This window comes from Typopeltis vanoorti, chromosome 25, assembly GCF_054136105.1.
Source record: "Typopeltis vanoorti isolate ZY-2024b chromosome 25, IOZ_Tvanoo_1.0, whole genome shotgun sequence".
NCBI lineage: Eukaryota > Metazoa > Arthropoda > Arachnida > Uropygi > Thelyphonidae > Typopeltis > Typopeltis vanoorti.
Window position 1 is genome coordinate 15,267,584 of NC_143573.1, and position 288,358 is coordinate 15,555,941.

General features: G+C 36.7%; 1 protein-coding gene across 1 annotated transcript; it reads left to right on the forward strand.

The window, feature by feature from the left end:
• The first annotated feature begins 36,931 nt into the window (after nucleotides 1–36,931).
• LOC150092568 (uncharacterized) lies at nucleotides 36,932–236,649 on the forward strand. The gene is made up of 16 exons (XM_090414236.1): nucleotides 36,932–36,980; nucleotides 71,181–71,287; nucleotides 74,869–75,151; nucleotides 82,661–82,924; nucleotides 85,404–85,700; nucleotides 91,184–91,438; nucleotides 95,759–96,380; nucleotides 98,745–98,890; nucleotides 108,768–108,946; nucleotides 117,451–117,599; nucleotides 126,977–127,122; nucleotides 153,725–153,818; nucleotides 181,689–181,836; nucleotides 207,074–207,317; nucleotides 228,273–228,406; nucleotides 236,455–236,649. The coding sequence occupies exons 1-16, from the start codon at nucleotides 36,932–36,934 to the stop codon at nucleotides 236,647–236,649; spliced, it is 3,312 nt and encodes a 1,103-aa protein (XP_090270362.1).
• The last annotated feature ends 51,709 nt before the right edge of the window (nucleotides 236,650–288,358 follow it).

The window sequence follows — 288,358 nt, forward strand, 5'->3', positions numbered from 1 at the left end:
TAACACGTTACCAGTGCACTGGAAGGCAAATAAAAAAAGGTTCGGTTACAAAAGAAATTTTTAATGAATGGTTCCATCAATGTTTTGTTCCAGTAGTTAAACGCTATTTGATAGAAAAAAATCTGGACTTTTTTATGGATTATAGACAATGTGCCTGTCCATCCTGTTTTAAAACACCCGCATGTGGATTTTTTTTATCTGCCACCTAATACAACATCCTTAATGCAAGCACTAGACCAATACAAAATAAATAACGGAAAAAAACTCACGTAGAAAGATTATTTAATAGTATAATTTTCACCTGTGTGTCACAGGCATCTTCAGTACATTAAGCTCAAAATTAAACACTAACTGACAATTCCAAAAAGCGCCACCTTTTTGGAATTGTCAATTGAGAAACTGACTTTTGTGAAGAACTCGTCTTTCTCCAATGAACTCTGTGTCTAGTGAAGATGGCATGTTCAGAAAGTTCAGACTTTTCAGGTTTAAAGTATTCAATATAAGATTAATGTTCTTCTAGCAGAATAGAGGCAGATCTTCCCGTTTGTCCGAAATAAGATAATCCAAGAGCACGGAATCTGGTAGACACCTGGATGATTAAGATGTAGAAGCTTGTTCTTAGGAGAAGTGAGAAAGGTGGAGATTTTTCTAAACGGTCGAAAGGCAATAAAAATATTCAGTGGTTTTAAAACTTTTGCTATACGTTCACTGATGCCTTGTACATAAGGGATAGTAATGCGCGTTATTTCCTCTGTCTTTGAAGAGGAAGACATATTAAAACTACTGAATATTTTTGTTGCCTTTCGACCGTTTAGAAAAATCTCCACCTTTCTCACTTCTCCTAAGGACAAGCTTCTACATCTTAATCATCCAGGTGTCTACCAGATTCCGTGCTCTTGTGGATTATCTTATTTCGGACAAACGGGAAGATCTGCCTCTATTCGGCTAGAAGAACACCAATCATATATTGAATAAACCTGAAAGTCTGGACTTTCTGAACATGCCATCTTCACTAGACACAGAGTTCATTGGAGAAAGACAAGAGTTCTTCACAAAAGTCAGTTTCTCATGGAACGCCTTTATAAAGAAACATGTGAAACTCTACTTCATTCTCCTAACTTAAACAGATCCGACGGCTTACGTCTATCCCCTTTATGGGAGATAGTACTTTACAAATCAGCTAATCTTTCCTAACTTTTTATTGTATTAATTTTTTTTTCTTTTTTTTTTTAGGAAAGTTATTGACCTTTTTAGTTATCTTACACCAGCTACTTAGGTGGCGTCTTTTGGAATTGTCAGTTAGTGTTTAATTTTGAGCTTAATGTACTGAAGATGCCTGTGACACACAGGCGAAAATTATACTATTAAATAATCTTTCTACGTGAGTTTTTTCCGTTATTTATTTTGTATCGATATGTCTACTCACGGTATACCTCTTTTAAAACTTAAGCACTAGACCAGGGTGTGATCACTTCCTTCAAAACTTACTACATAAGAAGACCATGCTAATGACAGCGAATAAAATTTAACTAATAACCCTACGAACTGTATTTTTTACACGGTTTTCATTTACATGAATTTTTCTGGAACCAAATCGACCGTGTAAATGGAGAATTGGATGTATTTGTCTGCAGTAATATGGTTTAACGGAGCGGTTTGCCTGTTTTAAGAGACGAAAACCCTAGTTTCCAGGAGAAAACCCTCCACCTCCGTACGAGACCAGATAACTCACCTTTGACTGAAAAAGCCTGATAATGGTTCTTCGCGTCATAGATGGGATTCGAACCCAGGTCTTTCTGACCACCATCGAAACTCACTGAGCTATGACTCTGTGGAGGAAGTAGCGTATGGTAATAAGGAAATCTAGCTTTTGGAATTCTTGAGTAACAAATGTCTTTGGAATGTGTTGGAGGGAATGCAAAGATCAAAAGTTTTGCATTTGGTTATAGAAGAAGACGATTTGACTGTGACTGAAATGTTATACAGTAACCCCTCGATTTAACGGACTTCGGATTTAACGGACAAAATTTCCGGTCCGTATGTCACATGTGAAAATTAACACCCTGTTAATTTTAAAATGCTTTTAACCAAGATTTGCTTATAATTAAATTAACAGGTTATTTTTTGTTATTAATTTCCTGTTATTTGTAACAAATTTTGGCGAATAGCCATCATATGTTGGAAAAACACTATAGTAATTTAGCCGAAATGAATGAGTCACCGCTCATAAAACATGTTCGGCGAATGATTAGGACATGATCACACCAATCGCACTGTAATTGGTTCTTTTGTCGCGTGGTGTGGCTTTCTGCGGCAGTTTCATTACACACATTTTCGTAATTTTAGGGAATTATAAAAAAACAGCAGAATTCAAAAGTCAAAAAAAAACTTGATAGTTTTTTCAAAGCAGGATTACCTAAACCAAGCGCCTCAACATCGAACATTAACTTCACATTAACTTATCTAAGTGTGAAAATTGTGTGTAAAACAATTTTTTTTTGTTATTACAATGCTGATATTGATAAAATTGCAGTATGATGTTACAGATATTTTTATTTTAAAAAATTTGCGATTTAACGGACACCCCTTAGCCCCTATTAGTCCGTTAAATCGAGGGTTTACTGTACTTGCCATCGCTTGGTGAGAGTGACCATGTGAAAGCCATAAGGAGGAACTAATGTGGAATTACAAGGCAGGCGATATTTATAGTCTTAGAAACCAATTATAAAAGTTAATAATAATAAAAAAAACAGCAATGCAAAATGTATGTCATGAGTGAGACAAATAAAAAAAATTAAGATAAAATGGGTGACTAATGATTATAAAAATAAAAATAACTGAAAATGAAAAAGAGGTTGTACAAAAAGCATAGAGTGAGAGGTGGTGAACAGCTGCATAAAGAATATAAAGTTTAAGCGACAGAGAGTTTATCATAGTGAGGAGGAGAATTGAGAATATGCTAGAATACGAGAGGAGAATGGCACTATATTCAATGATAATCTCAAGGAATTCTTTCGTTGTGTGGCCAGTAACAGGAGGATGGAACAGATGATCGAGTCATGAAGGACAGAACAGAACTGTTCTGAAACCAAACGGGATGGCGAGAGAGAGAAATGAAGAATTAGAAGTAAGTGAAATGGATGTGAAATAATGATTCAGCATAAGGGTGTTGGGAGAATGGGCGCATCAAACTATAGACCGGTTTGTATTACTTCTGTTGTTATTAATATATTGGAGAACTCGGTAAGAACTCATTCACAGAGTTGGGAGGATGTGGATGTTAACCACATCAGCTTAAATATAATCTTTTGTGGCGTTCTATCAAATACTTTTGCAAAATCCGAAAATTACAGTGTGTATACATTTCCCTCATCAACAGTTAATCTAGTTAATTTTAATAATAAAGTACAAAAATGGTTGATGAGGGAAATGTACACACTGTAATTTTCGGATTTTTGAAAAGCATTTGATAGGGCTACACATAAGCTAGTATTTAAGCTGATTTGGGTTTATATATCGGGTTGGTAGAATGAACTGGCAAATGGCTGTCAGACAGATATCAAACGGATATGGATGGGGGAACAATATCAGGGAGAAGAAAAGTTACCAACGCGGTTCCATAGGGCTCTGTGCTATGATCACTGCTGTTTACCTTTATATCAATGATATTTTCACTGGATATGAAGCTGAAGAAGATTATTATTAATATTATTATTGGATTATTTAGATCCTCCTATTCACGAGGATCTAAATAATCCGAAAAAAAAACAGGCAGATGAATGGAGGTTACAGTTTAACGTTGCCAGGTGCAATGTTTTAAACTCTGAGATCTGCAGATGAGACAGGGCATATTCTATACATATGGAAGTATACTGAAGAAAGCACGGGATCTTGAGGTGATGGTGGATCGAAATTTGAAATTCAAGGGGCATATTGCAGAGGTTGTAAGGACAACTCGTAGGCCGCTGCAATATTAAGAACATTAATCCGTAGATATAAATACTAATTAATGCATATGTTAGTGATGCCATCGTATTAGGCACTGATCATATCACATCTCGACTACTGGGCTCAAATCTGGTGACTGGAATTTAGAGGGGGGGGGGGGGCGGGTGCGACCAGACTTTTGACAAAAAATGTTTCAGGATGTGGACAGTTAGCCATGATGATAGATTTGAAATCATGTAATCTGCGAAGTTTGGAGAAGGAGTGATATGCTTAAGACATTTAAGAACTTTAGAAATGTGGTGTTTACAGGTTGGATATGTGAGAAAAGAATAATAAAATAAAAGAATGAGGAGTATTTTGGTTAGTATTTTGATCTCGGTTGAGATGTAATGTCTTAGCTTGCGTCCTCGAAACTTTTTAGCAAGTTTTTTTTTGAGGATGACACCGGTTATATATATATATATATATTGATTGATTGATTTGATTGCTGTGTTGGAAGTAGACCGATGTTTGAGAGGTCAAATTAATGATCTGAAAGGTCCGAGAGTAATGGGCGAGTGGAACGTTTTGCCTGAAAGTGCTGTAAATGCTGTGAGTGCGAATGAGTTTAATTAAGCTTCAGTATGATAAATATTGCAGGCAGGAGAGATTTTCCGTAATAAGTCGGCAGTCTTTTATAATAGTTTTGTACTTCTCATATAATGTATATTGTAGAATATAAACCTCCCTCTCTCTCTCTCTCTCTCTCTCTCTCTCTCTCCTCGATGATTTTTTATACTACATTGACTCCAGGACAGTTAATAATAATTTTTTAAACCAGTTTATTATCTTTCAAAGAAATTACATGAGTTTAGGATACATATTATTGCATGTTATTAAAATATTATGATTAGGACAATATAATACTATAATTAATGTTAAAATTAATAGTAATCCTAACAAAAACAATTTTGCGGTTACAGTTTTACATTAAGACAGTTCAACAGCTATTTTTGCGTTTTGTTATTTACATTTTAATTTTACAATTTATTTTTTTATTCACAACTCACATTTGTAATTACTTTTTTGCTAACATGCAATCGATAATGCTAAATGCACATTCATTTCACTTTTCATAATAATAATAATAAAAAAATTTTTTTCGCTTTATTATGTCTTGCATACATATAATAATTACATTATAAAATTAGAGAGATTACAAAATTTAAAAAATACATACATATAATAATAATAATAATAGTATATTTTTTAATTCAATGATTTTTTTATTAAAGTTATGATTCATATTATGCATTTACAAAACATGTTGTTCTAGGTTTTTTTTTTTTTTTACAGCGAGTTTCATTCAAATTTTTCCGTTTTTTATATAGTGTGTTAATTATAGTTACTAGAGATGGTAGTTTATATTTTGCAATTGGAGATTACATTGTTTAACAGTATTTATAGTATAACAGTAAGTTATATATATATATTACAATTTTTGCTTTTTAATGTTTTTAACCGCTGTAACTACAGCACTTCAATGTAATAAATCATTTTTTTCTTTCTTTCTTTCTGTTGATCTCGGTTGAGTGAGATATAATGTCTCAGTTTGTCCTCGAAACTTTTTAGGAAGTTTATCTGAGGATGACGCCAGTTATATATATATGTTAAAGATAGCAAATAATTTTAAACCTGGTTTTACTCCATTTTTTCCAAGTAAGCAAACAGACAAAATGTCAACTTTTCTACCACGAGTTGCCTTGGTCTTGCACTACCTATGGGATCAGCTAGTCTTGCATAAATTGCAGGCGCAAACTTGACATTTTGTCTGTTTGCTTACTTGGAAAAAATGGAGTAAAACCAGGTTTAAAATTGCTTGGTATCTTTAACATAACTATACCCAAGTTAAAAATACTTTCTACATATATATATATATATATATATATATATATATATATATATATATATATATATATATATATATATATATATATATATATATATATATATATATATATACAGGGTGTTCGGGATAAATTTGACAGTTTCGTAAGGAAAAAGAAAATCTTCTTTGTATCTATTAAATTTAATGAATTGACAAAAAAACATTACAGGCAGAGTTAATTACAATACTATCAACAAGATTTACTCAAAATAACCACCATTAGCATCGATCACAGCTTCAATTCTGCTTCGGAACCTCGAACAAGCTGATGCTACAGTCTCCCTGGGAAGGGCCGCAAAAACTGTTTTAATTTTATCCATTAACTGGGCTTTTGTATTATTGGAAGTGCGATTGGTGTCTTTTTCAACTGCGCCCCATACAAAATAATCCATGGGGTTAAGGTCTGGGGAGTTTGGAGGCCAAACATTTGGACTGGTGAAGTCGTAGAAATTTTCTGACAACCATTTTTGACTTTTCCCAGAGGTGTGGCAAGGGGCCGAATCCTGCTGCCATACATACGGCCTACCATTGGCTACCCTTGTTATCCAGGGCTTGACTACAGTTAGCAACTCCACGAACAAAGCCCGAATTCCAATGCCAGGGTTCTTCAACACCTGTTCCTGCAGATTTACGAGGAATTCTGCTGTACTGCTGAATTTACGAGGAATTCTGCTGCAATCAGATCGTCTGCTAGGGATCTTTCTTCTTGCTACATCCTCGTAGTCACCATTGCAAGTCTCTAGTTCATGCCTGATTGTTTTTACTGTATTCAGGGAGCATTGGGCAGCAGTCGTAATATCCTTATTTTGATGGCGGGCACGAATCATCATGATACAAGTTATTCTCTTCCATGATTCAGGTGGGTTCCAGCTATCCATCCTTTCTGACATCTTGTATATGAATGAAGAAGGGTCCAAACTTTTAAATGAAGAGAAGTGTGTGTTAATACATGTAACTTACGGAAAAATATAATTAATTATAAATATGTCAAATTTATCCCGAACACCCTGTATATAGGTCTGATCAAAGTGAAATTGCTGATATATTCTGGTGTTATTGCATCTGTCTTGATGGTTCACATTCATTTTTATTGTGGTATTCTTTTTGAACTAATTAGGAGACTTTTTTTTTTCACTGTGGCAGCCTTTCTATGTCATCTGTGCTTTTAATTTGTATCGGCTTTGAAGTTTGTGACTTCCTCAAGAATATCTTGAGGAAGTCACAAAAATTGGTAATATTTTTCTGTTTTTGCTTTTCTTGCTTGGTACAACAGATTCTGGTTGAATGGTGTTAAATATTCGGATAGGAAGATTGGTGTATTGTCTAGCAATACGTTCAAGTCCTAGGCAACTAGTTTTTTCTATCTGCTGGCTTTTATGAGATTGTCTCTTGTGGACTTGCTTGTAAGACGATCTTGTGCAGGTCGTGGCAAGCTTTGTTTTTCGCTCTTCCTAGGAATCCGATTTACGGTCTGGATGTCTTTAAACTGTAGGAGGGATATCAATAATAATAATAATAATAATAATAATAATAACATCTTATATTTTCATGAGTGCTACACTGCGATAAAAAATTCAAATTTTTTAATACTCGTGACTAAGAAACTTATTTACAGGGAATAATTATAAACGAAATAAAGAATAACAAATTACTAGAATTTATATAAATAATTAAATAAATCACTCCTTCTTTTCCTGTAAAAAAAAGTCAAGTATATATTTTAGTCCTAACTGTTTTTAGAAATCGAAAGGCAAAGTCTCATTCTCTCACGAACGTCAAGATCAAGTGCATTTCTATGGAATGTATGAGTCGGTGTTCCTAATCCTAACTAGTATTTATTTGTATGCAATTATATATTCAGTCTATTTTTCTAAGTTATGGAATTAAAAAAAAAGAAAATACTTTTTTTTTCAGAAGTAAAAAATCCTACTTCTTTGTATCAATGCTCAGAACTAACTCTGAAATAGGCCGATAAAAAGCCTAAAAACATCCTTTGGTTGGTGACTAGAATCGCATGTATAACGGTCATACTTCTGTAGATGTGGATGTTAAAATGCGACTCTGCAAACCTTCCAATTTATATTTTATTATATATAGCTTTTTTTTTAATTTCGGAAATCAGACCTATCAGCAGTGAATCAAGAAATAATATTTTAGCACTGTTGTTCCCAAATCTGTAATCTAACGAAGCCACGATACTAGATGGAAAATAGTAAATGAAAGCATTGTACGATACTTTTATTTACCACATTAATATTTATTTCGGAGATAACAGATATCAGCAACCAATTAAAGCAAAAAAGGCAGATGTTTTACATTATGACATGTCCCAGGGCTGGAGAAACAAAACTTCATTTCCATACTCACATCAAACCAAATAAAACAAAATATTAGATAATAGCACTATAGATGAGGAAAGTTTAAACAAAAATATGGCATCTTATTAAGGCGACCCAGCCGACAATCCCGAAGAATAGGCTCTTTCGTCACACTGATGAGCTGCATGTAAAACTACCGGCATCAGCTAAAAAATCCATGTAATGAAACTGAAACTTAAATAAAAGAATATACGCAATACAGAAACAAACTCCAATCTGAAACAAGCCGAAATAAACGTAACTATTACAATAATAAGGTAAAATAAAGGAAAAATTAAAGGCATATATATAATATTCAATGAAGCACTGAATAAAGCATCATCTTTCTCCTGCATCAACAACTATTATCGAAACTGCCAAACGCAGTTTAAGCAACAAGATATAACGGACAGATTTACTTACACTTTCAAGAACAAATTATAAACTTAAGGCGAACCACATCGATCTGGGAAAGCCAAACACCAACATTATTCTGACACAAAACAAGAATCGTTGGTTGGCCCAAATAACATAAAAATATTTGGATACGGCAACACAAAATATACTTTTAAAACATTTCCTGGATTTGAGCATATTGGTCTAAGGGCTATCAAAATACACTGTCTCGTCCTATCGCCAGTTGAATTGCTAAATCTACTTTATCAGAAATGCAAAATACCGCTACACCTAAATCTAAAATGATAACTGTTACATAAAAAGAAAAAAACGATGAAATTAATAATTACAAGTTTATATCCGCACTGTAAGTAATAGAATTGATAGAATTATTCCCATCTCAATTATTCCCATCCAACATGTAGTACGGATTTCGTAAAAAATAAAGGAAAAAATGGCCACATTGTACCACAGAGGTAACCTCTGTTGCACAATGAACTCAGCTCTGGATAAAAATTGTTTTGTCTTTCTACTAGCTCTTGATTTTTCTAAAGCTTCTAACACCAAAGAGCACACAATCCTTTTAGAAAACTCGAAGAAATTGTCACGAGAGGAAAGCTTCACAAATGGTTCGAAGGCCTCCTGAAAAATAGAATCAATATTGCAAAAATAAACTACATTTATAGCAACAGCCTTGAGATTTATCCGATTAATAATGTGTTTGAAATGGTTTTAAACTGAAAAGTTAAATATTGGAATCGTGCCTTCCATAATATGAGGAAACTGTCTACATAATGGCAAAAATTATTATCAAGATATCAATAATAAGGATGCATCGGTTATTGGGATCAGAAAGATAATTCGAGAAGAGAGATAATCCGGAATCTGTCTGACTCGGAGTTTCTTTTTTTCCCCAGTTCTTCCTTCCCATCTATCATGTTGTTTCCTCAGCTGTGTGTAGATTCGTTTTGTTCGTTTCTAGTTTATCCGTTCTAAATTGAAGGATTTTATGAAAATAAAATCTAAAGATCCAAAATTTGGTATTTTCTAAACATTTTATATACTTTTATATTCATATGTTTATATTTATATTGTATATACTTCATATATTTTCATATTTTGTATATTTGTGACCCTCATATATGTTTCTGTGTGTGTGTGTGGCAAAAGTGGTTTTAACTTGTAATAATGCTATTCGTAACATTTTCATACATCTCTCTCTCTGAATTTGTTTTGTCTATTTGTTTTGTTATTTTTAAAATATGCAGTCTTTGCAGGTAAAATAATTATATATATATATATATATATATATATTGTATTTATCGTTGTATTTATTTCATGTTAAATTTTAGTCCAAGTATCAAGGTCATCATCAGAGCTATGATAAGTTATAAGTCAGAAGTAGACGCAAATAGAATATTTGAATTTAAGTATAACAATAAAACTCACATTTAATTCGCGTAAATTTACACATTAATGAGCTGGGTGTGATAAGCCATTAAAGTATCAAACGGATTATAAAAATATTAAAATAATAAAAAAATATAGGACGAATCAGAATAACCTACGAAAAGCAGGAAGTCGCAGGACAATCATTTCTGTTAAAACTTATAAGACCACTCCCTTTACAATTTCTCATTGAGAGCAGCTCGGAGAGGACAGAGAGACGTTTATGCTCTAAAAGCTTACAAGTCTCATTTCTTCTTGTTTCCAAGCGTCCTTCCTATTTTTGCGTTTCCCTAATAACAAGTTAGATCCACTTTTCTATGGGGAAATTTATAAATTTCCTTGATGTGGTTTCTTTCTGATTAAACAGAAAATTCTGCTTTTGTTCGCCTAGTAGAACATCAAGATTACATCATCAAATATCATGAGGCTGCCGGGTCGGATCTTGGTCAGCATGACGTGTCTTGCTAGTTACAGAATTCGATGGAAAAAAACGGAAATCCTCCACAAAAGCCGCTTTTTAATGGAAGGTTTTACACAAAAAAATAATATATATATATATATATATATATATAATTCCTATTGAACTCTACTGCAGTGTTGGATCTTCCCCATCACTTGTAATGTCACACAACCTGCATTCAAGTGTTACACTTAACTTGAAATATTCATATTTTGTTCCAATTTATTTTGCGTACTCACAACCTTTCATTGCACAAATGACGGCCTTGATACTAGGTCGAAAGATAGGTAGGGCCCGAGTACATGAAAGCAGCGAAGAGTTTCTGAGGTGGCGTCTAAGCAAACGGGATAATTCTGGGAATCATGCAAAATCTCACTTGCAAAAAAAAAACATGAAAAATTCGTTTCTGACCAATGTTCGGTTTAGTTACGATGTTTCATGGATGTTATTTTATTTTCATAATAATAAAAATACAATATTTTATTATTATAGTGGGTCGAGTGAGTAAAGCGAAGGCTTTGTAGACTCGATGATCGAGGCCGGCGGATGCTTGCGGCTTGTACTCACGTTGCGAATTCCCCTCCCTCCCTTCAATACAAACTAACAGGAAACGCGACAAGAGAACACCGTTACACTAACAAAATTTGATTCATTCTTTATTTATGACTACTTTTCCTCTCAAATGATTCACCTGAAGCAGCGTTTCCACGCAGCATTGCCGCTGGTTAACGATGTCACTGTTTACACCCTGTCCATCCAAGTCTAGAAAACGAGAGCTAAATTATTCCATCCTTTATCTCCGTTTCACTGAAATCGGAAAGGGATGTTCTACAGAAGAGGAAATGGTCTCCTGTGACCTCTTCTAACGGAAATGCACAAATTTGCCAGTTTTTAAAACGAGCAAATACCGCTTAGTAAGGAGACTAAAACGACGGCTTGGTATTCGCTTGGCATATATCACAGATGACGGAAAACAGTCACGGAACAAAGAATTTTATTCAGTTCGTCACACACCTCTCTCTCTCTCTCTCTCTCTCTCTCTCTCTCTCTCTCTCTCTCTCCCTGATTAGTAAACCATACAGAAACGCGTCAATACTAGTTTTGCCCTCGTTTCCTTTTCTTGGCTTACTCTGATTGTGGTAGTCATGAAATTCAGGCATTAGGTTGAACATTTCCCCACTGACTTACTTAAAAAAAGTAGCCGGTGTTTCACTTCCCACTGTTATTCTGCATAAAATTATACGACACTGTAATTAAGAGATGTTACACTGACATAAGTAAATCTTGTCAGCATAAACGTTTTTAACTTACTTCGAAAACATCTACTCCACTGAACTAACTCTGTTTGGTTATTACACTAACTAGACAGGGTTATTTAACATATTTCGTAGCACTTACGGTGTTTTAAAAAAAAAATACAGCTCTCACACAACTTATTTATATTTACGCAATTTATTTTAAATTCTAGGAACAGAATTAATTAAAATTGTTTCGAAACCCACTTATAAAATCTGCATATTCCTTCAAATAGAACTATTACAATAACTCCACTCTCTCGATGGAATTTAATAAAATGATTTTAGGATATGCACAAGAAAACGAATATCCATGTGATTTTATTATAGTTTCAATAGGAATTATTTACTAGAGAAATGATTCAAACTGTTAATAATTCAGCATGAAAATGAATGCAATTTTGTATTGTGGATATATTTTTTTAAAGAATGCGTTGATTCGTTTCAAATTTGGTTTCAATCGGACCATTTTTAGTGGCAAAATTAGGCAAAACCAAATTCTATGTTTAGATTATATATGTCCAAAAAGTCTACTTTTCATAAACGCGCTAAAATTTGACGCAATCTTTGTATATTTAAATATACAAAGCTTGCGTCAAATATATACAAATATACAAAATATAATTAAATGTACAAAAAAAAAAAATAAAATATATATATATATATATACCACTAGATAGCCTACTGTGAATGCAGCAAAATTTTCGATCTCAAATACGAAAACTTTCGACATTATTGAATATTTAGCTGTATACAATAATTTTCATTATTAAATACCAGTCATATGTTTGGGTTAAAGTAGACAATTTAAAACTAACTTTTTTTCAGTTATAGCATTTAAACATATGATTGATTTAAACTTTATGTATAATATCGCTTACTATGATTAGAGACTACTATTAAATGATGCCAGGGCCCCTTTTCTGGGGGGGGAGGGGGAATGTTTTGCTGTTCAAGTGTAATGCCACATTTCTTTCTTTTGTTTTATTTTGTATATACTAGAGTTTCCGTACAAGGAGACAAGGAAATCCTTATACTGAAAGGTCATGGCAATAACAATCAGTCATCGTCAATTATTTGCGTTATGATCTTTAAGTCGTCAGTTGTTTAACTGTTTACGCCACACCATCCAAATAGTACAAATAGCATGATCAATATTTCCGTTCAATTCGCAAAATTCCGGTAGTGCAATTATTATTTTTTTAAAAAATCATTTATTGACACTATCTTTCGCTCGTAAGGTGGGGTGATTGTTGTATGCAAGTAGAGCCCACTGTTTCGATTGAAATACGACGTCATTCGTCTTAGTGAACAACAAAAACAAAAGAAACTGTGTGATTATAGAGATAAAAGGATAAGTTTTGCATTTAAAAATTAATTTTTGTATTTTGGTTCTTGAAACTTTAATAATTGTATTAATTTTCACATCACCATATTGCAAAGTAATTACCTAAATTAATAAATAAAGTTTGTTGGTATTCAGCAATTCCTCAATTCTTTCAAATCATCTCCAAGCCTTAGCATATGCTAAAATGCTGTTTTTATAATCTGAAAAATTAATTTTCTTTTTTTATATATAGAATGGGGTTTGAGAGCAATGTGCGTGTGGTACTTCAGTGTGCTTCAGCTGAAGATTTTATGTATGTAAGCTGAAAGTCTATATATATATATATATATATATATATATTCCTTGTGCTTGCAGAGCAAGCAATCGATTTCATATACTTTTTACTTTTTCCGTATTTTTAGTGAGGTTATGGTCAGTATTTGCATATAATAAACCATTCGAAGTGTCCTGAAAAATATGGAGGTGTGGCACAAAATATAAGAAGAATTAATAACATGAGCTGTATTAGTAGCATGTCGCGGATCAAGGACTGGACGGACAATATGAGCTAATGTATTATTACTGTCTCGAAGAGGTACAGTAGATCAGTATTTAATACATGATAAAAACTGCCATGTATAGAACTTGCTATTCTCAGAAAAATTAGAAAATGTAATCATCTTACGTAGTTTCCTTTTTCATGCTTACAGGTAGTATTGAGTATATATTACAAGCAAAATCAGACATGTTGCTCAGTTCTTAGGCATTCAGTATTTGGAAAAGGATGAAATAAACTGATTTTTTACGATTTTTTTTAATAATGTGCGTAGACATTCTGTCAATGCCTAGGATTTATGAAGAATGTCACAGACGATTTTAGCACCGGGTAATCAGAATGAGCAATATGGAGAAACGTCATAGTGCTGTGAGAAAGAAAATTTGTTGTTTAATAAAAACGAAAACACACTAAAATAAATATATATGACCCTTTATTATTAATCCCATCTAGAATGTCAACGGAGCCTCCGTAGCTGTTAGTATAGACCCTTTGGTAGGAAAGACCTGGGTTCGATTCCCGTCCAAGACTTGAGGGACCTTTATCTGGTCACTTTCGACTAAAGGTGAGTTAGCTGGTCTCGTAGGGTTTTTCACCCCGAAACTCGGGTTTTCCGTTCCCTAGAACAGGCAAACCTACCCTGTGAACACACGCATCTACAGACATAGGACACACCGGGAAGAATAGGGATAACTACCTAAGCGGTCGCGGTTACAAATTGTAACAGGTCATGCCCAATACGATCGTAAGGGCCACTAAAGCTTAATACCGGAAAGGAGGAGGAGGAGAATATCAATGGCATGAGCTCCACAAATTAAATTTCCCATATTTATATTTATTCCCGAATATACATGTAACTGTAACCAAATCTCTTAGGATCGGTCTGATGTTTGGGAGAGGAAAATCAGAGCGCCTGCAGGGAAACAATCCTACAGCCACAATCTGAGACCATCTAGTTTAATGACGGTGGAAAAAAAAAAAAAAACAGAAAACAAAACGAACAACAACTGACGTATTATAGTGAATTTTGTGCGTTGTCCGTAAACAGGCAATGAAATCACCACTAAGCATAACTCTGAATGTTATAAAATATTTATGCCACGTATTTTATGAGATCAAGTCATATATCCTTAGCCAGTTCCTGTTAAATACTCTGTGATATTTATTCATCCTTTTGAATGTCTCTCAAAATCAGCAGTTTTATCGTATATCCAGAACCGTGATCAACAACAACTTCAGAATGCTATCTTTTGGTACCAAGCGATAGAATTGAATTCGTCACTTGTTACTTTCCCAACCCAACACCTATTACGTTCTTTACACCTCCTGGGTATTTTATCGAATTCAGAAACAGGCAAACAAATAGCAAATCATTATTTTTCTTCGGGAAGAATCCGTGTATTTTCCCATTCTTTTTGTTTAAGTTCAAGATTTAGGTACATATGATACACTTTATTTCTTCTCAATGTATAGCGCAAATGACAGAAATCTAATATTCACAGAGGTCTTCACACTCGCAATGCCACTGATCCCAAACACTGGAGTAAAATTCATTCTGTTCGAATCTTGTTCTAATAAAAATGTTTCTTGGGATCGGCATCGCAGTGTGTTTGCTTGCAATCAATTTTTGCCAGTAATCTTTGTAATCAATAACTTCAAATTTTCTTCTTATTCTTATGCAAAACATCTTGTAGCACAATGATTAATGTGCTTAGCCTTAACCTTCCAACGAAGCAGTGCGTAACTCCTCCATTTAATATAAGTATGAAAGTTCAGTTGTTTTCTTTAACTCAATAAATGCTAAGGCTTCACTTGGAGCGCTATCTCCATTGCTCGCTTACACTTTGAGGGCTTTGAGAATCACAGACTTTTGAATTCCAAAGCACTACTTAGAGGAGGCTGAACATTGATTATATAAACTTGACAACCTTCTGAGAAAATTAATCTATTTTTTTTTCAATTCTCATTTTGCTGGCATAGTTCACATAGCTGTTTCTGTATAGCGGCGAGTAATGGTCTTGTATCGTTTACGAATATATCGGCCACATTGTCCATTATCCGAATGGGTTTCTCGAGTATATGGAATAATTGGTAGTTTTTATGTTGCCCGATTATCACATCATGCTGTTTCTGCTTCTGGCACTAGGCACTTTATTCATCAACCGTTCACAGTGTTCATTGGTCGCAAAATATGTTCTTAGCTGTAACATTCGTAAAATTTAATTCTGAATAAAAATGTTACAACGTACTCATTTAGATGCTATCTCAAAAACAGGAGATGCGTCAAGTTTACAGGAAGAGCAAGTATGGATAAACAGAACTTTATGGTTGGAGTTTCACATGTGAGCGTTAAAGAAAACAAAAGCTCTGTTGTTAATAGTTTTGAACAGCCATGCCCATACCTAATTAGTACTTCAGCAGGTCCTCAAGATCTTCGAACTTACTGTATGTTTATATTATCTAATTTTGTTTTTTGTTTTTTTTTATTGCTGCCATTAGAGAACTGGATAACACTGATTGACGATCTCAGGATCCCTTTATGCATCTAATAATAATAATAATAATAATAATAATAATAATAATAATAATAATAATAATAATAATAATCCACAGTGCTTATAGGCCTTTAATGTCTAAGACTTGACAAGATCTTTCGTAAACTACTTTTAGGATATGGTGGTCAGTCTTATACCTAAATTCATACTTTTGTGTGTAAATTGCACGTTTTTTCCTGGCCAGTTTGCCAGGTTGGGGGGGGGGGAACCCATCTTCGACGGATTCGAGCCCAGGTGTTTTTAATCCAAGTTGAACGGAGTAAGTTATCGAGGCACTTTTGTTATTTCTATACTAAATGCACTAACTGTAATCTGAGGCATGTTCTTATGATTTATTTTCGTGAGGTGAGTAGCAATTTCATAGGAAGAGAAACGTCACGCACATACAAAAACAAAAACTTAAGAATCGATCTCTCTCTCTCTCTCTCTCTCTTTCTATGGTACGTTAAAAGTTTTGGAAGAAAATATCAGAGGAAATATAAAGCTTCCTCTGGATTTCACACAATGTTAATGGCTGTTAGGAATTACCGGGTTCACTGAAGCTTGAGAAACACTGTATTTGGTTCTGCAGAGCGCGTGTTGAGTGCGTTGATATGACATCGCCAATGCAAAACACGGTTTCTTCATGATATATAGAATGTTTCGCCAAATTGAGAAGCAGCAAACGTTTCACACTCTAACTAATAATTCTTAAATATTGCATAAAAATGACAGATTTCATACCTTACAACAAAGCACCATTTCGGACGATTCGATCAGTAATTTTTGACAATATACTTCTGAGTATTTCCTTGAAATATTTAGTTTTCTAAACTTTTCCTAATTTCCCTAAATTTCCCTAGGGAAACTTAGTTAATTTTTTTTTAAAAAAGATTATCATCAAAGGAATAAAAGCTTTAATTTTTGTATCTTATTATCGTATTCCAGATTATTATTAATTTATTTGACACCAGTACTTAATGAAATACAAAATAGATCTCTATTATACAGGGTGAATCAAAACTCCACGCACAAACTTTGAAGGGAGATAGAGAACATCAAAATCAACCATATTTACATAGGAAAGCATGACCGAAAACGCCACCGGAAGGTATACTAACAGGAACACAAAGATACAGAAATAACACAAGGCAGCAAGAAGTGTAAAAAACTTTATTAGGCGTAACTGAACAGTTCAATAGTAGTTGGATACATAATATGGTAAACGAGGTGCATGTCTGCCACCTCAGCGTTCGTAAAACAAACGCATGTTCTTCGTACGAAGTCGAAAACTTGAATGAGGAAGCGCCAATTGCTCACCTGGAGCGCTGGCGAACAGCGCCACCTATCACTTTCGGGTCGTTTCCAGTCATGCTTTACTATGTGAATATGATTGATTTTCATGTTCTCTACTTCCCCTCAAAGTTTGTACGTGGAATTTTGAACCACCCTGTATATATTGTATATAAATATTGTATATAGGTCTCTACAATTTTTTCAGAAAACATGTCCTGTTCTATTGGATTATTTTTTATGCGTTATAAAAATGTTTCATTGATTGATAAGTAATCAATCCTATATTTTCGTCTTAGTCACTAAGATATCATCAGGGAAACAATATTAAAATTGCAGAAATAATAAGTGGAAAAGATTAGACTGAAAGCATGATGTCCTATGAGAGGTGACCTCTATGGGTGCTATTAGCTATCCTTAGCCGTGAGTTAAAGTTTCCCAAATCTTGGGAAATTTAATACAATCATATTTATTAAGATTAGGTTGTTGTTTTAAATCTGCTACTGATTCTAAAAAGTCTTTCAAATTTGTATTCGTTGTGGTGAAGCATAACAGTTTTCTTCCATTTGATTCTGTGCAAAGTATCCAAGGAATAGTCAGCTAGACCTGACCAACAGTGCTGATGGCCACAGATGTATGTTTTTTATTTTATTTTATTCTAGGTGGATGTTAGCAGATCTCCCGGTCTGACTATAATATGATAAGCTGCAGGAAAAGGAAACTGTCAGAGGAGGTAGAGAATCCTTGGGAGAGCAGATGAGGGGTAGTCAGCTTTAGATAAGGTCTGAATGTAGTGCAGAGATTGCCTTGGCTTTCTAAAATAGTTAAAAAACTAAAATCGTTTAGTTCCCACTTTCCCCTTCCTGATATATGGATTTCCAAAAATTCACAAACCCAATAATTGTTCCATAGTAGATAATAGCGATCCTCTGCAACGCCAAAAAAAAAAAAAAAACTTAAAACAATTAATTGTTCCTCCCATTCTCCTGACATCATTCTAAACATGATGCTGACCACAGTAATGCTATTACTGTTTATATTCAGAAAAATAGCCAGAACTCTAAAAAAGTACAATCTTTGCACTGAGTTCAAATCTTATCTGAAGTTGGGTGCCCTCATCCGCTCTCACAAGGACCTCCTATTTCTGTTCCAGGTGTTTACAAAGTTCCTTGTTCCTGCAACTTATCACATTATGGTCAAATGGGAAATCTGCTAACATCCGCTTAGAAGAACATAAAAAATACATCTGCAGATACCTCGGATAGCTTGCACATAATCAAATGAACAAAACTACTATATCCCCTCATAGGCCTTTAGGCTTTTAATCTAATATCTTCCATTAGTGTTTTGTGCAATTTTTTTAATTTTTTATTTTTAATATTGTTTCCTTGACAATATCTCAGTCACTGAGACGAAATATAGGCGTGATTAAAAGTATGGTTTAATTATTTATATGCACTATATTTATTCCATTAAACCATATGAATTCAAACCAGCACGTAAGTCTAAATAGTCAATTTTGCCGTCCATTTAATTCTTTACATTCTTCTTTGTCTCCGCATGCTTCTTTCAAAATTTTTCGATAATTTAACTTATTATCTTAATGCACACGTTTTAGTATAGTAGTGTGTGAAAAGTTTAGTTACCTGAAAAGTTGGAGTAAGCACATTAGTACCGTGTGTGTGTGTGTGTGTGTGTGTGTGTGTGTGTGTCGCGTTTTCCTCCCAATAGTTACCCTACCAGGAGGTCATTTATTCCTACATGCTCCATTGCATTACAATGCTTATATTACATGTAGCTTACAAGTACTGATTAATATTTGTATTTATATTTTTGTATCAATTTTCATCTTTACATTTAGATTTTTATATATACACATATACATATATTAACACTATGTATTTATATACATATATTAACACTATACAGTATAATTCACATAATATCAGCTTTTATGTTAGATCAAAAGGACTGGGAGTTGATTTTATTAGCAAATTTAATTAATTCTATGTCACACTTTTTGATAAGTCTCTGTTTTGACATAGGCCGCTTGTTTCCGGAAGTGATGGCATGTTGTATTAGGGACATCCGGATGGAGTCCAATAGCTGACAATCATAAAGTATGTGGTCAACAGTCTGTTGAAGGTGTGGACTGCAGATGCATGATGGTGATTCCAGGATATGGAATCTGTGTAGTGTCTTAGTTTTCCGTGTCCCGTTAGTAGCGTGGTTAAACCTGGAGAAATTGGGTGTTTTTTCAGCCGGAGTCTGTTTCTGATGCTAGGAAAGAATTCTTTTGTTGTTGATCCGTTTTGTTGTCGATGTTTTCCATTCTTCTTCCCACATGTCTAGGCTTTTCTCTTCTGCAAGTGTTTTTATAGCAGATTACGAGAATTTCTGATAACTTGTTTCTAGCTGCTTCTTTAGCCAACTGATCCGCTCTGCCGTTTCCTGCTATTCCAGTATGCGCTTTCACCGTAGAGGGATGGGAAATCAATTTCTGATTTCCCATCCCTCTACGGTGAGATTTCGAACCAGATTTCTTGTCTGTTCTATCAATACAATATGGTTGTTCTGGTCTTTTATGCCATCTATAGTGCTTCTACTATCACTGTAAATTGTTGCTGTCTTTTGCTGAGAGGTGTTGAGTTCTAATTCCTGGAGATATGTAAGTGACTGAACTATAGCAAGTTGTTCTGCTTGGTTGTGGGAAGAGAGGATGCAGTCTAGAGCAGCGTTCTTGTATAGTGAACTGTCTGTTGTATGTACTGAAAGAACAACCGACGTTCCTTTCGGTTTCGCTTCCGTCAGTGTATATTTGGAATTCGTCACTTTCAGAGCTTTCCTTCTCCTTAATATTTGTTTTCTTTGCTGGGTGAGGCCACTTACTGTAGTGAAGCGGACGTTCGTAGCTATTTGGATGAATATTGTAACTTTCGATATATCTTCCGGAAGTGACTTCATATATAAGAGATACTTCTTGTATTTTCAGGCAGATCGGTTAGAGCTGCAATAACGCAAGCTACCTCGAAAGATATTGTACTGTATCCTTTAATTATGCGTATGGCTTTAAGGCGTTGAACTTTGTTTAGTTTGTCAGTTTATCTTTGACTTTAGTGTATGTTTACAGGCAGGTGCAGCATAAGATATCAGTGGTAGTATAGCACCGGTATATATTGTTTTCAGCGTTCGTTGGCCTAATCCCCACTTAATCTTTGCCGACTTAGCTAGGAGCTTTACTATTATAAGCTTTTTTCGGCAACATATGAGATGTGCTTATTGAAGGTGAATTTTTCGTCTATTGTTACTCCTAGGTATTTTAGCTCACTGGATACCTCGAGAACTTCTCCGTTTATTAAGACTGTTACAGGTTGTTTTGATTTTTTTCGTGAGATGTGGAGCACTTTAGACTTGGTGCTAAAGTGTGAGAAGAAAGTGAAGGTCACTTTCTTTTCGCGTGCCCACTCTGCAATTTTAAAGAGTTCTTCGTTGGCCGTGACAGTAGTGACAGGAAGTCTTAAAAGCGAGTCGTGCTGGATGTTCCAGAAACCTGGCCCACAGCAAGAACCTTGCGAACAGCTTCGTTTGACTTTTTTCGTTACAGTTGCGGTTTGTAGTGTCATAGTTGCTCTTCTGTCTGAAAAATAATTTTTTGTAAGGTAGAGTAAGTTTTAGGGCATTTTAAATCTATTAATTGATTGATTATGGCTGGCCATCAGGCAGCATCGAAGGCTCCTTGTACATCGAGCGAGATCAGTAATACGTCTTTTTTGCTGTAGACTGTGTTTTGCGAACTCTTTACCTCCATAATTGCGTCTCCTGTGCTGGACTGAGGTCTGAATGCGTATTGATTGCTGCTTAATAAGTTTCTTGAGTAGACGTAGTGCATTATTCGGTTTATTAGAAGTTTATCTAGTACCTTGCCAGCAATTTTTATGAGGTTAATTGGTATTTGTTAATTTCGTCGGATGTTTCTTTTCCTGGTTTGATTATAGGTATAATTTCCGTATTGAAGGAAATCGTCTTCGTTTTAGGCATTTGTTGTAAACCGTTGTTATGAATTCGGGGAATTCGAGAAACGCTGCTAAGAATATGTCGCTGCTTATTCCGTCTTCTCCAGGTGTTTTTCTTGGATCCATTGATCTTAATATTGACTCGATTTCATTAGTTGCAAACGAGTCGTCGTCAGGAAAGTCTATATCTGTTTCCATTCTTCGTCTGTAAGTTTTGTGGATTTCTTCATCTATTGATTCATCGTCATCGGGAATAAACTTCTCTATCATAATAGCTGCAGTTTCTGCTAAGTTTTTAGCGTAGGTGCTGTCTGTTTTCTTGATAATTGATAGTATAGGTGTTGTCTTGTTCTTGCTTGCCGCTACTTTATATATGCAATTCCAAGGATTCGATACGGTTGAAACTGTACAAAATTTTTTTCATGATTCTGTTTTCACTTTTGTAATTTTGGACTGATAGCTGTATTTCGCTTTATAGTAGTTCTGTCTTCTGCTCTGTCTTAAATCTTGGTTATTGTATGTTCTTTAGTATAGTCGTCTGAGTGCGTTGACACGTTTTCTTAGGACTGTTAGTTCGTCGTTCCACCGAGGTATTGCTTTTCTTCCATTGATGTTTAGCTTATTGGTTGTTCTGAGTGTCTGGTCGCTGGATTTTATTAGACTTGATGAAAGCGCAGAAGCAAGAAAGTCTATATCAGTTTGTGCTGATGCCCAGATGGCTAGGTTTTTGTCTAAGCTGAGCTGTTTTTCTCTGCTCACATCAAGGTGATGTTCTCAGATTAAGCGTAAAAATGCTCTTTTTAATGCTTTTATAGATTTCTCTAGGTTGGTTTTATTGGTGAAGTATTTGATGTTAATGGGGTGGTTTTTGTTGTCTATTCCGTTTAAATTTTTTTACTAGTAATGAAACTTATTATGCGATGGTCAGAACAGCTTTCCTCTTCTTCGTGTTTCCATTCAGAAACGCGGGGTAAAATAGCGTTGTTTGCCACTGTTAGATCTGTGAAGCTGCTTCCTCTGGTATTTTCGAATGATTGGAGTGCTACAGTCGTTTAGTATGTGTAGGGAATTTGATGCTATGAACTCTTCCAAAATTTTACCTCTATTGTTTGTGTTTTCGTTAAACCATAATACCGAATTACAATCAACCATAGCCCGTGGTTGGTGGTAATACTCCGCGATGTTGCTCATTTTTTCGAAGTAGTGTTTTATGTCTGTGTGATAGTAGACATACATACTTGCAGCAAAAGATTTAATTCCTCTGTAAGTAATTTCAATAAGTACCGAGTACTCGTTGCTGTACAGAGTAATTAATATTGCCTCGACATGAGGGTTTACCACGAGTACTGCAGTTCTCTTTCTTTCTGATCCTTTGCAAAATATTTTAGAATTACTTGGAAAGTCGCATATTTTGTTGTTGATGTTGTGGGGTTCTTGTATTATTGCCAGTCCTATATTTTTTCTATCTATGAGTACAGTTAAGCTATTTACAGTCTTGATAGAGCATTGTAGATTTATTTGTAGATATACCAGGGAAGTAGTGCTGTTTCTACGAGCTTTATTATTGCTTTCCATAATCTATGAGTAGTATACCAGTCACTTCTAACAAGATCAAGATAAGATAAGGAATCGTGACATGATCGGTTGCTGAGATGATGACGTCATTGTGTGTGTGACGTCATGAGTTTGGAATGTTAGGAATTTTTCTGGGGAGCATCTGTGTGTGTGACCTCTCGTTGTTTGTTTTGTTCGCATATGGAATTATGGGTGATGATTAGAGATAAGGATTCGCGTCGTGATTGGTGGTGCACTTCTGACAAGATCAAGATAAGATAAGAATCGTGACGTGGGTGTGTGTTATTATGAGATGTAGATAAGTGATGTCATTTGTTAGTTGTAAATAAGTGACGTTATTGTATTGAATGGAAAGGAAGATATATTAGTGGATAAGGAATCGTGTCGTGATCGTTGGGAGATTTCTAACAAGATCAAGATACGATAAGGAATCGTGACGTGGATGTGTGTTATTATAGAGTTTGGACTTTCGCTGCCCCCCCCTTCTGTCAGGGACATCACGTGGTGTGTTGAGTTTGCATAATGCATTGTGGGTATTATTTAGAGGTAACCAATCGTGAATTATGTGTTTGGAAATTTCTGGGGAACATATCTCTCTCTGTAATATGACATGGTGTTTTGGTTTGCCTATGGAATTGTGGGCAATGTTTTTGAGATAAAATATCTTGGACTTTTCCCAGGGTGACAAACATCCATCATTATCATCAAGTTTTATGTTTGGTTGTCTATAGATGGGTGTACTAATTTTCCAATACAGTTTCAGGTATTTCTTTCCTGTTAATGCGTGGGAATTCTTAGAGTAAGTCGTGATGGCAGCAGTGTTTACGGTTTTCTGAATAATTTAATTATATACTGTGTCCCTCAAACACACACACACACACACACACACACACACACACACACACACACACACACACACACACACACACACACACACACACACACACACACACACACACACACACACACACACACACACACACACACACACACACACACACACACACACACACACACACATTATACATGAAAAGTTGCCAATGTATCCATGTTGATAATCTAATATGTACCCTATGATTATTCTTATGGAAAAAACTATTCACTATTAGAATTACGCTTACCATAACACGTGAGCAGTGATTATTGAAATTATCAATTGTTATGTTTAAGTTTAAAAAAATATCCAATACATTTTGGGGTTTTCTTTCCTGTTGGGTGATTCGTGTAGTGTAATAATTTAATTATATTCCGGTGTCCCTCAAACATACACTTTTTTTTGCTCCAATGCTATCACCATCAGTTGGAGGTGACATCACTAAAAGATTATTGGCAAATGACAACCTCTTTTCGAATTAACATTATCTTGTTTACCAATGTTTGGCTAATGGTGTTTTTTTAGTTTACATGAACATAAAAAACCAAATGATATTTTAATAAAGAAATTAAAAATAAACGTAGATTTAAAAGCTTACAATAACTATTTTTCATATGTAGTCTAGAAATTCTAATGATAATTTAAATTTACTTATGGTCTTTCCAGAATGATTCTTCTTATCCACACCACAACACACAAAAACACAATCTTGAAAGAACGAAATTTCTGTAATAACCTGAAAAACTATTTGACTTTTGTTCCTTAGATTTTCTGTACGTTTGGTACACTGTTAATTCCTTAGCATTTGGTCATACTATGTTTTTATTCCCAAGGTGGTGAGTGTAACCTCAAACTGTCTTATGCTGACTAATATATCCGCCAGAAATCGGTAATCGTTGTGTCTACTTGTGAACTTTTCTGACTGAGGGGATTGGAATTCTCCTGTCTTACTTGAGGATTTGATAATACTTCCCACACGACATTCCAAACGTCATCTTTTTCATGACTCATATTCTCCTTTTGATGTTTTGCACAATATTATCAGTTCAGGGAAGTATGACAGTTTTTCTAGTGTAAGATTCTTATGACACATATCCAAAAATTATTGATTCCTTCATTTAAATGAATAAAATTTATTCATTTCAATGAAGAACGGGTCTGGCTATTACGTTCGTTAATGTTTTTGATTTTTCTCTTCCAATGGCGAATATTTTTTGATATATGCATGTTGATTCACTTGTTACTACATGCTACAATACCTTTTTATTTACACAACAAACATTTCAAGAGTTTAGTAACTTGATGGGTTAAAATATCTAATGTCCCTTTGTAAATAACCAAATTCTAACAGTCATACTTTAAGCACGATTGTTTTTTCTAGTCTATTGGAGGTATCTACATATATAATAAATAAATTGTCACTTTTCAGGTGAAATATTCTCCACTAAAATTCTGCCTATTAATTTAATACCTATTTCTTTTTGCTTCTGAGAGTTGATACAGTTTCACTGCGTGAATTTTCAAAAAAAAATATAAAAGTCTATCTCTAGTTAGTTTGTATTATGAAATTTTACAAGGAGAAAAAAACTGTTATGGTCTTACTTAAATTTGTATAACACATTAACAACACCCAATTTCTTCATTTAAATTTACACATTTTATTTGAATGAAATAGTTTTTACAAATTGTATTTACTGAATCTAACATACAGAAAATAAATAAAGCGAAAAATACAATATATTTTTTTGTTCCTTAATCTTCTTATTGTTAAATTTACACTGTTTTTCAAAGGTTCTTCCCATGCTTGTGGAATTGCCATCATGTGGTTTTTGACAATGTGACTCTCATCTGAAATTTAATTTTCATTCGGTGATCATTGGGAATTTATTACTGCAGTAAAATTGAGGGTTGCATATTTATTTTTTTGAAACCAATACATATACTTCTAAAAATTATTAAAAGCACAGAATCTTTTGTTATGCTTCCAAAAGCATTTAAAAGTACATGGTATGTTTTCATGTTTTAGGTATCCAATTTCATTTAAATCAAGAACAGGCCTCCCTATTAACCCCATTAATGTTTTTGATTTTTCTCTTCCTTTGGCGAGTAGTATTTTATATTTGCATGTTGATTCTATCATCCAAGTTCTTAGTTTGTCCAGAGATAGTGAACCAATTTCCCACTTCAGCTGATGATGGTTATATTTTATTAACCAAGAATTCTGTTTTTTAACTCTTTCAGGTAATTCTTTCCAACTAGAAGGTGATTTTGTCAATGCATATCTTACATTAATTCCATCAGAAATACAAATTTCTTTAGGAAATAAATTTGAAGTCTTATTCAAATGAAATTGACAATTAATTATTCCAATGATAACTGAAAATTCGTATTTTTCACCCACTGTCAATTTTTCATATTCATTTTCCTTCATTCTTCTTCTCCTTGGATTACTTCATATGGCACCACAAATAAATAGTTATTTATTATTATTGTTATATTTTATGTTAACTTTCTGTTACAAAATTCTAAACAATTAGAACTTTTCACAAAGAAACTTTCAAAGAATTTTGTGGCTCACCCGTTATTTTTACATTACCAAACACAAAACACCACAACACAAAACAGCAGCTGCAGTGGATGAACTGATTACCTTAAGTCCAAAGTCACTCGACTCTATGGTTTTTTCTTATAGTACTGTTTACCCTTACTATATGCCCTACCCTGACAGTTCCTTCAAAAATGAACCTTTAGCACAGATGACTCAACCACATGTTTTCGCATACTGATGGATATACTGTTGATGTGTTTTTATCTTACTTTGTGTGGGGAAAGGTAAAATTTGTATATGTGTTATCTGGAGAGTACAAACATTTTTACTATTGCAAACTTTAAGAGTTTAAGTAACGTTTTGGGTTAATTACTGCTATCTCTCTGTAAAACAACCAAATTCTAACAGTTCGGATTTTCGATTATGTGAACGAAGTGTTTTCAGATAACTCAAACAATGTCAATAGGTAGCATTAGACAATTTCTAAACTAATCAATACATGGATATCAGTTTTCAACACTTTTTCCTGCCATTCCTGGCATTAATTTCAAAATAGTGCTTTTTTTTTAAACAATTAAACAGAATTTCATTAAGATATAAAGTTGTGGATTTAAATATCAAGTTCTAATCAGAATAACTGAGTAAAAAATTCACTGTGGAAAAACACAACAACTAAAGCACACATCTTTGTTGATTTAAGTTTACAAATGCATATTTTATTTTGCTGAAATACTATTTACAACTGTATTTACTGAGAAAAATTCAAGACATGTAATTACCTAAAAATATTTCACAATATAGTTTGCACTCTTAACATTTTCCAAAGAGTTCAATGAATAAAAATTTTGTTACTCACTGTTTGTTGGTTACATTACATCAAAATAGCTGGTCACACAAAAGAGTTTTTAAATCAGATACCATGGTAAACACACCTCCATACATTTGATATTGTGTCAGTCTGGAAATAACACCATGCCATCCTAAACAGTCTGTGTATTCTTTTGTCACCAAATATGCAGAAACAGTTTTTGTAAAATGTTCATAAATGTCCCAAAATAAAGAATCTTTACCGAATTGCACAAAATCTTAAAAGTCTAATTTTACCATTGATGAACTTAAATGATTAGCGATAATTTTCCCCATGATAGGAATAGATGGTAATTCAGTTTCCAAAAATAGTAAATGATTATCAATGTTGTACATTTTTGGTGAAAATCTCTCAGCTTCTTCACAACTAATAGAAAAAACTTTACTTCCATCAGCTTCTGTATCATCAAGTATTAGTTCCCCATATTGGCATTTCAGAATATAACACTCATTGAAGTCCATTTCATAGTTAACTCTTATTTGCAAGTAGCCGAGGATATCAGACCACTTCCTGCATAATTTTTCCCAAGTGTTCCTGGATAAATACATCACAATGTATGCGTCTTCTAAAATAATAATCGGTTTCCATCTTTTTAGAACTATGTGAAGAGTTTTGTCTCGTGCTATTTTCCTGAAGAAAGAAAATTTCACTCGCTTTTGTGGCTCACCCATTATTTTACTTTACTTTCCTGGATACCAATCACCACAACACAATACAATACCTGCACTGGATGAACGAATTGTCATAACTGCAAAGACACTTGACTCATTTGTTTTTCCTTATAGTATTGTTTACCTGACCCTTAAATCCTGACCATTCCTTCCAAAATGAAACTTTCACGCAGATGATTCACGGACATGTTTCTACATGGTGTTGGATATGATGTTGATGTGAGATTATCTTACTTTGCGCCATCATAGGGCAAATCTTATCTCTGTGGCTTGATGGGTATTCTATATTATTTGTCCTTATTATGTTAAGTATTTTATCCTCAAAAAGTGTTTTTGATGTTAGACCATGTGACTAGTTCTCTCACTCATATGTCTGAAATTGTTGGATGTGATAAAAAATAGCATTAGGTGGTAGAAGTCAAAAGGTCATCAAGAGGGTAGCAGAGGTCTTCCCTGCAATACTCCCCCACCCCACACTCTAACCCCCATCCCCATTTCCTTCAGAAGATGTCTGCTCAGGCTAGTGGAGATGAGCGAGCTCTTCCTTTGCAAATATCTTTTAGTGATGTCACTTCCAACTAATACTGATAACTTTTGAGGAAAAAAAACGATCGCTGGCAGATATATTAGTCAGCATAAGACAGTTTGAGGTTACACTCACCACCTTGGGAATAAAAACATAGTATGACCAAATGCTAAGGAATTAACAGTGTACCAAATGGACAGAAAATCTAAGGAACAAAAGTCAAATAGTTTTTCAGGTTATTACAGAAATTTCGTTCTTTCAAGATTGTGTTTTTGTGTGTTGTGGTGTGGATAAGAAGAATCATTCTGGAAAGACCGTAAGTAAATTTAAATTATCATTAGAATTTCTAGACTACATATGAAAAATACTTATTGTAAGCTTTTAAATCTACATTTATTTTTAATTTATTTTTTAAAATACCGTTTGGTTTTTTCTGTTCATGTAAACTAAAAAAACACCATTACCCAAACATTAGTGAACAAGATAACGTTAATTCGAAAAGAGGTTGTCATTTGCCAATAATCTTTTAGTGATGTCACCTCCAACTGATGGTGATAACATTGGAGCAAAAAAAGTGTATGTTTGAGGGACACCAGCATATAATTAAATTATTCAGAAAAGGATAAACGCAGCTGCCATCACGAATCTACTCTAAGAATTCCCACCCTTTAACAGGAAAGAAATAACCCAAAATGTATTGGGGTACTTTTTTTGTAAATTGATAATTTTTTAAATTACAATTGATAATTGTAATTTCAATAAGCACTGCTTTTATGTTTTGGTAAGTGTTATTCTAATACTGAAGAGTTTTTTTTCATAAGAATAATCATAGGGTACACATTAGAGTATCAACATCGATACATTAGTGACTTTTCATGTCTAATGTGTGTGTGTGTGTGTGTGTGTGTGTGTGTGTGTGTGTGTGTGTGTGTGTGTGTGTGTGTGTGTGTGTGTGTGTGTGTGTGTGTGTGTGTGTGTGTGTGTGTGTGTGTGTGTGTGTGTGTGTGTGTGCGCGCGCGCGCGCGCGTGCGCGCATAATAAGGATTAGATAAACTGTGAGCTCTTCTGTAGGAGGCAAATATTGTATTTTGATATCGATTCAGGTCTTAAATAAGCAGGATGGATTGTCACACCAAGCGATAAAAGTTATCTATCTTGTAAAGATTTTCACAAATATCCATGGAAAATGGAAAACTGGGATTTTAAGTAACATTGTCTAGGCTGTACAACCAGGTTACAATTCATTTGGATAACCGTTCGCTTGTAACTGCATATTTTATTTACAGCTGAATAGAGTAACATATTCCATTCTACTGAGTTTTCACATTCTTTTTATTAACTCCGTGGTGTACATAATGATCGGTGATAGGTAACAATCCAGTTTTACTTTCCTTCCAGCAATACTGGGATACGAGTTCCCATGTTGGTTTCGCCGTCACCGTCTGCTTCGTGTATAGTAATGAAACCGATTTTCAGTCGTTTCCAATTTCTTTTAATTAGTCGAATCATTTTTAAAGCCCTCTCACCAAGTAGATGTCTTTAAATCTCTACAAAAATTATTGCCCTCTTAAAAGATTATTTATTACCCACAGTCGACATTAAAAGTCTCAACTATACTTCATTTTTAATTTTTTTAATATGCAAAATATTCTTCAATAAATAAAAAAGTTAGATAGTGCTGAATGGCCTCGCCTACTCCTCGTATACGGGAATGAAAAGGCGTTAGCTGATTTATTTATTTATTTTTTTTTTTAAATAAAAATAGTCTGCATTACTGAATAGTTGTATTCTCATTGTAAGGAATAACCAAAACCCATGATTACCCGTTCGGAATCAAATTAAAGATTCAGACTCTTCACACTTTTATGCAACAGCATTTTTTGTGCATTGCTATAAGAAGAAAAAATTAGTCCTTTAACCATTCACTTGTATTATCAGACTTGTCAATTCCATTAATCGTATTTTAATTCCATGCTTTTTGAGTTGTCCAAGCAATATAGTGTTCTTTCTATTCTTTAACCTTGAATTTCGGTTCTACTCAACTTCTTCCTTTACAAAAGGGTGCTTGGTCACCCTTATTCGTAAAGTATGTCGCATATTATTCGGTAAACAGAAGTCTTGGGGAGACCGGAGGTGTGCACAAAGAAGAACCATATCAAAGCATGTAGAATACCATGGACAGCAATGCCATGAAAAAAATTATCTGCCCTGTCTATTTTTAATTGCGAAAACTGCACATAGAGTGGAACTATGGTGAACATACGGGAATGCTACGTAACATTGGCAGAAGATCATAGTAGAAGCTAGAGATCAACATAATTAGTACTTTGGTTAACCCACAAACCGTGTCTAACTGGGTACATGTTTTCCTCACTTGAGATGTAATCACAAATCACAATTAGTGACATATTTCGTCACACGTGCGACTGCTGTAGTAAATCTACGGGTATGTAATTAATTAAAGGATCGAACAGTAGTAAATAGGAAATGATGGTAGGCAATTATAAAGTAAATTTCTTAATTGTATTAGTTTTGTAATTGATAATTCAACCTAGAGTCGTCTTAATGCATTTAGGGAATTGTTTTCTCGATCTGTATGCAAGTTATACAGAGGCTTCGAGAGGGAGAACTTAATTCCAATTAGTCGCTGGAATCCCAACCAAAAAAAAAAAAAAAAACTCTCCAGCCATTCCATTTTTGGTTCAATCACACATTTGTAAGAGTACGATAAGGCAATACATGATGAAATTATACAGCGCAATAAGACCTCTTGTTGGATGGAATTTATTAAAAATTTACATAATAAACGAAAATTAATAAACACTTAAATTCAAATGTTTGCTTCCTCTGCTTAATTCGAGTATTTTTTTAAAATGATTACTCGCGTTATCATTTTTTAGAATAATTACTTAAAAAGTGACACAGAAGAAGATGTCAGTGTGGTTCAATTCTGTGTTTTAGCATTTTAATTGGCAAAATAATTCGAACTGATATTTGACGTTTTCATACCACTTAGATTAAATTCCTCGATATTTGGCATTTATGATCTCTGTTCATATGCGCACATCGTTTTATTTCTATTTTGGTTTCGATTAGCTCATTGCTTGTGTTCAAATTAGGAAAACAAAATTATATGACCAGAATATATAAGCCAAAACGGACTTTGATAAAATTCTGAAAAACTCGTGAAAACAACGGAATTTATTCGCCTGGTATGTACTGTAGACACAATTTTATTTTTTCTAATTTTGCCACTTGAAAAATGAAGCATTTTAATAAAGATCCTAAATACCAAATTTTTATCTTAATTCCAGTCATGTATGAAGTGATTAATGTTCGACATACATACTTCGTCAAATTTTGTGAATAAAAATGGCCCAATTGAAATAAAATAAAATATAAACAAGTGGATAAGTTCTTTTTCAAAATCCCAAATTTTATTTCCACTCTACCTCTCCAGAGCAGAGCTATTGCACTGGATAATTCAGAACATAATTTTCCACTGGTGTACCCCTGCAAATAACCAAGTTGGAACTGGAATAACTCATCAAATTTCTGAAAGTATTTTAAGTAATAAATTTAAATAAAAATCAAGGGGTGAACGTACAAAATGATCTTAATTAGGGCTTACATATTTTGCAAAACGCACCTAAAAATAGTGTGGAACCGTTTTTGAATTCCGATTTACGCGATGAATTGAACAATCGATGAGCGAACTGAAGGTGATTATTGAAAACGACCAGAGCGAATCCACCCGATCTAACTCGATCTCCACCTCCTACGAATAGGGATCGATGAACCTTGAAAATAATGGTAACACTATCCTCGAAGGCGTCTCCGCAATATGTTGCACTAGGAGTTTCAGGTAGCAGCAGGATTATCCAAAAATGAGGGCACAGTACATTTGGCAAATAAAAAAAAAAAAAAAGATTGTCGGTAAAGCTAGAAATTTATTGATATATTATTGAAGCATTATGGAATTTAATTAGGGCGTGAAATTGATCTTTTTTTCTTCTTTTTTCCAGTCAAATATCAACGAAGAATAATGAATATGTAATCTAATTCTTGACACAATTATACAAGCGAAGCATAACGATTTATTGATAGCCATCTCCATTCTCATCAATATAGGTAACCCTCGTAATAACGCGGTACTTAACCAAGGCAATAATCAGTCGAGATATAGATCGATATAACGAGGTCTACAAATTGTAGTAACCCTTGTTCAACGAGGCACTTATACAACGCGATTTCGATAAAAAAAAAAATAAAAAAAAAATAAAAAAAAAAACAATCTACAAACTGCAGTAATCCTTTATCTTTTCATATATTTTTCACCGCTTGACTTAAAAATTAATTTTTTTCTTCGTTAAATTTGCGTCTGCCCGTATCGCGCATGTAGTTATAAGTAGCAAATTCATATTAGGGGAAATATCCTTTAGCACGCATGCTCGTCAATTGTTTACCGTATAAAGGGTTACTACAATTTTTATAGAAACGGCCACTTAGAGGGCTTTTGCGATATGGTTGAAAACGAAATTAGTGAATTAATTGATGGGGAAATAGATTTAAATGAGGAGGAACTGGTGCATTTAATAGATGACGTCGAACCAAATGGCGGGGAAAGTTCTGCCGAAGATTCTGATTGTGATGAATCCGTTAAAGAATTCAGTTTAAAGAAATTAGCAGAAGGATTGGACTTGGCAAGAAAGTTAGGAAGTTATTTTACGGATAATGATCCCTCAATGGAGCGCTCCAGAAAATTCACGAGCCAATTGGATATTTGTTTAGTTCCATATTATGAAAGTAATAAAAAATTGCAGCATAGTGGTAAGCAAGGTCTTATTACTGATTTCTTGATAACTAAACCAGCCGAAGTATGCAATGAGAATTATACAAATGATGTCCAAGTGATGACAACGTCCGGCCACTCTAAATAAATAACAACTAAGAAATGTTCGTTTTGAAGACGGTGATTACGATTATATTATGCACTTTATTTTATTTTCCCTAAAGCATTTATACATTATGGGCAATGAAGTTGACGTAAAATTTATAATTTTTATAACTTTATACTATGTGTATTTTGTTTTAGAGTTTGTTTTCTTAACTTACATGAATTACCTGAATTAAATAAAAATATTTTTTGTTGGATATGCTACTGTTGTTTATATAATTAAAAAAAAAACTATTTCGGAACATAACCCTACTTTTTTCTATGTGATCTGAGTCTCGCATAACTCTATTTATATAACGCGGCATTTCTGTGGAACCCAACATCCGCGTTATACGAGGGTTACCTGTATGGCTATTAAAATTATCATAACACTATAGAATGTACAAATACATCATTTCTTAACACAGTCTCCAAGGTTTGAATAGGCTTAGTCGAGAGATGCACCAGGATTGAGAGGGAAAGACTACGTCTGGGCTGCAAGTCACAGATGCACTGCCTCATTCATCTCTCGATCACTGGCAAAATCATGAATTTCAATATGCTGTTCGTTTTCTACTTTATCGACACTGATTCGCCCTTGTCAAGAATAAGTGTGAGGACTTTGTTAATGTTTTTATTAATCGATGACATCAATGGACAATTAAGGAATGATCACTTGCTTTACTTCGAACATATCAATCTATTTCTATATGCTCGGTAAATAAAAACACTGACACTATAGTGTGGTGTGCTGTATGCTTTCGATGAATTTCTGAACCTTCGCAGCTTCAGCTCACGAAACATCAACTCTTCCCGCACTTTCTTTGTTGCATGTGGTCCCGTTTCAACAGTTTATGGATAGTTGGGTTATCTACAAATGATCCCGTTTCCAGCTTAAAAACATAAAACACATCTGGAATGCATCCATTTTCAAGAACATTTGTTTCTTTCATTTTAGAGTGGTTGTTGTTGTCGTGTGGGATTCCCCCACTTTCCTCATCGGTCCCTTAGGATAGGTTGACATACCCCCCCGGTGAGGGACTTCTAAGTATGTATTTTTTGACTGTAGATCCTTGTGTGTGTGTTGATGGGACCGGTTTGCCTGTTCTGAGGGACGAAAAACCTAAGTTTCCGGGAGAAAAAACCTTCTACCTTCGTATGAGACAGACCAACTCGCCTTTAGTCAAAAGTGACTTCACGTCAGAGACGGGAATCGAACCTAGGTCTTTCCGACCAAAGGGCTTTGTCTATACCGACCAGTGACGACCGTACATAAGTACTGCGACACTGCAGCATCCCCAAGGAAAAAATGAAATAATTTAAATTTTATTTGTGTTTATAAATAATAACAATGCTTACAACATTATATAAACGCAGTACAACATGTTAAAGGTTACAGCTTATGTTTTGACATTGATTGAATAGTTAATAATTGGAAATGTTCGATTAACGCTTTAGATTACGAAACAAATGCACTGCGATCTAACCCCGATATTCGTTTTCTTTTATCATTGCACGTTACGTCATTCCCAACTGTAACTGCTCAAACGGCAGTGTATTTTTAGTATGATTACGCTCGTTATTTCTGTGAGATATGAAACGTTTATTATTGATGTGAGTACGTGGTGAACTATTTTTTGTAAATCTTATTTTATTTTGTTAAAATAACATATTTATTTATTATAGATACAAGGCTGAATTATGACGAGTGTCACTGTTCAAAATATGAAAAGAATTATATTTTTTCAATTATCGTTACACGAAACAAATGCACTGCGATCTAACGCCGATATTCGTTTGCGCTTGTCATTGCTATTGATAAGAAACTTTTATTATTGGTGTTTGTTCGTGGTGAGGATGAAATATTTTTAATAAAGCAATTTTTAATATGTAAATTTATTTATTAATAAATTCGTTGCTGATTAGGAAAATTTTTTTTTTTTTTTGTATATGCAGCACCCCCACTTAAAATTTTCACCGGCCGCCACTGATACTAAACTTCGGAGGATAGTTTAGAGCGGTAATAGGGTAATTTGTAGAGTTCGTGTCGCTACCATTTTAAATAGACTTGGGGCTCGTGATAGAAGGTTAATAACAATAATAATAATATGGTTAACTATCTCACTAAACTAACAACGTGGTTTCAACCGTGGTTTCACGGTTGCACGGGCAACTACGTGAGCAAAATAAATTAATGAAATATTTGTCGATATTCTTCTGAACTTATATTTTGTTGTCGAGGATTTCTTATCTCTCACTGTCGAATTAAAATTTACTGCAGCTAAAGATGCAGATATCAACCTTACTTAATAACGAAACACTAAACAGACAATCAGAAATTGCAAACTGTGTGGATAACCGAATTAGAATTATCGATAATACATGTAACTGACCAAAAGTCGTTTCTAAGCTAATATAAATACCTCTTCACATTCAAGTTAGTTGGCTTGTTTTATAGAGAAAATGCTTTCTTAGTAGAGTGTAGAATACAATCTTTAACGTGATTACATTTACTTTCATGTATATATCAAAAGTCCTAATCAGTCTATACTAGCTGTAAATATGTTTTACTGTAAATTGATAAACACTCGAATATAAAACCTTGCAAATTGTATAGAAGGGAAGTACATTATCTATAAATGAAACGGACATTAAAATTTTCACTGTATATATATAACATATTTTATCTCATTAAACACGCTCGTGTTTTTTATTTTTTTAACAAAAACCGCTATAACCCACACACCATTTAATGCGAAGATCAGGGTGTGGATTCCGATGTGAGAAAGCATCTGTTGAATTGTTTCACCTGTCATACCACGCCCTATTCTAGTATCATTTTATTTCAGTAGCACAGGAGATGTGGGACGACACTTCAGTACACTGTGGACATCTCTACCTACATACAGAACACGACATGCTCCTCGTCCACATCTCCGATAGGTTACACTTTACTTGGTCGTTCACCCGTAGCAAGTTTCCCGGAAACCTATTTTATCCACTGAAGAGTCACGTGATTAGTAAAGGGGGAAAACTGGGAATGAGGGGTTTGCATACTAGGCCAGCGACAAAAGAGTCGCCGAACCCTTGACCTGTGACTCAATGCAGGGAGGGAAGGCAAGTGAGGGATGCGGATCCCACTTGTTACTAAGCAATGTTCTCACTACGTCACTTTCGATGGTCAACAACAAACATTAATTCCGAACTCGGTATCAGAAATTAGTTGAGGCGGTTGGGATTCCGAAACGGACAAATATTTTTAAAAGAACAGTTTGAAAAGTGTGCATTGCTTTAATGGAAAACTCCGGATCATGCATTGAAGATAGAATGTTTTCTTCTTTTTAGGTGCGCGTGCTCACAATGATCTTGAGGATAACCATGGTACCTTTAGTGTCGTTTCTAGCTGCTCTTCGCATCCTTACCGAAGGTAAGTCAGATTCGCATTTCTTCTTCCTAGCACTTCAATCTTTTAGTGGATCCGGGAGTTCTTCCTCTCGGATATGGTTCTGATAATAATAGTAATGTACATATTATGCAATATTCGGATGTGAAGATAAAATAAGTCAATCAATCAGTTTAGTAATAATAATAGTAAACAGATTTTATTACATAGAGGAAAATGTAGTTCTAAATGCGCCATAAAATGCCCTTATGAATTTCCTCATACGTTAAGAAAATCAAAGTTACTTTGCATTCAAATGATAGGCCTAATGGCCTGAAAAGTAAATTGAGTTAAATGAAGTCAAATAACTAGCTCTCATAAACCTAATATGGGAAATATGGGAAAAAAGGAAGGGGTTTATTTTTTACCTCATGGTCTTCGAAAATTTTACCTCATGGTCTTCGAAAAACTGCAGGTTTTCAGATACTGCTTTGCCTTTCTTGCAGTGAAAAAAACCAAGTTACCTTATAGAAAATTTCTGTTATTTATTATGCCTTACTTGCTTGTTATATTTCGCCTTACTTGCACTTTTGGTAGCAAGCTAAAGAAAGAAGTTCAACCCAAGTTTATGTCCGATGCATTTATTTATTACAAATGGGAATGATGATTTTATGCAAAAATTAGATCACACCAGTGCTTTTCCATATGATAGGGTCAGTTTTTCTTAAATTGTTTTTATAAGTTTGAAACGCTATCGCAAAATTTCTAAGATGGGGAGGGAGGAAAGAAAGACAAAGAGAGACCACAGTGAGTCAATGCTTCCACTAATTTTTGTCGGATTCGGGCGATAAACTGTCTATTTTAAACTGTTTCAACTGAAAGTATTCATTATACCGAAGCTATATGTAAACTTGTTTGCAGGGGACTTTTTTACTTCTAAAAATGCTCATTCATATATTTTTCAATTAGAATGTAAACATTACATGTATTCTATAAAATCAGAAAATAAAACTCTATAAACATTGTAACAACTAAAGCTGAACGAATTAGAGTTATGTACAAGGAAGTAGAGAAGACTGTGAGGGCATGGGTATAAAACAGCTTGCGAAATTCGGCAGTTTGAAGAGAACATTGGTTTCAGTGATTTATGTCACTGAATTATCAAGAGTTATCATCGATATATGGCTTTTTAATGTGGATCCACCCACGAAAGGCAGTTAGCCTATAAAGTACACTCCAATAAGTAGCGTGGTGAACACATATCTGCGATTCAATGACATGCACAAACCATCCATGCCATGATGGGATTCTAACCGTCAGCCAACCAGGCTGAGATGAACTTATTTTTTTTTCATCGACTTTTAGAAATGTTTAAGTTTGGGTTTGAAAAGTGGCTTAGCTAGACAATCTCAAAAACAGTAGTCGCTTGCAATCGATTAATACTAACTAGTCTTTTAGAATGTTTAGTATTTTATTACTGAGTATTAATCCTAACGTACGCCCGGCTAGCATTGATAGAAAGGTTTCTCAGAATGTTCTACAGTGATTATTTTGCAGTTAACATTAAGTTAATGGCGTTTTATTACGGCAAGCTCTCAATTGCTAACAATTAAGAAAAGATCACCTGATTCTAGAGTTATTCTATGTTTTTATTGCACATTTTCGTATACCAGTCTGGTCGCAAATGCACTCAAAATCAATCTCATCATCTGTTCATCAGTCTACTCATCTTTTCTTCTTGTATGGTATGTATTCATCATCATAGTAATTGAACCCGGCGAACTTTTTTGACATATATATTATGAGTGTTATATAACTGCGAATCGTTCTGTCTAATTATACCGTAAAATTATCGGAGAAATAAATTTCAACTGACAGGAAAATTTTAGTAAAGATTTCAAATAAGAAATTTTATTGACATTTTTCTGAAGTGCGCAGTTGTATATGTTACGGATGTATAGTTAAAATCGTATCCTATCAAACTGTGTAACACATTTGCTGATTACATTCTTCGCACTCACCAGACACCCCCCCCCCTCACCTCCTGCAAATTCTACTTTTCTCACCAAAGAAGTCTTATCTCGTGGGTCGGCGACTTTTTTCAGCGGAAGGGACTCAGGGCAACAGCGATGAATGCCATTTCGATGGCATTTGGGCAAATTATTTTGAAGCTTAGAAAGTGGCCTGATTTAGTATTACTTAAAAATTCATTCACAAACGTTTGGTAGGTCACTGTATAAAAAATCTACCAAAGTTGGAAGTACTTGATCGTAAGAAATTGCTAAAGACTTAAGGCAATACTTTTAAAATAAAGGAGTAAAAATATATAATTTTATATAACGTGTTCTTTCAAGTGCAAGTACTAGCATGCAGTTTTATGTACAACGTGCAGGCATGTGATTCTCGCAATTCTCGGGTGAATTCGAATAGCAGAACTCCTTGTGTTGCTATGTAATAATGTTCTCATTTTTAGACTTGTATGTCACAGATTTTAACAACCTTCCTATAGTAGTAGTATAATCCACACAGCAATAAAGTAACCAAATTTGATTCGGCTATATCCTCATAAAAGACTGTTTCCTTATTAGACAGTTAAAATTAAACTAGCATGAATAATAAAAGCTGTACATTCTTCTTATAGAAGAATGTACAGCTTTCGATGTTAGTCAAAAATCTTTCCACTCCCACGTCAAGAAACAGGGGAAAAAATCTACTTAATTTAAACTTGCATTTTTGGTGTGGGGAAGTGCTATCAAAAGTTAGTTGTTTCCTAATTATTTTACGAAATGAAGTGAAGATCAGGTTAAAAAAATATTACGGACTCAGCTAAATTACAGAGTAGGCCAATATATATTATATCATGAAGCATCGGAATATTAAGTTCGGAATAAAACCAAAAGCACAAGGAAGAATCATGTCATGTTTCGAAAAGTGATCAGGGGAATGTTGCGCCTCGGAATCAGAAAAATACACCCCTACGCCTACTTTTTCCGTATTTCCATAACTGGTACAACCAGTTCTGAAGACATTAAAGGAAACAGGAATGCGACGTAATTTGCTTTTAGATTATTTCAAGTGGTAGCTTGGTTTACTGAACACTAGATTTTCAAATGCCTTCTCAATTGTTTGCTTTTATCTGTGTTTTTTCATATCCATGCAATACTTTTCAGTTTTGGGATGTATTTAAAAGATTCGTTTCCTGAAGATTGTCTTTGTTCCTACAATCGCAATGAATCTTATCTTATGGCTTTTAAGAGATATTTCGGTGACACCCAAGCTGCATGGTTTTACCTTTCTTCGTTTGATTCCTTTATCAGTAATTTATCCACTGCAAATGATGAATTGCATCCCAGATTCCTACCACAGCTTTATGTTGTAGAAGACAAGCGATGATCACTATATAATTTCATCCATTATTGATGAAATTATTTAGTGCAGCAGAATAATATGCATATTTTATAGATCCGCCCGGCGATATTAGGAAAATATTTGTATACCATTGCCTTGTATATTATTACAGAGATTTAGGTTTTAAAATATTGTCTTTACCGGTCTGGAATTGCCATCTAATTACACAGTGGTCTTCGCAGATAAAACGTTGTGTTTTCTAAAAATGAACAGCAAGGCAGCATTAATAATGAGGTCAGCGAGATTGGTTATATGGGATGAGGCGCCCATGGATAATACCTTTATATTAATGTGAGTTGATCGATTGGTAAAAGATATCATGCAAAATGACATTGCTTTTTTGGGGTGGGGGTGGGGAGTATCGTTCACGGAGAGTGGAACTACTTACCTGTAGTTCTGCATAGTTCCAAACAAACACTTGCTCAAAACTGTACTAAATCTTCACGTGACTCTTTGACCAGTATTCAAAATATGTCAATTAAACAGAAACATAAGATTCGTCCCTTTCGTATCTTATTCGCCGAGTTTTTGCTTGAAATTGGAAATGGAGAACATTCCTCTAGTGAACCTGGGGGAAATTGTTGAGTTATCATCCATTATTTCGGTAAAAGGTATCATTTCTGCAATTTTCAGCGAACAATTTATTTTCTTCTTTAGCGAACATCATGAAGAGATTAACACTAAACTAATACATCTCATACCAGGGACAGTCGTTCAGTTTGAACACTACGCATCTTAGTGTGAATAATTTCATTACAGAAGAAGAAAAGAACAATAAGAAAAAAAAGGAACAAGCCATGACATATGACGATGTGAAGGGTTTGTTCATTTAAATATTTAAAATCTTTCAAATTATTCTAAAAAATAACCGTACGTTAAATGTTGTACAGAATGAGGTTTTATAATATATTCGGGTTTCTTGTTAGGCGTAATGATTTATGTAATGTATAAATCATTAAATACTTATACAAAATATTTTCTCGTCCCCCCCCCCAAGTATACCATATTGTATTCAAATTCTCTTCAGATAACATTCCAGAGCAAACAGATTATCTAGCCCTTAGTAATGGATTCCATACTTTGTTGTTGGAAGTTCTCAGTATTCAATTTGTAATCATTCATGATTTATTTATCAGATAAACAGATTTAGTTGGGCAATGCAATCATTAATTTTATGTGTGGTTTCTTAAATTTGACTATTTTAATTCTTTAATGTAACAATGGTGCATAAAGAAGAAACTAAACACAGATGGACCGCTGTTCTGTCTGTACTCCAGAGTGCTGCACAAAGACCATCTGTTTGTTTGTTTTTTTGTTTGTTAATTTTCTTGTTTTGAACCACCGCATATTTTGAATCAGTGCATATTTCATATAATAAAAACACGCATGATCGACTTTTACATATCTATATAAATACAGTTTAAATTGTATTTATATCAGAAATTTATCCATTACTGATATAAATGATATATATATGAACTACCCTGTAAAAATCTCACAAGTCACCTACGGTGGAAACGACTGAAAGGGAAAATCAGAGATCATAGAGTCTTAGGCTACTTGGTTATTTCCATCGCCATTTACTTATATTTCCTTTGAAGCTTCTAATACTGCGAATAAAGCTGTTGGCTTTGAGAATGGCATGATTCTCAGTAAGACTTGGTGCAAATATTGTTGTTATTTTGGGTTACAGCAGAAGCATCTAAGGCTATGAAGTCGGTTATTATGCCTATAAATTGCATATATACTTCTGGCAATTTTACCTGCCTGTGGGATGAAAAACGGTAAGAAATTGATCAACTCACCTTCAGCTGAAAAGTCCTACGTCGACATCGACTGAGTTACGGATGATCTCCGTAATGATCGATATCACAGTGATGAGTAGATTTGAAGCATAGGAAATCGGCTACAAATCCATATTACAAATCAGTATGCAACCGTAATAGGCTATAGTTGTTCAAGCCTTCCATTATGAACGTTATAGAGGTGATGATTCTGACTTATTGTGGAAGAATCTAATTTGTTTTCGTTCCCGCATGCCCCTAAGTCCCCCCCCCCCCCCAACAATCTCATCCGTCTGAATTCACACACCACTAGTTTCTTTGTAATGACCATTAACAAGTGGCACGATAGATGCTCCGAATTGCAGATGTTGGTTTAATATCGTGCTGTTTCTCATATGAGAAATTACATGTAACCTCTACTCATTAGGGTAAAGATCTTAACCACCACTCTAGGGTGAGTAGTGATAAAGATATTCGTATATCGTTTATATTCCCCAAATGGGAAAAATACTTAATGTAATTTATGACTAGGATTTGATATAAGTGAGACCATAATAATACTTGAGCTATAATGTGAACGAAATATTTCTTTTTACTTGGTCCATATTATTGTAAACTCAAATGTTCGAAGAAAAACCACAATAACAACTGATTTTTCTGTTTGGATATATCTCGTAATGTTAAAAATGTAGTATAACGATGCTTTATTTCGTTCTTTATTTTAAGGTAATAATTTCTTAAAATTGTATAATTTATCAAATTAGATATTTAACTAATCATTTTAAATGTATTTAATTTAATTCATAATGGGCTATTATTGTTTGCTGTTTCTAGAATTAGATATTTAACTAATCATTTTAAATGTATTTAATTTAATTCATAATGGGCTATTATTGTTTGCTGTTTCTAGAATTACGTGCCTCTCATAATTGGCTTTGATTAGCATCAAGTGTCAGCAATGAATACACGATGAATATAGTTTCAACATTCATTGCATATTGGTGTTAACATCAATGATTAGGCAAATACATTTAAACTTTATGAAAGCGAAAATTAGTCAAAATAAATAAAAATTAAGCTTTATTATTAATGGAGCTGCTTCTTTCTTTTCCAACCACTAAGTATTACATTAATGTGTAATTTCAAATTTAAATTTTAAAGAATGATAGATCACACATACCTGGATAATATGAAGATCAGGATGATGGTGATGTTTAGATGAAATACTCATCCTCACCCACTGCTTTACACCAAGTTAGTTGTTGAGGATATTGCCGGAAATGGCAAACATCTTCAACAGCTGACTAGTAAACCATGCAATTTATTTTGAGAAAAATTGTTTGCCTTTCCTCACAGTGAAAAATCAAATAAATCGAATTTGATTCCAATCAAATACCATTTTAAAATTCTCATATATTCCTAGCATCTACAAAGCCATCAAACACATCTTTAAATATTCAAATGACAAAATTGTTTTTACCGCTACTAACAAACTACGAAAGTTACTAAAACATAAAACCAATAACATAGAGCGGTCTATTACTGTGGTATAATATACTTTACAAATTTAACTGATAGTCTGGATGCCGTACGTGTTACATTGGATCCACCATTTGTTCTGAAAAATCACTTTAATTGAACATTACCAAAACTACAATAACCGTATAACTATTGTATAACGGTATACAATAACTTTACGGTTATTCTATACTGTAAACTACAATAACGTATACTGTATACAATAACCGTATACGTGTAAGGAAAAAGAGGCAAACTAATTAGCAAAATTTTTCTCATTGATGATGCTCATGTAACAAGCATCGATATATTAGTTACGAAATATATTCTGTATATCATATTTACTTGAGTTACATGTTTCCTTAATATTAAATAATAAACAATAGTATTTGAGAAAAAGTAGTCTATAAGCCCAGTCCGAAAAAAAAAAAAAAAAAAAAATTCAGAATATAACTTTCCCATAAGTTATCTTCTAGTACGGACTGTCGTACTAGAAAGAGAAATAACCAAATGAACAATCATCAGCTATCATTTCTTACTAGTGAAAATAATAATTCCATCAGCTAGATACTAAACTAGAATGATTAGCTAAGTTTTAAGTAAAAGGAATTTCACCATCAGCAAAGAAAATTGCTATTCAAATTGTACCTGATGAGATGTCCAAAAAAAGCTGTGGAATCTATTAATGTGTTTCTTGAAGAACCTGAAGGGTTGTATTCATTGGAGAAAGCAGTAAGGGAAAGGCCCTGGATGTTGACAAACAAACGATTTTCTAAGGCCATTTGCTCTAGTCATATAGACTAGAGCAAATGGCCGAATAATAGTGACAGTTCGATGAAGCAACGCTTCAAAAATACTTACGAATCGAAGGCAACCACGATAAGGAGGTCATCTATTATTGTTTTAATCAATGTTTTATTGATTTCATCATTATTGTTTATAAAATTATTGTTTTAATTATTGAGAATGTAAATTCCTCTCTTAAATTCGAACAATATTATCCATTTCCTATCTGTCCAAGACAGGTTGAGTCTCCTGATTAGGAACCTTACTCAATTTAATGAAGTTGGCTTGCCATTCCTCTGCTGACCCCCCCTAGGGGGAGTAAATATTTTATGTTTGTAGAACTGCGTGTTAACAGGATCGGTTTCTCTGTTTTTCTCTGAGAGACAAACAAAAAAATTGATTTATATGATTGAAAGCATCTAATATAAGATTCCTCACTTCGTCGACGGGGTTCGAACCCGGATATTTTCAACCAATGGGCTCGCTATGCCAACTGATCTACGGAGGCGCACAATATTATAACAGCCGCAAAAACAATACCCATAGAATAGTGCTTCTGAACTCCATCTACTTCACTTACTGTTTTGTTTTTTATAGTATGTGTATGTATGCTACGTAACGTGGTAGGGCTGTCTATTATGAGTACGATAATGCTCGACTGCTGCTCGAGAGACCAAATTAAAAATTAAATATCACAATCCAGTTGCTAATTTCAATTGCACGGATATAAGATGTGCAATTGAAATTTTGGAGCAAAAACAGCAATTTTTTGCTCCAAATTTAATAAGAAAAAATAAACGAAACATATAATTTAACAGGATGATACCTGGGATCTTTAATTAAATCTTGTTCAAACTTTTGTCTTAAATAATTGAAATGCATTTGTTAATAATTATTATTTACTGAGAAATTAATTGCTATAACTGCAAGTCTGAAATACTTAAACCTCAGACACATTTTAAATTAATTACAATAATAATTAAATTAATGATAAACAATAATCATAATCTTTAAAATTAATAACAATAATTATAAAAAACACGCCTTTACACATTCTTTAGTGTATAAATTTAAAAATAATAATTAAAAGTTCACGTATAGTGCACTTTATTTTTTTATTAAAAGTTAAGGGATAGTTTATTGCTTAGCTATCCACACCCAGAAACGGCTGAAACCTCATTAGGCTTGGATATCCACTTGTACTGAACTTGTGGCAGCTGTCGGATGCATTGTTTATCAATACTTCCTGAAAATCTATCGTTTTAGATATTTACTGGTGCATCGGATTTATGACATCTGCTAATTATACATCAGCCGAAAAACAGAATATGTTTTATTCCCAATATGTCTGAAAATTTAATATTACTTAAATTACTTAAAAAGTCATAGAGTTTATATCAATATAATAGGAAGGAATAAAAATTGAGAAGTGCGGCAAATTATACTACTCCTTAGTTTAGAAGATTTTTTTTACGTAGTTAAATGCATCTAACTGTATAAAGCAAATATTGTTTTAGTGATGACAATGCTGTGAATAGAAAGCCACCGTTCTTCCAATTTACACTATTTAAAACAATGAATGAATAACGAAATTATTTAGCTTCTGATATCGACTTTGATATGCAAAAACAGTTTTTTTTAATAGACTACACTTGAGATGCATATATCTTACCATAAACCCTGAAAAGATAGCATTTCACATTATATTAGAGAGAGCTAACCTTTGATAGCTAATTAGCTTGCGAAAACTACAAAAATAGGGGAATCTTTTCCAACTCGTGTACTAGAAAAATCAATAATCGACATTTGTTTATCTACTTTATCCGGAATTCCTGTCCAGTTTTTATTTCAGTGGGGATAACTTTTGCTTATCCCAGCCATGGTTTGAGGAGGTTCTTTTTCATATTTTATTATTTATTTATTTTCAAACGTGAATTTGAATTCTTATATTTTATCCTTGTTCTAAGTAGTTTTTGATTTTGTTTGTGAAATTTATGTGAAGAACTAATTGTCTTGATCATTAACCTTATGAATAGTTTTTAAGGTCCGAAATATAAGATTAACTAACTAGTTACAAAATAACAATTACATAAAAGTAAGGCTAACTGTGTTTTGTCTTGAAATTAAAGTAAATTATTATTATTACGGGCAACTCCAAGGAGTCCTTAGACTCATAGAGGGAGGCCCAAAACATCATATCAAGAACAACTATTCGGCATTCGTACAGTATCTATCATACTTTGCTTTGAACTCATTTACAGTCATGGCACCCACAACAAACTCTACAGCTTATTCCACTCATTCACCACTCTCCAAAAACCCAGTTCTAACGCTCTTGCTAACTATATGCTTGCTCAGTTTCCATAGATGGCCCCTGATTCTCCCGCTAGACCTGTTCTGAAAAATTTCCTCTGAATTAATCTTGTAAAAATCTTTCAGTAATTTAAATGTCTCAAACATATCATCCCTTTTCTGCCTATCAATCAATGTTTGCAACCCATAGATCTTCAACCTGTTCTCATAAGGTCTTGGTCACTCGTCTCTGGATCCTCTCTACCTCCTCCCCATCAAGAAGAAACCCAGGAGCCCAGATCTGGGCACAGTAGTCAAGATGGGTTCTTATCAAGGCTCGATAAAGAGGAACAATAACTTGCTTGTCTCTACTCGTCAAAGTATTTTTCAGCAACCAAATGATTTGATGAGTTGATTTAGCCACTTTTGCAATGTGCCCCCTAAACTTCAACTCCCTATCCACCAAGCCTCATCAATCTCCTGGAGTACGATTTCACCAATGTGATACTGCTGCTAATTTTTTCGCCTCAAAATGCATAACCTTACACTTTGCTACATTAAACTGACATCCATTTTCCTTTGTCCAGTCTGCCAATCTATCCAAATCATCCTGCAAAATTTTGACATCATGTGCATTCACTATTGCAACTTTGCATCATCATCAGCAAATAAATGAACAGTTCCCCTCAGATCCTTTCCTATATCATTAATGAACAAATTAAATAGCAGTGGTCCATGAACAGAACCCTGTGGCCCACCACTAGTAACAGGCCTTCATTTGGACTCCACTCTTGAAGTCTACACTCTGAAAACTACTCTCTAATATCTCTCCACTAACCACACTCTTATCCTTCTCACCAACACTATATTCATCCCCATGTGCTGTAGTTTACTGATTAGAATTCCATGTGGTATCCTGTCAAAGCCTTAGCAAAGCCCAGCAGTATCACTGTAAATCCATTACCCTTATCCAGTTCAGCCGTCACTGTATTAAAAAACGTGAGCAACTTACCGAGGAATGATCTATCCTTCACAAACCCATGCTGTCCTCCATATTGTATCCCATTTTTATCTATCCATTCCTGTATTTTCTCTTGACTAATATCTCCAAAACCTTGACAATGATTCCTGATATACTGATCGGTCGGTAATTTACAACAGCAGTCTTGGAACCTCCTTTATGCAATGGAACTATTTTTCCCTCTTTCCATCCCCCCCCGGGACTAACCCAGAGCTGAGACTTAAATTAAACAATATGGTCAAGGGAACTAACAATTCCTTTGCCGCTTCACGTAAGACTCGAGCTGATATACCACCCAATCCCACAGATGTATTTACATTAAGGTTCTGTAATATACTATTCACCTCCATTTCATTCACTTCAATTCCTGTATCAGTTATTCGTTTTCTCATTCCTTCAATATCACAGCCTGGATGATATACTCTTGCAAAGTGTTCGCTTAGTAATTCTGCTATTTCAGCTGATTCAGTTACCTCTCTACCATCGGCATTCCTTAGAATCATTTTGCCGTATACATTTTTCTTTTACTTGCAGCATATCGAAAGACCTGTTTGAGATTCACTTTAGCTTGCATTGCTGATTTCCTTCCATAATCTGCTTTTTGCTTTTCTTACCACACTGGTTACCCTTCTGGCCTGTGTTCTGTACTGTTCCTGTGCTTGCAAGTCACCTTTCTCCTTAAATTTCATTCACAATTGTTTCTTTTTTTTTTGCAGCTCAAACTTAATGGTGTTATTCATCCATTTAACCCCTATTTGATTTACTATTCGGACTTTAGGTATACAATCAGCCATTGCCTCCTGCAAACACTCCTTAACTACTTCCCGTGCACTATCATCATCTAGCAATTGCAGTTTAACATGCCATGGCACTATACCAAGAAAACTCCTAAGCTTATCATACTTACCAACCTAATAATTCCACATCTACCCTGTCTTAATTGAAAATCCCACGCATTTAGCCACTTCCCAGGTCAAGACCTCATGATCACTCTCACCAGTTGATGGCAATATGGTCATATTCATTATAGTCTATTTCTCAGATGCAATTACTAGGTCAAGCACTCTCGAACCCTAGTATATTCCATTACATGCTGTCTCAGGTATTATCCCTTAGTAACTGCATAAAATTCATTTCCTTTCTCCCGTTTGTCCTCTCCCTCCTTCAGTCAATGTTACCATAGTTTAAATCCCCCATAGTAATTAGCTGTCCTCCCATCATTGAGTCTATTTTCCTATGCATACTGTCTCCTTCATCTATTCCATCGCCTGGTCTATAGCAGCACCTAACTGTAAATTTTGTTCTGCTGACCTCAATCTCACGTTAGATAGCCTCAAATGTGCTATTTCCACTATCATGTAGTAGAGCTTCTATTCTCTTTGGCTGCAATTCATCAGCTATCATCAATAACACTCCCCCCTCCTTTTTTTTCTCTCTGTCTTTCCTGAACACACTATACCCCCTCACATTCTATCCCCCTAACTATATCATCTTCTGTTAGCCATGTCTCATTAATGCCAATAACCTGTAGACAGGAAGAACTAACAAAGGCCAAAAATTCCTTCTTATTATTCTTTATTGAGTTAATTTTTTATACTTATTTAACTTATATACTAAAACTTTATCAATTGTTATGTAAATTACATAAAAATAAATTAATTATTATTTTGATGGTTATTTTTTAATTTTTATTTTATTCATAAAAATAAATTCAATTTTTGAATTCGCTAAAATAAATTAAAGTGTGAAAAGGTGAAACAAATTGACCGATTCGATGTACACCTGAAAAAATTATACATCACATCATCATATAATTTTATTTTATTTTTTATTTTTTTATTTTTTTTTAACAAATGTTCAGTTTTCAATCAATAGTTTCATGTAGAATTTTGATGTGAGCGGACGTATTATTTTAGACTAAGCCTGATTAGTTTGTTTACAAAGTTTTTCACGAAACGCGCATTACACTGGCGCAGACGCAGTTTGTTTCCTACTATCTCCCCCTCTGCATGAAACATGCAAGAGGTCTAATGGCCGGCAGGCCCCACCCGCAATGAGGACCAGTGGTGGATTTATGGTTTTATTTAGGGAAGTAGGATTTCAATCTGTGGCCAAGTGATTTCGTGACACTCCTTTTCCCTATCATAGCACAGCTAGTTGTATTTTATTGCTGGTAGCCACCTAAGAGTGTCTACGGGATTTGCTAGTGGACCCTCAAAAGTCCACAGGATTATCTTTAACCTGCTCGGGACACCTGAGCAATCTCTACTCTTTCTCCATCTGTGTCTTAACACATTTCTAAATTATTGTCATGGCAAAACTTCTGAATGAAGCCAAATTCGAGGAAGTATACAAGGAATTCCTCAGACTAGGAAAGCTGCTGAGTGATAATTGGCCAGGAAAAGTCAAGCTCTTTGACACATTTCCCCCACAGCAGTCACAGAGACAATATGGATGACATACGTGAAGAGCCCATAACTCTGAGGCAATCAGATTTTGCACACTCCCCAAGTATGGAAGATGCTGCATCCCAAGACAGCAATTATCATACCTTGGAAACAGATACAGAGTTCCAAATGGTCAAAAAGAAGAGGAAAATCTCCACTAATGTTGAAGAACCCAAAACAACACGGATAGAACTACTCAATGGTCCAAACGAAAAGATACCACCAGTCATATTAAGGGATAAGGAAAAATGGATCCCTGTCTCGTCAGCCCTCAGAGAACAAAACATCTCATTCTCATGGGCCAAAAACTCAGATGAGGGAGTTAAAATACAACCCACTACTGTCTCGGATTAAAGACAGGTGACCAGATTTATGGACAACAATGCTAATGTCCCATATCACACCTTCACTTTACCAAGCAAAAAGAACCTGAAGGTAGTTCTACGTGGGATAGCTGAAGGTGTCACTCCTGAAGATGTGAGCACTGATCTCTCCAGACAGGGCCTGTCCCCAGTAAAAGTGAGCAGAATGCTCAGATCAGATAAAAGACCAATGCCTTTGGTATTGGTGGAAATAAGCAACACACAAAAGCAGATCTATGAACTGACAGTAGTATGTGGACTCAAGATTTCAACTGAGCCTCTTAGGAAAGTGTCATAGATGCCAAAGGTTTGGACATGCCCAAAAATTATGTAAGGCAGCCTTCAGGTGCTTGAAGTACGGCGAGAGACACCAGACCATCACATGCACCAAGCCACGCACAACTCCAGCCTGCTGTGCAAACTGCAGAGGACCTCACCCCGCCAACTACAAGGGATGCCTTTCCAATCCAAAAAATCGAGGATCAACAAAAGTCAATCTTGATTCTCCAAGTAACAATGTTTTAAGCAACAAGCAGGTCGTTCCCCCAGTCCGAAACACCTCGCCTTCAACCTCACAGGAAGCAACATACATGACCAAAACATATGCTGAAGTTGCAAGAACTAAGCCTCCTACATCTCTCGAGCTAGAAAGCTCCAACATAACATCAGCTTTAACAGCCTCACTTGCCACCATGCTGCAGGAATTCAGCAAGACATGCCCCTCACCATCTTCCAGAAAGAGATTCCTGCAAGGCACTCAAAACATTATAACAGCTATTTGTCATGAGTAATAAATTCAAACCAAAATTTCTTAAGATAATGGCATGGAATGCAAATGTATTGATGAAAAAGTTTTGGAACTTCAAGAATTTGCAACTCGTCTCAGTGCTGATATCATCTTGATTGGTGAAACACACCTAAGACCAGCTAATAACCCAAAAATCCGTGGATACACTATGTATAGAAACGACAGAATTGGCACAAGAGGTGGAGGCACAGCCATATATATTAAGAGTTATTTGAATCATAATACAATAGACAAGTCCCAAACAGTAAACGTGGAGGTGACCAGTGTGGAAGTACATACCTGCAATGCTGGAAGTCTCAAGATCTATGCTGCTTATAATCCTCCGAGCATTCATCTGCTGACAACAGATCTGGACTCCATACTTGGTCCAAATGACTCCATAATAATAGCAGGAGATCTCAACTCAAAACACACAGCTTGGTACAGCTCATCAACTAACACCAAAGGCCACACACTTTTCAACTTTGCAATGTTCAACTCTGTTGTGTGGTCGGCCCTACCGAGCCCACCCACTTCAGCCCTTCAGGTAGCTCGGATGTACTAGACTATCTTTAAAAATATAAGATACCAATTCAAACTGGAATCAGTTAACGAATCATCTTCTGACCACAGTCCCATAGTGCTTAATCTAGGTTCATCAGATCAATTCTCTCCTCTGCACACATTCATATCATGGGACAAGTTAGCCAAGGTTCTTCCCGATCATATTGGTCCGGTGCCCAATATCAGTAAAAAGGAAGAGATTGACACAGCAGTAAATAACTTAATCATACAAATTCAGAAAGCAATAGAATCAGTCAGACAATCCACTGTCTTCCACCCAACCAACCATATCCCTGAAGAAATCATGGAGCTAATCAGAGCAAAAAATAAAGCCAGAAAGCGATACCACAATATCAGAGCCCCACAAGACAAAACAGTATTGAACAATCTAAACAGGCAGGTCCGGGGAGCTCTTCAAAAACACAGAAACTATCAATGGGAAACCAAATTGGCTAACATCAATACTGAAGATCATTCTGTATGGAAATTCTTAAGAGCAATCCGCACCAAAAAGCAACTCATACCCCCCTATACAAACCAAGAAAGGGACAGTTCACAAAGATGAAGAGAAAGCTAAAGCACTAGTAGATAACCTAGAATCTCAGCACCATCCATCTTATACAAATCTAAATATCAACCTTATGTACAAGATTCATCGTCATGTTAGGACAACCTTAAGACAGAATACTGTTAACTCCGAACATATCACTCCTACAAATCCGGCAGAAATAATAAATATCATCTCCCATCTAAACAGTAAAAAAAGCTCCAGGACCGGATGGATAACTAATAGAATAGTAAAACTACTCCCAAGAAAGGCCATAGTCCATCTCGTCAACATTACAAATGACATCTTTAGATTCCAACATTTCCCTACTACATGGAAAACAGCCACCATCATGCCATTGAAGAAGCCAGGAAAAACTCCTCACCTTCCCTAAAGCTACAGACTCATAAACCTATTGTCCAGCCTCGGAAAGGTGACAGAGAAAGTGATCCTCTCAAGATTCCAAGCAGAAACAGATAAGTTAGGAATTTTGCCTAATGAACAGTTCGGCTTCCGTAAGGCCCATAGTACAGCTCAACAAGTGCACCGGCTGGTAGAAATCATTACTAAAGGCTATAACTGGAAACTCAATACAGCTGCCATCTTTATCGACGCAGAGAAGGCGTTTGACAAAGTATGGCATCAAGGCCTTCTCTACAAACTGATAAAATTTAACTTGCCAATCAAGTTAATAAAAATAATACATTCTTACCTGAAAGACAGATATATGCAGGTCAGGGTCGGCGAAACGGTTTCGACCAGACGCAAGATCTCGGCAGGCGTACCTCAAGGATCTCTCCTATTCTCAATCTATGTAGCGGACATCCCTCTGAACCCAAGAACAACATTCACTGCATTATATGCAGATGATACTGCACTGATGGCAAAATCACTGAGCACAAAACTGGCAACTAAAAGACTCCAAACCAGCATACACATTTTAGAAAAGTGGATGGCAGACTGTAGGATCCAAGTTAACCCCCAGAAAAGCTCAGCTATATTGTTTACTAGAAAGAAAATCCATACCACGGAGGACATTTATTTATTGGGAGTAAAGATTCCATGGCAGGCTGAAGTTAAATATCTTGGAGTGATTCTTGATAGTAAACTCCTATTCAGCAAACATATTAGTTACATTACATCAAAGACGTCCAAAATCTTAGCACAGCTCTACCCTATGATCAATAGACAAAGTAAACTGGACACGCAAACAAAATTAACAATTTACAAGATGGTAATTCGACAGGTCATCACTTTCGCATCCCCAGCGTGGAGCCACACCGCGAATTCAAACATTCTAAAACTTCAGAGATTACAGAATAAGTGCCTGAGGATGATTCTGGATGCCCCTTGGTTTATAAGAAACACCCAGATCCATAGAGAAGTTAATATCCCTTATATCCCTTCTCCTAAATCTAGCTGAGAAGTTCTTTACCAAGACAAGTAACCATCCAAACCCGTTAATCAAGGAAGCCTCGGAATATAATGAAGCAGAAATTAACAAATATAAAAGACCAAAGTCTATCTTAATTTTAGTTGAACATTCACTGCCCTCAATGGGCAAGCATATAGCTCACAAACACTCCATTCAAAGTTCTTTCATTACAAGACAAAGAGGAATATGAAAAGCAATTTTGCTTCACTCATCTAGCCAGAAATGTTAATGTTTAGAATGTTCATTTAATATTTGTAATTTTGTTTTGGTTCATGCCATTCCATAGTGGGATTTTTTAGAGAATTTTTTTAATCAGTACAAAAACTGAAGAATCTTATTGCTTCGTTCTGATTTCAAGTCTCAACCCGCTTCTTTCCATCTTGCCACGCATGCGACACATTTTATTCTAAACTAAATATTATATATATATATATATATAATATTTAGTTTAGAATAAAATGTGTCGCTCAGAAAAATTACGATTTGACTGTACTACAGACCCAGAGTACAACACGCTGTATTCTCTAAGTATGTTTGTTTCCTCTTTCAAAATAACCTTATTTAGGGGCCTACATTATCTAGATTCGCATTTATGTGGCGTGTGCTCGGCTCGCGTGCCACACATGTAACGCATGCCATATGTTCGCCATCACTGACCTACATGATAGAATATGCCAATATACTAGTAATATATTCCAGTGGCAAATATCCGTTTCTAGAATCTGTTTCAGACTTGAAATAGAAGACAACAGAAGCCTTCTATTTCTTGAAAGAAAGAAAATGCACGAAATATCACACAGGCAACGTAACACAAAAGGTGATTAGTCAATTAGTCAGATAAGTCGATTGCTATTATAACTTCCAGTGCTTTTATGGAAACGTAGATTTTTAATCTCGATTTTTATTGTTATTGTTTGTGTTCTACAGTTTTGAGGCTTGAAAGAGCAAAGTGTTTTCAAGTATTGTTTTGAATTTGGTGGAAGGGCTCTATAGAACTTTAATATGTTGAAAACTGTCATCAGGAAAAACACCAGCCTCTCCGCCTACAAAGAACGTCTGACATGTCTTTACAAGAAACTAGAGTTTAATTCATCACTGACGAAATATAAAAACATAAAATGAAACATTGCTTAATTTCTTCAGGGTAAAAAAAAATCGTAAGGATGACGAGCAGCGAAATATGCAAATTATGGAAAAAACAGAAACCGTTATGGTTTTAACAATGGAAGCATGATGAAACTGTGGAGTGTGGCACGTGTTGTCTGTTTTCTAACATTGTTAAAAGAATTCATGGTCCTCTCAAAAAAAATGATTTATCCTATATGATATCCGGAAATCATTGATTAGATCTCCTAAAAGAGCTGACTTCATTTTTTAGCTGATCATCTGCAAACAATGCTAGAAAAACAAATGACACGTGTCGCAATTAATTCTTTCTTCGCTTACTCGAACATCGAGGGCAAGATGATTTTTGTTTTGTAAACAATATGAGGATGGCCCCTCCACCCCTCCAGAGACTTGGTTTCTCCATGAAGGTCAGATTTTCGACCTTTCCCAATTATATTTGATTACACTGATGATAGTTTAAATACTTAAACTGAAATATTTGTATAATTAGGGTATAGTACAGTTAATTAAATATCTTTCAACTGTAGTCATGTGTGTGTATTTTATGTTTCGTTATGGATCCTCATATCGAAGAGATATGAGGGCGTTTCAGAGTTCCAGAGAGAATTTCAGGCAGTGATTGAGCAAACACTTTGTTGTTAGTACCGCTACCATGCTACGGATCAGAATAAGTATTTTTAATTTAGGATCTCATCTTGAAATCAGGACAAGGCTGACTTTAGGATACGATTCAACTGTAAATTTGAAGAAATAAATGATTATAACTGCAAATTGTATGTTAGTAAATATAGTTCATACGTTGAGAGTACAGAGAAAAGTATGCAACACAAAGAATAATTCATTCACGAAATAGAAAGAAGAATTGAAAAGAGTGTTGATATCTCAATAGAATGGCTTCTGGAAATGGGCGGAAATTATTGTCAAAGATTTCAATAAAGAGAAACTTTGAAGTGCAAATTTTCATAAACAATAGCAGAGCGATAACTGTTAAGAGGTAGAAGTGGTAGACGGTTTTCATTCTTCAATGTAAGACCACCTTGCTTATTAGAAACCTGAAATAGCTTGAAAGAACTTTATGTTTTGTCTTTAGAAAAGAGTTTCCATTATATCGCTCTTAGTCTATCTATGGTACTATGTAGAGATATGTGATACATGCAGTTTTTCATTGGCAGATTCACATAAAACGTCAAAGAAAGATAATTAAAATATTAATCCTCTAACGCCAATTTACTCCCCAAAAGGAGTGGGCAGAGCTCTTTTAGTCTTAACTAACTTTGAAAATCGCCACGCAGCAGGCCTCCACCATTAGCGGTCACCAATAGCTTAGCTCATGGCTCTCGATCATTTTCAAGACATCGGGGCAAACAACTCCCCATCTCATGATCCTAAATGTTTTCTGAAATCATCTGAGTTCTACGGTCGTTGATTCTAAGACAATAGGTTGAAAACCCGAGTTTTACTAGATTAAAAACCTACTTCCAAAGCTTGACTAACTGGAGAAATGGGTGAAAAAAAAATAAAAATTCTTCTAGTCGTTGACTGAATCGAAATTAAACCGTCTTTACAGTAGTAGTCTAGAATTATAGTAACGTTGCCAATACTACACAACATAAAATTAATTACTAAAAATCAAAACATAATCAAGAGGGGCTGATCAGTGCCAAAGGGTAGTACTGTGTAAAAACATCCTACTAATCCACATTTATTGCATGATCGTAATGAGAATTTGAATCCCTGCCCTTGCTCTATCGTTCAAGCTAGTGGTAGATCTGTTTTGCTCTAGAGAGCCATGAACCACAGTGTCTCTCGATAATCGTATAACTTCACATGAATATCCGAGACTTACTTCGGATCATCAACAGCTTATGATCACAACTTCAAGGATGGAGTCAAATGAAAAAAAAAAATAATAATAAATCCTTTCCAGAATAGTTTGAGTCGGAGAGAGCATAAGTTCTAACACATGAAATGGCTATCACAATCCCCTTGAGATCTATGAATCCCATCAAACCTGTGCGGGAATGGAGAACGTACGCAATATATATATATATATATATATATATATATATGCGGTCTTACTCGATATCTAACCACCAACCATTTTCCAATTTTTGCCTCGTATTTACAAAAAAAGAAAAAAATGACTCCATACAAACAAAGTTTGCCAATGTTATCGCAACCACAGTATACACTTGTTTTTGTTGCAGATGTTATTTATAACTGGTATATGTAAGCTCATTCGTCTAAAAGCTACTGCACTACAAATATGAACCGTATTTTTCGTTTGTTGGCCACTGGCCTTCAACTTCCTGTATTATCTTTGTTATATCAGACAGCTCTCTCAACGCCTAATTCCTGTATCATTGTGAATTTCCCACGCACTTCCTGTGTTCCCTTTAGATGTTCCGTGTTATCAAGTTCCGCAATGTGGGAATTGAAATTTTGCTATTAATTAACACACGCAATAAAATAAAGTAGTACGTGGCACAGTGCTAAATGGCCAAAGAAATGTTCTATCGTAACTACAGATGTACCTGTACACTTCCAATGTTAGCAGAGAAGCTACATTTACACAGGAGCATGCCGATGATTGGTATATACTCGTATTCACAAAAATGAAAACGCTTAAACACTTAAAAATACAGTATAACCTACAGTCCACCATTTAAATTTTTCTTTTTCTTTTTTTTACAAAAAAAAATATAAATCTCCTATAGTAAAACTTAAACGAAGTAAGATTGCTGTTAATTTTCACAAAATATAAAGCCTTTTCTGAAATTTCCTCCCTGTTCAATTATATATACAGGTATCCCTCGATTAACGCGCCTAATTAATCCCTCGATGTTACCGCGTATATCAAAATCGCGTTAATCAAATCTAATAATCAATGGTAAAAATTACAATTCGTCCATGATCGATTACTGTATTAATAATTCGTTTTATATGGTACTCTTTTAGGAAAGATAAAAAATGAATGCAAAGTAAATGTTTAATAAATGCTTGTACCTACATTATTTACTGCAAGAGTCGTTTCAACAATTTTAATTTTTTTCTTATCGGCATAACTTCTATGATAACAAGCAAAATGACTCTCCAGACCTCAGCAAAAAAGCAATAAAACATAAAGAAAAAACACTGCAAATATAATACATGATGGTACAAATTAAGTGGATATTGAATCCAACATTATTTCATAGCCGATATAGAAACTACAAGAGTTTAGTGCAGAATATACAGAAACTAAACGTTCCGGCGGTAGTGCCTTATGGGCAACTCGTAGTAAAGGCGGAGTAAGCTCCAGATCACTTTCCTTAGTATTTTCCATAAATGTAAGGTACATCTCCTAGAGGACATGTATGATAAATAAGCCTTTGGCTCTCTATTGTAATACAGGATGGTTTATTTATTTTCAGTTAATCTAAAAATTATTGAACAAAGAATAAAAAAAAATAAATTAATAAATCATACTATGCTGACATCGGAGATCACGGTATCTCTCAGATACAATTTATTGTCAAATATCACAAACCTTTACATAACATGTATTAAACCAAACTAACAGCAAAAAACAGTGAGGAATATCACTCGTAACATATGACCTCCAAGCTATACACTGAATTGTGTAAGAATATTTATATTAAACATTTTGCATGTATCTGTCAGATCAGCTGCGAGCTCCGCAGGGTTAAAGGCGCGTTAATCAAAACTCTTGCCGCGTAAAGCAAGGAATTGCCTCAATTAATTTCGCTGCGTTAATCAAATCCCGCGTTAAGTAAAACCGCGTTAAGAAAGGGATACCTGTATACTGTGTATGATATAAAATACAGATACATTTTGTTGTTGATGTGAATGCTGTCTTTGTGAGCATAGAGAGTAGTTTACAAGCTATTGGTTTGTCTCGACGAGTTGTCTGCGAATATGGTAATTTCCAAACCTCGTACATAGCTGAATGTTCATTCAGAATATCAATATCATGCGATCAATTCCTCAGCTCCTTTCGCAACCCTAACCTTCTTGAAAATTACACTTTTCAAGTGTATCCCACACTTTCGCAATGACAGACTCAAGGATGAAGTAAAAGAAAAGCAAGTGTGCGACTAGGATTTTATCTTAGTGTTAGCGTTGATCGACATTCAACACTACCAATTTGAAACAAGGAGCCGTTGTCACTTTTTGTCTTCAAATCAGTTGTTCCAACATTATCCTACACTACTTTGTGAAGATCATACCCATTCGAATGAGATGTCGTCAAGAACTGTAAAAACTCGATCTTTATAAGAGAAACATAAAGGTTTCTGACACTGCAACCTGAGTCTATTGTGAAAAACAAGTGCTGACCGTCCCACTTCCAATCTGTATTGTTCTGACGACATATAAGTGGCATTTTGTAGACCGCCTCCATAGTCAAACAGAATGTGCTCGGAATGCTGCGCTGATTGGGATGCGAATCTGGTCAAAATTCAACGGCGACACGTTGAAAGAAATTAGGGAATAACAACTAGGCCATATCGTGTAGCGTTCAGTGCTAATAGTTATCATGTGGTCTTGTACTACTACTATCAAGACAAATAAACCTAGAAGCATGTATTAGCAAACATTTTTTATCAATTCAGAAGTTGCAGGGAAACGTTGTTTTTCTTGGCAGATAAATTATTTAGCAAATAATTTAACTCAGCTCGCTCTGCTCTAAATAAAAGGAATCCAAATTATTTACTAATTTCTCACTGCACTGTCGGATTATCGGAGAGTTTGAAATACGATAATCCAAAGGTTAATCTGTATGAATTGCTTTATTTGTTGAATAATTTCACGTACAGTAATTAACTTGTTATCAGACAACACGTAAATATAGTGCAATATATCCGGAAGCTTACAAATTATTGATTGTTATAAAAGCGAGAAATGTATTCCACTACCGCCCAACGGAGTACTTTGAATAAGGTGAATGTGTCACAGACATATGTAGACATAGATATATAGCTAGTTCTCTGAAGACAACAGAAATATCGCTAATCAAAAACTCATCGCTGAAATTTTCACACTGATAATGTATTGTACATAAACATTAAACGATCTTTTTACAGATGTTTCAAATGTTTATAATTTGATCACAAGCGTTTGTTTTTTGTCCATAGAGGTTTGCTACAATACAGTAATATTTGCTTTTGAACTAGTCGAGAGTTGAAATGTGTAGGTATGGTTGATGGAAGTTTTTTTTTTCAATAATAATAAATTTTATTATTATTTTGCAATTATTAGCAAAGGATTTGCGATTATGAATATTTTTTGCTATAATTGTTTATATGAATCCATTCAAGAACAGTTTTAAACCTGTGGTACATTGAATTTTTATTGGCAAAGCAAAACTATTTGAAATGCTACTGATAATAATAATAGCTATTATTGTTGATTTTATTATTAATAAAGACTAGACCAAGGAACTCAAAGGTTCATCGAGAGAGACCACATATCACCCACACCAGCTGTCATACATTTTCTTAAATTCATTCGTACTATCAAGAGACAATGCAATTCCGATCAAGCAACACTCTATGAGAGAAAAATCTAAATCTCAATCCCTTCTTCTCTGCATTCTCAACCTCCATGGATGCCACCCGTCGTCCGCTCACCCCTATAACATTACAAAATTCCATCTACTGGTATCCTGTATAATCCTTACAGAAAAAGGATCATACAGGATACTAATATCGCCTACTTGCTAGCCTTCGCAGTCCGCAAATTCTCAATCTCTCTCTCTTCATAATTTATATTCCTCATCCCGATATCATCATTCAATAGTATTCTCCTTTGCATCCTCTCCACTGCTGTATCAGCAACACCTCAGAAACAATGAGACTAGATATGCGCACAACAGTCTAGATGAGGTCGTATCAAAGCCTTAGAAAGAGGCAAAATCACTTATTTATTCTTACATGTCAATGTTTGTAGTAATTAGTAATGTTAATGTTCGTTTCAGCATTGCAATTATTCTCTGAGTTATATTCACGATCATCGATAATGTGGCCCTTGAACTTCAACTTCCTATCTATTAAAACTCCAAGATATTTAAACATACCAAAATACGTCACTTTACATTTACTAACATTAAACGGATATCCATTTTTACAAGCCCACAATTCCAGCATATTGAAATCATTCTGCAAGTACTGCATATCAGCCACATTTCTGATTACCCCGGCTATCACTGCATCATCACAGGTAGCCATCTCTTCGGCTAAATCTTTTTTCAGTGTAATAAATGTGAATAACAATGGACCAAGGACTGGTCACTGGAGTACACTACTGTGTACTCCATCTTGCAGACACATCCCCCATATACTTTACCTTAGTAAGCCCATGTTGCAAAGTATAAATTCTCTATCAATCCATTTCTGTACGTGATCGCTTAACAACTACTTTTCCAAAATCTCCTCCACTACTCCAGATATACTGATAAGTCGATAGACACATCAGACTTTACGCAACCATCGTGCAATGCGATTATCACACATATCCCACTCATGTGAATAATACAACCAGTTAATGGAATAGCCATTGAGCTGAATACTCTTTCTTTTAGCATCTGTGTTGATTATCCCATGTTCCTATTTCGGAATTCACATTCAATTTATGCAACAGCTCTAGTGCTTCCTCCTCATATACCTGAGCTTTTTCCTCTAGCGTACAGGTAGCATTAATCCAAACACCAGATTGATAGCTTTCAGCAAAATGGGCCATCATTTGTTGAACAATCTCGCATACAATCAAGATTGACGAAAGTTATTCTTTCACATTCATTCATTCTTTCTTTTACTTTCAACATAACGATGAAATTCTTTCTGGGTTGTCTTTAGCTTGCAGAGCATTTTTTTACACATTCACACTTAGCCTTCCGTATAATAATGCAACTCTTTTTGACCTGTTCTTTTTTATGTATTATTCCTTTTACATATTTTTCTTAACAGTCTCTTGTATCTGATGTTATATCTTATTAATAATTTCCACTATAGTAATTAACCTGTCAGATAATATGTAAAAGTAAGATGTGTATTATCATTACTTGGTTGTTATAAAAGTCAGAAATGTGCACCCCTAACGCCCAGTGGAATACTTTTAATAACGTGAATTCATGGACATAAGGTAGATCTCTGAAATAAATGGAAATTCGGTAATAGAAAATTCTTTAAAAATTTTCAAACCGGTAATATTGTATAACAACATTAAATGAACTTTGTAAAGCTGTTTTAAATTTTTATTATTTCACCATATGTGCTTGTAATTAGAAAAGGTGTGCTGCATTCCAGTAAGTTTTGTTTTTTTGAACCAGTGTAAGTTCAAGTACACCCTCTGTCCAAAGAGAAACAGAACTTTTCGAAAATAGAAGAAATTAGCGGCGTCACCTGTTGTATCTTTTTGTTGTCGAAAGCGGCAACCTTCATTAGTGTTGTGTCCACTGTTTATGACATTTGTTTCATTAGAAGCCGAGTTATAGTGCCAAGAGTGATAGTGTGTTTTGACGAACGGTCGGAAAATGAGTTTCAAACAGAGAGCTGCGATTGACTTTTGTGTTAAAAGTCAATCAATTTGATGCGTTTCGGTAAAACTTGGTAAAAGTTTTACCGAAACGCATCGAATGCTTGACAAAGCATACGGTGATAAATGCTTATCACGTATTCAAATTTACGAGTGGGTTAAGCGATTTCAAAGTGGTCGTGAGACGCTTGAGGACGACGAAAAGCCGGACCGTCCAAAAACTGGACTGAGTGAAGTTAACATCCAAAATGCGTGATTTCATCAAAAAAATCCGAAATCGTCCGTGAGATTGATTGAAGATGAATTAGGGATTCGAAAATCAGCTGTGCACAACATTTTGACCGAGAGTTTAAACCTTCGTAAACTGAATTCGCGATTTGTTCCCCACAAGTTGACCGACGACAAAAAAAATGTATCGAATTGAACACTGCAAAGACCTCATCAAAATCGCTCGTGAGGACTCAAACTTCCTTAAAACGATCGTTACTGGTGACGAAATGTGGTGTTTTGAGTATGAGCCCGAAACAAAGCGTCAAAGTGCTGAGTGGAGACCACCAGAAGAAGGGCATCCGAAAAAAAAAGTCACTTGGAGAAGTCAAAAGTAAAGACGATGCTTATTTGTTTCTACGATTCCAAGTACATTATCCACAAAGAATTCATTCCGCCTGGCCAAACGGTCAATGGTGAGTTTTATCTCGAAGTTTTGAAGCGATTGATAGCGAGAATTCGTCGCGTACGGCATGAATATCGTGACGACCGACCGCTCGTCAAAACACACTGTCACTCTTGGCACTATAACTCGGCTTCTAATGAAACAAATATCATAAACAGTTGACACAACACTAATGAAGGTTGTCGCTTTCTACAACAAAACGATGCAACAGGTGGCTCCACTAGTTTCTTCTATTTTCTAAAAGTTCGGTTTCTTTTTGGACAGAGGGTGTATGATTGATGGAAGATATTTTTGTAATAAGATTTTTTTATTATTATTCTAAAGAGAGATACCAAGGTTGAAGTAATGCAGAAGTCATATATATCTCATATACAAGTAGCCAAAAGATGTTCCTGGGTCTGGTTTCCACTGATGAAATCACAATAAAGGTCGAAACCAGTCTAGATAGCGGCCGTTTCCATTATGCATATCATTTTACACTTTCCAAAAGTGTGTTTGTGGTTTGCATTATAGGATACATACTACGGCAAGTGATGTGAAGTCGAAAGCCTCTATATACAAGTAGCTCAGCCGTGAATATATTTCACGCGCAAAACATTGTTTTACTTCCTTGGGTAAAGGATTAAAACCAAGTACAGGAAAACTTCGCTTAATACAATTAATTAATCCACCAATTAATGCGCGCTAAGCGAAATCGCGTTAAGTGAATACAATAAGCAATAGGAATAATTATAATTCATCTATCAGTAAATTAAAAATATATATATGTATAATCTATATTAGAGGATAAAATAGTCAAAGTTAATAAAAACGAATTGCTTAAATTTTTATTTAATGTCTAAACATTTGATTGAGCTACTTATAATTTTTATATTAATTATAAAAATTATAAGTGCGCTTGTGATGATAGCCTCGAGTCAAATGCCGAGTGTCGGCAGCTAGCGCTCGTCCCTACCGCCGTTCTCCGCAGACTGGCGACAAAATATTTCGCTTAATGTAAAAAATCACGTTAACTGATTATCGCGCAAATAGAATTCGCGTTAAGCGAGATTTTCCTATATATATGTTTTGGTATCATTTGGATCTTTTTATTAAGATACTTTGGCAAAAATATTATGAATCTGATATTAATCATTCTGCACTGAATGGATAGAATTTAATGAACTTTGGTATTTATGATCGCTATTAAAATTTGTTTAGGTTTCTAAATTAAAAAAAATAATTAATAAATCAGCTGACGCCTTTTATTCCCTTATAGGAAGTAAGCGAGGCCTTTATACCCTATCTAGCTTTTGGAGACTGAGTGAGCAGTTCAATCTCCACTGGTAGCCAGTCAGAGATAGCTCTCCCATGTCTATCACTAATTATAGCAACCACCGATGAAGAGGCTGGTAAATAAGTGCTGCCATCTCTTGGTACCTAACCCTAACAAGTTATGTTACTGTCTGAAATAATGTGGGTATTACGGTAGATTTTCTTGAGTTTAAGGGAAGAAAAATCCAACTTGAGTCTAACTTCGAGCGAACAAGCGCAGAGGACACAAGCGTCACTTCCACTGAATATATTTTATTAAAACGATAACAAGTAAATACATAGTAGTAAAATATTTACATCATAAATAGATATATACATACAGATTACATTCAAGTTTAACTCTTAATACCTTTGTATTACTGTTATCAGATCAATAACAAATAAATACATAGTAGTAAAATAAACACATCATAAGTAGATATATACATCATATATTTACATTTGTTTTAACCTCCTTAGGGGTACTGTATTACTATTTGTTACAAGTAATTCATTTTGTGAATTTATTTCTCATAATCTTTAGCAAGGATCAGTTACATGACATTTCAATTAGTTACATTTAGGTGTAACGCTTAATACCTTTGTATTACTGTTATTATACAAATAAAATAAATGCACAGCAGTAAAATAGATACATCATGGATAGATATATTTGATTACATATTTCGGGTCCTTAAAGTTCATTTAGCATTCCTGATATATATATATATGCATATATATACAATTATGAATGTTCTTTCTGTTCATCTATCTGAAGGGTAGCATTAGTTAATTTGATGTAAGTGAATTCCCAAGGACTTTCATTCCTCTGCGTTCATCCTTTTCAATTGGATAGAATTCCTCATGACATCTTGCATATGTCTAAGGAATTTTGTTTGGATGTTTTCACCGCCTGTTCTGGTCACACCTGTATGTCCAGATAGTATACATTGTTATAATGATTATGATTGTTTGTACGATTCTGTGGCATCCATTGTTTCGCAATACTTCACGTTTCCTGCTTTTTTACAGAAACCTAAACACCTGTGTAGCTCAATGGAAGTGTAAAAAAGCCACTTCCACTGAGTACGATTCAAAGTGAGTGGACCGTCTTTTGCATTAATATCGAATATCGAAAACTCAATCTCGGTCCCAAAGCGATGTGAATGAGTTATAGCAATAAAATAGAATGGACTAGCGTCACTCATTCGCAAATAGAAATTCCAAGGACCAATAATCAAATATCAAACAGGGTATCAAAAAGAATTATTTACAAAAGAATTTTGTAAATAATAATAATAATAAAAGAAAAATAAAATGTTACGTTATTTCACAAAAATGACTTTTGTGTGATAATACTGCACACATCAAACAAAACTGAGCGAAATATATTTATTGCCCAGAGGTTTTTTCATAATAATGATGATGTATGTATTTATTATGTACAAACTTGTTTACAATAACTATTATTACAATAACTAAATATTATGTGAACTAAATTGTTCACAGCTATACTGGGTTTTTTAACATCTGATACGTCTAAGTAATTTTAAAATAGTTTTAATTAAACATAAATAATAAAACCCAAAATGTCAATTTTACAAATTTAATTATTAGTCTATTATTCTGCCGTCTTAGTTGGCCGAGTGGTTAGCGTATCCGCTTCTCCAACCCAGGCTGCAGGTTTGTGAATATGGATGTCTGTGGCTATCTTTACATGGGAAACGAATTTCCTGGCCCGGTGTGAGACCATTATCCCGCACAGTGGAGGCCTGAGGTTGTCTTGAAAAGGTTATATATTTGGTCTATAGAAGAGGGTTTCCGGACTACGCAAAAATAAATAAATAAAAATATCAAAAACTATGCAAAATTAATTTTAAAAAAAAAATAGAAAGAAATCCTTAGCCCACCCGCGGTACGAATGTACTAGTTTTACAGAAAAACCTTTAGTGGGTGGGAGGTACATGAAAAAAACAAAAATTATAACTAGCATGCAAAATAATTGTGTGAAATTATTTGCAGATGAATCTTATTTTGGCATCATAAACAGTTATATTTATGCTGTAATGACAGTTAACTACAAGTAAAACGAGATAAAGATGTCAATAAATAAATAACAACCACATAAAATTTATCGTTATTTTAAATTTGTTTAATCCTTTATCCAAGTGTAAGAACAAAGTTTACGCCTGAAGTAGCTTCAGGACTGAGGCAACTCGTGTTAAAGGTGGACCAAGCTCTCATTACTCCTTGTCTTAGTATCTCCCATAATGCAAAACACATCTCCTTGTGGACATGTATAGTGCTATGCATTAAGGGAAGGGTCACCCAGACCGGTTTCGACCTTTATAGAGGTGCTGTTTAAGTCAAGACCTCTCTAAAAATTAGGCGGTTCCCCAGACCAGTCTCTGCGAGTGACCGAAGGATCGTCCAACTCAGCGTTGTTCCACTCAGTGACAGGCTCACCCCGTTACCGAGAAGAACTTCTCAGCGTTGGCTCTACCCAGCGGCAGGCTCACCCCAACACCAGAGAGAGCCATAATCTCAGCGGTGGCCCCACTCAGAGACGGGCAAAAAGACCGTCTTACCCCAAGCAGAGCCTCTCACAACTCAAGGAAAGGGACCACTTCTGCACCAAAGCACATCAGTGGGTGCCAGACCCAGAGGTGGTGATACTAAGGTAGAAGTAATGGAGAAGTCATATTTACCTATATGAGTTGCCAAAAGGTGTCTCACCTTATTATTAAATTACTCTGAATTTAGAGAAATATGTTGGAAGTTTTTTTCCACTTGGTTAGATAATAATAAATTTAGTTTAATCCTTTATCCAAGTGTATGCAAAACGAAGTTTGCGCCTGAAGTATCTTCAGGACTGAGGCAACTCGTGGTAAAGGTGGGCCAAGCTCTCATAACTACTTGTCTTAGTATCTCCCATAATGCAAAACACATCTCCTTGCGGACATGTATAATGCTATGCATTAAGGGAAGGGCCAAGGAGATGTGCTTTGCATTATGGGAGATACTAAGACAAGTGATGAGACCTTAGTCCACCTTTACCACGAGCTGCCTCAGTCCTGAAGGCAACTTCAGGCGCAAACTTTGTTTGCTTACACTTGGATAAAGGATTAAACTAAATTTATTATAGTCTAACCAAGTGGAAAAAAACTTCCAATTGATCGTTTGTTCAGTATTTCAATAAAGCATAGTTTACTAATTATTGCATGTTTGGATGCACTGGAGAATAGTTTTAAAGTATTTCATTTACTTTATTTAATTATTTTAAATACTATATTGTAAATTATAATCATCTGATGATGTAGTATCAAAGAGACACTGCTTTAAATATCGTTATACAATAGCTCTTGTTATGAAAATAATATAAGCGCTGTATTTAGGACCAAGTAGTATTAAATGAAATATAGTAAAATTCAACTGAAACATTTACTTTTGCGAAAGCAAAGCCATTACACCAATTAGATATTATAAAAATGCAATTATACTTCAGTTAAAAGGAAAGAAAATAAATATTCATTATTACAACAAACAGAGCTTGTGAAGTAACACACCTTGACCAGGATTTGTCTTTCGTACTGCAGTGACTGAAAAAAAAAAAAAAACAGACGCTGTATTTCTGTTCGAAAATAGCCTAGTGGCTTTGCTCTTCGCAACCATATATCTGGGGAAGGAGTGTCCTAGGTTCGATTCCCTTTGATGACGTGAGGAGCTTAAGGATCTTTCTCAGTCATAGCCAAGTTAGCCGGTCTTGGGTGTGCACAGCAGGGTTTTTCTCCCAGTTTATCTGCGGTTTTTCATCCGGCAAGCAGACTAACTGGCCCCGTGAATACACATGGATTACAGTCAGGAATACTTGAGACAATCCCTAAAGCCATAGGTCTGAATTTCCAGCTATGCCGGTCCGTAGCTCGGATAAAAATAGGGGGAATTGGGATGGTGCCGTATACCTCCCGTAAAAGGAGCTCACGGCCGTTGAATCACCATACGAAATGAATGAATGTCCAAAAATTCGTATTTGTTTTCATACTATATAAACGTATTGTTATTCGCAATAACGTATCAACACTATTTATTTATGCTTTTGAAATATTTTAATAAACTAATCACGGATATTTATGACCCTCTATTTTAATAATCTCACTGTCCACACAGAATTGAGATGGGTGAAAATGTAGAATCGGTAACAAATATCATTTGAGCACCAGAATCATTTGCAGTGTTTAATTATAAACTTAGCAGGTTTTACATATTACAAAAAAAAAAAAAAAACATGGAACTACATACGCTAAATTTGAAATAACTGAATAAATTTATGTAAATTGAAATAAGCAGAGAAAATTATCGGAAATTCTTATATAATCAAATATGATAAAATATCAGTACAGATAAATTGCAAAATGACATGCAGTAATAAAGTATTATATTTAAAGCAAAAAAAAAAAAAAAAATTGAAAGAGCCAAAGATCCCCCCCTCCCCACCACACACACACATACACACACCTTCACTTTTTTCGCCTTAAAAATTGTATGGTTAGTTAGCCTGGCCTCGCTAACTAATCATACAATTTATGGTAATCAGAATAGAGCACTTACGAAACTAACTTAGAATAACCCTAAAGTATCACTAAAAATAATAATAAGCTATCCTTTAGTGACATTAAGAAATGTAAGCCAATTTGAAACAAGTTCTTAGCTTCTCCTTATGGCTAAACTAAGAACCACTGCCATAAATAAATGTTTTGGAAGCAATGAAAATGGAATTATGGTAGGTTTTAATTTTAAGTTGCAATTATTTCTTCAAAACTGATATATTAGTAAGCACTAATACATAAATAACCAGGAATCTTTTTTTGTTATTGCTCAGTCGACTTTGCTGCGCTCGATTACAGTGCCCTCTTTATTCCTATTCCGTTAGAAAAAAAAATGTTTCTTTCATGCAGCAAAACTATTTTCTGTTCACGAAAATAAGCAAATAAAATGACTAAAGTATGCAATGGCTTCGCTTCGTACAAATGAAAGTCGAACGCAAGTTTTAGGAAAAGCAGCTGCATTCCCAACATTGTAGTGTCATTATTATTTAAAAGACAAAAACAGAAGTAAGTTTTATCCCTTTCCTGCTACCAGATATTAAAGCGAACCTATACCGGAAATCGTGGGTGACCTCTAAGCTGTGGAAATATAAAGTACAGTATTAAGAAATTCAATTTTAAGCGATGAAGAATATGTCGTCTGCGTTGAAATTTAGCAGAGTATTCGTTGTCATCTGTTTGGGATTACTCCTACCGAAGAACAATATAATTACTCTTCAGGATAAGCCAAGCGAAATATTTTTAGATACGTATATGCATTTTGATTACCCTAGATAGAATGAAAATTTGAGTAATGATGCTCGAGTCGAGACGATATGAAAGACTTTAGCTCAGTTGTATAAATTAGCAACAAAGAAGTGATTTTTAAATACATACATACATACAGTTGACCATTGAAGAACGCGGGTTTGACTGCACTGATCCACTTATACGCGGTTTTTTTTAAATAAATATTTGGATTTTTTTTTTTTTTTTTTTTTGAGATTTGCGTCAATTCTCGCAGATGAACCGCGTAGCTTAGAAATATCGAAAAAATTAAAAAAAAAAAGTTAGATGTCATGAATGCATAAAACATATGTAGACACTAGTTTATTTTATCATTTACTGCCATAAAGTATACACAAATCTATTATAGATTTGTGTATACTTATGCGCCCCCCCTCGCGTTGTTCAACTGTGTGTGTGTGTGTGTGTGTGTGTGTGTGTTTATTATTATTATTTTTTTTTTTTGAGACGAATAGAAAATAACTATCGACAAGTTCTTAAAAACCATTAGATTGGGCTATTTCAATGCAACTCTAATAGATTTGCAGGTCTAAATTATATCTTATGCAGGTGATTATTATTATTATTGAACTAATAATTGCCTTACGTATATAGGATAATATCAGGTAATCATCACCACCACAGGGCAGTGGACGAACGATGGTAATCTTTCGTCCACTGCGAATGATCCTGTAAACGATTAAAAGTCACAAATTTTTAGAGAATAATTCTGTGAACACTCGTGAGTGACTTGAAAATATATTGAGCTTGAATTGGGTTTTCCAACTTAGTATCAATTTGAACGGGCGATCCAGAAAGTTCTGCCACAGTAATAACTGTAGAGTAACAACTGTAGCCATGTTTGTAATGAACTAGTAAACCCCGAATGCTTCCTGTTATCATACGGAATCCATTCTACGCAGTTAAGGCTATTCTGAAATCATAATGGGAAGGATAACGTAGGCTAAACTAATAAATTAGTCACCTGGTGTGTATGTGTGTTTCAGGGTTTAAAATATTCTGGGAAAAGTAGCCCTTGGAAATATTTCGGACCTCGCCTTAAAATAGCCTTCATTCAAACATGTCACGTAAATGAAATAATAGAAAAATCTGGAAATATTATTATTTATTTAATTAATTACCTAGTCAGAGAAATCTTTCAATAATAATTCAAATAATTTACTAATGAGAATCGTGTTAATGATCTTAAATAATACGTAGAAAAAAATTCAGTTTGCAATGAATTAGATAAAATGACTATTCGAACTTACTCAGGTTCTTTTTTGCTTGTACGTTAGCACAAAGCTGTAGGAATGGTGCTGGCAGAGTAATGTACGAAAAAGTAGCTCAGTATACTTTGTCCAATTCAGGTGATGCCTTTGGTTCTCGACAAAGAAGTGAAGTCGTAAGTTTTAATACTTTTTTATGTTTGAATTTTAATACTATTTGCAATTTTTCCCCATAAATTTAATCATGTTGAATGACTTTTGTCTTTTAAGTTTTAGTTCTTTGTATTAATTTAAACGCTTAAGAGGAATAAACAACACAGTATAGTACACCCTCTGTCCAAAACGAAACCGAACTTTTCGAAAATAGAAGAAACTAGTGGCGCGACCTGTTCTATCTTTTTGTTGTCGAAAGCGGCAATCTTCCTTAGTGTTGTATTAATTGCTTATGACATTTGTTTCTCTAGAAGCCGAGTTATAGTGCCAAGAGTGACAGTGTGTTTTGACGAACGGTCGGAAAATGAGTTTCAAACAGAGCTGCGATTGACGTTTGTGTTAAACTTGGTAAAGTTTTACCGAAACGCATCAAATGCTTCAAAAATCATGCGGTGATGAATGCTTATCCCGTACTCAAGTTTACAGGTTTAAGCGATGTCAAAGTGGTCGTGAGATGCTTGAGGATGACGAAAAGCCGGGGCCGTCCAAAAACTGGACTGAGCGAAGTTAACATCCCAAAAGTGTGTGATTTCATCAAAGAAAACCCGAAATCGTCCTTGAGATTGATTGAAGATGAATTGGGGATTCCAAAATCAACTGTGCACGACATTTTGACCGACAGTTTGGGCCTTCGTAAATTGAATTCAGATTTGTTCCTCACAAGCTGACTGATGACCAAAAAATGTATCGAAGGACTCAAACTTCCTTGAAACGATTGTTACTGGTGACGAAAGTGGTGTTTTGAATATAAGCCCGAAACAAAGCGCCAGAGGGCTGAGTGGAGACCACCAGAAGATAGGCATCCGAAAAAAAGTCCCTTGGAGAAGTCAAAAGTAAGGACAATGCTGATTTGTTTCTACGATTCCAAGGACATTATCCACAAAGAATTCATTCCGCCTGGCCGAACGGTCAATGGTGAGTTTTATCTCGAAGTTTTGAAGCGATTGATAGCGAGAATTCGTTGCGTACGACATGAATATCGTGATGACCGACCGTTCGTCAAAACAGACTATCACTCTTGGCGCTATAACTCGGCTTCTAATGAAACAAATATCATAAACAGTTGACACAACACTAATGAAGGTTACCGCTTTCGACAACAAAAATATACGACAGGTGGTGCCACTAGTTTCTTCTATTTTTGAAAAGTTCGGTTTCTTTTTGGACAGAGGGTGTATATTCCATTTGAGATTGTTACATTTCCATTCACTACACAGTGCTGAGGACTGTTTATTATTTCTAAATATACGCAGGCTAATTAGTACAATAGCATATTTCTAAATATGTTAATTAGTACAATAATATTAGTAGTATGTTTATTTTATTCACATTTGTTGAAGCCAATATATGGGTTATATAAAGATGTTTTTAGATGGCATTGAAATATATAATTAAAGTAATAATTTTTGTAGCACACACATACACAGACACGTATGTTTGTAACATTTTAAGTGATAGGTAATTTTACTAGTCCGATAATTTTATTTTTCTTTTGACACATGGCCAGTTTAATGAGACATTATTCTTGCCAGGTGTTGAGTACAGGGATTACAAAGCTTTTTTTACTGCAGCAGATGAAGTTAAGTTTTCTTAAAATGTACGGTAGTTTGTTTAGTAGATCTGATACATAGAATTGCCCGATTGCTTTACCACATGCGTTATCATAATTGGGTAGCGTCTAAGATTTTGTGTAATCAGAAGTCAAAAGTTGGCATATAACGAGGTTTGGAAACGAATGCTATATCTATACTCCAGAGTTAAGGGCAAGGAATTAATAATGCTTTTACAACATTCCTCGTCTTATTAATTCGGCTTGCTTCAAATCTTTATCGCAACGTTTATTTAAGAAATTTAATTTGCATTATTAAAAGAAGGGTCATGATACATATCCTCATTGGTTTATAGCACATGGAAAGCAATGTTTAATTCAAATAATCGTTGAAAGTAAACAGTTTCGAAAGTGACTGAGGACTGCTTTTTTTTTTTATGCGGCTCCCACCCACGAAATATTTATTTATAAACATACCGTCCATTGTGGTCTCACACTGGGCGATGAAGTTCATCTTCACCGTAAAGACAAATATGTCCGCAGATATGCTCAACCGCCCGGTCAACCAGGCCGCCATCGAGCTAGAGATGCTTGGTATGATATTGCTTAATAGGTGGCGAACTCGGTCAAGACTGTATATTCGCTCTGTATATTCGCCTTTAATCAGTCCATTTGATTGACCGGATCAGCTTTTTGAAACTGTTATTCCTCGTCAGAGACCAAGCAAAAATCTTACTATGATAAAAATCTCCTCTCAATACCATAGGTCCTCATGTTTGAATTTTTTTCTTTTTTTTTTTTTTTTCATGAGTGAAATTTAAATTGCTATTGCTTTAAACGTGCGCATAAAACATCGAGCCTAAAAGCTTTATAAGGCATGAAAAATAAAATATTAAAATAAAATATAATGAACATTGTAAATGGGGAGAATAGGGAGTGTGGAAGTTGTTTCGTTTTTGCTATTTAATTGAAGACTTACGATATATTTTTTTTTAATTTTAATTTCTTAGGAAGAAGCACTTTAACCATTTCTCGAACTGAAAACAGAATTACATTCTTAGCGTGAATACCTCCCCCCCCCCTCATTGACAGGCATAGCACATTTAATCTCCTCAAAATGTTATCCGTATTCAAACTGAGTTTATAAGAAAGTAAAGCCTTACCTAAAAAAAACGGAAGGAGACCGAGTGAAAGATTTTTTTATTTTTATTTATTATATTTTATGTATTTATTTTTTGATAGTCAAGAAACTATTTGGCTTTCTTGAGAAGACTTACAACAGCTTGTGTTACTTAAATTTGGTATGCGACGCTGATAGAAATGTCATTGAGTAGATTTAAGAGTATATAGAGTATAAAGAGTATATAGAGCTTCTTTAAAGTCAAGTAAGTCTGCAGCGACCAGATGTTCGTTATCTCAAGAAAATAGGCTTCTCAGTAGCCGCAGGTATATTCAGTAGGATGATCTATTTATTAACAAACCATCCTAGGGGAAAGAACTGAGAACTGAACAAACGTTGCCGCAAGTCAAGGTGCGTGGTGACTGTCTTTTATGTTCACCGATATCCCTCCCATCTGGCAATAACTTCGCTCAATCACCACTCGCCATGAAAAGAATTATTCCTCTCTCTCTCTCTCTCTCTCTCTCTTTCTCTTTCTCTCTCTCTCCTCGTGTAGCCTCGTTTCTAGTACCATAATGCTAGATCACCAGAAGACTTATAGGTTCGGTTCTAGTTACTGACTAGAGGACTTTTTCTATGCCTTTGATGTTCCACCTGTTTCTTTGTTGAATAAAAGATGTTAGAGGATTTATTTAATTTTATTTATTTTTAATGAATCATAGTAAATTTTAGTTCTAATACCTAAACGTTTTTCATATATTTACGGTAATGAATCTAGCAATGCCTGTTGTACCAGCATAAGAAATCGTTTCTTATGTTGGTACAGTTTTGTTTTAAAAGCTCAAACCAGCTCTTGCTAACTAAGTTATTTTTAGGTGTCAAGGATCGATGTTCCTGCAAGGGTTATCGACGAATGCCTTCGGCTGTGCACAGAAGATCGAATTACATCATCAGATCAATGCCGATCAATGGATTTAATGCCTGGTCGAAGACGATCACCCACATTCTCAACCGATGCCAATACTGTTAACTCAGGAGGAACTTCAGAGTGGACTATGTCCAGGTGTCACCTTCACGGTAATCGAGCATCTCCGGATGGAAGCAGTACTTTGGTACGCCAACAGGATGGCTGGCACTTCAATAAGATCTGCCTAGGATGTATGTAATATAAAAAAAATTATGTGGTGGTTTTGGATATTTGAGATTACAGCAATAAATATAGTTTATTTACGGTATTTTTATAATATCAGAACATTATACAAATTTGATATTGCTGCAAGTTTAACACTGGTGTTGAGGTTAACATAATCAGTATGTAAAGTGCAAATTTCCGTTTCCATAAAGTAAATTAATTGTTGGAAACGACTGTTACGTAAATAAGAGATGTGACTAATAATTTCTGGCTTCTTGATATTACATCCAGATATTAAAGAAACACATTACTTGCGATGTATGTGTTCAGGCTATTGCATCTTCTACAATGAAAGCATCATGAGAATTATCAAACCGACTCTTCGCTCTGCATAGCATATTTGATTAGCGGTTTAGTATTATTACAGTTTTTGTTATTACAATTTAGTTTCCGTGTTCTCCATGCATTTATTTAACAAGAAATCATATCCCTCTTTTTTTTTTTTTTGGCATATTGATTTTGAAGCCATCCTTGAAAGAAAGCACGTTAAATTCGAGTTCTAAATTTTCCAATCTACTTCAATTGTCAATACCACTGGTTCATTGGTGTCAGTACGTTTACTTTATGAATTCATATCATTACGCCTCCTACTCACAATATTATTTGTATTGCATATCGATATAAATCGAAAGCATCTCACTTTTATTGAATTTTTCCGGTATTCAGTCTTATTTCTTTATTTTGCAATTGTACTTAGTTTGAGTAATGTTAATTTCACTAAAAAAACGCCGTTCATTAGAAAAAAGCTTGGGCCACTTCTAATATATTCGAAATCAAGAAACAACATGATAGAAGTTACTTTTCTTTTCATGCAGACCTTCGCTTCACAGAAATATATTGCGCTATTTATCATAACAAAGATACCGTCCTAATCTTACACACATTAGCCCGTCAGCTACGATTCTACTGGATATCTTTTAACATGTTCATTGCCAATCACGCGTTATCGCGTGGACGTCGCTAACTAAATAAAAAAATAAAAAAAATTTAGCCACCACACGAAATTCCAATTTTCAGCTTGGCAATGAAAGTGTTAAAGCTTCTGTTGATTCCAGGAACAACCTCTCTGACTTGTAAAAGCTTCTGTGCAGGACTTTTGTATTTTTTTTTTCAATCGATCCTGTGTGCGTGGGTATCAGTGATGGCCGGTGAAAATTTTAATTTGGGGTGCTGCATATACAAAATAAAAAAAAATTAAAAAATTATTTTTTTCCTAATCAGTAACCAATTTATTAATAAATAAATTTACATATTAAAAAATTGCTTTATTAAAAATATTTTACCCTCACCACGTGAGGGTGAAATATTACAAACACCAATAATAAAAGTTTTGTATCTCACAAAAATAACGCGCAAGCGTACGATACGCTGCCCAAACGAGTAGTGTCTGAATGGCTTGTAACGTGCAATCACAAGCGCAAACGAATATCGGCGAGATGGCTGCATTTGGCCAAACGCGATAATTCTGATACTGCGTTAGATCGCAGTGTATTTGTTTCGTGTAACGATAATTGAAAAATATAATTATTTTCATATTTTCAACAGTGACACTCGTCGTAATCCAGCCTTGAATCTATAATAAATAAATAATTATATGTTATTTTAACAGAATAAAATAAGATTTGCAAAAAATAGTTCACCCTCACCACGAACACGCACCAATAATAAACGTTTCGTATCTCACATGCAAGCATACGATGCACTGCTCGTTTGAGCAGTGTTGGAATGACTTGTAACGTTTGTAATCACAAGCGCAATCGAATATCGGCGAGTCTGACTGCGATTGGTCAAACGTGATAATATCGACACTGCGTTATATCGCAGTGTATTTGTTTCGTAATCTAAAGCGTTAAATGAACAATTACAATTATTAACTATACAATCAATGTCAAAATATAAGCTGTAATCTTTAACATGTTGTATTGCATTTATATAATGTTGTAAGCATTGCTATTATTTATAAACACAAACAAAATTTAAATTTTTCATTTTTTCCTTGAGGATGATGCAGTGTCGCAGTGCTTATGTACAGGCCGCCACTGGTGGATATCAAAAGAATGGTCTGCTAGACCCGACTTACCATAGCGAAAGTGCCGGATATATTTTTTGTGTTCACTGAGGAGGATGTCCATAGTTCTTCCTGTCTGTCCATAGTAGGCTCGATGACATGAACAGAGTACTTCATAGACTACTGGATGTGATAAAGGAGAGAATTTGTCCTCAGATGAACGGATGAGAGTTGCCAATTTCACATAAGGTTTAAATATGCGTGGTTAAGCACCCTAGATAATTTTTCAGACGTGCCTTTAATGTATGGGATGATGACAGTTTTGTTGTAGTCTTCTGTGGTAGAGAGTGGGAGGGGATTAGGGAGCAATTTTAGTATTTTATGTCTTATGGGGATTATCCTGGACAGCATCTCCGATTCTAGCCAACAAAAAATTCGCCAAAGTTAAAAACCGGCGCCAGAAGAAATTTGAATCCTCCAACAACACATTGCTACGCAGTGGCTACAGTTACATCAAGATGGCGTCATTGTGAACTCATCATCAGAACCTTAACCAAAGTGCGTTACTCAACTTTGCGTTAGACACAACTTTGCGTTACTCCTAAAGAAGTTCTAAAAGACAAAATAATGGCTTCCTTTGAACGCGGGATGTACGACCTACCTCCAACAATAGCCTTAATATTCGGTTAGACGTGGCCAACATCCTAGTCCATTCTAAGCCTCCCAAAAATAATATCCCACATAAGGAAATCTTGGCTCTAAAAGAACTCCACAATAATAACCACATCACCACAACCAAAGCAGACAAAGGAAACGCAACTGTGGTGATGGATACAACAGAATATGAAAGCAAAATGCATGCACTTCTCCAAGACCAGTCGACATACCAAATTATAGATCGGGATCCCACCTACTCACAAAAGAATAAGATGTACAAATTATTGAACAAAATCACTTCCTGGCCTAAAGAAACAGTGAACAAACTCAAGCCCTTCTACAGTTAAACACTCAGGATATATTTAGCTCCAAAAATTCACAAACAAGGTTTATGCCATCTACACCTTATTGTAGATGGTATAAACAGTCCTACATATAAACTTGTTAAACCTTTAGCCAAACTACTAACCACTTTCACAAACAATTCTCCCTCTTTTGTTAAAAATTCTACCCACCTAAAAAGTATTTTAGAAAACCACACCTTAAGTCTGAACTTTTTGAGGTAAGTTTTGATATCACCTCATTATTCACGAATGTACCATTAACTGAAACCCTTAATTTACTAAATTCACAATTTTCCCCTGATATATTTCAGCTATTTAAATTAACAGTGCAGGCAGGTTATTTTACATGGAAAGGGAAAATATACAAACATGTAGATGGGACAGCTATGGGATTCCCCTTACCCCCCCCCCCACCTTTAACCAACTTCTACACCGAACATCTGGAAAAGTTAGCTATCAGTATAACCACTCTCCAACCTAGTCTCTGGCTGCGCTATGTTGATGATATGTTTGCTATTTGGCTCCATGGCTCAGACACATCGAATACATTTTTAGTGTATTTAAATAGCCAGCACTCAAAAATCCACTTTACAATGGAACTAGAAGCCAATGACTGCCTGCCCTTCCTGGACACACTAATCACACGTCTTCCAGAAGGTTCCTTATCATTCTCTGTTTATAGAAAATCCACACATACAGGGAGATATTTACACTAACTATCACACCATCACCCATCTCAACAATATGGTATTCTAGAAACAATAACACATAGAGCTGGGACAATTGGTTCCAATGACATTGCTCGCACTGCTGAACTTTCTCACCTACGTCACACCTTCCTGACCAATAGCTATAATCCCCATAAGATAGATAAAATACTAACTGCTCTCCAGAAATCTCATCTGCTGTCTACCACAGAAGACTACAACAAAACTGTCATCATCCCATACATTAAAGGCACATCTGAAAATATATCTAGGGTGCTTAAAATTGGCAATTCTCATCCATTCACCTAAGGACAGATTCTCTTCTTCATCACATCCAGTAGTCTATGAAGTGCCCTGTTCATGTCATCGAGCCTACTATGGACAGACAGGAAGAACTGTGGACAACCTCCTCAGTGAACACAAAAAATATAACCGGCACTTTCGCTATGGCAAGTCGGGTCTCGCAGACCATGCTTTGGATACCCACGCACACAGGATCGATTGAAAAAAAAAAAAACTGCACAGAAGCTTTTACAAGTCAGAGAGGTTGTTCCTGGAATCAACAGAAGCCTTGAAACATACTTCAAACCTCAACAAGTATGGCTGTATAAATCTACCCAAGATTTGGGAGACAGTGATCCTAAGACCAAATTAATACCTGCTTTCTTTCTCTCGTTTTTTTTTCCAACTTAAATGGCCTAATTAGGACTTTAGTCTTTGTGTTGCACACTATACTAGTCCCATTGTTATACCGGATTGTGGTTGTCTCGCTAATGTAACAAGCTTTGTTTGTGTGCTCTGGACATGCCGGATAGAACACCAGCGAAATATTAGCTTTTAAGTTAATAAATTGTTATTTTCTTATCAATCTGTGTTCGCATCTATACCGTTAGAATCCAATCAACATGTAAGACGAACACATAAGCCTTTCGACGCTGCAGATTAACGTTCTTTCTTCTGGTTAGTGGTTTTAAATTCCTGGTAAATCTTATCTTATTAAACTGTACAAAAGTAGTTACTACACACTTCAAAAAAGAAGCACCAAAGAGATTTTGCTGTTATATCAACACAAGAACATATAATGAGACAACAGATTGACCCCAAGACGGGGCAAAAATAAAAATTCAAGTCAGACTTTTTTTTAATTCAAATTTAACAAAAATTGGTTATAAATCTTATAATATAAGTTTTCTGACTTTTAAAAATTATACCATGAAATACTTTCTGCTGCTCGAGCTACGGTACATATTAGAGATAACCCCCAATTTGTTCTATGCACCATTTGAACCTCAATGTAAAGTTGCGTAATAATTTCTTTTAATTATATATTGCAGGCTTGTGATCCGCGGTCCATTAGAGCAGCACTTCCCAAACTGTGGGCCGCGGCCCCCTTGGAGGCCGTAAGTTTTGTTGAGGGGGGCCGTGAAATAATGAAAACAAATTTAAAATGTTTTAAGAATAAGTAGATTTTTTTTAATCTTAAAAGAAATAAGATTAATTTTTTTTTTATTATTTATTATTTTTTCTTTTTTGTTCTTTTTTATATCTTTATGGAAAAAATCACACATTGGTGTTGGTTCACAAATTTTGCTTCTTGCGTATTTCGGCGATTAATGAATCTTAATAAATATATGTTTATTCATATAAGTTTCATTTCAAAGGTATTGATAAGAAACACAAAAAAGATTACAAACGCAAAATCTTGAATATAAATACAATAAATATTATAATAATATATGTCTATATTACGATTTTTTTTCGAAGGGGCCGTGAAATATTTTAATTTTTCCAAAGGGGGCCTTGGAATCCATAAATTTGGGAAACACTGCACTACGGGACCGCATGGTTTCCGCGCTAGAATTTTATTAGTAAATAAACAGTGTTTTATTTATCGTAATTACGATATATAAATTTTCAGCTACAGTTCAAAATACGATATATTAAAAATCATACTAATTAAAAAGTTTTTATTTAGTTAGTTTAAATTCAATATGATAATATGCGCATTTTCCACATGTATATCTCAGAGCGGAAGTGTACAGTGATACATAAAATCAGCCACTGTGTGTCGCCACAGTATGCTGAGAAATGCGCCGAGAAATCCTGTCTTAATTTTCAACTGAAATATATTAAGGTTGAGTACATGTTATGACAACTACACACAGTTTTGCTCTTAGGGACAGCATATGAAAGCTCACCTCTGTTAGTAAGATAAGACCTATCGATAAAGGGTGGGGTATGGGGCTAGTGAGCATCTGATTTATGTTTGATTTAAATGGGCCGTGGCGAGAAAAGTTTGAGAAATGCTGTTTTAAATAACCTCATGAGTATAAATCTGGAGTTTAAAATCGGGAATGTGGGGAGCCCACTCAAATTCAGTCATTACCCGTCTGCCGAAGTGTTTTTACAGGCATAAATGATTTGTGGAGCTGCAGAGCCATCCCGCTAAAAAACCAGAAACGATCGAAAAAGCGAGAGATAAAGTAGTACCAGTTCTTTCCAGAACGACTCAAGCACATTCTCATACCTCTCGTTTGTGATGCTGACATTTTTTTCATACTCTTCAAAAAATATTGGGCCAGTTAGACCTCTCTAAGAAACTGCTACATAAACAGTGAATATGTAAAGGTGGTTTTGATCCCCAGAGGACGTTGTTTTTTAGAATACTTCCAAAGAAAACAAAGAAAATCTAGACGGTCGTCAATTTGAGCAAGCAATTTGTGAGACATTGAATTTCTTTTAGTTTATCCTCATCAGAGAGTTTCTGCTTTATCTATATGCAGTATGGATATTTTTGTGATCAAAACCTTTAGTAATGTTCAACACACACACACACACACACACACACACACACACACACACACACACACACACACACACACACACACACACACACACACACACACACACACACACACACACACACACGAAACAGTTTCTTAGGTGCTTTGTTTACAATTATTTTATTTATTTTAATTTTTTTTTAATTTTATTTAAAAAAATGTAAGTAGGGCTTGTTTTTTTTTTTGGGGGGGGGGTCTTCCTGTATAATGAGATATTTGGAATGAATTTCGAAAAAAAAAAATACCAAGAAGAAAGTATGATATGAAAATTGAGGGTTAAAGAGCCAAGTCCAATGAAGAGACCAAATAAGAAAACGTTCAGAGAAAAAAATAAACTTGAGCTAAAAGAATTTATTAAGATATCGGAGGATAGAAAGAAAGGGAGAGCTTTCATCCTTTTGACTGGATAGTTTCTGTAGATCATCACTCGAAACTCCAAATGTAAGATTGCACAGTTTGTTTGCAGTGACATAAATAAACTGTGTAACTATTTTCAACGTAGTCGCTACAACATTTGTTGGGAATACTGAAAATCAACCAGTATCGTTAAAAATGAACAAGTTCCTTCAGGAGTCATGAGAACAGGTTAGTCAGGTAAACAGACCACAATCTTATTTGAATTTGAGATGCTTACTATAACTGAATGTGTCACAGAAGTAATCAATGCGTATTTTTGAACGTTAGTGATAATAATGAAAATGTCCATTGTTTAGCTAGCTTTTTTTTTTATTAATCTTCAGGTTGGGCTGGGGGAGATCGCTTGCAGGTAATATTTATGGAGATATTTGAAAACAAACTAATTTAAATTGAAGAAATATACATTTGTTATGAATAGTATTCTTTAATTAGCTAAAAAAGTGAATAAGGTATAAACTTTTTCAAATTGAAATCTTTTTCTGAACATTTTGCTTTTCAGCTTCCAAATGCGCAAATAGGAAATACGCATTTGAAAGGACTCCAGGATATAAATTTGTGGGAAACAACGATAAGGAAATGAGGGCCATAAATCGCACGGAATGTCAAGAAATGTGCCTTAATGAAGGGGAGATGATCTGCAGGTGTGCTACTTTTGACAGAGCTACACAGTTGTGTCGGCTTAGTAGAGAAACTAGGTCCACAAATCCCAGCGGTTTCTCTAAGGATGCTAACAGCGATTATATGGAAAACAGATGTCTTACAGGTAACTAAAACAATCACTAAAAACACATGCAATAACCACAGCAATGACTATTTAATTCGTAAATATTTCATCCCAAGTATCGTGGGACATCATCAGTACAGTAGTTCAAACAATACTAGGAATAACATACAGTTAGGGCGCATGATTACAATGGAATCTCAATATGCGTGCAGTAACATGTTATAGAAGTAAATTAAATATAACTGAAAAAATAATATATATATATATATATATATAGATTATTTCACACAATTTTGTATGACAATTTCCCATACTTTAGGAATAGTAAGCACATCGTTGCGGTTTGGTCTGTGTAGTATGGCTTCAGAACTTTCTTTGTATAAACGTTCATATTTATATAAAGATCTGTGTAAAAGTTTCGACTTCTCCCAATGGATCCTATGGTTTGGATTTTCAACTCCGTGTTGGGAGAGACCAGATTTCTGCGGTTTGAAATGACGAATGTGGTCTTGATGTTCCGAGATGAGTTTCTGAACAGACCTACCTGTCTGACCAAAGTAAGACAATTTGAAGGAGCATGGGATCTCGTAAACGCCAGGTAACATCAGTGGTGAGAGTTTGTCCTTAGGAGAAGGTAAAAAGTTTTAGATTTAGTTGATAGGTTTGTAAGTAGTGGCAAAATTGTATCTCTTCATAATTTTTGAAAGAATTACTGTATTGTTTGAACTGCTGTACTGATGATGTCCCAAGATACTTGGGATGAAATATTTACGAATTAAATAGTCATTACTGTGGGTATTACGTGTGTTTTTAGTGATGAATTCACCACAGGTTTCGTTATATAAAAAATAAATAAATAAAACAATGATACATAATAAACTAACAGAGCCGGCCTTCTAGGAGGAAGAACAGGTCCACCGCATCAGGATCTACAACTCAGGTGGCCGTGAAAATCTCTATTTTATAATAATAATAGTAATAAACATTGTACAATTAAAATTTTTGTTTCTGATTTTTAAGTTATCGGGGTCCTCGCTCACCACCTGTGTTCATCTTATAGAAGGTCGGTCCTGGAAAATAAATACATCGGTTGTATGTTCTGCAACTTCGAATGACGCTAATCATTCATATGGTAACTGTAGTAAATAAACTCATCAAGAACTTGCCGATGACATTTGTGGTATGGAAAATAGCTTAAAGCTATGTTGACTCGATCACGGAAGATATATTTTTAATATTTAATTTAATTTTTAATATCTAAATTGCCATAATACTTCAATAATTGTAAAGGCACTATCTTTTGGTATAAATGCGTACCAAGACTTCTGTATATAAATTAGTAAATATTACTGCCCTGGAAATTAATCTCACCATATAATAATGTAGCATATTGTATGTGTTTTCAAATACCTATCTTATTAAAATCAAGTAGTAAATTATGCTAATTGGTTGAAGGTGGTGTTTTCAGAAAGCCATAATCCTGCCTTCTGCTGTCATTGATTAAGTCAAAAAAAAAAGACAATTTTAAACTAAGAAAATTGCTGTAACTATACCATCAAATGCACAAATAGGAATACCATCAATACTCCCTTAAACACTTTTTTTTTTTGTACGTTAGTGTGTAAAGATGAAAATAGAGATAAAAGTCATCCTATGGTGCGTGTACTTAGTGGCTTGGTATTCCTAGCCAATTAAAAAAATATCAGACACTTTATATTTATAGTATAGTTTCGCTTTCCCCTTGTGCTACTTAAAATCACTGATAGTCTTGGGCCAACATTCTGTTATTACCTAAAGGTAGAGACTAACTGCCTCTCATTTTCCAAGTTAGTAAAGGCTAAATGGCCTCGCCTACACTCTTTTGGAATAAAAGGCATTAGTAGATTTACTATTTATTATAATCAACATACTACTATCTTATTTATTTGAAAAACGAAATGAAAATACTGCATGCGGCGAACTATGTTATTAAATTCTTTTTAGTGCAGAAATCTCATTTTCTAGTAAGTGAACTTGTAAGCGATCCAGACTTTTAGTCGGGTTCGCTTACAAGTTTTGCTTACAAAATGTTGAAAAACAGCACTTCATTTTACTGTCAACAGATGGCTTACTTCTTTGATACCAAACACTTTTCATAAATAGCACTGGTAGGTTCAAGTTCATAAATGCTGCCAACTCTGAAAATCTTGTTTATTAGCCCTGCATAGAATTTCGCTTTGTCAAACTGAACCTTATCCATTGATGGGTTTAAATGGATTATTTCCCTCAAGAAAGCTGAGAAAAGTAATCTTATGTTGGAATTGCGTTTAAATAAACATTTTAAAAGGCTGAATATTTCTGAATTATCCCCTCCGTACCTTCCACCGCCATTATTATCCTACAGACCTTAATTTCCGTAAGCTCATCGATGCTATTATTTTAATGTTATTGACTCGGCTTAAGAGGGTCTAGAATTTTATTTGGTAAACAAAATTCCTTCCTTGAAGCATAATAACAATTCCACATGAACAACTTACAGGTTCTGAACTCTGCACTTCCACAACCGTGATCATGGAAGCTGGAATGGAGCTGGATGGTGCTTTCGAAAGGGAGGTAATTTCCGTGAGAGACGTCCAAGAATGTTTTTCTTATTGTATGCGTTCGCTAGATGAGCGAGGATTTCTTTGTCCTTGTTTTGTATACGATGACAAAGCCAAGTCATGTATTGTCTACGATGAAGATCCACTTAGCATGAATGAAGGACTTGAAACGCAACGCCCTCTAAGAACAAGTAGCGGCGATCTGTACAGAATTATTTGCCGGAATTCTGACCGTGGTAAGTACCGTATTTAGATTAACATAGTTATCAGTATATAAGATACATTTCTATAGCAATAAATGAATCTTCAGTAATCATCTTCTGTCTCACGTGCAGTAGGTAAAGATATGCCTGCAAATATTCTCAGTTATTTAGAATCATACAGGAGATTCAATTAATAATTTAACTTGATCGCTTACTAATTCTTAATTTAAGAAAAGATCTAGTGTGTTATAATAAAGATGAGGATTATCAAATTTGTGGTTCTTAAATAGATAATTTGTGTTGGGTCACTACTAATAGCAAACATTTCAATATCTTTCAGCCTGTAGAGAAGGGACGCATCTTGAATTATCAGCTCAGAAGGCAGATAAACATTGTTTGGCATCACCCAAAGAGCGAGGGTTTCTATTAATATCGCTCTTTTTCTGCTATTGGCGTACACGACCAAAGAAATTTGCCTTCCTCCTATGACACGAAAGGCCCACTGTATTTATTCTTTGATCTTTTACCAGAAACACATCAGAAAAATCCTCATTAATCAGGATACCAATAAGTCTGCAAAACTGGATGGCATCTCCGAATTGTTTTCAAAATTTGCTTTCCAGAATTAGCAACGATTCTGTATCGCCTATCTACGTTATCATACCTGTTTGGTATCTACTCAACAGCACGGAAGGCAAGCCTATATCTTGCTAGTTTTAAAAGAAGACATAAAAGCTATCCAAACTATAATCTCATTGCTCTCAACTCTGTCCTCATAAAAACAGTGGAGAGAAGGTAATCAACAAACAACGTTTGTCGTATCCGAGAGGTCCAATTAATTAGTAATTAAAAATGTATATTTCAACCATTAACGTTTCACAGCAAATCTAATCAACTTTATCCACATTTGGACACAAGCCACAAAAAGATTTGGAGAACCTCTTGTGTCTGCTCTTAGCATTTCCGGAATATTCCATTTATTCCATCATAGAGCCCATACCAAGCTACAATCTTATGGTATGTATTCTGTGCTTGGCGTTCTAGTTGCAAGTTTCCTGTTTATACGGTCTCTGCATCTTATGCTGAATGGTTTCTTCACTTCAAATTTCTTTGTAAAATTAAATTTCTCTAGAACGAACAAACTGCAGGATTCCGTGCTTTTGACTCGCATTACTTCCTAAATTAATGAACCCATCCAAAATCTTATCCACATTTGGATAGCAGGACACTTCAATCATTCTTTTTTTTTCTTTCAACATACCTTTTCATAAATTATCAGGCTTTAAGAGAGTCCAAATTCAGTGTTTTGTTTTTTTTTTAACTCGGATCTCCTTACCAACTCCAAAGCAGTCTTATTTCCTTATTATCTTATTTCCTTAAGAAGACCCTTGGTTAACTCCTCTTTACTTCTGATAATATTCAGATCTGCAGGTCAGGATCAGATTTTGCTTCTTGGACTGAACTTCCTCCTCTACTATTTGCTGACATAAACGCATTACATCCATAGTCTCAACCTTCACTAAATTCAGTGGCCTACCCTGTTTAAGACACTACTTCTCATCTGTACAATACTTATATTGCCTGTTTTATTTGAATGCATGATGCTAGACAAAAGAGAGGAATCGGATCAAAGAATGATCCTCTCTCTTTCACATCACTTTATCATAGACTTTTTGTTGCGTTTTCTATAGGTATTTTCATGGGCAATGCTCAATCGAATGGACCATCATTCCTCCAATTCTACAGATGAAAACATGAGCAGCTGCTGGTCAGCTTCCATACACAGTTCAGCATTACACTTATCCAACCAGACCTTCCCGATTCGTTTTGTTCCGTTCACTTCAGTTCTTTGCAACAACATTCTTCATACCGCGTTTTCCAAATGCTCAGACCTGTACATGTATAACAAACAACGTCAGATTCTTTTTTTCCCCTCGCTGACTCCCCCCCCCCCACACATACAATGTATTAAGTTCTATTGAAAGTTGAAAATAATTTTTTTCTTTCAAAATAATAGTTATATGCTATTCAGTGACGGCTGGTCCATAAGGGCTGCAGTCCCCTCCAGTATAAAATGAACGTTCCTGTTTTATTATCGCTGTTCTTAAATTTTTATATATTTATCAAAAAACCGTTATTGTCTTGTTCGTAATACAATACCGCTCGATAGTGTTTTATATAATTCATTTTGTAGCAATAGTTGCATTTTGCAATAGTCAGTGTGCTGTGTGGACTAGGGCTAGCATCAGTACTGGCTAGTATACTCAACGCTGGAGCTGCATTCAATGCAGACCACACCAAACCGCTACCTAGTAGTAGGGAAAACGCGTGATTAACGTGCAGTTTGGGCTGATAGTATTCAGTGTGACCACCACTAGTACTTTCGTATTAGATCTAGTAGTTTTTATAAATTTTTAGTGTTCTAGTACGTTCACCAACAGATCTAGTACTTTCTTTCTTCCGAATAATAATAATAATAACAACAACATGAGAGTTAGACATATGAGTTTACTATTTTTCTCTTCTCCCACCTCTCCATATGTCACATTCAGTGACACAAGCATGATTTCTCTTTTTTCCTCCCCTCTCACTATTTGTTAACCTTCCCTACCCCCGATCCCATTACTCACGCAATCTGACTGTTATTAGCCAATGAAAATATATTCTTCGCTATTCCAACACTTCTCGCACGTTATAAGATCATTACAACAATGAAAACAAGTGGGAAAACGAAATATTTTAATGTTATTGATGAACAGCGTAATATGGACACCAGTATGTAAAAACTTTGCTCCACATTTAAAACTTAAATTAAAAATTAAAACTCCACATTTAGCACAGAACAATAGAATTGTCGGAATATTTATTTGTTCAGTACAGGGGGTTTGAAGTCCAGTGTTTTTATTAATTTTATTAACAAAAATTTGTTCAGTACTTCATCAAAAATATTATTTAGATTTTCCTTTTAAACATGGACAAGTGGCAAGAAAAACTTTCTAAATTTAAATTTGATTCTAAATTCTAAAAGCAACTGAAAGAACATTTTCAGCGGTGACTAAATAAAAATAAAAAAGAAACCAACTACAAACTCTTTTGATGAATGGACTCCTTTTGACAAAAGAAAAATTGAAACATTCATCAGCTACAGATTTTACTATTTCTGAGGATTTAATTAATTTAGCAAAATAAGGTAGTAATATCGTAGACCTGTGTAGCTCAGTGGAAGTGGCGCTTGCGTCCTCTGCTCTTGGTCGCTCGAAGTTAGACTTAAGTTCAAGTCTAGTCGCCTACTGGAGGAACTTTTTCTAAGCCTTTCTTCGACCGGTTCCCAGGTTAGTTGATCTCTAGCACGGTCAAGCAGGTTTTTTCATCCCGAAAACTCGGGTTTTTCATCACGTAAACTCAAGAAAATCGACCTTAGTACCCACATTATTTCAGACAGTAACCTATCTTGTTAGGGTTAGGTATCAAGAGATGGCAGCACTTGTTTGCTAGTCTCTTCATCGGTGGCTGCTATAATTAGTGATAGACATGGGCCAGCTATCTCTGATTGGCTACCGGTGGAGATTGAACTGCTCACTCAGTCTCTAAAAGCTGTATAGGGTATTAAGGCGCCTCGTCTATTCCCTATAAGGAAATATAATGCGTTAGCTGATTTAATTATTTATCGTAAAATGCCCCAAACAGTGAAAAGAAAGCAATTAAACATTTAGTACTTTTTTTTTTCAGATTTAGTACCTTTTTCCTGCATAAGTTAGTACTAAATATTTTTGCTGGATGGTCACCCTGGTAGCATTGCAGTCCCACCACTACAAATTCTTATGAGCCGCCACTGATGCTATTAGCAGTTTGATTTCTGAGAAAGGATTTCTAAGTTTACTACTAAAAGAAGAGGGAAGAGAACAGTTAAAAGACCGAATTCAAAGTTTCGTGTTTATTTACTATTATGAAATGAACAGATCTCGCAATAAAGGTGATTTCAAGCTTTGCTTCAATCTCCAATCTGAGTTAGCTGGTCTCGATGTATTTTTTGGCGTTGCTTTTCATCCAGGTTCGCTTGTTTTTTCTCAAAAACATAAAACCGACTAAGCAGATAATTTTGCAGCCTTAAGTTTTAAATTCAGTACACATAAGAATTGGGCTGATTTAGTACTTGATACCCTTTTCCATTCTAAATAAACTAATGCCTCCTGGTTGGGAAGGGTAAAATTGTAAACAAAAACAGTGTAATTAAATGTTATTAAAGACTATAAAATCAAGAATAATTAAGTAGAAGCACGACGGGAAATATTTGTTGCAGAAACTGGCGTGCAAAAAGTACATAGATAAAGAAGCAAGTAAGATCCTTGTGTTGTATATCCAGCATATCATCATCATCAGCAGCAGCAATTATCGATCCACTGCTGGATGAAGGCCTTTCCAAGATTACTCCAAAACTCTCTGTCCATGACTCTCCTTTTTTATGTTGCTCCAGCAAATCTGACGATATCATCAATCCACCGTGATTTAAGTCGGCGGCATGGTCGTTTTTCCTCTAGTGGAATCGAATCCAGTATTTCTTTTGTCCATCGCTGATCTTGTCTTCGATCAATATGCCCAGCCCATTGCCACTTCGGATATTTCGCTCTTCCTATGATATCAGAGACTTGGTTTGATTTCTTATCCACGTATTCCTTTTGTGATCCAATCTTGTGATACCAAACATACTTCTTTCCATACTAAATTGTGTTGTTCTTAATTTTTGAATTTCCTTTGCATTCAGTGTCCATATTTCACAGCCATATGTCAGTATAGGAGGAATACACTGGTTAAAAACTTTCCTCTTCAGGCATAATGGCTGTTGGTTTTTGAATATTGAATGTAATTTTCCAAATGCTTTCCACCCAAGCATCGTGCGCCTATTACTTTCATCGATGTCATTTTGTCCGATTGATATCTGTTGTCCTAAGTATATGTAATGATCTAATTAACTTAATTTAATGATCTGTTTAATTTCCTCATTATTGATTTTTATTATATCCAGACATCCAGCATATATATATATATATATATATATATATATATATATATATATATATATATATATATATATATATATATATATATATATATATATATATATATATATATATATATATATACTATCTTTTTTTTTTTATTTCTTATGACTTAGAAATGATTCTTAAAATTAAAAAAGAATGTCACTGACGAATTTCTGATCAGGATCTTTCCATCTAAGGAGCGTAAACATAGACTCAGGAAAGCTCCTTTATGCGAGTCTCTAGAGCTTCATTTTTTTTTTTCTAAAGTTCCAACTTCCTAATGATGTTGTCGGAGATTAGACAGCGAAACGTATAGTAGATGGTTCATTTTAAAATGAATGATTTGTTCTCTTGATGAATGACTCTTGATTCATTTTAAAAATATAATTTTCTGAAGGAGTATTTTCTCACTTATTCATATTTACTTCCCTTATTCTCTTTTAAAAAGAGGAAAATTTATTTTCTGTCTTACAGATGCAGTCATGAGCAATGCAACTTTTGAATGTTATCGACGAAAGAGACTGGATGGATCCCACCAAGTAGAAACCAAGGCATACTCCTTCCAGGAATGTCTCGACGAATGCATGATGAGATATAATCGTGACTGCCGCTCTGTGGAATACAGTTCTCGTTATCAGTCTTGTCGCTTTAGCAGCTATGATGGTTTCGGTTCTGGAAAGTTGAACTTAGTCGACGATGACTTTTATGACTTCTATGAGTTCAAGTGGTGTAAGTAAAATTATAAAATTTAATTTTCAAATAATATAATGCACGTTTTCATTTAGTAATCAGGTTAAGAGAACACACATCTCATTTTTTTATTCCCGTGTTATGATTTCAGTTTTTTCTTACATTTTTAAAAGAAAATCCATCCACAACCATTGTAAACTCATAGCATATTTAGAACCGTGAGTGAGGTTAAGGATTAGATCATCTGGAATCGCCACTCTAAATTTAAATAATCAGGGTGTAATCGCCTTAGAATATTCACAAATATTCTTAAGTGGGATTTACACCCTTTTAAGAGCGGGTATACACTCCTTGAGGATACGGTCCACGACCTGTAGACATGGAACAGGGAAGTGGAGGATGTTATCCACCTATCCAGCCAAGTCAGAAGAAAAAGGGTGAGGTAAATTAGAGTAAATGTTGACTTTTTTATTTAGTAGTCAGTTCAGACTTGTGTGATAGCGAAAACGTATCCATTTTGATAACTGAGGAATAACAAATGACGTATAAATACATGTTCAAAATTCCCTGGCAATATTTTTCTCATCTTGTAACTTATTTTAATAATAGACGATATTCGTAGTACTATGTTTTCAAATTCATGAGTTTATTCTGTTTGTATTTAGCAATATTTAATTTTTTTAAGAATTCAAATATTTATTTTAAAATTTTCAAAATAGTTAAACAATATACAGTATATTCTTGCTTTCCTTTTCCATCACCAAGTATCATACCCCCCTCTTGCAAAGTCGTAACGTTAAGTACATATTTGCATATTCAAACAGATTAAAGATTAATGAATACTGAACACCTTGCTTATTGGTTTCTGGACCAAGTATACCGAATGTTGATTGCCTTTGAAATTTAAATTTTCTGCTTCTGCAGCAAGCAATTTGGAGCAGTGGTTCAAAGAAAATTTCGATATGCTATCTTTATTCTCCTCCGCAACTCTTGAAGAGATTAGATACATATTTCATTATTATGAAAACGGTATTTGAGGGCTCCATTTTTTGACATTTATTTTTTAATAAGGAAGATAAGTATAGCGTGGACGTTAACAATAGAGCAACATGGCACTAAAATAAACGAGAAACCCAGAGCCGGCGGAAGCGAGCATTCAGAGCATGCGGTGCATGCGGGCCGCTACGAAGGGGGCACCACCGCTGGGGAGACATCCCCCCCCCCTTCGTGCCTGCAGAACCACACACGCCCGGATCGTTACAGGGGCGCTTAGATAGAAATTGCATGCGGGAGCCAAAGACCCTAGCGCCGATTTTGGAGAAACCAATATGTCAGAAAAAAAACAAAGCAAATGGAAATAGTCATGAATGATAGATAATGAAACACCGACTTTGATTTCACGTGCAGAAGCATCTACTTGGAATATTGCTTTTTAGTGTTTATTTTTATTGTAAAATAATTATAAATTTATTTTTGATTTTTGGTTGTTTACTAACAGCCAAACAGCTTTCAGATGTTGCGGTTAAGTATTATATTTCACTATCTATATTTTAATAAAAGTTCAAATGGCTGCCCACTTCATGAGTTCCTATACCTCTGTATATTGCCTTTGGTTCTTAATAAGAGGGAATAGTCATTCAGTTAATTTAGCAGTTAATATATCAAAGTTACATATTAATTCCATATATTAGAAATGAAATTAGTGAATTGGAAATCCACTGTATCTGTGTAGCTATCATACGGGTACTTAAAGAAAAGATATACGTTAAAAAAGACGCGTCATTGTAAGGCTCCGTGTGATATAATTTTAAACTATCCAGCAATTTCTGATTTGTTGAAAGAGTTCATTTATCAAGTACTAAGTGAATAATAGTAATGTTAATAACGAATATAATAATGGTTATTAGGATTAGCTGATTAAGGCATGATGAGGTGATCCATGTTTTGTCCATTTAAAGTGCCAATCTATATAAAGGCCAAGGTATTTAGCATGTGATTTCGGAGCAGTGGCAGCTGTTGTTGTTGTTAATGCAGTGATATATGTGACAATGTAGCACGAGTCACATGCGTATAATTAACATACGCGTTTTGGTGCTGTTCATTATGATTGAATTTTGATAGAAGTTGTTATTTCGTTTAGGTCTTCTTGCACACTGGGGAGAGCGGTGTTTATGTTTGTGTAGACCGTTTCATTTGCATACTGATATATTTGACTTTGTGTGGCCAAGTTGTGAACGTCGCTAACATGCATGTTGAACAAGAGTAGGTGATGATATGGCACCTTGTGGAACTCCGTGTTTTTTTTTTTTTTTTTTTTTTTGTATACCCAAGCTATAATTTGTGCTTTTTTTTTTTTTTTTTTACTTGTGTTCGGTTTAAGAGAAACTCCTGAACCAGGTATGTAGTGTTCTTCTTATTCCGATTTAGTATGGTCTGGTCAGTAGTGTGTCATGTTCAGGGATGTCAAAATAAAGACAGCTTACCTATTTTTACCGAGAGCTTTGTTTATATTTATATTTTTATATTGTCGCATGGTATCTTCCGGTGGTGCTCTTTGTTTCCCGGAAGTCGCATGGTTTTGTGAGATAATATATTTCTGTAAGTAATACTGCAGTCTCGTGTATGTCATTTTTCAAAAATTTTAGAGATGACTGATAGGTTAGCTATAGTCCTGCGTGTGTCATTTCTTTTGCCCTGTTTGCAAATCTGGAACATTTTGTTCCACAGTATTGTTCCAGTGTCGAATATCATGTTCACGAGTCTCAGAAATATAGGAGTTATTTGTTTAGCAGACTTTTGCGTGTTGGGGGGGGGGGAAAGAGGGAAGGAGGTAGTACTGTACGCCCACAGATGCGAGACCCTTCGACACTTCTGCGCATGTCAGAAGAAGGAGAATCTATTCCGATATTAGGATAATCAATGCGTTTTTCGTGAGATGAGTGTTTATTATTATACATCGGAATATTTGCTTTTCTTTTATGAAAATTCTAGTTCTTAAAGTGGTAACTATTTTGCTTGCACAATAGTTGGAAAATTTACGTAAAAGGCACGTGATTTTGCGTGTTGGTGATCAATTCATACATCCTTTAGTTTCTTTCTCCCCTTCAGCATGAATTGACTTTTCTTGGCACATTGCCAAGCTCGGTTCTATGAAGTGTGAGCCTAGAATAGCATAGTAGAACGAAATTGAAATAAAGTAGTGATCGGCGATTTCGATGTTAATTATTGATGAAGCATATGTATCAATGGGAGCGTGTATGTTGATATGATCAATGCGGAACTGTGTTAGTAAATTCCTGAGTATTTCTACTCATGTTGGAAAGTTTATGGTAGTATTTAATACTAACAAATTAATTACCATACAAACTTATTTTTCGGATTGAGAAATCTATGAAATCGGTCTTTGTTCAGTGCTAACTCGAGCTTGTGTTTTAGTAAAAAATAAAAAAAGGCAAAAAATTGAAGGATATCAAATCTGAGTTGTAAGGAGAACACGAAACGATAGTTATGTTTCGTTGCTTGGTCCGAAATTATTGCAAAGACAAAATAAAGTGGCTGGGGAATTGCACCAAAAACGAAAAAATCTAAAAGGTATTATTTTTCAGCACACCTTCTACAAAATATCACAATGGAATATGTTGCAGAACCCCATTCAAACAAATTGTTTCATGAATGTCAGAAAACTACCTTGACTTCTCTTCCACTTTAAAAATCTATTAAATCAATTGGATAATCTACAGATTCGAATCCCACCGTGGATATGGTGGATGTTTGTGATTGTCTTTAGGTGGGAGATGACTTTCATCGCTAAGGTGAGACCACCAATCTACTTTTACTGGAGGCCTCAAGTGGCCTCCAGTAAAATTTTCATGAAAAATTTTCCATGCATAATCTCTGGAGCAGGATTTCCAGACTATGTGAAAAATACAAAATAAACTATATAAAATATAAAAAATAATCCCTAGCCTACCCACAGTACTAATGCACTGTGGAGTTACGAAAAACCTTTCGTAGGTAAGAATCACGTGAAATGTTTTAACATCTCGAAGATTTCTGTGGCACGTAGACGCACGTAAAGTTCTCTTCAAATCTGCTATTTTTGATGAAACAGAAATTGAAAAGAGTACAACATATACAGTCACACTCTACAATGTATCACTGTTCACTAACACAAACTACAACTTTTGATCCCAGATACATTGTAGAATTAAAATTAAAGCTTTAAAAGCACATATTATACATCTTTAGATATTGTAATGTATGTGAATAACATGATGAAGTATATTCTTAAATTTTAATTATAATAGGAATATTTTTCACATATTAATTAGACTGCTACGATGTTTCTTCTATTTTCAGATCGAGGAGGTAGTTTCGGTGGAAGAGGAAATTGGAATACAGGTTATGGTGGATCAGCAGCAGCTGCATGGAGTGGAGGATATGGTGGAGCAAGTGGCGGAGGTGGTGGAGCGGGAGGGGGAGGAGGAAAATTTGGCGGAAGTTTTCAGCCATGGAGTGGAAGTCAAGGTGGACATAGTGGAAGTTTTGGAGGAGGTTATGGTAGCTGGAGTGGAGGCCAAGGAGGTGGAGGAGGGGGGGGATGGCCTGGACAAACCGGCTGGAATGCTGGTGGTGGAATTGGTGGCGGAAGTTGGATTCAAGGTCAAGGAGGAGGCTATGGAGGTCATGGTCACGGAGGCGGCTATCCTCCTCCCTCTCCTCCTCATCATCATCATCACCATCCCCATCCGCATTATCCTCCATTCCCTCCTGGTCCTCCAATTCCTCCTGGTCCTCCATTTCCTCCTGGTCCGCATGAACTTTGTAAGCCTGGAGAAGGAGCGTCTTTCCGCCGAGTTGGCTTTGGAACGAGATTGTTGAGCTTCTATATTCGTAGAGTGGTCCGAGCAGAACGCGTTGAAGACTGCGAAAGAGCTTGCTTAGACTCAAGAGAATTCACATGTGTATCGTTCAACTTCAGGTTAGTTTAAAATTTCCATTCATAGAATTTATTTTCCTTCATTATTTAAAAAAAAAAAAAACTATTCACTGAACATCGTCCATCTGGCAATATTTCGTACCGCATTCGGATGTATAATTACCAGTCTCAAGATGTCCAGTGGCACAAGTGATTACAAAAGCTGTTGGAATAATTTTAACAGGGATGTTACATGTGAGGCATGCATTAAACGTGAATCTGCCCTTTGCGGTCCGTATCAGTCCGTAAAAAAAACGTCACGTTCTCTGCACTTGAAGCAAAGAATCTGTTGTAACTGATCTCTGAGTAGAGTCCTGTTGTAAATAACAACCTTCATCTATCCATGAATAACACCTCATTTCAAGTATTAATTGATAGTTTCGCTTGTAGAGATACCCATAGCACTGACATTGCAATGTCGATCCGTTATGAGAAAATATTCAATCTCATGATTTTCATATCAAATTTCCGTAGCTTTTTGCGATGATCGTCCATGTTAATGTTTCTGGAACAAAAATATTACATTGAACTGGAGTGAAAATAAATAGTTTACTAACTAAATTATTTTACACTATGACTTATAAAATAATTAAAGCACTTAGCTAGTGGGGGGAGTAGAACAAGAAGTCAACCCTAGAGATTGAGTAAAAGTGTGGTTAGTACGGAGCGTGAGGACTAGATTTTTCTCTGCGGGAGTTGTGAATGGAATTGGTTGCTGAGTCAGTTGGAGCGCTTTGTCTGTTAATAGGTTCTAGGAGAGGTATGAATCTTCGGATTCTATGGAAGTACCATAATAATAATAATAAAAATAAAATTTGCTAATGCCTTTTATTTCCCTGTAGGCAGTAGTCGAGGCCCTTTTTTTCCAGTCCTATCTAACTTTTGGAGACTGAGGAGGCAGTTCAGTCTCCACCGGTAGCCGATCAGAGATACATGGCATTAGGTGAAGAGAGGCGACTGACAAGTGCTGCCATCTCGTGATTCCTAATCCTAACACTATGTTTTGCTGTGTGGGTTTTAGGGTCGATTTTCTTGAGTTTACAGGACGAAAATCCGGAGTTTCTGAATGGAAAAAAATCACTTACCTGTGATTAATAAATTGATCCTAACATTTAACAGTTAGCTCATTGAGACTTTTCTTATACAGGTACAGTACTTCTGTCTGTATTACTTGTTTCTTGTTCTTTCTCCCACTAGCCACAGGGGAAATGTTTTTCAACAAATGCTGAAACATTTCCCCTGCATCATCAAATAATACATTTAGTAATTTAAATGTTTCTATCATTATCCTCTCTTCTTAATCGATGCATCAGTGGTTCAACCAATATTAACACATACATGGGAAACAAAAATAGAAACTCCCAAAATGCTCGACGCTTTTATTAAGTAAATGAAAACAATAAGTAAAATGATTAAGAAAACAAAATTCTCTCTTAACCTGAATAATGAAAAGTGTTCTACATTAAAATCAGAAGCCGCATACTTTTAGCATGCTCAGTTTCGGAAGGAAGCAACTACTAGATGGTTACATTAATCTTTCACTGCTTATCCTGAGTCTGACAATTGAGTTGCATGTAAGAACGGCTACGAACCTTCCTTTTGCCCAGGTACTTAGCTATCTTAGAATCCTAACGAGCATGCCCTCATCCCCCCTTCCCTCTCGATGAGTGAGTTGGATGGACTGTTGGTGCTCAAACCGTAGTTGCCCATGGGATGCTAACCTAAACAGACTTGAACTTCAACTTGCACTTTCATTGTTCCAGAGTGCTGTTCCGCACATGCTAAACTCCTTGGTCCATGTTTCAAAACCGGTCGGATGGGTGATCGAGCCGCTTATTGCCAGCTGCTTGTACCCTTACAGATCACTCTCTCAACCTGCAACATACTTCTGCGGTAACGGTTTACACCATCAGTGAAAGTTCCTGCTCATTCAGGATTTCGCAAGTTTCCATAATAAACTAGTCAACTACGGTTGAGTATTGTGTTCCAGGCATGCAGGAAGGCTGCACAAACAACTTGTGACACTCAAACCCCACTGGCCATTATCTTCTGCCTGACAATTTCCATCAAACTCGACCGGATGCTAGAAGAATGCTGCATATAACCGTAATGCTATTAAATAGTTGTGATATCTTTATAAAAATTTCAATATTTTCTGTCATGTATTATTCTTTCCTTCCCCCCCATAATTTGTGAATACTATTTGTTAAGCATTCTCATAGCAAATCATAACTTTATATATTTTATTGGTTGGTATCCACCAATTCTGATTACTTATGCTAATAAAAAATATATGAAAACAGTATTAATATATTGCATCATCCAGTTTATTTGTATATCCAAAATATGACTATTTCATATTTATAGATCCTTTTTTCCGGACAACTGCGAGTTAAGTGATCAAGATAGTCGACAACTTCAACTCACAAATCCTTCACACTTTGCACAGAATACGCAGTTTGACTATTTCGAAAAGGACTTCAGTAGTGGAGGGAAAGCAGGTTGTTTCGAAGGTAAGGCGCAGGTCAAAATTGAATGAATAACTTCATATACGTAATACCTAATGTTTATAAACCTTCTTCTTCCTCTGTGCGTTTATCCTGCTCCTAATGCAGGGTCCACATGTTACAATTGATGGGACTTTTTGTTAGTACAACCCCCAATTGGCCTGCCACTGAGGGGGGGGATCATGGGGTCGCTTTTCTGAGGGGAGAAAAACCAGAGTTTCTGGGAGGAAAAAACCCTCTACCTCCATATGAGACTGGCTAACTCGCCTTTAGTCAAAAGAAAGGCCAGATAAAGGTTCCTTGAATCATTGACAGGAATCGAACCCAGGTCTTTCCAACCAGAAGGTTTCGTCTATACTGACTGAGCTACGGAGGCTCCAATGTTTATAAAAGTTCTATTCCATCAATATATTTCCACGAGTTTAGCAAAATCTGAGTAGTTTAGATCAGTTGTAGCTGATATCATTAAAGAGTAGAACATGATATTGAAAATGAATCATAAATTCATTTGTCATAAACTGGCAAAATAAGCTGCAGAGCTTATTTTGTCAGCCCACAGTTGCAAAGCATTTTGCTTTAACATTATGTTCTGAAATCCACTGCCTAACCATGAAATATAATAATTAAAGGTGCTGCTTACAGCTAGATACCACTACTGAGAATGCTCGCGTTGGAATTATGGCTGGAGAGAATGTGTATAGGAATGTTTTCAGGTTATGTGACCAGATGTACAACATTATGCTGTATTGTACAGCATTTACCAGCCTGTACAGCAAAACGTGCAGCATTTAAAATATTTTATTTATCTTAAGAGAAAGAGTAAACTACGAACATACATTAGTTGTTTATTCTGAGAAACTTTTTCATGTAAAATTATTTTTTGATTATATGCCAAACTTTTATTTTAAAGTTCGACAAATTATCATCGTCAATCAATGTAATCTAAATTTATAATACCAACGTTTTGTTTTTACTATTATAATTTACATAGTGTATGTTTAATGCATGTAATTTTTTTCGGTTTTGTAAAAATATTACCTATTTTTACTGTGCAATTCACAACCATCTGTAACAAATTGTAATTGCGCTAATGCCCGTAATAAACGTTATTATTATTATTATTATTATTATTATTATTATTATTATTATTATTATTATTATTATTAGCATAAAACAAAGTTTAGATATGATATCTGTTGCTTTTAAATTTCATTCACAAAACAAACAGTTACGCGCGATAGCAAAAGCTGTATTTTCCCTTATTTTAATAATAAAGGTAATTTAAGTAATTGTTAGTTTGAGGTCTTTCCTCGCTCATGGCGATACAAAATCGATTGTGGAGCAAAGGAAACCACGAAGCGATATATATCGACCATGGTTATAGTAATGGTAATTTAAAGAATGGTATTTTGTTGTATGTTTCAAAATCAAAGTTTTACCTGTAGAGAGCCGGTTTCAGACTGTTAGACGCCTGCGTGCGAGAGATAATTGGCCGCCCTTGAAGGTACACTAGTGTTTTTTTTTTTTTTTTTTTTTTTTTTTTTTTTTTTTTCCGAACATGTACAGCAGTGAATAGAACATATGCAAGAATGGTGGTAGCCACGTTGACGGAAAAAATTTGTACAGAACATTACCATTCTTGCGCATATGTTCTATTCACGTTCGGGAAAAAAAAAATAGTGTAGCCTTACCCTAACAATGCAGATCGCGAATTAATTTACAGCATAACCCAGAATATTACTATTAGTACGTTTTTATGACAGTATAATGTTGCCTAATTGACAAAGGAAAATTCATAAAATATTTTATATACTGTAGGCTATTTATTTTAATTTTATCATCATCATCAGAATGTATATCAAGGATTTAGGCCTAGCATGGCCTGTTCCGGTCTTAGAAGTCATCGTTGAATCGTTTAAGAGGACGTCCTTTCCTAATGGCTTCTACTTTAACGCTTTGGTAATCTTTCTGTTTTCATTTATGTTTATATTATTATTATTATTCCTGACACCTCCAAGGAGTCCGAAGACTCATCGTGGGAGGACACCTACTATTACAACTGTCTCAACCACTACACCGAACCTCTACTACAAATCATCTCTCAACGCCATCTACCGCCCACCACCACAACTAGTATGTTTTGTCTGTAAATTGTGTGTGTTCTGAAAGGCCGATTTGTCTGTATGTGCGGGATGAAAAACCCGAGTTTCCGGGAGAAAAACCCTGCTACCTCCGTATGAGATCGGCTAACTCACCTTCGATTGAAAATCATCCAGATAAAGATTCCTCCCGTCCTCGACGAGAATCGAACTTAGGCTTATTCCAATCGAAGGGCGCAATGTACCGTCGTTCTTCCAATTGCGCTACGGCGGAGCTTTTTTAATTTTTAATTATTTTTTAATTTTTGCTATTACTGGTTCTTGGTTTAATTCTTTCATAATTTCTTTTGTGATCAAATAGGATATACTTTGCAGTTTTTTCCATAAACTTCATTTCTGCTGTTATTAATCTTTGTTTGTCTTTTTGTTTTATTGTCCAGATTTCGCTTCCATACATTAAGACTGGTAGGCAGTGACGTAGCTGGGGGTGAGGAGGAGGAGATCCGCCCCGGGCGGCACTTTGATCCTTTTGAACTTTTGCAGTTAATTCTAAAATACAGTCTCGAGAACTCAGTTCCAACTATTGTAATACTACTGCGAATTTTCCTCACAATTGCTGTAAGTGTTGCTAGTTGTGAGAGGAGGTTTTCTAAATAAAATTGATTAAGAATTACCTACATTACAATGAAATAGACTTCGCCAATGTCATCGACGATTTTGCTAACAGAAAAGCAAGAAAAATAAAATTTTACAATGTTGAAATTAAAGTTTTACTTCAAAAGTAAACATAGTGTTTTAATTTATTTCTATATACGTCGTTTTGACTTTTTGTAGTATTTTTGGTGTGTATTGAGAGCGGCGGCAAACTCAGGGATCGCTCGGGGCGGCAACAGCTCTAGATACGCTACTGCTGGTAGGGCTAATGTATTGTATACTTTTAATCTGGTTTGTTTTTGAACTAGGTTTGGTTTAAATATAGAGTTAATTACACCTGTTATTTTTAAATATTTTGCAATTTTTACGTTTATATCTTTTTCATTTTCATATGTGATCGTACATCCCAGGTAGTTAAATGAATTCACCCGTTCTAAGATCTTGTTATCTATTACTATTTTAGTTCTTGTCCTTTAAAGGCCATAGTTTTTGATTTTTCTGTTGATATTATCATACCATAATCTTTGGCTATCTCATTTAGATCTAAAATAGCTTTCTGTAAGTTATCTTCAGAATTTGTAATTATTATTTGGTCGTCGGCAAAGAGGAAAGTGTTTAAGTTCACGGTAGGAGAAAGTTTAATACCGTGATGGAAATTTTTATTCCATTTTATTATTATTTCATTTAGATAAATATTAAAAAGAGTTGCTGAGAGGGGACCGCTTGGTTTATCTCTCTCGTATATGATAGCTCGTGATTTAATCTTATTTGTATTTGATTATTTTCATATATACTTGTGATAGCTTTTAGGATATTATTTGGTATTTGTCTTTATTTTAATATGTTAAATAATATTGTTATTATTGTTATTTGACACCTCCAGGGAGTCCAAAGACTCATCGAGGGAGAGTGTGCCAACAGCATCGAACGTTTGATTCCCTTCCAACTGCTAACCGCGCTCAAACTTGCTTAACTTTTTACGTGAGCCATTAGTAGCAGAGGCTCTACCAATCGACCAATCTTTGCTGGCTGTTTCTTTTAACTTTGTCATTTTAATTTTAATTTTATAAAAAAAGAAAAAGTACAATGAATGTATAAATTTATAAATAATAAATTTATAGCAGATACTAGAAAAAAGAATGCAATTCATTTTTTCCCCTAATTATGTATTTTTAGTAGCAAAAAAGTAGGCCAAAACTATGGTTCGCTTGAATGAACATTCCTTGTTGAGTTAGGTTTTTTTAAAGAGATAGAGATTGAAACCCAAAGAAGATATTTCGAAGTTAGCACTGCTATAAGTTTTAACAATGTTACGTTCCTATTCCATCGCCAATATTTTTAAATTAACTATAGGCTATGTCGAATTTATTCCATCGGTCGCCCTGAGATTTTGCCGCCTGCATGCACACATGCCCTGTACATCTATTAGAACCGGTCCTGCCTGTAGACATAGTATTTTACGATTGTTGTTTTTGATATCATAGATCCCAGGTATTCACAAAAGTGATACTTTGCTATATCTTTTTTTATATGTTTAAAAATTGGAAAGGTTATAATTATTTTAAAATATTTAATTATTTTTTTAATAATCAGGTTTAAACAATATCAGTAAAAAAGAAAACGAAGGGATTGCAAACTGAGAGATAATTTGAAAAAAGAGTATCCGTTTATTAAGGAGTATGAACAGGAAGGATATGTTTCGTGTACAATCTGTTTGGGAAAATTTTCTGTGACCTCTGGAGGAAAGCGAGATATCACAAAGCATTTAGCTTCTGATAAGCATAAGAAAGCTCTACAAGCAGCTTCTTCATCTGTAAAGATTACCAGTTTTCTCCGTCAAACTGAATTTGGGATGAAAGAAAGAGAATTAGCGCTTGCAGAGGCTGTGTTTTTTTTCCCCATACTATATATATTATCATTATTATTACGTGACACCTCCAGGGAGTCCAAGGACTCATCGAGGGAAGGCATCTACTCTACAGCTCTCCGTCTCCACCACTTAATCTACCAACTACAATGAACCGCAACTACACCAACGCCATCTATCGCCAACCACTACCACCACCACTAGTATTTTTCACAGACAATCACAAACATCCATGCCCATGGCGGGATTCGAACCCGCTGCCTTTTGTCTGGAGAGTGGATACGCTAATCACAATCAAACTTTTAGATCCATGGACTGTACATCCATATTGATCCCCAAATTATTCGACAGTAAATTCATATGTGCAAGGACAAAATCAGAAGCTATCATTAAGAATGTATTAGCACCACATGCATTGAAAGAGCTTGGTAAGGAATTACAAAACATAAAGTTTATATCTGTGTTTTTTTGATGCATCAAACCATAAAAATGTAAAATTTTCCTACTATCATTCGTTATTTTGATTCAAAAAGTGGTGTGAAGAATAAGATTATTGATTTTCTGTCCCTACCTGAGGAAACTGCTGAGCTTATCAGCAATTCTATTTTAACTGTTCTTGAAAAAAAAAAAAAAAAAAAAACAATTCATCTAACAAGGTTGTTGCATATTGTGCTGATAATGCAAATACCAATTTTGGTGGTGTAGCTAAAAAAAGGTATTAACAATGTCTTCACTATATTGAACAGAAATTTAGAGTAAAGTATTATTGGAGTAGGTTGTGCAACTCATATAGTTCATAATGCCATTCAAACTGCTGCTGATCTTTTATCATTAGACATAGTGTATTGTAACAAAAATTTATAGCCATTTTTACATTTACACTGTCAGAGTAGAATCTTTGAAAGAACTCTGTGTTCTTTCCCCTCTGTGAAGAAGGGAAATTGAATATCACAAAATATTAGGCTACAGTAAAACTAGATGGCTTTAATGCCAGTGATTAAGAGGATTCTGAAATTATATAGTCCATTGAAGTCATATTTCTTATCCCTTGATAAGTATCCAAGAATAATTGAACTCTTTTGCCAGCTTGGTCTGTCGAGTGGTTAGCGTGTCCGCTCTCCAGCCAAAAGGCTGCCGGTTCAAATCCCGCCACGGGCATGGATGTTTGTGATTGTCTGTGGAAATATTAGTATTAGTAGTGGGCGGTAGATGGCATCGGTATAGTTTGGATTGAGTGGTAGAGACAGAGAACTGTAGAGTAGGTGCCCTCCCTCGATGAGTCTTTGGACTCCCTGGAGGTGTGACGTAATAATAATAATAATAATAATAATATCTCTCAGTTGTGGTTAACATTTCTTCATAGTCAGGCATTAGTATTTGAGGCAGTAGTCAGAAACATTGAAGGAAATGATTGTACAATAATGGAAGTCTCAGTGGAACTTGATATGCTAAAAGCAAAATACGGAGAACATCTCGAATCAAACTACGTTCCTATTTGCATAAGAAGAGATTTAAGAATTTTAGAAGATGATGGAAGAAATAAACAAATAAAAAAATTTGTTTATTTCTCATGTTAAAACTTTTTACAATAACTGTTTGGAATATTTGGACATGTGGTCATCCCAGTTCCTGGAAATTAAGACATTTAAATGGGTGAACCTTAAAAATAGGATATCATACCATGATTTTGAGGCATCATTGGAGTATATATATTCTAATTTTGGAAAAAAATCATGGAATATATGAAAATAACTTTTTTTGATGAGGTTTCTTGTTTAACACTTTCATTGCCAAGCTGAAAATTGGAATTTCATGTGGTGGGCAAATTTTTTTAATTTTTTTATTTAGGTAGCGACGTCCACGCGATAATGCGTGATCGGCCGACAGGAGAGAGCTCGCATCACGCGATATCGCGTGATTGGCAATGAGCGTGTTGGAGAAGTATATAATTGATTCAAAAATTGAACAATGGAAGGAGAGAAAAAAAACTCCTACAGGATATAAATGGGTTGAGATATTTGCTTTTTTTGAGAAACAAAAAGTGCCTTATGGTAATATAAAAAAAAAAAAACACAGTGGAATTTGCCCTTTGCTTACTTGGGGCAAATGTTGTGACAGAAAAAGTGTTTTCAGTTGTGAATAAATTATGGACTGCAGAGAAAACACAATTAAAACTTGAGACAATAAAGGTAATTCTTATTATGAAATATAATATGTTTGATTCCTGTGAAGATTTTATGGATGAAATATCAGAGGATGATATGTTTAAATTGTTCACATGGAGAGTTTTAATAGATATTCATTGTATAAGATAAATAAGTTTTGTGTGATATTTACTTTTGCATATATTATTACGAATTGAAATAAAACTTGCTTTTAATAAATATCTATTCATTGTATAATGCCGGCCTGGTCGGCTGAGAGGTTAGCATATCCACTCTCCAGCCAAAAGGCCGGGTTCGAATCCCGTCATGAGCATGGATGTTTGTGGTTGTCTGTGGAAATACTAGTGGGCTGTAGATTATTATTATTATTACGTGACACCTCCAAGGTGTCCAAAGATGCATCGAGGGAGGGCACCTACTCTACATCTCTGTCTCTGCCACTCAAATTTATCAACTACAACTGCAACTACACCAACGCCATCTACAGCCCACCACCACCACCACCACCACCACCACTTCCACTGACAATCACAAACATGTATGCCCAAGGCAGGATTCGAACCCGCAGCCTTTTGGCTGGAGAGCGGATTCCCTAACCGCTCTGCCAACCAGGCGAACAAATGCCAACCAGATGGCGTCGATGTAGTTGCGGTTAGTTGTAGTTGGATTGAGTTGTGGAACTAGAGTAGGTGCCCTCCCTCGATGAGTGTTTAGACTCCCTGGAGGTGTCACGTAATAATAAGAATAATATAAAATAAATAAGTTTTTTGGGATATTTACTTTTGCATCCATTATTGAGAATTTCAATAAACGTTTCTTGCTAGTTTAGCAGTAACAATATTATTAATTAGTAATAATAACAAGAATGAAAGCAACTGTCTGCAATACAGTCTATGTCCCCATCCTCACCTATGGTCATGAGAGTTGGGTAATGACCGAAAGAATGCAGACACGAATCCAAGCGGCTGAAATGAGGTTCCTTCGAGGGGTTGCGGGGCTGACAAGACTCGACAGAGTAAGAAGCTCTGCAATTTGGGAACCCTCAATACTCAACCACTGCTTTTCCGTGTTGAGAGATCACAGTTACGTTGGTACGGGCACCTGGTGGTCAGAATGCCACAAGAGAGGCTCCCTCAGCAGGCCCTCTTTGCCAAGCCAGAGGGTGGGAGGCCACGTGGAAGGCCAAGGACTCGCTGGATAGATTATATCCAAAACCTTGGGTGGACACGTTTGGGAATCCCACCAGAACACCTGAGCTTGGTGGCAGAGGATCGTGACCATTGGAAGTTCCTCTTGCATCTGTTGCCCCCACAACCCAATTAGGAAAGGTGGGCCTTGAAGATGATGTGGGTATGTATGTATGTATGTATGAAAGCAGAATACAGGTATCCCTTGCTTAACGCGGGATTTGATTAACCCGGCGAAATTAATTGGGGAAATCCCTTGATATACGCGGCAAGAGTTTTGATTAACGTACCTGCAGAGCTGGCAGCTGATCTGACAGATACATGCAAAGTGTTTAATATAAATATTCTTACACAATTCATTGTATAGCTTGGAGGTCATGAGTAGCTGCGCATTCATATGTTACGAGTGATATTACGCACTGTTTTTTGCTATCAGTTTGGTTTAACACATGCTATGTAAAGGTTTGTGATATTTGACAGTAAATTGTATCTGAGAGATACCGCGATCTCCGATGTCAGTATAGTATTGTTTAGTTGTTTTGTTTTTTTTATTCTTTGTTCAATAATTTCTAGATTGTAACTGAAAATAAATAAACCATCATGTATTACTGAAATAGAGAGAGCCAAAGGCTTCATCATACATGTCCTCTAGGAGATGTGCTTTACATTATGGAAAATACTAAGGAAAGTGATCTGAAGCTTACCCCCACCTTTACTACGAGTTGCCCATGAGGTTGCTTATGCTTGCATCTGCCGAAACTTTTAGTTTCTGTATATTCTCACGAAACTCTTGTAGTTTCTATATTCGGCTATGAAATAATGTTGGATTCAATATTAACTTAATTTGTACCATCATGTATTATATTTGTAGTGTTTTTTCTTTATGTTTCATTGCTTGTTTGCTGAGGTCTGGAGAGTCATTTTGCTTGTTATCGTAGAATTTATGCCGATAAGGAAAAAAACTAAAACTGTTCAAACAACTCTTGATAACTTCTTTTGATAAAAAAATTGCAGTAAATAATGTAGGTACAAGTATTTATTAAACATTTACTTTGCATTCATTTTTTATCTTTCCTAAAAGAGTACCATATAAAACGAATTATTAATACAGTAATCGATCATGGACGAATTGTAATTTTTACCATTGATTATTAGATTTGATTAATGCAATTTTGATATATGTGGTAACATGGAGGGTTTAATTAACCGCATTAATCGAGGGATACTTGTATTTTATTGAAAAGGTATGATTATGTTTCTCTTGGGATAAGAAGAAATACAGCAATTTTAGAATATATGCCTTGAGGGAAGACAAACCTGCAAAGCAGGAAACAAAAGTTATGCAACCAGGGAACGTGTCCAGCATGGGACCTTGGATAATCTGGTCACTAGATTTTTAGGAGTGTTTTAGGAATGTAAATAGGAATGTTTTTGATTGTCCTCAAGTGGAAGATGAATATCACTGTCCTGTTTACTGGAGACTTCAAGTGGCTTGAAAAAGTTCCTCGTGAGATCTCTAAAGTAGCATTTTCGGACTATGTAAAAAATTAATAAAAATACAATTCATATGTGAGTATGTTTTTGTATTTTATCAATTATATATTTAATAAAAATGCAAAATAAATCCTTAGCATTCTAACTATACTAATGCACTATAAGCTTGTAAACGTTTTTGAGCGGGAGTCACATAAAAAATATTTTTTTATATGCTATATTGTTGTTGATGATTATTTAAATAAAAATTGTTGTTGATGATTATTTAAATACATTTTATATATTAAACATTTCTTTTCTTTCAAATTTTCTTTTTTAGTTCTAAGATTAGAATGAGCGTTAGCCATTGCAATTTATATAACGATTTGACATAATGTAATATTTGGTGTGATAATATTTTATATATTCTTCTTGCAGTTGGTCAGACATGTACCTTGGATGGTATGGAATTTACTCTTAAGACACCAGAGGGATTCTATGGAAAAATATATGCTCATGGCTTTTATGATTCCTGTTTCTATGATGGTAATGGTGGTACAGTGAATGTTCTTAGGCTAAGTCCAGCCATGGGTTTCCCCAGATGTGGTACTCAGCAAGTAAGTTGAATGGAATTTTCTTCTTAAATGAAAGGATAATAAATTCTCATTTATTGTCAAGTGACAAAACAATGTGTATCTTCAAAACTTAAAATGTTTTGAAAGTGATCGACAGTATATGTTGTGGGACTTGTTGGCAGAGCAGTTAGCATATTCAATCTTTAACTCCCAGCTTGCAGATTCGAATCTTCCTGTGGACATGAATATTTTTCTTTGTCTGTAGGTGTGCGATGAATTTCATCACCCTATGTGACACTACATCCACTTATGAAAGGCTTGAAATGGCTTGTAATAATTTCATGTTTGGTCTCTACAGCAGGTTTCCAGACCAGGTAAAATAAAGAAAAAATAAAAATAAATCTTGATAATAATAATAACAATAATAATAAACAGGACAAAAATTCCTTACCCACCCACAGAACTGATATACTATAGGTCTACAACCTTCTGTGAGTGGGAGTCACATAAAAAAAAAAAAGATTACTGAAGCCTTAACAAATCCATGCTGACCTGGACAGATAATGTTACCCTTATTTCTTTACATCGATATATATGGGCTCTTACCAGTTTCTTTAAAATCCTAATAGCCACAGAAATGTGGTGGTTATGATATAAACTAGTCTACAATTTGATGTCTCCATTCTGCCACCAGTTTTAAGAAATGGCTATGGGAGATTTTAACTACAGTAGTATAAATTGGGGAGAGGAAGATGCATGTAGCAATAAGGGAATGGAATTTCTAGAACTCTTGAGGGACAGATGTCTTAGGCAACATGTAATAGAGGGAACAAGAGGTTCAAGAGATTTGGATTTGGTCATAGCATCAGAAGAGTTGATAATAACTGAGATGACATCTCTCACACAAGTTGGAGAGAGTGACCATGTGGGTTTTGACTTCGAAGATGAATAGACATGCAGGAGCATTGGCGCACCCATGGAGGAATTGGAAGGCCGGGATATTATTAGTGCATGGGAAATTGTGAAAGAATATTTCTTAGCAGCAGTGGTAAGTTGTATAACACGAGTGAAGAAGAGGACACAATTCGGAGTAAAGTGGATGACAAACAATATTAAGAAGGAATTGCATGCGAAAAAGAGGCTATGGAAGAGATATAAGGAGACAGGTGAAGAGAAGATGCATGAAGAATATAAGACACAGGCTAGAAGAGTGATTAGTATGGTAAGGAAGGCAAAACTGGAATAGGAGAGGAGATTGGCCCTAAGATCCAAAGAAAACTCTAGGAAATATATTAGGCTATGTGGCCAGTAGGAGGAGAAATGACTGTGAAAGAACGATATTGCGGGATAAAAATGGCAATACAGTGACTGATGCAGAGGACATAGTGAAATTGTTCAATGAACACTTTATTGGAATATTTTATCCTGGAGGAGTTAGTTTTAATACTAGAGGGATAGGGCAGGTTCGAGGTTTAGAGGTACAGGAAGAGAGTGTGTTTCAAATACTGAGTACTCTGGATGTCGGTAAAGCTGTGGGACTGGATGGTATTTCACGACGAGTTTTGAGAGAATGCGCTAGGGAACTGACAGTGCCTTTAACGTGGCTTTTCAATGAAAGTCTGGCTTTGGCAAAGGTGCCCATGGAATGGAAGGAAGGTAAGATAGTGCCATTGCATAAGGGTGGTAGCAGACTGGACGTGTCTAATTATAGGCCAGTTTGTGTGTCATCAGTAGTTGTTAAGATCTTGGAGAAAGTAGTGAGGGACCATATACAGCATTGGGCAGATGAGGGTGGTGTTATCCGTGAAAGTCAACATGGATTTGTGAAGGGGTGCTCTTGTTTTAGCAATATGCTAGCCTTTTATAATAAAGTTACAAGAGCATTAGATGAGGGAAAGGCATGTACTGCCATTTTCTTAGACTTAGCAAAAGCATTTGACAGGGTGCCACATGATAAGCCGATATTTAAGTTGCAGCACATGGGTCTGGATGTCAGATTGATCAACTGGATTCAGTATTGGCTGTCCGATAGGTATCAGAGAGTTGTATATAGTAGGACAGTTTCAAGGAGGCAGAGGGTTACAAGTGGGACCCCACAGGGCTCACTACTGGGACCTATATTGTTTAACCTTTATATCAATGACATTTTAGTGGATTGCAAGGGGGATATTCAGCCCTGCAAGAGGATTTGAATAAGCTAGACAGATGGGCAAATCAATGGGGTTATCGGTTTAATGCAGCAAAATATATGGTCTTGAGGTTTGGGAAACATCAATGGGATGCTGCATACTCTATGGGAGGAGTTATACTGGAGGAAGTAGGGGAGACAAGAGATTTAGGGTTGGTGATTGATAGAAACCTGAAATTTAGGGGACATACTGTGTTACCTTCAGGTAACACAGAGGATTGCTGCAATAATGAGAAGGATACTGACCTGCAGAGATAAAAGGATTATCATTCTGTTGTATAAGTCTCTGATCTGACCACACTTAGACTATTGTTCTCAGATTTGGTCCCCATGATTTGAAGGGGATATATTAACTGTGGAAAGGGTACAAAGGCAGATAACAAAGATGGTTTCAGGACTATCATGTTAGTTATGAGGATCGGCTGATCCTCATAACTAACATGAGGGAATGTTAGTTATGAGGGAATGTGGACTGCAGAGTTTGGTGGATAGAAGAAGGAGAAATGATATGATTGAGACTTTAGTAACCACCTCTTAACGTCTGTTGAGAGGTGGTTATAGGGTTGACACTGGGGAGTTCTTTCACTTGGTTGAACAGCGGGAAGGAGTGATGACAAGAGGCCACTCCTGGAAGTTACGAAAAGACACTGTTGGCAAGAGGGTGAGGAGTGGTTTCTTTGCATGGAGGGTGGTTGAACCATGGAATGCATTGCCTGATGAGAGCGAGAACGGTCAATGAGTTTAAGGAGTGGTATGATAGACTTTGTGTTTCTCAGGTGGGGGGACTTCCCCTCGATGAGTCTTGATAGACTTTGTGTTTCTTATTAAGGACCTCCCACGATGAGTCTTTTGACTCCATGGAGGCCTGAATAATAATAATAATAATAATAATAATAATAATACACTCTTTCTCTCCCCACTCCATATGGACTTTTTCAACTACAAGGCTTTCTTTAAATATCTCTGTTACATTGATCACTTTACCACCTTTTCCATCCAGCAAAGTCTCCTTAATCTGCAATCATTTTTTCTCCTGCTGGCCATATAATGAAAAAATCCCTTAATCCTTAACTGCAGTGCTAGTCTCAACTAAAGTTTTGCTTTTTCCTTCCTTAATATATTAAATATTGTAATATTAAAGTAGCACCACAAAATGGAACAATAATAATAATAATAATAATAATACAGCAGAAATAAAAAAGTAACTCCTGCTAACCTAAATAATGAAGTTGAGAACAATGAAGGCTTGCCACTACAGAAACATGCCAATATTGAAACAAATTAGGATATTGAAAATTAAATAAGTTTCAAAATCTCGTCACTAAAACAGATTATATTATTAGACAACTCAGAATTAGAAAAAGTTGAAAAACACTGGAAGGCCAACAAAGTAAAGCAGCAAAATAAGTGACAACAAACTGGAGCACATACGATATTATTAAGTAATGATAAACAGGTAAGTTATGTAGAATATAAAAAGAAGGATATCATGGTATTAAGATTCAATTAGAAAACATGCCATTGATGACAGTTACTACTTTGAGTTTTAGGCAAAATGCAAAAACATAACAAACGCAATTGAAAAACAGAAAAGCAAAGCAAAAGAGATGGTAGATCTCATAGTACAAATGATTTGATTCTCAGTGCAAGAAAGGATTTCTAGAAGAAGCAAAGAGAGAGAAAATTATCAGTCTGAATTTAGGAGGGGCAATTCAATGCACAGGTTGTGTAGAAGAAACAGTTGCAAGTTTTTGGATGTGTGGAGTGAGTTTGAGGGAAAGAATGAATTTATATAAGAGCAATGGCCTGCACTTGAATGCATCTCATATCAGGAGTCTGAAGAAATTATTTATTGGTATGAGACCTAATATTGAGAGTCAGGACTGGATGATGGTGGGAGGAATGGTGAGAACCTGTGCAACTGTTAATGATCTGAATGCACTAATCATGGAGGTGATTATGATGAAAGAATTACTGTGTGCTCGCCTGAGTTGCATTTATTAGCTAGGATGTCTGGATAAGTGAGCCATTGTATGCAAATAAAGATCTGCAAGTTCTCTAAATAGGTCATGCAGACTACAGTATGAAGTGCACAAGAAAAGCATGGAGGTGATTTATTACATCTCTACATAAATGCCAGTAGTATCAGCAATGCCTGGGGGGGGTAGAGTTTATCACCTAGGTAAATAAGTTGTGTAGGCATTAGTGAGACCTGACTTTCAGAATTGGAGATTTAGTGTAAAAGGTACTATACTATATTTCTAGGGAGGATAGAAAATATAGCATAGAAGGGAGTGCGCTGTTTGTAATATCAGATGATTTTGAGGTTATTTAGGATAGGAAGCTACGATAGTAACAATTCTCCCTTTAAGAAGTTTGAAGCTTGATGAGTGGTGGACTTTAACAAGATCAAATACATGGTAAGATGTTCCATGTCTAGTGGATCAGTTTTTAGTGATGATGAAATGCATCAGCAAATCAGCTGACCCACAAGAAAATTCACAAATGAGACCTCATATATGGAATAAATTGGAACTATTGCACCATTGCTATGATACAGCAGACAGAAAAATCTGGGAGTCTTTGGAAATTGCATTAGATCCTAAACATCTAAATGTTAATTCAAGTATTATCTTGTCATATTATATCCTACTCTTCATTAGCCAAACCCATTCACATGAATGTGTAAACACGCACAGCTTTCTGAACAATTAGAAATATATTTTAAAATACCATCAGTCTCTTCTATAACTGCATAACAGTTGTCATCTTTGTTATTCCTTACAGTTTTGTCTACTAGTTCTCTAATTTCTATATTTATACCTGAAGAAATCCTGTGCAATTAGGATGAAACATCGTGTTGTCAATTAAACTAAATACTATCTTATTCCTGTGTTCTCCCTTATAAACATTAGTCACACACACACACACACACACACACACACACACACACACACACACACACACACACACACACACACACACACACACACACACACACACACACACACACAAATTATTAAATTATTAAAAGTGTGGTAAAAAATAAGGTGCACAAGACTTGATTTACGATTTACAGGTGGTACAATGAAATGAATATCAGATCTTTTGCAAAGAAGAAAGGAGTCAGTGTAAGAATTAGAGGGTATAAACGGTTTTATTAGTGTGGGGGATTTTTTTTGCCAAAACTTAATTACGAAATCGCTATTATTAGACTTAGTAACCTGCATTCCATGACTTTAATTTTGATTTCAGTCATTTCGTTAAGTGTGAGGTCTGTTATATGTATTCTTTCGATTACATAAATGATTTGTGGATATTTGGTGAGGATGGAAGGAGGGTGTGTAAAAAGTATGACCTCAATGAGGAATTGATGAATGCAAATATAAAATTGATTACAGAAAGTGTTAGTAGCGAGATTGTCACGGGAAAAATGATTGCGCATTTGAAAGAGGGACGAAAAAATGTTAAAATCAGTAAAGAAGAAGAGCGATTTGAAAACCATAATAAAAGGGACAAAAGTGAGGTGAGTATGGCTGAAGAAAACGCAATTGAGAGAACAAATGAAACTAGAAATGGAGTGATGAAGAAATCGAAAGTGAAAAAAATCGAAATAATGGATGATAGTGAAAAAAGAATGAATGATAGCAAAAGTTCACCGCATGTTGGACTGAAAGTACAGATGAATGAGTGTAAAAATGGGAAGAATGATAGCGAACGTTGGACGCATGTTGGACAAAAGTACGGAAACAAAGAAGGACGAATGAGAGTGAAAGTGAGAAGATGAGGTTGAGAGTTAGAAAGTTAGAAAGATTGAATGATAGAGAGAATGTGTCGTGAGATTCGGAAGTTGAATTGGATTGGATGAGGCAAGAAATGAAATGGATGTGGAATGAAATTAAGAAAATTCGGGTAAAAACTATTAAAATAAATTAAGATGGCATGAAAGAGTTAACGAAAGATGAGCAAGTGGCGTTGTATGGCGACTCCATTATTAAAAGTGTGCTGGAGGATAGAATGCACAAGGTGTGTTTTCCAGGTGGTAAAATGAGTAGAGGCATTGGACATGAGGCAGGAACGAGCAAAACAGTTAATAGTATTAATAGGTACGAATGATTTGAGAGAGGACAAAGATTGTGTTAGAATGGATATCAGGAGGCTCCTTAGAAGAATAAAAGAGAATAGTGTGACAGGAAGGGTAGTTAGCGTGTTGCCTAGATATGACTGTGGTAAAATGAGGCAGGGAGCAAGGATTATGAATGATATGCTGGCTGAAATGTGTGACGAGACGAGTACAGTTTGTTAATGTGTTTAATGAGTTTGAGGGACGAAGTGAGCTGTATGGAAGTGATGGACTGCATTTGAGTGGTTATGGTGTGAGTCACTTGGAGAGATTGCTGCTGGAAGGTAGAGAGGTGAATAGAGAGAATGAATCAGATCAAGTGGGAAGTGATGTGGAAGAGCGGGAGAGGAAGACAGGAGAGATTGAAGAGGTGGTTTTGAATGGGGAAGTGAGTGGTATGAGTATAGAAAATGAGAGAATGGATGTGCAAGAGGAGCAGGGAAACAGGGAGGCTCAGGGTGGACAGGGGTACACAGCATGAGAAAGATGGATGCTCCAAGAGGTGGTGAGCATGTGTAGGCAGGAAAGGAATGGGATGACCAGCGATAAAGAGGAAACAGTTGGAATTGAAAAGGGTTTTAAAATGAAGAAGCAGAAAGAGAAATGGCCCCAGTCGAGCATGGAGAGATCACATCGAGTGAGTGGTATCAGTGGAACTAGCTGTAGATCCAGAAATGAGCTGTTGTGTTTGTATACAAATGCTAGAAATATAAGAAATGAGGCAGATGAAATGGTTGCACTAATTAAGTGAGAATAAATGGAATAAGTGAGACATGGTTGGAGGAGGATGACATACTGACAGGAATAGAGATGGAAGGGTATGATGTGTTTCGTGAGGATAGAAGGGGTAAAAAGGGAGGGGGGAGTGCTATTGATGATAGAAAATGAGTTATGTCTGTATCAGTTAGAGATGCAAGAGGGAAATAGTGCCAATGGTTTTGAGGCAGAATGGTGTGAGATAGAGGTGAATGGAATCAAATACTTGGTGGGATGTTGTTATAGACCAGATAATTGAACAATGTAGTTAAGGATATAAATTAAATTACACTTTAATAAATATTTTCCAATATTTCGGCAACGTCGCGTTGCCATCTTCTAAAGGAAGGAAATGGCAGAAGGGAAAGAGGGAACAAGGAATGCAAAGAATTATTTGGAGCAGCAATCTTAAGAACTGGACATATCTGACATATCATCAATGTGCAAGGATGCACTGGAACAAAGTTAGTGTCTTAATTCCCTAGATGAGTCTTTGCACTCCCTGGGGATGTCGCATAATAATAATAATAAAATGATAATGTGTTGGATAAGGGAGAATCATGTACAGTGATATTCTTCTACTTCATTTGATAGATAACCACATAAGGTGGTGTACTAGCTGCCGAGGATAGAGGACAATTAAAAAAGCAAGGTAAAGAGACTTCAATCTTTTATGACTATAGGCTTAGCATTGCTTGTACTCCATGTACCTGTCTATAGATTTTTGCATTGTTTCTTCATGATGAAGTTTGACTTTGCCATAACACTGGAATTAATGATGTGTATTAGTCATGTATTATATCTAATACATTATCAACCATGCATACCTCAATGGAGTAAAAATTTTCAGGGTGCTGTACTACCCATTGAGAGAGTGACTATTGTAATCTTTTTGAATGCAAGTGTTGTGCCTTAAAAGAACACATTATTGAATTACATGGAGTCACATTTAGTCACATTTCTGTGGTCTATTAAAACTGACCATCTGTTGTTGGTCAGTTTTAATAGACCTACATAAGAATAAGAATAATTTCTCTAGGTTTTTTTCAGTAATTCTGTGCTCTTCCCCCCCCCCCCCCACTCACACTGCATCAACCATTCCTGTTCTTCTACAAGTTTGGAGACACTAACCAACTTGTTTAGTTTAACAGACAAGATGATAAAGATGTAAATCATGCACTGTTCTTTCTCAAAATTTTTGGTATATATAGTGAACATTTAAAATTCAAACAGCATGTTACTAATGTTAGACAACAAAACAAGTCTTATTCTAATAGTGCAGTTTTAATATCCTTTTTTCCTAAACATATGCATTTTAACATGCTGTCATTTTTTTTTTTTACAAATTATTTCTGGTGAAACTCAAGTGAAAAAAATTTTGATTGGAAACCATTGATTTAGAATGTTGTCTGTTATGAAGTATAAGTGACTTATTATATTAAAAACTATATGTTATTTATTTATTTATTTATTTTGTAGTGGGGAGACATCATGACAAACATAGTGGTAGTCCAGTTTAATGATTTCGTTCAGACAAGCAGAGATAAGAAATACAATTTGACCTGTTATCTTTCTGGACAAGGAGAAGCTGTTGTCACATCTAATTACCTAGATACCAGAACAGATGGGTAGGTAATACAAATTATCAAATAATGGCTTCACACATTCAAGAGAAAACTAAATATAATTTATTATTCCTATATTTTCGCTCAACATGTCATGAGCCTCTTTCAGGGAGAAGGCTGGAAGAACTGGTAACAATATGAAAATTCTGAATGAGACTTCTACCTGAGCAACCTATCACTCATGTTGAGTTTGAAGCTCACTCATATGCTTTTATTCACACTCATCCCATTAATTTTGAGTATTTACATCTAAGTAATGTTTTGCAAAATGTTTAGTTTTTATCTGCTGCATTTTAGGAAAATATACTTCATGAAACTGTTATAAAGTATATGACTCAGAAAACATCAAATTTAGAATAACGTTATTATTTTTGTTTTTTCTTTTTTGGAATGTAATTTGAATCATGAACAGATTTAGGTTTTCATAGATCTAAGGCAGAATATCCATTATCAGTCCTTTGTAAGGGAAGCAAGATAAATTAAATTCTTATGTTAATTCTGTGATGAAATCGATAAGCTTTAATTGCATTTTCTTGTGCATTACTAAAGATTGGTACATGGTTTTCAGTTGAGTTTTAGATTGTATTGTGAGTTTCTGTAACATTTCTTTCTGAGTATTCATTGGTTCACTCAATGATCACTCTCATCACCTCATCACTCTCATCACCAAGACAGAATGGTGACGAGAGTGAGGTTGGTATGTAGACTGGCATGAATAACAAATAAAATGTAAACAGTTTGAATTTCTCAAACTGTTGGGAGTCGTTGAGGATATATATGTGGAGAGGTTGAATATGAGAATTGAGCAAGTTGCATTTTAGGAAAATACAATAGTCAGTATGGGGGAAGTTTGAAATGCTCATGGACACTGAGATTTCTTTGAATGTGAGCAGGCATAAAATAGAATGAGAAACCATGAATGTTGGTATTGAAGCAAGCAAGACTGATGGTAAGGCAGTGTGTATGACAGACTGACAATAAGAAAGCGAGTGAGTGAGACTAATGGTGAGATAACATGAGATGGATAGTGAGAAAGAGAATGTGATTGATGGCAAGATAGTAAGAAAGGATTAAAGATATGAAAGCAGAATTGGTGAAGATGAGGCAAGATATGAAGCATATGCAGAGTGAAATGAAAAGAATTGTATATAAGAATGAAAAAATGAAGAACAATGGAATGAACAATCACCTTGTGAAAAAGGCAACAAATAATTCAAAAGTGGCATTATGTAGATTCAATTATTCTAGGTGTGGTAAATGAGAAGGCATAAGGTTTGCTTTCCTGGATGTCGAATTAATAGAGTGATTGAGGCATTGGAATAAGGCGTAAGCAAGCAAAGAAGTTGGTAGTCATAGTAGGAACAAATGATGTATTTTGGAACAAGGAGAATATGAGAATGGATATTAGGAGGTTGCCGAGGAGAGTAAAAGATAATAGTGTGGTAAGAAGGATAGTCAATATGTTGCCCAAGTATGACAGTGACAAGTAGAGATGGCAGGTAAAGATTATGAATTGTATGCCAACAGGGCTGCATAAGGAGAAAGAAATGCAGTTTGCAAATGTGTTTGATGATTTTGAGAGATGGATGGAAAACTGTATAAGAGAGACTGACTACATGTAAATGGTTTTAGTGTGTCATCTCCAGAGGGCATTTGATTATTATTATTATGTGACACCTCCAAGGAGGTCAAAAGACTCATCGAGGGTGGGCACCTACTCTAAAACTCTCCGTCTCCACCACTCAATCCACCAACTACAGCAAACCGCAACTATACCAACATCATCATCTACACTGACACCATCTACTGCCCACCACCAGTAGAGGTTCCTGCTTAATGAAGAGCAGAAGAGCATCATCATGCAGGAACTGCAAATAAACAGAAAAAAAAAATGTTGGAGGGCATATAAAGAGCTCACTTGTAAGCAGGTGAGTGCACAGTAAAAAAGATTTATACCATAAAGAAAAGAAAAATCAGATAATGAGAGGAAATGATTGAAGCAGGCCAAATAAAATGCAAACGAGCTCTTCTTCAAATAGCAAGTAAAAGAAACAAAAGAATAATTATGATAAGATAAATTTCATGAATTGCTGATGAGAGAAAGGTGAATAATCAGGCAGAATAGTTTAATTAGGGCAAGATTGTGCTGCTTCATAAAAGAGGTGATGGAATTCAAGCATCAAATTAGAGGCCTATCTGTGTGTCAGGTGTTGTGGTTAAGTTGTTAGAGAAGCTGGTGAGAACTAGGATCCAGAATTGGGTTGACAACAATGGTATAATCTTTGGTGGACAGCATGAATTTGCTGAAGGGAGGCCATATTTTAATAATCTACTTACTTATTACAGTAAGGTGACGGATTCCTTGGACAGAGGAGAGGGATGCACAGTAGTATACTTAGATTTTGCAAAGGCTTTTGTTAGATTACCACATGATAAGTTGATAGTCAAACTACAGGGATGGGGTTGGATATTAGATTAATGCATTGGATCGAAGACCGGTTATCCGATAGGTATCAGCAAGTTGTGTATGGGAGAGCAATATCCCAGAGGAGGAAAGTTACTAATGGTGTACCTTAGGAGTCTGTTTTAAGGCCATTTCTGTTTAACCTGTATGTTAATGATATGTGATGATATGCCTTAATGATATTGGGGAAGATTTGGATGGGGATATTCAGTTGTTTGCAGATGATGCAAAGTTCGGATGAACTTTGAGAAGAATAGAGAAGATGTTGTCACCTTACAAGAAGACTTGAATAAATTGAGTGAATGGGCACGGGAATGGGGGACACAAGTTCAATGTTGCAAAATGTAAGGTTTTAAAATTGGGAAACAAAGATGGGATGTAGTATTTATGCTTGGTGGGATATATTTTGGAGGTGGAGGAAATAAGAGATCTTTGGGTGATAATTGATAATGATCTGAAATTTAGGGTACACATTACCAAAAGACTTTTGGGAATGATACAGAGGATACTGATTCATAGAAGTAGGGAGACTCTTGTTCCATTGTATAAGGCTTTGATTAGGCCACACATGGACTACTGTGCACAGATTTGTCACATGGTTTTCATAAGGACAAAAAGATGTTAGAAAGGGTTCAGAGGCAACTGACTGAGGTAGTTTCTGACTTCTGGAATGTCGAATATGAGGAAAGGTTGAGAAGATGAAATTTACAGAGTCTAGTGGATAAAAGGGGTCATATGATAGAGACCTAAAAGTTAGTAAGGGGTTGTTATAGGATCAGTGTTGGAGAGGTTTTACAGAAAATGGTAGGAGATCAGGGAAGAACCAGAGGTCATCCCTGGAAGCTACATAAGGAGGATGTGAGAAGCAGGTTTTTTGCATGCAGATTTGCGAATGATTGCAATGTGTTGCCTGAGAGTGTAGTGTCTGCAGAGAATTTGAGTGTTTCAAGTGTGGTATGATGAGCTGTATGTATGACAAAAGGACCTCCTAGATGAGTCTGTGACTCCTTTGGGGGGGGGTCTTAGGATAATAATAATAATAATAATAATAATAATAATAATTACTAAGTGAAAGTTGTGTCATCTGGGGTGAAGAATTACAGTGACAGATGTGATAGAGATTGATATGAGAATAGAGGTATAGACGAAAATTGAGAAGTCCACAGAATATGCATGAAGGATGCAGAGAGTGAAGGTGAAGGAGATGTTTATTTTGGCTGGTATAAATGATTTAACAGGTGACAAGTGTGATATGAGTGAAGATATGAAAGAATTGCTGGTGCATGTGAAAAACAAGAATGAGCAAGCAAAATTGAGTCTGGTGCCATGGTTTGAAAGAGGCAAGCACAGGAGAAATGGTGTGGAGTTTGCGAATGTGTGGAGTGAGTTTAATGGAAGGAAGGATTTATATAAGGTGAATGGCTTGCATTTGAAGGACTCACAGGAGTCTTCAGAAAGTGTTGTTCGGTGACAGTTCGGAAGTGCAGAATTAGGAAAAGTAGACTGTATAGGGAGACACAGGTGAGTGGGGTCTAGGCAACCCAGAGGTTAGTAAGTGGAAGAGCAGTCACATGTTGCTAAATGTAGCACTCCAAGTTCTTAACTTTACTAGTCTGAGCAATACAAGGTGTAAAGTAGGATGTTGGATTAAGAGGGTATTGCAGTTTATGTATACTAATACCAAAAGTATTCAAAATAAGAGTGAGGGAGTTTTTGTTATTGATTAACTCAACATGGCCAAAAGTTTTAGGTATTAGTGAGACATGATTGATCAAGGATGATATTGTCATAGGAATAGAATGTAAAGGATATAGTATCTTTAGAAGTGGACAGAAAAAACTGGATTGGGGGGGGGTAGCCAATGATGAATTGGAGCCAAAAAAGAACAGAAGTATATCAGGGAAACAGGAATGCAGAGAAGTAAAAGGAGAATGACTATGGAAGGATGACTTTGAAAAGTGCTGATGGTGGGGAAGCAAACCAAACAGTTGAATTACTGAGTAAGCATTTTGCAGGGGTGTACCATCTATGTGGTGATGTTGCAATGCCAGATGTGATAGCGACTGATGGAAAAATAGAGATTGAAGAAATGAAGGTACTTAAAACATTAAAAACCCAATGTGAACACAGCCATGGGATTAGATGGTATATCAGCCATTGTACTACTAGAATGTGTACTACCACAAAAGAATTATCAGCTCCTGTGACCAAGCAGTTTAATTTCAGCCTCAGTACTAAGAAGGTGCCAATGGAGTGGAAAGAAGGCAAAATAGTCCAACATAAAGGAGGCTCAAAGAAAGAAATAGTAAATTATAGGCCAATCAACATCTCAGAAGTGATGGTTAAGGTACTAGAGAAATTAGTGAAAAACAAAATTCAGGAATGGATGGAGAGGAATGTGATACGCTATAAGGGACAACAATTTTAGTAATTGCTTAATTTTTTATAATATAATTACAATGCAGTTGGGTAAGAGAAATGGCTACTCAGTGATATAGCTAGATTTTTCAAAGGCATTTGACAACATTCCACATAGAGCTCTGCTGCATAAATTGGAGCAAATGGGAATGGATATGAATTTAGTGATTTGGATTAGAGGATGGCTGATGGGACAGAAATTATCAAAATAGGTGGGAATGCTGAAAACTTCAGTTGCATTCTGAATGGAGAGTCTAGTAAAATATTTGAGCTATTTAGGCACGTTTTTAGTGAAGATGGCAAGTTAAATCTAGAAACAGACAACAGAATAAGCAAAGCTAGTATGGTGGGGAGCCAGTTGAATAAATTTATATGCAATAAAATAGAAATTAGCCAAAGCACTACACTAGCAATATACAAGGCAGTGGTCAAACCCGTTTTAAGTTTTGTATCTGAGCGTTCTGTTAGAAATAAGGCACTTGATCAAAGATAAAGTTTTTGACAAAGTAAAAAGATATATACTGTTTGATATATTATAAACAATAAATATACCTAATATTTTACTACATGCAATATTGAATATATACAAAGATAATGAAATAAAAATAAAAATAAATCAAAAGTTGTCTGAAAAACAATCTATAAACCAAGGAGTAAGACAGGGATGCCCTCTGTCTCTAACACTTTTCAATATTTACATTAATGAAATATTAATACAGTGGAACAATCAAGGTATAGAAATTTCCTGGAATAAGAAAATAAATACACTATTATTTGCAGATGATCAGGTAATAATATCAAATAAGGAAGACAATTTACAAAGAGCAATATATAATTGAAACATTATAGTAGAACAGTTTGGAATGAACTTTTCCTTAGATAAAACTAAAACAATGGCATTTTGTGGACAAACTCCAGTTAGAAGCAAAATAGTTATTAATAATAAAATAATAGAACAGATAAATGGAGGTGTCACAAATAATAATAATAATAATAATAATAATAATAATAATAAATACTTTCAGTTATCTTGGATGTGAAATATCATATGAAGGAGAAAAAGACATAAAATGAAAAGCTTCAAAATTTTTACAGATTATAGACCTGATAAATAGAACACTCAACCCAAATATAGCACAAAAAGAAAAATGCTTGAAAATATACAATACTTTAGCAGTGCCCACATTATTATATGGCAGTGAAATTTGGGCAATAAACAAACAAGATAAACAAAGAATAAAAACAAGTGAAATGAGATTTATGAGAAGAACTGCAAAATACACATTATTAAATCAAAAAAGGAATGAAGACATTTTAAAAGAACTAAAAACAAAATCAGTAGAAGAAAAACTAAACAATTATAAACAAAAATGGATTAAACATGTAAACCGAATGGCCAACACCTGACATCCAAAACAAATACTAAAATATAAGCCAACTGGAAAGAAAAAGCAGAGTATACCTCAAAAAAGGATATTGGATGGATAATGAGACCGAACAGACCAATATGGTCTATACCCGTAATTAGTGTTATGATGATGATGATTAAAGATTAAAGACCAGCGATATGAGAGTTCTTAGAAAAATTAGGAGCCTGAATAGATAGCATCAATGGCAGAATCATATTAAACATGAAGACAAGGAACTTTGCATTGTTCACATTCAAGAACGTATGAGAAGGACTATTCTAAGTTGGCATGGTCACTTAACTAGAATGGGAGAGGAAAGGTTAGCACAACAGGTGTTTGATTCCAAGATGGCAGGAAAAGACCCAGTTGAAGACTTAGGTCTAAGGTGGATTGATTCAGTAGAAGTGCCTTAGAAGAACAAAATGACAATATTGGAGTGCTCACAAGTAATCACTTATTTGAAGGAAACTTGTTGATAGAAGATTATTAATAATGTAAACATAGCATGTAATGCTGTTAAGTAGCTTGAACATCCTTGAGGGTACATATCAAGAAATTGATAATGATGATAAAGGAAATAATTTGACAGGAAATATTCATTTGTTTGCTGATGATGATAAACTGAGAAGAGCAATAATGAATGAAGGTGATTCACAGATCCTGGAGGAAGACTTAAATAAACTAGCAGTATGGGAAAAGATAAATAGCTGCCAGTTTTTAATATAGTCAACAAGTGCACTTTTGAAAGAAAAGATCACAAGCTGTGTAGTATATTAATGGAACTAAACTGATGAGGCCAGGGATTTGAGGGTGATGTGAATAGCAAGTAGTTGAAGGAACACAAATCTCAAGTGGACTACTGTGTACAGATTTGATAAGCCAGATTCCATGAGGATAAAGAAGTGATGGAGAGGATCCAGATGCAGGTGACAAAGACTGTGGGAGTTCTATGGAATGTTCCCTATGAGAATAGACTGAAGACCATTGGGCTTCAAACACTAGCAGATTGGCAAAAAAAAAAAAGGAGACATGATAGAAACATAGAATGTGTTAAAGTGGATTTACAGGATTGACACTGAAGATATTTTTAAGTACATGGCAAAAAGGGAGAGAATGATGGGTCATCTATAGAAACTGTGTAAGAGTGCAGTTAGCAAAGGTTTTATGACTAGATTTTTGCTTGCAGGGTGGTGAGTGAGTGCATTGGATTGCCAGAGGAGGTTTTAAGTGTTTTATAGTGAATGAGTTTAAGGAGAGATATGATAGGTATTGTGTAAATATTGGCTAGTGTGTGAATAATTAATCGTTCGTGATGACTGTTCTCACTCCATAGAGATACCTGTATTATAATAATAATAATATAGCAAATCTTAGTGTGAATTCTTTCACAGGACGAAATGCGATAATGATTCATATGTTACAAGAAGGTGCAAGACAATTGGCATTATCTCTGTAGTGTTCTCAGCTTTGGCAGACCTCTATGAGAGTGATAAGAGAGCAAAATAGATCCATTATATAAAGGAGGTTCCAAGACAGCCAGCAATAGATTAATCATATTCTCAAGACTGGTGATAAAGGTATTAGAAAAGTTGGTTGAAGGCAGGATTCATGAATGGGTTAGACAGGGTTATAATACCCTATCTATCATAGGATTATAATACCATATGAAGAATGTTTATGACAGAATGATTTTAATCAATGCTGATGGTACAGTAGTTAGGTAACTGAATCAGTCAAAATAGTAGAATTATCTGAATGACATACACTTTGCAAGAGAATGTCATCCAGGTGGAAATATTGTAGTAATGAGAGAAGCAAAGACTTATATGGGAACTGAGGTAAATGAAATGGAAGTGCATAGCATATTACAGAACCTTAATGTGAATACAGCTATGGGATTAGATGGTAAACCAACTCAAGTTTTAAGTGAAGTTTCTAGGGAACTGTCAGTGTCCTTGACCACATTGTTTAATCTAAGTCTCAGCTCTGGGTTAAGTCACAATGAGGTGGAAAGAGGGGAAAATAGTTCCATTACATAAAGGAGGCCCCAAGAGTGATGTGGCAAATTACTGGCTTATCAGAATATCAGGAGTTGTTGTCAAGGTATTGGAGAAGTTGATCAAGAGCAAAATACAAGAATGAATAAACAGAAATAAAATACTATATGGGGGATGGGGGAACAACATGGTTTCGTGAACGGTTGGTCATGCCTCAGTAATTTGCACATGTTTTATAATACAATGACAGCTGAGTTGGATAAAGGTAATGGGTTTACAGTGATACTGCTGGACTTTGCAAAAGCCTAAAACAGTATACCACATGAAATTGTAATCAAGAAACTGTAGCATGTGGGGATGTTATGTTTATTATTTCAAGCTGTGAAAGAAGCCTGGTTGAAACAGAAGTCTATTAACAGGGGTTTAAGTTGCATAAACAAGGTTCAGACAGAAGTAGTGAATTATACACCAATCAGTATCTTGGGAGAGTTGGTAGATATATTGGATGATATTCAAAGGCAAAATTCATTAGTGAGAGGATAATAATAATATACTCTGTAGGGGGGGGACAACAACATGTGAAGAGTCGATTATGCCATAGCAGTCTATTCACTTTTTATAATAGTTCAGCATGTTACCGTTTTTGGTAACATGATGACCTAAAGAAAATTTTAAAAAATCAGTTTTTGTTTTTTTACATTGAGACTGTCCCCCCTGTGGTGTTTTCTAATTGCAGTTTGATCCTGCACTTTTTTTATTTGTTTCACTCTGCAGGTTAATTATAAAAATGAATTATTAAGGGTAATTCTGTAAAGAGTAGTCAACTCTTTTAGGGTAAACATGCAAATCCTTAATTGTTTTCCATCTGATTACTGGCTTCCACTTACCAAACTGTTTTATCTGGCCATTTAGCCCATTATATAGCAGCTCAGGTACAACCAACCACATTCGATGGCAAAATAGCTTGGCATATTATTTGATATTCATGATTTTTATATGATTAATATTCTAATACATAATTAATGTATGCATTATTACTTTTTTTTACTACTACTTTTTAACTTTTATTACTTTTGTTTTCTTTGATATAAGGCGTTATCCTACTCAGATTGAGCATCTTCCTGCACAGAATATACTGACATCCAGTGTTGTCCTGAAAATTCTCTACCGAGGTGCACCAACTACAACTATTGCTGTTGGGGATCTCTTGACATTTCGTCTTGAAGCAAGAGCAAATTGTCAGTAAATAAATTAGAAATTATTTATTTTATTATTTGCATAAATCAGTATCACTGATTATATTTCAGCCTTTTTTCACTTTTGTTAATGAGTAACTTAGGGTTGTATTTCCACTTCCATTTCCCTTCTTCTTAGTTGCATTGCCATCATATATCTAGTTATCATTTGATTATTTGTACTGTATTATTCAGTCATATAATCCCTGTCAGTACAAAAATTATGCAGATTGTCTAAGAACATGTTGACACACCTAAAACCATCTCTCATATAAAGAAAAATATTACTGCTTCAAGTTGCATCGCAAAAAATATTATTACATTGTTATTATTATTATTATTATTAACTTATTATTAAAGGTTGCACGAATAAGGAACCTTGTAAACACTTGGAACAGAGAAGGGAAATGTGGATAAGATCTGCAGTTTTAAATGAGAGGGAATGAGAGAGAGGTATGGGAATGCTAGCAGACGAGAGGATGGAAACAGTAGTAGGAGAGACAGAATGAGAGAGGGATATGGAAGTGCTAGAAGTGGAGAAAATGGAAACAGTAGGAGAGAGAGAATGAGAGAGATGTATGGGAGTGCTAGAAGAGGAGAGAATGGAAACGGTAGAAGAGAGAGGTATGGGAATGAAAGAAGAGGAGAGAATGGAAACAATAGGAGCAAGGGAGTGGTAAGAGGTATAATGTATGGCGACTCAATGATCCGTGGTGTTCAAGATAGGATGCATGAGGAGTGTTTGCCAGGAGGAACAATAGAAAGGGTGGCTATGGCAATTAAGAGAGGTGAAAGGGTGGATGAGATGATTGTGATGGTAGGAACGAATGACTTGAGTGGTAATGTAAGTCGGGCAGCGAGAGATATGAGATTTTTGCTTGAAACTGTACGGAAGAAGACAGAGAGAGGAAAAATAGTGTGCGTGTTGCCTAGGTATGATAATGATGAGCTGAGCAGAAGAGCGGTGATATTGAATGGCATAATAGCGAGAATGTGTGACAAGAGAGGACTGGTATATGTGGATGCTTGGAGTGTGTTTGAGGAAAGAGAGGAATTGTATGTGAGAGACCGTTTACATTTGAATGAGGAAGGACGTAGGCATCTGGAGAGATTGCTGTTCTGAACGAGTCAGTGTGTCCCAGGGAGGATGATAGCAGGGGTGGCCTCTTGTGGGAATGGATACTTGGGAGAAGGGAGACAATGTCAGGTAACACTGAGCCCAGTGGAGTCTAGAAGGGATAATGCTGGGTATAGAAACAATGACATTTATATGCTTTATACTAATGCCAGGAGTATCCAGAATAAGGGAGAGGAATTGGTGGTGCAGATAGCATCAGCCTGGCCAATAATTATTGCGATCACTGAGACGTGGTTGACAGAAGGGGATATAACAACAGGAATAGAAGTCGCTGGGTATAGCATTTTTCATCAGGATAGGAGGGGAAAGCATGGTGGTGGGGTACTGCTAATGATAAGTGAGGACCTATGTCCTCTAAGAATGGAGAATTTGGAAGGAAGTGAGACAAATGATTTTGCGAGCGTATGGTGTGAGGTAGAGGTAGGCAAGACAGGATATTTAGTGGGGTGTTGCTACAGACCCAGGAGCACAGAGGATGGGGACCAGGAGATGTTTCGACAGCTAAGTTTGGCAAGTGCAAGAAGAATGATTGTTATGGGAGATTTTAACTTCAGTAGTATAAATTGGAGAGAGGAAGATGCATGTAGTAATAGGGGAATGGAATTTCTAGAATTCATGAGGTAAAAATGTCTTAGGCAACATGTAACAGAGGGAACAAGAGGTTCAAAAATTTTGGATTTGGTTATAGCATCAGAAGAGTTGATAATAACTGAGTTAACGTCTCTCCCACCAGTTGGAGAAAGTGACCATATGGTGTTGACTTGGAAAATGAATAGACATGCAAGAATATCAAAGAGACGGGAACTTATGTGGAATTATAAGGCAGGTGATTATAATAGTCTTAGACGTCAACTTCGGGAAGTTTCATGGAGGGAGGAATTGGAAGGCCGGGATATCGTTAGTGCGTGGGAAATTGTGAAAGAATATTTGTTAGCAGCAATGGTAAGTTGTATACCACGAGTGAAGAAGAGGACGCAATTTGGAGTAAAGTGGATGACAAACAATATTAAACGGGAATTGCATGCGAAAAAGAGGCTATGGAAGAGATATAAGGAGATAGGTGAAGAGATGCATGAGGAATATAAGACACAGGCCAGAAGAGTGACTAGTGTGGTAAGGAAAGCGAAACTGGAATATGAGAGGAGATTGGCCCTAAGATCCAAAGAAAATCCTAGGGAATTTTTTAGCTATGTGGCCAGTAGGAGGAGAAATGACTGTGGAAGAATGATATTGTGGGATAAAAATGGGAATAGAGTGACTGATGCAGACAACATAGTGGAATTGTTCAATGACCTTTATGGGAGTATTTCATCCTGGAGGAGTCAGTTTTAATGCTAGAGGGATAGGGTAGGTTCAAGGTTTAGAGGTACAGGAGGAGAGTGTGTTTCAGATACTGAGAACTCTGGATGTCAATAAAGCTGTGGGACTGGATGGTATTTCACCACGAGTTTTGAGAGAATGTGCTAGGGAGTTGACATTGCCTTTAACGTGGCTTTTCAATGAAAGTCTGGCTTTAGCAAAGGTGCCCAGGGAATGGAAGGAAGGCAAGATAGTGCCATTGCATAAGGGTGGTAACAGACTGGAAGTGTCTAATTACAGGTCAGTCTGTGTGTCATCAGTAGTTGTTAAGAGCTTGGAGAAAGTAGTGAGGGACTGTATACAGCATTGGGCAGATGAGGGTAATGTTATCTGTGAGAGTCAACATGGATTTGTGAAAGGACGCTCTTGTTTTAGCAATGTGCTAGCCTTTTATAATAAAGTTACAAGAACATTAGATGAGGCAAAGGCATATACTGCAATTTTCTTAGACTTGGCGAAGGCATTTGACAGGGTACCACATGATAAGCTGATATTTAAGTTGCAGCACATGGCTCTGGATGTCAGATTGGTCAACTGGATTCAAGATTGGCTGTCTGATAGGTATCAGAGAGTTGTGTATGATGGAGCAGTTTCAAGGAGGCAGAGGGTTACAAGTGGGGTCCCACAGGGCTCAGTACTAGGACCTATATTGTTTAACCTTTATATCAATGACAGAGCCAGTGGATTGCAAGGGGATATTCAGTTGTTTGCGGATGATGCGAAGCTGGGAAGGATTATTAGTAATAGTGCAGATGTGGTAGCCTTGCAAGAGGATTTAAATAAGCTAGATAGATGGGCAAACGAATGGGGTTGTCAGTTTAATGCAGCAAAATGTAAGATCTTGAGGTTTGGGAAACATCGATGGGATGCTGCATACTCTATGGGAGGAGTTATACTGGAGGAAGTAGGGGAGACAAGAGATCTGGGGTTGATGATTGATAGAAACCTGAAGTTTAGGGGACATATTGCAAAGGTGGTGAAGGTAACACAGAGGATTGCTGCTATTATGAGAAGGACACTGAAATGCAGAGATAAGAGGGTTATCATTCCGTTGTATAAGTCTCTGATCAGACCATACTTGGACTATTGTTCTCAGATTTGGTCCCCAGGATTTGAAGGGGATAAATTAACTGTGGAAAGGATACAAAGACAGATGACAAAGATGGTTTCCGGACTTTACATGGATAGTAATGAGGATCGGCTGAGAGAATGTGGACTGCAGAGTTTGGTGGATAGAAGGAGGAGAGGTGATATGATTGAGACTTTTAAACTGTTGAGAGGTGGTCACAGGGTTGACACTGGGGAGTTCTTTCGCTTGGTTGAACAGCGGGAAAGAGTGATGACAAGAGGCCATCCCTGGAAGTTACGAAAGGAAACTGTGAGCAAGAGGGTAAGGAGTGGTTTCTTTGTGTGGAGGGTGGTTGAGCCGTGGAATGCATTGCCTGATGGAGTGGTGGGAGTGAGAACGGTCAGTGAGTTTAAAGAGTGGTATGATAGACTTTGTGTTTCTCGGGGGGGGACCTCCCCTCGATGAGTCTTGACAGACTTTATGTCTTAGGAAGGACCTCCCTCGATGAGTCTTTTGACTCCTTGGAGGCCTGAATAATAATAATAATAATAATAATAATAATAAAAGCAGGATTACGTTCTAAGTTATTTTGTGGGATTCAAAACGTTTTAGCCTTCACAAAATATATCTTAGAACTGCCATTCCAAATCAGTATTTTAAATTATTAGCTTAAAGAAAAATGCTGGCAAAGAACATTATTAAAACTTAGTGTTGCAATTTCATTATTCATAAACATTTTGATATTTAAAAAATATTTAAAAATTACATACTTTGCTTTAATGTAAATTAATAATAACAGAGGCTCTATACTGAATTAAAACTTTCAATTCAGTTTCTTTAGAATTTACACAGTGATATTATTATTATTATTATTTTTATTATTATTTCCCAAGAACTCATGGAGTCAAAGACTCATCTGGGATGTCCTTTTATCACACACATCTCATCATACCGTGTCTTAAACACACTCAAACTCCTTGCAGACACCACACTCTCAGGCAAGGCATTCCAATCATTCACAACTCTGCACGAAAAAACCTGCCTCTCACTCTCCTACTCACACCCTCTTTATACAATTTCCAGGGATAACCTCTGGTTCTCCCCTGATCTCCCACTATTCTCTGTAGAACTTCTCCACCATTGATCTTATAACAACCCCTTACCAATTTGTAGGTCTCTATCATATCTCCCCTCTTTCTTCTCTCCACCAGACTCTGCAAATTACATCTTCTCAATCTTTCCTCATACTCAACATTCCAGAGGTCAGAAACTACCTTAGTCAGTCACCTTTGGACCCTTTCCAACATCTCTTCATCCTTCTGAAAACCCGGTGACCAAATCCGGGCACAATAATCCACGTGTGGCCTAATCAAAGCCTTCTACAATGGAACAAGAATTTTCCTACTTCTACACGTCAGTGTCCTCCGCAGTAGTTTCACTTCAGTTAAAGTTTCCATTATTTTTGATAATTTAGCCTAAATGCATAGTGCTCATGGAGCTCTGTGAGCTGTGTTTTTTATGTAGTACGTAGTGCACATTGAACATAAACAACAAATTAAAGTATGGGGTCATTCTTACTGCCATTCAGTCATGAGTGCAGCAGGTATACAATTGGATAGATCTGTATGAGATTACAATGAGAAGTGAGAAGGTATAGATCTGTATGAGATCACAATGAGAAGTAGTGATGTATTTGAAAAGTGTTACAAAAAGTGTTTTTTTTCCATAAATTATATTGTGTAGATTTGTATAATACTTTGTGCTTTTTTTGTGATAGCCAGACTGGATATAATCATTATATTGTGGTTCTAAAAGTGTTCACTTTGGTTTTTATCTTGATTAACATAAAAGTGCATTACAAAAATCATGACAGTTGCAGCAAAGAAGCATACAGTATGTGGGAAATGCAATGAAAGGCTAGGATGTTCCAAAAATGAGAATGGCGTTACTAGAAATAATAAGGAAATGGATGGGTGGGCTTGCGATGTTAATAATAGAAGTGATGTGGAAGAGCTTAGGCAAGAGTTACTGAAAATGAAGAGTGAAGTTAAATGTATGGAGGAAGAAACTGAACATTTAAAGAAGAGCATAACTGGTGTAAAAGACAAGGAAATTAATAAGAAGCAGCAACTAAGGATGGTTGGTTGCTTTATATGGTGATTCAGTAGGTGTGGTAAAAGATAAAGTGCACAAGACATGTTTTACAGATGGTACAATAAAATGAATATCAGATCCTTTGCAGAGAAGGAAAGAACAATCATCAGAATTAGTGGTGAGCACAAACAACTTGAATAGTAAGACAAAGAATATGGAAAGGGATTTGAAGAAGTTGTTGCAGGAAGTGAAGAATAATAGTGTCATTTGTGGCCCAGATATGACAATAGTTAATAGAGGAGAGCAATAATACTGAACTGAATGAAAAAATGGCAGAATTTTGTCAGCCAGAGAGCGTTCAATTTGTGAATGTATGCAATGAATTCATTTGGAGCGATTGTTGTTTAATAGGAGTGCACAGGATCCATATGAAATAAGTACCACTAAAAGTAAGAGAGAGAGAAGTTGAGAAGTGGGTTGTGGAAGGATGGGAGGAGAATGGATACAAAGGATGAGGAAGTGAAAACAGCAGAGCAAAGTAAAGCAGTGCAAAATGGTGGGGATCATAAGAATATAAATGAAATTCAGAGTGAGGATCAGGGGAACAGAAATAGTCAAGATGAAGAGAGAAGTGCACTATAGCAGAGAGAGTAAAGAGTGATTGTGTTGATGGGATGGCCTCAAAGAGTGGAGAATTGTTATGCTTGTATACTAATGTATGGAGAATCAGAAATAAAGGAGCTGAATTTGTAGCAGTGATAGAATCAATATTATTATTATTATTATTATTATTATTATTATTATTACAGGCAACTCCAAGGAGTCCTTAGACTCATCGAAGGCAGTCCTAAACATCATGTCAAGAACAACTATTCAACATCCACACAGTATCTATCATACTTTGACTTCAACTCATTCACAGTCATGGCACACACAACAGACTCTGGCAACTTATTCCACTCATTCACCACTCTCCAAGTAAAAAACCTGGTTCTAACACCCTTGCTAATCACATTCTTGCTGAGTTTCCATGGATGGCCCCTAGTACTCCCGCCACCAGTCCTGTTTTGAAAAATATCCTCTGAATTAATCTTATAGAAATCCTTCAGTAATTTGAATGTCTCAATCATATCACCAATTTTCTGCCTATCAACCCATTTCTGCAACCCACAAATCTTCATCCTGTTCTCATAAGGTTCATTCCATAGACCTGCTATCATCTTGGTCACTCGTCTCTGGATCCTCTCTACCTCCTTCCCATCAAGAAGAAACTCTGGCACCCAGATCTGTGCGCAGTAGTCAAGATGGGGTCTTATCAAGGCTCGATACAGAGGAACAATAACTTGCTTGTCTCTGCTCATCAAAGTATTCTTCAGTGACCAAGTGATTGCATGAGCTGATTTAGCCACTTTTGCAATGTGCCCCTAAACTTCAACTCCCTGTCCACCAACACTCCCAAATCCCTGGCCTCATCAATCTCCTGGAGTACAGTTCCACCAATGTGGTATACTACTGCAAATCTTTTCACCCCAAAATGCATAACCTTACACTTTGCAACATTAAATTGACGTCGATTCTCCTTAGACCAGTCCTCCAATCTATTCAAATCATCCTGCAAAATTTTGGCATCATGTGCATTCACTATTGCTCTACCCAACTTTGTATCATCGGCAAACAAATGAACAGTTCTTCTCAGATCCTTTCCTATATCGCTAATGATCAAATTAAATAGTAGTGGTCCAAGAACAGAACCCTGCAGCACACCATTAGTCACAGGTCGTCTTTTGGACTCTACTCCTGGATAAACTACTCTCGATATCTCTCCATCTCACCAACCCTATATCCATCCCCGCATGCTGCAGCTTACTGATTAGAATTCCATGTGGTATCCTGTCAAAGGCCTTAGAAAGGTCCAGCAGTATCACTGTATACCCATTACCCTTATCCAGTTCAGTCGTCATTGTGTTATAAAACGTAAGCAAGTTACTGAGGCATGATCTATCCTTCACTAAACCATGCTGTCCTCCCATACTGTATCCCATTTTCATCTATCCATTCCTGTATTTTTCTCTTGACTACTTTCTCCAAACCTTCACAACGACTATTGATATGCTGATCGGTCATTAATTTGCAACAGCAGTTTTGGAACCTCCTTTATACAGTGGAACTATTTTCCCCTCTTTCCACCCCCTAGGGACTAACCCAGACCCGAGACTCAAATTAAACAAAATGGGCAAGGGCACTGACAATTCTTTAGCCGCTTCACATAAGATCCGAGCTAGTATACCATCGAATCCCACAGATGTATTCACATCAAGGCCTTGTAATATACTATTCACCTCCATTTCATTCACTTCAATTCTCGTATAAGCTATTAGTTTCTTCATTCCTGCAACATCACCACCTGGATGATATACTCTTACAAAGTGCTTGCTCAGTAATTCCACTATATCAGCTGATTCAGTTACCTCCCTGCCATCGGCATTCCTTAAATTCATTCTGCTGTATACATTTTTTCTTTTTACTTACAGCATATCGAAAAAACTGTTTGGGATTCTCTTTGGCTTGCGTGGCTAATTTCCTTTCATAATCTGCTTTTGCTTTTCTTACGATACTCGTTACCCTTCTGGCCTGTGCTTTATACTGTTCAAGGGCCTGCAGGTCACCTTTCTCCTTAAATTCCCTCCACAGTTGCTTCTTCTTTTGCAGCTCAAGTTTAATGGTATTATTCATCCATTTAACCCTTATTTCATTTACTATCTAGACTCTAGGTATACAGTCAGCCATTGCCTCCTTCAAACGCTCCTTTAATGCTTCCCATGCACTATCAACCTCCAGCCCTTGCAGTTTTACGTGCCATGGCATTGAACCAAGCAATATCCTAAGTTTGTCATACTTACCAGCTCAGTAATTCCACGTGTACCCTTTCTTAATTGAAAATTCCACACATTTAGCCACCTCCCAGGTCAAGACCTTATGATCACTCTCACCAATTGGAGGCAATGTGGTCATATTCATTACAGTCAAATTCTCAGATGCAATTACTAGGTCAAGCATTCTCGAACTACTAGTATATTCCATTACATGCTGTCTTAGGTAGTTATCCCTTAATAACTGCATAAAATCCAATTCCTTTCTCCCATGTGTCCTCTCCTCCTTCCAGTCAATGTTACCATAGTTGAAATTCCCCTAATAATTACCCTCCTTCCACTCATTGCATCTATTTGTCTATGCATACTATCTCCACCATCTATTCTATCACCTGGTCTATAGCAGCACCCAACTGTATATTTTGTTCCACTAATCTCAATCTCACACCAAATAGCCTCAAATGTGCTCTCTTCACTATCCTGCAGTTCAACATCAATTCTCCTTAAATTCTCACTAATGCCAATAACCTGTGGAAAGGAAGAGCCAATCAAGGCCAAATATACTTCCTTCTTAATACTCCTGATATTAGTATACATGAAGTGCAGAAGCCTGTTAGTCCCATCCCTATCTTGATGCCTTATACTAACCATCCATTCTGATTTGTTGTCTTTCTTAGTACTGTCCAAAGATAATTGGCATAAGTGAAACTGGTTGACTGAGAGCGATATACTGTTAGGACTAGAAATGTTGGATATAGAATTTTCTAAAAGGATGGGAAGATTAAAAGAGGAAGGGGGGTATTGTTAATGGAAGCAGAGGAAATATGTCCTTCAAGAGTCAAATGTTTAGTTAAATGTTTAGACAAATTAGTTGGGCAAGTAGAAGGAAGATGATCCTAACGGGAGATTTTAATTATAGGAATGTTGATTGGAAAGAAGCAATAGTGTATAGTAACAAGGAGAGTGAATTGTTCAGTTCCTGCGAGATAACTATCTAAAGCAGCATGTGACAAAAGCAACACAAGGTTTATCGGTGTTAGATTTGTTGATATCCTCAGAGATTGTCATTGTGAATGGAGTATCAACACTTCCACCTGTTGGCTAAAAAAACTGATCATGAGGTATTGGTTTGGAATGTAGACAAACAAGAAAAAGTAATCAAGAAGGTCTATATGTGGAACTATAAAGTGGATGATTATCAGAAGATCTGTAGTCAACTAGTATCAATACATTGGGTTAATAAATTGTGTAGAAAAGATGTTGACAGTGCAAGGGAAATGAGAAGGCAGTATTTATCACAAGCAATGCATAACTGCATACCAAGACTTAAGCAAATAAATAGAGTAGGAGTGAGATGGATGAATGGTGAAATCAAGCAAGTAGTGTTATAAAAGAAGTTCTGGAGGAAGTACAAGACAGTTTGCGGTGAATAGGTGCAGGCCAGAAAAGTGACAAGCATAGTTCAAAAAGAAGAGTGAGAGGAGATTGGCCACTCAGGTCAAAACTAATCCAAGGGAATTTTTCGGGTATGTGGCAAGCAAGAAGAAAAATAATTATGGCAGGTTGATGCTGGTGGATATGGTGCAGAATAAATATTACTGCTTGGAAAGATAAAGGAGAATAGTGTGACAGGAAGGGTGGTCAGTGTGTTGCCTAGGTATGATTGTGGTGAAATGAGGCGGAGAGCAAGGATTATGAATGCTATTCTGGCTGAAATGTGTGAGAAGATGGGAGTACAGTTTGTTAATGTGTCGAATGAGTTTGAGGGACGAAGTGAGCTGTATGGGAGCGATGGACTGCATTTGAGTGGTTATGGTGTGAGTCGCTTGGAGACTCTGCTGCTGGAAAGTGGAAAAGTGAATAGAGAGAATGAATCAGAGCGAGAGGGGAGTGATGTGGAAGAGCAGGAGAGTAAGACAGGAGAGATTGAAGGAGTGGAAATGAATGGGGAAGTGAGTGGTATGAGTATAGAAAATGAGAGAATGGGTGTGCAAGAGGAGCAGGGAAACGGTGAAGCTCAGGGTGGACAGGGATACACAGCGTGAGAAAGGTGGATGCTCCAAGAGGAGGTGAGAGCATGTGTAGGCAGGAAAGTAATGGGATGATCAGGGATCAAAAGGAAACAGATGGAATTGCAAAGGGTTCTAAAATGAAGAAGCAGAAAGGGAAATGGCCCCAGTCCAGCATGGAGAGATCACATCGAGTGAGTGGTATCAGTGGAACTAGATGTAGATCCAGAAATGAGTTGTTGTGTTTGTATACCAATGCTAGAAGTATAAGAAACAAGGCGGATGAAATGGTTGCACTAATTGCATCTGTGCACCCAGAGATTGTCGGAATAAGTGAGACATGGTTAGATGAGGATGACATCCTGACAGGAATAGAGATGGAAAGGTATGATGTGTTTCGTGAGGATAGAAGGGGTAAAAAGGGAGGGGGAGTGCTATTGATGATAGAGAAAGAGTTATGTCCATACAAGGTAGAGATGCAAGAGGGAAATGGGGCAAGTGGTTTTGAGGCAGTATGGTGTGAGATAGAGGTGAACAGAATCAAATACTTGGTGGGATGTTGTTATAGACCTGGTAATGTGGATGGTGGTGATAGTGAAATGTATAGTCAAATAAGCCAAGCAAATAAGAAAAGGGTGATCATTATGGGTGATTTTAATTATGGCAATATAGACTGGAATGAAGAGATAGCAACTGGAAGTAAAGAAAAATGAGTTTCTTGAGTTTTTGAGGGATAACTACCTCAGACAGTATGTAACAGAGGGCACAAGAGGATTAAGGGTCTTGGATTTGGTCATCTCATCGGAGGATGTAATTATCAATGAGGTATCAAATCATCCACCAATTGGTGAAAGTGACCATGAGGTGATTACTTGGGTGGTTGCCAGCAGTGCAAGGACCCCTGTTAAAAAAGGGTATATGTGGTACTACAAGGGGGGGTGATTATGAAGAGCTCAGGAGACAGCTTGCGGGTGTAGCGTAGAATGAGGAGTTAGCTGGAAAAGAGATCAATGCAGCTTGTGGGATTTTCAAAAACTATTTAGTAGATGCAATGGCTAAATGTATTCCAAGGGTGAGAAGGTTAAATAAGGTGGGTGTGAGATGGATGAATAAAGAGATTAAGCATGCGATACAGAGAAAAAAAGCATTGTGGAGGCAGCATAAAAGAAGTGGAAATAACCAATTCTATGAGGTCTATAAAGACCAAGCAAGATGGGTGACTTGGCAGGCGATAGTAGCTAAAGAGAGGTATGCACAGCAGTTGGCTAATGAAGCCAAAAAAGAATCCCAAGGAGGTCTTTCGATATGTGGCCAGCAAAAGAAAGAATGATTATGGAAGGATGACATTGATTGGAGGAAATGGTATAAAGACAGCTGTTGCAGAATGTGTGGTGGAAATACTTAATGAGCAGTTCATAAAGATCTTTCAATCTTGTGATTGTAACTTCATAGAGAGATTAAGAGCAGTTGATGATGGGGAGGAGAGACTGACTGTAAATGAGCAAGAGTTGTTTGGGGAGTTGAGTAAACTAGATGTAAATAAGGCTGTGGGACTTGATAATATATCACCGCATATTCTGAAGGAATGTGCCAGAGAGTTGACACCTGCCTTGACATATTTTTTTAATACGAGTCTTGCACTTGGTCAAGTCCCTAAAGAGTGGAAGGAGGGCAAGATTGTGCCACTTCATAAAGGAGGTGATCGAACTCAAGCATCAAACTATAGGCCTATCTGTGTGTCAGGTGTTGTGGTTAAGTTGTTGGAGAAGCTTGTGAGAACTAGGATCCATAGTTGGGTTGACAACAATGGTATAATCTTTGATGGACAGCATGGATTTGCTAAAGGGAGGTCATGTTTTAGTAATCTACTTACTTATTACAATAAAGTGACTGCTTCCTTGGACAGAGGAGAAGGATACACAGTAATATACTTGGATTTTGCAAAAGCTTTTGATAGAGTACCTCATGATAAGTTGACAGTCAAACTAGAGCAGATGGGGTTGGATATTAGATTAGTGCACTGGATTGGAGACTGGCTATCTGATAGATATCAACAAGTTGTGTATGGGGGTGCAATATCCAGGAAAAGGAAAGTCACTAGTGGAGTGCCTCAGGGATCTGTTTTGGGGCCATTACTATTTAACTTGTATATTAATGATATTGGCGAAGATATGGATGGAGATATTCAGTTATTTGCAGATGATGCAAAGTTGGGACGAACCATAAAGAGTAGTGAAGATGTTGTGGCCTTGCAAGAAGACTTGAATAAATTGAGTGATTGGGCAAGCAAATGGGGATGTGAGTTCAATGTTGCAAAATGTAAGGTTTTAAAATTTGGAAAACAAAGATGGGATGCAGAATTTATGCTTGGTGAGAATATATTGTTGGAAGTAGAGGAAATAAGAGATCTGGGAGTGATAGTGGATAAGGATCTAAAATTTAGGGTACACATCGCCAAAATTGTGAAGACAACACAAAGACTTCTGGGAATGATGAGGAGGACACTGACGTGTAGAAGTAGGGAGATTCTTGTTCCATTGTATAAGGCTTTGATTAGGCCACACATGGACTATTGTGCCCAGATTTGGTCACCTGGTTTTCAGAAGGATGAAGAGATGTTGGAAAGGGTCCAAAGGCGACTGACTAAGGTAGTTTCTGACCTCTGGAATGTCGAGTATGAGGAAAGATTGAAAAGATGTAATTTGCAGAGTCTAGTGGAGAGAAGGAAGAGGGGAGATATGATAGAGACCTACAAGTTGGTAAGGGGTTGTTATAGGATCAATGGTTCAGAAGTTCTACAGAGAATAGTGGGAGATCAGGGGAGAACCAGAGGTCATCCCTGGAAACTGTATAAAGAGGGTGTGAGTAGGGGAGTGAGAGGCAGTTTTTTTTTGTGCAGAGTTGTGAATGATTGGAATGCCTTGCCTGAGAGTGTGGTGTCTGCAAGGAGTTTGAATGTGTTTAAGACCTGGTATGATTAGATGTGTGTGAGATAAAAGGACCTCCTAGATGAGTCTTTGACTCCATGAGGTCTTGTTTAATAATAATAATTACAATAATAATAATAAAATATAGCAAATGATATAGTGTAATTGTTTAATGAATACTTCATCAATGTATATTATTATTATTATTATTATTATTATTCAGGCCTCCAAGGACTCAAAAGACTCATCGAGGGGGGGTCCTTCCTAAGACATAAAGTCTGTCAAGACTCATCGAGGGGAGGCCCCCCCCCTGAGAAACACAAAGTCTATCATACCACTCTTTAAACTCACTGACCGTTCTCGCTCCCACCACTCCATAAGGCAATGCATTCCACGGCTCAACCACCCTCCACACAAAGAAACCACTCCTTACCCTCTAGCTCACAGTTTCCTTTCGTAACTTCCAGGGATGGCCTCTTGTCATCACTCCTTCCCGCTGTTCAACCAAGCAAAAGAACTCCCCAGTATGAACCCTGTAACCATCTCTCAACAGTTTAAGTCTCAATCATATCACCTCTCCTTCTTCTATCCACCAAACTCTGCAGTCCACATTCTCTCAGCCGATCCTCATAACTATCCTTGTACAGTCCTGAACCATCTTTGTCATCCGTCTTTGTATCCTTTCCACAGTTAATTTATCCCCTTCAAATCCTGGGGACCAAATCTGAGAACAATAGTCCAAGTGTGGTCTGATCAGAGACTTATACAACGGAATGATAACCCTCTTATCTCTGCAGGTCAGTGTCCTTCTCATAATAGCAGCAATCCTCTGTGTTACCTTCACCACCTTTGCAATATGTCCCCTAAACTTCAGGTTTCTATCAATCATCAACCCCAGATCTCTTGTCTCCCCTACTTCCTCCAGTATAACTCCTCCCATAGAGTATGCAGCATCCCATCGATGTTTCCCAAACCTCAAGATCTTACATTTTGCTGCATTAAACTGACAACCGCATTCATTTGCCCATCTATCTAGCTTATTTAAATTCTCTTGCAGGGCTACCACATCTGCACTATTACTAATAATCCTTCCCAGCTTCGCATCATCTGCAAACAACTGAATATCCCCCTGCAATCCACTGGCTATGTCATTGATATAAAGGTTAAACAATATAGGTCCTATAGTGGTGTGAATGATGCTGTGCAACATATAGAAGGCAAGCAATAATGAAGACAATTAAAGGTGAAAGAAATGGAGATGTATGAAATGTTGCTAGGATTAGATGTTAATAAAGCTACCAGAATGGATGACATATTATTATTATATTATTCAGGCCTCCATGGAGTCAAGAGGCTCATAGTGGGAAGTCCTTCTTAGGAAACACAAAGTTTATCATATGACTCCTTGAACTCATTCACCGTTCTTGCTCTCACCACTCTCTCAGGTGTTATATCTCTATTTTTTCTCATTGTTATTATCTTTAACTTTAATTTATCCTATTATCTTATGTTATTATCAGTTATTTCATTTGCCGACAAATTTATAGTTATTTTATAACTGCACCAGCTGGCAACTGAATTCTGATATACTAGCTTAGATTACTAAGAAAAAAGAATGCAGGAATCAAGAGGTTTGCAGTCGTGGTCCCGTTTCTTTCTTTAGTTACTAATGGATTTCCCTCTAATGCAAGGTTCGTGATTTTTCAAGCAGTAATTCAATCCACAGAAACATGACAGACTCATTTGGTTTACACATAAGAAATACATTTATTTTGGCAAAACATAGAGATACACTTTAGTCAAACTTTCAATTCTAAAAGAGTCTGAGTTCCCCTCCCCCCTTCTTAAGTTAACACATCCAAAAAGGTTCTATTCTACACTATAATTTCTTATACTATCAAAATCTTACTCTTCCTCATATATCTACTCTCAGACACTGTTAATTGCTACTGAGTTGCTCATTTTATCATACATAGAAAACACACATATATACAGGTTTATTCTACAATCCTGGCATGGATTATATCAGACGTGTTTTGTCTGGCAAGTCTTACATGAGATAACATTCCTTCTTATGTTCAAACTTTGTTCCCCCCCCCCCAGAATTTTAACTAGCATTCAAATTAAAATTAACATAATAACATTAATTTCCTTCTTCTAATATAAACAGTCCAAAGTCTCAGTTTCCTATTAGGCTCGAGCCTAAGATGCTGCATGTTCCTTAGGTGTAGACAAAATGTCCAAAGGAAGACAGTTCTTTAAACACAACACGGAAATTGGCTATTTTCTCAACGTTCAGTCTCTCATTCCTCTCTGGTTACTCTATCTTAATACAAAAGGTTACAGCTTACCGTTCTTGCTTTATCTAGTAGATTTAGGACCTCCTTAGCTAGATTCTCGGATCTCCTCACCATATTTTCTTCAATGGCGTCTCCGCTATTCTTTTATTCTACTTGAAAAGAAACACTCTTTCACTGGCTTGTACACTGGCGTTGGTTCACCAGCGGGCCTTTCTTCTGGAACTCTGGTTGCATTTTAGCTGCAGCTATGATCCACGTGGCACGTACAGCAAAGGGAAATTCTTGCTCTTGCTGCGCATGGCGGCAAGCTTTCACAGCTACTTAGCTCTCCGCTTAGGAAACCAGGAACAGACGAAAAAAAGAGAGATTGAATTCCCCGCCGAAACCCATATACCACAAAACAGCACCCTCACTTGGTGGTGTCGTCATGCATACGGCAGCAGCGATTGGTTTATGCGGCTCCGAACTGTCTTTGACATGGCCTAATACTTGTATCAACTTATATACATCTTTTTAGCAATTTTAAATGAATTTCCTATGTCAATTAATTCACAAGCATTCTCTGTTCAGTTTATGGGCTTCTCCAACATTACTTAATATCTAGAAAACTGAATATATACATGTTCTAGGTCATTAATAGGCACATTTTCCATCTGGAGGCATAAGTATGTCCTTGTCTGTCCTTTCTGCCGTTACCTTATGTTGGGTCGGAAAAAGGATGACTCATCAAAAGTGAATCATCACTTTTTCCGACACAACACAGGCAATGCATTCCACGATTCGACCACCCTCCAAGCAAAGAAACCACTCCTCACCCTCTTGCACACAGCTTCCTTTCCTAACTTCCAGGGATGGTCTTTTGTCATTTCTCCTTCCCGCTGTTCCACCAAGCGAAAGAACTCCCGTATGTCCACCCTGTAACTGCCGCTCAACAGTGTAAACGTCTCGATCATATCATCTCTCCTACTTCTATTCACCAAACTCTGCAGTCCACATTCCCTCAGCTGCTCCTCATAACTGATACTGTACAGTCCTGAAACCATCTTTGTTATCTTCCTCTGTACCCTTTCTACAGTTAATTTATCCTCTTCAAATCCTGGGGACCAAATTTGAAAACAATAGTCCAAGTGTGGTCTGATCAGGGTCTTATACAATGGAATGATAACTCTTTTATCTCTACAGGTCAGTATCCTTCTCAGTATTGCAGTAATCCTCTGGGTTACCTTCACCACCTTTCCAATATGCTCCCTGAGTTTCAGTTTTCTATCAATCATCACCCCTAGATCTCTTGTCTCCCCTACTTCCTCCAGTACAGCTCCTCCAATTGAGTATGCAGCCTCCCATCGATGGATCCCAAACTTCAAGACTTTAGATTTTGCTGCATTAAACCAACACCACCATTCATTTTATCATCTACCTAGTTTATTCCAATCCTCTTGCAGGGCTGCCACATCTGCACTATTACTGATAACCCTTCTCAGCTTCACATCATCCGCAAACAACTGAATATCTCCTTGCAATCCATTTACAGTGTCATTAATATAAAGGTTGAGCAATATAGGTCCCAGTAGTGAGCCCTGTGGAACCCCACTTGTAACCTTCTGCTCCCTTGATATTGCCCCACCATACACAACTCTCTGATACCTATCAGACACCAATCCTGAATCCAGTTGACTAACCTGACATTTAGACCCATGTACTGCAACTTAAATATCAGCTTATCATGTGGCACCCTCCCTGTCAAATGCCTTTGCAAAGTCCAAAAAAAATGGCAGTATATGCCTTTCCCTCATCAACTGCTCTTGTCACTTCATTATAAAAGGCAATCATATTACTAAAGCAAGAGTGCCCCTTAATAAATCCATGCTGATTCTCACAGATAACATTACCCACATCTGCCCAACACTGTATATAGTCCCTCATTAATTTTTCCAAGACCTTAACAACTACTGATGACACACAAACTGCCCTATACTTAGACACTTCCAGTCTGCTACTGCCCTTATGCAATGGCACTATCTTACCTTCCTTCCATTCCTTGGATACCTTTCCCAGAGCCAGACTTTTATTGAAGAACCGGGTCATTGAGCTGTCAGTTCTTTAGCACATTCTCTCAAAACCAGTGGTGAAATACCACCAAGTTCCACAGCTTTACTAACACCCAGAGTACTCAATATTTGGAACACTCTCCTCTTTCATCTCTAAACCCTGAACCTGCCAAATCCCTCTAGTATTAAAAGCTTCTTCTCCAGGATGAAATACTCCAATAAAATGCTCATTGAACAACTCCACTATGTCCTCAGCATCAGTCATTCTATTCCCATTTTTATCCCACAATGTCATTCTTCCACAATCATTTCTCCTACTGGCCACACAGCTAAAAGATTTCCTAGGATTTTCTTTGGATCTTAGTTCCAATCTCGTCTCATATTCCAGTTTTGCCTTCCTCACCATAGTAGTCACTCTTTTGGCCTGTGTCTTATATTTTTTGTGCATATGCTCTCCACCCCTCTCCTTATATCTCTCCAGTAATCTCTTTTTCACCTGCAGTTTCTGTTTGATATTATTTGTCATCCACCTTACACCAAATTGAGTCCTCTTCTTCACTCTTGAAATACAGCTTACTATTGCTGCTAACAAATATTCCTTCACAATTTCCCACACATTAATGATATCCTGGCCATCCAATTCCACCCTCCATGGAACTGCCCCAAGTTGATATCTAAGACTATTATAATCACCTGCCTTATAATTCCATATATGTTCTCTTTTCTCTGATACTCCTTCATTTAACAAACATGGATTTGTTAAGGGGCACTCTTCCTTTAGTAATATGATTGCCTTTTATAATAAAGTGACAAGAGCAGTTGATGAGGGAAAGGCATACACTGCCATTTTTTTGAATTTTGCAAAGGCGTTTGACAGGGTGCCACATGATAAGCTGATATTTAAGTTGCAGCACATGGGTTTAAATGTCGGGTTAGTCAAATAGATTCAGGATTGGATGACTGATAAGTATCAGAGAGTTGTGTATGGTGGGGCAATATCAAGGAAGCAGAACGTTACAAGTGGGGTTCCACAGGGCTCAGTACTGGGAACTGTATTGTTCAACCTTTATATCAATGATATTGTCAATGGATGGCAAGGGGACACTCAGTTGTTTGCAGATGATATGAAGCTGGGAAGGGCTATCAGTAATAGTGCAGATGTGGCAGCCCTGCAAGAGGATTTGAAAAAACTAGACAGATGGGCAAATGATTGGGGATATCGGTTCAATGCAGCAAAATGTAAAGTCTTGAGGTTTGGGATCCATCGATGGGAGGATGCATACTCGATTGGAGGAGGTACGGGAGACAAGAGATCTGGGGTGATGATTGATAGAAAACTGAAATTCAGAGAGCATATTGCAAAGGTGGTGAGGGTAACTCAGAGGATTGCTGCAATACTGAGAAAGACACTGATCTGCAGAGATAAAAGAGTTATCATTCCATTGTATAAGACTCTGATCAGACCACACTTAGACTATTGTTCTCAGATTTGGTCACCAGAATTTGAAGGGGATAAACTGACTGTGAAAAGGATACAGAGGTGGATAACAAAGATAGTTTCAGGACTGTACAATATGAGTTATGAGGATTGACTGAGGGAATGTGGACTGCAGAGTTTGATAGATAGAAGAAGGAGAGGTGATATGATCGAGACTTTTAAACTGTTGAGAGGCAGTTACAGGGTAGACATTGGAGAGTTCTTTCACTTGGTGGAATGGCAGGAATTAGTGATGACAAGGGGGGCCATCCCTGGAAGTTATGTAAGGAGGCTGTGTGCAAGAGGGTGAGGAGTGGTTTCTTTGTGTGGAGGGTGGTTGAACATTGGAATACATTACCTGAGAGAGTGGTTGGAGCGGGAACGGTCAATGGGTTCAAGGAGTGGTATGATATACTTTGTGTTTCTTAAAAACGACCTCCTACGATGAGTCTTCTGACTCCATGGAGGCCTGGATAGTAATAATAATAATAATAATAATAATCTATTCATCTTCCAAGTCAAAACCACATGGTCATTTTCGCCATCTGGTGGGAGAGATGTTATATCAGTTATTATCAACTCTTTCAATATCAATTCATTCTAGCAACACCCTAATAAATATTCTGTCTTGGCCACTTCTACCTCACACCATATGCTTTCAAAACCATTAATGTCACTGCCTTCAAAAGCCTCCACTCTTAGAGGACATAAATCATCACTTATCATAAGCAGTACTCCACCACCATGCTTTCCCTTCCTATCCTGCTGAAAAATGCTGTGTTGGGCTACTTCAATTCCTGTTATTATGTCCTCTTCTGTCAAGCACATCTCAGTGATCCCAATAATCTTTGGCCAGGCTGATGCTGTCAGTGCTGCCAATTCATCTCCTTTATTTTATTTCAGACACTTCTGGCATTTGTGTAAAGCCTAAATATGTCAATGTTTCTATACCTATAATTATCCCCCTCTAGATCCCAATGGACTGAGTGTTACCTGATGTCATCCCGTTTCTCTCAAGCACCCATTCCCACAAGAGGTCACCCCCGTTACCATCCACTCTTGGAATTCTAGTTTCCCTGCATTGACACACCGACTCATTCAGAAAACAGCAATCTCTCCATATACTTTTGTCTTTCCTCATTCAAATGCAAACGGTTTCTCCAATACAGTTCCATTCTGTTTTCAAATGCCCTCCAAGCATCCACATATTCCAATCCTCTCTTCTCACACATTCTGGTCAGAAGAGAGGATTCCTGCTCTGCTCTTCTGCTCAGCTCATCACTATCATACTTTTGCAACACACACAATCTTTCCTCTCTGTGTTTTCTTTTGTACAACATCAAACAAAAATCTCAGATCTCTCACCACCTGATTTACATTGCCTCTCAATTCATTTGTGCCCACCATCGCAATCATTCTATCTATCCTTTCACCCCTCTTAATTGCCATAGCCACACTTTCTATTATCCTTCGAGGTGAACTCTCCTCTGGCATGCTATCTTGCACCCAATGGATCATTGGGTCTCCATACATCACACCTCTTACCACCACTCTGTTCCTTGACTGCTCACCTGCATCCCTCACTCTCGCTCCTCTAACCCTTTCTCTCTGTGTTCCCCTACTTACCTGCTCTCCTGGCATCACTCTATCCCTGGTTCCAGCACTCCCTTGCATTCTTCTCATTTCCTCTCTCTGACAGTTTCCGTTTTCCCCTCTTCTATCATTCCCATAACTCTCTCTCATAACCTCCTTCTGCTGTTCTTCTTCTTCTTCTATTCTTTCCTTTTCTATCATTCCCTCTCTCTCTCCTGCTGTTTCTGTTCTTTCCTGTTCTATCATTTCCATACCTTTCTCTCATTCCCTCACTCCTACTGTTTCTATTCTTTCCTCTTCTATCATTCTCATTCCCTCTCTCCTACTGTTTCTATTCTCTCCTCTTCTGTCATTCCCATAACTCTCTCTCACTCCTACTCTGATTTGCCTTGCATTCATCACTTCCAATTGCTTAATCTCATCTTTCATACTTCTCATCTCATTCCAGAGACATTTAACCTCCTCTTTCAGCTCATCTACCAGTCTCTGCAAGTTAGTCACTCTTACTTGTCATTCATTCTCCCAATCAAGACCATCTCCAAAAACTTCACAATCATTCAAGCCTTCAACACCCCCGACTCCTAGTTTTTATTCATATTTCACTTGTCATTCTCTTCTATCACACTACTCGTCTCCTGACATTAATTTCCAACACCTGATGCAACTAAGTCAGTTATCGAAATATCTAATTCTTTAAATTACCCATTGCCTACATTTTTTTGCATATACGCACTCCCCCCCTCTCTCTCACCCACCACATATCCAACTCCTGGGATGGATACATATACATACATAAAAACATACCATGGGAGTGAATTCCCATGGTATGCTAAATAAGAGGCAACAGTTACTAATAATGACTAGTATTTATTTATGTATATTCTGGTGTGTATTCGATTGATTTTGCTGGATTGCAGAATTTAAAAAAAAAATTTTAAATACAAATTTCTTCCACATGATAAATCCTTCTTTCCTAGATTAAAAATTATCTAACAATGGACATTGAGAGTTCTAGAAACGTTTTTCTAGTCAGTGACTAGAAACCTGTCTGTAACTTCTTTCCTCTATTTATTTATTTAGCGTGTAATTATACAACAGTCATGAGATCAATATGGGCAGGTATGGCACCAACTTATTAAATTAATATTTTTCTGTTGATTCTAATGCAATTTACATTAAATTACATATAATGCAATTACATAAATTATATTATTATTATAATTATTATTATTATTACAACCCCAAGCCCTCACGGAGTCAAAGACTCATCTGGGAGGGCCTTTTAACACACACACAGCTCAATATAGCATGTTTTCAACACATTCAAACTCTTTGCACACACCACATTCTCAGCCAAGGCATTCCAATCATTCACAACTCTGCACGAAAAAAAACCTGCCTCTCACTTCCCTACTCACACCCTCTTTATACAGTTTCCAGGGATGACCTCTGGTTTTCCCCTGATCTCCCACCATACTCTGTAAAATTTCTCCAGCATTGATCCTATAACAACCCCTTACCAACTTGTAGGTTTCTATCATATCTCCCCTCTTCCTCCTGTCCACCAGTCTCTGCAAATTACATCTCGATCTTTCCTCATACTTGACATTCCAGAGGTCAGAAACTACCTTACTCAGTCTCCTTTGCACCCTTTCCAACGTCTCTTCATCCTTCTGAAAACCCAGTGACCAAATCTGGGCACAATAGTCCATGTGTGGCCTAATCAAAGCCTTATACAATGGAACAAGAATCTCCCGACTTCTACACGTCAGTGTTCTCCGCATCATTCCTAGAAGCCTTTGTGTTGTCTTCACAATTTTGGCGATGTGTCCCCTAAATTTTAGATCCACTATCACCCTCAGATCTCTTATTTCCTCTACCTCCAACAATATATTCTCACCAAGCATAAATTCTGCATCCCATCTTTGTTTTCCAAATTTTAAAACCTTACATTTTGCAACATTGAACTCATATCCTTATTTCTGTACCCAATCACTCAATCCATTCAAGTCTTCCTGTAAGGCAACAACATCTTCACTATACTTCATGGTTCGTCCTAACTTTGCATCATCTGCAAACAACTGAATATCTCCATCCAAATCTTCACCTATATCATTAATATACAAGTTAAACAGTAATGGACCAGAAACAGACCCCTGAGGCAATCCACTAGTGACTTTCCTTTTCCAGGATATCACTCCCGCCATACACAACTTGTTGATACCTATCAGATAGCCAGTCTTCAGTTCAATGCACCAATCTAATTCAAGTCTAATTCAGTTCAAATCTAGAGTCTCATCAGCTCTAGTTTGACTGTCAACCTATCATGAGGTACTCTATCAAAAGCCTTTGCGAAATCCAAGTATATTACTGTGTATCCTTCTTCTCTGCCCAAGGAAGCAGTCACTTTATTGTAATAAGTAAGTAGATTACTAAAACATGATCTCCCTTTAGCAAATGCATGCTATCCATCAAAGATAATATCATCGTTATCAACCCAACTCTGGATCGTAGTTCTCACAAGCTTCTCCAACAACTTAACCACAACACCTGACACACAGATAGGCCTATAGTTTGATGCTTGGGTTCGATCACCTCCTTTATGAAGTGGCACAATCTTGACCTCCTTCCACTCCTTAGGAACTTGACCGAGTGCAAGACTTATATTAAAAAAATATGTCAAGGCAGGTGTCAACTACCTGGCACATTCTTTCAGAATACCTGGTGATATATTATCAAGTCCCACAGCCTTATTAACATCTAGTTTACTCAATTCCAAATGCACTTCTTGCTCACCTACAGTCAGTCTCTCCTCCCCATCATCAACTGCTCTCAATCCCTCCATGAAGTCACATTCGCAAGATTGAAAGATCTTTATGAACTGCTCATAAAGTATCTCCACCACACAATCTGCATCAGCTGTCTTTATACCATTTTCTCCAATCAATGTCATCCTTCCATAATTGTTCTTTCTTTTGCTGGCCACATAGCAGCACTCCCCCCTCCCTTTTTACCCCTTCTGTCCTTACGAAACACATCATACCCTTCCATCTCTATTCCTGTCAGTATGTCATCCTCTTCCAACCATGTCTCACTTATTCCGACAATCTTTGGGTGAACAGACGTAATTAGTGTAACCATTTCATCTGCCTCATTTCTTATATTTCTAGCATTTGTATACAAACACAACAGCTCATTTCTGGATCTACAGCTAGTTCCACTGATACCACTCACTCGATGTGATCTCTCCATGCTCGACTGGGGCCATTTCTCTTTCTGCTTCTTCATTTTAAAACCCTTTTCAATTCCAACTGTTTCCTCTTGATTTCTGGTCATCCCATTCCTTTCCTGCCTACACATGCTCACCTCCTCTTGGAGCATCCATCTTTCTCATGCTGTGTACCCCTGTCCACCCTGAGCCACCCTGTTTCCCTGCTCCTCTTGCACACCCATTCTCTCATTTTCTATACTCATACCACTCAATTCCCCATTCAAAACCACCTCTTCAATCTCTCCTGTCTTACTCTCCCGCTCTTCCACATCACTTCCCACTCGATCTGATTCATTCTCTCTATTCATTTCTCTACCTTCCAGCAGCAATCTCTCCAAGCGACTCACACCATAACCACTCAAATGCAGTCCATCACTTCCATACAGCTCACTTCGTCCCTCAAACTCATTCCACATATTAACAAACTGTACTCTTGTCTCCTCACACATTTCAGCCAGCATATCATTCATAATCCTTGCTCCCTGCCTCATTTTACCACAGTCATAGCTAGGCAACATGCTAACTACTCTTCCTGTCACACTATTCTCTTTTATTCTTCTAAGCAGCCTCCTGATCTCCATTCTGACACACTCTTTGTCCTCTCTCTCTCAAATCATTCATACCTATTAATACTATTAACAGTTTTGCTCACTCCTGCCTCATGTCCAATGCCTCAATCACTCTACTCATTTTACCACCTGGAAAACATACCTTGTGCATTCTATCCTCCAGCACACCTTTAATAATGGAGTCGCCATACAATGCCACTTGCTCATCATTCATTAACTCTTTCATGCCATCTTAATTTATTTTAATAGTTTTTACCTGAATTTTCTTAATTTCATTCTGCATCCATTTCATTTCTTGCCGCATCCAATCCATTTCAACTTCCGAATGTCGCGACACATTCTATCTATCATTCACACTTTCTAACTTTCTAACTCTCGACCCACTCTTCTCACTTTCACTCTCATTCATCCTTCTTTGTTTCCGTACTTTCGGCCCAACATGCATCCAACTTTCGCTATCATTCTTCCCGTTTTTACACTCATTCATCTTTCTTTGTTTCTGTACTTCCAGTCCAACATGCACTATCATTCATTCTTTTTTCGCTATCATCCATTCTTTTGATTTTTTTTACTTTCGATTTCTGCATCATGCCATTTCTAGTTTCATTCGTTCTCTCAATTTCGTTTCCTTCCATCACTCTCACCTCACTTTCGTCCCTCTTAACATCCGTTACGGTTTTCAAATCGCTCTTTTTCTTTTTTACTGATTTTTTAACATTTTTTCGCCTCTCTTTCTCACCATCCTCTTTCAAAAGCGCACTTATTTTCCCCATGACAATCTCGCTACTAACACTTTCTGTCATGAATTTTATATTTGCATTCATCAATTCCTTGTTCAGGTCACACTTCGCACACACCCTCCTTCCATCCTCACCAAATATCCACAAATCATTTATGTAATCAAAAGAATACATATAACAGACCTCACACTCAACGAAACGACTGACATCTAAATTAAAGTCATGGAATGACAATACTGCTGCCATTTTTTTCAGGTTACTAAGTCTAATAGTAACGATTTTGTAATTAAGTTTTGGCAAAAAAATAATCCCCCACACTGATAAAACCGGTAGCGCATAATGTTTAAAGCCTCTCTTACTCAAACAATTATGCATATATATTTAATTATTCCTAGAAAACTTATCCCAATCAGGAGCTGTTCTTATATATGTCACTGCATATATACATGTAAATTGTACGTATTTTATACCTGCTTTGTTTCTTTTTGAGGGATGAAAAAACCGAAGTTCAGGAGAAAAACATTTTCTTTCAGCATGCCTAAAGTCGAAAAGCCATTATAAAGATTTTTTGCTTCCTAGATGAGATTCAGACTTAGGTCTTTCCATTCAAAATACATTATAAATTATAATTAACTACTGAGCTGTGGAGGCTCTAGATTTTCATCATGGAAATTTGCAAGAAGCTACACAGTTTTTTTTTTTTTTTTTTTTTTTTTTTTTTCAGTGGTGTAATTTTCTGGTCTAAACTTTTTGCTGTGAGAAAATGTCAGTTTTTGAGTGTCTGATATAACAACCAAGCAAAAGAAGAGGTGTAGTATCATAGCATTCAATCAAATATGTGTCACCGTGGATGGAATTAGAAATTCCTGTTATTACAAAAAAAAAAAAAAAAAAAAAAAAAAAGTTCCATTTCTGAAAAAGAGAATCGAAAAATGCTACTAGCTCTGAGTTCTGCAGCAAACCCAGCAATATTATTCTTAAAGACCTTCATTTTTAATGTTGCGTTTACTTTATTCTACAAACAATAAAACTTTATTATTAAATAATTTGAAATTCATTATTTTATAATGGTTGTGTGAATTTAAAACTTGAAAGTTTTAGCTATGTTTATCTACAATCTTCTTTGCTATATTCCATGCAGTCTATTGGGAATTCTACAGTGATATATTTGCTACTAATGTGATTGCAAAAGATCCATATTCAGGACGTCAAGTACATCTTATAGATACAAGAGGGTAAGTGTTCAAGCTTTGTGTACAATTTTGAGGACATTTAATTACTTAACATTAATTTAAATTAAAGGTAAAGTAAATACATAATGTTTGCACTTTTAAAATTTTCAAAAGCCATTGGTATCTTATAAAGTTTCATAACCTTTCACACAAGTTTTTTTTTTTTTTTTTTTTTTTTTTTTTTATCATGCTACTTAAAAAGACACAGAACATTTGAAGTGGCTGTGCCTTTTAGTAATCATTTCATTAAGGGAATCCCTTGTTTGACAGCTGCTTCAGAATGTTGGTTCTTATCAGAACCTATACAGAAATACCAACATACACACAATGACTCATGTCTTAGAACTCTCAGCCACTATAGGGCTGAAATGTGTGTTGTGTTAGAAAAAAGCCCTGAAAAGATAACTGTTATTTTGCATAATAATTGGCATTATTGCTTGAATTTTAGTCTGGTATTGTATATTTTTGATAACTTAATGTCTGCATGATTTTAGCCATGGAAAATTGTTACTGACTTTATTAACTGAAATTTTGAAGCTTACCTTCTTTGAACAGAACACAATAGCAGTACTCATGAGGTTGACCAGTACTATTAGGCAAATGCTCAAAAAAACCAAGCTGTTAACGACATGGACCTTCCATAATAGTGTCCAAATATTGTGAGTGTAATATGCATGCATGGCAAAATGTGAGAGATGTGTTTGTAGAAAGATTGATGAGGAAATGAGAGAAAGTAGGTAGTGCAATATTGTTAGACCACAAGTTAACAAGAATAAATGAAAGAAAAAGAAATAGAATGAAAGCTAATGAGACTGAGGGGGGGGGTGCAATAATGTAGAAGTGAAAGTAAATAATAAGGGAGCGAAACAAAATATAAATGCAAACATGATGACTCATGGATGTACAATAATCCAAATGAATTATTGTACATCCAACAATCCGTGTGGATTATTGTATATACATGAGTCATCATACAATACATATGGATGTACAATAATCCATATGAAGCCTAATCAAAGCCTTAAACAATGGCATCATAACCTCTGTTTCTGCATATCAGGATCCTCCACATCATTGCCATTATCTGATGTGATATCTTCACAAGTAGTACAACGTGGCCCCTGAACTTCATGTCCTTGTCCAGTACCACTCCCGGATCTCTCATCTCCTTTACCTCATTTAAAGTTTCCTCACCAAGTGTATAATTTGTATCCCATTGCTGCTCACCAAATTTCAAAACTTACACTTTGCAGCACGAACCAATAGTTCCAATTATCAGCCAATTCGTGCAATCTATTCAAATCCTCCTGTAAGGCCATAACATCTGCTTGACTATGCATTGCTTTTCCCAATTTTGCATCATCTGCAAACAGCTGCATATCACTAGTTAAGCCTATCCCAGTATCATTAATATACAAATTGAACATCAATGATCACAAAACTACCCATCTGCAGCACACCACTATGCTCTTCAATTACTCAATATTACCAGTTCAAGAACTTATATACAAGAACATTGAAACCCTAGAAGAGTGAAAAATTGGGCCACTTTTCTTTTCTTCTAAAGACATAGTACTTAAAACCTACCCTGCTCAGTTGTACATAACAAACATTATAGCCATTACAACAGCTGAAGAAAAGCAATTATATACTAAGCTTATGCAATTAGTTTGGTCTAGCTGATGCCAAGAAGTCAAGGAATTTCTTCAACTATCGAAGAAGCATGTAGGATTCGGGATTCCAGTTTTAAAATTTTGCTATTTAAGTAATACAGCTTCCAAAATCCATAAATGTTGCAGACCAAATCACACACATATGCAAACCTTCTCCACTACTATCTGAGTTTTTATCTTCCCTTGTTTGGAGTAAATGATTATAAAGGTCCAAAAGCTAAGGTTGTTCCTGAATACATCAACATTCTGTGCTTAAATCTAAGATCACTACATTTCTGTGATTAACTCTAAGATTGCTACAAAATTCTGTGATTAACTCTTAAGATTGCTACAAAATTCTGTGATTAACTCTAAGATTGCTACAACATTCTGGCATTGACATTCTTTCCATTAACCACATCAATGTCAATATGGATAAAATGCATTACTCCTCATACACTTCTGTTTACATCTCTTTTACCACAAACTTCTGTGGAAGTTTGTGGTAAAAGAGCTTGGTGATTTGCATATGGTTGCCTTCCAGTCAACACCATCAAATGGAGGTATTTTAGCATTGGAGATCCAACCTGTGACATTTGTTACCATTTGGAAACAGTAGACTATGCATTTCATTACTTACAACAGAACAGGTTATTTTTTTGCAGTAGCCATTATCTGTCAGCAATGGAAAGAGAATTTTGATTTTTATAATAAGTGAATTAAAATACCATTGATGGAAGATTAGAAAGAAACATGGATTTGAAAACCAGTAATATTACATTCAAATGCCTTATAATATTGTATTGTGGAAATTTTATTGTTCAGGCAGACAATTTTTATATTTAGAAAGAGCATTCTAGGAGATTTCAAATTTTTGGCTAGGTAGTGTAGACCACCCACATTATGCAATATTCACCAGGTGGAGATAAAATTCTATTTTTACTATGAGAGGTTTTTAAATGGTTCCATCCTCTTAGTTCAAGTCTTATGGTCAATTGTAGGGATGACTGGAGAGTAATCCCAGGCAGAGAAGGCCAACTCAAGGCAGTCAACTCAGATAAGGCTAACCACATGGGTATCAGTCATCTTTGTGCTTTAGTTTCAATTGGTTTTTTGGTTTTTCATTTATATGAAATTGGTGAAAAAGGAAAACTGATAGTCTTTGGCTATTTGGTGATATAAAAGAGCTGAAGCCTTTTCTCTATCTCTTATACAGTCTGTCTTTTCTTTCTCCTAATACTATCAGGCTCTCTTGCACCCCTATACTAACTACATTAGGACTATGATGAACACCCCTTTACTTTTTCTCCTCAATAAAGGTTGAAACTAGTCTGGGTAGTGGCCCTTTCCATAATGCGTAGCATTATACTTGTCTGTAAGTATGTGCTTTGCATTATGGGATACTAAAGCAATTGATGTGAAGTCATTAGCCTCTATATACAAGTAGTCCAGTCATGAAGTTAATTCATGTGCAAACTTTGTTTGCTTACACTTGGATAAAGGATGAAATCCAAGAATATAACTTCTTGTCATCTTTAATTTATAACTTCCTCTCTTCTGCTTCTATGTTGACTATATATGTACAAGTGCAATCTGAATGGCATACAACTTTGCTGTATAATTACTGCAGCCAAGTAGGATCTTGTTAGATACAGTAATGTAAGGAAACAGCATCATGGCCAGCAGAGGTCTCGAATCTTGATTGGTCAAGATCGAAGATCCATATATGTGACCAAGAATTCAGACAGTTATTTTGTATGTATTAAACAATTGCAGGTAGACAGATAATAGAGTGGGAGAATTCTGTAGTTGACAAAGCAAGAGGCTGCAGGATGGACAAACCTACCATGGAGGAATGCTGCTATGTTTGGTGCAGGTAATATTGTGAACATTCATGCCAAAGTTTACATAATCTCTTGAACACATACAAAAGTTTGAAGTTAGTAAACATACAAACACATACAAAAGTTTGAACATACAAAAGTTTGAAGTTGAGGTTAGTAGTTGGAAGGGGACCAATCGTTTGATGCTGTTGGCACACTCTCCCTCGATGAGTATTTGGACTCCCTGGAGGTGTCAAATAATAATAATAATAATAATAAAAGTGACATGTGGTAATCTGACGTGTGATATTAAGCTTCCCAATGCAGAGAAAAGATACTAGTCCATTAGGATGCTCTGGAAGAGACTTTATTTTTAGGCATAGTTATGAGACAACTGTTTTCATATTCTAAGCAATAGAACAGGTTCATTTGCTTCAACATAAAGATGCTGAATGGACAGTGGTTAAAAAGTACCAGTAGTTATTCATATACTCTGATGATGGATATGGTCAAACCAAGGGAAAGCAAGCATGCTTTCCTTTGCAGAACTGTCAACTTGGGACCCATGAGGCTTTATACTCTGTTGGAGGAGCAGTACTGGAGGAAGTAGGGGGGGCAAGAGATCTGGAGGGGGTGATGATTGATAGAAACCAGAAATTCAGGGAACATATTGCAAACATTTTGAAGGTGACCCAGAATATTACTGCAACACTGAGAAGGATGCTGACCTGCAGAGATAAGAGTTGTCATTCCATTATATAAAGTCCTGATCAGACCACACTTGGATTATTGTTCTTAAATTTGGTCTCCAGGATTTGAAGGGAATAAATTAACTGTGGAAAGGATAAGAGGCAGATAACACATATGGTTTCAGGACTGTACAATGTTAGTTATCAGGACAGGCTGAAGGGAATGTGGTCTGCAGAGTTTGGTAGATAGAAGAAGGAAAGGTGATATGATTGAGACTTTTAAACTGTTCAGAGATAGTTATAGGGTTGACGCTGGGGAGTTCTTTCGTTTGGTGGAACAGGGGGAAGGAGTGAGGACAAGGGGCCATCCCTGGAAGTTGTGAGCAAGAGGGTGAGGAGTGGTTTCTTTGCATGAAGGTTGGCTGAATCGTGGAATGCATTGCCTGATAGAGTGGTAAGAGCACAAATGGTGAGTTCAAAGAGTGGTATGATAGACTTAGTGTTTTCTAGGAGGACCTTCCATGATGAGTCTTTTGACTCATGTCATGAGTCATGATAAAGTGCATGATAAAGGCAGAGCAAGGAACATTGATCAGCACTCCATTCTGCAGAGGATAGAGTGCAAAGATGTTTCACTGCTTTTTTGCATTTGTTCGTAAGTTGACAAGTGTAGAATGTAAACTTGTGCCAAAGATGAGTCCCAAGAACTTGGCCTCTGATGCTACTTGAATACTACTTGTCTTATTCTTAAATTAGGATCTGAGTGAAGAATATGTTTTTGGCAGAAATGTACACAGACAATTTTTTTTCTGTTGTAAATCCAACCCATTACTTATGAGCCCATGAAAAGACATGATTAATTGCTTATTTAAGTTGTCTTTCAATTACCATCATACTACAAGAGCAGCAGTAAATTGTGAGGCCATCAACATAAAAAGCATTGCTTACTATGGAAAGAAACTGTTCAGTGATTAAATTATCTCCGATAGCAAAGGGTGTCACACTTAAGACAGAACCTTGAGGAACACCTTCTTGATGATATGGCTGAGATAATGTGCCTTCCAAGTCCATGAGGGGACTCGAATGGACAGAAAATTTTTAATAAAAACAGGAGGATGTTTCCTCAGGCCAACATTAAAGAGGTCGTTTAATATCCCATATCTTCAGTCTGTCAGAAATGACTTTTTTCAATGTCAAAGAAGACTTGAAATCAAAAGTTGTCATTTCAGAAAAGCATCTCTATACTTACTTAATCCTCTTCATTCCACCTGGGAACATAGGTCTTCCACTACCATTTTTCACCGGATTCTGTTTTTTGCTTCTGCTTTTATTTGGTTCCAGTTTTTATTAATATTTGTTATTTCTTTCAGTATTGTTCTTTTCCATGTTTCTCTTGACCTTCCTCATCTTCTTTTACCCTGTGGGTTCCAATCTAGAGCCTGTTTTACTATTATTTTATCTTCTTTCCTCAACACATGCTCCAATCATCTCCATTTCCTTTCGTGTATCTGTTGCAACATGGGTTTCTGGTTTGTTCTCTGCCATAGTTCTTCATTTGATATTTGTTTTGGCCAGTATATTCCCAGTATCACTTAAGCACTTGTTTAGGAAGACCTGGACATTGTTAACTATCTTTTTATTTAACATCCACATTTCTGATCCATACATTATTAAATATTCTCATTTTAGTTTTTATAGACAAATTCTTGTTTTTCCAAAGATTTCTAAGTTGGTTGAAAGTTGAATAAACCAGCTGTTTCCTCCTATTTATATCTTCAGTAGTTCCTCCTTTTACCGATACTATTGAACCAAGGTATATAAACTGTTCCTTCTTTAAACGGTGTTTCTTCTATTGTTATTTGCTTATTTTGCTTTGCATTTATCTTCATTAACATTGTTTTATTTTTATTTATCCTAAGACCAACTTTTTGGGCTGTTTCTACAAGTGTTGTTGTTTTTCGTTCTATACATTGGTGCTTCTGTGAAAGTAAGCAGATATCATCTGCAAAATCTAGATCGTGGAGTTAGTTTTGAAGTAACCATTGTAATCCTGTATTTCCATGAGATACTTTTCTTATCACCCAGTCTATGACAATTAAAAACATAGTGAAGAGTATACAACCTTGTCTTACTCCTGTCTTTGTTTTAAATGGTTCTGAAAGGGTATTTCCATCGATTACTTTAATTTCAAAATCTTCATACTTTTTTTAATTATTTTTATTATTTTTTCTGGAGTCCATAATGTCTAAGTAATTTCCATAGGGAAGATCTATTTATACTGTCAAAAGCTTGTTCAAAATCAATAAAATTTAAATATAATATTAAATATGATTGTTCTATGATAATTCGTAAAGTAGCAATGTGGTCGGTGCATGATCTATTGGCTCTAAATCCTGCCTGTTCTGGTCTTAGTTGTTTTTCTGTTTTGATTCTCTAGTATTATCCTTGCTAGTATTTTACTTATAGCACTCAGTAATGTTATACCTCTCAAATTTTTGCATTCAGATAGGTTCCCCTTTTTTGGGTAATAACCAGATATCCAGTATTCCATTCCTTAGGTGACTCTTCTTTCTGTCATATCTCATTTAGTAAGGGATATAATATTTCTGCTATAAGTTTTGGATTTGCTTTTAGTATATCGCCTGGTATGTTGTATGCTCCCAGTGATTTTTTGATCTGGGTTATTGCTTTTGTAATTTCTATTTTTGTTATTTCGTTCAAATTTATATCTAATGATGCATTTTGTTCATTTAATTCTAGGCTCTGGTCACCATCAGTCATTTCCTGAAATTTCTCTGAGAAGAATTCCACCCATCTATTTATCTGTTGTTTTTCATTTAATAATAGTTTTCCTTCTTAATTGTATATAGGAATTATCCATTTGTTTCTTTTTCCACTTAACTTCCTTGTAATATCATACAACTTTCTAGTATTATTTATATATGCAACATCCTCTGCCTCTTGTGCTAGATTCTCGAGGTATTTTCTTTTATCATTTCTTGCACTTCTTTTTATTTCTTTGTTAATTGCTCTATATCTTTCTGCTTATTCTTGTTCAACATTTTTGCCAATCTGTAACAGTTTCTCTTTTATTCTATCTCTCTCCTCTATTTTTAATTTGGTGTTTTCTGATATCCATTCTTTGTCTGTATTTGAAATCCCAATATCTTTTCTGATGTGCTTATTAGTATGTCTTTAATCTTAGTCCATTTTCCCTCTATGTTATCTCCTTCTATTTTTTCAAGTTTATTCCATTTATCCTGTAGAGTTGTTATAAATTTATTTCTAATCTCTTTGTTTTTGATTTTTTCAATTCTAAACCTCTTCCTATTGTGCACTGTTGGTTTATTTTTACTTTTATGTTAGGTGTTAGGAAAAAGTGATATGAATATGTCTCAGCTCCTCTTTTAACTCTGACATCCAGGAGTGATTTCCTTCAATTCCTTGATATAAGTAAATGATCTATTTGGTTCTTTGTCTTTCTATCTGGTGCTATCCATGTCCACTTATGTATTTTTTTTATGTTGGAAGAGACTCCATCCTATTATAAGCTGATTGAACAAAAGTCTATAAGTAACCCTCCATTTTCATTTATTTTCCTTCTGCATACTTTCCCATAACAGTTTCTTTATTAGTATTATCATTTCCAACCTTAGCATTAAAATCTCCAATTATAAGTTGCATATCTTTTTTATTTGTTGTTTCTATACTTCTCTGTAGCATGTTATAAAAATTATCCTTTTCTTCCTGGATTACATCATTTGTTGGTGCATAAAAGTGTGGAATTTTCGATTAACACAGGGTATATGTGGAATTACCGTGCTGGCAAGTATGACAAGCTTAGGAGATTGCTTGGATCAGTGCCATTGCATGTACAACTGCAAGGGCTGGATGTCGATAGAGCATGGGAAGTGGTCAAGGAGCATTTACAGAGGTTATGGCTGACTGTTTACCTAGGGTCCGAATAGTAATACAAGTAGGGGTTAAATGGATGAATAACATCATTAAGCTTGAGCTGCAAAAAAAAAAAACAACTGTGGAGGGAATTTAAAGAAAGAGGTGACCTGCAGGCACATGAACGGTATAAAGTGCAGGCCAGAAGGATAATGAGTGTGGTAAAAAAAGCAAAAGCGGATTATGAAAGGAAACTAGCTATGCAAGCTAAAGAGAATCCCAAACAGTTCTTTCAATATGCTGCAAGCAAGAAAAAAAACTGTACACGAAAAAATGATTTTAAGGAATGACAATGGTAAGGAGGTCACTGAATCAGTCGATATAGTGGAGTTACTGAGCGAGCACTTTGCAAAAGTATATCATCCAAGTGGTGACATTGAAAAAATGAAGGAACCATTAGTTTATACGGGAATTGTGATGAATAAAGTGGAGGTGAATAGTCTATTACAGAACCTTAATGTGAATACATCTGTGGGATTGGATGGTATACCGGCAAGGGTCTTGCGTGAAGCGGCTAAAGAATTATTAGTGCCCTTGACCATGTTGTTTAATCTGAGTCTTGGGTCTGGTTTAGTCCCGAAGGCGTGGAAAGAGGGGAAAATAGTTCCACTGCATAAAGGAGGATCCAAAACTATGGTTGTTACCTACCAATCAGGAGTCATTGTCAAGGTCTTGGAGAAAGTAGTCAAGTGAAAAATACAGGAATGAATTGATGAAAATGAGATTCTGTACAGGGGACAGCATGGCTTTGTGAAGGATAGATCATGCCTCAGTAACTTGCTCAAGTTTTATAACACGGTGACGGCTGAACTGGATAAGGGTAATGGGTTTAGAGTGATACTGCTGGACCTGGCAAAGGCATTTGACAGGATACCACATGAAATTCTAATCTGTAAACTACAACATATGGGAATGGATATGGGGTTGGTGAGATGGATAGGTGGGTGGTTGGTAGAGAGATATCAAAGAGTAGTTTATTCAGGAATAGAGTCCAAAAGATGGCCTGTGACTAGTGGCGTGTGCTGCAAGGTTCTGTTCTTGGACCACTGCTGTTTAATTTGTTCATTAATGATATAGGGAAGGATCTAAGAAGAACAGTTCATTTGTTTGCTGATGATGCAAAGTTGGGTAGGGCAATAGTGAATGCAGAAGATGTCAAAATCTTGCAGGACGACTTGGATAGATTGGAGTTCTGGGCTGAGGAGAATGGATGTCAATTTAATGCGACAAAATGTAAGGTTTTGCATTTTGGGGTGAAAAGATTAGCAGCAGTATATCACATTGGTGAAACTGTTCTCCAGGAGATTGACGAGGCCAGGGATTTGGGAGTGTTGGTGGATAGGGAGATGAAGTTTAGGGGGAACATTGCAAAAGTAGCTAAATCAACTCATCAACTCACTTGGTTGTTGAAAAATACCTTGACGAGTAGAGACAAGCAAGTTATTGTTCCTCTGTACCGAGCCTTAATAAGACCTCATCTCGACTACTGTGCCCAGATTTGGTCACCTAGGTTCCTTCTTGATGGAGAGGATCCAGAGGCGAGTGACTAAGATGGTAGCAGGTCTATGGAATGAACCATATGAGAACAGGTTGAAGATTTGTGGGTTGCAGAAATTAGTTGATAGGCGGAAAAGGGGAGATATGATTGGGGACATTGGAGATATGAACTAGGGGACACCTATGGAAGCTGGGCAAGAGAGTCATTAGCAGGGGTGTTAGAGCTGGGTTCTTTACTTTTAGAGTGGTAAATGAGTGGAATAAGCTGCCAGAGTCTGTTGTGGGTGCTAGGACGGTGAGTGAGTTCAAGGCAAGGTATGATAAATACTGTGAGAATGTCGTATAGTTGTGTGGACATGATGTTTAGGGCCTCCCTGGAGTCGCCCGTAATAATAATAATAATATATAGCAGTTACTGTGATGTTCTGCTTGCAGGCTTGAAATCTAGTATTTAGTATTCTTTCGGATATTGGGTTCCACTCCATTAGTGCACCATGAGCTTTCTTTGTCATCATTATTGCAACTCCCTTTGTGTGGTCATTAATATTTCGGTTCCCAGAGTAGATGACCAGAGTTTAATTTGATTTTCCAATTTCTATCCATCTCATTTCACTTAATCCCATTATTTCTAATCTGTATTTTTCTAGGACTCTCGAGACTTGGTATGTCTTCCCAGTTTCAAACATGGTTCTAACATTCCAACATCACAGTCTAAACTAGTCTTTTGGTAAGGTGTCTGTCACTTTCTTCTGCACCTCTGCAGAAGCAGAGGTGCCTCATGTTCGTGGCAGTTTGTGTTCTATTTTCTTCATCTGGTACCACATTTTGGAAGGTTTCAGTTTGCATGGCAAATATTTTTTTTTCTGAGACTGGGTTGCTAGCCCTGCGCTCAACCCTCCCCATTTATCTGGGATTGGGACTGGCATGCCAAGTTTTCACTAAGCATGGCTTGGTTATCTCTATACATGTTTTTAAACAGACAAAATGGTTCAATGTTAACAGTGTCTACAAAAGCCGCATTGTGTGTTGAAAAGATGGTTGTTACCTTCTAAATAACAGAGACGAGGCATTTTTTTTTTTCTTCCATAGATGGTCTCTTCAACATCCTAGTGAGAAATTGACTGATGGAAGGGGAACAGATTATAAGATTCAGGAGGGTCGAAAGCTGTTGCTTTCAATCCTCCTGAATTTTAATACTGAAAGAGCAACAATGGCTAAACTTTTCTACCAATATGCTAGAACCATACAATCAGTTACTATTAAATATAATAATAATTAATCTATTGTAGATTATGAACAGGTAGACATATTGACTATTATTAATAAGGGAGAGGTCGTGATTGTTGAGCATTCGCTCAATGATACAACCATGTCTCTTCACGTTGGTACTATCCCAAATAGGTGTTTATTAAAGTCACTTATGAGAAGTATGGACTGAGGCAGTTGCAATATATGATTATCAAGTTCAATCTCATTTATTTCACAACCCAGTGGTAAATAAATTGAACATATTGTAATAAGAAAATCTCACAGATATGTGACTTGCTATGAACTAGTTTTCAGAGTAGTATTAATCTGGACATAATGGAAAGGAGTGCAATTGTCCACTAGAATTACTACTCCACCATGAGATGGGCCATCTCCAGTTCTGTCCTTATGAATTACAATAAAATGCCTTAAGGTTGGATCCTCTCTGGGCCTTAAATACACTATCTACCAATAATTGTCCAGACACTTTAGCAATTTACAATTGATACCAGCAGGTGAACCTAATATTGGGTATGTCCACCTTTGGCTTTGATTATCACCTCCTGCACCCTTGGAGGGGGGCTTTCCACTAATGTGCAGCAGACATCAGGTGGAATTTGTCTCCATCAAAGCAGCACTGAGTTCAGCAACAGATTAAGGACATGCTGCTCTGGACTGCAACTGCAGCTCCAATTCAATGGAATTGAGGTCAGGACTCTGTGCAGGCCAGGGCAGTTGTTTAACACCCAGATTTTTATACCATTAAATAACAGCTGCAGCTTTGTGGCATGGGGCATTGTTGTCTTGATAGTAACATGGGTCTGTTCCATAAACACTCCACAGTATAGGCAGCACCTGATTATCCAGAATATTAAGGAACTGAGCTGCCTTCATGGAACTACAGACAGTGACCACTGGTCTCACTCCAAACCAGCTGAATTCACCCCACATCATTACTCCTCCACTACCAAACTTTACTGTGGGTACAACACAATGTAGTAACAAGCATTCAACAGGATGCCTCCACAACCTGCCATCAGACTGGAAACAGGTGAATTTTGATTCATTGCTCCAGAGTACTGGTTTCTACTGATCAGTTCTTCAGTTCACGTGCTTTGTAGGCCAGATGAGCCACATTGTTCTTTATTGTGATCTTTAGCTTATGTACCACTACTTTTCTGTGGAAACCCAATAAATGGAGTTCTTTTTGCAGTATTGGTGCTCACTGTGATGTTACTTACACTCTGAAACTCATCGTGGATAGTCAGCTGATTGTAGCCAGTTTTTGCGTGCAACCCATTTTAACACTGTCCTGTTCCTGTCAGCCATTTTCAGCAGTTGTCCTGAGTGTTTTCCTGCACTAGAGATGCTAGAACATCTCCATTTGGTGATCACATTGCGAACCATTGAATTTAGATGTTCTAGTTGAGTGGCAATGGCACGTATGGACATGCCACCAATTTAACAGCCCACGATGACACCACTCTTGAAGTCACTGAGTCCACATCATGTTGCCATACCACCTGTATTCAACTGCTACAATGAAATACTCCTTCCTACTATCTGTACACTGATTTTTATGTTATTAACAAACCTGGAATGTTCCATAACTTCAAATAACAGGGGTGTCCAGACAATTAGTGGTAGATAGTGTATGTTTCCTTCAGACAAAAACATAAAGTTTGTGTTTCTGCAGCAGAATCTTGATATCAGTATTATGGCAAAACCTACAACAGTTTATTTTAACAATTTTCTTACTGTTTTGGCTTTGTAGGCTTGTCTGATTTTCGAGATGTTGAGGGCTTACATTTTTCAGGATTATGTTTATTTATTGATTTAGAGATGTATGGTGGCTAGTGTCCAATTCTTCTTCTGGAAAAACATTTAATATGTCATCAGATGTGTCAGGATCATTTGGTGAGTTTAGTTAATTTCAGTGGATACAGAAGTATCCATTTTTTCTATGGGGATGTCGGGCAGTTTATCTTTAGGTGCGATCCTCACCATAAGTTTCTTAACAAGTGGGTTTTGATCAAATAGGATCATTTTTGGAGTTATTTCAGGAGTAATACCATAGGTGGTATGACTGATACTCTCCATAGAGTTACACTATCAGGTATGAGGAAATTATCACCAGATATTTTTTTAACTGTTCAGGGAGATCTTCCGACTGATTAGGGGCCTAGAAATTATACTAATAATAGCTAGGAGAATAAATTGCATAGGAAATAAATATATGAATTAGGTGGGAGGTGATGTTCCAGTCCCAGGAACAGTATTTGATGCTGGCTGAAACAACAACAGTCTGTTTTCTCTTGATGATGGACTGTGTAAAGAAGTGAGACAAACAGGTTAAAAGAAATTTGAGAGAAATATTTTTCATTCTATTTGTCAAGTAAATGGGAGAATGACTGAAGAATATCATTAGTGAATATGGATGGTAGAAAAGTGTCTGATGCACTACTATTAGCAGTGCATCGGACACTTGACAATATTAGCAGAGTTGTCGAGGGATCACTTTTGTAAAGTATATATTCCAGGCAGGCACATTAGCTCTTTGAATGTCAAGTGAAACTGGATGAAAGAATAGGAGCAAATAACATAACGTTGGAATTGGATGGGGGGGATGTCAGCAGAGGTACTAAAGGATTGTGTAAAAGAATTAGCATTTTCTCTGACTTAGTTGTTCATCATGAGTCTCAGCACAAGCAAGATTCCTAATGAGTGGAAGGGTAGGCAAGATAATTCCATTATGTGAGCAGAGCTAGGACTGAAGCAACAAATGTAGACCACTCATCTCTAGATTAGTGATTAAGGTGTTGGAGAGGCTGGCAGGAGGCGCACTTCCAAAAGTGGGTAGAGCACACTCTGATCCTCTATAGAGGATAACATGGTTTCTTAAAGGTCTTGTTTTAGAAGTAAGCTCACATTCTGTAATAGTTAGGTTTTGTTGTAGCAGTGTACTCACATTCTATAACAGTTAGGTCTTTTTGCAGTTGTGCTCAAATTCTGCAATAGTTATTGGAAGGAATGGATATTCAAAACTCCTGGATAATTCCAAGAAATTGGAAAGATTCCACATGGGGAGTGGTTTTACAGACTCAACAGGAATGAATGTGCAAAATAAGCTTCTGATATTGAAAGTTTATTTTTCACTAGGTTAGACTATAATAAATTTAGTTTAATCCTTTATCCCAATGAGCGCTCCACCTTTGCTATGAGTTGCCTGGTGTTGTACTACTCACCCAGGTAAGATAGTACAACACTATATTCTGTCCTGAAGATATTTTCAGGTGCAAACTTTGTTTGCTCTCACTGGGATAAAGGATTAAACTAAATTTATTATAGTCTAACCTAGTGAAAAATAAACTTTCAACATCTTTCTCTAAATCCAGAGTAATTTAACAAAAAAAGGTGGCAAACCTTTTGGCAACCATAGGTAAAGATGACTTTGCTACTGCTTCTGCCTAGTATCTCCAACTCTGGGCCTGGCTCCCACTGAAGAGACCTCAATAAAGGTCGAAACTAGTCTGGGTAGTGGCCAATCCCTTAATGCATAACAGTATGCATATCCACAAGGAGATGTGTTTTGCATTATGGGAGATACTGGGTTAGGAGTGTTGGTAGCTTGCTCCACTTTTGCTACGAGTTGCCTGGTGTTGTACTACTTACCCAGGTAAGATAGTACAACACTATATTCTGTCCTGAAGATATTTTAAGGTGCAAACTTTGTTTGCTCTCACTGGGATAAAGGATTAAACTAAATTTATTAAAGCTTCTGATATGATGGGAAATTAGCCAACTATGCTGTATCAGAAAGTGATATTAATGATATTAAGGATGGTCTAAAGAGTAGTATCTGGTTGTTTGCTTTAGATTTAAAGCCGGGAAGGGCAATAAGGGTTACAGCTGATACAGAATTTCTGCAGGCTGACAGAACAGACTGGTTCTATCGATAAATGATAATGATGGTCATTTCATTATTGCAAAGTAGGGTTATACAGTTAGGAATGAGGTCACTGCAGCAAAATATTATTATTATTATTATTATTCAGGCCTCCATGGAGTCAAAAGACTCATCATGGGAGGTCCTTCCTAAGAAACACAAAGTCTATCAAGACTCATCAAGGGGAGGTCCCTCCCCCAAGAAACACAACGTCTATCATACCACTCCTTAAACTTATTGACCATTCTCGCTCTCACTCCTCCATCAGGCAATGCATTGGGAAATTGTTTCAAGTGGTCAGTGAACTCAGATCTAGAGCAACAATGGGACAGAGTTAGTTTTCACACTTACTAACTGAAACATTGAAGGGAACAGTAACTTGTAGAAAGATTATTCTCCAAATCTACAAGACATTGTAAAGCTACATTTGAAGTATTTTGCACAGATATGGTCATCAGAGCCGGTCAGGGAAAAAAATCTATTGATAATCAAGATGATATTTGGCCCCTGAATTTTGCATATCAGGATGGGTTAAAGAAATGCAGTCTTCAAAGTTTGAGAAACAGAAAAATGAGTGGAGATATAGAGATATACATGTCAGTAAGGGCATTGTAAGGAGTGGTAAAGGAGTGTTTGAAGAAAGTAATGCAGACTTCATACCTAGAGTAGAGCAGAATAAATTAAGTAGGAGTTAAATGGATGAATAGCATCATTAAGCTGGAGCTGCAAAAAAAAAAAAAATTGTGGAGGGAATTTGGGAGAAAGTGACCAGCAGGCACATGAGCAGTACAAAGCACAGGCCAGAAGGGTAACCAGTGTGGTAAGAAAGGCAAGAGCGGAGTATGAAAGGGAATTAGCAATGCAGGCCAGAGATAATCCTAAAGAGTTCTTTCGATATGTTGCAAGTGCACTGCAGTTTACTTATTAGAATTTCATGTGGTATCCTGTCAAAAGCTTTTGCAAAATCCAAAAGTATCACCATAAATCCATTATCTTTATCCAACTTAGCTGTCACTATTATTATAAAATGTGAGAAGTTATTGAGGCATGACCTACCCTTCACAAAACCATGTCCCCCCCCCCCATATAGTATCTCATTTCTGTCTATCCATTCCTGTATTTTGCTCTTGAATAACTTCTCCAGTACATTGATTACGACTCCTGATATGCTGATTGATTGGTAATTTGTCATGGGAGAGAGGTACCTGAATTCAGGTGAAATAGTAGAATTATTGTGAACACTTTGCAAGAGTATATCTTCCAGTTGGAGACATTGTGAAAAGAGAGAGGCAAAGGCTTATTATGGAAACCCAGGTAAATGAACTGGAGATGCAAAGCATATTATAAAACCTTGATGTGAATACAGCTATGGGATTAGATTGTATAACAGCTCAAATTTCATGAGAACGTGCTAGGAAATTGACTACACTGTTTAATCTAAGTCTCAGTTCTGTGTTAGTTCCAAGGGAACAGAAAGAGAGGAAACTCGTTCCATTGCATAAAGGAGGCTCCAAGATGAGAAAAGGATGGTTTAATTATCGACCAATCAGCATATCAGGAGTCGTAATCAAGGTGCTGGAGAAGTTGGTCAAGAGCAAAATACAGGAATGGTTAGACAGAAATGGGATACCATGGGGGGGGGGAGGATGGTATCCCATTTCAACAAGGTTTTGTGAATGGTAAGTCATGCCTCAGTAACTTGCTTATGTTTTATAATAATAGTGACAGCTAAGTGGGATAAAGATAATGGGTTTACAGTGATACTGCTGGATTTTGCAAAAGCTTTTGACAGGATACCACATGAAATTCTAATTAGTAAACTGCAGCATATGGGGATAGATATAAAATGGGTGAAGTAGAGTGTTTGATGGAGAGATAACAGAGAGCATTTTATTTAGGAGTAGAGTCCAGTAGAAGGTCTGTGACTAGTAGTGTATTCTGTTCTTTGGTCACTACTATTTAACTTGTTCATTAATGATATAGGTAAGGATCTGAGAGAAATTATTTAGTTGTTTGCCAATGATGCAAAATTGAGTAGAGCAATAGTTAATACAGTTTATATTAAAATTTTGCAGGATGATGTAGATAGACTGGCAATCTGGGCAAAGGATAATGGAGCAGTTTAATGTGGCAAAGTATAAGGTTATGCATTTGGAGATGAAAAGATTACCATCTGTATACCACATTGATGGAACTGTATTTCAGGAAATTGATGAAGCCAGGGATATGGGAGTGTTAGTGGATAGTGAGTTAAAGTTTAGAGGGCATACTGCAAAAGTGACTAAAGCAACTCATTCGATTACTTGGTTACTGAAGAATACCCTGATGAGCAGAGACAAGCAAGTTATCTGTATAGAGTTTTGGTAAGATCCCATCTTTACTACTGCAGATCTGGTCACCTGGGTTTCTTAGGTATGAGGAAGAGGTGAAGAGGAACAGGAGTCCAGTGACCAAGATAGTATTAGGTCTATGGAATGAACCTTTTGAGGACAGGTCAAAGATTTGTAGCTTACAGAAATTGGTTGACAGGTTGGTTGAAAGCAAAGTATGATAGATACTGTGCGGATATTGGATAATGCTTGGCATAATGTTTAGGGCCTCCTTCAATTAGTCTAAGGACTCCATGGAGTAGTCCATAATAATAAGAGGAACGGATACTAATAGAATTTTGCAGTAGATGGAGGGAGAACTAGAACTTTGTCTTCCCTGGATGCCAAGAAACAAAGTGTGGTTAGGAGGCATGTGAAGTCCTGGAGGTTCTTCTCAGGGTGTAGAGTAGGCTATTATTGGATTTTAATGAAACTAGAAATGGCGTGATGCAGAAATCGAAAGTAAAAAAATCGAAAGAATGGATGATAGCAGGAAAAAAAATGAATGATAGCGAAAGTTCGATGCATGTTGGACTGAAAGCACAGAAACAAAGAAAGATGAATGAGTGTGAAAATGGGAAGAATGATAGTGAACATTGGACACATGTTGGACCAAAAGTACAGAAATAAAGAAGGATTAATGAGAGTGAAAGTTAGAAGAGGGGGTCGAGAGTTAGAAAGTTAGAAAGTGTGAATGATAGATAGAATGTGTCACGACATTCGGAAGTTGAAATGGATTGGAGGCGGCAAGAAATGAAATGGATGCAGAATGAAATTAAGAAAATTCAGGTAAAAACTATTAAAATAAATAATGGCATGAAAGAGTTAACGAAAGATGAATGAGTGGCGTTGTATGGTGACTCCATTATTAAAGTCTTGGATGAGAGGATGCACAAGGTATGTTTTCCAGGCGAATGATTTGAGAGAGTGTGTCACAATGGATATCAGGAGGCTGCTTAGAAGGATAAAAGAGAATAGTGTGACAGGAAGGGTAGGTAGCATGTTGCCTAGGTATGACTGTGGTGAAATGAGACAGAGAGCAAGGATTATGAATGATATGCTGGCTGAAATGTGTGAGGAGACAGGAGTACAGTTTGTTAATATGTGGAATGAGTTTGAGGGACGAAGTGAGCTGTATGGGAGTGACGGACTGCATTTGAGTGGTTATGGTGTGAGTCTCTTGGAGAGACTGCTACTGGAAGGTAGAGAAGTGAATAGAGAGAATGAATCAGATCGAGTGGGAAGTGATGTGGAAGAGCGGGAGTGTAAGACAGGAGAGATTGAAGAGGTGGTTATGAATGGGGAGGTGAGTGGTATGAGTATAGGAAATGAGAGAATGGGTGTGCAAGAGTAGCAGGGAAAAGGGGAGGCTCAGGGTGGACAGGGGTACACAGCATGAGAAAAGTGGATGCTCCAAGAGGAGGTTAGCATGTGTAGGCAGGAAAGGAATGGGATGACCAGGGATCAAGAGGAAACAGTTGGAATTGAAAAGGGTTTTAAAATGAAGAAGAAGAAAGGGAAATAGCCCCAGTTGAGCATGGAGAGATCACATCGAGTGAGTGGTATCAGTGGAACTAGCTATAGATCCAGAAATGAGCTGTTGTGTTTGTATACAAATGATAGAAGTATAAGAAACAAGGTATATGAAAAGTCTGTTCACCCAAAAATTGTCGGGATAAGTAAGACATGGTTGGAAGAGGATGACATCCTGACAGGAATAGAGATGGAAGGGTACGATGTGTTTCGTGAGGACAGAAAGGGTAAAAAGGGAGGGGGAATGCTATTGATGATAGAGAAAGAGTTATGTCCATATAAAGTGGAGATGCAAGAGGGAAATAGTGCTAGTGGTTTTGAGACAGTATGGTGTAAATAGAGGTGAATGGAATCAAATACTTGGTGGGATGTTGTTATAGACCAGGTAATGTGGATGGTGGTGATAGTGAAATGTATAGTCAAATTAGCCAAGCAAATAAGAAAAGGGTGATCATTATGGGTGATTTTAATTATGACAATATAGACTGGAATGATGAGATAGCAACTAGAAATAAAGAAAATGAGTTTCTTCAGTTTTTTAGGTATAACTCAGACAGTATGTAACAGAGGGCACTCGAGGAATGAGGGTCTTGGATTTGGTCATCTCATCAGAGGATGTAATTATAAATGAAGTGTCAAATCATCCACCAATTGGTGAGAGTGACCATAAGGTGATTACCTGGGTGGTTGCCAGCAGTGCGACCCCTGTGAGAAAAGGGTATATGTGGAACTACAAGGTTGGGGGCAATTATGAAGATCTCAGGAGACAGCTTGCTGGTGTAGCGTAGAATGAGGAGTTAGCTGGAAAAGAGATCAATGTAGCTTGTGGGATTTTCAAAAACTGTTTAGTAGATGCAATGGCTAAATATATTCCAAGGGTGAGAAGGTTAAATAAGGTGGGTGTGAGATGGATGAATAAAGAGATTAAGCATGCGATACAGAGAAAAAAAGCATTGTGGAGGCAGCATAAAAGAAGTGGAAATAACCAATTCTATGAGGTCTACAAAGACCAAGCAAGATGGGTGACTTGGCAGGCGATGGTAGCTAAAGAGAGGTATGCACAGCAGTTGGCTAATGAAGCCAAAAAGAATCCCAAGGAGGTCTTTCGATATGTGGCCAGCAAAAGAACGAATAATTATGGAAGGATGACATTGATTGGAGAAAATGGTATAAAGACAGCTGATGCAGAATGTGTGGTGGAGATACTTAATGAGCAGTTCATAAAGATCTTTCAATCTTGTGAATGTCACTTCATGGAGGGATTGAGAGCAGTTGATGATGGGGAGGAGAGACTGACTGTAGGTGAGAAAGAGGTGTATGGGGAGTTGAGTAAACTAGATGTTAATAAGGCTGTGGGACTTGATAATATATCACCAGGTATTCTGAAAGAATGTGCCAGGTAGTTGACACCTGCCTTGACATATTTTTTTAATATGAGTCTTGCACTCGGTCAAGTTCCTAAGGAGTGGAAGGAGGGCAAGATTGTGCCACTTCATAAAGGAGGTGATCGAACTCAAGCTTCAAACTATAGGCCTATCTGTGTATCAGGTGTTGTGGTTAAGTTGTTGGAGAAGTTTGTGAGAACTAGGATCCAGAGTTGGGTTGATAACAATGATATTATCTTTGATGGACAGCATGGATTTGCTAAAGGGAGATCATGTTTTAGTAATCTACTTACTTATTACAATAAAGTGACTGCTTCCTTGGGCAGAGAAGAAGGATACACAGTAATATACTTGGATTTCGCAAAGGCTTTTGATAGAGTACCTTATGATAGGTTGACAGTCAAACTAGAGCAGATGAGACTCTAGATTTGACTTGAATTACACTTGAATTAGATTGGTGCATTGGATTGAAGACTGGCTATCTGATAGGTATCAACAAGTTGTGTATGGGGGGAGCGATATCCTGGAAAAGGAAAGTCACTAGTGGATTGCCTCAGGGGTCTGTTTCTGGTCCATTACTGTTTAACTTGTATATTAATGATATAGGTGAAGATTTGGATGGAGATATTCAGTTGTTTACAGATGATGCAAAGTTAGGATGAACCATGAAGTGTAGTGAAGATGTTGTTGCCTTACAGGAAGACCTGAAGAGATTGAGTGATTGGTCACGGAAATGGGAATGTGAATTCAATGTTGCAAAATGTAAGGTTTTAAAATTTGGAAAACAAAGATGGGATGCAGAATTAATGCTTGGTGAGAATATATTGTTGGAAGTAGAGGAAATAAGAGATCTGGGGGTGATAGTGGATCTAAAATTTAGGGGACACATCGCCAAAATTGTGAAGACAACACAAAGGCTTCTAGGAATGATGCGGAGAACACCGAAGTGTAGAAGTTGGGAGATTCTTGTTCCATTGTATAAGGCTTTGATTAGGCCACACATGGACTATTGTGCCCAGATTTGGTCACTGGGTTTTCAGAAGGATGAAGAGATGTTGGAAAGGGTCCAAAGGAGACTGACTAAGGTAGTTTCTGACCTCTGGAATGTCGAGTATGAGGAAAGATTGAGAAGATGTAATTTGATGAGTCTGGTGGACAGGAGGAAGAGGGGAGATATGATAGAAACCTACAAGTTGGTAAGGGGTTGTTATAGGATCAATGCTGGAGAAGTTTTACAGAGAATAGTGGGAGATCAGGAGAGAACCAGAGGTCATCCCTGGAAACTGTATAAAGTGGGTGTGAGTAGGGAAGTGAGAAGCAGGTTTTTTTCATGCAGAGTTGTGAATGATTGGAATGCCTTGGCTGAGAATGTGGCGTCTGCAAAGAGTTTGAATGTGTTTAAAACATGGTATGATGAGCTGTGTGTGATAAAAGGACCTCCCAGATGAGTCTTTGACTTCATGAGGTCTTGGGGGTGGTAATAATAATAATAATAATAATAATAATGTATCTTCACTGAATGTTTTCAAGCTGTGATAAATGGCCATTGAATGATATAGAAGGGACCTTCCCTCAAGGCATCCTTAGATTCTAATAACAATAATGAAATGGGTAAATATTTCAACATTTTGAGGAATTTGAAAAAACCTGAAATTTAGGGGACATATTGCAAAGGTGGTGAAGGTAACACAGAGGATTGCTGTAATAATGAGGACACTGACCTGAAAAGATAAAACAGTTATCATTTCTTTGTATATCACCCTGATCAGACCACACTTGGACTATTGTTCTCAGATTTGGTCCCCAGGATTTGAAGGGGATAAATTAACTGTCGATAGGGTACAAAGGTGCTTCAGGACTGTACAATGTTAGTTATGAGGATCGCCTGAGAGAGTGTGGACTGCAGAGTTTGGTGGATAGAAGGCGAGGTGATATGATTGAGACTTTTAAACTGTTGAGAGGCAGTTACAGGGTTGACACTAGGGAGTTCTTTCACTCAGTTGAACAGCAGGAAGGAGTGATGACAAGGGGCCATCCCTGGAAGTTACAAAAGGAAACCGTGAGCAAGAGGGTGAGGAGTGGTTTCTTTGCATGGAGGGTGGTTGAACCATGGAAGCATTGCCTGATAGAGTGGTGAGAGCGAGAACGGTCAATGAGTTTAAGGAGTGGTATGATAGACTTTGTGTTTCCTGGGAGAAACCTCTCACAATGAGTCTTGAAAGACTTTGTGTTTCCTAGGAAGGACCTCCCGCAATGAGACTTTTGACTCCATGGAGGCCTGCATAATAATAATAATAATAATGATAATCACCTAATCAACTGGATGATGCTTAATACTAACCATAGCACCAAGCATTGGTATGAGAGGAGATTTAACAAGCATACTTATTACTCACTGCATCTTACATTTTTGCAGTGCTTCAACCAGCACTCAGAGTTAATGCTGGTACCAGTAAGCATACACTCGTCTTCATAAATACTTCTTTATTTTCCAAGAACTAACAATGAGTACAATGCCTCCTGCAATGCAAAATTCACAAATAATGTTTAAGCCCTTTCTGAAAGCTCATACTGCTGTAATGTGGAGACTTCTGTTGATAGATCTGTGGAACTCCACAGAGAAGTTGGAAATGACTAATGAATGATCTTTAGTTCAGATCCATGTAAATTTATTTCATATAAAAATGAGCCATTACTTTTCCAAGACATTAATATTGATTTCGACTTAATTCTTTAGCCAATGTCAGACCACTGTTGTATATTTTCTTTTTCTCTTAAATCATAAGTAAATGCAAGACAACAATACGTTATGACAGTTGGCTATGTTGATATCATTGGTGCATAACATTATCAGTATCTCTTATTACCTTTGTACTAAGCTGTGTAATCTTATATGTAGTTATTATGCTTTATGAGTTGAGCAGCCACTTCACAATTTGCGAATGTTTCAGACACTAAAGCAAATGTACAGTTCATTGCTCATAAGTAAGCTGGTTATATCAGTCAAATAGTTGTGTCAAAGGGAGGAAAAAGAGGCAGATCTTAATCATTTTGTTCAAAAACAGAAATGTTAAAAGTGTTTAATTTGATTGTTGTTTTAAGATTTTATTTTCTAATTCTATATTAAAAATTATATGAAAATTAATACTGCCATAAAATATCCTGAATTTACTGATACATATAATGGTATCAATAAACAATGAATGTAGTGTTCTCATTGGGAGATCCAACTCTCTCTCTCTCTCTCTTTGTGCGTGCATGCGTGCATGCACTGCTGGCATTCCCACACTTCATTTATATGGTATGGCACAAAAAAACAAAAAAAACAGTACTGAACTTCGACACCCCCAATAAATATAACATATATCGTTATAGTTATTCAGTACTAATTTTTTTTTGTGCCACACTATGGCAGTACACAACTGATTACATGACTAGAAACAAGCAAGCATACATGGTATATATCATATTTGACAAGAAATCACGTTGTTAGTTACATTCATATTTTACTCAGCTATACCTAAGAATGTACAGTGCACTCCCTTCTTAATACCATGCATTAAGGTGAGAGAATGACAGCCCAGGCTGCTTTTTAACCCTTTATATATAGTTTGTTTAGAAAAACCTCTCAACAGGAATTCGAAAACTATTAAATTCATTAGAACTCAATCAGTGTTTAAAGAACTTCATAAGTGATATGAAATGATTTCTCACTGCTCTATCTGAATTATTCTAGGATATTGGGTCTCTCTTGTTTTCCTGTTACACAAGGCTATATTGAACCTTGATTCCCCTCTGCAGTAGAAATCCTCTGAATGATGTTTGTTGTTTGTGTAAAACTTGTTCAAAAACAAACCTGTCCTGGTTTCCAAAAATAGAACTCTGTCAGTGGTCTGTGAACCTCATTGACTGATCTGAAATGATCTCTCATTTCTATGTGGATTAGTCCAGGATTCTGGGTCCCTTTTTTTCTGCTGCTGCTAGGTAGCACTAATTCAAACTTTTAATTCTTCTCAGTGGTAGATAGGAACCTGCTCCCCTCCAGAGTAAGTAAACATCCACTGGATAACCTGAATTTTCACTTTATCAGTGGGAGCTAGATCTGTGAAAAAGAGCTATCTTGTTGGCCAAAGTCATATATCCATATGCAACATATATATATATATATATATTTATTTATTTATTTATTTATTTATATGATTAAAATTTAACTGACTAGAACCCGAGAAAGTATAACAAAAACCTTTAATAAATCCCGACCAGTTTCATCGGTATTCCGACTTCTTCAGGTGAGTAAGAAATGACATAAGACTTATAAAAATAACAAGGTAAAAAACATGGACTTTCTAGCCTAATGAAAAGAAACAAAATAGTAACAGTCATATTTGAATAGCTGACCATATACTACTGTTGGCATGAGTAGAATGTGTGTGACAGCTAATTTTCGAGTGCCAGTATTGGATTACTGCGCTATGTGAATCAGACAAATTGTAGCTTAGATTGTTGTTCAAGTGTGAAGGGTCCAGAACTATATCTGGACCCTTCACACTTGAAGGGTTCAGAAATATATGTATATATATATATTTTTTTTTTCAAGAATAAATATTTAATGACTTTAAATCAAGATAAAATATTAAGTTTTAATGAGATGATACAACTAGTTTCAGCATTTTACAGCCTTCTTCAGGTATCCACTAAATGTAGAACAAAATAATAAAAATCGAAGTTACAAAAAACAGAGAATTATAGGCAAAAAATGCAACACATAATTGACACAAAAACGTTGTATTTTTCAAGTTGTTCTATCCAACACGCTATTGTTCGTTGCATGCATGCTTGCGAGTTCTCATGAACGCCAGTATTGAACAACTGCAGCATGGCTATCAGGGATGTTGTAACTCAAATTGCTGTTCAAATGTTCAGGATTTCCCTGGATTCCACGATTTTCCTCTCAAACTCATCACTGCAACAAAAAATGTTTTCGGATTTATCCCAGCAACCTGAGTGACTATGTAGATCATCATGAGGATTGTTTGAGAAAAGAACATGACTGGATAGTGCAGATGCATGTGATCTTTTATAGGAGATATCTCTCTTATGGTCTTCTATACGAAGTTCAATAGATTTGTTAGTCTGTCCAAAATAAGGAATATTACAATCGCACCATAACTTATATACACCTGGATATTTCGGGTTGCGATGAATAGGCTTCGGATGGCTTACACTTTAGGGAGTGTAGTGAAAAACGTCCCGATGTTGTATTTTTTTCACTACACTCCGTAAAGTCCGTTCTCTTGTAAGCCATCCGAAGCCTATTCATCACAACCCAAATATCCAGGTGTATATAAGTTATGGTGCGATTGTAATATTCCTTATTTTGGACAGACTAACAAATCTATTGAACTTCGTATAGAAGACCATAAGAGAGACATCTCCTATAAAAGATCACATGCATCTGCACTATCCAGTCATGTTCTTTTCTCAAACAATCCTCATGATGATCTACATAGTCACTCAGTTTGCTGGGATAAATCCGAAAACATTTTTTGTTGCAGTGATGAGTTTGAGAGGAAAATCGTGGAATCCAGGGAAATCCTGAACATTTAAACAGCAATTTGAGTTACAACATCCCTGATAGCCATGCTGCAGTTGTTCAATACTGGCGTTCACGAGAACTCGCAAGCACGCATGCAACGAACAATAGCGTGTTAGATAGAACAACTTGAAAAATACAACGTTTTTGTGTCAATTATGTGTTGCATTTTTTGCCTGCAATTCTCAGTTTTTTGTAACTTCAATTTTTATTATTATGTTCTACATTTAGTGGATACCTGAAGAAGGCTGTAAAAGACTGCAACTAGTTGTATCATTCTCATTAAAACTTAATATTTTATCTCGGTTTAAAGTCATTAAATATTTATTCTTTAAAATGTACCATTACAACCGAGTAGAAGCTTAGGAATACACACACACACGCACACATATATATATATATATATCAACATATTATTACAATATTCTGGGATTAGAGAGAGGTGTAGTAAGTCCCCCTCCCCAACACACACGGGAACTGGAAGTATATTGAACTTGGCATGAAATTTTTTTCTTGTATTTAGGCTAATACATCGATTGTTACTCATAATGGTAATTTTAGGAATGAAATACAACATAGATGATCTCATTTCTAAAACTACCATTGTGAAAAATTATAATCTTGTTATAATCTGCAATTTATACTGCTTGGAAAGAAGTCAGTGGACCTCCTGAGAGCATGGTGCATTGTGCCATGTAATGAGTGAAGTATTTGTAGTCAGTATAAATTGGAAGAATATGATGCTCCCAAGTCAGTGCAACTGTGTCAGGGTGAAATGGCTGCAAAAAAGGGAACTAATGGTGCATGAAAGAGGTGTTGTGATAGGATGCCATGTTGCAGGCCTATCTCTTCAGTAAACCATTGACAAATTGGGCCATCCCAGGTCAACAATCAGTGATATCATGCTGAGATGGAAGTGCAGGGAATCAAGTGCTACTTGCAGTGGATGACCCACCACACTCCCAAATGTGACCATAAGGTGCTATGAAGGATAATATGTAAAAACCACCATTTGTTGGCTGATGTGTTGAATGCAGAGTTGTAGGCATCGACTAGAACACAAATTAGCACAAAAATATTCAGAACCAAGCCTCACAGCATGGGTTTCCCATGGTAGGACTACAATATGCAAGCCTCACATTACCCGAACAAATATGCAGCGTCATCTTCAGTGGTGCAAGAGTGTGTACAGTGGGAGATGGAAGCTTAGATAGCTATATTATGGAGAAAAAAATCACACTACACCCTCTACTGAGCAGATAGGCAGATGTGTTTGTGGCATATGCCCATTGAACATCACTTACTAGAATGTGTAACCCCAACTATGAAATTTGGAGGTCACGGTATGATGGTATGGTCCTGTTTTTCCCGATTTGACCCTGAGCCTCTGTTTATGTTGCCACAAACACTGAACACAATGCAATGCTTCCTATTTGTGGCATTTCTGTGTAACTGATCATTGTTTCTTTCAGCAAGACAATGCATTGTGTCAGAAGGCTGCTGTAACTGCATAGTTTGTGAACATGAATGTCACCACACTTGACTGGCCTCCACAGAGTCCTGATTTCAACCTTATTGAATATCTGTAGGATGTCAGATGAATTCAAGGGACATCTTCCTCACAACAGTCAAGGAGCTCATTACATGCCTACAGAAAGAATGGTCCAAAATTCCCCATTCGTTGTATCATATGCTTGTCGAAAATATGCCCCATGGAATTGCTGCATTCATTGCAGAAAAAGGAGATCCTCATCTTAAGGTGGGTGCCATGGCCATTTGTTCCTCACACCATGGTGTCTGTTGACTTCTTTCCAAGCAGTGTATAAGTAGTAGTTGTAAAAGTAATAACAAGTAACAACTGTACAAAAAAATTGCTCTAATATCAAGACTGAGCTATTATTAATTTAATAATCTCTTTGATCTAATATTATTTTAAGACCTAAAGTTGCAACATTTAATTATTCAAGGTCTTTGAAAAGTTAAAGAGAAGGACAGGGATTCAAATAGGTCCACCTATACAGTGATTGAGCAACATACACTACATTTATAAGCTGGCAAGAAACTATTTCTCACACTATTTCTTCCTCCTGTGCTATCTACAATGATGTTTTACCAATATTAAAAATCAAAAAATCATTTATTTAAACAAAATTTTAATAATGAGGCTTGATTAAAATATTCCAGATGTCCTGTAGACTTGTATGTATTTCCTGATTTACATCGGACTCCTGATGGTGCTCTAGAAGCCGAATTTTATGCATTTAAGATCCCAGACTCTAATTTATTAGTCTTTCAAGCAACTGTTAGAACGTGTCGTGGTCCATGTGAACCGGTAAGTGAACCTTAGTTATATGTTTGTTGTGTTGTTCTAGAATTTTCTGTGGGATAGCATGGCCTATCCTTCTTTCCTGCTTTGAACATTGTGATTTTCAGTGAAGATGGAAAAGATAACATGGCATAGCACTCATTGACCATTTCATTATTCACTGCTGCTTAATAGTGAATAAGTGTCACTGTGCTAAACCTCTGACCAGTCTCATTTTATCAAGTCAAGAACTCCACAAAATGTCAATATAATTTCACTGGGATATGTACCATCAAGGAATCAGAACCAGCGCTAGGGTCTTTGGCGCCCGTATACAATTTCTATCTAAGTGCCCCTGTAATGATCCGGGCATGTGTGGTTCTTTAATGATAATAAAAATTTAAATTATTTGAAATTTCTTAAATAAATTTTGACAGAACAGTCACACGTTGGTTTGTTAAATGTAACGAACCGGGGGGTGTTGACTAGGCAGGATAATCATTAAAAATCCGAATATTCAAAAAATTCTTAAAAGTTAAAGCAAATTTTGACAAAGCCACTTCACTTTAATCGTTGAATATAATGATACAGGGATTATAGCCTTCTCACCGACCTGAATTGCTAACAACATTAAAATTAATTTTAATTTTGTTAGCGATTAAAATTTACTTGAACTAAAGCTTAAAAAAATTCTTTCGTTTTACAAGTTAGTAAATTCTTAGTAACTTGTAAAAAATTTTTTAATAAATTTTATAAGTGGAACTATCTTTTAGGAAAGTAAAAGAAACTCAAGATAGATGAGAAAATAAGAAAATAATTCAGAATAATTAGAACATTTAATATAAGTATTCAAAAAATAACATCTTTACGGAATAACAGAAAATAAATTAAATTACATAAATATACTTGAAATTTTTTAAATTAAAATTTTAGGGTTTTTGGTTTCATATTCACAAAATTAGAAATAATGGTCTTAACGCCTAATTACGCATCTAATTTCTAATTTCAATATTGTGACATACTTGTTTTTAAGTAGGTTTTAATCAATTTCAACTTGGAAAAGGAACGTTCACTGCTCGCTACACTAACAGGTAAGGTTAATAGTATTCTTAAAGCAATTGAAAAGTTAGGGAAAGATAAATTATTGGACACAATAAAATTAGGAATATCGAAAGGATTTTGAATATTTAAATTATCCTTCCGAAAAATATCCTGGAAAGCACATAACTCGTCATATAGTTCTATTGCATTTATGTCTTTATTGTCCCATCCTTCAGGATAATCTCTAAATCGTCACAATTTTTTCGTAAATCTTCGTTATTAATTTGTAGTAATCTATACAAGAAATTGAATTTATCATAATATGTTTTTAGTTGTTCAAAATGTTCTATTAACGAACACATTGCAACGTCTAGAAGTGTATAAAAGACATTCACTCTAAATTTATCTTCTGGTGATAGTGGCGTTTGTCATGATGCTCGTAGTCAAATTGTCATGTCTTCTTTCGTCGTCAAACTTCCGCACCAGATTTAAATTCTTGTTCTCCATCCACCTCTTCACTCAGTTCTTTTGCCGTTTTTAGACCTTTAAAATTTGTATCTGATCAATACTCTTGTAAGAATATTTTTAAGTTTCAATAGATTCTAAAGCAAGTGTAATGTTCATATTTTTGTTTTGAAGTATTTAATCACAGGGTTTATTCCGTTAAGTAAATCATGCCAAGTTATAAGAGAGCAAATAAATTTGTAGTCCTTTATTTTAGCACATAATGTTTGTGCTTCATGATGTTTCTTTATTGATTGCCCAACGTTTGTAAGAGAATGAAAAGAAATTGTATATTTCTTGAATAATTGCAAAGAAACTAATTGTATCTGCATTCGCTTTGGCTGCATCGTTAATGATTATATTTAGAGTATGAGCAGCACATGGCACGTAAAAAGCTCGAGGATTTTTGTTCAAAAGCAAATTTTGGAGTCCATATTTTTTCCCTTTCATACTTGCCCCTCATACCCTTGACCTCGCATGTCTTCAATGGGAATGTTCCATTTTTCCAGTTGTTCCATTATTGTTGCACATAAACCACGTCCTGTGGAATCTAATATATCTAAAAACCAAAAAGTTTTTCCTGATCTTGACAATTCCTTTGTCACAGGAAACAAAGCGAATAATAACGGTCATTTGTTCTGTTTTACTTGAATCAGGTGTGCAGTCTAAAATTATGCAATATTATTTAGATTTTCGAATTGATAGTAAAATTGTATCCCTGATTGCATTACTTAAAGTTTCCCATATTTCATTTTGTCTGTCTTTACTCATATAGTGTACTCTATTGTTTTGATGTAGGGCCCTTTCAACATGATTTTTCCATAACAGGATCAAACTTCACAAACAGTTCAATTAAATTTAAAAAATTGCTGTTATTCCTTTCATATAATTTATCAGACGATCCGTGAAAAGCTAAATTTTGGCTACCAAGTAATTTTATAATTTCAATCAAGCATTCTAAAACATTCGTCCAATGTTTCTTTTCCATTTCATACATGCTTTGAGTCTGGCAATCGATAGTATTTTTGATTATTAAATTTTTATCAAGTTCTTTACATTTTAAGGAATTTTTCATGTGAGTTAAAGTAGTCTTGTGTCTATGCAAAGTTATACTTACATTTCTCCAATCGTTATAACCTTCTGCAAGACTACTTGATTCAGTAGGTGTGAAAACTTTGCAACAAAAGCAAAAAACAATTTCAAGTTTCAGAATAAATGAGCCATGTTCTTGGCACGAGCTCCCCGTTTTCCATTTTTCTATTATAATACATGTCGCCAAATTTACGACTATGTATCTCTGGGATATATTATATCTTTCTTTTTAACAGGCCCCATTTCAATTAAAACAACTCGTAATTTTTCTTCAATATTTTCCCATTCATCTGGATCTTCTAAATTTACAGAGACTAACAATGTGTTAGTTTCGTGGTCAACTACAACTAAATCTTCTCCTAACTGTTTTTCACTTAAATCAATAACTGATTTAAGTGAAACACTTGTTCAATAATTGCAACAATACTTTCATGCAAACTGGATTATGTGCACGGTTCTTCAACTCTGATTTCTGATATATCGAGTTAGTTACAATCTGCATCAGAATATTTTAATATTTTAACAAATTTATTCAGAGCCCAGTTCGTTTCTTAATATCTGCTTCTTTTGCAGCATGATGCTTACGATTTTTTGCACCAGATAACTTTTTTTTAATTTTTGATTCCATTTCTATTTTATACCCACAAGAAATTATTACACAGAGACGAAATAATAGTCCACACTACGCTACTGTCAGTAGCCTACTGAGATGCTTACCATATGACTGGTTAACTAGCAACAAATGCTTTGTACAAAAATTCGTTTCTGTGCATGAAAACCATTCACCGTTTCACTTTAGATAGACTGCAGTAGACACAACATTCTGCAGGCAAGTTTAGCCTGTTCTCGCTGCAAAATTGTAAACAGCCAGCTGATCAAAGAGGCGGCAATATACAATTTTTTTAAAATTTTTATTCCGTGTATCCAGCCTTATTTATTTTAATATTGATCATTCTAAGAATTTTTTGTTTTATGATAAAAATTTTGTTTCTTAAAAATGAACCGTGCCAGGCGGAGGCACCTCCTTCGTAGCGGCGCCCGCATGCTCTGCATGCCTGCTTCCACCGGCCCTGCAAGGAATATTGGAACTTGGATTTCACAGAGTAGACAACCTATTTATTTCTCAGGTATCCACTTAATGCTCCTGTGACTGTTGGAGTCATAGTTGCTAAAAAAGTTGACTGCGTTGTCAACTGTGCTCCTCTGCAGAACATTGTATTGCAAAGCAGTATAAACAGTTTTTGCCTGTCTGTAAAACAGCATGATTCTTATAATCCTTCACTGGCCATGAATCAATGACCTGTCTCTAACCACAAGAGTGTTGGCTGTATATATTCTACTTGAATCATTCAACTCATACACATCATGGTACCCCAGCATAATGGTAGTTTCTGTGATATGTGCACTGCTACAATATAATTGCTACAATATTATACCAGTCAAAAGTCCTATGGTGTCAGTTATCATGTTAATTGACAACATAAGTGATGTTGCTTTTGTTTGGAGTGGAAGATGAAGAAAGAAGAATCGATGCCTTCAGTCTGATGTCCTTTGCAATAGGTGCTGGGAGAGAGTAAAGAATCTTTTTGACATTACAAATAAAATTGACCTTAGGAACATGTTCAGGTGTGAGTGCAAAGTTAAAACCTTTCTTTAATATACTACCTTTGGTTTTGGTCAAGTTATACTTGGAAATGTTGACTAACACTTTTCATCAGGTGAGGTGACAGTCGATACAAACTTTTTATTGTAAAGAGCATTAAACTTGTTGATTTTTCTTTTATATAGGATAAAAAAGTACTGTTGGAAGGAAGTGTTCAGCATATTAAAAAATATGAATGTGAAGACGGTAGTAGGACTGGATGGCATGTTAGCTCATGTGCTATGTGAATGTGCAAAATAATTGACATTATCTCTGATGAAGTTGTTCAATCTAAGTCTCAGCTCTAGCAGGTTTCCAGGGAGTGGAAAGAGGGTAAGATAGTCTCATTGTATAAAGGTGGCTCCAAGACAGAGGTAGCAAACTACCGACCAATTAATATATCAGGAGTAGCTGGGAATGTATTGGAAAAGTTGATTAAAGGTAAATTCCAACAGTGGATAGTGATGCAATACTCTATAGTAGGCAGCATGACTTTGTATAGGTAGTTAATCCTGTCTTTGTAATTTATTCACATTTTATAATAAAGTGGCAGCAGAATTGGATAAAGGAAATGGCTACACCATTTCCATGGACTTCCCAAAGACATTGATAGAATATCACATGGAAAACTATTGCAAAATTTGGAAAAATTGGGAATGGATATGAAGCTAGTAGCATGGATAGGGGTGTGGCTGACAGACAGACATTAGAGAGTAATATATGGGGAATGGAATCTAGGAGAATGAAGGTGACTAGTGGAATACCTCAGGGTTCTGTACTAGAGCATTTACTCTTTAATTTGTATATCAATGATATAAAAAAAGATTTAAAAATGGATATTCAGTTGTTTGCTGATGATCCAAAACTGAGGAGAGCAGTAGTTGATAAAGGTGATGTAGATATTCTGCAGGATGATTTAAATAAATTGGCATTGTGGGAAAATGATAATGATTGTCAACTGAATGTTGCAAAATGTAAGGTTATGTATCTTGGGTTGAAAAGGTTCTATACAGTGAATCATATTGATGATGGTATGGGATTGCAGGAAATTTATGAGGCTAGGGACTTGGGGATAATAGTGGACAGAGAGTTGAAGTTCAGAGTGCATATTGCAAAATTTAGTAAAATAGTTCAAAGGATTACTTGGATGTTGAAAAACATGCTAACAAGTAAAGAGAGGAATGTTATTATCCCTTTTTATAAGACTATAATTTGGCTGCTCACCTGGGTTTCTTGGGGACCAAGGTGGTAAAGAAGCTTCAGAGATGAGTGACTAAGCTGGTGACAGGTCTGTGGATAGTTCCCTATGAGAATAGGTTGAAGGTTACACGGTTACAATGTGGGTTACAAGGTTTAGTTAATAGTCAGAAAAGAGGAGACATGATAGAAACTTTTAAGATATTAAAGGAGATTTATAAAATTGATGCAAAGGAAATTTTTCAGTATATGACAAATAGAGAATTAGGGGTGTTCAGACCAGATTTTTTGCATCAAAGTGGTGAATGAATGGAATGGATTGCCAAAATTAATTGCGAGTTCCCTGACAGTGAATGAGTTTAAGGAGATGGATGTTTTGTGTATGTAATAATTATTTTCAGTCTCCCACGATGAGTTTTGGGACTCTATGGAGATTCTGTATTATAATAATAATAAGAAGAATTGATCATCCTGTCTAAAAAAGGCCATAGTTGAGAATCCATGGAGTTTGCTAAGATGTAATATAAATCAAAAGATAATGAATCAACTTGGACATGTTGCAATAAATATGTTCGGCTCTCCTAGAATGGAAATATTGTTTAAATAAAAACTTAGGGATGATATTATTATTATTAACATCTGACTTCTATGGAGTCAGAGACTCATCGTGGATAACGTTCATATTTTTGTTCCTACACTGCTTTAGGAATGAAAGTTGGTTTAATAATTTAGCTTTTATCATTTTAAATGTTCCATGTGACATGCCTTTTTGTTGACTTTCCATCAAAACTGATGTCATGTAATAATAATAATAATAATGATATTATTATTATTACATGACACCTCCAGGGAGTCCAAAGACTCATTGAGGGAGGGCACCTGCTCTACAACTCTCTGTCTCCACCACTCAATCCACCAACTACAATGAACCAGAACTACCATCATCATTTTCACCAATGCCATCTACCATCCACCACCACTAGTATTTTCAGAGACAATCACAAACATCCATGCAAACGGTGGGATTCAGAACCTGCAGTCTTTTGGCTGGAGGTTCTGAATCCCACCGCTAACCACTCGGCCAAGCAGGCCAGTATATGGAGACTTTTGACCAATAAGTATAATTTAAAAAAAACTGGGTGAATTAGAAATAATCACTGATAATAACAAAATGATAATGAAACATACTAGTTTCATCCCTAAAACTTATGGCTTTTTCTGTGTAAAAAATACATAAAAATAAATGCAATAAAGGCATACATAAATGATAACATTACTAAAACAAGCTGTGTAGGAACTGTTACAATATAAACTGACAGAAACCAAGTGGAATATGAGAGATGGTATGAGTTAGCTATTGTTCAGTGTTATGTGCAGATAGTTGGCTGAAAAGGTGAAGTCTGATGTATGGAAAGATTTGATAAGTGATTTCCAAATATATATCACACAGGATTAATCCTTGATTCCTATTAAGTGTGCATTTGAGAAAGGCAACCATAGTAGATTCTTTTATGCTGTGAGCAATAAAGTTGTCGTCAATGTATCATGGACCTAATATTCCACTGAGTGTGTGGAAATGAAAAACCAAGCGAGAGTTGTCTTCTCTGTTGTTGATGACATCTGTGACATGTCCAGTGTGTTTTTTCTGGCTTATTTAAAAACTTCTTAGCCAACTATCTGCACATAACACTGAACAATAACACTTCCATCAATGTTCTTGTGACCTATCCAAAAAAAAGTAAAATAAGTCACAAGAACATTGAATATTATTACTATTATTATTATTATTCGGGCCTCCATGAAGTCAAAAGACTCATTGTAGGAGGTCCCTTCTAGGAAACACAAAGTCTATTGTATCACGCCTTAAACTCATTGACCGTTCTCGCTCTGATCACTCAATCAGGCAATGATTTCAGGTTCAACCACCATTTCTCACCCACTTGCTCACAGCTTCCTTTCGTAACTTCCAGGGATGATCCCTTGTCATCACCCCTTCCTGCTGTTCAACCAAACGAAAGAACTCCCCAGTGTCAACCCTGTAACCACCTCTCAACAGTTTAAAAGTCTCAATCATATCACCTCTCAAACTTCTATCCACCAAACTTTGCAGTCCACATTCCCTCAGCCGATCCTCATAACTAACATTGTACAGTCCTCAAACCATCTTTGTTATCTGCTTCTATACCATATCCACAGTTAATTTATCCCCTTCAAATCCTGGGGACCAAACCTGAGAACAATAGTCTAAGTGTGGTCTGATCAGGATTTTATACAATGGAATGATAACTCTTTTATTGCTGCAGGTCAGCATCCTTCTCAGTATTGCAGCAATCCTCTGGGTTATATTTACCACCTTTGAAATATGTCCCCTGAATTTCAGGATTCTATCAATCATCAATCCCAGATCTCGTCTCCCATACTTCCTCCAGTACAACTCCTCTAATAAAGTATGAAGTGTCCCAGTGATGTGTCCCAAACCTCAAGACCTTACATTACTGCATTAAACTGATATCACCCATTCATTTGCGTATCTGTGTAGCTTATTCAAATCCTCTTGCAGGGCTACCTCATCTGCACTATTACTAATAACCCTTCCCAGCTTCACATCATCTGCAAACAACTGAACATCCTGCTGCAATCCACTGACAATGTCATTGATATAAAGGTTAAACAATATAGGTCCCAGTACTGAGCCCTGTGGAACCTCACTTTTGTAACTTCCAGGGATGGTCCCCTTTCATCGCTCCTTCCTGCTATTCAACCAAGCAAAAGAACACCCCAGTGTCAACCCTGTAACCACCTCTCAACAGTTTAAAAGTCTCAATCATATAACCTCTCCTACTTGAAACTGCCCCCACCATACACAACTATCTGATACCTATCGGGCAGCCAACCCTAAATCAAGTTGACCAACTTAGCATCCAAACCCATGAGTTGCAACTTAAATATCAGCTTATCATGTGGCACCCTGTCAAATGGATTCACTAAATCCAAGAAAATGGCACTATATGCCTTTCCCTCATCTAATGCTCTTGTAACTTTATTATAAAAGGCTAGTATATTACTAAAACAAGAGCATCACTTAACACATCCATGTTGACTCTCACAGATAACATTACACTCATCTGCCCAATGCTGAATACAGTCCCTCACTAATTTCTCCAAGATCTTAACAACTACAAACTGGCCTATAAATTAGACACTTCCAGTCTGCAACTACCCCTATGCAATGCACTAACTTAACTTCCTTCCATTCCCTGGGCATCTTTGCCATAGCCAGACTTTCATTGAAAAGCCAGGTCAAAGGAGCTGTCAGTTCTTTAGCACATTCTCTCAAAACTTGTGGTGAAATACCATCCAATCCCACAGCTTTACTGACATTCAGAGTACTCAGAATTTGGAACACACTCTCCTCCTGCAACTCTAAACCTGCAACCTGCCCTATCCCTCTAGTATTAAAATTTACTCCTCCAGGATGAAATACACCAATAAAGTGTTCATTGAACAATTCCACTATGCCCTCTACATCAGTTCTTTAGCACATTCTCTTAAAACTTGTGGTGAAATACCATCCAATCCCACAGCTTTACTGACATCCAGAGTACTCGGAATTTGGAACACACTCTCCTCCTGCAACTCTAAACCTGCAACCTGCCCTATCCCTCTAGTATTAAAATTTACTCCTCCAGGATGAAATACACCAATAAAGTGTTCATTGAACAATTCCACTATGTCCTCTACATCAGTCACTCTATTCCCCTTTCTATCCTACAATGTCTTTCTTCCACAATCATTTCTCCTCCTACTGGCCACATAGCTAAAATATTTCCTAGGATTTTCTTTGGATCTTTAGGCCAGTCTCTTCTCATATTCCAGTTTTGCATTCATTTCCATACTAGTCACTCTCCTGGCCTGTATCTTATATTCTTAATGCATCTGCTCTTCACCTGTCTCCTTATATCTCTTCCATAGCCTCTTTTTCACATGCAGTTCCTGTTTAATATTGTTTGTCATCCACTTTACACCATATTGTGTCCTCTTCTTCACTTGTGGAATACAGCTTACTATTGCTACCAACAAATATTCCTTCACAATTTCCCAAGCACTAATGATATCCCAGCGTTTCAATTCCTCCCTCCATGATTCCACAAGTTGATATCTAAGACTATTATAATCACCTGCCTTATAATTCCACATATGTTCCCATCTCTTTGATACTCCTGCATGTCTATTCATCTTCCAAATGAAAACCACATGGTCACTCTCTCCAACTGGTGGTAGAGATGTGATCTCCGTTATTATCAACTCTTCTGATTCTATGACCAAATCCAAAACTCTTGAACCTCTTGTTCTCTCTATTACATATTGCCTAAGACATTTGTCCCTCAAGAATTCTAGAAATTCCATTCCCTTATTGCAACATGCATCTTCCTCTCCCCAATTTAGACTGATTTAGTTAAAATCTCCCATAACAATCATTCTTCTTGCACTTGTGAAGCTCAACTGCCTAAACATCTCCTGCTCCCCACCCTCTGTGCTCCTTGGTTTGTGGCAACAACCTACTATCCTGTCTTGGCCACTTCTACCTCACACCATATGCTTTCAAAACCATTAGTGTCATTGCCTTCCAAAGCCTCCACTCTTAGAGGACATAAGTCATCACTCAGATGCAGTACTCCACCACCACACTTTCCGAAAAATGCTGTACCCTGCTACTTCTATTCCCGTTATTATATCCTCTTCTGTCAACCACGTCTCATTGATCCCAAGCATAAAAATGTCACTGTTTCTGTACCTAGCATTATCCCTTCTAGATCCCACTGGGCTCAGCTTTACCTGATGTCGTTCCCCTTCTCCCAAGTACCCATTCCCACAAGAGGCCAACCTATATATTCTAGTTTCCATGCATTGACACACGAACTCGTTCAGAACAGCAATCTCTCCAGATGCTTACGTCCTTCCTCATTCAAATTCAAGTGGTCCCTCACATACAATTCCTTTCTGTCATCAAACACCCTCCAAGCATTCACATATTCCAATCCTCTCTTCTGACACATTCTAGCTATTATGTTATTCAATATTATTGCTCTTCTGCTCAGCTTGTCACTATCATACCTAGGCAACACACACACACCATCTTCCCTGCCTGCGTTTTCTTTTGTACCACCTGAAGCAAGAATCTGATATCTCTCGCCGCCCAATTTACATTGCCTCTCAAGTCATTCGGTTCTACCATCACAATCATCTCATCCACCCTTTCACTTCTCTTAATTGCCATAGCCACACTTTCTATCATTCCTCCAAGCAAACACTCCTCACGCATCCTATCTTGTACACCACAGATCATTGAGTGCCCATACATTACACCTCTTACCACCCTTCATATTTATAAATTTAGGGACACAAAAACACGTGTTAAAAAGATTATTTTACTATAGAATTATTAATAAAATAACACTTGATGTTTCGACCCCTGTATCGAGGTCATCATCATCAGAAGGATACATGCATATAAGGAACCAAGCTACATGCTCTAGCCCTATACTGGTAAACTAAATCTACATAGTTAATCTTTTTCCTAGCCTGACTTGTAGTGATAAAAAAAAAAAATTAAAAAAATACAACTACAATAAACTGCTAAAGTCCTTATGTATTAATATTCTTCTGGATTTGTGCAGTTCTGATTGTTATAATATGATTTCCTTCAGTTGCTGGTGAATGTTACAAACACTTCACCAGGTTGTCTTCTTGTAGTGGAATTTTTCTTCGGCTTTTTAGGTTGTTATACAGGTTGTAGATGGGTCCTCCACATTCTTGGAATGGTTAGGGCATCATTTTTTGTTGAGATTTGGGTTATGTTTGAGCATTTCACATGTGACTCTTTAAATTTTCTCTCAAACCAGGTTTTGGTGCGATGTAGGGACTTGGTATTTTTCCAATAAATTCTGTAGTATGTTTCGAGTGCGTGGTCAGAAAGACCGGTTTTTCCAGAATGGAGGTATTTAATATGTCATTTGTGTTCATCTTGTCTAATTGGGATAGGTCGCCCTGTGTCCCTTATGTATGATATGGTACATGTACATTGTATTTTGTATACCCCTGGGTGGGCCAGATGTGGAAGAGGATCTTTAGAAGAACTGAGTAGGTGTCTTAACTTATTCAGGGGTTTAAAGGTGGTTTTAATGTTGTATTGGTGTAGCTTTCTGTCTATTTTTTCAGAAATGCCTCTAACATACGGAATGGCAATGACATTCCTGAAATCTTTTTTGTTCTTACTGGTATCTTTGTGGAGGATCTTGTGAATAATTTTTTTACTGTATCCATTTTTTATAAATGTTTGGTTGATGATCTTGTATTCCTAGTTTAGAGTTTGTTCATTAGAACAAATAGTTTTGAGCTCTGTGTTTAAGGGTGTTTATGACACCTAATTTTTGTGTATGTATTGGCCTATGTGTGTGTGTGTGTGTGTAGGTTTGCGGTAGACTGAGAAGAGAGACAGCCAGAGGGAAGACGTGTGATAAATGTGTCTAGGAACGGAAGAGATTTGTTTTTTTCCATTTCAATGGTGAATTGGATATGTTTGTGTTGTTTGTTTAGGTGGCTAAGGAATGTACTTAGTACTTCAAGGCCATGGGACCAAATGGCGAAAATATTACTATTACTATTATTACGGGCAACTCCAGAGAGTCACTAGACTCATCGAGGGAGGCCCCAAATCATATTCATCACAACTATTCGACATTCATACAGTATATATCACACCTCGCCTTAAACTCATTAGTCCAAATAAAGTTGAATGTCACCCTTATGTCATGAGCTTTAAGGAGACTGGTAATCTTAATAAAAAAATCTACCAATATAAGGGATGGCAACTGAAGGTCCTGTAGTGAATGTTAGTATTTGCTATCAAGTATTGGAGAATAGCAAATTGTTTGGAAGTTTCTATCGATATCTGTTGAAAACAAGTACTTGGAGTAGAGTTTACAGTTCATTACATTTTTTTCTTTATTATTATTATTTTTATTATTATTATTATTACGGGCAACTCCAGGGAGTCATTAGACTCATCGAGGGAGGCACCAAATCATATTCATCACAACTATTCGACATTCATACAGTATCTATCACACCTCGCCTTAAACTCATTCACTGTCACAGCATCCACCACAGACTCTGGGAGTGCATTCCACTCATTCACCACTCTAAAATTAAAGAACCCCGCTCTAACACCTTTACTAACCACACTTTTGCCCAGTTTCCATGGATGTCCCCTAGTCCTCCCACAACCAGCCCTGTTCTCAAAAATATCTTCTGAATTAATTTTATAGAAACCTTTCAGTAATTTGAATGTCTCAATCATATCTCCCCTCCTCCGCCTATCAACCAATTTTTGCAACCCACAAATCCTCAACCTGTTCTCATAAGGTTCATTCCACAGACCTGCTATCATCTTGGACACTCGCCTCTGGATCCTCTCCACCTCCTCCCCATCAAGAAGAAACCTAGGTGACCAAATCTGAGCACAGTAGTCGAGAAGGGGTCTTATCAAGGCTCAATACAGAGGAACAATAACCTGCCTGTCAACGTATTCTTCAGCAACCAAGTGATTTGATGAGCTGATTTGGCCACTTTTGCAATGTGCCCCCCTAAACTTCAACTTCTTATCCGCCAACACTCCTAAATCTCGTGCCTCATCAATTTCCTGGAGTACGGTTCCACCAATGTAGTAAACTGCCACCAATCTTTTCACCCCAAAATGCATAACCTTACATTTTGCCACATTAAATTGACATCCATTCTCCTTAGCCCAGACCTCCAATCTATCCAAATCATCTTGCAAAATTTTGACATCATCTGCATTCACTATTGCCCTACCCAACTTTGCATCATCCGCAAACAAATGAACTGTTCCTCTCAGATCCTTTCCTATATCATTTATGAACAAATTAAACAGCAGTGGTCCAAAAACAGATCCTTGTGGCACACCACTAGTCACAGGCCGTCTTGTGGACTCTACTCCTAAGTAAACCACTCTCTGATATCTCTCCGTCAACCACCCTCATATCCATCTCACCAACCCTATGTCCATCCCCATATGCTGCAATTTACTGATTAGAATTCCATGTGGTATCCTGTCAAAGGCCTTAGCAAGGTCCAGTAGAATCACTATAAACCCATTACCCTTATCCAGTTCAGCCGTCACTGTGTTATAATACGTGAGCAAGTTACTGAGGCATGACCTACCCTTCACAAAACCATGCTGTCCCCGATACAGTATCCCATTTTCTTCTATCCAATCTTGTATTTTCCTCTTGACTATTTTCTCTAAGACCTTGATAATGATTCCTGTTATGCTGATTGGCTGGTAATTTTCAACAGCAGCCTTGGAACCACCTTTGTGCAGCGGAACTATTTTCCCCTCTTTCCACCCCCTTGGGACTGACCCAGTCCTGAGGCTTAAATTAAACAAAATGGTCAAGGGCACTGACAATTCTTTAGCCGCTTCACGTATGACACGAGCTGGTATACCATCCAATCCCACAGATGTATTGACATTGAGGTTCTGTAATAGACTAGTTACCTCTACTTCATTCATCACAATTCCAGTATAAGCTGTTGGTTCTTCCATTCCTGCAAAGTCACCACCTGGATGATATACTCTTGCAAAGTGCTCGCTCAGTAATTCCACAATATCGACTGATTCGGTTACCTCCCTACCCTCAGCATTTTTTAAGATCATTCTACCATGAGCATTTTTCCTTTTACTTGCAACATATTGAAAAAACTGTTTGGGATTCTCTTTAGCCTGCATGGCCAATTTCCTTACGTAATCTGCTTTTGCTTTTATTACCACCCTTGTTACCATCCTGGCCTGAGCTTTATACTGTTCCTGCACCTGATGGTCACCCTTCTCCTTAAATTCCCTCCACAATTGTTTCTTTTTTTTGCAGCTCAAGCTTAAAGTGTTATTCATCCATTTAACCCCTATTTGATTTATTATTCAGACTCTTGGTATACAGTCAACCATTGCCTACTGCAAACAGTTCTTAACCACCTCCCATGCACTATCAACATCCAGCCCTTGCAGTTTTACATGCCATGGCATTCAGCCAAGAACACACCTAATCTTGTCATACTTACCAGCCTGGTAATTCCACATGTACCCTGTCTTAATTGTAAATTCGACTCCTTTAGCCACCTACTAAGTCATGACCTTATGGTCACTCTCACCAATTGGTGGCAACATGGTCATGTTCGTTACAGCCACATTCTCAGTTGCAATTACTAGGTCCAGCACTCTCTGCCCCCTGGTATTTTCCACTACATGTTGCCGTAGATAGTTGTCCCTTAATAACCGCATAAAATCCAATTCCTTCCTCCCATGTGCCCTCTCCTCTTTCCAGTCAATGTTACCATAATTGAAATCATCCATAATAATTACCCTCCTTCCACTCATTTCTTCTATTTGCTTATGCATACTATCCCCACCATCTATTCCATCACCTGGTCTATAGCAGCACCCAATTGTATATTTTGTTCTGCTAGATTCTATCTCACACCAAACAGCCTCAAATGTGCTTTTTTCCCCATCCTGCAGTTCAACTTCTATACTCCTTGGCTGAAGCTCATCAGCTATCATCAATAACACTCCTCCCCCTTTTTATTCACCCTGTCACTCCTGAACACGCTATACCCGTCGCATTCAATCCCACTAGCTTTATCATCTTCTGTCAGCCATGTTTCACTAATACCAACAACCTGTGGCCTGGAAGTGCCAACCATGGCCATAAACTCTTCCTTCTTGTTCCTAATACTCCTGGCATTAGTGTACACGAATCGCAGAAGCCCATTTGTCCCATCCCTACTTTGATGCCTTATACTAACTATCCCATTCTGATTTGTTGTCCGTCGTACTCGCTCGGGCATAATATACTCATTCATACACTTAACTGCCTCCCTAAAATCTGCATATCTACTCCCCCCCCCTTAATAAATCTAGTTTCCCTGAGTCTGTACATCCACTTCCACATCATTCATCAACACTTTTTCATGTCTCCGTACTCCAACTCCATTCAAATGTAACCCATCCATCTTATATGAGTCCTTTCGTCCATCGAACTCATTCCACAAATTCCACACCACTCTCCATGCATAACCCACGCATAAAGTCATTGGCAATTATGGCCCTCCTTCTAAACACTTCGCTGTCATACCGCGGTAAGATACTCACCATCCTAACTCTCTCACTCTTCTCTTTTGCTACCTCAAATAACTCCCTCACATCCTCTATCATTTCCATTTTGTCCTCTTTCGAATCATTCGTTCTTGCCACGATTATCATCTCTTTCACCCTCTGTTTATGCAGTCGAATAGATTCGCTGACGTCCTTTATGTTAGCACCTGGCTGGTACGACTTCGTTAAACTCTCAATTATTACACCTCTTAATAGTGAATCCCCATACAGCACTCGCTCCTTCATTTTATTGACGTTTACGAACATTCTATTATTTGCTGTCACAGACTTCCGCCGGTTATTTGTCGGTACGTTCAGCACACATTTTTCCATACGCTCCAGATTTTTCCAATATCGTTGACACAACTGAGCCAAACTTTGGGCTTTAGACCTGCTGTCTCCAGAGCACATTGCTCAAAGTCTTCCACATCCTAAGTTAGCTATTGGGGGGGGGGGGGGGGGGAAGAAAGTGGTGAGCCCATGGCTGTACCTTCTTTTTGAAGGTAAAAATTGTTTTGCCACATGAAATATCTGGAGCGGAGTACATGGGCAAAGAGGGCCGTGATGTCATGTGGAAATATGTTCTGTAAGAGCAAGATGGTGTCATTGATTGGGACATTGGTGAAAAGGGAAGTTATGTCAAAGCTGACTAATAAATCTTGGTCGTTGAGTGTAATGTTTTTAATTTTATTTATGAAATGTGTATTTTTTTATGTAGGAAGGGGATTGACCTACCAATTCCTTGAGTGGCCGCTAATTTTTTGGCTAAGTGATAATTTGGGCTGTCAATTTCAACAATTGGATATAATGGTGTGTCTGCTTTGTGTATTTTTGGCAGGCCATAAATTCTGGGCATGCGGGCATAATGAGGTATTAATTTTTTTATTGTTTCTTCGGGCCATGTGTGGATGGATTTGATTAATTCAGTTGTTTTCTTTTTGATACGTTTTGTGGGGTTGTAGTTTACCATTTGGTAGGTGTTGTGGTCCGATATTGAATGGTTCATTTCAATGTATGTTGTATGGTCTAAAAGGACAGTGGCATTACCCGTGATTATAATGTCTTGGTTATTTTTTAAGGATTTAAGGGCCAGATTTTTGGTTTTGTTTAAGGTGCTGCTTAGTTTTTTGTTTGAATTTAGTATATACGATGTTTCCATGCGTATTTTATCAGCTAGATTGGTGGGGAGGGATCTTAAACCTCTCTCAATATGATAAATGATATCAAGTTTGTTCACTAACCTCGGAGCTATGCCATCATTCAAACCTTTCTTTAGCAGTGAGAGTTCACCTTGGCTGAGATTTTGGTTTGATTGGTTGATAACCAAGCTGTGGTCCATTGGTGGTTGGTTGCTCATGACTTCATTTGTGAGTGATTAGCTGCTCCTTGTGATGTCAGTTTGTGATTGGCTGTTCCTTTCGTTATGGCGTTACTGATATGGTCTTGTGCTTTTCTGTTCTGTAGGGCTTGAAATTTCATTATTAATTTTTCTTTGTTTTTCAGTAATAAGTGCTTGGCCGAGTCATCTGTGATCCTATCTAAAATCTCCCAAATTTCTGGATTAACGTAGTTTTACCACCCTGTTCCTCGATTGCCCTGGTTCCAGCACTCCATCGCATTCTTCTCATTGTTTCCTGCTGTTTCCATTCTCTCCTCTTCCTATCATTCCCATAACTCTCTCTCATTCCCTCTCTTCTACTGTTCCTATTCTCTCCTCTTCTACCATTCCCATAACTCTCTCCCATTATATATCATAAAAGGGGATTGTGGTCTTTAGGAGAATGGAGCAAATATCATTTAGTCCAAATAAAGTTGAATGTCACCCTTATGTCATGAGCTTTAAGGAGACTGGTAATCTTAATAAAAAAATCTACCAATATAAGGGATGGCAACTGAAGGTCCTGTAGTGAATGTTAGTATTTGCTGTCAAGTATTGGAGAATAGCAAATTGTTTGGAAGTTTCTATCGATATCTGTTGAAAACAAGTACTTGGAGTAGAGTTTACAGTTCATTACATTTTTTTCTTTATTATTATTATTTTTATTATTATTATTATTACGGGCAACTCCAGGGAGTCATTAGACTCATCGAGGGAGGCACTAAATCATATTCATCACAACTATTCGACATTCATACAGTATCTATCACACCTCGCCTTAAACTCGTTCACTGTCACAGCATCCACCACAGACTCTGGGAGTGCATTCCACTCATTCACCACTCTAAAATTAAAGAACCCCGCTCTAACACCTTTACTAACCACACTTTTGCCCAGTTTCCATGGATGTCCCCTAGTCCTCCCACAACCAGCCCTGTTCTCAAAAATATCTTCTGAATTAATTTTATAGAAACCCTTCAGTAATTTGAATGTCTCAATCATATCTCCCCTCCTCTGCCTATCAACCAATTTTTGCAATCCACAAATCCTCAACCTGTTCTCATAAGGTTCATTCCACAGACCTGCTATCATCTTGGTCACTCGCCTCTGGATCTTCTCCACCTCCTCCCCATCTAGAAGAAACCTAGGTGATCTGGGCACAGTAGTCGAGAAGGGGTTTTATCAAGGCTCAATACAGAGGAACAATAACCTGCCTGTCAACGTATTCTTCAGCAACCAAGTGATTTGATGAGCTGATTTGGACACTTTTGCAATGTGCCCCCTAAACTTCAACTTCTTATCCGCCAACACTCCTAAATCTCGTGCCTCATCAATTTCCTGGAGTACAGTTCCACTAATGTAGTAAACTGCTGCTAATCTTTTCACCCCAAAATGTATAACCTTACATTTTGCCACATTAAATTGACATCCATTCTCCTTAGCCCAGACCTCCAATCTATCCAAATCATCTTGCAAAATTTTGACATCATCTGCATTCACTATTGCCCTACCCAACTTTGCATCATCTGCAAACAAATGAACTGTTCCTCTCAGATCCTTTCATATATTATTAATGAACAAATTAAACAGTAGTAGTCCAAGAACAGACCTTGTGGCACACCACTAGTCACAGGCCATCATGTGGACTCTACTCCTGAATAAACCACTCTCTGATATCTCTCCATCAACCACCATCCTATCCATCTCACCAACCCTATATCCATCCCCATATTCTGCAATTTACTGATTAGAATTCCATGTGGTATCCTGTCAAAGGCCTTAGCAAGGTCTAGTAGAATCACTGGACATTATCTCTTAATGTAGAACTACAAACTCTACTTCACACAAGTCAAGTTATGGTGGATAGCATCCTCTCCTAAGATTTCTTCACCCAAGTGTTCTGTACTCATATCCACTCTCTTTGTTCTGTATATAAATAACCTGCTCTCGCAGACTTCAAATCCTATCCATACTTTTGCAGATGACAGTATACTCCGTTCCCCCTTTTCATTTGACAAACCTTGTAGAGCCCAATTGTTAGAACCCTCAAGCGCCATGACCAATGCCCTGAATTCTGATATCCCAGCTGTATTTCAAAGAGGTAAGGACAACCTTGTAGACTTCAGTGCCACCAAAACTCAGTCCTGTCTGATCTCTTGCAAGAAAGAGCTCTTCCCATAATCTGCAATAAAACCTGATACCCAAACATTATCAGATTTCTCTTATTGAACTAACCTACACCTCCAACCTTTCCTGGCACAAACACATTGCAACCATAGTTTCTGCAGCTGCCAAAAAAATTGATGTAGTTTTCTGCTAGATACTACTTCATGATTTATAGCTGCTAACTGTTCACAAATTCCAAATCTGACAAATAATGGAATATTGCACACATATTTGGGGTGGTGCACCAAATTCCTTTCTAAGATTGCTTGATGCTATCCAGAAGAGGACAATCTGGTTAATTAATGATGCCTCTCATAGATGATCAATTTCTTCCTTATAACTGTTCTACAGATACACAGGCAATACTCTGCTGAATTGGCCACTATCATTCTTCCACTTTCCTCCAAAATCATAACAAGAGCTGCTGCTAACCAACACTTATTTACAACTCAGCTTGAAACTTGCCAAACCAGCTTCTATGCCATCTCTTTCATTCCATCTACTCTTCTGTTCTGTGGAACAGCCTTCTCCCAAAGAATACAACCTACAACTGTTCAAAAATAAAAAAAAAGTGAACTGATTCCTTCTTTCTTCTTATCCTCTTACCCATACACAGCACTGATATACTATAGGTCTTGCATCTTTTTGTGTGTGGGTCAGATATAGACAAGGTGATCAAAATTAAAGTATCCTTGTGTAAGGTATTGTGTAGCACTACCCAGTGATCCAAATGCCACAAAACTTTGCAGGAATATATTGTGCATCATGCAGAAGCAGTAGTATCTGACAAAAAAGTTCCAAACTTCACCACCAGAGGCATGCATGATGTGCCAAATGTATATGTAGTAATTTTTCAGTGTGTGTGAGAAGGAGAAAAGCAACACAAGCATAAATAACACATTTTAATTCATTTCCATTATGCATTCATGAGCTGCACTGTTCACTGTGCTGCCCTTCATAGTATGCCACAAACTGCATCCTTTGTACAGTTTGTTCAATGTCAGAATGCAGCTGGTCAGTACTGATGTTGTGCACATGCTTTGTTATGCTGTCTTTCAGTACTGGCAAGTTATCAGGATGATCCCAATAAACCCTCTCTTTGAGAAATCCCAAGAGCCTGAAGTTACATTGGATCAGATCAGGTAAACAAGGCAGCCATGCGGTGGGAAACACATGGCTGATCACTTTGACTTCCATGAAATGTTTTTGAAGAACCTCCTTTCTGGATTGACTGATGTGCATGTGGAGGGTAGGGGAGGCATCTTGCATGAAAATGACTGAATCCATGCACAGATACTGCTGTAGCTGTGGCACAACAGAATTGTTTATCTATGACAATGCCTCTTGGCAGTAACTGAGCAGGTCACAGGACTCGACTGAAAATGTCCTCAAAGAAGAATGGTCCAATGATAAATGAAGCTGTAAACCCACACCAAATAGTAACTTTCAGCAAATGCAAAGGAAAATGTTGGATTGTATGTGGGTTTTGTGTAGCCCATTCACAGCTCTGTTCAGGTGAAGGTGGGCCTCATCTCCCCACAAAATCATCCACAGCCACACAGCATCCAATTCCACTTGAACAAGGAATGTTAAAGCAAATGTCAGTCGATTTTCAAAGTCCTGTGGGCCAACTCCTGTGTCAGGGTTATTCTTTAATGAGTAGAAATACAGAATCTTCCATAAATTTGCCAGACAATTGTGTATGAGGAAAAAACCCAGTCCTGTCTGATCACTAATACTGAGATATCCAAGCACAATCAGATTTCTCTTCTTGTACTGACCTGTACCTCAAGTTTTTCCTGGCACAACAACATTTCAACTATAGTTTCTTTAGCCACCAAAAACCTTGGTGTACTATTTTTGCATGAGACACTACACACCTTCACAGCTGCTAACTCTATACAAATCTCAAATCTACTCGACCATGGAATACTGCTTCCATAATCTAAAATTGTTCGATTCTGTCCAGAAGAGGGCAATCCAGCTAATTAATGATCCCTCTTTTACAGACATTCAGTTTCTGCCTTGTGCCTCTTTTACAGATCCTTTCATGGATAGTGCTTTGCTGAATTAGCCACTATTATTTCCCTGCTTACCTCAAAAATCATTAAAACAAGAGCCACTACTAACCAGCAGCCTTTTACAGTCCATCTTAAAACTCACTGAACTAATTTCACTGCCTCTTTCATTCCGTCTAATTCTGTCCTTTGGAACAGTCTCCCCTCCTTACTTTGCCTTCCCTAACTGCCAACCCTCAGCTCTTCAATCAAAATGTGAACAGATTCCTCCTTCCTTCTATTCCTCATGCCCACACATGGCACTAATGTGCTATAGGTCATATGGCCTTTCGTGTGTATGGATCAGATATAAAACATAAATAAATAAATAAAAAAGCATATGGATGTGGTCTGATATAGCACATTCACTGTAGGAATCAATGCTGTTATTCGTGGTCTGCTCCACAGTTGTAAAAGCAACGTCATTCACTGGTTGTGAACTGATGTTGTGCATTTTGTTTTGATTTGTTTGTGACCTCTGCCAGGTCTAACTCCTGATGATCTTGTTTCATCAGAATGACTAATAATTTGTTAGAGCACATGGAGATAGTGGGCCTTGTCAACATTTATTCAGGTGTTGTTGCTACATTCTGTGAAATTCGTGGAGTTCAGCAACAGTATTGCAATTGTTTAGTTAGTACAGCTTCACGAGCAAAACACATGAGGCAAAGTTAGTGCCATCACTGTGGACAGTATTAACAACCAGAATGAAAGGAAAAATCCTGTGTCCATCTTTTTAAACCCTCCTGGCACTAGCTGAGTTGTGTGATATACAAATTCCATGCATTTGGTATTTACAACACCCCTTGGTGGTGATTTTGGATAATTTGGCAACTTGTGATAATGCCAGAATATGGCATTATCACAAGCTGTTGCCATATTTTTGTCATTATCATATTACCATCACAGTTTCCAAAACAACCTAGTTACACAGGCCAGTGACCTTTCTTCAAAGTTATAATACTCTTCACAGTTCTCCCGACTTTACATCATCTGCAAATAATAACTGCATATCTCTAGTTGAACCTGCGTTCATATAATTAACATACAATTTAAGCAGTAATTTCCTCAAAACAGATTTTTGTGGCATACTACTAGTGATTTTCCTCTTCTGGTATACACTCCTTCATGCAGAATTTACCAATACTTGTGACAGCCAATAACCCATGTTCACTATTACCCAACCCATCCATTCTAATTTAGTTATTACCAATGTGTTGTGTGACAATCTATCAAGGTCTTTGCAAAATCAAAATATACTACTATATATGTTTTGTAATAGATTTCACGGTTTGATACGAACACAGATGGATAAGAAAATAACTATTTATTAACTTAAAAGCTAATATTTCGCTGGTATTATATCCAGCATCTTCAGAGCACACAACACAAAGTTTGTTACAAATGCAAAACAACCACAATCCGGTGTAACAGTGGGGCTAGTAAAAGTAATTGCAGTGTGCAACACAAGACTAAAGTCCTAATATGACGCTATCTAGGTTAAAAAAAAAAAAAAATTTCAAAGTTTTGAAATAGTAGTCCAAATGATAGTCTTAGAAAGTTTGAAAAAATGAAATAAAATAAAAGTAATAAATATTAATTTGGTCTTAAGATGACTGTCTCCCAAATCTTTGGTAGATTTATACAGCCATACTTGTTAAGGTTTGGAGTATGTTTTAAGGCTTCTGTTGATTCCAAGAACAACCTCTCTGACTTGTAGAAACTTCTGTGCATTACTTTTGTTTCTTTCCAATTGATCCTGTGTGCAGGGGTATCCAAAGCATGGTCTGCCAGACTCGACTTGCCATAGTGAAAGTGTCAGATATATTTTTTGTGTTCACTGAGGCGGATATACAGTTCTTCTTGTCTGATATATCAAACCGTGAAATCTATTACAAAAAAATGTCTGATGAACACATAAGCCTATCCACACATACTACTATATATGAATCTCTTGCCCAATGCATTTGCCATCTTGTAACAGATAATCAGATTTCTAAAACATTCCTTCCCTCTCTTCAACAAATACATGCTGGATATCACAGGGATTACTGCTGTTATCAAATTGTTTGGTGTTCTAGCTTTCACCAACTTCTCAAACACTTTCATCTCAAGTCTAGGCAATCTGAACAAGCAAATTTGAGTTGTGATTAAGGTCCAAAAAAAAAAGGATGACTCACAATATATTAGGGTATTTCAGCTACTGAAAATTGAGTGAGTTGAGGAGGTCAAAGTGGTTATCAGAATTTGGGAAGCAATAGAGACAAGAAATGAAAGTAAGCCAAAGCAAATCAAACATCAGGGGAGGGGATTCAAGGTTTTCCAATCTCTGACATGGGATGTTGGTTCTGATGAATGCACAAGTGCTACCTTTATGGCAGAAGAAATTGTGTAAAGTGTAGTTTCGGCAGTTGAGGTTGCCAGCTGCTCTCAGGAATAGTAATTCTTGTTTCGATGACTGTAAGCAGTGGTGCACATTATTTATATTGCTTCCACAAATATTGATGCAATGGATACAGATTTTGCATGGGGAGGGCAAGAATGAATGTGAATTTCTAAAACAAATTTTTCTGGTTGAATTTTTGTTTTTATATATTTCTTAAAATTGTATTTTTGTGGAGAATTTTTATGATCTGTATTAAAATTGTGTTTCTCTGAGTTGTAATCCATTGTATATGTAGGAAGGAAGAGATAATAAGGAATGGGGCATGCAGTGAGAGGTGACAGACTCGCAAACATACCACCAACACATAGGGAACACAGTCTCCTCTTTACACGTTGCTCTGACAGTGCTCCTTGCAACCAGTGTGCTTGGTCTCTCTCCAGTGAGTGACAGTAGAATTTGGTGCTAGCTGATTGGGAAGTTTCTGGATTCGTTACTAATCAGTTCAGTCCAGTGCATTAAATTGTAAATTTAGTTATAGGAGAGTTATAGGTTATTATTTCATAAAGTTATTCCCTTGATAAATATTTTATCTTCAATAAAGCTTCAAGCAGGAATCAGTTTGTGCAAAGAAACTGGTTTCTGAAAGTAATAGTATAGGATTGCTGCTTTATTATTTTTATTATTGTTGTTTTTTGGGTTTCACAATCTTGACAGATGTTTGTAAATATCTGATTTGTTTAACATTTTAAATAAAACTCTTGAATACTGGGAAAAGCTTGTGTTAAAAGCTGGGCAGAGTAGCAGTTAATTTTTAAGAATTAGCCTTAAAGGCTTTGAGCTTAACACTACATTTAAGACTCATTCCTGAAAACAACACATAAGCAGCTACAGCTATTTTCAGGTTTTTATATTGCCTTTTAGATGACACTTGATGACTCATATAGTTCAAAACAGTTGTCAGGCCAGTAAAACTCTAAGAAGATTCCTATAAAAGACAACACACGGTCGTCCTTGGGATTATGTTTTTCCAAGTGATGCAATACTGAAACAACACATGGCAAAGTTGGAACAACTTCTTATGCTATTGCAATGTTATTATTCTTAACATTTTTGATGTTATAATGTAATATTACTTTGGTTCAAAAAGATTAATATTTTATCTTTCTCCAATAAATATTGCTATTTTGTGTTTGCAAAGAGATTTTTCTGCACAAAAAATCAATTATCTTTTTTCCTTTATATATATACATTTTCCAATATTATTTTATTATTCTAATAGCTTCATATTCATATTGCAGCAAAACTGGGTTCTTCTTCATGTTGTTGTTTTTTTTTGCACTTTTGTACTTCACCCATTTATATAATATACTTGAGAGAAAGAACATATTCTCCTTCTTTTCTTTTATATACATCATATATGCATTAATCAACCATTGTTCTACTTTTCCAGTACATCTGCTTCCTGGTATATTGGTTTCATGGTTGTAGAAGAAAATTTCACAAATTCTGACAGACAAAATATTAGATCTTTAGCAATTCATGTGTTAATTCTTGATTTTCTTTGTAGGTAATATGTAGTGATAGAGCAAGGCCTGGAACCTTCCCCTCTTGGGGGAGAAAGAAACGAGCTGTTAACATTACAGTTACTGAAATTCCACCCAAACATGAAATTATCCATTCAGCAAACACTACATCAGCAGCTAAAGGATCTTTACAGCAAAATGTATCTGAAGAAGAGTCTGAAGAGGTGCATCAGTTATTAACAGTTTATCTTTCTCGGTCTGATATGCCTGCAGAAACACCAGTCGCAGGTACAGTCCAGTTGATAGCTAATGATTAAATAAGGTCTGACATGATTTCTAGTATAAAACTAAATGTGCTTAAACTGAATTAGATTTAATATGAAAAATAAGATCATAACTTTATCACTTTTCAATAAAATACTACAGGATTTTTGAAAGTTTAATGTTATTCCTTGAAAGCTTTTTTACTCGGTTATACTAAATTAAAGATGCCAAGAAATTATATTGATGGTTTCATCCTTTATCCAAGTGTAAGCAAACAAAGTTTTCACATGAAGTAACTTCATGACTGGGCTTCTTGTATATAGAGGCTAATGACTTCGTATCAATTGCCATAGAATCCTGTTATGCAATGCACAAATCCTTATGGACATGTATAATCCTTTGCATTACTTACACTTGGATAAGGGATGATTTTATATAACAAAACCTGTAGTGAATTCATCACTAAAAAAGTACTAACCATAGTAATGACTATTTAATTCGTAAATATTTCAAATTTAACCGCAATGACGTTCTTACTATTCCTAAAGTATGGGAAATTGTCATAGAAAATTGTGTAAAATAATCTTTATATATATATATATATATATATATATATATTTTTTTTTTTTTTTTCAGTTATATTTAATTTTTTACTTCTATAACACATTACTGCACACATATTGAGATTCCATTGTAATCATGTGCCCTAACTGTATGTTATTCCTAGTATTGTTTGAACTACTGTACTGATGATGTCCCACGATACTTGGGATGAAATATTTACGAATTAAATAGTCATTACTGTGGTTAGTACATGTGTTTTTTAGTGTTAGATAAAGGATGAAACCAAGAATAATTGCTTGGCATCTTCAATTTATAGTATAACCAAGTGAAAAAACTTTCAACATCTATCTCTAATCCAGAGTATTTTAGTAATGAGGCATATGAGATGTAACACCTTTGACTACTTATATATGGAAATATGACTTCTACATTACTTCAACCTTGGTATCACTTCTAGATAGTTGCCCTTCCCATAATGCATAGCATTATATGTGCATTACATTATGGGATACTAAGACAATTGATGTGATATCATTAGCTGCTATATACAAGTAGCCCAGTTGTGAAGTTACTTCATGTGTAAACTTTGTTTGCTTACACTTAGATAAAGATGAAAACCAAGAATATAATTTTTTGACATCTTTAATTTATTTTAATGATATTCCTTACAAGATCCACAGTTGGATTTCAGTAAAAGTCAAGTATTTGAATCTCAATTTGTGTGTGTGTGTGTGTGTGTGTGGTACTGAAGGAAAGAAGGAGGTACTGAAGGAAAAATGCCATGGAAAACTGAGCAGAGATGTGATGCTTTTGCAGGACAATGCACCCCTACTCACACCGCTTAAGAAAACCCATCAGACAATACACAACTTGGGTTTTCATTGTCTGCCTCACCCACCCTATTCACCAGACCTGGCCCCATCTATTTCCTATTCCAAAATTTAAAGAAAAACTTCAAAGGAATAAAATTTACTGCAGATGATAAAGTCATATCTGCAGCTGAGGACTGGTTTGTGCAACAAGGGAAAGACTTTTTTTCTCAGAGGATTACATATGATATAGCAGCATTGTAACAAGTATGTAACATTTTATGGGGAATATGTAGAATAATGTGTAGCTTACATGATTCTACCCCAGTTCCTTTTCAGCACACCCCCAGAGTGTTGATGTTTTGGCTTTTCAAGCTGGAAAAGTGGGAAAATAATGGGGATGTCAATTTAACGTAACTAAATGTAAGGTTTTGAAAGTTGGGATCCACAGATGGAGTGCTTCATATGCACTTGGTGGTGTTATACTGGAAGAAGTTGAGGAAGCAAGGGATCTTGACATTATTGTAGATAGAAATTTGAAGTTCAGAAGGCATATTGCAACCCAGATCTGCGCACAGTAGTCAAGATGGGGTCTTATCAAGGCTCGATAAAGAGGAACAATAACCTGCTTGTCTCTACTCATCAAAGTATTCTTCAGAAACCAAGTAATCTGATGAGCTGCTTTAGCCAATTTTGCTATGTGCCCCCCTAAACTTTAACTCCCTATCCACTAATACTCCCAAGCCTCTGGCTTCATCAGTTTCCCCAATGTGGTACACAGCTGTAAATCTCTTCACCCCAAAATGCATAACCTTATACTTTGTCATATTAAACTCACATCCATTCTCCTTTGGCCAGTCTGCCAATCTATCCAAATTATCATTGCACAATTTTGACATCATCTGTATTAACTATTAATCTATCCAACTTTGCATCATCAGCAAACAGCTGAACAGTTCGCCTCTGATCCTTTCCTATATCGTTAATGTACAAATTAAACAGTAGCAGTCCTAGAACTCTGCATTATGCTACTAGTCATGGGCCTTCTTTTGGACTGTACTTTTGAATAAACTACTCTCTGATATATCTCCATCAACCCTCCTATCCATTTCACCAACCCTATATCCATCCCCATGTACTGCAGTTTACTGATTAGAATTCAATGTGATATCTTATCAAAGGTCTTTTCAAAGTCCAGCAGTATCACTGCAAACTCATTACCTTTATCCAACTCAGCTGTCATTGAGTTGATAATATGAGCAAATTACCGAGGCATGACCTACCTTTCACAAAACCATGTTATCTCTCCCGTACAGTATCCCATTTCCCCATTCCTGTATTTTGCTCTTGACCAACTTCTCCAATACTTTGACAACAACAACTCCTGATATGCTGACTGGTCAGTAATTTGCTACATCAGTCTTGGAGCATCCTTTATCTAATTGAACTATTCCCTCTTTCCATCCCCTTGGTACTAACCCAGAGTTGAGACTTAGATTAAACAACATGGTGAAGAGCACTGACAATTCTCTTACTACTTCCCATAAAACTCAAGCTGGCATACCATCCAATCCCACAGCTATATTCACATTAAAGTTCTGTAATATGCTATGCACCTCCATTTCATTTACTTCAGTTCCCAGGAGGTTGAGAGGAAGACATATTTAGTTGGATGTTGCTATAGGCCTGAGAATGTGGAAGGTGGTGATGAAGAAATGTATAAACTTGGATTAGTGAACAAAGGAAGGGTAATTATTATGGGTGATTTTAATTATGGCAGTATAGATGGAAATAAGGAATAAGGAAATTCACTTTCCTTATTACCAAATGAAGAGATAGCATTTGGGAATAAGGAAAGTGAATTTCTTGAGTTCTTGAGAGATAACTATCTCAGGCAGCAAGTAAAGGAAGGCATGCGAGGATCAAGAGTTCTAGATCTCATCATTTCATCAGAGGATGTAATTGTTAGAGGGGGGGTTTCCCATTTTCCTCCAGTTGGTGAAAGTGATCATGAAGTAATCACCTGTGTTGTGGCTAGTCATATGCAGGCTTTTGCAAGGAAAGGATATATGTGGAATTATAAGGCTGGTGATTATGACAAGCTTAGGAGACAACTTTGAGCTATAATATAGAACAAGGAGTTGAGCAATAAGGAAATAAATGCTGCATGGGAAATTACAAAGAAATACATAACAGCATCAATGCACATGTATCCCAAAGGCCAAAAGACTGAATAAGGTAGGTGAAAAATGGATGAATGTGGAGATTAAGCATGAAATCTGGAAAAAGAGAGTATTTTGGAGGAAGTACAAGATGAATAATGGTAATCAGTCACATGAAGAATATAAAGAACAAGCCAGGAGAGTGACTCAGTTCGTAAGGAAAACAAAAGTAGAGTATAAGCAGAAATTGGCAAATCAGACTAAGAAACACCCTAGTGAGTTTTTTAGATATGTGGGAAGTAGAAGGAAGAATGATCATGGAAAGATGAAGTTAAGGGATGAAAGTGGTAGAATAGTAACTGCAGAAGACATCGTTGAAGCATTCAGTGATCAATTTATAAGTGTATTTCATATTGATCAGGGTTGAATCATGAGGAACTAAAGTGTAGAGGACATAGGAGAGGATAGCTTAATTGTGAGTGAGCAAGAGGTATTTGAGGTCACCTTATTAACCTTGATGTTAATAAGGTGATAGATTTTGATGCCATATCGTCACACATCTTAAGAAGAATATCGTTAGTGCATGGAAAATTATGAAAGAATATTTGTTAGTAGCAATGGTAAGTTGTATACCACGAGTGAACAAGAGAACACAATTTGGAGTAAAGTGGATGACAAATAATATTAAACAGGAATTGCATGAAAAAGAGGCTATGAAAGAGATATAAGTAAACAGGTGAAGAGAATAAGACACAGGCCAGAAGAGTGGCTAGTATGGTAAAGAAGACAAAACTGGAATATGAGAGGACATTGGACCTAATATCCAAAGAGAATCCTAGGGAATTTTTTAGATATGTGGCCAACAGGAGGAGAAAAGACTGTGGAAGAATGATATTGTGGGATAAAAATGGGAAAAGAGTAGCTGATGCAGAGGACATAGTGGAATTGTTCAATGAACACTTTATTGGAGTATTTCATCCTGGAGGAGTCAGTTTTAATACTAGAGGGATAGGGCAGGTTCGAGGTTTAGAGGTACAGGAGGAGAGTGTGTTTCAAATACTGAGTACTCTGGACAGTAAAGCTGTGAGACTGGATGGTATTTCACCACTAGTTTTGAGAGAATGTGCTAGGGAACTGACAGAGCCTTTGACCTGGCTTTTCAATGAAAGCCTTGCTGCAGGAAAGGTGCCGATGGAATGGAAGGAAGGTAAGATAGTGCCATTGCATAAGGGCAGTAGCAGACTGGAAGTGTCTAATTATAGGCCAATTTGTGTGTGTCATCAGTAGTTAGTAAGATCCTGGAGAAAGTAGTGAAGAACCTTATACAGCATTGGGCAGATGAGGGTAATGTTATCTGTGAGAGTCAACATGGATTTGTGAACTGGCGCTCTTGTTTTAGCAATATACTAGCCTTTTATGATAAAGTTACAAGAGCATTACATGAGGGAAAGGCATATACTGCCATTTTCTTAGACTTAGCGAAGGCATTTGACAGGTTGCCACATGATAAGCTGATATTTAAGTTGCAGCACATGGGTCTGGATGTCAGATTGGTCAAATGGATTCAGGATTGGCTGTCCGATAAGTATCAGAGAGTTTTGTATGGATCAGTTTCAAGGAAGCAGAGGGTTACAAGTGGGATCCCACAGGGCTCAGTACTGGACCCTATATTGTTTAACCTTTATATCAATGACATTGTCAGTGGATTGCAAGGGGATATTCAGTTGTTTGTAGATGATACGAAGCTAGGAAGGATTATTAGTAATAGTGCAGATGCGGCAGCCCTGCAAGAGGATTTGAATAAGTAGATAGGTGGGCAAATGAATGGGGTATCGGTTTAATGCAGCAAAATGTAAGGTCTTGAGGTTTGGGAAACATCGATGGGACACTGCATACTCTGTGGAAGGAGTTATACTGGAGGAAGTAGAGGAGACAAGAGATCTGGGGTCGATGATTGATAGAAATCTGAAATTTAGGGGACATATTACAAAGGTGATGAAGGTAACACAGAGGACTGCTGCAATAATGAGAAGGACGCTGACCTGAAGAGATAAAACAGTTATCATTCTGTTGTATAAGACCCTGATCAGACACCACACTTGGACTATTGTTCTCAGATTTGGTCCCCAATATTTGAAGGGGATAAATTAACTGTGGAAAGGGTACAAAGGCAAATAACAAAGATAGTTTCCGAACTGTATAATGATAGTTATGAGAATCGGCTGAAGGAATGTGGACTGCAGTGTTTGGTGGATAGAAGGAGGAGAGGTGATATGATTGAGACTTTTAAACTGTTGAGAGGTGGTTACAGGGTTGAAACTGGGGAGTTCTTTCACTTGGTTGAACAGCAGGAAAGAGAGTGATGACAAGAGGCTATCCCTGGAAGTTACAAAAGGAAACTGTGAGCAAGAGGGTGCGGAGTGATTTCTTTGCATGGAGGGTGGTTGAACCATGGAATGCATTGCCTGATGGAGTGGTGAGAACAAGAACGGTCAATGAGTTTAAGGAGTGGTATGATAGACTTTGTGTTTCTTATGGAGGACCTCCCCTAGATGAGACTTGATAGACTTTGTGTTTCTTAGGAAGGACCTCCCACGATGAGTCTTTTGACTCCATGGAGGCCTGAATAATAATAATAATCTTAAGGGAATGTTCCAGGGAAGCGGGAGTAGCATTGGCATGCCTGTTTAATAAGTTTTGCAACAGCACAGGTTCCAAGGGAGGGGAAGGAGGGTTCCTGCATAAAGGCGGTGATATGGCTGTAGCTTCAAATTATAAGCCGATCTGTATATCTGGAGTTGTGGTGAAAGTCCTGGAGAGATTGTTGAGAAGTAGGATACAGAAATAGCTTGATAACACAGATTATCTGTGGTTATCAGCATAGGTTTGTTAAGGTGAGATCATGTTTCATTAACTTACTTATGTACTATAACAAGGTGACAAATACCTTGGACAGAGGAGATGCATATACAGTGGTTTACTTGGATTTTGCAAAGGCTTTTGATAGACTGCCACATGACAAACTCTTAAATAAATTGAAACAGATGGGATTGGATAACAGACTTCTGTGTTGGATCAGTGACTGGCTGTCAGACATTGGTGCACCCAGGGAGGGGGACAAGGGGCCCTGACCTCTCCCCAAAGAAAAAGGAAAAAAAAAACACTAGAAAAATTTCAAAAAATCATTTCCTAATTAAAATTCATTTTTTACATTTATGTTGTGTCTTCTATTTCTATACTACTTATGAATTAGCGGCCACATAAAGTGGCGACATAAAGTAGTGCTCTTGAGGACTGAGCGCTACTTCGTTTGCCCTAGCCGAGCCAGAAGAGATCACAGGTATCGTGTATTGGCGATCACTGCAGATGCTCAGTCATAAGTCATATGCAATGTAGTGTGCATTCTCAAATCATCTACTCAACTCGGCCCCACCCAAGATTAAATCCTGAGTGCGCTACTGCTGTCAGATATGTATCAGAAAGTTGTATATAGAGTTGCAGTATCTCGAAAGAGAAAGGTCACCAGTGGTGTGCCATAGGGGTCAGTTTTGTGGCCAGTGTTGTTGAATTTGTATGTTAATGATATTGGGTCGAGTTTAACTAGTGATATCCAACTGTTTGCGGATGATGCAAAACTGACAAGAGTAATGCACAGTCAGGCTGATGTTAATGCCTTACAAGAGGACTTGAATAGATTGCATGAATGGGCAGGTAAGTGGAACTGTCAGTTCAATGTTGCCAAGTGTAAGGTTTTGAGATTTGGTAAGCAACGATGGGATGCAAAATATACACTTGGTGGAGAAACTTTAGGTAGAGGAAATGAGAGATCTAGGAGTGATGGTGGACAAGGACCTAAAATTCAGGGGCTACATTGCACACGTTGTGATGACATCACATCGAATAATGGCAATGATGCGGAGAACCCAGACATGCAGAAATAGAGAGGTTATGATCCCATTATACAGCACCTTGATCAGGCTTCATATGGATTATTGTGCACAGATTTGACCATCGAGTTTTCATGGTGACGAGCATATGTTGGAAAGGGTACAGAGAAGATTCACAAAGGTAGTCAGTGGAGGAGGACAGATTGAGAGAATGTAAGTTGCAGAGCCTTGTGAATAGGAGGAAGGGGGGGGGGGATATGATTGAGACATATAAGCTGGTCAGGGGTTGTTATCAGGTAGACATGGAAGAGATTTTTCATAGAATGGGAGAGGGGAGTAGAACAAGAGGCCATTGCTGGAAACTGTACAAGGAGGGTGTGAGCAAAGGAGTAAGAAGCAGGTTCTTTGCATGGAGGGTGGTTGGTGAGTGGAATGCATTGCCTGAGTGTGTTGTGGACATGGACACATTGAATCAGTTTAAGATGTGGTTGGATGAGCATTGTATGCAATAGTGAGTACCTCCCACGATGAGTCTGACTCCATGGAGGTCAAATATTGATAATAATAATTATAATAATATAACCATCTGGATGATATACTCTTGTAAAGTGTTCATTTAGTAATTCAATTATTTTGACTGTTTCAGCTGCCTCCCCATCATCAGCATTCATTAAAATCATTTTGCTATATACATTCTTTCTCTTACTTGCAGCATATCGAAACAGCTGTTTGGGATTATCTTTAGCCTGCATAGCTAACCTCCTTTCATACTCTGCTTTTGCCTTTCTTATCAAACTAGTGAACATTCTGGCCTGTGCCTTGTACTTTTTCATGTACCTGCTGGTCACGTTACTCCTTAAATTCCCTCCACAGTTGTTTCTTTTTTTTGCAGCTTAATGATGATATTCATTCATTTAACTCCCACTTCATTTACCCTCCTGACTCTAGGTATACAGTTTGCCATTACCTCCATCAAACACTCCTTTATCACTTCCTATGCACTATCAACATACTAAATTCAGTACTAAAGAACTTGAAATGTCAAAAAAATCCATTTTTTGTAAGCAAACTCTCAGTTGGTGCATAAAAGTAATTACTAAAATAAAGAGTCAAAAGGCTTCAGTTTGGCAATGAAAAATTACATTGTGAAAGTGGATATTATATCCAGCATTATTTTAAAACCAAATGTAGAAACTATGAAAGTTTTGTAAATTGACCAGTTCACTTACAGAAAATACATTTCTCTGACATTTAAGTTCCTTAGTACTGAAGAACAGTTTTTGCTCTCGTAAGGTTTCTGCCTGTTCTCTGAAGAGAACAACCAGTTCGAAACAGCTGTCAGGATGGGGCAGCACCTAGGTCTTTTAATAGTCCACACTAAGGCAACTTGGGGATCCCAAAGAATGTATTCCCACAAGCTCTCTGGTCAACTTAGGAAACTTTCATAGTTTCTACATTTGGCTTTGAAATAATACTGGATCTAATATCCACTTTGCTTATGTAATTTTGCATTGCCAAACTGAAGCCTTTTGGATCTTTATTTTAGTAATTGCTTATAGTGTAAAATTGTTTGAATCTTCAAGATCTTGTTCAGTAATGACTACTGCTGATTTCTTTGCTGTTTTTCAGTGAGGCAAAGGTAACCTTATGAACTTCAGTGCTACCCAAATAGAGCGATGTCTTATTCCTAGCAAGAAAAGATTTCACTTTACTTCCCTTCCCTTTACTTTTGATAATATTCAGATCTCCAGACATGATCTCCATACTTCTACAGCTCAGAAACACCTGTTATACTTTTTCACTCAGGACTATACTGATGATGGTGAAGTTAAACAGAGGACAATATTTGAAAGTTCAGAGCACGTCTGAAAGGAGTCAAAATTGGGAAAAAATGTTCCATTTGACAAAATGGTGGGGGTGGGTGAGTGGGTAAGACTGAGACTAAAAGTTACAGGCAGTCTATGTATCAATGGTGTTGAAGAAGTTGGTGAGGACTTGGGATTCAGAATTAGGTTGATAATAGCAGTATTCTCTATGATGATGATGATAAACATGCGTTTGTTAAGGGGAAGTCATAGTTTAGCAATCTCCTTATGTACTACAACAAGGTGATGGATCCAGTGGATAAGACTGATGCATATGCAGTTGTATACTTGTATTTTTCAAAGGCCTTTGATAGATTGCCACATGACAAGCTGGTAACTAAATTGAAACAGATAGGATTGAATAAGAGAGTAGTGAGTTGGATATGTATCAGCATGTTGTGTATTATGTGTGTGTGGGGGGAAAGGAGAGTAGTATCTCAGAGGAATGTCATTAGCACAGTGTTTCTCAAACTTCAGATATTCGCGTACCCCTTCTTAAATTTTCATTATTACCAAGTACTCCCTTATCAAAATAATAATAATAAATAAATTATATTTCATTGTAAATGTTTATTTTATTTGAATTTATATGTTCATGTAAACAAAAAATATGATTTATTTTTAATAGAACAAAATTTGGAATAGGTTCCTCATCATTTCAAGTCCATGAAAATCCACATTTCAACTAATTCATATCATACTTAACGAAGATTTTTTCATCTTTTTCCTAGTTGGTTCTCTAGAGATGTCAGATGACACACCCTTATCAATTTCATTTGATCCAGATACAATTCTGTTTTGACAAATAAATATTATTATTATTTTCCTGATCCCCCCCCATGTAGTCACAAGACTCATCATAGGAGATCAACACAAAGTCTACCATACAACTCCCTTAAAATCCACAGTCTTCATGTTCACCACCCTCTCAGGTAATGCATTCCATGCTCCTACCAATCTCCATGCAAAAAACTTCCTTCTTACCCTTCTGCAGAAAGGCTTTTGAGAATAGATGAAGGTAATCTTCCAGAAGCACATCAGTGAATAAGGATTCACTTATTATCAAAGTTGGCCATTAAATCCATCGGTTGAAGGATAGATTTCTCACTTTATCCAGGAAATCTGGAAAATTTTTAATGAAAGAATGTGAGTTGCCAATTTGGCACTGTAATAGCCAAGCTAAAAATGTAGCTTTGTGATAAGTAGGGGTATCTATGCAATTCACAACTGAACATACAGGTGTGCCTTCTTTGCAGATCTTTAGTAGACCATAGAAGCATGAGGTCTGAGCAAAATTGGTCTTAAATTTCTCTATAGTATCACCATCAGACTGGTGACTTTATCTAATAATGAGTTTGAGCTTTCTGTTCTAAAATGTGAATTCTTAAGTGAATCTGTTCCATAGTAAGAGAGATGTTTTTCTCTTATATTCTTAGGAGTTCATGCTAATGGCTTTTCCTTTGTCTACTTTTGTAATAATGAAGTGGGTTGCGTCTTAAAGCTTGTAGAGCTTTAATTTTTCCTAGTGAAACATTAGAAGGGGATAGTTTAGCTTTCAGTTCTTGTACTCTTACATCCATACCCTCCACAACATAATATGAAGAAGACTTCCAGACAAAGTTTGTTGGCATCTTCATTAGAGAGCATGGATACATTATGTTCAATGTTGTGGAGGAGATCCAAGTATGGTTTTTTTTAGGAACAATAGCAAACTCATGCAATTTGGAAAGAACACAAATTTCATTTTCAATGAAAGGACATCTTGAGATGCTGACTACCCAATTATCTTGTATAATATGAGCTGGGCTTTCCTCAGCAACCAGATTGTGATCCAGATGTCATTTGTATTTGTTAAATGCATGGTGGAGTGTGTGTGCTTCAGAACAATTAAAACTATGTAATAGCTGCAGATCAAAAATTGCAGTAATGTTTTCTTAAAGTTCAGTGATGAGATGATTATTAATGTCCAGATCACATTTTGCAGTTTGAAGTTCATTACAGGCTAGAGATAGACTTGTGGTAAGATATACACTGCTTGGAATGAAGTCAATGGACATCCCAATGGGCAAGGTGCATCATGCCATTTAATGAGTCACATGTTTATAGATACTATAAATTAGAGGAATATGATACATAGGGACAAATATCTTAGGCAACATGTAATAGAGGGAACAAGAGGTTCAAGAGTTTTGAATTTGGTCATAGCATCCGAAGAGCTGATAATAAGTGAGATGACATCTCTCCCACCAGTTGGAGAGAGAGAGAGTGACCATGTGGTTTCGATATAGAAGATGAATGGACATGCAAGAGTATCAAAGAGACAGGAATATCTGTGGAATTATAAGGCAGGTGATTACAATAGTCTTAGACATCAACTTGGGGAAGTTTCATAAAGGGAGGAATTGGAAGGCTGGGATATCATAAGTGATTGGAATTATGAAGGAATATTTGTTAGCAGCAATAGTAAGCTGTATTCCACAAGTGAAGAAGAGGACATAATTTGGTGTAAAGTGGATAACAAACAATATTAAACAGCAGCTGCATGTGAAAAAGAGGCTATGGAAGGGATATAAGGAGACAGGTGAAGAGCAGATACATGATGAATATAAGACACAGGCCAGAAAAGTGATTAGTATGGTAAGGAAGGCAAAACTGGAATATGAGAAGAGACTGGCCCAAAGATCCAAAGAAAATCCTAGGGAATTTTTTAGCTATGTGGCCAGTAGGAGGAGAAATGATTGTAGAAAAATGACATTGTGGGATAGAAAGGGGAATAGAGTGACTGATGTAGAGGACATAGTGGAATTGTTCAATGAACACTTTATTGGTGTATTTCATCCTGGAGGAGTAAATTTTAATACTAGAGGGATAGGGCAGGTTCGAGATGCAGGAGGAGAACGTGTTCCAAATACTGAGTACTCTGAATGTCAGTAAAGCTGTGGAACTGGATGGTATTTCAACACAAGTTTTCAGAGAATGTGATGAGGAACTGACAGCTCCTTTGACCTGGGTTTTCAATGAAAGTCTGGTACAGGAAAGGTGTCCAGGGAATGGAAGGAAGGTAAGATAGTGCCATTGCATAAGGGCGGTAGCAGACTGGAAGCGTCTAATTATAGGCCAGTTTGTGTGTCATCAGTAGTTGTTAAGATCTTGGAGAAATTAGTTAGTGACCATATACAACAATGGGCAGATGAAGGTAATGTTATCTGTGAGAGTCAACATGGATTTGTGTGGGGTGCTCTTGTTTAATTAATATGCTAGCCTTTTATAATAATGTTACAAGAGCAGTAAATGAGGGAAAGGCATATACTGCCATTTTCTTAGACTTAGCGAAGACATTTGACAGGGTGCCACATGATAAGCTGATATTTAAGTTGCAGCGTATGGGTTTGGATGTCAGGTTGGCCAACTGGATTCATGATTGGCTGTCCAATAGGTATCAGAGAGTTGTGTATGGTGGGGCAGTTTCAAGGAGGCATAGGGTTATAAGCGGGATCCCACAGGGTTCAGTACTGGGACCTTGTTGAACCTAAAGGTTAAACAATATATGAATGGGTAGTGTCGGTTTAATGCAGCAAATGTAAGGTCTTGAGGTTTCGAACACGTTGATGGGATGTTGCATACTATATTGGAAGCGATATTATTATTATTATTATTATTATTATTATTATTATTATTATCTCGTGCAACTCCAAGGAGTAGATAGACTCATCGAGAGGGGCCCTAACATCATGTCAAGAGCAACTATTCGACATTCACACAGTATCTATCATACCTCGCCTTGAACTCATTCACAGTCATAGCACCAACAACAGACTCTGGCAACTTATTCCACTCATTCACCACTCTCCAAGTAAAAAACCTAGTTCTAACACCCCTGCTAACCACACTCTTGCCCAGCTTCCATGTATGGCCCCTAGTCCTCCCACCACCAATCTTATTCTGAAAAATATCTTCTGGATTAATCCTATAGAAACCCTTCAGTAATTTGAATGTTTCAATCATATCACCCCTTTTCCACCTATCAACCAATTTTTGTAACCCACAAATCTTCAACCTGTTCTCATAAGATTCATTCCACAGACCTGCTATCATCTTGGTCACTCATCTCTGGATCTTCTCCACCTCCTCCCCATCAAGAAGAAACTCTGGCGCCCATATCTGGGCACAGTAGTCTAGATGGGGTCTTATCAAGGCTCGATATATAGAGGAATAATAACTTGTTTGTCTCTGCTTGTTAAAGTATTTTTCAGCAACTAAGTGATTTGATGGGCTATTTTGGCCACTTTTGCAATGTGCCCCCCTAAACTTCAACTCCCTATCCACCAACACTCCCAAATCCCTGGCCTTATCAATCTCCTGGAGTACGGTTTCACCAGTGTGATATACTGCTGCTAATCTTTCCACTCCAAAATGCATAACCTTACACTTTGCTACATTAAATTGACATCTATTTTCCCTAGTCCAGTCCTCCAAACTATCCAAATCATCCTGCAAAATTTCGACATCCTGTGCACTCACAATTGCTCTACCCAGCTTTGCATCATCAGCAAACAAATGAACACTTCCTCTCAGATCCTTTCCTATATCGTTAATGAACAAATTGAAAAGTAGTGGTCCAAGAACAGAACCCTGCAGCACACCACTAGTCACAATCCATCTTTTGGACTCTACTCCTGAATAAACCACTCTCTGGTATCTCTCCATCAACCACCCTCCTATCCATCTCACCAACCCAATATCCATCCACATCTGTTCCAATTTAATAATTAGAGTAACATGAGGTATCCTGTGAAAGGCCTTGGCAAGGTCCAGTAGAATCACTGAAAACCCATTACCCTTATCCAGTTCAGCTGTCACTGTGTTATAAAACGTGAGCAAGTTACTGAGGCACGATCTACCCTCCACAAAACCATGTTGTCCCCCATACAGTATCCCATTTTCATCTATCAAGTCCTGTATTCTTTTCTTGACTAATTTCTCCAAGACCTTGAAAACGATGCCTGATATGCTAATCGGTCGGAAATTTACAACATCAGTCTTGGAACCTCCTTTATGCAGTGTAACTATTTCCCCCTCTTTCCACCCCTCGGGACTAACCCAGACCAAAGACTCAAATTAAACAAAATGGTCAAGGGTACTGACAATTCTTTAGCCACTTCACGTACAACACAAGCTGGTATATCATCCAATCCCACAGATGTATTGACATTGAGGTTTTGCAATAGGCTACTCACCTCCACTTTATTCACAATTCCCGTATAAGCTGTTGGTTCTTTCATTTCTCCAATGTCACTACCTGAATGATATACTCTTGCAAAGTGCTCACTCAGTAATTCTACTATATCAACTGATTTGGTTACCTCCCTGCCATCAGCATTCTTTAAAATCATTCTGCTGAATACATTTTTTCTTTTACTTGCAACATATCGAAAAAACTGTTTGGGATTCTCTTTAGACTGCATGGCTAATGTTCTTTCATAATCTGCTTTTGCCTTTCTTACCACACTCGTTATCCTTCTGGCCTGCGCTTTATACTGTTCATGTGCCTGCAGGTCACCTTTCTCCTTAAATTCCCTCCATAGTTGTTTCTTTTTTTACAACTCAAGCTAATGGTGTTATTCATCCATATTAACATCAAAAGAGGAGTGAGACAAGGATGTGTGCTCTCACCACTCCTGTTCAACATATATGCAGAGGTAATCTTTAAAAAAGCATTGGAAGAATGTCCAGAGGGAATCACAATAAATGGAAAGATTGTTAACAACCTACGATATGCAGATGACACCATGCTAATTGCAGATAATATTATGGATCTCCAAAAACTCACTGACAGAGTATACATAGAAAGCCAAAGAATGGGAATAAATATAAACATCAACAAGACAAAATACATGATCATCAACAAACATCCAGCCTCATCAATGAAACTGACACTCAATGGGAAAAATATTCATCAAGTGTCAAGATATAAATATCTTGGTTGCTGGCTTAATGAACGGTGGGATCCAGAAATAGATATAAAGACAAGGATTGAAGTTGCACGGCAGTCCTTCATGAAAATGAGAACACTATTCTGCAATTAAGACCTAAACATGGAAGTCAGATGCCGAATGCTGAAATGCTACGTGTGGTCTATTCTGCTCTATGGAGTTGAAACATGGACATTGAAGGCAACAACCATCAAGAAAATCGAAGCCTTTGAGATGTGGCTATACAGAAGAATGCTAAAGATATCATGGACAGAAAAAATTACCAATGAAGATGTCTTAAAATCCATTGGCAAAGCTAAACATCTTGTACAAATAATCAAGAAACAAAAAACATCATATCTTGGCCACATCATGAGAAACAGCAAATACCAACTTCTACAAACTATTTTGGTAGGAAGAATTGATGGCAAAGGAACTAGAGGAAGAAAAAGAATATCATGGTTTGACAACATCAAGACGTGGACAGGAAAGAGCAGTGCACAACTGCTCAGATTAGCACAAGAGCGCAGTTTGTTCGCTAATATGGTCGCTGACCTTCGATAGCAGATAGCACAATAATAATAAGAAGAATCCCTACTTGATTTATTATTTGGACTCTAGGTATAGGTATACAGTCAGCCATTGATTCATGCAAACACTTTTTTAATGCCTCCCATGCACTATCAGTTTCTAGCCCTTGCAGTTGTATATGCCATGGCACTGAACCAGTCAATCTCCTAAGCTTGTCATACTTACCAGCCCGATAATTCCACATGTACCCCGTCTTAGTTGTAAAATATACACCTTTAGCCACCTCCCAAGTCAAGACCGTATGGTCACTCTCACCAATTGGTGGCAACATGGTCATATTCGTTACAGTCAAATTCTCAGATGCAATTACCAGGTCAAGCACTCTCTGACCCCTAGTATTTTCCATTACATGCTGTCGCAGATGGTTATCGCTTAATAACTGCATATAATCCAATTCCTTCCTCACATGTGTCCTCTCCTCCCTTCCAATCAATGTTACCATAGTTGAAATCTCCCATAATAATATCCCTCCTTCCACTCATTTCCTCTATTTGCTTATGCATACTATCTCCACCATCTATTCCATCACCTGGTCTATAGCAGCACCCAACTATATATTTAGTTCTGCTAATTTCAATTTCACACCAAATAGCCTCAAATATGCTCTTTTCTCTATCCTGCAGTTCCACTTCTATTCTTCTTGGCTGTAGCTCATCAGCTATTATCAATAACACTCCACCCCCTATTTTATTCTCCCTGTCATTCCTGAACACACCATACCCCTCACATTCAGTTCCACTAGCTGTATCATCTTCTGTCAGCCATGTTTCACTAATGCCAATAACTGGTGGTGGTCTGGAATTGCCAACCAAGGCCAAAAATTCTCCCCTCTTGTTCCTAATACTTCTGGCATTTGTATACATGAATTGAAGAAGCCAATTTGTCCCATCTCTATTTTGATGCCTTATACTAACTATCCCATTCTGATTCGTGGTCTTTCCCACTCGCGTGGGCATATTACACACATTCACACACTCAACTGTCTCCCTAAAATCTGCAAATCTACCCCCCCCCTTAATAACTCTAGTTTCCCTGGTTCTGTAAGTTCACTGCCACCACATTTGACAACACCTTTTCAAGTCTCCACACACCAAATCCATTGAAATGTAATCCATCCATTTTGTACAAATCCTTTTGCCCATCGAACTCATTCCACACCACTCATCAAACATAATTCATGAAATATACTGGAGGAAGTAGGGGAGACAAGAGATCTGGGGTTGATGATTGATAGAAACCTGAAATTCAAGGGATATATTGCAAAGGTGTTGAAGGTAACACAAAGGATTGCTGCAATAATGAGAAGGACGCTGACCTGCAGAGATAAAAGAGTTATTATTCTGTTGTATAAGACACTAATCAGACAACACTTAGACTATTGTTCTCAGAGTTGGTCGCCGGAATTTGAAGGGGATAAATTAACTGTGGAAAGGTACAGAGGCAGATAACAAAGACAGTTTCAGGACTGTACAATGTTAGCTGTGAGGATCGGCTGAGAGAATATGGACTGCAGAGTTTGGTGGATAGGAGGAGAGGTGATATGATTGAGACTTTTAAATTGTTGAGAGGTGGTTACAGGGTTGACACTGGGGAGTTCTTTCGCTCGGGTGAACAGCAGGAAGGAGTGATGACAAGGGGCCATCCCTGGAAGTTACAAAAGGAAACTGTGATCAAGAGGGTGAGGAATGGTTTCTTTGCATGGAGGGTGGTTGAACCGTGGAATGCATTGCCTGATAGAGTGGTGAGAGCAAGAACGGTCAATGAGTTTAAGAAGTGGAATGATAGGCTTTGTGTTTCCTGGGAGGGACCTCCCACGTTGAGTCTTGATATACTTGCGTTTCCTAGGAAGGACCTCCCGTGATGAGTCTTTTGACTCCTTGGAGGCCTAAATAATAATAATACTCCTAAGCAGTGCAACTGTGTCCAGGTGAAATGGTTGCAAGAAGGAAACTGATGGAGTTTGAAAGAGGCATTGTGATAGAATGCCATGTTGTAGGCCTATCTGTTTGACAAATTGTTCCCAAGCACTCACTATGCCATGCATTTAACAAACACAAGCAATATCTGGATCAAATTTAGCATCCTGATTGCTAAGCAAAGCCCAGCTCACAGTATACCAGATAATTCAGTAGTTCAGGGGTGTCATTTTGACTGTATAGTCCTGTTTTTCCTGATTTAGCCTCAGACATCTATTTGTGGTGCCACAAATATTGAACTCTGAGAGGTATCTGAACAATGAAATGCTTCCTTCTTTGTAGCAATTCTCTATGGACCCGACCATGGTTTCTTTCAGCAAGACACTGTATCATAAGTCTGCTGCAGTAACTGCATGGTTTGTAGACATCACCTCACTTGAGGCTGCACAGAGTCCTGGTCTCAATCCTACCGAATATCCATGGGATGAAATGATGTGTTAGGTGAGGTCAAGGGATGGTCAAGGTTCAAGATCTCATTGCATGCATACAGGAAGAATGGCCCAAAATTCCAGTGATTGCCATCATACACTTGCACAATATTGATCAACGTAGGATATTTGATGTCCTATATCTTATTAAGGTGGGTGCTATAACTGTTTGTTGCTCACATTATGATGTCTATTGACTTCTTTCCAAGCAGTATATATGGTATGATGGTTTCTTTAAAAGAGAGAACTAGAACCCTCCTCTATTGCCTGAATGTGAATTAGAATGACTGCTTTGACTGCTGTTTTTCAGTCAATCATTCACTGAATGAATGACTGAAAAACATAGAAATGCGATCGGATTAGAAAGACAATAGTTGAGCAAAGATGAATGACAAAGATACGAGGGTTCTGAGAAAAATTAAAGTCAAATTCCTCATTTAGTAATGATCAAAATAATTTGACAATGCATTTCTTTGCTCCCAGCAACTAAACTGTCAGGTATATAGCAATACCTCACCTTATAATTCATCCTGTTAGCCTGTGCTTCACACTAGATTGCCTCAAACTCACTGCTACATAGGACATTATTACCATTATTGCTTTCATAAGTTTCATCCCTAATAGGACTCAAGTCATCTGATATCATTAGTAGTGCTCCCTCTCCTATCTCTTCTGTCATTCCTAAAAATACTACATCCTTTACACTCAATTTCAGTTAAAACACCCAACTCTGTGAGCTAGGTTTCACTGATGCCAAGAATTTTTGGCCACAGTGTATTCATCAAAGCAACAAACTCAACCACTTGTTGTTTTTAATGCTCATGGCATTTGTGTATAGACATAATAAATTACCACCTAGTCTATTCTTAGATCAAGTTGCATCAGGACTACTCTGCACAGGTTTGGTCATGTGAATTTCTGGGGAATGAGAAAAACACTTCTGAAGGTATAGAAAACAGTAACCTTAGCTGAGAGATGAATTTCACTGCCTGGTATGAGGCCACCACCCTACTTATTGGAGGCTTGCAGTGGTTTGAAAAAAGTTCCATGTTTGGTCTCTAGAGCAGGGTTTCTATAGACTACATAAAAAAAAAAAAATATTAAAAATACAAAAATATATATAAAATTGAGAAAAAAATATCCTTTGCCCACCAATGGTACAAAATGTATTATAGGTTTGCAAATAACCTTTCATGAATGGGGTCAATATGAAAAAAAAAAAAATACTAAGGTGGAACCCCAGCTATAACTAAGATAACTACAGAGTTAGTGATTTCGACAAACTTAGGAGACAGCAGTACCATGGCACAAGAGCTACAAAGGAAGAATGTCAATAGTACACGAGAAATTGTCAGGGATTGCACTATTACAAATAACCCTTTCTCAGCTTCACATCATATGGGAAGCAGCATCAAACCACATAGCCAAGATCAGGAGGATAAACCAAGTGAGAGTTAAATAGATGAGTAAAAACAAAGCGGGAGATACAAAAAAAAACAAAAAAACTCTAAACAGTTTAAAAGTCTCAATCATATCACCTCTCCTTCTATCTACCAAACATTATACAGTCCTAGTCCTGATACCATCTTTGTTATCTGCCTTTGCACCCTTTCCACAGTAAATTTATCCGATTCAAATTCTGGGGGCCATTTGAGAACAACAGTCCAACTGATCAAAGCTTTATACAATGGAATGATAACTCTTATCTCTGCAGGTCAGTGTCACCAACTTTGCAAAAAAAAAATGTTCCCTGAATTTCAGATTTCTATCACTCATCATCCCCCCCCCCCACACACAGATCCATTGCCTCCCTTACTTCCTCCAACAGAGTATGCAGCCTCCCATCGATGTGTCCCTAACTTAAAGACTTTACATTTTGCTGCATTAAACAGACATTCCCATTCATTTGGCTCTCTGTCCAGTTTATTCAAATCCTCTTGCAGGGCTACAACATCTACACTATTACCAATAACCTTTCTCAGCTTCACATCATCTGCAAACAACTGAACATCCCCCTGCAGTCCACCAACAGTGTCATTGATATAAAGGTTAAACAATACGGGGGCCCAGTACTGGGCCCTGTGGGAACCCACTTGTAACTTTTAGCCTTCTTTGATACTGCTCCCTCATACACAACTCTCTGATACCTATGAGATAGCCAATCCTGAATCCAGTTTACTAACCTGACAAGCATTCCACTGACCAACCACTTGCCATGCAAAGAACCTAGTCCTTATGCTCTTGCTCATACCATCATACCATCTTCCAGGTATGTCCACTTGTTCTACCTAGCCCCTTCTCTATGTAAAACTTCTTCCTAATTATCCAGATAACAACCTTTACCAACTTAAATGCCTGAATCATATTTTCTGTCTTCCTCCTATTCACAAGGCTTTGCAAACTGCATTCCCTCAATAAGAAAGAGAATAGCATATATTTTTTACATACAGAATAGAATGCATTACTGGTTTGGCATAATAGTACTAATATTTTTTTTTTTTGTATGTGTGTTTATGTAGAGCAATAATAGTTGTATTGTGATTTTAAAAATATAACATTAATTTTTCATAAATTAATTTATATTATTTATAATGCCTAAAATGAATGCAAGTCTAATTGATGTGAAAATAATAATCATGTTCAGTGATCATTAGTAGCGAAACATATCGTTGAAAAATAGCATAACCATGTAAGTGACTAAAATCTTTGTTTTTTTTTATTTCAGCTTATAAATCACCCATGGTCTGTGTGGCTGAAGGAGGATACTACTCAATGGTCGCTGCTGTAGCAATCCTTATGTGTCTAGTTGTTGCAACTGCCATTGTGGCCACTATTTTCATCAGGAAATCGAAATTTGCAGTAAATATATTCCTATATAATTTGAAATAATCAAAAAGCTTATGTAATCTTATTTCAGTATAAAACAGTGTGCTATGTTTTAGAATGAGAATTGGTGAAGCAGGACTCTTAAAACTAAAATATTTAATGTGCATTTTAAGTTTAATAATATGGCCTGCAGGAAAAATTTCAAAAGTAGCTTTGTTTAATACAATTTGACAGAATTAATACAATTCTAGGGGAAAATACTAAGGAAAGTGATCTGAGCTTACTCCACCTTTACCACGAGTTGCCTCAGACTTGCACTATGTGAAGGTGCAAACTTGACTTACTTGTCTGTTTGCTTACTTGGAAAAAAGGATTAAAACCTAGGTTATAAAATTGCTTGGTATCTTTTAATATAACACAATTCTGTTTAAATTTATTACAATTAATCATTAATGACTATACAGTATCTAATCTTCAGTTATCTAATTACTCCTTGGTTTCTTATTCATTAAACAAAATCGAGTTATAGGAAAAATTCAAATCTCTACATGTGGTGAAATAAAAACCACAGAACATCTTTTGATATGCCTGAAACTGGATCAACCATGCACAAACAGAGATTTAGCTGAGTGTAGTTACTACCTTTGACATCTAAATTTAAATATTCATATATTTTCCTATATATTTTGACTTGTATTGTTATTGTTTCTTTATTTTATGCTATATACCTTGCTTATGTCATATTTTATATAATTTACCTACTGAATTTTGTTATTTCTAATGGGCACAAAATAAATACACAGCCCTTTGCTCTTATCATTCACCTTCATCCACTTTCACAAGTACCATCCTTCTTCCACTGTCACAGTCATTCTTTCTCTAATTGCCCTATTGTGCTATGTATATCCATCTTAACTCATTCTTCCATGTTATTTGAAGATATCCATATTCATTTTTATTTCTTGCATAAAAACTTAACTACCACTCTTCATTCATTTATCTGTCATTTGGTTTTCTGCTTCTTCCATCTTTTTGACCACACGCATTCTCACCAACCTCCAATTCCATCATATTGCTTACCACCATCATACCAAATTCATTCTGTCATATTTTTATTCCATCTGAATTACTTGCAATAACATTTTTGCTCCATTGCTCATTATCAATTTCAGTTTTACTTCATTCATCTTTCTTTGCACTTCTTTCATAACAAGATTATTGGCTTGCTTTTCTGCTACTGGTGTTAACATTCATTTTCTTACTATGTAGACAAGTAGTCACTTTACCCTTCCTGATGTGGACTTATTCACTGCAGTTGTACTTGCAATTTCATCTCCTCTCAGTTATCAATAGGTCATCTCCCATTAATCCTCACATTGCCCTAATCACACTTCATACACATTCTTCCATCATTCCATTTAAAAACAGTCAAATTTTTAGTGTTCCAGCAGTTTTAAACCCCCAGAAGGTGAGGCAGGGTGCACTGAGACAACAGCACCCAGAAATCAGTGACTGCGATTGGTTATTGTGTCAGCCAATCCAACTGAACATTATCATTTGTCATGAGTTGCTGTTTTTGTTTTTAATTTTCATCTATTTTGCGTGTGTGAACTGATATGTGAAGAGTGAATTGATATGATCGCAACACTATTTCCCAGTGTTGACGATCTACCGAATGTCCCGTTTTCTGCCAGAGCTTTTGTGGATTGTATGACTGATTATAGTCAAAAGAGGTTGGAACTTGTGAAATAAGTTCCAACCTCTGAAATGAAATAAGGCTGAAATAACTCATTTTACTTATAAATAAGTAAAATGAGTTATTTCAGCCTTATTTCATTTCAATCTGAAAAAATAATAGTTTCTCAAGTGATTACTTTTTCCGAATTCTGTGCATATTATATGGCTGTATTTAAAAATCACATAAAAATCCAAATTATCTGTGTCTCACTCTAGTATTTGCCAATGATAATCTAATCTCACCATGAAGCTTAAACACTTTTTGCTTCACACTTTCCAGCACACATGAAGCACTGGACCAATTAAGATGAGTACTGATGCACTGAGCACTTTTAAAACTTTCATACATCAATAAAAATGCAATCGTACAGTCAAATTAATATGAATTTTGTAGTGCAGATTGCATAAGCCACATGACAGCACACCCAACCTAAATGGGCACACAGTACCAGTGATGTTTACTATATTGGTAATTTCATTTAACTTTCTACTTTTCAACATTTAATTGAAATTTACATTGTAGCTGAAGTTTTCGTTAAATTAAAATTCAGCAGCCACTGTGTCACATAGTTAAAATAAATAGGAAATTACTTCTCAAGAATATTCAGGAATATATAACACACTCATATATTTCAAAACTGGTATATGAATAGCAGTGGCATTCTTCTCTTCAGCTTCCAATGTCACATGCCTTTTTAAATTTTCCATTAACATTCACAGATCGTTTTATCTCCCCCATTCATTTTTATTGTGCTATAAAAATAATACCACATTATCTGTTCCAAATAAGACATCTCTTATCTGATCACGAAGCTTTAAATATACCTGGACTTGGCTTCAGACTGTGCTTCTCTAAATCCAATACATCTGGAAGCTTAATGGGCAAGATACAAACAAACCAACACAAACTACTGTAATTTATCAGAGTTTGTGTTCATGCTCTAATAAGAGTGAATGTGCTTATTTACTTATGAGAAGAACTGCAAAATACACATTATTAGATCAAGAAAGGAATGAAGACATTTTAAAAGAACTAAAAACAAAATCAATAGAAGAAAAACTAAACAATTATAAATAAAAATGGATTGAACATGTAAACCAAATGGCCAACACTTGACAAATACTAAAATATAAGCCAACTGGAAAGATAAGGCAGGGTAGACCTCAAAAAACGATATTGGATGGATAACGAGACTGGAACAGACCAATATGGTCTATATTAGTCCTATCTAGGTGGTGTGCCCTCTATGGTCATTTGTAGGTGGCCTAGGATGTAAAGTGGGATCTCTGATAATTATTGTTTCCCAAATTTTGGCAAGTTTTATGCAACCATATTTATTTAAATTTGGTTGATTTCCTATTGCTACCACAGATTCTAAAAACAGTCTTTCTTTTTTGAATTTACTATGGTGGAGCATGATGGTTTTCCTCCAGGAGATCCTGTGGGTTGTATCCAAAACATGATCTGTAAGGCCAGATTGATATCGTGATTGCAAATGTATGATTCGTGTTCTTCTAAATGGATGGTTGCTGATCTACCTGTCTGTCTGAAGAAAAACTGTTAGGGTTTTAATAATGCCGCACTGTTGAGATGGGTAGTGGTGGGAGAGTTTGTGAATATACAGGGTGTTCGGGATAAATTTGACATATTTATAATTAATTATATTTTTCCGTAAGTTACATGTATTAACACACACTTCTCTTCATTTAAAAGTTTGGACCCTTCTTCATTCATATACAAGATGTCAGAAAGGATGGATAGCTGGAACCCACCTGAATCATGGAAGAGAATAACTTGTATCATGATGATTCGTGCCCGCCATCAAAATAAGGATATTACGACTGCTGCCCAATGCTCCCTGAATACAGTAAAAACAATCAGGCATGAACTAGAGACTTGCAATGGTGACTACGAGGATGTAGCAAGAAGAAAGATCCCTAGCAGACGATCTGATTGCGTTCGTACAGCAGAATTCCTCGCAAATCTGCAGGAACAGGTGTTGAAGAACCCTGGCATTGGAATTCGGGCTTTGTTCGTGGAGTTGCTAACTGTAGTCAAGCCCTGGATAACAAGGGTAGCCAATGGTAGGCCGTATGTATGGCAGCAGGATTCGGCCCCTTGCCACACCTCTGGGAAAAGTCAAAAATGGTTGTCTGAAAATTTCTACGACTTCACCAGTCCAAATGTTTGGCCTCCAAACTCCCCAGACCTTAACCCCATGGATTATTTTGTATGGGGCGCAGTTGAAAAAGACACCAATCGCACTTCCAGTAATACAAAAGCCCAGTTAATGGATAAAATTAAAACAGTTTTTGCGGCCCTTCCCAGGGAGACTGTAGCATCAGCTTGTTCGAGGTTCCGAAGCAGAATTGAAGCTGTGATCGATGCTAATGGTGGTTATTTTGAGTAAATCTTGTTGATAGTATTGTAATTAACTCTGCCTGTAATGTTTTTTTGTCAATTCATTAAATTTAATAGATACAAAGAAGATTTTCTTTTTCCTTACGAAACTGTCAAATTTATCCCGAACACCCTGTATCTGCCTATCCAATTGAGCCACAATCTTTGTTCCAGTGGAACCTCCCTTTCAACTGAACTCAACCATATACATAACACCTTCCTTTCCAATGGCTACAGTGAATACAGAATCAAAAAAAAAATAATCAGTTCCTCCCCCACTCCCTGGCCATCTCTTCAGAAATGCCATCACTATCCCTTCCACACATGGCACATAAGAAGAAATAGACAGGTCCTTAAAAAAGTACAACCTATCACACAGCTTTTAAGCTCCACCATAAAGTTACTACCATTATCTGTTCTTCCAAAGATCAGCTCCCTCCTCTCTCAGTGCCTGGATGCAATTCTCTCAATGGCTGTCATCCACAGTACCACTTCCCCCATCCTATCTTCTCTGAAAGTACTAAACTCTTCACATTCTATCCATGTACTACATCATCAGCTTTTAGCCAAGTCTCACCAATGCCCATAACTTTTGGTGAGGTTGCACTAACCAATACCTTAAACGTTGAAAGTTTAGTTTTCACTTGGTTAGAGTATAATAAATTTAGTTTAATCCTTTATCCAAAGGTCGAAACTAGTCTGGGTTGTGGCCCTTCCCTTAATGCATAACATTAGACATATCTGCAGGGAGATGTGTTTTGCATTATGGGATATACTGAGATAGGAGTGTTGGTATCTTGCTCCACCTTTGCAAGGAGTGCCCTGGTGTTGTACCACCTTATCCCAGTCCTGAAGATACTTTCAGGTGCAAACTTTGTTTGCTCACACTTGGATAAAGGATTAAACTAAATTTATTATACAATACCTTAAATTTTCTACCTTGCACTTCATACTCTTCAGATCCATTCACCACCAACTGTCTTGTACCTCCTCAATAGTGTTTTTTTTCCTCAGCATAGCTTGCTTGATTTCACTGTTCATCCATTTCACTCATACTCTATTTACTTACTTAACCCTTGGTATGCAGTTACACATTGCTTTTGTCAGATACTGCCTTGTGAGTTTCCATGCAGTGTCAACATCTTTTACATCAGCTCATCTACCCAATGTACCGATGCTAACTGACTACAGAGTTTCCTATAATCATCTGCTTTATACTTCCACTTACGGCCCTGCAATATATAGAAGGGAGAGAAGTATTAGGAGTGAAAGAAATCAAAGGTGTATCATGTGTTGATTTAATTCCTGAATTTAAAGAATTCATTATTGATGACCTAGCCTCTGTTACCTCCTCTGATTAATCAACCAGTTCATAAAGAAGCTACAACTTTGAAGAATTATTTTTGCTCTGTGTATTTCCAGCTCATTATTTTACTAGTAAGTGCACAGAAGCACTATACACTCTTGTTTCATTACGGTAGTGTATACATTAATTCTGTGTTATAATTTGTACATTGTATCATTTTTCTGTAAACAAAGAGTAAAATTAGTTTAACAAACAAACACACTTACACATTTTAGCAGTCCGACATATCAGCTGTTCAGAAATCATTAGAGTGATTTCATATAATGATTTTCCACTTACGGCCTTTCCACTTATGAATGAGTCATTGGAATGGAACCACAACCATGAGTCGAGGATTGTGTGTAATTAAGCATTATCCATTCTGAAAAATTAACCATTCCTTTACTTCCAAAAGATAAAAGGATGGTTTGTCAGAAAGTAACCTATGTGCATTTACGTGATACCTCCAAGGGAGGACACACTACTCTAGAACTCTTCCTCTCTACCATTTAATCCACCAACAAAACCGAACTGCTACTGCCTCTTCATCTACACACAACAACATCCATTATCCATCACCATCACTATTATTTTTTACTGTAATAGAGTGACTGATGCAGAGGACATAGTGGAATTGTTCAATGAACACTTTATTGGAGTATTTCATCCTAGAGGAGTCAGTTTTAATGCTAGAGGGATAGGACTGGTACGAGGTCTGGAGTTACAGGAGGAAAGTGTGTTTCAGATACTGAGTACTCTGGATGTCAGTAAAGCTGTGGGACTGGATGGTATTTCGCCACGAGTTTTGAGAGAATGTGCTAGGGAATTGACAATACCTTTAACATGGCTTTTCAATGAAAGTCTGGCTTTGGCAAAGGTGCCCAGGGAATGGAAGGAAGGTAAGATAGTGCCATTGCATACGGGTGGTAACAGACTGGAAGTGTCTAATTATAGGCCAGTCTGTGTGTCATCAGTAGTTGTTAAGATCTTGGAGAAAGTAGTGAGGGACCGTGTACAGCATTGGGCAGATGAGGGTAATGTTATCTGTGAGAATCAACATGGATTTGTGAAAGGACGCTCTTGTTTTAGCAATATGCTAGCCTTTTATAATAAAGTTACAAGAGCATTAGATGAGGGAAAGGCATATACTGCAATTTTCTTAGACTTGGCGAAGGCATTTGACAGGGTTCCACATGATAAGCTGATATTTAAGTTGCAGCACATGGGTCTGGATGTCAGATTGGTCAACTGGATTCAGGATTGGCTGTCTGATAGGTATCAGAGAGTTGTGTATGGTGGAGCAGTTTCCAGGAGGCAGAGGGTTACAAGTGGGGTCCCACAGGGCTCAGTACTAGGACCTATATTGTTTAACCTTTATATCAATGACATAGCCAGTGGATTGCAGGGGGATATTCAGTTGTTTGCGGATGATGCGAAGCTGGGAAGGATTATTAGTAATAGTGCAGATGTGGTAGCCCTGCAAGAGGATTTAAATAAGCTAGATAGATGGGCAAATGAATGGGGGTGTCAGTTTAATGCAGCAAAATGTAAAGTCTTGAGGTTTGGGAAACATCGATGGGATGCTGCATACTCTATGGGAGGAGTTATACTGGAGGAAGTAGGGGAGACAAGAGATCTGGGGTTGATGATTGATAGAAACCTGAAGTTTAGGAGACATATTGCAAAGGTGGTGAAGGTAACACAGAGGATTGCTGCTATTATGAGAATTACACTGACCTGCAGAGATAAGAAGGTTATCATTCCGTTGTATAAGTCTCTGATCAGACCACACTTGGACTATTGTTCTCAGATTTGGTCCCCAGGATTTGAAGGGGATAAATTAACTGTGGAAAGGATTCAAAGACGGATGACAAAGATGGTTTCAGGACTGTACAAGGATAGTTATGAGGATCGGCTGAGAGAATGTGGACTGCAGAGTTTGGTGGATAGAAGGAGAGGTGATATGATTGAGACTTTTAAACTGTTGAGAGGTGGTTACAGGGTTGACACTGGGGAGTTCTTTCGCTTGGTTGATCAGCGGGAAGGAGTGATGACAAGAGGCCATCCCTGGAAGTTACGAAAGGAAACTGTGAGCAAGATGGTAAGGAGTGGTTTCTTTGTGTGGAGGGTGGTTGAGCCGTGGAATGCATTGCCTGATGGAGTGGTGGGAGCGAGAACAGTCAGTGAGTTTAAAGAGTGGTATGATAAACTTTGTGTTTCTCAGGGGGGGACCTCCCCTCGATGAGTCTTGACAGACTTTATGTCTTAGAAAGGACCTCCCTCGAAGAGTCTTTTGACTCCTTGGAGGCCTGAATAATAATAATAATAATAATAATAATAAATTGTGTGTGTTCTCAAGGACGATTTGCCTGTATGTAGAACTAGAAATCCAAGTTTTTGGGAGGGAAAAACCCTGCTATCCCTTTATAAGATCAGCTAACTCACCTTCAATTGAAAGAACCATATAAAGATTCCTCTCATCATATATAACTCAAAACATGTTTATCAATAAGCACACAATATAAATGTAATTAGTGGCTGCTTTAATTCATGTAGCATTCATAACCAAAATGTATACCATATTTATTTTGATTATAGGTAAAAGCTGCTGCTGCTGCTTCTTCAGGGCCACCACCAAGTACTGCTAATTTGTATGTGTCACAGTTTCAAGTACCAAATTTTGAAGATCCAAGTGAGCCTATTTATACAGATCCTTCACTTTTTGAAAGGTCCCGAAGTTTGAGAAGCATGACAGCAACCTCTTTGGGCAAAATGAAAAGAGATTTGGAATAAAGTTAGCAGTTCTACAATATCATCTTCGTTGAGTGATACTTTTGAAATATGAGGAGTGATTTTGACAGGTTTAAGAACTTGTTACTCGTGTAAAATAGTCAGTGGTGCTGGGGACACAGACTTTCTGAATTTCTATTGGTTCCTTAATCAGCTTATATCTTAGACCTAATATCAATATAATGGCTAATTCTGCTATTATACATAATTTATATGGAAAAATATCTCAGGACAAATTAACCTTACAATTTAGCTTGTCTTTTTGATCCTCATGATCTGTAAAATGTATGTATAATTATGAATGCTGCTTCCCCTGCTTATATAAATTGCTATATTCTTTCTTTGATGTTGTAATATATTAAAATAATAAGATATTTTAAGCAAAAAATATAAATAAACTGGAAAATAATTATTCAGCCAAAAAATTAAAGAAGTGAAATATTGCATTATATTTTTTTAAACCATCATAGTCAAGTTCAACCAGCAATTGATCATACGTGGAAAACTGCATGCCATTTCAAAGAGCTCTGTTTTTATTTTCTGTCATTGTAAACAGTTAAATATAATTCATTTAATGTTTGTATGATTTTTAAAAATATGTTTGTAATAAAACGAATTACAGTACTTTTTTACTTTATGTACAACAGAAGACTATGTATTAAGTAATAATTATCAGATAAATATTTCCAAAAAATTGAGAACATAAAGTACTACTACATTTTGGTTTTAAAATAATAATAATAATAATAATAAGTAACTGATTCATATTGGAACATGATTCCAAAACAAACAATTTCTTTCCTTTGCAAAATTTGCAACCCATTCTAAAAAATGCAAGCTACAAGGTATTGATTAAATTTCTGATATCAATATTCAAGGTTTGTAAGGATATTGTGTTAGTACTATATGGTCAATTTTCATTATTACTAACTTCCTATCAAGAGTTTTCCTCAAAATTAATTATTTGCAAGACTCAAATACAGTCAGAGATTACATTTGATCTTCTAAGGCACTTCTAACTGCAGCAACCCATGAGAGAGGAACGGTAGTAAAATTTAATGCCAAAATGGCAGGGGAAAACCCATAAAAAGACCAAAATTTGAGCATTAAATTTTACTACCATCCCTCTAAGGTCTGGCTTCCACTGACAAGACCTCAATAAAGCTTGACACTAGTCTGTTCGGACGTGTAAAAATGCTATGCATAATGGGAAAGGACCACTATGCATAGCATTTATACACGTCTGAAAGGGTATGTACTTTATATTATGGGATACATGCTAAGGCAAGTTATGTGAAGTCATTAGTCTCTATATACAAGTAGCTCCGACTTGAATATATTTCATGTGCAAAACATTTCTTGCTTCCTTGAGTAAAGGATTAAAATCAAGTATATAATTTCTTGGTATCTTTAATGCATCTAATAAGTGGAAAAGAAGGAGTAGCCATAGTAATCAACACAATATGAAGCTAATCATCTTGAATGGCAGAAAATTTCAAGTAGAGTGATGTGGACAAATATCAGAATGGAGAACTGGCCAATGAGACTTATTTGTGCCTATGGTCCCACAGAAGGTTCTATTAAGGTAGGAGGAGGAATTTTTTGAGGCTTTAGAGAAAGCAACTGACACAATGAAAAAAAAAAAATTAAAAGTTCATTCTTGTTGGGGATCTAACAGAGTAGGAAATGATTGTCAGACTAAAAGAATGTTTTGGGAAAATTTGGAGAAAAGAGCATGAAAAAAAGAGCAGAAAATGTTCTTTTCAGATTATATTAAAAAACAATAATTAAAAAGAATGATATCTTTGATTATTAGGTAGTATATTTGATTTACTAAAAGATGTAAAGAATAGCATATATAAGGAAGAAAAAGAGTATGTGAGAATAAAAATACTTTCAGTACTGTAAAATGGATTATGAATAATTTACATGTGCTTGTGTTATAAGTATCTGGGGGTGGAGTGAAGAATACATGATCCTATTAACTCTAGACTTTCATATTTGCATTTATGATAGACATAATTAAAAAAAAACTTATGAATTGATAGAAAGGGATGTTATTGCAAAATATATGTCGCTAACCAATAAGAAACAGTGACGTAAATAACTATAAGTGGCTTGTCCTATGATCTAATAATGCTGATCAGGTGATTCATGTGGGTGTGCTAAAAACACCTGTGGGTTGATAGAGAAGCAGATCATCTTGTACAATTTATTGTGCTTGTTATGTGTGTTTCTTTTATATATATTGTTGTAATTAGGATTGACTTTCGATATACTTTTATAAAATTAAAATTTAACTGACTAGAACCCGAGAAAGTATAACAAAAACCTTTAATAAATCACAACAAATTATCGAATCAAAAGAAATAGTTTTGGACCCTTCACACTTGAACAACAATCTGAGCTACAATTTGCCTGATTCCCATAGTGCATTAATCCAATACGGGCACTCTAAAATTAGCTGTCACACACACATTCAACTCATGCCAACAGTAGCACATGGTCACCTATTCAAATATGACTGTTACTATTCTGCTTCTTTTTATTAAGCTGGAAAGTCCATGTTTTTTGCCTTTTTATTTTTATAAGTCTTATGTTATTTATTTCTCACCTGAAGAAGTCGGAACACCGATGAAACTAGTCGTGATATATTAAAGAATTTTGTTATACTTTCTCAGGTTCTAGTCAGTTAAATTTTAATTTTATAAATATATATATATATATAATTTATTTTCTGATAATTCTTTTATTTACTAATGATCAGTCTTTTTGTGTTTTATGTAGTAGTAGTATTATATATATATATAATTTGTTCTTAATAAGTTTAATTCTTGGAATTCACTTGTCTACCTGGAGTGTCACAATCCTGAGTTGTACATAAGCACTAATCTGCATATCTGCATTTCTCTTATCATAAATTTCATTAGTTAGAAATGCAAAGTACACTGCAGATGGATTTTCCACATCAAGTGGTAAAAGTAGCTCAACTTCTCTACTGTACTCCTGAACCAGTAGTGCCTTGTTACTTACTGAATTCCATTCATTCGAAACTGAAAATTCAGAAATCTTACTTAGTGAAATATCTTCCTCATCAGATGAGGAACTCCATATACTGTCTGAAGACTGAAAGCAGCTGTTCCTATATAGTGAACAACACACACATCGCAACAACCACTATACTGCAGACATAGGAAAGTCTGTGTACTATATTTGTAAACAAACAGTGCAATTAGAAACAACTGGGATAAAAATGGTTGCACTCCCAAACACAGTATCTAACTAAAAACAATTGTCCTAAAATTTGTTCAAATTTTCAATTACAGAAAATGAGTGTTTGTTCGATTGCACCTGAAATTTTCGATGTCATTAGTATAGATCACAAATGCTAACATTTCAAATTCTTGTTGAGAGGCTTATACGCTGGTTAGACATGATAACTAATATTTAAGGAATTGAGAGCGTATACTAGAAATATAGATTAAATAAACTTTAATATATACTTTCCGATATTTCGGCGAACGTCACATTGCCATCTTCTTGGGAACTTACTACAAGACACGTGCACACAAGTACTAATAACAGCAAATGAGACTGAAGCTAGCGTTTCCTAAAGTCCTGATGGTGCCCCCTGGCGGGCTATATTGGTAGTTCTTGGCCTTTGGGCTGAAGTTCTTCTGATAAAAGTTTCCCAAATTTGGGGCAGTTTCATGCATCCAAATTTGTTGAGGTTTGGCATGTTCCTAAGGGCCGAGGCTGATTCCATGAATAATCTTTCATACTTGAACTTGCTGCGGTGTATTACTGTGGCTTTCTTCCATCTTATTCTGTGGCGAGTATCCAGAGCGTGGTCAGCAAGCCCAGAGTGGCTGTACTGGTAAAATCGGATGTAATCCTTGTGTTCTGAGATTCTGATATTTGCTGTCCTGCCTGTCCCAGCTGCAAGGGACCTGGTATACACCAGGTAGGTCTAGGGGAAGTGGTTGGTCTTTGGTGGAGCGGATAAGGGATGCCAGTTTTCTATGTGGTCTGTAACAAGTGGTCAAGTCATGTTTTTTTAGGATTTTATTGATTTTTTCCGAGGTGCCTCTGATGTAGGGAATCGTGATAGATTTAGAGTAATCTTTTTTGTGAAGGGGAGGGGGTGGTGGGTTGTGGATAACTGGGTTAAGTATTTTTTGGATTTTTTGGAGGGGGTAGCCGTTGGCTGAGAAAGTGTCACGGATGTGATTTAGTTCAGTGGTTAGGGCTTGATCATTAGAACAGATTATTTTTGCCCTGTTGAATAATGTTTTAATAACTCCATATTGTTGTGAGGGGGGGGGGATTGTTGGTGAATGTATCTGCCTGTATGGGTGGGTTTTCTATAAACTGAGAAAACCAAGGTTCCATCAGGTTGGCGGGTGACTAGTGTGTCTAGGAAGGGGAGGTTATTGTTTTCCTCTTTTTCCAGGGTGAATTTGATTCTAGGGTGTTGGTTGTTCAAGTGTGTTAGGAAGGAGAGGAGTGAATCCGGGCCATGTGGCCAAATAGCGAAAACATCATCAACGTAGCGAAGCCATATGGTAGGTTTTTGTGGGGCTGAGTTTAAGGCTTTCTCTTCAAACATTTCCATGAAGAAGTTGGCCAAGGGTGGGGAAAGTGGTGAACCCATGGCTGTCCCCTCTATCTGTTTGTAGAATTTTGAACTCAGGCTATTTCGTTTGGCAGGAAAAATTCTACAAACAGATAGAGGGGACAGCCATGGGTTCACCACTTTCCCCACCCTTGGCCAACTTCTTCATGGAGATGTTTGAAGAGAAAGCCTTAAACTCAGCCCCACAAAAACCTACCATATGGCTTCGCTACGTTGATGATGTTTTTCTGCCAACTATTTATTATTATCAATATTGTAGGAGGAGCTCCATGGGGTCCAAAGACTAATCGCAAAAGACTCAAACTATCCACATCTATCATACCTCTCCTTGAACCCATTAATAGATAAAGCACTCACAACTGACTCTGGCAACCCATTCACAACTCTCCAAACAAAAAATCTAGTCCTCACATCCTTGCTAATCACACCTTTATTCAACTTCCAGGAATGATCCCTTGTTCTGGCCCCTCTAGATAAATGCTGAAACACCCTGCATTAATCCTATGAAACCCTTAAGCAACTTAAAATGTTTTTATCTTATCCACTCTTTTTTTCCCTATCAACTTCTGCAATCCACACACCTTCAATCTATCTTCATGGGGAACATTCAACAGACCACTCACCATCTTGGTCATGTGCTTCTGAATCTTCTCCTCCACTTCCTCATCCCCAGAAGACCAGACTTGAGCACAGTAATCCAGATGTAGATGCATCAATGCTTTCCTTATCTCTACTTGTTAATGTGTTCTTCAATAGCCAAGTAATCATATATGCTACCGCAATATCGAAAGAGTGTTGTATGGTGACTCGTTATTAAGAGGAGTAATAGATGGGAGTGTAACTAAATCGTACTTACCGGGTGCGAAATTTAAGGATGTAAGTGAGAGTATTAGAGTGCAAAAACAGAGAGTGAAAGAATTAATAATTGTGGCGGGTACGAATGAATTGAAAGGTGATAAATTTTTTATGAGAGAGGACTTGAAAGTATTGTTAAAGGTAGCGAAAGAAAAGAGTGACAGAGTTAGAATGGTGAGTCTGTTACCGCGGTATGACAGAGAGGAGTTTAGAAGGAGGGCCATAATCGCAAATGACATTATGCACAGGTTATGTGGACGGTGTGGTGTGGAATTCGTGGACGTGTGGAATGAGTTTGATGGGCGAAAGGACTTATACAAGATGGATGGCCTGCATTTGAATGGACTTGGTGTGCGGAGACTGGAAAAAGTGTTGCTGAATGAAGTGAAAATGGATGTGCAGAACCAGGGAAACTAGAACTACCAAGGAGGGGGGGAAGTGGATATCCAGACATCAGTGAGACAGTTGAGTGTAAAAATGTATATAATTTACCTGAGCCAGCACTAAGGAAAAAAAATGGGAATGGGACATTTAGAATAACGCATCAAGATAGGGGTGGGACAAAGGGATCACTGCAATTCATGTATACTAATGCCAGGAGTATTAGGAACAAGAAGGAAGAATTTTTGGCCTTGATTGGCTCTTCCTGGCCACAGGTTATTGGCATTAGTGAAACATGGCTGACGGAAGATGATATAGTTAGTGGGATAGAATGTGTAGGTTATAGTATGTTTAGGAGGGACAGAGAGAATAAAATTGGGGGAGGGGTGTTATTGATGATAGCTGATGAACTGCAGCCAAGGAGAATTGAAGTATTGCAGGATAGTGAAAGGAGCTCATTTGAGGCTATTTCGTGTGAGATTGACACTGGCAGAATAAAATATACAGTTGGGTGCTGCTATAGGTGATGGAATAGATGGTGGAGATGGTATGCATAAACAAATTGATGAAATGAGTGGAAGGAGGGTAATTATTATGGGGGATTTCAACTATGGTAACATTGATTGGAAGGAGGAGAGGACACATGTGAGGAAGGAAATGGATTTTATTCAATTATTAAGGGATAACTATCTGAAACAGCATGTAATTGAAAATACTAGGGGTGTGAGAGTGCTTGACCTGGTAATTGCATCTCAAAATTTGACTGTAATGAATATGACCATGTTGCCACCTATTGGTGAGAGTAATCATAAGGTTGGGACCTGGGAGGTGGCTTGACCTGGGAGGTGGCTAAAGGTGTGCAATTTGTGATTAAGACAGGGTATATGTGGAATTACCGTGCTGGCAAGTATGACAAGCTTAGGAGATTACTTGGATCAGTGCCATGGCATGTACAACTGCAAGGGCTGGACGTCGATAGAGCATGGGAAGTGGTCAAAGAGCATTTACAGGAGGTTATGGCTGATTGTATACCTAAGGTCCGAATAGTGAAACAAGTAGGAGTTAAATGGATGAATAACACCATTAAGCTTGAGCTGCAAAAAAAGAAACAACTATGGAGGGAATTTAAAGAAAGGGGTGACCTGCAGGCACACGAACGGTATAAAGTGCAGGCCAGAAGGGTAATGAGTGTGGTAAAAACAGCAAAAGCCGATTATGAAAGGAAACTAGCTATGCAAGCAAAAGAGAATCCCAAACAGTTCTTTCAATATGCTGCAAGCAAGAAAAAAACTGTACATGGCAAAATGATTTTAAGGAATGACGATGGTAAAGAGTTCACTGAACCAGACGATATAGTGGAGTTACTGAGCGCGCACTTTGCAAAAGTATATCATCCAGGTGGTGACGTTGAAAAAATGAAGGAACCATTAGTTTATACGGGAATTGTGATGAATGAAGTGGAGGTGAATAGTCTATTACAGAACCTTAATGTGAATACATCTGTGGGATTGGATGGTATACCGGCACGGGTCTTGCATGAAGCGGCTAAGGAATTATCAGTGCCCTTGACCATGTTGTTTAATCTGAGTCTCGGGTCTGGCTTAGTCCCAAAGGCGTGGAAAGAGGGGAAAATAGTTTCACTGCACATAAAGGAGGATCCAAGACTATGGTTGCAAATTACCGACCGATCAGCATATCAGGAGTCGTTGTCAAGGTCTTGGAGAAAGTAGTCAAGGGAAAAATACAGGAATGGATTGATGAAAATGTGATACAGAGGACAGCATGGCTTTGTGAAGGGTAGATCATGCCTCAGTAACTTGCTCAAGTTTTATAACAAGGTGACGGCTGAACTGGATAAGGGAAATGGGTTTACAGTGATACTGCTGAACCTGGCAAAGGCATTTGACAGGATACCACATGGAATTCTAATCCGTAAACTACAACATATGGGAATGGATATAGGGTTGGTGAGATGGATAGCTGGGTGGTTGATGGAGAGATATCAAAGAGTAGTTTATTCAGGAGTAGAGTCCAAAAGACGGCCAGTGACTAGTGGTGTGCCACAGGGTTCTGTTCTTGGACCACTGCTGTTTAATCTGTTCATTAACAATATAGGAAAGGGTCTAAGTGGGACAGTTCATTTGTTCGCTGATGATGCAAAGTTAGGTAGGGCGATAGTGAATGCAGAAGATGTCAAAGTCTTGCAAGATGACTTAGATCGATTGGAGTTCTGGACTAAGGAGAATGGATGTCAATTTAATGTGACAAAATGTAAGGTTATGCATTTCGGAGTGAAAAGATTAGCAGCAGTATACCACATTGGTGGAACTGTACTCCAAGAGATTGATGAGGCCAGGGACTTGGGAGTGTTGGTGGATAGGGAGATGAAGTTTAGGGGGCACATTGCGAAAGTAGCTAAATCAGCTCATCAACTCACTTGGTTGTTGAAAAATACCTTGACGAGCAGAGACAAGCAAGTTATTGTACCTCTGTACCGAGCCCTGATAAGATCTCATCTCGACTACTGTGCCCAGATTTGGTCACCTCGGTTCCTTCTTGATGGGGAGGTGGTGGAGAGGATCCAGAGGCGAGTGACTAAGATGATAGCAGGTCTATGGAATGAACCATATGAGAACAGGTTGAAGATTTGTGGGTTGCAGAAACTAGTTGATAGGCGGAAAAGGCGAGATATGATTGAGACATTCAAATTGCTAAAAGGATTCTATAGGATTAATTCAGAGGATATTTTTGAGGTCAGGACTGGTGGTGGGAGAACTAGGGGACACCCATGGAAGCTGGGCAAGAGCGTGGTTAGCAGGGGTGTTAGAGCTGGGTTCTTTACTTTTAGAGTGGTAAATGAGTGGAATAAGCTGCCAGAGTCTGTTGAGCGAGTTCAAGGCAAGGTATGATAGATACTGTGAGAATGTTGAACAGTTGTGTGAACATGATGTTTAGGGCCTCCCTCGATGAGTCTAAGTACTCCCTGGAGTAGCCTGTAGTAATAATAATAATAATAATATTTCCTCTAAACCTTAACTCACTAAATCTCCAGTTTCATCTATTTCCTGTAGTACAGTGCCATCAATGTGATACACAGCTTGTAATCTATTTATTCCAAAATGCATAACTTTACCTTTCTCCCCATTAAACTGACACGAATTATCTTTTGCACATACCGACAGCCCATTTACATAATCCTACAAGCTCTCTAAATTGCCTTGATTAACTATTACTCTTCCTCATTTTGCATCATCAGCAAACAACTTAATATATCCTTTAGGGTTTATTTCCTATATCATTTATGTATGAATTAAACAGCAATGGTCCTGGCACTGAACCTTGCAGCACACCACTACACCTATTGTTGCCTCGATTCTACTCCTCCATATACCACATTTTGATATCTGTCCAGCAACCACCCTTTTATCCACTTAACCAGTGTCATATCCTTCCCCATTTGTTTTAATTTGCATAACAGAATTCCATGTGGTATTCTGTCAAATGCCTTCTCTCAACATGGCTTTGTGAAGGGTTGGTTATTCCATTAGAAAAAGATGGTAAATTACTTAGGCATGACCAACCCTTCACAAAGCCATGTTGCCCCTCACACAGTATCATATTTTTATCCATCCTTTTTTGAATTCTCTTTTTGACCAATTTTTCCTGTCCTTTTACCACCATATCTGAAATACTGATTGGTCTATAATATGCTACTGCAGTCTTAGGGCCTCCCTTATTCAAGGGAATTATTTTGCCCTCTTTCTACTCCCTTGGAACTCTACTGGAGCTGAGACTTAAATTAATGATCCTAGTCAGAGGCTTTGTCAGTTCTCATGCACATTCTTGCAAAAACTGAGCTGATATCCCAATTAATCCCACAGTTGTATTTACATTGAGATTCTGCAATATCCTAAAAACATCCAAATCATCCACTCCATTACAACTCACTGTCTCACTTACTTAATCCTTGATCTTTCTTCCTTCCAGTTTATCTCCATAACTGAAGTCCTCCATAATAATCACTTGACCTGCACTTGTACTAATTTGTTGATGTATGTCTTCCAGATAATATCCATAGAACTTCCTGGCCTATAGCAACAAACAACTGTATATTTTGTTTTGGTGGCCTTAATCTCACACCAGATTGCTTCAAACGAACAGGCCACCCCCTCACCACCACAAATCCTACATCATTTCTTCTACACAACCTATGTACAGACTCATTGGCTAGCAATGCCCTCCTCCTCAGTTCTCCTCTATATTTGCCTTAAAGAAGTGAAAATCTGATCCAGACAACTTCTATTTGGCTTGAACTCGGCTTCTGGATATAGTTTTCAGTATTGAGACCACATGTTTATTAAACAATAAAAAATAAAAGAGTAAAAAACATGACAAGTTTCATTCGTCATAAGCCTTACATCATTAGGGGTAATGGTGTATAAAAGTTAAACACAACAACCAAATTAAATAGTCAATTAGATGTCTTTTTTTTTTAACTTCATAACTGTTCATTAATTGAGAACCCGAATACAAAATGATACTTTCATTACTGTATGCTTGTTGGAACAATGCTAGTTGTTGTTACTTTCTGTGGCTCATGGGTTGTTATATCCAAGGTCCAAGGCAGTTAACTTTTTGATAAAGGTGTCTAGACCAGACTTGATGTAAAATCAAGCCTTGATTTTTATTGCATTGTGAAGGGATTCTAAGCATTTTTGCAGCTAATTTTAAAATTTCTTCTGAGTTCTTATCAACATATGACATGTTTGTCTGTTGCCTGAGTACTTGATGGCTAGTAGTAGTAGTGTGGAATGCTAAGCCTGATTTGTGTTCCCTTTTTTTTTTTGACGTCTTTTATATGCTCAGCCATGCAGATCTCTGTTGAATGAAACTTGTCAGGTTTTTTACTCTTTTATTTTTTATTGTTTAATAAACATGTGGTCTCAGTACCAAAAACTATCTCCAGAGCTGCTTATCCACAGAAATCTTAGCTTACATATTGCACTCAGCTTATTCTATGTGTTTTCCCTCCACAAGTTTTCTTAGCATCTTCTCCAGTATGTTTGCATAAATAAATCTTTCCTGGAATACTCACTGCCAAAATTCCTCTCTAATTATTATTATTATTACGGGTATCTCCATGGAGCCAGTAGACTCATCGCGAAGGACCCAAACTATCAAAACAATATCTATCATGTCTCTTCTTGAATTAATTTAGAGATGAAGAACTCACAACTGAGTAAGGCAATGCATTCTACTCATTCACTACCCTCCAGGTGAAAAACCTCATTCTCATACACTTGTTACCGACACTTTGACTTAATTTCCAGGGATGACTTCTTGTTCTTCCATCACAATCATACAGCTGAAACATTTCCACTGCATCAATCTTATAAAAACCTTTTAGTAATTTTAATGTTTCTATCATATCCCCTCTTCTCCACCTATCAACCAACCTTTGCCACAAGCTTTCAATCTATCAATGTAGGGAGCATTGTTTACATCACTCACCATGTTTACATCACATCTCCATGGAATACAGGTGACCAGACCTGAGCACAGTAATCCAAATGTGGAAGTATCAATGCTTTATAAAGGGAAATAATAACCTCTTTATCTTTGGATGTTAGTGTGTTCCTCAATAACCAAGTAATCTTATGCGCAATCTTGGACACCTTAGCAGTGCGTCCCCTGAACTTCATCTCCCTATCCACCAACACCCCTAAGTCCCTAACCTCATCAATCTCGTGGAATACTGTTCCATCAATGTAGTACACAGCTGGTAATCTTTTAATCTCAAAATGCATAACTTTACACTTTTCCACATTGAACTGACATCCATTACCTTTTGCCCATTACCAGCTTATTTAAATTATCCTGCAAACTCTCAACATCAGCTTGATTTTTTATTGCACTACCCAACTTTGCATCATCAGCAAACAACTGAATATCTCCCTTTAAGCTATTTCCTATATCATTTATGTACAAATTAAACAACAATGGCCCAAGCACAGAGCCCTGAGGCACACCACTGGTCACCTGCCTCATCCTGGACTCTGCTCCTCCATACACTACCTTCTGGTGTCTCTCCCTGAGCCATTCTCCTATCCATATCACTAGTTTAGTATCCATCCCCATCTACTCCAATTTGTGCAACAGTATTCCATGGGGTATTCTGTTATAAGTCTTAGCAAAATCCAGAAGTACCTATTTGGTACTTCTGGATTTTGTTGGACAAAGGAAATGTAGCCATTTCCTTTGTCCAACTCAGATGCATTCTATTATAAAAAATTAATAAATTGCTAAGGCAGGATCGACCTTTAACAAAACCATGTTGGCCCCTATAGAGTATCATATCCTGATCCACCCATTCTTGAATTTTGTTTTTAACCAACTTTTCCAATACTTTTACCATCACATACTTTGCACATTCACGCAACACCCGGCATTTAAATTTTGCAATATACGAAGTACCTCTGATTTCTTAACTTCAATTCTCACATTAGTTATTGCTACAGGTACAGAGATATCCTCACTTGGGTGACAGACTTTTGAAAAGTGATCACTCAGTAACTACTATTACATCTGAATTTGTCACCTCAATACCATCAGCATCCACTAAAGTTATCCGCCCAAAGTCATTCTTCCTTTTACCTGCCGCATAGCGGAAGAATTCTTTGGGATTACTCTTGATCTCCTTGGCTAAGGTTTTTCGTAATCTGATTTATGGAGATTAGCCTTATCTGAATTAACTGCCTTGAGTTGGCCTTCTCTGTCTGGGATTGCTCTCCAGTCATTCCTACAATTGACCGTAAGACTTGAACGAAGAGAATGGAACCATTTAAAAAACCTCTCATAGTAAAAATAGAATTTTATCTCCACCTAGTGAATATTGCATAATGTGGGTGGTCTAAACCAGCTTCCCAAACTTATGGATGCCAAAGCCCCTTTGGAAAAATTTAAATATTTAATGGCCCCTATTGAAAAAAAAATCGTAATACAGACATATATTATAATATTTATTGTATTTATATTCAAGATTTTGCATTTGTAATCTTTTTTTGTGCTTCTTATCAATACCTTTGAAATGAAACTTATATGAATAAGCATATATTTACTAATATTCATTAAGCGCCGAAATACGCTAAGAAGCAAAATTTGTGAACTAATACCAATGTTTTGAGAGTTTATTTTTCACTTGGTTAGACTATAATAAGTTTAGTTTAATCCTTTATCCAAGTGTGAGCAAACAAAGGTTGCGCCTGAAAGTATCTTCAGGACTGGGGCAAGGTGGTACAACACCAGGCAACTCGTTGCAAAGGTGGAGAAAGCTCTCATCACTCCTATCTCAGTATCTCCCATAATGCAAAGCACATATCCTTGCGGTTATGTGAAATGCTATGCATTAAGGCAGGGGCCACTACCCATATCGGTTTCGACCTTTATTGAGGTCTCGTCAGTGGGAACCTCCCATTATGGGAGATACTGAGATAGGAGTGATGAGAACTTTCTCCACCTTTGCAACGAGTTGTCCAGTGTTGTACCATCTTACCCCAGTCCTGAAGATACTTTCAGGTGCAAACTTTGTTGGCTCACACTTGGATAAAGGATTAAACTAAACTTTTTATAATACCAATGTGTGATTTTTTCCATTAAAATATAAGAATAAAAAAGATATAATAAATAATAAAAATTAAAAATGTTTCTTTTAATATTAAAAAAATCTACTTAGTCTTAAAACATTTTCAATTTGTTTTCATTATTTCATGCCCCCCCCCCCCAACAAAACCTACCGCCCCCAAGAGGCCCCAGCCCACAGTATGGGAAGCGAGCGCTGACCAGCTCTTCGCAAACTGTGGGAATATATGTTTATTCGTATAGTAAATATATGCTTATTCATATAAGTTTCGTTTCAAAGCAGAAATCTAAGAATTGCAGTATCAAATATTTCACCTGATATTGACTTTTTTTTGACTTTTTGTGTAGCAGTATTGAAACACAATCCATCACATTAAATTATTATTAAACTTCTTTTATGTTTTTAATTCTTTCTTAATTACTAATCGTTTTACGTCTCATGTGCTTGTACTGCAAATGTGCAATAATGATATATCTATCTATCTATAAAAATATGAGATAATGTGACATGTCAAATGTGTATGTAAGATGCTAAAAATGTAATATTTGCATTTGATTTTTGCAATATTTGCTGCATATGTTTTGTATTGAATATAAATACAATAAATATTATAATAATATATGTCTATATTACAATTTTTTTTGAGGGGGTAGGCTGAAATATTTTAATTTTTCCAAAGGGGGCCCTGACATCCAAACGTTTGGGAAGCACTGGTCTAAACAACCTAGCCAAAAATTTGATATTTCCTAGAATGCTATTTCTAAATACAAAAATCGTCTGACTGAACAATAAAATTTCCACAGTACAATATTATAAATCATTCGCATGTCATATTGCTGGTTTTCAAATCCATTTTTCTTCCTAACCTTCCATAAATGATATTTTAATTCGTTAATTAGAAAAATCAAAATTCTCTTCCTATTGCTGACAGGTGGTGATACTTGCCACATAGCAAACCTGTTCTGTTGTAAGTAATGGAATGCCCAACACATTACATAATCTCTTCCAAATATGCAGACAACAAGAGAGTAGCAGTAGAATGAATGTGCTACTGTTTCCATTTGGTAACTGATGTCACAGATTGGATCTCTGATGTTAAAATACCTCCATTTGATGGTATTGACATGGATTGACCATATGCAATTCTACAAGTAAGATCCCTCCTGTTAAGGTATCCTTGGAACTTCAATAAGTTATGAAACAAAGTGTTGTTAACTGTACCCAGTGGAAGATTGTGGCAAAAGAGGTTAAAGATTTCTTTATAATAAATTTTATATTTTTTAATGGAAAGAATGTCAATGCCATAATGTTATTCACAATCTTAGAATTAAGCAGACAATGTTGTAGAATTCAGGAACAATCTTAGCTTTTGGACTTTTGTGATCATTTACTCCAAACAGGAGAAGATGAAAACTCAGTCAGTACTGGAGAAAGTCTGCACGTGTGAATGGTTTACAACATTAATGGATTTTGGAAGATCAGTTATTATTATTATTACATGACACCTCCAGGGAGTCCAAAGACTAATCGAGGTAGGGCACCTACTCCACAACTCTCCATTTCCAACAACTACTACTTATACAACAACAACAACTATCATTTCATCATATGATGAAATATGATGAATAGGGAGGCAGTTGATTGCATGAATGGCTATAATATACCCGAGCGAATAAGAAGGACAACAAATCAAAATGGGATAGTTAGTATAAGGCATCAAGGTAGGGATGGGGCTAACGGGGATCTGCAATTCATGTATACTAATACTAGGAGTATTAGGAACAAGAAGGAAGAATTTTTGTCCTTAGTTGGCACTTCCAGACTAGAGGTTATTGGCATTAGTGAAACATGGCTGACTGAAGATGATATAGCTAGTGGGATTGAATGTGAAGGGTATAGTGTGTTAAGGAATGACAGGGAGAATAAAATGGGAGGGAAGAGTATTATTGATGATAGCTGATGAGCTGCAGCCAAGGAGAATAGAAGTTGAATTGCAGGATACAGAAAAGAGCACATTTGAGGCCATTTGGTGAGAGATTGAGACAAGCAGAACAAAATATACAATTGGGTGCTGCCATAGACCAGGTGATGGAAAAGATGGAGATAGTATGCATAAGCAAATAGAAGAAATGAGTGGAAGGAGGGTAATTATTATGGGAGATTTCAACTATGGTAGCATTGATTGGAGGGAGAAGACACATGGCAGGAAGGAATTCGATTTTATGTGGTTATTAAGGGATAACTATCTGTGACAGCATGTAATGGAAAATGCTAGGGGTCAGAGAGTGCTTGACCTAGTAATTGCATTTGAGGATTTGACTGTAACGAACATGACCACATTGCCACCAATTGGTGAGCGTGATCATAGGGGCTTGGGAGGTGACTAAAGCTGGAGAATTTATAATTAAGAAAGGGTACATGTGGAATAATCATGCTGGTAAGTATGACAAGCTTAGGAGTTTGATTGGTTCAGTGCCATGGCATGTAAAACTGCAAGGGCTGGATGTTGATAGCATTGGAGGCAGTTAAGAAGTGTTTGCAGGAGGCAATGGCTGACTGTATACCTATACCTAGAGTCCAAATAATAAATCAATTAGGGATTAAATGGATGAATAACACCATTAAGCTTGAGCTGCAAAAAAAAATAAACAATTGTGGAGGGAATTTAAGGTGAAAGGTGACCTGCAGGCACATCAATGGTATAAAGCCCAGGCCAGAAGGGTACAAGTGTGGTAAGAAAGGCAAAAGCGGATTATGAAAGAACATTAGCCATGCAGGCTAAAGAGAATCCCAAACAGTTTTTCCGATATGTTGCAAGTAAAAGAAAAAATGTATACGGCAGAATGATGCTGATGGCAGGGAGGTAACCGAATCAGTTGATATAGTAGAATTACTGAGTGAGCACTTTGCAAGAGTATTAGTGACATTACAGAAATGAAAGAACCAACAGCTTATACGAGAATTGTGGTGAATAAAGAGGAGGTGAGTAGTCTATTACAAAACTTCCATGTCAATTCATCTGCGGGACGGGATGGTATACCAGCTCGTGTCGTACGAGAAGCAGCTAAAGAATTGTCAGTGCCTTTGACCATTTTGTTTAATTTGAGTCTCTGGTCTGGGTTAGTCCAAAGGGGGTGGAAAGAGGGGAAAATAGTTCCACTGCATAAATGAGGTTCCAAGACTGCTGTTCAAAATTACTGGCCGATCAGCATATCAGGAATTGTTGTCAAGGTCTTGGAGAAAATAGTCGAGAGGAAAATACAAGATTGGATAGATGAAAATGGGATACTGTATGGGGGACAGCATGGTTTTGTGAAGAGTAGATCATGCCTCAGTAACTTGCTCACATTCTATAACACAGTGACAGCTGAACTGGATAAGGGTAACGGGTTTACAGTGATTCTGCTGGACCTTGCTAAAGCCTTTGATAGGATACCACATGGAATTCTAATCAGTAAACTGCATCATATGAGAATGGATATATGGTTGGTGAGTTGGATAGGAGGGTGGTTGATGGAGAGATATCAGAGAGTGGTTTATTCAGGAGTAGAGTCCAAAAGACGGCCTGTGACTAGTGATGTGCCGCAGGGTTCTGTTCTTGGACCACTACTGTTTAACTACTGTTTAATTGGTTCATTAACAATATAGGAAAGGATCTGAGAGGAACTGTGCATCTGTTTGCAGATGATGCAAAGTTAGGTAGAGCAATAATGAATGCTCAGGATGTCAAAATTTTGCAGGATGATTTGGATAGTTTGGAGGACTGGGCTAAGGAGAATGGATGTCAATTTAAAGTGGAAAAATGTAAGGTTTTGCATTTTGGGGCAAAAAGATTAGCAGCAGTATATCACATTGGTGGAACTCTTCTCCAGGAGATTGACGAGGCCAGGGATTTGGGAGTGTTGGTGGATAGGGAGTTGAAGTTTAGGGAACATATCACAAAAGTGGCAAAATCAGCTCATCAAATCACTTGGTTGCTGAAAAACACTTTAACGAGCAGAGACAAACAGGTTATTGTTCCTCTATATCGAGCCTTGATAACACCCCATCTAGACTACTGTGCCCAGATATGGGCACCAGGGTTTCTTCTCAATGGGGAGGAGGTGGAGGGGATCCAGAGACGAGTGGCCAAGATAATAGCAGGGCTATGGAATGAACCTTATGAGAACAGGTTGAAGATTTGTGGGCTGCAAAAATTGGTTGACAGGTGGAAAAGGGGTGATATGATTGAAATATTCAAATTACAGAAGGGTTTCTATAAGATTAATTCAGAAGATATTTTTAAAAATAGGACTGGTAGCAGGAGGACTAGGGGCCATCCATGGAAGCTTGGTAAGAGTGTGGTTAGCAAGGGTGTTAGAGCTAGGTTTTTTACTTGGAAAGTGGTAAATGAGTGGAATAAGTTGTCAGAGTCTGTTGTGGGTGCCATGACTGTAAATGAGTTCAAGGTGAAGTATGATAGATACTGTGTGAATGTTGAATAGTTGTTCTTGACATGATGATAATAATAATAATAATAATCTACACCAGGTGTGGGCAACCTTTACTAGTTCGGGGGGCCAAATTGTCATTCTGTCTCTGAGTCAAGGGCCAGACATAATTATAAAGAAATAAATTAATATTAAATGAATTAAAACAAGTTGCTACTTCATATTTCATTTATTTATAATATAATGCTTTGGTATAAAGTTCTACATAAATTTTATAATATAATGAACGACATAACAATTTAATGTGAAGATTGGCCTTGTACTTCAACTACGAGACTATCGATATTGACGTTAATAATACTTAAGGATAATTGCATAGAATTTTCGAGGTTTTCATCCGTTATTCTTGTCCGAATTTTTGATTTATTGTATTTCATCCTCGAAAAAAACTGTTCACACATATATGTGCTGCCAAAAAGACAAATGATTTTTCTTGAAAAGGCATGTAAATTTGTATATTTTTCTTCCACCAAATAAAATTTATAAAAATATGTCAAAGCAATGTTGTTAAATTGTGATTTTAGCACTAAATCTGCCTTAAGCTCAATAAGTTCCATCTGTAAGTTTTCTGGCACATTATTTACATCAGCATCCATCAGACGAGCAAATATAGCGAACGTGGAGTCTTTGTTTTTGAAGTCGGCAAACCTTGTATCAAATTGCTCTATTAGTGCCTTCAGTCATTTCCATAACAATTATAAGGGATATTTTTATGAGATGCTAGAATAGGAAAATGATAACAATTTTTAGTTCTTATCTGACTTTCCAGCAATCTTAGTTTATTACAAAAAGCTTTGACATGTCCATGCAGTTCATGAACCAATTGTCCTTGTTTTTGCAATTTAAGATTCAGTTCGTTTAGATATCTGGTGACATCTACAAGGAATGCTAAATCAACACCCACTCATTATCTTTTACTTGGTTAACTGTGTTTCCTTTTATGTCCATAAAATCTGCCATGTCTTGTCTCAGATCATAAAAATTTTATGATCTGAGTCAAGTTTTAACATTTTACCTTTACTCAACCACCTCACTTCACAATAATAAGACGCATCTTCATAATCTGAAAATAGGTCTGCCAAATACTCCTTAAATTGGCGGTGATTACGTGCACGTGACTTAATAAAGTTAATACTGGCTACTACAACTTCCATAACATTTGTGAATTTAATTGATTTTGCACACAGATTTTGTTGGTGGATAATACAATGAAAATTTGTTAAATTTTCCGGATGGATCTGTAGTTCTATTGCTCTTTCATGAACTATTCCAATAAATCCCTTTTGTGCACCAACCATTGCAGGGGCTCCATCAGTGTATATGCCAGATAGTGAACTCGATTTAAGCCCAAATCTCTTGAAGACTGTGTTGACTGTTTCAAATATATCTTCACTGGTAGTTGTTCCTTTTAATGGCCGAAGCACCGATAATTCTTCTGTGATGTTGAAATCCGCATCAACTCCTCGAATAAATATTGCTAGTTGTGCTGTATCAAAGACATCGGTGCTGTCATCCAAAGGAATTGAAAATGCTTCCAATATAGCAATCTTCTCTTTTAAACTTTTTTTGATATCATCAGCCATAATTTCTATCCGTCGAACAACAGTACTTCTCGACAAACGAACATTCTCGAAGTCTTTTTTACTTTTTAAGACATATTATACTTGCAACATCCAGCAGACATTCTTTGATAAATTGTCCTTCACAAAATGACTTAGCACTTTTTTTGCTTACCACAAAGCTGACATTGACAATGCTGTGGTGCTGTGTTCTTTGCTTGTTGAACATTTGCTGCTGGGTATCCAAGTTCTTCTTCAACTTCTGTATTTCATCTTTTCGTAGTTGTCCATCAATTTTTGGGTGATCCGCACGAAGTAAAGTGTCTCTTCAAGTTGTATTCTTTGTTGATGGATACGGATTCGTTGCACAGCAAACATACAGGCAAACCTTTATTCAGAATAAAATATTAATCCTCCGTCCAGTTGTCTTGAAATTGATGATTCTCTGCATCTACTTTTCTTTTTTTTTGCATTAACTCCTGACATTGTCCCAAATTTATAAGCGATATTCAGAACTGTCAAACAAAAAACTGTCTTACTGCAGGCACTGAACAGAACACAACATCAATGCAGCCACCGAACAGAACATAACATCAGTGCAGGCACTGAAGAAAGCACAACACCAATGCAAGTACCGAACTGACACATTGTAACACATTCACATGCGCCGCTAGTCAAAGTGAGAAAGAGACCTTGGCTGGAGAAAACATAGTATGTTTTGCGCAAGTCATATGACGTCAGTTTAATGTGAGTTAGTAGAACACACCATGTTTTCTCCCACCATGAATCAGACAAACTTCGCTGAAATAGATTAGGGCCAAATCCAGCCCACAGGATGCCCATATGTGATCTACACCAACGCCATCTACCGCCAACCACTACCACTAGTATTTTCACAGACAATCACAAACATCCATGCCCATGGCGGGATTCGAACCCGCAGCCTTTTAACTGGATAGCGGATATGCTAATCACTCGACCAACTAGGCCGGCAAGATGTATTGCTTAAATAGCAAAATTTTAAGACTGGAAGCCCAAAAGCCTACATGCTTATTTGATAATTGAAGGAATTCCTTTGTAACTTCTTGGTATCGGCATGACCAAAAAATTTGCACACTTACTATATAAATGCTTTTCTTTAGTTTCTGTAATGTCTGTAATATTTATTATGTACAACTGAAAAGGGAACATTATGATTTTATGTACTATGGCTTTAGAAGAAAAGGAAAGTTGCCCAATTTTCCAAGAGATATAATTTAATTATATCTCTTGCTTTCTTTCTTTATTAGCATGAGATGGCTACTCATAGTCCACAAACTCTTGTGAGCCTGAGGTGTCTTCACTTGATCATCCACAACCTTCTCAGTCTTTACATTTTTTATTATTTCGTCTTCTTTTAAATTTAACCCCTTTTTAATATGGCTTTTCGTTTCTATTTGTTTATCTTCAATTTTTTTTTTATAATTCACCTTTTCTTTTTGATGATCTTGTCTGCATATTAAGTTCTTTCGGTTGTCTTACTTGCTTTTCTGTTTTTTTTTTTTTTTCGATTTCTCCTTGTGTATAAGTTTCATTTCATCTTGTATTCATTCAGTTTATACTAGGTTCGTTATTAGTAATTTCAACTAATGTTGTTCCATCCATATTTGGCTGAGAAACCTGAGGTACAACTTGAGGCAGGCACAGCCTCAAGTTGTACTGATGTTGACTAAATTTGGTATGGGTGTCTTCATATCCATTGTGAACGTTACCTCACCAGAAAACTAGTTTGGATCTTCTACCTGATAAACTCTTTCGTATGTTAGAAAGAGTTTATCAGGTGAAGTTTCACTAGATATTCCATTGGAAATCTTTCAATGTTTACTGTTTTAACCTGGCTTCCCACTATTACAGGAATTATTGTGCTATCTTCGAATGTAAAACCCTGTAACAGTTTATCCCTTGTTTCCACATCTTTATCTACAATTATATATTTTTCTGTGCCATACGATGTGAAAGAATAAATCTTATAGCCCTAACTATCTCTTTTAAAACTTTAGTCACTTGTCTCGCATCTTCACATCCTAGAATTTCAATTCCTAGAATTCACACAATTAGAGGAATTGGTACCAGTATCTCAGGGGGAAGAGACTAAAACCTCTGTGTTTGATTGTAAGAAAAAAACCTTTCAGTCATAAGACTGAAAATTAAATAATCTCGTTGAGTTACTATAAAATGGAAGTTGTGATACAGGCAAAGTAATCACGTAATGCAAATATTAACTGCACTAGCAGTTTTAATATTTACCTAAATTTACCTAATATTTAACTTTTCCAAAATCTTCACCACCCCTCTAGAGATACTAATAAGTTGATAGTTGGACACATCAGTTTTTGTACCATCTTTGTGCAATGGGATTATCATACATTCTTTCCACTCCTGCAGAATGCTCCCTGTTCTGAGGTTCAAATTATATATCCTGGTCAAAGAAATAGCCAGTTCAGCTGAACACTCTTTTAGCATCCATGCTGATTGATGAATTCTCATTCAGTTTGTGCTACAACTCTAGTACCTCCTTCTCATAAAGTTTTTTTCATCCTGTGAAGAAGTAGCAGTCAGCTCAATGCAGCTTTTAGCAAAATGGGCACTCATTAGTTGAGTAATATCTTCTGTATCTGTCATGCCAGCAACAATCAGTAGAGTTAATTTTTCATACTTATTCTTTCTTTTACTTGCCACATAATGATAGAATTCTTTTACATTTTCTTTGATTTGCAGAGCCAGTTTCTTTCATACTCAGATTTCTGTGCAACAAATATAACAATTCTGGCCTACTCCTTATAATTTCTGTAATTGACATCGTCATCCTCATCATCATTAATAAGATTTCACATCCATTTCACTCCCACACATTTAATCTTCACACTAGACACACATTCAGATATTGCATCATTTAAGTATTTTTTAAATGCTTCCCATGTACTGCCAATATCCTTCCCCATTAAAACAAATACCATGCTCCACCACAGCAAATTCAAGAAAGAGAGACTTTTCTTAGAAGCAGCAGCAGCTCTCAAAAACCAACCAAATCTTAACAAATACGGTTGCATTAAGCTTCCGAAGATTTGGGAAACAGTCATCACCAGAGGTCCCACCTTACATTCCAAGCCACCTACAACTGCCCTTAGAGGGCGCTCCACCTAGATAGGACTGTATTGTCACCCACGTGGTTGGGCTTAGTATTGTAAGTTTTTGTGTGCATGTTACATTAATTGTCTTTGTAATCCCCGTAGATGTCCTAGTGACTAGGACGAAATATAGGAAGTATTAAATTCTATTTTAATTCTTTTTGAGTGTTGTAAAAAATCCATTAAACCTCCAACATAATGTCCTCACAGCACTTAAGCCTCTACACAAGTAAAACAAATACCATAGAACAGAACCTAGTATTCTTGTCAGCAGGTCAATTTCCTGCTTTGTGGTTCAGCATGTATCCTTTTCTAAATGAAACATCCATAAGCTTAACCACTTCTAAAGTCAATGCAACATGATCATTGTCACCAACTGGACCGTCATGTCCTTAATTAAAGCCCCCTCTGATACTATGATCAGATCTATCACTCTTCGATGTTGAGTTCCTTCTGCAACATGTTGCAACACAACTTGAGGAAGTTGTGTTGCAACAGCTCAATAAATTCAGTTTCATTCTTCTCATGAGATTTCATTGCTGCCCAATAAATGTTCGGATAATTAAATTCACCCATGATGATTAATTGTTTTGCACCCCATCACGTTTATTTGGTAATGCAAGTCTTCATCACTAGCAACTATCCACTAGATCTGTAACAACACCTCACTATGTATTTGATCTTGTTGCACTTTGCCTCTCACCAGATGGCTTCAAACTCACTGCCACATAGAAATTTGTTACTAGTATTGTAGTCATAGCTTTTTAACTAACTGTACTCAAATCATCTAATATCATTAGCAGCCCCCCCTCCTCTCCTATCTTGTCTATGCTTCCTAAAAATACTTTACCCTTTACACTTGATACCAGTTTGTATATCTGCCTATGATAACCAGGTATCATTTATGCCTATAATTTGAGGCCCCATAGTATTCACCAAGGAAACAAACTCTATCTTTTTGTTTGTAATACTCCTGCATGCTTTTTTTTTTGTTAACTCACTTCTGTGGTATGCATGATCTGGTTGGACAACTTGTGGATCCCTACTCTTCTCTAATGCCTGCTTATGCTGGCATCCTTGCACTTGCTTAATAAGACAGAACAGGATGAACATAATCGTTTTTTCATCATAATCATTTCCTTGATAATGTGCATTCCTCTCATTAACATAATTACATAATAATAATATTATTATTATTATTCAGGCCTCCATGGAGTCAAAAGACTCTTCGTGGGAGGTCCTTCCTAAGAACATAAAGTCTGTCAAGACTCATTGAGGGGAGGTTCCCCCCTAAGAAACACAAAAGTCTATCATACCACACCTTAAACTCATTGACTGTTCTCGCCCTCACCACTCTGTCAGGCAATGCATTCCACGGCTCAACCACACTCCATGCAAAGAAACCACTCCTTACCCTCTAGCTCACAGTTTCCTTTCGTAACTTCCAGGGATGGCCTCTTGTCATAACTCCTTCCCACTGTTCAATTCAACCAAGCGAAAGAACTCCCCAGTGTCAACCCTGTAACCACCTCTCAACAGTTTAAAAGTCTCAATCATATCAAATCTCTTTTTCTATCCGCCAAACTCTGCAGTCCACATTCCCTCAGCTGATTCTCATAACTATCCTTGTACAGTCCTGAGACCATCTTTGTCATCCGTCTTTGTATCTTTTCCACAGTTAATTTATCCCCTTCAAATCCTGGGGACCAAATCTGAGAACAATAATCCAAGTGTGGTCTGATCAGGACTTATACTATGGAATGATAACCCTCTTATCTCTGCAGGTCAGTGTCCTTCTCATAATTGCAGCAATCCTCTGTGTTACCTTCACCACCTTTGCAATATGTCCCCTAAATTTCAGGTTTCTATCAATCATCAATCCCAGATCTCTTATCTCTCCTATTTCCTCCAGTATAACTCCTCCCATAGAGTATACAGCATCCCATCGATGTTTCCCAAACCTCAAGAACTTACATTTTGCTGCATTAAACTGACAACCCCATTCATTTTGCCCATCTATCTAGCTTATTCAAATCCTCTTGCAGGGCTACCACATCTGCATTATTACTAATAATCCTTCCCAGCTTCACATCATCTGCAAACAACTGAATATCCCCTTGCAATCCACTGGCAATGTCATTGATATAAAGGTTAAACAATATAGGTCCTAGTAATGAACCCTGTGGGACCCCAATTGTAACCTTCTGTCTCCTTGAAACTGCTCCACCATACACAACTCTCTGATACCTATCAGACAGCCAATCCTGAATCCAGTTGACCAATCTGACATCCAGACCCATGTGTTGCAACTTAAATATCAGCTTATCATGTGGAACCCTGTCAAATGCCTTTGCTAAGTCTAAGAAAATTGCAGTATATGCCTTTCCCTCATCTAATATTGTTGTAACTTTATTATAAAAGGCTAGCATATTGCTAAAACAAGAGCAGCCTTTCACAAATCCATGTTGACTCTCACAGATAACATTACCCTCATCTGCCCAGTGCTGTATACGGTCCCTCACTACTTTCTCCAAGATCTTAACAACTACTGATGACACACAGACTGGTCTATAATTAGACACTTCCAGTCTGTTACCACCCGTATGCAATGGCACTATCTTACCTTCCTTCCATTCCCTGGGCATCTTTGCCGAAGCCAGACTTTCAGTGAAAAACTAGGTTAAAGGCACTGTCAGTTCCCTAGCACATTCTCTCAAAACTCGTGGTGAAATACCATCCAGTCCAAAAGCTTTATTGACATCCAGAGTTCTCAGTATCTGAAACACACTCTCCTCCTGTACCTCTAAACCTTGAACCTGCCCTATCCCTCTAGCATTAAAACTGACTCCTCCAGGATGAAATACTCCAATAAAGGTCATTGAACAATTCCACTATGTCCTCTGCATCAGTCACTCTATTCCCATTTTTATCCCACAATATCATTCTTCCACAGTCATTTCTCCTCCTACTGGCCACATAGCTAAAAAATTCCCTAGGATTTTCTTTGGATCTTAGGGCCAATCTCCTCTCATATTCCAGTTTCGCTTTCCTTACCACACTAGTCACTCTTCTGGACTGTGTCTTATATTCTTCACGCATCCTCTCTTCACCTGTCTCCTTATATCTCTTCCATAGCCTCCCTTTCACATGCAATTCCTGTTTAATGTTGTTTGTCATCCACTTTACTCCAAATTATGTCCTCTTCTTCACTCATGGTATACAACTTACCATTGCTGCTAACAAATATTCTTTCACAATTTGCCATGCACTAACGATATCCCGGCCTTCCAATTCCTCTCTCCATGAAACTTTCCGAAGTTGACGTCTAAGACTATTATAATCACCTGCATTATAATTCCACATAAGTTCCCGTCTCTTTGATACCCCTGCATGTCTATTCATTTTCCAAGTCAAAACCATATGGTCACTCTCTCCAACTGGTGGGAGAGATGTCATCTCAGTTATTATCAACTCTTCTGATGCTATAACCAAATCTAAAACTTTTGAACCTCTTGTTCCCTCTGTTACATGTTGCCTAAGACATTTGTCCCTCAAGAATTCAAAAAATTCCATTCCACTATTGCTACATGCATCTTCATCTCTCAATTTATACTACTGTAGTTAAAATCTCCCATAACAATCATTCTTCTTGCACTTGCCAAACTTAGCTGTCTAAACATCTCCTGGTCCCCATCCTCTGTGCTCCTGGGTCTGTAGCAACACCATACTAAATATCCTGTTTAATCTTGCCTACCTCTACCTCACACCATATGCTCTCAAAATGATTTGTCTCACTTCCTTCCAAAGCCTCCACTCTTAGAGGACATAGGTCATCACTTATCATAAGCAGTAACTCCACTACCACACTTTCCCCTCCTATCCTGACGAAAAATGCTATACCCAGCGACTTCTATTCCTGTTATTATATCCCCTTCTGTCAACCACATCTCAGTGATCCCAATAATTTTTGGCCAGGATGATGCTATCTGCACCACCAATTCCTCTCCCTTATTCCAGATACTCCTGGCATTAGTATAAAGCATATAAATGCCATTGTTTCTATACCCAGCATTATCCCTTCTAGACTCCACTGGGCTCAGTGTTACCTGACATCTTCTCCCTTCTCCCAAGTATCCATTCCCACAAGAGGCCAACCCTGCTATCATTCTCCCTGGGACACACTGACTCTTTCAGAACAGCAATCTCTCCAGATGCCTACGTCCTTCCTCATTCAAATGTAAACGGTCTCTCGCATACAATTCCTCTCTTTCCACAAATGTGCTCCAAGCATCCACATATACCAGTCCTCTCTTGTCACACATTCTTGCTATTATGCCATTCAATATCACTGCTCTTCTGCTCAGCTCATCATTATCATACCTAGGCAACACACACACTATTTTTCCTCTCTCTGTCTTCTTCTGCACAGTCTCAAGCAAAAACCTCATATCTCTCGATGCCCGACTTACATTACCACTCAAGTCATTCGTTCCTACCATCACAATCATCTCATCCACTCTTTCACCTCTCTTAATTGCCATAGCCACCCTTTCTATTGTTCCTCCTGGCAAACACTCCTCACGTATCCTATCTTGAACATCACAGATCATTGAGTCACCATACATTATACCTCTTACCATTCCCTCTCTCCTACTGTTTCCATTCTCTCCTCTTCTTTCATTCCCATAGTTCTCTCTCATTCCCTCTCCTCTACTGCTATTCTCTCTTCTAGCATTCCCATACCTCTCTCTCCTACTGTTTCCATTCTCTCCTCTTCTATCACTCCCATATCCTTCTCTCATTTTGTCTCTCCTACTGTTTCCATCCTCTCGTCTTCTAGCATTCCCATACCTCTCTCTCATTCCAGCTCTCCTACCGTTTCCATTCTCTCCTCTTCTAGCACTTCCATATCTCTCTCTCATTCCGTCTCTCCTACTGTTTCCATCATCTCGTCTGCTAGCATTCCCATACCTCTCTCTCATTCCCTCTCTTCTACTGTTTCCATTCTCTCCTCTTCTAGCACCCCCATACCTCTCACTCATACTCCCTAAATTCTCTCTCTCTCCTACTCTGATTCTCCTTGCATTTATCTCTTCCATTCTCCTAATCTTATCTTTCATACTTCTGCTCTCATTCACAAGACATTCCACCTCCTCTTTCAGCTCATCTATCTCCCTCTGCAGGTCAGTCACTCTTAATCTAAATTTTAATCTTAATCTAAATCCCAAACAAAACCATCTCCTAAACTTTCACAGTCACTCACACCTTCCACACTATCAACTATTATTTTCTCATTCATATATATCTTTTTTTCATTCTGTCCTATCACACTACTTGTCTTCCTACATTTATTCCCCATTCCTGGAGCAACAAAGTCGGATATCGATATTTCTAATGCACTTATTTCCTCCAACTGCCTGAATTTTGGGCATATACGCTCTCCACTCTCTTTGACAAGCCACATATCTAATTCCCGAGACGCATACATGCCGCAAGTACTGCATGCCACAAAGTTCCTTATGATATTGCTAATAATTGAGTTGCTAATATGGTTTCTCTTTCACACAGATTCTTATTATTCCTCCATAATAATCTAGTGTCTCTGACTTTGTGTTAGGTCCCATACCAATTAACTTTTCCAGACTAGTGATACCAAACAGATTGAAGCGTAGGCTATTTCTGTAATACAAATCCATTCTTCCCTCTTTCCACACATTTAAGAACTCACAGCCATTCTTTCTACACAGTCTATGCTCAAATCATTTGCTATCATAGCCCTTCTTCTTCTTAATTTTGTGTTATCATATCTATGTAATATACAAAATTAAGAAGAAGAAGGGCTATTCATCACTTTCCATAAGTTCTTTCACATATCCTCTGTCATACTGTATTTATCTACAGACAAACCATTTATTCCTACCAAAACTACTATCTCTTTTACTTTTACTTTGTGTTTTTGAATTGTTAAATTTCTGATTTTAGTACCAGCAAAACTCAAAGTAATGACATGGTCATGAATCACATGTTTTGATTGAATCTCCATATTGTATAATATCCTTCTTTTTATAATCTGTTTTACCTACCTGATTATCGTTTAGTGAAATCTTACCTGATGCAATGCTTTTTTTTTTTGTTTCTCCTTTTGCTGATTATCGTCTTTGTCTTTTAAATGCCTCTCTAATCACTTTTCAACTTTAGTCTAGATATTTCCAAAGTCAATTCGTACTTGATACCTGTCGAATGGGGCAAGCTACCTTATTAACAAATTCACTAACATTCCTTTTTTTTTAGTTTCTTTCTTTTCTTTTTTTTTTTTTTTGCTTGCAATAGAGCACTATTTTTCTCACAAGGTATTGGGCAGATTTTACAGTACTATTTTAACTACAATGAAATATCAAGAAATATGTCAAATAGTATTAAGAGACAAAAATCAGCATTTTATCTTATGTCTTATGACATAAGACATAAGATAAAAAAATAAATATGCTAAACAAAAATAACACAACAGGCAGATACAAATCACATTATTAATTTCACAGGAGTGTTAAGCAAACTGACCTACCACTATATTGGTTGTTTAACACCAACCAACATATCATATTTATTCAGATTTTTTTTCTTCTAACTGTTTAATAACTTTATATTTGCATAAATAATGTATATGACAGAGTAAATATTCATTTACTCAATCTCTTCAATCATAACTTCCATTCTTTGCATCTTAAAAGGAAAAGATTTTTTTATGTCAGCTTTAGATTGTCCATCAACAAAATTAAACAGCTTTTCTGGAACATCACTAGTTGTTTTCACTTTCTTGAGATCATCACATAATTGCTCAGCTAAAACTGGGTGAGTCCAAGAAGGCTAAAAAAATGTAAAATATTAAAAAAGCAATTATGGGGAATCTAAACATAACACATTATTGCTAAAGTCATACTTAACTTATTATTTTTTTAAAATTTAATATAATATTAAAAATTTTTTAATTTTAATATAATTTAATATATAATTTTTATTTTAATTTAATATAAGAGTGAAGCATGGCAGACGTGTAAGAACAGCTCCAGATTGAGATAAGTATTCTTGGAATAATTAAGTATATATGAGTATTTGTTTGAGTAAGAGCTGCTGTAAAAGTTGTGCACTAGCAGTATTATTAGTGTGGGGAATTTTCATTTGCCTAAAATTACGAATTCACTATTATTAGACCTTAGAGCAGTAACCAGCAGAAAAAACATGCTGACAGATTTGTCATTCCATGATTTTAATTTAGACTTCAGTCTTTTCGTTAAGTGTGAGGTGTGCTATATATATATTCTTTCGATTACATAAATGATTTGTGGATGTTTAGGGCAGATGGAAGGAAGGTGTGTGCAAAGTGTGACCTGAACGAGGAATTGATGAATACAAATATGAAATTGATGACAGAAAGTGTTAGTAGCGAGAATGCCATGGGGAAAATGGGTGCACGTTTGAAAGAGAAGGATGGTGTGAAAGAATGTTAAAAAATCAGTAAAAAAGAAAACAAGTGATATAAAAAGTATAACAGATGTCAAAAAGGACGAAAGTGAGGTGAGAGTGGCGGAAGGAAATGAAATTGAGAAAACGAATGAAACTGGAAACGGCGTGATGCAGAATCTAAAGTGGAAAAAATCGAAAGAATGAATGATAGCGAAAGGTGGACGCATGTTGGACCAAAAATATGGAAGCACAGAAATATAAATAAGAGTGAAAGTGAGAAGAGGGGATCGAGAGTTAGAAAATTAGAAAGACTGAATGATAGAGAGAATGTGATGTGAGATTCGGAAGTTGAATTGGATTGGATGAGGAAAGAGATGAAATGGATGCGGAATTAAATTAAGAAAATTCGGGTAAAAAATATTAACGCAAATCGTGATGGCATGAAAGAGTTAATGAAAGATGAGCAAGTGGCATTGTACGGCGACTCCATTATTAAAGGTTTGTTGGATGATAGGATGCATAAGGTATGTTTTCCAGGGAATAAAATGAGTAGAGTGATTGAGGCATTGGATATGAGGAGGGAGCAAGCAAATGAGTTGATGGTTTTAATCGGTACGAATGATTTGACAGATGACAAAGAGAACGTCAGAATGGATATCAGGAGGCTGCTTAGAAGGATAAAAGAGAATAGTGTGACAGGAGGGGTGGTCAGCGTGTTGCCTAGGTATGACTGTAGTGAGATGAGCCAGAGAGCAAGGATTATGAATGATATGCTGGCTGAAATGTGTGAGGAGACGGGAGTGCAGTCATCTAATGAAGCCAAAAATAATCCTAAGGAGTTCTTTCGATATGTAGCCAGCAAAAGAAAGAATGATTATGGAAGGATGACATTGATAGGAGAAAATGGTATTATAAGCAGTCTCCACCACACATTCTGCAACAGCTGTCTTTATACCTTAAAGGTCTTTCAATCTTGTGAACGTAATTGCATGGAGAGATTGAGAGCAGTAGATGATGGGGAGGAGAGACTGACTGTAAGTGAGTAAAAGGTGTATGGGGATTTGACCGGCCCATGTGGATGGAATAGTGAGACCAAATTGCACTTCTTATCCATGCTATTCAATGGGTTTTAGAGCTTCATATCAAGATTTAGCTCGACGTCTATAGACGTCATGGCCGGTTGGGGGGTTAATAAGGCTGTGCGACTTGATAATATATCACCACGTATTCTGAAGGAATGTGCCAGGGAGTTGACACATGCCTTGACATATTTTTTTAATATGAGACTTGCATTTGCCCACATTCCTAAGGAGTGGAAGGACAGCAAGATTGTACCACTTCATAAAGGAGGTGATCGAACTCAAGCATCAAATTATAAGCCTATCTGTGTGTTAGGTGTTGTTAAGTTTTGGAGAAGCTGTGAGAACTAGGATCCAGAGTAGGGTTGACAGCAATGGTATTATCTTTGATGGATGGACAGCATGGATTTGCTAAAGAGAGGTCATGTTTTAGTAATCTACTTATTTATTACAATAAAGTGACTGCTTCCTTGGACAGAGGAGAAGAATACACAGTAATATACTTAGATTTTTCAAAGGCTTTTGATAGATACCTCATGATAAATTGATAGTCAATCTAGAGCAGAATGGTTGGATATTAGATAAGTGCATTGGATTGGAAACTGGCTATCTGATATGTATCAACAAGTTGTGTATGGGGGAGCAATATCCAGGAAAAGGAAAGTCACTAGTGGAGTGCCTCAGGGGTCTGTTTTAGGGCCATTACTGTTTAACTTGTATTAATGATATAGGTGAAGAGGATGGAGATATTCAGTTGTTTGCAGATGTTGGGACGAACCATGAAGAGTAGTGAAGATGTTGTGGTCTTGCAAGAAGACTTGAATAAATTGAGTGATTGGGCACGGAAATGGGGATGCGAGTTCAATGTTACAAAATGTACGGTTTTAAAATTTGGAAAACAAAGATGGGATGCAGAATTTATGCTTGGTGAGGATATACTGTTGGAGGTGGAAGAAATGAGAGATCTGGGGGTGATAGTGGATAAGGATTTGATATTTAGGGGACACATAGCCAAAATTATGAAATTAAGGTTTTCAGAAGGATGAAGAAATCTTGGAAAGAGTCCAAAGGCGACTGACTAAGGTAGTTTCTGACCTCCGGAATGTTGAGTATGAGGAAAGATTGAGAAGATGTAAATTGCAGAGTCTGGTGGAGAGGAGGAAGAGGGAAGATATGATAGAGACCTACGAGTTGGTAAGGGGTTGTTATAGGATCAATGCTGGAGAAGTTCCACAGAAAATAGTGGGAGATTGGGGAAGAAGTCACCCCTGGCAACTGTATAAAGAAGGTGTGAGTAGGGGAGTGAGAGGCAGGTTTTTCTCGTGCAGAGTTTAAATGATTGGAATGCCTTGCCTGAGAGTGTAGTGTCTGCAAGAAGTTTGAATGTGTTTGAGGCACGGTACAACAAGCCATGTGTCTGAAAAAAGGACCTCCCAGATGAGTCTTTGACTCCATGAGATCCTAGAGTAATAATAATAACTCTAAGGAATTTAATATCTCATTATTTTATAGTGCAAAAAATGCTACTGCTATAATACCGAAGTCTGTAAATCATGATTTTGAAGTTTGGTGACAGCTCCAATCAAATTTTAAATTTCTGACTTATCATTACACATTTAATATAACTTTGCATTGGTTTTAAGCAGAATGTAAGAACCACTTGTGATAAAGAAATAAAAGAAGAAATTTGGGCACAATAATCAATGTGTGGCCTAATCAAAGCCTTATACAAAGGAACAAGAATCTCCCTACTTCTACATGTCAGTGTCCTCCGCATCATTCCCAGAAGCCTTTGTGTTGTCTTCATAAAGTCCTCATTAATTACATGAGTGGCAGTTATTATCCCTAGATCCCCATAGAGTAAAAAAAGTCATCATAGGAGGTCACTCCCCCCCTTGACATAAACACATCTCATCATATAGTGCCTTAATCACATTCTCTACAAACACTGCACTCTCACTCGGATAAGACATTCCAATCATTAACAACTATCCATCCAAAAAACCTGCATCTCACTCTTTGTTCACATCTTCCTTATACAGTTTCCAGGAATGAACTCTTTTTTCCCCAACATTCTGTGAAAAACCTCTTCAACATTAATTTGATAAGAACCCCATACCAAATGTTATGTCTCTATCATATCACTCCTATCCATTAAATTCTGTCAATGGCATCTTCTCAACATTTTTTCCCGTTCACGTTCCAAAAAAATCACCTTAGTCAGTCACCTCTGGACCCTTTCCAACACCTCATTTTGAAAAGCAGGTGACTAAATCTGTGCACAATAGTCCATATGTGGCTTAATTAAGGGCTTATACAACAGAGCCAGAATCTCCTTACTTCAAGTCAGTGTCCTATGCATCACTTCCAAAATTTATTGTGTTGTCCTCACAATTACAGAAATGTGTAATCTATATTTTAGATCTCTATCTACCTTCACATCCAGATCTCTTATTTTCTCCACTCCTCCAATATGCTGGATAGATTGAGTCTCTCGTAATGAGTCCGAAGACTCATTGCGGGATAATAATATATATTAATATATAAAAATATATAATAATAATAATAATAACAATATCCCCACCAAGTGTATACTCTACATTCCACCTTCATTTTTGAAATGGGGAATTTTGCATCATCAACTTCTTATCATCTGCAAACAACTCAATATTAAATTCAAACCTTCCACAGTCTAACTAACACATAGATGAAAGAGCAATGGCAATAAATAAGACCCTTGACACACACTGCCAATGACTTTCCTCTTCAGGGATATTCCTCCCACATACACAACTTGCTGATATCTATCTCCAAACCCAGTGCACTCATCTAATATCCAGAACCATCCATCAATGGCATCTAACTTCAGCTTAACTGTCAAGTTAGATAAGACAAATCTATCAAAAACCTTTGGAAAATATAAGTATATTTAGATTTTACAAAGGCAAGGAGATTAACAAAACAACCTTCCTTTACCAAATCCATGCAAATGATCAAACAGAATATCACTCTTGTCAAATCAATTCTGAATCCTAGTTCTCGCTTACCTCTCCAACACTTTAACCATAACAACTGACACACAGATTGGTCTATAACTTGAAGATTGAGTTCTGTCACCCTCCCTCCTCTTCCTCCTTATGAAGTGGTACAATCTTGCCTTCCTTCCATTACTTTACTGAGTGCAGATCCACAGAACTTGATTTGGTGTAACTCATTAAACAAGTGTGTCAAGGCAGATGTCAACTCTCTGGCACATTCCCCTCACTTACATATGGTGATATATTATCAAGTCCCACAGTCTCAATTAACATCAACTTTTCTCAAACTTTTCCATTGCTCTCAAACTCTGCATGACATCACATTCACAAGGATGAAATACCTTTATGAAATGCTCATTTAATATCTCAACTACATCCTCTGCAGCAGTTATCATATTACCTTTTATTCAACCAGTGTCATCCTTTCATAATCATTCTTTTTTTTTTTTTTTTTTTTCTGCTGGCTACATATTGAAAAACTCCCTAGGTTTTTTTTGTCTTCATTAGTGAATTGTTGCTCATACCGCAGCTTTGCCACCCTTACCAACCGAGTCACCTTCCTTGTCTGTTTCATGGAACTGACTATTACCACTCATCTTATGTTACCTCCATAATGTCTTCCTCCTCTGTATTGCATGCTTAATCTCTGCATCCATTTCACTAACTTCTTTTCTTACCTTTGGAATATATTTTGACATTGCTTCTACTAGATAATTCTGGAATATCATCCAAGCAGCAATGATTTCCTTTCCATCGTCATCCTGTGCAACAGCTGCAGACTGTCTCCTGAGGTTTTCATAATCACCAACCTTGCAGTTTTGCATCTATCTTTTCTTTACAAAAGTTCTCACATGACTGGAAACTATCCTGTTAATCACTTCATGGCCACTCTCACCAATGAGAGTGAGATTTGATACCTCATTCATAATGACGTCCTCTGATGAGATAATCAGATCCAAGATCTTCAATTCTTGCATACCCTCTACTACATACTGCCTGAAGTCGCTGTCCTTCAAAATCTAACGCAATTCTGTTGTTCTGAATATCTGTAGATTCGTCCAGCTGTAATGAAAACAATTTTGATTTTTTAATTTTTTCAATGAGTTGCATTTCTGTATCTTCTGCGATATCAAATATCTGCCTTTCAACTGTATCATTCGACAATGAGAAGATGTCTTTCATTTTACTTGCCACAGACTGGCCTAATACTTCATTACAAGCAGCAATCAAAGAAGGCTTAATGAGTTCTTCACCAATGGAATACGGTTTTTTACATTTAGCCATCTGTAATGATATTAAATAGGATGCTGTCAGAAGTGAATTGTCAGTGGCTGAAGCTTGGGAAATAATTTTCTTTTCTATTTTAAGTGCATCTCTTTTACACATAAAGAACTCAATGGGTTTGTTAACTAGATTGGAATGTTTTGTGTTGAAATGTCGGGTAAGTAGCGATGACTTCATAGCTTCATTTCCCAGAACAGTAGCACAAATGACACATTGAGATCATGGCAATTGGTCAGTGTCAGGGCCTTGTATGAAACCAAATTTTAAATAGCTGTCTTTTGTACATTCCCTCCTTTTGTACATCCTGGAGATCGCTCTGTAGGCTTGAGGGAGATGAATCACTATTTGTTGCATCACAATAACCTTCAATACAAGATTTCTTTACACCAAAATTAAACAAAGTCCCTTGTCTCTTATTCATATTAAAATTTAAATTTGCAGGCCTGTTACTTCTAAAAAATCACGGCACTCCAGTTTCAAAACAAGACTTACACACTGCAATACGAATTGCAAAGAAAGTATTCAGTATTACTAGATTTGAGAACTGTATACAGACTACCTTGCTCTTCAATTTCAGTGGAAAAATTTTCTTTATACTTCCATGCTGATTGGTCACTGACATTTGCAACACAGATGTTATTTCATTCAGTTTTGCTGCCCGTTGTTGTAATCTGCATGCAGGCAGTTTTTATGACTGGTCATAAACAGTGGTATTCCCTTTCCCGAATGATGAAAGATTTCAATGTGTGAAAATTAACAATAATTCATGAATACTTCCATGTTTAAAAACATTTTGCTTGGTCACTGACATTTGCTACACAGATTTATTTAGGCGTTCTGGGTCTGAGCTTTTCAAACACATTCACAAATATTATTCTCATCAGAATATTTCCACTATAAAATATTTATTCATGAAAAATGCTTAGAAAACTAAAATGACAAAATCTCGCAGCCCGGTATAATCGATGCCAGAGCTGGTACCAGGTCACATACCAGCAGTTGAGAAACACTGGTGTATCATCCAACAAGTACAGAAAAACCTTGCTTAATGCGATTAATTATCCCATCAATTAATGTGTACTAAGCAAAATCACATTAAGTGAATACAATAAACACTAGAAACTATTATAATTCATCCATCAGTTATCACAAATTTGAAAAAAAAAATTATAAACTATATTAGAGGATAAAATCATCAAAGTTAATAAAAATCAAATGTTTAAATTTTTATTGAGCTACTATTTTACAAAAAAATTAAGTAACGATGTTTAAAAGTGCTAGACATTTTCATCTTATCATGCAATTTACAACAGCTGGCAATTGCTTGATCAAGATTTCGGCAGAATTGAAGTTCGTTTCATATCAGGATCAGCATCAAAAAAAATTTCATTTTAGAAATTATGGATTTTACAACAGTGTTATAAATAACCTTTTTTTTATTATCCCAACGTTAAGATCTTCATATCAAGAACATCATCTGGAGCATACACAAATATACAAGACAAGCTGCATTACATTATAAACAGTAAGCTAGAGAAACAATGATTTGATCACATGTTATTCTACTTGCATGAACTCTAGTGATAAAAAAAATTACATCCAGCTAGATTTAATTTATGATAACATGAATAAACATTTTTCATTTTTCTTACAGATAGTTTTCTTTCAGTAACAGTCATGTCCTATTTTTAGTATTACAATTGTTATTTTTGATTAAAAAAAAATTATTATTATTTATAAATTACAACATGAATAATCATTCTTTCTTACAGATTTTTTTTTTCTTTTTCTAACAGTGATGTCCTATTCTTAGTATTACAACTGTTATTTTTGATTTAGGATCCTGGATTTTCTACAGTCCTGTTTATAGTTGTTCTTAGAGAGGAAGATTAAGTGGATAGAATATATGCCTTCCATATGTTTGGGATTTTTAGCCCATCATTATTGTTCAGATTCGGGTGGTCGATCTCACAGGCTTCCTTAAATTTGCATTCATACCATGTTTTGGTGTGATGTAGACAACTAGTGCTTTTCCAATCAATTCTATGTAAGGTGTTCAGGGCATGATAAGAAAGGCCAGCTACATTATAATTATTATATTTAATGTGTAATTTATGTTCTTTTTGTCTGATAGGAATTGTGTGTCCTGTTTCTCCTATATATGGAATGTTATAGGTGCAATAAATACGATATACTCCAGGGTGGGCCAGCAGAGAGAGTGGATCTTTGGATGAGTTAAAAAGTAAGCTTTTTAATTTTGCAGGTTTAAAGGTTGAGGTTTTAATTTTGTAGTACTCTATTTATTTTGTATGATGTCCCTTTAATGTAGGGAATGGTTATAGTTTTATTGTAGTCTGGTTTGTTTTTGTTTTTTATTGAGGTCTTGTAGAGAATTTTGTTAATAGTGTTTTGGCTATACCCATTTTTTTGGAAAGTATTGCTGATCACTTTAAATTCATCTCTCAGTGCCTGTTCACTGGAGCAGATCTTCAGAGCCCTTTTTTTTAGAGTACTGTGACACCTGGTTTTTGTGTTGGGTCGTGGTAGGAGTTTATGTGTATATATTGGCTAGTATGTGTCGGTTTCCAGTAAACAGTGAAGGAAAGATTGCCCAAAGGAAGACGTGTGACAAGTGTATCTAGAAACGGAAGTGTATTCTGTTTTTCAATCTCAATTGTGAACTGTATGCGTTTGTGTTGTTTGTTTAGGTGGCTAAGGAATGTCTCTAGTGTCTGGTGGCCATGAGACCAGATCGCGAAAACATCGTCAACTTATCTAAGTCAGACTTTGGGTTTTAAAGGGAAGGAACCTAAAGCAAGTTGTTCAAAATGTTCTATATAAAATTTAACAATGGGGGGGGGGGTAATGGCGAGCCAATGGCTGTGCCTTCTTTTTGTAGGTAGAAAGCATTTTGCCATACAAAATAACCAGAACATCAGACATGCACAAAGAGCGCCATGATATCTGGGGGAAATTTGTTCTGTAAAAGAAGGATTGTGTCACTGACTGGGACATTCATAAAGAGGGCAGAGACATCAAAACTGACTAATAAATCATCTTTTTCTAATGTAATGTCTTTGATGATGTTTATGAAGTGTTGTGTGTTTTGGATATAGGAGGGGGAAATGACCTACCAACTCCTTTAGTGTTGCTGCTAATTTTTTGGCTAAATGATAAGTTGGACTATCTATCCCTTCGACTATAGGCCTTAGCGGTGTGTTTTCTTTGTGAATTTTCGGTAGCCTGTAAATTCTCAGGAAACGAGTGTAGTGCAGAAATAGTTTTTTGACCGTATCTTCGGGCCATGTGGTAATTGACTTAAATAGATTCTCTGTTTTCTTTTTTATTCTATTGGTTAGGTTGTAGTTAACTAATTGGTATGTGTTATTGTCTGAGACCAGCAGATTCATTTTTTCTACATAAGTGGTTCAGTTTAAAATAAGAGTGGCACTTCCTTTATCTGCTCTTATTACGATGTTCGGATTTGACTTTAGTGCTTTTATCACTGTTAATTCATGTTTAGTTAGGTTGCTTGTTATTGTTTTGTTATGATTTAAATAGTTAGTGGTTTCTAAATGTATTTTTTCTGGTATGTTATTTGAGATGAATCTTAGGCCGCTTTCAATATTACAAATAAATTCAAGTTTGTTTATCGATCTGGGTGCAATGGCAAAATTGAAACCTTTATTAAGTATCGAGATTTCATTTTTGTTTAAAGTGTGGTTGGATAAGATAACTATGTTACTCTAACCTGTAGGTGAATGATGATTCCTGTTGTTTCTTGCTTCTGGTTGGTTGTTATTGTTCACTGTGGAGAAATTTGAATATGGCAGCTGGTTCTGTCAATCTTTTAGTCTTTGGAATTTAGGTTTTCTTTCTTTGTTTGGAGGATGTGGTTCACTGTATTGTCAATAATCTTTTCCAGGATCATCCAGATATCTGCATTTACGTAGCTTGAAAGTTCCATTTTTTCCTTTTGTAGTTGGCTTTGTGTAGCAGCTCTGGTAGCTTGGATCTGTTCCCAGAGTAGTGCTTTCTCCATGCGGAAGTATATTCGTTGCACCTTTGTTGAGGTGAATTTTCTCTTTTTGCAATTCGGAATGAATTGCATCAGGCTAACACACTTCAGAAAGACAAACGCTTTCTACCTACAAAAAGAAGGCACAGCCATGGGCCATTATCCCCCCCCCCATTGCTAAATTTTATATAGAACATTTTGAACAACTTGCTTTAGGTTCCTCCTCTTTAAAACCCAAAGTCTGACTTAGATACGTTGACGATGTTTTCGCGATCTGGTCTCATGGACACTAGACACATTCCTTAGCCACCTAAACAAACAACACAAACGCATACAGTTCACAATTGAGATTGAAAAACAGAATACCCCTCCGTTTCTAGATACACTTGTCACACGTCTTCCTTTGGGCAATCTTTCCTTCACTGTTTACCGGAAACCGACACATACTAGCCAATATATACACATAAACTCCTACCGTGACCCAACACAAAAACTAGGTGTCATCAATACTCTAAAAAAAAAGGGCTCTGAAGATCTGCTCCAGTGAACAGGCACTGAGAGATGAATTTAAAGTGATCAGCAATACTTTCCAAAAAAATAGGTATAACCAAAACACTATTAACAAAATTCTCTACAAGACTCAATAAAAAACAAAAACAAACCAGACTACAATAAAACTATAACCATTCCCTACATTAAAGGGATATCAGACAAAATAAACAGAGTACTACAAAAATACAACCTCAATGCTACCTTTAAACCTCCTGCAAAATTAAAAAGCTTACTTTTTAACTCATCCAAAGACCCACTCCCTCCGCAGGCCCACCCTGGAGCATATCATATTTACTGCACCTGTAGCATACCATATATAGGAGAAACAGGATGCATAATTCTTATCAGACAAAAAGAACATAACGACACATTAAATATAATAATTATGGTGAAGTTGGCCTTTCTGATCATGCCCTAAACACTTTACATAAAATTGACTGGAAAAGCACTAGTTGTCTATATCAACCACCCCAATCTGAATAATAATGATGATGGTCTAAAAATCCCAAACATATGGAAGGCATATATTCGACCCGCAAATCCTTCCTCTCTAAGAACAACTATAAACAGGATCCTAAATCAAAAATAACAATTGTAATACTAAAAATAGGACATCACTGTTAGAAAAAGAAAAAAAAAAAATCTGTAGGAAAGAATGGTTATTCATTTTGTAATTTATAAATAATATATTTTTTTTAAATCAAAAATAACAATTGTAATACTAAAAATAGGACATCACTGTTACTGAAAGAAAACTATCTGTAAGAAAGAATGTTTATTCATGTTATCATAAATTAAATCTAGCTTGATGTAATTTTTTTTTTTTCACTGGAGGTCATGCCAGTAGAATAACATGTGATCAAATCATTGTTTCTCTAGCTTACTGTTTGTAATGTAATGCAGCTTGTCTTGTATATTTGTGTATGCTCCAGATGATGATCTTGATATGAAGATCGAAACATCGGGATAATAAAAAGAGTTATTTATAACACGGTTGTAAAATCCATAATTTTTAAAATGAATGCTGATCACCGTGTAACACTAAAAGAAAGGAGAAACAAAATTTCCTTAGAATGCTCAATGTGATTGAAAACTAGCTCAAGTTCTTTTGTAGTTAGCTTCTTAGTTGTAGCATTCTCTTCTTGTTCACACTCCTTATCTTCTTCTTCTTCATATGCACACTATTCTCTAGTGGAAGGAGATCATTCTCACTTAACTGTTCTAAATGGGAATCAAGTTTTTCAGCTTTTCCTCTAATGTAATTACTTTTCTTCTCTTTTATTACTGCTACTTTCTTTATCAATCTTTCTCTTTTCCATATCAGGGGCTGAATATAATAAAGTCATATAGGTATCTAAATTAAAGCAAAATGAAGGAAAAATAGTGAATGAGCAAGAGAAGAGAGAGTTTGCACGTGCAGTTGCGATAATAGCTTTGAGTCAATTGCTGAGTGTCATTGGCCACTGCCTGCTACATTGACAAGTGCCACCACTCACTGCAGCTTTCTCATAACATAAAATTTTGCATGATGTAAAAAAATTGCTTTAACTGATTAATCACTCACTTAAAGTCAGAAATAGTATCATTTCACTCAATTGCGCTAACTGATTATCACACATATTGAATTCATGTTAAGCAAGGTTTCCCTGTATTTCATTCTGTTCATCTCTTACTGCCTCAAAATTACTGCATTATTTCTACCTTGCATGGATCATGATCAGCACTCCACCTCCTTTTTTTGCTGTTTCTGTCTTCACAAAAAATACCATACCTTCCATCTCTATTCCCATCAAGATGTTATCTTCATCCAACCATGTCTCACTTATTGCAACAATTTTGGGGTGAACAAACTCACTCAATGCAACAATTTCATTTCCCTTGTTTCTGATACTTCTAGCAACAGAAACAAACTGCTATATACAAATATAACAGTTTATATCTGGATCTGTAACAAGTTACAAGTTTCACTGATACCATTTGTTAGCTGCAACTTCCCCATGCCTTCCTTGACCATTCCTCTCTCTCTCTCTCTCATTGTCTATCCCAACTGCACATGGCTGATTATCATCAAAGTAAATTAACAGAATAATTATTCATGTTAATTATGTAACTATTGGTTTTGTCCTCTAACTGAAGACACTAAAAGGTACAATGCATAGAGAAGAAAACACAAAAGTAAACATTACAAGTGTGATAATTCATGCTGATCTCTGGTGGAGAAAACACACATCTAGAGACAATAATCCCATCCTATTTTTCTTTGTGTTAGGCTCAATGGCCTCATTGCAGATATAATAATTACTATGTGGCTACAATTATTAAGCCAATATTTCATACTTATGGCAAGGATATGAATCCCTGAAATCAATGGAACAAAACCTCCCTTTTCACAGGAGAAGATATCAATCAGAGAGGCTATTTCTAGAATTTGTCACAGCATTACAAGATTTGCCAAATCTGAACAAATTTGGCTAATCTTACTTTACCAAAAATATGGAAGACCATTATCTTGAGACCTTCAGCAAGGCATCCATTACTGAACCCATAGAGGATACCAGTTAGGACTGTATTAGCCCATGTTTCATACTCAGTCTGTGTTGCCTTTCTGCTAGTGTTCCTGTTTGCATATGCTCAGTCGTATTTCTTTGTGTCTATGAAGATACCTTGGAGACCAAGACAAAATGGGCTTAATAATTTATTAGCTAAATAAATTTAATTTGTAATTATTATCTCTGGATGTGTTTTCTTCACTAAGCATCAGCATGAATGATAATCAATTTCAAAGTATTCATAATAACTGAGAAGTGATATAAAAAAGAAAAGATTGATGTTTTTCTAAACCGCTCTGCACATTTACTGTCATAGCTAAGCTTGTGCATATGGTCTTATTTATGTGTTAGTTGAATTGAATCAAAACTGAGTGTCTGACAAGTTATAACTCAGACTTCAATTGAGATGTCTATAATTCAGGATAATATTTTTCTTTTTTGTAATTTTTATAACATGTGTGCAAGTTCTCTGGACTGCTCCATTTCACTTTGTGTCTTTAGATCAGTTAATATTTAAATCTGTGGAAGATAGTATATATCCAACTAGAGCATTTTCACAGGTTATTTTAATAAGCAATTATTATTATGGTGATGTTATCTGTGAGAATCAACATGGATTTGTTAAGTGGCACTCATGCTTTAGTAATATGATTGTCTTTTATAATAAAGTGACAAGAGGAGTTGATGAGGGGAAAGGCATATACTGCCATATTTTTGGATTTTGCAAAGGCATTTGACAGGTGCCACATGATAAGCTGATATTTAAGTTGCAGCACATGGGTTTAAATGTGGTCTGATCAGAGTCTTATACAACTGAATGATAACTCTTTTATCTCTGCAGGTCTGGATTCAGCCTATCCTGAATCCAGGTTAGTCAACTGGATTCAGGATAGGCTGTCTGATAAATATCAGAGAGTTGTGTATAGTGGGGCAATATCAAGAAAGCAGAAGGTTACAAGTGGGGTTCCACACGGCTCAGTACTGGGACCTGTATTGTTCAACCTTTATATCAATGACATCGTCAATGGATTGCAAGGGGATATTCAGTTGTTTGTGGGTGATGTGAAGCTGGGAAGGGTTATCAGTAATAGTGCAGATGTGGCAGCCCTGCAAGAGGATCTGAATAAACTTGACACATGGGCAAATGAATGGGGGTATCAGTTCAATGCAGCAAATGTAAGGCTGCATTTGCAAATGGGAGGATTCATACTAGATTGGAGGAAATGTACTGAAGGAGGTGGGGGAGACAAGAGATCTGGGGGGTGATGATTGATAGAAAACTGAAATTCAGGGAGCATATTGCAAAGGTGGTGAGGGTAACTCAGAGGATTGCTGCAATACTGAGAAGGACGTTGACCTGCAGAGATAAAAGAGTTATCATTCAGTTGTATAAGACTCTGATCAGACCACACTTAGATTATTGTTCTCATATTTGGTACCCAGAATTTGAAGGGGATAAATTGACTGTGGAAAGGATACAGAAGTGGATAACAAAGATAGTTTCAGGACTGTACAATATGAGTTATGAGAATCAACTGAGGGAATGTGGACAGAGTTTGGTGAATAGAAGAAGGAGAGGTGTTATGATTGAGACTTTTAAACTGTTGAGAGGCAGTTACAGGGTAGACAATGGAGAGCTTTCATTTGGGGGGGGAACGGCAGGAAGGAGCAATGACAAGGGGAAGGACCCATTTTGCGCACAGCCTCCTTTCATAACTTCCATCTCTGGAAGTTACGAAAGGAGGCTGTGCGCAAAACGGGTGAGGAATAGTTTCTTTGTGTGGAGAGTGGTAGAACCTTGGAATGCATTGCCTGAGAGAGTGATGAGAGCAAGAACGATCAATGAGTTCAAGGATTGGAATGATAGACTTTGTGTTTCCTAAGAAGGATCTCCCATGATGAGTCTCTTGACTCCATGGAGGCCTGAAAGATGATGATGATGATGATGATAATAATAATAATAATAATAATAATAATTATTATTATTATTATTATTGTTGTTGTTAACAGGTAGTACCTCCATGGAGTCAAAAGACTCATAGTGAGAGGCACATAGAATAGTTCACAATATACCTATCATACCATCCACAATCTAAACGAAAGTTCAATGTGGGGGAGACAGAAGCTAACTGTTATTCAAACAGTACCTCTCCTTAAACTGATTCACTGATGAAAAACTAATAACCTCTGCAGGCAACCCATTCCACTTGTTCACCACCCTGGTAGCAAAAACTCTAGACCTTACATCCTTGCTAACTAAAGTTTAATTTATTTATTATACACATGTATTCACAAGAATATAGTAATTTTATTACTGCAAATCTTTCAATCAGACACTAACTGGTCATCATTAGTGCATCAGCATAATCACAAGGTGAAGCTACAACAAAGAATTTAATCCTATTTACAGAGCTGAGCCTCGTGCCAGATGCGATCTAGTTGGTAGTTAAAATAAAATAAGATTACTATTAAAGTCCAAATTTGTATCTCTTTCATACTTAAGCTCCCTCACTGCAAAATTAACAAAAATTTGAGGAATTTCAATCTTTCATCACTTTTGCCTTTCAGCTAGACTGTGATCCTTATTTTAACAAATGAAACTAAAATATGCCACCTAAAGTGCCAGCTTTGGTATAATTGCCATATCCTGTATTACAGACAAGCAGAAAAATCCACAGAACAACATAGAGGAAACATTGTCATACATTTATAAGTCTCTGATATGTCCCTGTCTGAACTATTTGTGATCATATTTAGTTGCCTGGGTTTCTTGGTGATATGGAGGTGATTGAGTGGATTCAGAGGCAGGTAACAATATGGTTTTTCAGGTCTGTGGAATGTTCTGCATGAAGAGGTTTTAAAGATTTGTGGGTTACAAAAATTGGCAGATACAAGAGAGGTGACATGATAGAAACATAGATAGAAAAATTATGGAAAAATAAAATTATAAATAATCGGCTCTGTAAATAGGATCAACATTCTTTGTTGTAACTTCATCTTGTGATTATGCTGATACATTGATGATGACCAGTTAGGTTCTGGTTGAAATGTTTTCAGTAATAAAATTACTATATTCTTGTGAATACATGCATAAAATAAATGTTATAATGACACAAGTTCCATTAAAAATGACCTGTTGTTCTATACCCCCTTGCCATATAATGAATAATTTCTTCCACTTCCATTCTATAAAAGCCCTTCAGCAACTTGAATGTTTCTATAGTGTCACTTCTCTTCCTTCTATCAGTCAATTTTTGTAGCCCACAAATGTTCAATCTCTCTTCATATGGAACATTCCACAGACCTGAAAAAACTATCTTCATTACCTGACTCTGAATCCATTCAACCACCTCCACATCAACAAAAAACTCTGGTCACTAAATCTGATACAAATAGTCCAGATGGAGACATATCAGAGATTTATAAATGTATGACAATATTATTATTATTACTACGGGCTACTCCAGGGAGTCCTTAGACTCATCGAGGGAGGCCTTAAACATCATGTTCACACAACTGTTCAACATTCTCAACATCTTCAACATCTCTCGGTTCCTTCTTGATGGGGAGGAGGAACCACCTCCTCCCCATCAAGAAGGAACCGAGGTGACCAAATCTGGACACAGTAGTCGAGATGAGGTCTTATCAGGGCTCGGTACAGAGGTACAATAACTTGCTTGTCTCTGCTCGTCAAGGTATTTTTCAACAACCAAGTGAGCTGATGAGCTGATTTAGCTACTTTCGCAATGTGCCCTCTAAACTTCATCTCCCTATCCACCAACACTCCCAAGTCCCTGGCCTCATCAATCTCTTAGAGTACAGTTCCACCAATGTGGTATACTGCTGCTAATCTTTTCACTCCGAAATGCATAACCTTACATTTTGTCACATTAAATTGACATCCATTCTCCTTAGTCCAGAACTCCAATCTATCTAAGTCATCTTGCAAGACTTTGACATCTTCTGCGTTCACTATCGCCCTACCCAACTTTGCATCATCAGCGAACAAATGAACTGTCCCACTTAGACCCTTCCCTATATCGTTAATGAACAGATTAAACAGCAATGGTCCAAGAACAGAACCCTGTGGCACACCACTAGTCACAAGCCGTCTTTTGGACTCTACTCCTGAATAAACTACTCTTTGATATCTCTCCATCAACCACCCACCTATCCATCTCACCAACCCTATAGCCATTCCCATATGTTGTAGTTTAAGGATGATTAGAATTCCATGTGGTATCCTGTCAAATGCCTTTGCCAAGTCCAGCAGTAGCACTGTAAACCCATTACCCTTATCCAGTTCAGCCGTCACCTTGTTATAAAACTTGAACAAAATACTGAGGCATGATCTACCCTTCACAAAGCCATGCTGTCCCCCATACAGTATTTCATTTTCATCAATACATTCCTGTATTTTTCCCTTGACTACTTTCTCCAACACCTTGACATCGACTCCTGATATGCTGATCAGTCGGTAATTTGCAACCGTAGTCTTGGATCCTCCTTTATGCAGTGAAACTATTTTCCCCTCTTTCCACACCTTCAGGACTAAACCAGACCCGAGACTCAGATTAAACAACATGGTCAAGGGCACTGATAATTCCTTAGCCGCTTCATGCAAGACCCGTGCCGGTATACCATCCAATCCCACAGATGTATTCACATTAAGGTTCTGTAATAGACTATTCACCTCCACTTCATTCATCACAATTCCCGTATAAACTAATGGTTCCTTCATTTTTTCAACGTCACCACCTGGATGATATACTTTTGCAAAGTGCGCGCTCAGTAACTCCACTATATATGACACATTCTTCTGTATGTTGTTCTGTGGATTTTCCTGTTTGTCTATAATACTGGATATATTATAGACAAGCAATTATACCAAAGCTGGTACACACATGGGCACTTCAGATGGCATATTTTAGTTTCTCGTATCAAAACAAGGATCACTTTCCAGTTGAAAGGCAAAAAGTGATGAAAAGTTGAAATTCCTAATCTTTTAACTAATTTTGGAGTTAGGGAGCTGATGTATGAAAGAGATAGAAAGAATGTCCTTTAATTTGACTATTATCTGTTTCCAGTACCAGACCAAGATAATTTTGTGTCCCGGGCAGACTCCGTGAGTGATGTCCCTAAGTTTTTTTTTTTATACGTAAGTACTTTCTAATTGTAAGTATGAGTATTTTTCAAATGAGTAATAATTTCATAACTTCATTAATTCAGTAGAAATAACTTTATTATTTCTACTAATCATTTTTATTCACTCATATATACTGTATAAAAAAGAAACAAACAAAAATTATTGATTTTACACTGTAATTTTAATTTAATCAATTATAATTTAGATATAATTTGTTCTTGATTTGAAATCTGCAAAAGCTTTTATTCTTTCACCAATGTCTATTTTCTGAGTAATAGCATTTTCAATAGATCACAAGGCTAAAGAATTTAATCTCTCACTCCCCACTGTTGATTGCAAATATATTTTAAATAGTTTTAATTTGCTAAAACTTCTTTCAGCTGTTGCTATCGTTATAGGAATTGTCAGCAACATTTTCAATGCGACCCATGTATTTGGAACTATATTCTGCAAAATGCTTGCTTTTAAAAATTATAAAGTTTCTAATGCCGAATTGATGTCTTCCAGAAGTAAACTGTCATTTTTGAATTTCAGATTTGTCAATCATTATTTTCATTATTTTTGGAAGGAGTGCAGGCTCTAAGGCTCTAGTGCTGGCCTTAATTTTGGTGTCTCATATGTTTGCTGCCCCAGGCAGGTGCCTGGTTAGCCTGCCCCTTAATCTGGCACTGTCTGTTTCATGCTGGGGTTGTGGATAAAGAAGACTGGAAAAGTTCTTTTATTACAGCCATTCTTCTGGGATGTAGTAAAAAGGAACTAGAGTTATTTGATTAATTCTTTGTCTTTATTATTAATCCGATAGTGGGCTCTATTTCCTAATGTTGATATGATGGGACTGAGCATGTAAACATCTGTTGGTGTAGGGTGCTTTCCTGTATATGGTTACTTTTCAGACTGTTCAAAGACTGAGATCGTTGTCCAGAAAGAGGTTCAAACCATGGCTTTCCCATTCTTCCTTGAACTTGATTTTAGATGTTGGTTGTTTAGAATATGATATACTGATGGGAATTGAATATAATGAATGGAGCATTTTTCAAGGCAGAAAAGATAAAAGAGGAGATGGGGTATTACTGATAATTTCAGAAGATATGACCCCTTCAAGTGGAGAGTCAAGGAAGCAGTAGTGGGAGGGAGGTTTGAGGCCATTTGGTGTGAAGTTAAGGCGAACACAGGAATTTTAGATATTTAGTAGGGAGTTATTATAGACCAGGAAATGTACGGGGGGATGATTCTGAAATGTTCAGAATCCTTAGGATCTAGGGATATAGACAGTTCAGAGAACACATTGTATAAATTGTAAAAGTTGGAAATAACTGCCATAATGCAAAGAATACAGACAGGTAGGAATAAGTAGGTAATAATGTTTCTATATAAAGCATTGACCAAGCCAGATCGAGATAACTGTGCACAGATCTGGTCACCTGAATGTCTGGATGAATAAGCAAACATTAGAAAGAGTACAGAGGCAAGTAACTGTCTCAAGATTTTGGAATGTTGAATTTGAAGGCAGATTAAGACAGTGTTTGTTTATTTATTATGACTATTATTATTAGTGCTCTGCAGAGATCAGGCTTGCAAAGGGAAGAACAAATCTGAAGGCCATGGATAATATCTGGAAAAGTAAAGTAATCCTGCAAACAAAACTAAGAGTATCTCATATTGGAGGATTAATGGATTGTATACAGCACTCAGAAAGGATTAAAACAGAATTTAATACTTCCTATATATTTTGTCTCAGTAAATGAGACATCTTCAGGGATTACAAAAAAAACTAATGTAACCTAAAAACAAATAACAAACAATACTAAGCCCAACCACGTGGGTGACACTAAAGTCCTATCTAGGTGGAGCGCCCTCTAAGGCGGTTGTAGGTGGCCTGGAAGAATGTAAAATGGGACCACTGGTGATAAGCGTTCCCAAATCTTAGGAAGCTTAATGCAACCATATTTGTTGAGATTTGGTTGATTCCTGAGAGCTGCTGCTGATTCTAAGAATAGTCTCTCTTTTTTGAATTTCCTGTGGTGGAGCATGGTGGTTTTTTTCCATGAGATCCTATGGGTTGAATCCAAGACATAGTCAGCCAGGCCTGACTGACTATAGTCATGTTTGCAGATGTATGACTTATGTTCCTCCAGGCAGATAGTGGCTGATCTGCCTGTCTGTCCAAAGTATGCCAGTTTACAGGAACATGGTACTTTAGACTCCAGGCACTGAGAAAGGAGGGAGCTGATCTTTTGTAGAGTGGATAAGGGTAGCAAGTTTGCGGTGGGGCTTAAATGCTGTGTGTAGGTTGTACTTTTTTAAAATCTTGGCTACTTTTTCAGGTGTGCCAAGGATGTAGGGTATAGTGATGACATTTCTAAACTCCTTCTGAAGAAGACCGAGGAAAGGGGGAGGACCTGATTATTTTTTTAATACTGTGATCACTGTAGCCATTGGAGAGGAAAGCATTGTGCATGTGGTCAAGCTCAGTTGTAAGGGCGGTTCCACTGGAACAAAGATTGTGGGCTCTCTTGGTAAGAGTTTTGATAAAGCCATATTGTTGAGCGGGGTGGTGGTGGTGGGAGAGTTTGTGAATGTATCTGCCTGTGTGCGTGGGTTTTCTATATACAGTGAAAGTGTACTGTTGGGAAGGCGTGTAAAGGTGTCTAGGAAGGGTAAACAATTGTTCTTTTCCTTTTCCATTGTAAACTGGATTCTTGGATGTAGGCTGTTGAGGTGACAGAGGAAAGAGTCTAATGTGTCTGGGCCAAATAGAGAACACATCATCTACATATCTTAGCCAGATAGAAGGTTTGAGAAGAGCTGAGTCTATGGCTTTTTTCAAATTCTTCCATATAAAAATTGGCAAGGGGGGGGGGGGGGAACCCATGGCAGTTCCCTCTATCTGCTTGTAGATTTTGTTCTTCCAAGAAAAATAACCAGAAGTGATGGAAAAGGAAAAGAGATCTAAGATGTCAGAAGGAAAAACGTTTTTTAAGAGTGTTAAGGTATCAATTAAGGGAATATTGGTAAACAATGGGATGTCAAAGCTTACTAATATGTCTGTGTTATTTAAGGTTAAATTTTCTATGAGGGTTTTAAAATGGGTAGTTTTTTTTATATAGGATGTCCAGTGAGGGGGGGGGGTCAGAGAGCTGGCCAGCTGTTTTGACAGCTTGTAGCAAGGTGCGTTAGTGGCATTTACTATAGGTCTTAGTGGGGAATTGGGTTTGTTGATTTTTGGTAAACCATATATTCGGGGGAGGGGACAGGAACAGAAAGGTTCGAGTTTTTTAGTAATTTCTGAGGGCCAGGAAGGCACTTTTTTAAGTAAGTTTTTTCATTTTTTAACTTGTGTTTTTGTGGGGTCATGTTCTAGCAGGGTGTAGGTAGAGCGATCTAGGAGGATAATCCCTATTTTCCGATTGTATTCCGTGGTATTAAGAAAGACTGTGGCATTACCCTTATCTGCTCTGGTGATGACGATACTTTTTTCTTTTTGTAATTTCATGAGAGCAAGGCGTTGGGCAGACAATAAATTACTTTTTGGAGGCGGAGACTGTGCAAGGATGTTGGTGATGTCAAGACTGATGTTATTAGCTATCTCCGGCGCTAAGCGACAGATACCACATTTGACATTGTACATCACATCAAGCACTGACACTTCTTTAGGAGCGACCGCGGAATTGTGGCCAAGGTATAGGGCACTGATGGCATTGTCATTCAGCCTTTTGGACGATAAATTCACTACTGTCTGGAGTGGTTGAATTTGCGGTTTGGCTTTAACCAGGTTGTTAAATTTCTTGATATGTTTGCTTTTTATTTTTTGAAATTCCTTCTGTGTGGAAACTTCTGAGATGCCAGAGAGAATAGACC

Excerpts from the sequence above, each read along its gene's own strand:
- LOC150092568 (XM_090414236.1), top strand. The coding sequence starts at position 36,932 with ATGGTACCTTTAGTGTCGTTTCTAGCTGCTCTTCGCATCCTTACCGAA. Across the intron at positions 85,701-91,183 it reads TTGCCGGAATTCTGACCGTG|ATGCAGTCATGAGCAATGCA; the intron begins GTAAGTACCGTA and ends TCTGTCTTACAG. Across the intron at positions 207,318-228,272 it reads TGCAGAAACACCAGTCGCAG|CTTATAAATCACCCATGGTC; the intron begins GTACAGTCCAGT and ends TTTTTATTTCAG.